Source organism: Onychostruthus taczanowskii, unplaced genomic scaffold, assembly GCF_017590055.1.
Source record: "Onychostruthus taczanowskii isolate IOZ18803 unplaced genomic scaffold, ASM1759005v1 scaffold5, whole genome shotgun sequence".
Classification (NCBI taxonomy): Eukaryota; Metazoa; Chordata; class Aves; order Passeriformes; family Passeridae; genus Onychostruthus; species Onychostruthus taczanowskii.
In genome coordinates, this window is record NW_024502568.1 from 1,036,138 (window position 1) to 1,276,722 (window position 240,585).

The 240,585-nt window shown below is 42.2% G+C and overlaps 7 protein-coding genes across 16 annotated transcripts; 3 read left to right on the forward strand and 4 right to left on the reverse strand.

The window, feature by feature from the left end:
* Positions 1-10,164: 10,164 nt before the first annotated feature.
* Positions 10,165-25,082, forward strand: PKD2L1 (polycystin 2 like 1, transient receptor potential cation channel). The gene is made up of 15 exons (XM_041415702.1): positions 10,165-10,459; positions 13,710-13,823; positions 15,175-15,302; positions 16,431-16,687; positions 17,482-17,706; positions 18,088-18,316; positions 18,687-18,857; positions 19,388-19,569; positions 20,537-20,657; positions 21,237-21,335; positions 22,065-22,186; positions 22,503-22,620; positions 22,848-22,984; positions 23,751-23,898; positions 24,897-25,082. The coding sequence occupies exons 1-15, from the start codon at positions 10,165-10,167 to the stop codon at positions 25,080-25,082; spliced, it is 2,532 nt and encodes an 843-aa protein (XP_041271636.1).
* Positions 25,083-37,181: 12,099 nt separating this feature from the next.
* LOC121341915 (broad substrate specificity ATP-binding cassette transporter ABCG2-like) lies at positions 37,182-53,443 on the forward strand. The gene is made up of 15 exons (XM_041415875.1): positions 37,182-37,487; positions 38,061-38,120; positions 39,397-39,511; positions 41,088-41,240; positions 41,949-42,106; positions 43,171-43,322; positions 44,534-44,650; positions 45,495-45,760; positions 46,299-46,381; positions 46,751-46,840; positions 48,247-48,371; positions 48,728-48,882; positions 50,335-50,424; positions 51,574-51,686; positions 52,565-53,443. The coding sequence occupies exons 1-15, from the start codon at positions 37,213-37,215 to the stop codon at positions 52,710-52,712; spliced, it is 2,100 nt and encodes a 699-aa protein (XP_041271809.1). The 5' UTR covers positions 37,182-37,212; the 3' UTR covers positions 52,713-53,443.
* Positions 53,444-53,961: 518 nt separating this feature from the next.
* On the forward strand, positions 53,962-57,649 carry BLOC1S2 (biogenesis of lysosomal organelles complex 1 subunit 2). 2 transcript variants are annotated; one of them, XM_041415643.1, is made up of 5 exons: positions 53,962-54,105; positions 54,916-55,032; positions 55,860-55,979; positions 56,491-56,665; positions 57,116-57,649. In XM_041415643.1, the coding sequence occupies exons 1-4, from the start codon at positions 54,054-54,056 to the stop codon at positions 56,652-56,654; spliced, it is 453 nt and encodes a 150-aa protein (XP_041271577.1). In that variant the 5' UTR covers positions 53,962-54,053; the 3' UTR covers positions 56,655-56,665; positions 57,116-57,649. The 2 variants fall into 2 exon arrangements, with proteins under 2 accessions (XP_041271577.1, XP_041271578.1); XM_041415644.1 differs by having other exon boundaries at positions 56,491-56,595.
* Positions 57,650-60,049: 2,400 nt separating this feature from the next.
* Positions 60,050-73,929, reverse strand: LOC121341808 (cytochrome P450 2H1-like). Its single transcript, XM_041415646.1, has 10 exons — positions 73,805-73,929; positions 67,936-68,118; positions 66,681-66,843; positions 65,681-65,830; positions 63,738-63,898; positions 63,343-63,519; positions 62,775-62,916; positions 62,303-62,490; positions 61,695-61,836; positions 60,050-61,154 (listed from the first exon to the last, which is right to left on the reverse strand). Exons 1-10 carry the CDS (start codon positions 73,811-73,813, stop codon positions 60,973-60,975), a joined length of 1,497 nt encoding a protein of 498 aa, XP_041271580.1. The 5' UTR covers positions 73,814-73,929; the 3' UTR covers positions 60,050-60,972.
* Positions 73,930-86,456: 12,527 nt separating this feature from the next.
* On the reverse strand, positions 86,457-112,350 carry ALOX5 (arachidonate 5-lipoxygenase). 2 transcript variants are annotated; one of them, XM_041415456.1, is made up of 14 exons: positions 111,905-112,350; positions 107,959-108,157; positions 106,142-106,223; positions 104,482-104,604; positions 101,223-101,329; positions 99,532-99,704; positions 98,648-98,794; positions 98,346-98,549; positions 98,020-98,106; positions 96,157-96,335; positions 93,380-93,501; positions 91,148-91,248; positions 89,148-89,318; positions 86,457-87,922 (listed from the first exon to the last, which is right to left on the reverse strand). In XM_041415456.1, exons 1-14 carry the CDS (start codon positions 112,052-112,054, stop codon positions 87,743-87,745), a joined length of 2,025 nt encoding a protein of 674 aa, XP_041271390.1. In that variant the 5' UTR covers positions 112,055-112,350; the 3' UTR covers positions 86,457-87,742. The 2 variants fall into 2 exon arrangements, with proteins under 2 accessions (XP_041271390.1, XP_041271391.1); XM_041415457.1 differs by lacking the exon at positions 107,959-108,157 and having other exon boundaries at positions 111,905-111,971.
* A 6,715-nt stretch (positions 112,351-119,065) lies between these two features.
* On the reverse strand, positions 119,066-208,017 carry MARCHF8 (membrane associated ring-CH-type finger 8). Of its 2 annotated transcripts, XM_041415458.1 has the most exons (8): positions 207,770-208,017; positions 186,307-186,485; positions 143,003-143,053; positions 133,364-133,443; positions 132,205-133,050; positions 130,109-130,289; positions 127,111-127,258; positions 119,066-124,609 (listed from the first exon to the last, which is right to left on the reverse strand). In XM_041415458.1, the coding sequence occupies exons 2-8, from the start codon at positions 186,400-186,402 to the stop codon at positions 124,305-124,307; spliced, it is 1,707 nt and encodes a 568-aa protein (XP_041271392.1). In that variant the 5' UTR covers positions 186,403-186,485; positions 207,770-208,017; the 3' UTR covers positions 119,066-124,304. The 2 variants fall into 2 exon arrangements, with proteins under 2 accessions (XP_041271392.1, XP_041271393.1); XM_041415459.1 differs by lacking the exon at positions 132,205-133,050 and having other exon boundaries at positions 207,770-208,010.
* An 8,799-nt stretch (positions 208,018-216,816) lies between these two features.
* ZFAND4 (zinc finger AN1-type containing 4) lies at positions 216,817-238,012 on the reverse strand. Of its 7 annotated transcripts, none has more exons than XM_041415792.1 (10): positions 237,878-238,012; positions 236,934-237,236; positions 229,758-229,833; positions 229,589-229,656; positions 228,858-229,044; positions 224,868-225,015; positions 222,861-224,042; positions 222,178-222,232; positions 219,778-219,895; positions 216,817-217,676 (listed from the first exon to the last, which is right to left on the reverse strand). In XM_041415792.1, exons 2-10 carry the CDS (start codon positions 237,115-237,117, stop codon positions 217,541-217,543), a joined length of 2,154 nt encoding a protein of 717 aa, XP_041271726.1. In that variant the 5' UTR covers positions 237,118-237,236; positions 237,878-238,012; the 3' UTR covers positions 216,817-217,540. The 7 variants fall into 7 exon arrangements, with proteins under 7 accessions (XP_041271726.1, XP_041271725.1, XP_041271730.1 ...); XM_041415791.1 differs by having other exon boundaries at positions 237,883-238,011; XM_041415796.1 differs by lacking the exon at positions 237,878-238,012 and adding an exon at positions 237,434-237,513 and having other exon boundaries at positions 219,778-219,892; positions 223,200-224,042.
* Between the last annotated feature and the right edge of the window lie 2,573 nt (positions 238,013-240,585).

Consider the following 240,585-nt stretch of genomic DNA (forward strand, 5'->3'; position numbering starts at 1 on the left):
AGGGGGGATCTGCGGGAATGCCACCTCCTGGTGGCAGATCTTCTGACCCAGCTGAGGCGGCGTGGGCAGCGCCACAGTGTCCCGTGCTCCGTGGTGTCAGCCCGGCTCAGATGCACCTCACACGTCCACGACACCCGCTTGCGTCTGCGGGCGGATCTCCGCCCGTGTGGGGAGAGAGGTGATGCTGCGTGGCTGTAAGCGTGAGCCCTGGGGACACATTGCCACATCGGCAGCACAGGGGGAAATTGCAGCACCGGGGAATGGGGAGGGCGCATCCAAGGTCAGTTTGCAGCTGCCTCTCGGGCAGAGCACAGTGTCCATGCCACTGTTTGTGTGCGTGCTCTGCATCATTGCTTTCTACCCTGTCTCCTTGCTGCAACAGCAGCCTGACCTTTTGATGACTGTCCCAACATTCAGGAGAACATAAATAGTTTACCAAAGTTAAAAATAACCTGGGGTCTAAAGATTTGGGAGACATTTCCCTTACATACTTGCTGGCTGAATCTCAGATATTCATTTTTATCCTGGAGAGGTTTCTGATAGACTCCTGTTAGGGGAAGCAGGCATACCCTGGCAGGGAGTTGCCCTGAGAATGCATATCTGCTGCTGGGATAAGAAGCAGGAAGGACAAAGGAGAAACTTGCTGGACGCTCAATCCAATCCTCCCTACTCTAGGCTTATCAATGGCATACAGAAGAAAACCTCAAAGATGGGTTGTGCCTCTCCCTGTCTGCTGCTTCCAACTTTATCTACATCCATACCTCAGGTGCTTTTAAAGTGAATGTTTTCTTTCCTCTTGGACAACAGGACTAGAGCAGAGTACTGTACTCCTCCAAAAGCCAGCATTGCTTTTCCTCTTTTCGCTCTCTGCTTATCCCAGCGAAGAACTTTATATTGTCAGCAGCATTTTATTGGTTTGGAGAATTTTTTGGCTACAGGGATGCTGCTCCTGTCTTTGTCTATGTCCATTTGCAACTGAAAATCCTTCAGGATTCCCCTCTGAGCAGAGTGCCTTCCCACCATGGTGTATAGGCTGCAGTGTATAGGCTGCAGCAGTGTGCGTGGCTGGCCCAGTAAAGGACATTTTGACTTCTCAAGAAGAAACGTCCTACAAGCTGTTATGTTTCTGCCCAGCAAAAGGTCTTGTAAGCTGTTAAGTTTCTGGCCTGGAACATTTTGAGATTTCCTTGCTTGCTCCTTTACTTGCCTGCCTGGTTTTGCTGCCTTTTTCAGGTCTTTAAAGAACTTGGCTACCCTGTCTACTCTAAAGAATGGAGCTGAAAATACTCTTCCCTTTCCATCTCTACCTCCTCACTTAAAGTAAAGGGCTGCAGACTTCTGGGTTTCTGTTAGTTTTGGTGGGTAAACATGTCCCATATTAACCTGGTGTTTGTGTTTGGAGTGTTAATAGAGAGAAAGTTCTGTTGCAAGTGTAAAAGAAATCCTGAGCAGGTAACACTGAGGGGACCCTGCAGCCCCAGCAGATGATAATCTGCTCTTATCTACTTCTGTTACCTTTCTAAAGCATCCTCATTTTGTCTCTAAAATCTTGTGACAGTACTAACGCAGCAGTCTCATTCAAAATGCCAGCCTACAAAGGCTTCTTACAAAGTCTGGTCCTCATAGCACTGGAGAGGTGAGCAGATGATTGATCACCACACACATTCACACATTCACACAGACATTTGGCATGTTTTGGAAGGTGTGTGTTTTCCTTTGTCTGAGCTGTGTTTGAGAGGATCATGTTTGCAGAGGATTCAGGTACAAACTTCAAGAACAACCAATGTTGGCACGAAAATTACTTCAACCTTCTCTAATTGATAATGCCAGGTGATTTTATTCTTGATTCTTCGAGAAAAGAAAGCTAGGTAAAGGTGAAATAGCAGAATTTTATGGCTTTTGGTACGGAGTTACAAGACATTATCACCACTGTTCTTACTCTCCTAATTTTACCTAGATGAAGATGGTTGTGGAGGTGTTAAGAGCCCCCACTTTCAGTCTGGTTGTGGAGATGGTTGTGAAGATGGTTGTGGAGGTGTTAAGAGCTAAGAGCCCCCACTTTCAGTCTGAGGGTTGCTGGAACAACTCTGGGATCCACAGCTGCAGTACAGCTACTTTGAATTTCCCTGCTGATACACGTGAAGAAAGAGCAAACTTCTTCCTTCTGTAGACTGTAGTGGACAAGGAAGAGTAGAAAATGTGTTGGAGATGACCCTGCTTAGATTTCCAGTAAGATCTTGCAAATGGGATACATGGACTGAACCAAATAATAGGATGCAATTCACTAGGCAAGTACAAAGCTCTAGTTAGAGGTGAAGAGAGAATCCAGGCAGAATCATTTGCTGCCTGTCCTACAGCAGCAAAGTTTTGGGTTCCTGTGTGATACTCAGCGGTACAGCTTTGGGGGATAAGTGCCTGTCAGGATGGCATCTCTCAAACCCCTATCAAGGGACTGCAATGTCTCCTGCCCAGTGATGTCCCCACCTCATCACAGCTTCTGTAATATTCTGAGAGCACCCCATAGATACTCCAGGATCCCAGCTAACGTGCCTGAATGCTGAGATAGAATGAGTCTGGAAGGCACTGGAACACAGATAGGAGCTAAGTGGTGTGCAAACACACAATGTTGCCAGAGACTGGTTTGGCCCCAACTCCTTCTTCACCTCCTCTTTCTCAATCACACAAATATATCCTTAAAAAAACTGCCTCAATCAGGTGATTGATATTCAGGGATGAGCCAATCACATGCAGCACCTAATCCCAAAACTGATGACAGACTCTTGGTGTTCAGATGGCCACCTAAGCCTTTCCCACCTTATCTTTCTACCCATAAAATTAAATGTCATGGATTATTTGGAATTACATGGTGCGGAACAAGGAGAGAAAAATAACTACTGTGCAGCATGGGACTGTGCAGGTTGAATGGGTAAAATTGCACTGCAGACAAATGATTTTCATCTAAACAATGATTTGGTTACAGAAAACCAGAGAATTGTTTGCAGCTCCTGAGGAATCTGCTTCTCTGGTCTCTAGCCAGCACCTTTCCCCAGAAGAACAGTGGACTGAGCTGAGGATGTGCTGAGGTAAAACTAGAGCAGCTCTTCAGTGTCTAGAGTACTCCAATCTTGGTTTCCAAAGATGTCAGGATTCCTTCTTTTGCATTTCATCCCTGGGGCTCACAGCTGGATCTCAGGAAGTGCCAGGCCTTCAGATGCAGGGACCCTGTCCTGGTGCTGCTGGGTGTATGACAAATGTTTCTTTCACCCCTGGAACAGGGTATCTCCTCTTCATCATGTGTTAATGTCCCGTTCTTCTCTGACTCCTGAGACTAATATCTGACACAAAAGACATCAGAAAGCTTTTCACAGATTCCTCCTTGGTATTAAGTTAGAAGAAGCAGATTTCAAGGAATAGGCTGTTCTTCAAAATTAAGATTAAGTGATTCATAATAATTGTTTTTCTAAAACTTCTGCTGCTTCTTTTGAAGAACTATATTGCTGAGAAAACTTTTGGTTCTTTCCTTCATAACAGAAGATCCAAACTAAAATATTTGATTATAAATTAGTTATAGGTAACCTTTCAACAGCTGCTATTAAAATTATTAGATTTCAATAATGCCACTTTTCTCTATTTTTTTTTTAATTATCAAGCCAAAAAAATTCTAAAAATAGAGAGGAAAATATTTAGCAGAAATTTCTCACAACAGCCTCTAACCTACATGACTATATTTTCCTTATATTGTAAAGCTTAACCATGCAGGAGTATTTTGTGAGCCTTAGCCATAGACTATGGGAAAAACAACATCAAAATGTCAACTGCTGACACTTGACAGCTGCTAGAGGAGGGGGAGAGGGATACTCCTGCAGCAGGTATCAGAGATGCCTGATGTTTTGCCCTGGATGACCCTGATTTCAGTACCTCTCATTGCTAAAGTTTGCTCCAGGCATGACAGGAACAGGCAGGGTGAGTTCCCCATCCAGGAGTGAGTTACATGACAGTTAACCAGCACTGAGGATTTACGTTTGAACAGCTAATCCAGTTTTATACCCCCAGCCCCACCCTTTAGACTTTCCCTAAATTATTCCACAGGGGAGATCACCATTGTCTGCCCCTACCAGAGGCCCTGAGAGGTGGAAGTATTCCTAAAGTCAACATGCAATGATTAAACTGCAAAGAGCCTGGCAACTTTCAGCAGATGGCCACAGTATGTCCTCCATAGCATATGTCTGCCACTCGTGCTGCAGCTTGTGCATTACATGCATGGATCAGTAATCAGCAAGAGAAAGTTTTCCCAGGTGGAATAAATTGCACTCCCTTCATCACAAACACCTGCACTGATCCTCAGGCGGAATTGGTTGATAGCTGAGTGCTCTGCTGAGGATTTAAAGAAGCCTGACTGCCTCGCTCCTGGTTGTAGGATATTGCTGCTGCTTTGTCCTGCAAGGACAGGCTGCGTCTTGTTGAGGCTGCGCTGGCTCTGCCCATATTATTCTTGTTAAGCGGGGTGACAGGCATTAATTGACTGAGTTTGATAAAGCACAAGCCCCATGCGGTATGGAAGGTGAGTGCTGGTGGGATTGGGATTTGCAGAGCTTGTGTCTGCTGGGGAACGTAGTTCCAGGCAGGAGAGCCGTCTGAGGAGGGAGCGATGCCGGCAGGGGGGACCAGCTGCACGGAGGGCACAGGACGGGCGTGTCCGGGCGGGACAGGGACACCGGCGGCACAGGGCAGCGGAGGGCGGTGCGTGCGGCCACGGCTGCGCCGGGAAGGCTCCGCGGGGCCGCGCGCTCGGCAGCGGGCCCGGGCTCGGGGCGGGAGGAGCGGAGAGGAGAGGAGCGGGGCGCTGAGGGAGCGGGGAGGAGAGGAGAGGAGCGGGGAGGAGCGGGGCGCTGAGGGAGCGGAGCAGGGCGCTGAGGGAGCGGAGCGCTGGCGCCACCTGGCGGCCCGGCCCGCGGGGCTGCCCCGGAGCCTTGGCGCATCCCGCGGCGCTCAGCCGGAGAATTTCACCTCACCGTCTCTGAGGTGGGCTGGACTGCCATCGCTGAGAGATCTGAACACCATCCTCGTGGGATTCCTCCAAAAAGATCAATGCTGCTCCAAGTGAGCTTTTCCAAACAGGGCGACCCTGTGCCTGTTTGTAGCCATACCCTAAGAACTGCCCAGTATACCCTAGGTGGTCACAATAGTGAGTTTAAGTGCTTTACTAAACTCATAAGCATGTAACTGAGGAGTAGATGAAAAGCATTGAAGTATAAATAATAGCTAATGAAACCAAACAATATTTCAGTGCAAGATTTACTGTGAATAAACTGAAAAAACCCACAGACATTACCTACGCTTCAGAGATTAAATGCTTTAAAAAGTGGTGGTGCATTTAAAAGTGGGAACACCAGCAGGCACACAAATTCTGGAGTAGGGAAACAATTCCTCAACAGAGACCTTCTTTTAGAGTCTCCCATTATATGAATTCTGCTATTCCATCAGAAAGCTGGATGTAGTAGCACTGTAATTCTTCATTGTGCTTGCTTCTGTTAACAAAGCTGATGGAAACTACAAGCGCATCTCTCACATCTGATGCATCCTGCTATTTTTTTCCCCAATGTGTTAATGCAACATGTATTAATGTAACATTTCCCAAAAACCAAGGGATCAGCATTCCTTCTTATCGCACTTATTCAGCACAAGCTTGCAGCCTGCTGTATTCTCAGGGATATTATACAGAGACTCTCTTGCACCTGGCAGATAGCTGGACTGGGGAAGAAATCTTTGGTCTGAGTCCTGCTTTGTCTTTGTAGGGACACTGGCAGGTGTTTGCTTGTGATATGCCAAGGGACACAGCCTGTGTGTGTCCCTCTTCTTGCTGGCTGTGATAAATCTGGGTAAAAAGAGCAGCCTGTATCCAAACACCCTGGTACTGACAGCCCAGCTTATGAGAAGTGACTCCTTGAGCCCTTTGATGGAAGCTCCCTGACTTGTGACAAGTGTGGGTCACCTCTGGGAGTAAACTGTGGGTTGGTTGCCACCCCAGAGCTGGTGGTTTCATTGCACAGGAAGAAATACCTTTTGTTTTGAAGCTGGTTCTCCTGAGGCACTTCTGTATTTTTAGGCGTGGTGCTCAGCTGGGCGTTCATCACTGCCCACGGTGTGTCAAACACAGACTTTCTCCCAGCAGTGCCAGCTGGCCCAGACAGTTCCTAGGAGCACAGAGCATGTCTGCTGCACTTGTGTGTGGTAACATGCCCACACATGGATCTGCATGGCTGCGTGTACCATAGCGAAATCTCAAGAAAACAACACCCTGCAGAGTGACACTAAAGGTTCTTTGTAATCAAAACTGTATTTAGAGATCAAGAAAACTTAGTTCTCTGTTCCAAAAACAGGAAAAATCAACATTATCTTGTAAAGGACCTGATAACTTCATCCTATACCCGCTTCTTTCTGCTCAGGTGGAGTTGCACATGCACAGTCCCTGTGAATTTGCAGCCAGCCAGTGAAGTCCCCACTGAAGGCCACTGCACGGGTACATGAACGTAAAAGAGCTCTTCAACGTGTTAGGAAATCTGTAAGTGTTAGTAAATGTGTCTTTGTACAGATGTTTATGAAAACTACTGCTAAGTTGTACATCATGGTAACAAGTTTTTATATGTTAATTTCAATCTGTCCTTAGCTACATGTCCTAAGAGTTACTCTCTTCACCTTCTCCTCCTCAGGCCGATTTATCTTGACAGATTGGAGACGTGGGGTTGCTTACTGAAACAGTTCTATATCTTGGTCTGCAGAAAACACCTTTTGTGCTGGCTCCTCAACAAGTCTCTCATGAGATGGTTGGATTCTCTAGCCTCTGAACATAACTAGAATAAGAATGGTATTACTAAAATGTAGATAAAAGCCACCTGTTTGCAAAAAAAGAGATCGACAGAGAAGACTTCATTTAAATGAAAAGCAATGAAAACACATGGACATTAATACATTGTGTTGGGAAATTTTTCAAAATGTCTCATAAGCAGTTTACTCAACACTAAGGTACTGTGCTTGGAAGTCTGTTTTTTTATTTCTGATGTTTATCAGTTGATTAGTGCTGTCACCACCACTTTCCCTATTCCTGATGCAATCCGTAGAGATAACAACTATCTCTAACTCTGTTTATGTTGCCTGGAAGTGGGAACCAAATGCTTGTGTTGATGAGAACCCACTGAAAATGGATTATTGCCAGGAGAATTAACGTAGCATCCTAAGTAAGAAAACAGGAACTGGGATATAGAATTGTTTATGCATGGCTGTGTCTCTTTCTTTGTTTGTTTTAGGTGCAGTGAAGAGTGACTATAGAATACTGTGTACTGCTAAACTTATAAACAAGATTTCTCAAGAACAAGACATCTGCAAAACTTTAAACCTCAGTGATGATGATTAAGCTCTGGGAAGAAAACTAAAAGTATTGTTCAAAATCTGTGCCAAAACTGATTCTGTTATAAAGCTGGATACTCCTGGTCCTCTACCAGCTCTATTCAGCACAGAAAGTTGGTCTGTAACTGGTGTCCCAGCATCTCCTCTAGCTGGTGCAGACATTCCCACCAGGTCCACTTCAGCAGAGGCTGGTGAGCTCCTGACAGCCTGACCTCTTGGGTCTGGTGAGCAGACTTGCCTTCAGTCCCAACGAGTGACTGCTCTTATTAACTGGTAGGACTTTTCTTCTAACCATGACATCTAAACACTTTGTAGTTCTAATTCAGTGTTTGAGAGAGCTTTTTTGGGGAAAATTTATGAACTCTTTGGTGCTCTCTTCTTTTTAAACAAAGGAATTAAGTGTGGGATATTGTTTAAAGGTCTGTGTGCTTGGCACACTGACAGAAGAACTTCAGTGGCTGTGGTACTTTTTCTTATTCTAACATGCTGAATCCTATTGTGATGTGGTTTCTGGTTTTAGAAACAGTCTTCCCTGGGTATCTCTGAAAGGTTTCTTCTAGGCCTGCTGAAAAATGGATCTCAACAAAGAAGGGGAAAAGAAGACTGGAGAAGAGAAATTCTGTTGGCTGGTTTTCACAAGAATGGAAGTTTGGTGAATAAGGCCCAAGGCACTGTAAGGAAAAGAGATGTGAGGTAAGTGCTCACAGATGCTACCAGACACACACTGTTCCTTAGCCAGGAAATACTGCTGCTCCACATGAGCTAACATCAAACACCACAGAGGGCATAGCAGAGTGACCTATGAGGTCCTAAAGTCTGGATCACATTCTCCCCCAGCCGACACATCTCCTGTCATTCAAGTTTACTGGCTGAAAAGGAGCTTTTTAGACCCACATAAATTGAGTCACCTCATACTGCCTGTAAAGAGTTGCATGTGTTTCCTTAATTATAGAGTGCTCTTCGTTCTGCCTTGTGTTAGGCTCTTCAAAATCAGGTGACACAGACATGATCTGTCTGCTGGGCTAGGTGGGTGACTTGGTCTTTCAATACAGGACAACGTCACCCCTTTCACCACCTGCTCTGTGCCCCAGCCTCTGAGAAGGCAGATCTGTACCTGGCTCCTGAAGGATGGGGTGGGATGTGCTGTGCCACAGGCAGCAAGAGTGCACTGTGAAAAAAACCCACATTCCCCCAAAGCAGCAGCTCCACACGTAAGTCATGCTACTGGTGCGTGGGCAGGGCTATCTGCTGTATGGTCCCAGGAGTGCATTGGGTGGCTGCCTCTGGCAGCTGGCCTTTCCCTGAGGCTCACCTCGCTCCTTAGCACTGCTGCTGCCTGGGAGCTCTGCAGATGCTTCCCATCCATTGAACACGCAGATTCCATGCCACTGCTTTCATCTGGTAAAACACAACAGGCCCTAAAAATACCAAATTCAGTCAAAGGATCCAATCCAGACTTCCAGTGACTTTCCAGCCACTAAGGCTGCCCTCTTAGTGCCCTGTGCCAAGTTAGGTCTTGTCTTGTTGTTCAAGCAGCTGCTTAGTGCCATGATCTTAGGTGGCATCTAGGGGACATCTCTGCATATCCTAGCTGGCTTGGCAACATCACCTGTATGAACACCAGAGTCCAAAGAAAACATCCTTATCTGGGCCTACAGGTGTGAGAGACATGTTGCTTCCATGGCTAATGCCAGAAAAAGAGCAACTTTCAGTACCTGTAGAGAGGCATCTCTTCTGAATTATGAATTCAGACCTGAGGAAGCACCAGGCCCAGGCTACACATTCTTTTATAGTCTCACCACCAAGACAAGTGTGGTGTCCTGGGGTTTAGCTCTGGGACCCCTCAGGGTACAGTCACAGACCTGCAGGACCTGTGGTGCCTGGCGTGACTTCTCGCTCGTGGCCAGTGGCAAGGTGGATGCAGGCAACTCCCAGCCACTGTTATTGCCAGTTTTGCCTGTTTGTTATTTTGATGGGGTTTTTGTTTGTTAGGCTTTGGTTTGAGTTTTTTTGTTGTCTGTTTGGTTTGGGTTTTGTGGTGGTGTTTTTTGTTGTTTCTCTCTCTCTCTTTTTTTTTTTTTTTTTTTTTTTTTTTTTTCCACTTTTTAAATCCAGCTTGCCTCAGGTCTGGCAGGCACTGCAGGGCTTGTGGAAATACCGCGAAAGCAGGAGATTCCACCCCCTGGTTTGCAAAAGGACCGCTACCTTTATCCCGCGTTTCACCGCCGCATCTGCACCCAGCGAGGCGGAGGATGCTGTGCCGCCCGGCGCTCCGCTCGGGGGGCTCCTGCTCTTCGTCCTTCGCTGCGAGGGCGAGTCCCGCAGCCCGGGCAGAGGCTGCCGGCCGGCCCCTGCTCTCACGGGGTGCCCGAGCAGCCTGAGCGGTCCGGGACACCCGCAGGGCCGGCTCCTTGCAGCTCCTCTGCTCGCGGCGGCAGCTGGCTCTGTCATTGCCGCTCTGAAGCACAGAAGGACTCCTGGACTTGCCGGGGTTCCCAGGGCGACTGGGATGGTAGGGCTGACGGTGGCTCCTAACGAGGGGTAGTGCCACCCCTCTGATCGGTGTCAGCAGCTGAGCCGATATAAAAGACAGAGAGGATGCTTGCACTCCGTAGGGAGCTGCTGGTGTGCCCTCTCCTGGCTGCTGAGGCAGACAAGCCGTTTGGCATTGATTATCTCTCTGCTAACTTTTAATTCCAGTCTGGGCAGGCAATTGTCACAATTCCAACTAAAAAGTACTTCTGCTGGCAGCGAGTAGTCATGAATTTGTCTCACCTAAACAACAGAGCTGAGAGCCACTTTAAAGTGTCAGAGGTGCATGAACTGAAGACGGTGGGGAAGAAGGCTTGGGACAATCCTGTTTACAATGGCTCTCCCTCTACCTCCTTGAAAATTCAAACCATCTACAACCCCAAGTCTGTCCTGGAGAATCCCTATGAGACTTTTGAAGAGGTTGGGGATCCACTGCCCTACCAGGAAGAACAGAGCAAAGCTGTGAAAGGGAAGACAAGTCCTTTCCCCAAGTGCTGCTTCTACATCTTCAGAGGCATCCGAGGTAAATCTTTATCTCATTAGAAGGGACTTATTAGCCCTCAGAGCCATGGTGAGGGGAGGAAGACAAGGGATGCAAAATTTAGAAACTCATAATGTCTGTGTAGCCCAGGGACCTGTTCAATATGCAGTAGCATTACTCCAGAGATGATCTTTGGCTGAGCTGAAAGGAGCATCCTTGTTCTGTGTGCCTTGCTATAGCTTCAAGGTCTGTCCTGTTAGCTTTACTGCAAGGTAAGGGACTCAGTGGGTCTCATGCTCAAGGTCATGCAGTGAGTCTGTTGGCAGAGCCTAGGTGCTCTGAATCCCCAGGAGCCATCACTGTGGTGGTGACACTATTCTGTCTTTGTGTGCATTTTCTAGATAGAATGGTATTGGTCCCTGTGCTACAGTAAGATAAGAAGTGATAGACCTATCTACCAGAGAAAGTCTAGTACTGTCAGGACTGAATTGTAGGGGATTATAACAATCTATATAATGATGTTTTGCTTGAAGATAGCTGAAAGAGGTGCTGTTTTCCAGTTTAAAGGCAAAGGGGAATGAAATATTATGTAGGCTTATTCAGAGGCAAACAAAACCCTGAGGGCAAGATAAATCACCTGTCAGAATACAGTCCTGGGTAAGGGCATTATTTGAACAGTTTCTCATAGAAGGCATAATATCCCAATATTTTAAAAACAGAAAAGATAAAGCAAAGAAAAAAAATCATTGCCAATGTGTCTTCTTTTTTCTCACTTGGAAGGCAAGAACCTTTCTCAGAGCCATACCGTCTAACAGCACGAGTGGGTCAATAACAGCACAGCTTGGTCCTGAATTGCACAGCCCCTCTATGAGCAGTGCTTTTGTCATTGCCATTACAGTCTAACACTATTAATTCACATGGAATTCAGAGTAGAGGCTTTAGAGCTTTCTCCTGAGCAAGGAACAGTGCTGAGTGGGTTTGGTAGCTAATTACAGATTACTCTTAGGTAGTGTATCATTTACCTGGTTTATTCTGAAATGCTTTCTTCTAGGCATTGTTTGAGACTTAAAATGGAAAAACATATCCATACTTTAACATCAAATTTCCATTTCTGAGCTGCCAGAGTTGAATTTGGAGCATGCAAGTGATGGTAACTGTCAAGTTACCATATAATTTTCTTCTTCGGACTGTTGCAGCAGTGTGTCCTGACACTAAGGGTGGTAAATAGAACTGTAGGAAATACCAAAGCTGGGAGTCCAAAGGCCATTGCAGACAGACCAAAGGTGTCTTTGAGCCTTGCAGAAGTGGGGACATTTTCCTTGAAGAATTTGCTTCCTTCCTTTGCATCTTTACTAGGTGCTCATCATTTGTCATTGCTTCTCCATTTAATCACCTTGGTGCCTCACACGGAAAATAAAGTTGTACATAGTGAGTCAGACAATGAGAGTTTGAGATGCTTTTTGCTTAAAAACCATTTCCTGGGATTACATGTCCATAGCTAGTGGCAATAGTTGGATTATTAACCTTTTTTTGTTGTCCTCATCAGTTACTGTGCTGGGTTAGTAGTGAGTAGCTCCTAGTGCCAAGCAGCTCTGGACACATAGCTGAAAATAAACCTCATCTGATACAGTGTTACAACTACTGCATGCAGTTTGAAAGGACTGGAGCAGCCTCATGGTCCTCCAGGTACCATTTTGGGCAAGAGTCTGAACCAAGTTCTCAAGGATATTTGAGTTTCCTTGAATTTAGGTGTTCCTGAGTACACTTTGTTCTCAAAGTAAATAAGGTCTGTGCATTTGCTCAAAACATATGGATACTAGGGGTTAACTGCTCAGGGAAAAACCCCCAAACAAACCTGTTAAAAGATTGTGGTGTAGTCATATCTAAGGATGAAGGTAGTAATTTAAAAGCAACCTGAAGAGATGGGCAAATTGTTTCCCCATGTTTTAGTCCATTGTGAAGATTCCTGTAGATCACATGATACTTTCCCCTCCACAGGAGTTAGTCCAGATCATCTCCAGGCTGTCAATTCTGTTGCTGATCTGGATTGTCCAGAACAGACTACTGGTTTGTCTGCCCAGGTGTGATGGCAGATGCTGCAACAGCCACTATGGTAGTTAATGGTGCAAAAAACTCTCCAATCTCTTGAGATGCCAAAGAGCTATCAAAACGACAAGATAAATGCACACAGACCACTAGAACACTTTTGCTTACTCCAGACAAAAAAGAAGTTTGTCATCAGCCAGAGATGACTTGAAATGTGGGGCCTTTGATCAGCTTTGATCCTGGTTTGCAGGAAGATGGTTGTTCCATCCTACTGGGGATAGGAATCAGGGCTGAGCTCTCTAGGAGCTGCAGAAAACAGCAAGACTATGACAATTATTGACAAGGCTTTCATCACTAGGCTTTCAATTGAAAGTTCTTACGCCTTTCAACTTCAGGAGCATTCCAGAAATCACAACAGAAAGCCATTACAAAAAGAACAAACAAATACACTAATAGCATTAGGTGGTTCATTAAACACAAAATATCAAGGCTTCTTTTAAAGGAAGCATTTCTCTCTTATTGATTGACAACCCTGGTGACATTTAATGAGTTGTGTGAAGAAATAGGATCTTTAGCTGGTGCAATTGGTGTATTGGATTCAGCTAAGTTCCATTGTTAGATGTCCTGAAGATAATTTGGCTCTAAATATTGTGCTGAAAATACTGTGTTGGGTTATTTGATTGAGTTTTATGACCAAGAAGAAAACTTGCAAGAGTTTTTAGGTAAGCAAGAGACAAATATTTGGGGCCTAATGGTTCAGTATACACTAAAAGGAGTAATAGTTGTAAAGCTAACACCAGATGCAGTTCTGCAATAGAAGACCTCTCAGAAGGTCAGCTATTGGCACATGGGTGCCTGAGATGAAATATTATGGTTTCAGGAGCATTTGTGAAAAAGACTGAACTTCTGCAAAGAGTAAGCTGAAACACGGTCAGGAAAAGATCATGCTATAATGAACAGAAAACAGAAGAAACATAAAACTAAATAGTGATTTAGCAAAATAAAAAGGCAGTATATTTCAGTGTTGGTTAGCTACAAATCTTTTATTCATGCTGGAATGGTTCTTCTTAGGGGTATTTAGCAAATTTTTATAGGTCAAGTTTTGAAATGAAAAGTGGCTCGGCCTTGAAAAGTCACAGAACTTCAACTCCCAACAGCACTTTTTTGGAACAGGACTACTTTTTTGGAACATGGCCCTTGAGAATGGCCATGAAAAACTCTACAGTCCCTTCTTTATACCCAACAGGTCTGTGGGGCACTACGCTGACTGAGAACACAGCTGAAAACAGGGAGCTGTACGTGAAGACCACCCTGCGAGAGCTGCTGGTCTATGTTATGTTCCTGGTGGACATCTGCCTCTGTAAGTAGCTGTCATATCTCACAGGCCCCATTTCTGTGTGCAGCGTGAGGGGAATAATGTGAGATTTTTATTACTAGTCTTCCTTTCTCTGCTGTAAGTGTTGCATTTATTGTATGGGTGCTAACAGAAGCACGAAGTTGTCATTAACTTACAGAATTGATGCTGCACAGAGAAGTAAAATTACTGACCAATGCTAACTGATGTTGGTTAGACTTAAGCAGTATTTTCTGATTGGCATTATCAGTTCTAGCCATTGATTCCACAGTCCTAGGAGCATCTGCACAAGGACTTTTCTCAGTTTCACAGCAAATGCTCAACCCTCGGAGAGCAGCTCTAGAAACTTCCTGGTAGCAAAGACAATTCAGGGAGATTTTCCCCTCTGAGACTGGATGGGTGGCTGAGGTGATAAAGCAGATGGCAGCTCACCCTGTTGCTCTTGAGTGAATGTAATGTGTCCCTGTACTGAATGGTAATGCTAATATGGACTTTGTGTCAGTAGGACAATGGCTGTTTGGTTCTGCAAAGGTTCTTTCGTTATCACAAGTGAGCACCTGTGGCATGGGACAGTGAAGGGGGTTATATTTCACGGGCCCTACGGCAGGAGAGATGGACAGACAATGCCACCCTAAGTTACTATCATGCTGGCCCAGGGAGACAGTGTTTCAGTCACTCTTCCTAAAGAACCAAGACACGCACACAGACGTACACGTTGTCGCGCACAGATGTGCATATTGTCACACACTGACTCATCCAGGAGTGTGGGGGGTTGTGTCCTGAACGTCAGGTGCTTTATTTTCCTGGTGTCCTTTCAAGAGTAGGACATGTTCTTAGTGATCACCATGATGGATGTTTTTCTGAAGGAAGGAGCACTGGAAAGTTGAAACAACATGTTTGTGTAAGTTAGAGCCTGCTCCTCTTGGGATTTCTTGGTATATGAAAACTTACCTGGAGCTTTTCACTTGGGAAAATAAGGTGGTCTTTGTGCCTTCATGACTTCACATCAGAAATTCAAAATATAGGTTATGGACTTTGTTCTGAGAAATAAAATTTCCCTCAGAAATTCTGTCTGGGAACAAAAACTGTTATCTAGAATGTTCACTTGTATCCTCCAATGGTCTTCTCTTACTATTTAATTCTTATAATCAGTCAGTCTGACAATTTAAACTCTGCAACACAAAGCAGATAAATTTGTAAATCCCTAAGAAAGTGGAAAGCCCTAAGATTTATTCTCCTGTGTCTTGTTCAGCTTACCTGTGAAAATATAAGGTACATAGAAAGTGAATATATAAATAGAGTTATATCAGGCTCCAATATTCAGGTATAAGAAAGGACCCTCCTCTTGTTCTCTTAGTGACATATGGAATGACAAGTTCCAATGCCTATTACTACACCAAAGTGATGTCTGAGCTCTTCCTGCAGACCTCTACAGATGGCCGTGTCTCCTTCCAGTCCATCGGCAGCATGGCTGACTTCTGGGTGGTGAGTACAAATCTGGCCTGCCATGGGGAGCCCTGAAACTCAGCTAGACTGGGATATTCAGTTCCCTCTGAAGTACTATCTAGTGACTTCAGCAAGACATTTTGTTGCCACAAGCTTTTGCCAGCTGGACTAGCAATAGTCACAATAATATCTGCATGCAAAACATTAATTGATTTAAAATATAGTTTATCCCTGAGCACTGTGTCCAAAATACTGGCTAGGCTAAGTTTTGTGTGTGCCCAGAAGAGTCAATTTCCCCGTAAAACAGGCAGGACATAACAAAATAGTTTTGGTGATACAGGCATCAGCTCATTGCACAGATAGGAAGTACTGGCCTAGAGAAGCCAAGGGATTTACTTCAGGTTTCCTTGTGACACAAGTGACTTTGAATGCTAGAGCTCAATGTCTTCAAGCTGGTATCTTAGTAATAGCCTATGACCGTTTTCATGGCATTTTGAGAACACCAAAATTAACCTGCCTGTAATTCATGCCTGGGCTTGTCTAATCTATAGATTCTTTAGGAAGAAGCTAGATTAAAAATTGCAGTGACTTTTATCAAAGAGAATAAAGGGGACAAACATCTGGGGTCTAAATATTTCTGTCAAAGAATGGGTGAAAGAATAACAAGAGCCTCGGTGAAGGCCAGTGAGTTATTGCAACCACTTATCTCTGACAGCCAGAAGTTATTTGTCAATTAGAGTTGCCTTTTTCTGTCGTATTAAAACACTCCAGCAAACAATGGCCCTATTGTTTCCCCACCACTGTTTCCAGGACACTGGCACATGCACTTTTCATCATTCACAACTTGTGCCAAGGCAATTCCTTGAGACTAGTGCTACTGAAGTAGAAGAGATAATGAGACTTGTAGGGCTTTTGTCTCTTCATTAGGCACAGAAGGTGCCACAGACGCATTACAGGCCTGTGGGAAACCAGTGATGACCCTGCTGCCCAGCATCCCTCCTCTACCACCAGCCCTGGTCTTTCCTCTCTTTAACATACATGCAACACAACTTTCTGCTACTTTCCATCTTGGGGGTGGGTCAGGTCTCACTACCTCAATCCCAGATGAAGAAAATTCCTCTGATGTGTGAGCTACAAAGGAGTTGTTCTCCCCTACCTCCTTTGCAGTACGCACAAGGTCCCCTGCTGGATAACCTGTACTGGACAAAGTGGTACAACAACGAGTCCCTGGCGGCACGCAGCACCCACTCGTACATCTACTACGAGAACCTGCTGCTGGGAGTCCCACGCATGAGACAACTGAAGGTGAAGAACAACTCCTGTGTGGTCCACGATGACTTCAAGGAGGAAATCTCGGGTTGCTATGATGTGTACTCTGAAGACAAGGAGGAAAGGGTCTCCTTTGGGCTCATCAATGGAACGGCGTAAGTACATCTAATCCAAATTAGTCTCTTCTAGCTCAAATAAGAGCTGCTGAGCTGCAGGATGCTGGGATTTCTCACATAAGGCTGGAATTCCCCTTGCAGTAGGAGGCAGAAAGTCCATTTTGTCTTTCAATAAGGTCTAGTGTCTCTTTGTGGGCAAACACAACAGAATGAGTTTTCATATTGGGAAAGCCATGAAAAAATCCAGTGGGAATATAGGAAGAAATTGTTGTTTATTTTAAAGGGAGTGAGAATAAATAACGACCTTTGGGGCCGGATCCATCAAATGGCAAGCTGGCATTTAGCTGGCAAGTTACTATTTGCTTTCCTCTGGGATTTCAGAAGCCAGAGAAAAGTGAGTGCATCCCTTTCATCTGGGCAACCTGTTTCTCTATAATAATGTGAGGTAGCTGCAGTTTAATATCTTTGCTCACTGCATGAATCTTGATCCATGAATGAGAAGCTATTGTTCATTAGGAAATACAAGAGTATTCTAAGCAGATGGTTGTGTGTGATGTGGTAGAAGGTAATAGAGTAAATCCTGAGAATAACCTCCATAAAAACAAGACTGATATAGCCAACAAACCTCAGCATTTTCCCTCCATAGTTGCAAATCATGTTGTGTCACTGCTGGGAAGCACTAGACCAAAAAACTAACCAAAGTGGTTACCAGTATTTTGTAGGATCTTCAATTGAAAACTGCTCTGCCCCTTGAAGATATAATTTTTCCAGGGCACAAGGCCATATTCAAGCCTGTGCAGCTGAAGCCTTTCTTTGTGCCTTGTCTGTTGCAGGTGGAGGTACCATTCTGAGGAGGAGCTGGGTGGTTCATCTCACTGGGGAAGACTAACCAGTTACAGTGGGGGAGGTTACTACATAGACCTCAAGATGACCAGAGAAGAGAGTGCTGAAGCCCTGCAGGTCTTGAAGGAGAAGCTGTGGCTGGATCGGGGAACACGAGTTGTCTTTATTGATTTCTCTGTGTATAATGCAAATATCAATCTGTTCTGTGTTCTGAGGTAAGCTGAGTCCTGATGAAAATTCTTTAGCCCCTTGCATCTTCCTCAATGCCTCAATTTGTTTCTTAAAATGTAAATATTTTATTGTGGTCCACCAGTGAGGTGGTCACCACCCCCCTACTACTACTGAGTGATGTCAGTATAAATTGTATGGTTTAGTGAGAAGTCTTGGTCTTTCTGAAATAACCAGTCACACTTCTTGTCACCCTTCACCCTTCCCTATCACAGACAGTGAAGCAGCAGGGATATGGCTGCATAAACACATACACAACACTTCCACTCGTGGTCTGTTGGATAACTCATGCTCAAGTTTGATGCCTCTCAAAATTATCTCTGAGCTTCCATCCCCTAGTTTGAAATTGTTTCCTTGTCCCCTTCAAGGTTAGTGGTTGAGTTTCCAGCCACTGGTGGTGCCATTCCCTCCTGGCAAATCCGGACAGTGAAGCTTATACGATATGTCAGCACATGGGACTTCTTCGTTGTTGCCTGTGAAATCGTATTCTGTGTCTTCATCTTCTACTATGTGGTGGAAGAGGCTTTGGAGCTCCGTATCCACAAGTTTCAGTACTTCACCAGCATCTGGAACATTCTGGATGTGGTTGTCATTCTGGTGAGGATCCTTGCACACTTTTTTGGGGGAGGAATGGCAGAGATGTGTAAGTGCCAAAATAAATGAAGGAAAGTGGAAATTAGTCTAGATGAGACAACTGGCACATGTTTTGCTCTAATACTAAAATGAACAGAGTAAATGGGCACTTGCTTTTGTGTCTGGAAGAACTGCTAGGAGAAAATTCTTTCTTAGAGATGCTCAAGGGACTGTGAAGTCAGGGTATCATTCAGCACATCAAGACCATATTTTCATAGCCCACCACTAGACTGCAGCTCTGAAGTGGCACTGCAATGAGTTATGTGACATTTTAATTTCCATGGAAAGCATAGGAACAGTGATTACTGCAGCCTAGTCCTCTTCCTCTTTGCAGCTCTCTATTGTTGCTATTGGGTTTCACATCTTTCGCACCACTGAGGTGAACAGGCTGCTGGGAGAGCTGCTGGAGCACCCCAACACCTACGCAGACTTTGAATTCCTGGCATTCTGGCAGACGCAGTACAACAATATGAATGCAGTCAACTTATTTTTTGCCTGGATCAAGGTACTGTAGGGGATTTGGGAAGTGCCAGGTCTCCAGTCAGGCCTCTCCTTCTGGATAGCTTCAGGGTTGTCTCTTCCGTCCCTCTGAGTAAATGAGTGTAACAGCTGTAGAACAGAGAATTTTCTTCAAAGTCACATGCTCTGTTTTGCAGTAAATCTGCAAAATTCTGAGGTCAGTTATTTAGAGGTAACAGTCAGGGATATGAGCTCAGACACTGTGGTGTAAAAGTGGTTTTAGAAAATGCTGAGTATCATGTAACTTAGTCCATCCTATGCTATTTTATTCTTGAGGATAATCTGCAAACCATGTTTTTTTTCCATGATGGTCACTCAGGAGCTGGAAATGACTCCTCTGTTAATATGGACTTTGCATTTCAACTGCAGCATCTTGGTGTGGTGGAAAGCCACCTTTCTCTTCAGTACTTTGGTCCTGTAGTGAACCTCTTGTCTTAGTAAGCACGTGTGTATGTGAGAGAGACTGACCTAGCTGATGGTTTGGCCTAACTTTGTCCCCATTCTTCCATCCTGCAGATATTCAAGTACATTAGCTTTAACAAAACAATGACCCAGCTCTCCTCCACGCTGGCACGTTGTGCCAAGGACATCCTGGGCTTTGCCATTATGTTCTTCATTGTCTTCTTTGCCTACGCCCAGCTGGGTTACCTTCTTTTTGGGACACAAGTGGAAAACTTCAGTACCTTTGTTAAATGCATGTAAGTGTGTAAGTTAGTATCATGTTTCCATAATTTTATCAAAATAATTTTAACTGCTTTCCACTCTTACCCCCAGTTGCAAATCTCAATGACAGACACCTGTTGTGTCTCACTGTAATAAAGCCACAATAGTTAATAAGTTGCTCACAGCCTTCTGGCTGTGACATCTTCATGGACAAAAGAATGCAGTAAGAAAACTGAGGGCTACGGACAGATTTCTGTTTGTCTGGTGTTTATCAGTAAGGACAAGAGATATGGTGGATATTGGTAAGGATATCTATTTCCATAGAAGTCCCACAGATACTGATAAATATATCTGAGATGGAGGACGACCAGTGGATGGATGAGCACATATGGAAGGGAGTGTTGGGGAAGTGAGTTAAAATCCCATCTCAGACAATCCTGCAGTCCATGGGCCTGCTCAAGTAATGTGTGATGTTAATGGAGGTATCTGCTACAGCAATGGTTTTCAGCTTGTGTTCCACAGACCTCTGGGCATCCAGGTGCTGCCTTTGAAGGGTCCACAAGAGAAAACAGAGATAAGGAAGCTTAGGATCAATACACTTAAAGGTCCATCATTGCAGGAGCTATGAACTACAAAAGGTTGAAGAGCACTATCCAGTTCTAATGTCCCTCCAGAGTCTCACAAACTCTTTTGCAAGAGATGGCTTTGAGTCAAATGCCTTTAATCAGGGAAAATTGAGGTTTTGTTTTTCACTCCTACTTATACCAAAACACACTCTGGATAACCTGAATTTGTGTGGAAACCACGTTTTATTTCCTCTTACTCTAACCAGATCAGCTTGCTTTATCCCTGAAATACTATGGATGCATTTAACTTGCCACTCTGGAGTGACTTAGACCCTGCTCTAGTTTGTGCCTGTCCCCATTTGCAGGGAGGTTCAGGTTCACCTCAGGACTGTTTGTGTGTGCCTTTGTGTGATCCTGTGCTTTTTCTTTCCGCCAGTTTCACCCAGTTTCGGATCATTCTTGGTGATTTTGACTACAATTCCATTGACAATGCCAACAGGGTCCTTGGGCCTCTTTACTTTGTCACCTATGTGTTCTTTGTTTTCTTTGTGCTTCTGGTAAGCAACAAAGTCCTCCTTGTCCCTGTATTGAAAGCAAGGTTTGAGAGACCCCTCCTAACAATCCCTGGGTTAGGTGCAAATGCTTAGAAAAGGAGTTTCAGTTACAATAGCTTTGCAGTGCAAATAAACCACAGTAGGCAAAGTGTGTTACTACAATTGGGGATTTGATTATTAGGGTGATTAAGGGCCTACATCTGTTAAGGTGAAGACTGAAACTGACTGGCTTCCCAGGCAATGGATGCAGAGGGATGCTCATAATAATCAGCTTAAACATGCAGTGCCAGGAATCCATATGTAACCTAAGATTTTGCAAGAGAAGCTACCAAAGGTAGTATTTGAGGTGGGAACAAATGTACTTTCAGCCACTGCTTTAACTGCAAAAACTTTAGAAAACATGGTGTGGCTGAAGTAGGCCTTTTCTTGACCCTCTTTAATTTGCCCAAGAGATATCCCATAGGGAACCAAGACCTTGTTTAACTAAGTCTTGCTCATCTGTGCCTGCTTCTTGCTGCTTCAGCTGCTGGAGCAGGCAAGATGTCTCATGCATATTCATCTCACTTCTTCCCCTTTTCCTAGAACATGTTTCTGGCCATCATCAATGACACCTACTCAGAAGTCAAGGAGGAGCTTTCGAGCCAGAAGGATGAGCTGCAGCTCTCTGACATCCTGAAGCAGGTGATGAATGGTGAAAGCTGTGCTACTTTCTAGCTAAATCATGAAGAAATTTTGGGAAGTCCCTGACCTAAGTGGAACTTACTAGAGAGAAACAGTGGTTGCCAGCTCCTGATCCCCCTTCTTTGTGAGCACAAGAGTCACAATTCCTTTCTGGGATAAATCAAGCTCACAGACCCTTTGGCAATGGGAAGATGAGAAAGCAGGTGTTGGGTGAATCCTGTTACTTGATGTAGTGTTTCTGAGAGACTTTTCTTCCCAGTGTGGTCTGTAGACAAACCTCTTTCAGTCCTTCATAAAATAGACATTGATCAATAACATGGCAAGTCCTGCTGTGCTAAGTTGAGCCTGTTACAGTGACACAATTCTAGCAGGTTAAATCTGACTTTCCCATGGGCAAATTCCAGAAGAGTTCCTGGAAGGTCACAATTCTGCTATGGGACAAATATTCTACAATATTTGAGACATTATCTTAAACAGCTGATGTGTTGGGAAATCAGATAAAGGAAGAACTGGGGTGAGAAAAGCAGAGGGTTAGCATGTTAGTGTCACTCTGGAGGCGAGATTCTAGTTTAGAGATGAGGTTCATACAGCAGTGCTTTATTTTTTGCTTGTGGAAAGCTTGAAAACTCCTGCTATTAGTTAGCATATCCTCCCTGTATCACAATGCCCACTCTGCTCTACTTTTCACTGCTCTGTGTGCATGATTCTGTGCTGTATCTTCGGTCACAGAGCTACAACCGGACACTCACGAGGCTGAAGCTGAAGAAGGAGAGGATTTCTGATGTGCAGAAAGCCCTGCAGAATGGAACGAAACAACTGGACTTTGAAGACTTCAAGAACAGCTTGAAGGAGTAAGTGAGTCAGTTTGAGGGATGTCCACTTAGTTTTTTCTCTTAGTAATACAGGTAATTTAAATTTTCTGCTTTTCAAGACAAGGAAAGTGATTAGCTCAGATCTGGGCAATTTAAGATTAAATATTTGAGGAAAGATAATTTTTTTTAAATTTGCTGTTCTAAAGAGGTTTGTGTAACTATTTCTTACCCATTTGGGATGTTTAGGTTTATCAATGGCAGGAGGAAACAATATACTGATTTCAGAATTCCCACTCTGCTGCAGCTTAACAGTATAATTCTATGCTTTGAGCTTTCTCTTTCTATTCTTTTGCAGACTGGGCCATGCAGACCATGAGATCACAGCAGCTTTCTCCAGATTTGACAAAGATGGCAACCACGTCCTTGATGAAGAGGAGCAACAGCAAATGAAGCGTGACCTAGAGGCAAAAAGGGTAAAAAAAAGGGGCAAGGAAAAAAATCTTCTGTTTGGTAGACATCACTGCAAAGTGGCCTTGGGAATCTTTTGGTTTATGGTATCAACTAAGAAGGCAACTAAAATATAGTTCCAACTCTACCTGCATGCAGCTGAGTGTATTGTTGCCTGTGAAGCTCTGTGTCATTGACAGTAAAGCCAGCCACAGAGTTAGTATCCACATCTGCAGGAGTTTTTGTTTTCCAGGTTGCTCTGAATACAGAGATTGAAAATCTGGGGAAATCCTATGGTGACAACAACCCCGATGAGAATCTGACCTACATGGAAGCAAGGAATAACCACACCAATAAGGCCACCTGGGTCTCAAAAGAAGAGTTCCAAGTGTATGTTTGTGCTGTCAGTAGTTTAAACACCCTGCAAATGAGGGGTCCAATTTCCTGCTGCTTCCTTCCCTGATGTAACTCTTTACAGTGGTGCTGAGCAGTTTCAGTAAGACTTGTCCTTTTTATCTTGCACATGTGTAAATAAACAGCTCAGGAGATAACTGGGACTGTTCTAGTAACGTAGTTTACTTGTTCCTGTAAAAGACTGAGTTAGGAAATTTAGCTTTCTGCCTCTTGAATAACCTCTGCAGCTATGATCTAGCCACAGGCAATATGCTGTCATGTTTCAGGTCAGAAGGCAGCCCAAATAACTGGGACAGGGAAAGCTGATACCTTTACAGAAGGTCCTGTAGCAATAAATATCCTTGATTTATAGCCTGGTTGGCCTTTATCCTTCAGGTCCAAGAATAACACTTGGCTATTTCTTCCACAGGAGCAGCACAGGATAAACACAGCACAGTGAATCAGTATTTCTTGATTCTGCTACTGAGAAACACTGATCAAACCACATAGAGCCATATCAAAGGAGAGGCAGGTGCAATATTTAATCATAGAATTATGCTGTGTCTAGGCTGGGATCCATCCTAAGCAGAACCACTGATTATAGATGAAAACACAGTGTAGCAGGGAGTTATGTCACAGTAGGTGACATAATCAGTGATCTGGGAGCATTCACTTCTGTTTGAGGTCTCTGGGAGATGTCTGCAGCAAATCCCTTTACTCATCACAAGAAAAAGCTTACAAATGCTCTCCATGTCTCCCTCAGCCTCCTGCATCGTGTGCTGCAGCTGGAACAGTCCATAAACAGCATTGGCTCCAAGATTGATGCAGTGGTGAACAAGCTCAATGTGCCAGAAAGAAAAGAGCTGAAGAGGAAGGATCTGTTGGGCAAACCATTGGGTGATGTTAGCAAGGTTGGTAGCCCTCCACCATGCATTTGAACCAGCTTCAGATCTGGTGACTAGCTCTGCTGGGAGAAAGGGCCTGGTGTCATCTTTGCTTTTCCAGTCTTCAACGACTTAAGATAAAAAGGGTGTATGATCAATCCTTTTCTGTTTAAGTAAAATTACATAAAACCTCTTGTTTTCATGTCCCCACAGTTAACCCTAATACCTTTAAACACACCTTTTGGCTCCTTTGACACCAGCCTCAGCCCTGTGGCAGTGGATTAAATTTGCCTGTTGTCAGTTGCTTTCTAGCTCTTCATCCTCAGAGATTAAAATGATCAAACTGCCTTTTCCAGCAAGAGCAGTTCATGGCTGTCGTAGACTGTGATCTTAACATCTTGCCTGTGGGTTATTTATCACACGTGTGGTGGAAGATTGGCCAACTGTGTGCTTATAGCATATCACTGCAGAATTGTGACTTTTGCCAAAGAGTGCCCATATTGAGTCAACCAGTGTATTTTGGATCTCCAGCTTTAAAGTCAAAGGCAGCAAGGCATGTGGGAGCCATGTCACTACTCCATGGTTTTGTGGCTTCAATAATGAGAATAGACAAACAGACAAAGTGACCTAGCAGAGTCAGAAAGAAGTCTCCCTTTTGCAGAGTAGTCTTGCAAGCCCTTTGCATCTGAAAGCGTGTTTTGGGAGGTCCTACTCATGTGAACATGCCCAAAATCTTATGCAAGTGTTTGTTTGCAATTTGCTGTGCCACAGCATTTCTGTGAAGGTGCTCATAAAGGATGAAAAGGGATGAATCTCTCCTTGTTTGTCTAAAGCTTGAATGTGCCTTCATCAGCGTATTACAGCAGTGTGTTGGATCTTTAATAGACAGGCAGGCTTGTTCTAATTTCTGAAAGAATGTGGGAAGATATTTTAGTATCATGCACACCTTGCCTCTCTCCTAGAGTGTTGCTAGACTTCTTGGTAACTTGCTGACATTGCAGGTCACACTTTCTTCTTGTTCACAGGAGGAAGAAGCCAGTCAGGAAGAGCTGCACCCCCAGAGCCTAGACCAGCTGGGAAAAGAAGCACAAAGCTGGGGGATGGAACACATACAGAGAAACAACCTGAGTGGCAACTCTTCCCAAAATGGAGTCTATCAGATCTTGCCCAAGTCAAGTGTGCTGGGGTCTCAGGTGCCCAAGAACCTCTAGCCAGTCTGAAGTGCATTTCTATAGCAGTGCTCAACAGCCCAGTGCTCCCAGTCTGGCTGCCATGGTACCAAGTCACTGTCAGTTTTTCCCCCACTATTAGGATAATCCAGAGAGCTGGACACAGACACCACTGTTGCCAGCAATTCTTAATGTGAAAAATCAGGGATGTTTTTATCCAGTGTAATGATGTATCATGTCACAGAGCTAGAACTTGTCCCCCTTCACCTTCTCCCCTGTACCCATATCTCAGAAAGAGGTGAAATTTGGCACTAGGTAATGTATTAGGTTTCTGCCTCAGTACAGGCTGGCCCAACATTGTTTATCTAGCATTCCCCAAAAAGTAGGGACCCCAGAACTCTGACCGTTTGTGTCCAGATAGGCATATTGCAACTTGTTCGCAACACACGATGGTCTGCAGGAGAAAGATATGGCTGTCGTGTAAAGGAAGCAGAATATAATCACCAGTGTGAAATGGGAAGAAGAAATGTAGTTTTTTCTATCTGGCTACAGCCAGTTTTGTTCTGTTGTAGCTTGTTTCCAGATTACCTTGGTAACTCTCTGTACCTTAGATTCAGGTGTTGAGAAGGGAGGTTACTAGTGCTTAACTCTGGAGAACTACAATAAGAGTTGACACCAGTGTAATTGGAGAAGGTTTGAAATATTCTAAAATGAGAAGCAGTTGGTGAAGTCCTAGGTCTGAGTGTTAGGGAACAAACTTCTGGTTATATGATTTCTAACATAGCTGCTGACACAAAGAAATCTGTCATTTATTTTCACACTCCTTAAATTGAACCTTGAGATTGCATCTCAAGGTTCTTGCACCTTGCAAACTAGCACCCCATTTATGAAGTTTGATGCTTCTTGTTTTTGTCAAGGAAACAAATTTGCAGTTGTGGGTGCTGACACCATTCGCGTTGAAGAATATTGTAAAAATCAGATGAGTGTCAGTTTTTTTACCACATGCAAAACACTTATTTTCCGAGCATTTTTCTGTTTAATGAGGCTTCTCTTTCCTTGTAATTGGTGCAGGCTATTGCTGCTGTTACAGGGCCATTATAAATATATTTCAAATACCTTAATGACTGATATTCTGAATAGTTAACCTCAAATAGGCTCCATAGGCTTAAAGCCAATAGAAATGTGAGCTGTACCAGACCACTGCTAACAGTTCTCATTAGTGCTACACTGTTTAGTGTGCTGTGCAGTGACAGGTTTAGTGGGGACCTTGTGCAGGGGCATCTTGTATTGCCACCTTTTTTAAGATGGATGTGTCACTGCATTCTGGGGAAAGCCTCTTTGGCAATGCCTGAAGGACCTCAGGATGAGCCCTGTCCTCAGATGGCCCAGATTTCAGGGCTGCCACAGCCACAAGACAGTCTTGGTAAATTGAAGCAGACTGTTATTCAACTACAAGGGCGCCCAGCAGGAGCTGTGAGAAGGAGCTTGTTGCCCAGCCCACAGGGAGCTTAGATTTCAAACAGGAGCTGTGGAGGCAGGAACTGCAGGGTCTCATGACTCACTTCCCGTCATCAGCTGGTCCTGCTGTTGGGAACAAGACTTACCTGTGAGACATTGCCATGGTTCTTCAGTCCCAGTTCCACTGAATTCAGAATTGAGCAAAATGTCTTACCTTCAGCTTTTCTGGCTGAAAAAAGAACAGTGGTGTTGCTTACTTCCTCCTCCTCTCTGCATTGAAGCTATTATCTTATTCAGAAGAAAACAGCCTGTCAGGAGAACTTCCTAAAATAGGCTTTTTATCCCCTCCAAATTTTAATGAAACAGAAAATTCATATGCTAAGCTGTGATTGAACAGACGAACTATGTGCTCTATAATGGGCTCAAATAGTGCACATAGCCCTTTGTAGTCAATTCATCAGGTCTTCCGTGTTTTGAAAGGCACAGAGGAAGGTTTTTAAAATTAATTTGTAAGACCTTGTTTTAGATCCAGGTTCAAGAGCAGACTACAAGTACTAAGGCATAATTGCAAAGCAAGAAACAAAATGGCTGTTCTTTTGAGGTCTGTGAAAGTGTCTGCCTTTTCCATGGACTCAGATTACTGGATGAGATTCTGAGTCTGTATTACTGCACAGATATCAAATGCTTGGGATGCTGATCTTTTAGGAACTAAGTCTGGCACTTTGGGAGAGATCCAAGCAGCAGTTGTCTGCTTCAAGTGGCTGAACCTATGCTAGTAGCCAGTGTAATATATGTTGCTGGCTGAAGCTGAGCTTCTTAACCTAGAAATAACTACTGTGAGGATCCTGAAATCAGGTTCTGCCAAGAAAATGAAGGTAAAACTTATTATTTGTAAAGCTTGGCTTTATAAAGCCTCAGATTTCTCACAAGGGAGAGCATTGTTTAGCAGCTCTGTTCAACAGAGAAGATGACTCAAAATCTTCCTTTCTGCATTGCCCAGTGTTTCTTTTCTGTTCCTCTTCTAACCTGTGCCAAACCCCAAGACCAGCCCCAGAGATAACCTCCCACTGGGGCAGGGGTGCTGCAGCCACAGCAGCACAGTGTAAGTGCCCTGCCTGTCACTACACACCAGAAGATAACCTTCACTCCCCTGCTCCTTTCTGCACAGGGACTCCCATAACTATCAGGGAAGGCAGGTGAAGTGCAGAGGTGTGACAGCTGAACTCAGATCCATGGGACAGTGACCAAGAGCATCAGACAACCAGCTCCCAAGCACTGAGTCTGCTCTTTAGGGCAGCAGCAGGAGCAAAGTGGTAATGTTCACATACAGTGTTTGTTCATGTCTGAAATTTGGGAAGACAGTTTTCCCCTGCAAAGGAAGGGAAATGGGAGTCTTCACAGGCCACTGCAGCTGGGAGTGATGTCTGCCTCTCACTCTGCCCATCTCTGGTAAATGCAGGAGGCTCTATCCCAGCTCACGGGAGCTCTCCCTTTCTCTCTGGCAAGGACAGCCTGGCAGCTTCCTCTCCCTTGCACTTGGGGGACAGGAGTCAGCCTGCCCTGTTGAGGAGCCCTAAACCAGCTCTGGCTGTGATCAGACAAGAACTGCAGGCTATAGTGATCTCCCAGGTCAGCTCTTTTCCCCCTTCCTGGCAGAAAGACCACTCCCCTCTGTGGTGTGATTTTAGTAGAGCTAGTGCTTCTCAGTGTAAAACAACTTCTGTTACTGGCATGTGCCTGCATTAATCTCATATTTCTTGTACATTTTTATGTCACTGTGCCTTGTCTGTTACTTTGTCCATGCTGTCATGTATATGATGTGTCCTAGAGCAGGCATGGAACTTACTTGCCCCAGTATTTGCTTTTGTGCAATTGCTAATTGTGTTTTCAAGCTGGTTGAATTATAACATCAATACACCAAATAGCAAGTTCATACAGCTTTTCTTTTCAAATGCGTGTTGTCAGGCCGGCCATCAGGAGCTGATATTACTTAGATGATACATGTGATGGGTAAAGTAAAGTATTTGTTCCTCCAAAAAAGGTGCATGGTTGTGTTTTGTTTCAGTTGTAGAGGGTAGCCTTCCAAACTGCACTGTGCCAGCTGTGCCTTGAAGTGGTTAAAATCTTTGGGAAGAGGTTTGGAAGAGCATGAAGTGCTTTGAAGAGATAGCAGCAGTTATCACTGTTATTTATGTTGGCACTAGCAGTGGATGTAGTCTGAGGCCCACTCTGGCAGGTGCTGTGTGTGCTCCTGGTTCAGAGCCAAGGGGGAAGGAAGAGGTGTCCTAGCCATGATTCCAAAGTACAAGCGAGGCAGAGAGAGATTTGTGGATGTGTGCAGTGAAGGGCATGACAGTGATGTCTGAGAGAAGGCTCAGGTATTGGCAATAAGCAGCCCCAACCAGCCGTGGCCATGACACGGAGAGCTCCTGGTTGTGTCTCTCCAGGAACATGATGCCAATAGTCTTAACAATGAGCAAGCCTAACTTTTCATGTTTAAAAGGAACACATAAATCCCCCCACCCCACAAATGCAAATACAGCCAAGCTTCTAGTTACCTTATCAGCCTGTTTCGGTTTACCAGTAGATGTCAGTCAGCACTACTCACAACCCTTTGCACCTACACTCCCTTTTCTTCCGTTTTCAATGGACAGAAACAAATCTGTCATTGGCTTTACTGAGAGAAACTGGGATACAGAAACATTCCCTTTGTGGCGACAGAGAAAAGACAGAGGCAGAATCCATGGATTCCAACACGTAATTCATGACACCAGACCCCCACACTTCAGTAGTTGTTGCAAGCTTTATCTATCTCAGGCAGATAAATTCTCCCTACAACCTGTAAAAAAGGGTTTGTACAGGTTTTGCTCATTTTTTCTTAGTCTTGTGAAAAGCTCTTAGTGTGTGCTATTATGAGCTTGGAGCCGCTGCTCACTGGTCAGTCTTTAGCACCGAAGGTTGTTAGCTGGAGGCTGCCCTGCCCCTGTATGTTTTACAGACACGCCCTAGGAGGAGTCCTTACAAAGAAAAGAGCAACATCAGGGAACAACTGTCAGTATTCAGAGTTTATCAGCAACTATTGTAAAAGGGAGGGGAGTCGCCAGCACCTGATGATCTAGCTGATTACAAGCCTAGATGATGTGCCATCCATTTGCTGATCACACAAACCCTAATTCCGAGTCTCTAAACGTGACAGCAAGGAGTGTGAGAGCAGTAGATGTAGAGAATTTCAGGTGAGTGCCAGGTCCCCAACCCCGGGCGCAGAGGTTAAGGGATATGATAATGGGAATGTTCCGGCTTTTGGAGAGACATGGCACATTTTAGCGCCAATGGCCCAGATACGGGCCTTTTTCTGATGTGGCAAATGCCAGGCGTAGCTCATTGCCAGCCAGCCATGCTGTACACATGCAGGCACTCAGGCAGATGACAGAAGGGTGCCAGCCCCGCGGGGTGTGGTGAGATAAAGTCCTGGCTGAAGAGTGCTGGAGGAGGAGTGCAAAAGTTCAGTTGACAAAACGATGGCTGTTCAGCCCTGGGTCTCTAGCCTGAATCTGCCAGCTTTGCTAAGGGGTGCCATAGCAAGTTACCAAGAGAGCCTGTGTGCATGGCAGTAACAGGGCTCTGCAGCACAGGATGTCCCTAACAGCTCTGGATGGTGCTGTTTCCTGGCCACTGCCGTCCCCAGAAGACACCAATCATTACTCTGGTGGTACACTCACTTCTAGGTGCCAGAAGGCACAGCAGCCTAAGAAACAGCCACTCAAAGCAAGATGCAAAGCAGGAACTTGAAGCTGGCTTTGCTTGTGCTGCCTGAGAAGTGACTGAGAAGCCATCCCAAGTGATCATTTCCATTGGCTGTGAGTCCCCGTGGGGTCCCCTTCTGCAAAAAGCATCAGAAATAATAGTAAAAGGCAAGCGCAGAAAGAAAAACTCCATATCCATGCACACACACACCTCTGGAGACATATTGGTGTAATGCTGCAAACCACCCGGGTTGTTCAGACATGTTTGGAATTCACTAAGAGAGCAGGCTTTGAAAGTACATACAAAGACTTCTGGGACAGACAAAAGGGCAGAGCTTCTTCTCAGTTTCCTGCACAATTGAGAAGTGTTACAGCAACAAGAGATGGTAGGCTTTCTGAATCCTTTCAGGAATACTGCCTCAAAGAGTTTTGTTCTGTTCAAGCCCAGGAGAAGCCACACCACCAGCAGGCATTCTTTACCATGAAGAGAATAGGATGACCTTATTGTAAAACAGAACAGATTGTACTTGCTTCTGTTCTCTTACCAAATACTCATGAGGGAGGAGAGATGTGCCCAAAGGAACTGTTCAGCATTTGAGGACGAGGACCTATGTCCAGCGGCTGTGGTCAGGGTCCTTGTCATGACACAGAACAAGGAACTCTCAGCTGGACACCTCTCATGTCTACTCCATCCTTAGCCTGGTGACCAAGGGTTGTTCATGAATGTGTCTTTTCACATGCTTTAGGAGATTACAGTGTTCAGTTTCTTGCCCTATCCCTCTTTGAGTCATTAAGATTTATTCATTGCCCCTTCTCTCCTACTCTGACTGCCTGGAGGAGCTACCCCTAGATGTGCTGCTGTCCTGGTGAGAAGCTAAGCTCAGTGTCATCAACGTTTGCCACTCCTGGTGTTCTACACCCAGACTCTCATTTACCCTCCATTCACACCTATCTTGGCATTTCTGCTGTGACTCTACTCCCCCTGCCTCTCCTGATTACTGAGAAATACCTCCAGGCCTAGGACACCTCACTGGCCTTCAGTGGCTCCTGGGCAACCCTGTGCTCCCTCTGCCCCTTTTCCGTGCACGTAGGAAAGAAAAATTTATTCTGGAGAGGCGCAGAGCAACACAGTTAGAAAACCTGAGCTGCCAAGACAACTCCAGGCAGTGGCTTTACTGAAAAAGCCAAATATAGAGATGAGTTGGAACATAGTGGAACATAACCAGAGAGGCCAGATGGAAGGTGAGCATAAAGAACTCTGGCATAAGTAACCTAGGAGTGTTCTGATTTTTCCTGTGGCATTACTGGGTGAGTTGTGCAACCAAGTGCTTCCTTCTCTTTGTTCTCCTCTTTGTTACTGCCTTCATCTTCAAGACAAAAATCCAAACATTTAGTCTGGCTTTCTGTTTTGGGTTATCTTTGATAACACTTGCTACCTGGTGATTCCCTGTTTTTCTTCCTCAGTTTACTTGTTTATAAATGTGATTTTCCTGCAGTCTGCGTTAGAGTAGGGGACAATGGAGATTTCTGAGCCTTTACACTTTTTCTTTCACCTACTGTGATGCTCTGCCCTGTATCACGGCACAGTAGTTCTCTGTCAAGGTCATAGAGTACTAGTGGGCCTCCAGGAAGGCACAAAAGAAGGGAAGAGTTATGGATGAGAGCTACTTTTCAGTCTCTTCTTCTTCAGAATGCAAGCTGTTTGCTATAATGATATCTCACACACTTACAGTTGCGTGCAACTCTGGGTGTACAGTATGCCTACTGCAAAAAAAAAAAAAAAACGTCTGAATGTGTTCAGGGCTGCTACAACAAATCCTAATGGCAGCAGCTCAGGCCTTGGGAGTGGATAAAAGTTAAACAGTTTTTAGGAATGTCTCATAGGGCAGCCTGGACTTTGCTCCTGAGGAAGGCGGTGAAATGCCTACGTAACAATGTGTGTGTCAACATTCATGTCTATCAAGGGAACTGACCTCTGCAGAGCTGAGTTGGGACAGATAAAACACACTTTAATCCTGTTAGCCTCCTGCAGGCACTGAGGCCCTCAAAAGGGAAGCAGAAGGATGGAGTGCCCATTCCTGACTCACAAATAGCAAGACAAACTGTACCTGAAGGAGTCCTGCACAGGAGCTTGGGTTGAGTGTGGGAGAAAATTGTACTGGGGATTGTGTGTTGTGGTCTCAGTGCTCAGTGCACTTCTTGGTGAGAAGTCCTAGGCCTTGTCCTAAAGGCTTGAGAATACTACAGGGGCAGTCACAACTGGTGTCTCTCCCAGACCTGCTTGGCTAGAGAGGACATGGGAGCTTTCTCCTTAGCAGGCTCCTGAACACATTAATAATAATAGGAGTAGGAACGATAAAAATCTCAGCACATTTATGATGTCATCTTTTTGACTCCTGAAGAACTGTCATGGTAGTTTAAATGCATTATGTGGTTTATCTCTGACATCCTTGGCTGATTACTTGCTTTACCAGATAATACTTAATTCTGTTGGTCCTATAGTTTAATTATTCATGATTTCTGTCAGAATGAAGCCAAGTTATCTCAGTGCTAGTTAAATACTGATTTCCTTTGCTCTTAAATTTGCTTGAACCCTTTCTTTTCTTTAACCAATTAAGGATTTAGTGCTACTATGAATTCAGATAATGGACTAAATGATTAACAAAACTTGACAGAGTCAGATTTCTTCTACATAATCTGCAAGTCTTGCAAAAGTCAACTTCCCCAAGGCAAGCAGCACTTTAAGCAAGTAAGGGAGGCTAGTCAGCACAAGCTTTGACATGATGAGCAATCATGGCTGGAAAAATCACAATGAGTTTTTTTTGTGCCTAGAGTGCTAAATTTGTAGATGCACCAGATTCAGTACATGTGTACACATCTGTACACGGTGTGTCTTTTGGAGTCGTTTACTGGAGCTTCTGGAAAAGAAGAGCCCAGAAAGTATCACTCAAGCACCATGTCTGATATTGCTATCTTCTGCATTGATCTCAGAGCTGCTTTTATACAGTGAGCATTGGGATCTGCTTATTGATGCATTCCATAGAGAGGGCAATAGTACTAATCATTGTACATTTCCTCCTGGACATATTTCTTATGCACTCTCTTGCTGGTTCAAGTCCCTGAAATATTCTATGAGCTTTGCGAAATTCAGCATTAGGTAGGATTAAAAAACACCCTGGATCCTCAGGTCAATGAGAGCAGCATGCTAGAGAAAGCAGTGGAGAAACAGCAGGACTCCTCAAAGCCTCACTTTCTGCTAGATCCCTTGCCCCATGCCCAGGATGGTACCATGGTCCCTCCTGCTCTGCAACCCTGCAGTGGCAGCCAAATCAGAGGCTCAAGGCAGCAGGAGCTAAGGAGAAAAAGCAAAGATCTCAAACTTGTACTAAAACCTGCATGAAAACTGAAACACGATCCAGGCTGTTTCTTGCTTTCCTTGCTATCACAACATATCACTTCAAAGCCTGTCGCATTATTTGTTTAATGTTGCCCAGTAAACGCACCAGGGCATTGTAGCTTGGTGCTTTCTAGGGCTTTACACTGGGTTAATGCTTTTGGTGTCTTTCTGTGAAGACCACATCCTTTATTCTGCAGTAAAGCCTTACAGTTTATAGAACAAATGCCCCTCTCAGTGGATGGGGAGCACAAAGCAGTGCTGGCATACCCACCAGCCTACAGAGTGGTGATCAAGCGAAAAGTACAGTAACATCACGCTTGTATTTGTCTTAAAAAACTACAGCCCTGGCCACTGTTTTCTATCCCTGTACTGGCAGATACCTCCCTCAGCAAGAGTGTGAGCTAGATTAACTGGATTAGTAACATGATACAGTTGAACAATACTCCTAATTGGGATGGGAGATGAAACAGGCTCTCCTTGAAGAAGCATAGAAGACTGCTGCTTGAAGAATGGGCTAGGGAAAAGGCAGAGCTTCCAGCCAGATCCTGTATTTGGCAGATTTAGTTACTCCCAATATCTGGCATCTCTGCTTATTTATTTGTCATTGGAATGAGCTTAGGCACAGGGGACAGAGAAGTGGATTTTCCATTCCATGAAGTGTGGGAGGAGCAGTAGTGTTTCCCAAAATGACCAGCATGAAGGCACCTACCACCTTTGTCTGAGGAGCAGATGTGCAACTAAAGCTGCCAAGAATAACCTGAACTTTTTAATTGTGCTCCTCGAGTGAGCTGTTCTCCTGCACCACTGTGCAGGCACTATGTGGAGCAGCAAGTTCATGACTCAGAAAATGCTCACCTTTGTTCCCAAGAACACAGGCTCTGTTTGCCTCACTGTTTCAGGCACATGACAAGAGAAGATTGCCTCTGCAGCTTGTTGAGGGGTAGTGAGTATTTGGGATTTAAATATTTTTGGAGACAGAGATGTGCATGTTTGGTGAAACACTAGGGCAAAAGTCTTCAATGTAGGCAGATTTTCCCCAAAAGAGGAAGTTAAATCACATAGGAAACATGAACTCAAGTCCACTTCTGACCCATAGAGTGACTGAAGATAGCATTCAGCAAGCCTGTGGTAAAACCTGCTCTTCTGAGAGATCTCTAGGGCTATTTTAATACCCCCATAAAACCCATCTGCTGACCCCCGTCAGCCCTGCAGAGCAAGGCAGCTTCACAGGATGTCTTCTGCCTAATGCATCAATGGCATTGGGTGTATCAACATACCCAGAGGAGGCAGGTGTTGGAGAGGTGAGCCTTTAGAGTTTTCATTATTATTGTTGATTGGATAGGTAGAGGTATATTTTACCCTCGCTGAGCCTGAAATTGATCTAGCAAAAGGTGTAGTTAGAAAAAAAAGCAATGCTGTAGAGAGCTGCAGAGGGCAGTCAAACCAGAGGCAATTAATATGACTCGACAGCTTTGCCATAAATTGTACTTGTAAACCATAAAATTGAGCTTTTCCTGCATTCACAAAATCAAGGAACCTGGGGAAACAGAGCTTATTTGTAAAGACAATAGTGCTTGAGAATGGGAAGACAAGCAGGCTTGACCACAAACTGAAGGAAATCCGATATTACTGATTTCACACATTCTCCTAGCTGGGAACACATGGCAGCACGGAGAGGCAACCTGATGGACAACGGGTCATGCCAGCAGGCAGTCCTGACCGCCTCTGCGCCCACCAAGGCGCACACTGCCACGGAAGGGGTGAGACCGAAGTGGCAGTGTCACCCTGCGGAGAGTTGCTAGGGCGGCCAATGGCCCCGGCCGACCCGGCTGGACTGGACCCATGCCCCGGGGGTGATGACCTTTGCAGGAGGTGGGAGGGCAGGAGGGAGAGCGGCCCCTGCCTCACCCTCCCCGCCTGTGCCTCCCGCGCCGGGGTGCGCAGGGGCCGCGTGCATTCCACGGCGCTCCTCGTGTCCGGCGCCCGCTGCGCGCCTCGGGGGTTCCCGGGAACGAATCCCGGGCTTTGCCCCGCTGCTCTCCCCGCCCGGGAAGGCGGGCTGACAGCGCCGGCAGCCCGCGGCACCCCGGCTCACGGGGGCTGCTCCGCGCCGCCGCCCCGGGCCCAGCGGGGCGCGGGCCGGGGGAGGAGAGCGGAGCGCGGCCGGCAGGGTCGGGTCGTGGCTCCGCTTTAATGGCGAAACCAGCCCGCGGGACTTGGGTGGGAGACAGAGGGGCACTGCCGTGAGGTGCTGCTGCAGACCGAGCCTACCTGTAGCCTCTGCTGGGCTTTTCTCGTCCTAGTGCCGTCCGTGCACACACCCGCTTGGCAGTGCTAATCGGCTGCTATACAAAAACCTGCATAAAAGGGTGTTCGGTGAACTGAACCACAGAGCCTAGCCTGCACAGGTACAAGAAAAATGTTCAGAAGTCTAACAGGGTCTTTGTCCCTAGTGTCACTATCATCCTGTTAGTTTTTTGGGGTTTTTTTCTCATCATCTGTTGTGCAACCTTTCAAGTGTATAAGCCATCTCTTGCTGATGTAACCAGCATATCCTGTGTTGTTTCCCATAAGCAAGTCTTTCCCAGGAGTGGCTAGCCTTAGAGTTCAGTATGGGTTCAAACTAAACAACCCTTCCTTTGCCCCTGATTTTTATTTTATTTATACAGGGAAAAACTTATGCAACTTGTTGAGCTTTCAGTGACAGGAAGAGGCAGAGAGGAAAGGACAATTCCCGTTTCTTTAAATCTGGCTTTTGTAGCTCCAGTTTCCTAATAAGGTGGCCATCTCTCTCTCTCCCTGAGAAATCTACTACTGTAGGCTTATTAGTTATCACCCTCTCAGTCCTGTGAGGAAAGAAGTACAGATAGTGGGAAAAGGGTTGTTGGTGGGATACTTCTGCCTTTACACAAAATTCGAGGAACTAGCAATGGATGTGTTGGTGGCCAGGTCTTTCTCCTTGCTCTTTTAACCTGATGAGCACCTTGGCTTTCCCCAACATCACAGTAATTTTTAGCATGTGTAATTGTTATTTTAATCACATTGATACCTCTGAAACAGACTTGCGCAGCAAACAAGATGCATGTGGCTGGCCTTCGTTTTCATAAACACAAACGTTTTTGTTGCTGTGGTTCTTTATATGGGTTCATTAGTAGGCTTTCTCTGCTGCCTTTGTTGGGGGGTAGTGGGGTAAGCTTGTTATGACTGAAGAAGGTGAGCTTGAGTCTCTTCAGGTGGTAACAGCTTCCATCAGTAGTACTGACTGTGTGGCCAGAGATGGTGAGCATCATAGGTAGGCTTGTTTTTGCCTCATTAGATGCCCTTTGAGCAAGCGTTATTTACTTCAAGAGCATACTTCTTGTTCTTAAAGGTTAGTTCTAAATCAGTGGGTTTCTGTGCCTTTGGGGACTGACTACTGGATGTCTTCCAGTGCGGATGTCCATCCTTTTGGAAACTTGGCATGTGTACCAATTGGTGTGGTGTGCATGAACTTGCTCTTCCAAGACACTTTCTGGAGAAACCTTTGTTCACATGTCTCCTTCCCTGCGTGTTTCTCTGTTCTTTGTTTCAACAGATGGGAACTGCTCAAAACAACAGTGACCTCCATGCAGTGGAGCTTGGCGTGTGTAACAAGAACATGATGTCGGACACGTTCGATCACAGCATTATTTCTGCTGGAGAAGAGGAAGGAGTGGGCAATTTCCAACGTTCTATTCCAACACAAGAGTCCCTCCGATCTCCTCGTGGCTCTGTTGTGAGTTTCCATAACATCCAGTACTCCGTTAAGCAGTCCAGTGGATTCCTTTGTAAACGGAAAATCGTGGAAAAGAAGATCCTTCATAATGTTAAGTAAGTGTTTGCTTAAATGAAATACTAGAGGGTAGGAATTAATCTGCTGCTGTGAACCAGTGACCTTGTGTCACCTCCCAGATCCAGCTGTGCTGATACAGAAATGACTGCCCTCCTGCCAGTCAGCAGCTCATGTAAGCACTTTGATTTGCTTTTAGGCAAAATAGCTGGGATATAGCTGAAGCAGTTTCAGTTATTGATCTGAGCAAATTAGGACCAAACTTGTGTGAACTCTTTGGCCAGAAGATCTGAGGGTTCCCTTAACTATGGTTCAAGGTGCAGTCAGAGGAAATGAGCAACAGAGAGCAGTTGTTGCTTCTTTTCAAGACCCTGCTGAGCAGGGAGGACACTTAATTTCTGTCTTACGTAGATTGCTTTTTATGTCCAGTTCTCATTCTGTTCTGACTGGCAGTCTGGGACAGAAAGAAAAAATGCTTATTGATTTCAGATTTAAGAAGTTTTTAATCTCTGAGGTTTTTCTTTCAATAGCGTTTTGTTCACATCTACTAAAATCTGCATATGGGTGGTCCTTGTAAATGTCCTTATTTGTTAACAGCTCTTTCCTTCTTCCAGTGGCATTATGAAACCAGGCTTGAATGCTATCCTGGGGCCAACAGGGAGTGGGAAATCTTCGTGAGTATCTTCTGCTCTTTTGAATGGACAGTCAGCTGTTCAAAGTATATTTGGGATTTTGAGGGTTCGGGAGATGTGAGGTATCTGCACGCTTAGACCTTTGCATGCCTTTGAGAAACCTGGTGATGCAGCTTGACCTCCTGCCCCTTTGTCAGCTTTGCTAAAGTTCTTGCACCATGACTGTGTCACACGCCTTATCTGCTCCAGTTGGTGTTCCATATTACTGCAGTCATCTTTGGTGGTGGCCTGAGTTAAGATACCAGGCAGAACTGGGGTGTCTGGAGCTCAGATGTAGGCTCTGTTCTCACTGATAATGGGGTGGGGATGGGGCACAAGCTCCCCTGGAGCATGGAAGATGTCACCCCCTCTGAACTCTCTGTAACAATTGTTCCTTGAAGCTGCTAGGGCAGACCCTTCTGTGACAACTGTCAGTGATATGGTGTAATGTCTGTAGGATGCTCTGGTTCCTTAACCCAGCTTGGCTGTGGCCTGCTGGTGGGGGTGCACACATTCTTGAGTTGTTTGGATGAAGGCACAAGAAATGCCATGTAGACTATTTCCATCCAGTGTTAATGCTGTTTTCTCTCCTGTCATAAGAGAGCTCTTTGTCACTCACTGACTTTAAGAGTCAAATGCTCAGAAATATGGTCAGGGTTCACAGAGGTCTGTCTTTGTGGTGACCATTGATCTTCTTTTCTCAGGAGATTGCTGGTTAATCAGGATGCTTTCAAGAGCAGCACTTCATCAGGGCAGTTTACTTATCTGGCAGACAGGCTGGCCTCTGCACTGGCAGTAAGGAGAATATCCAGTGATACACTAAAAAAAAAATTACTTTGTAGAATTAATCTTAACTCTTGTCTTGTTTGCACCCATATGGATTAATTTCCTTGAGATAAGAGGAGTTAGTTCAGTGCTCCCCTGGCTGGAGAGCAGCCTGCAACAACTCAGCAGGATGCTTTTGTCTCTGTGCATTTGAGGTTATCTGTAAATACACAGACCAAGTTTATGTCTGTAGGGGGTTGACTGTTGTGAATTGTGAGCGTCTGTACACTGCCATACTGCTGTGGCACACCGTGTGCTGGAAAATCCTGGATGTACACCAGACTTTCTGTACAAAGAGCTGCAGCATGCAGAGTAGGGGAAGCCCCTTCCTGTGCTCTCTGGTTTGCAGCACACTGTGAGCAGGCTGTAACTCAGTCCTGGCTGGTGGTACTTAACCAGTCAAGGGTAAAAGCAGCAGTTGTTGCAAAACCTAATGCCTAATGTTTGTCTGAAGTCTCCTAGATGTGCTGGCTGCCAGAAAGGACCCAGCAGGTCTGTCTGGAGAAGTGCTTATTGATGGCATCCCACAACCTCCAAATTTCAAGTGCATCTCAGGATATGTTGTGCAGGTGAGTAACTGCCTTCCTGGAGGCCTGGGAAACCTTGGGATGGAAGACCACATAAGATGACGGAAGCATCAATGACTAGTTTAGGTAATTTTCAGTGATCCCTACAGAGCCTAATTTGGTAACTCACTGTTACAGTTTTTAGTTTTAATCTGGGATATGGAAGACAATAAGATCAAACTGTTACTCCTAGCCTAGTCAAGAGCAGAGGTTGTCTTCCCACAGCCACATGGATGTCCAGATTGCTGGGCTACTGTGACGTGGCCTTTGGGCTCTGCCCTGAAGTGCTAGCAAAGATTTTTTAAAAAGGGAGGGAAAAAACCATGACACCCAAAATCTCTTGTTGTCAAACTCAGAAGCAGTTCTAGCTGGCAGAAGTACCTTCAGACTATCACACAATAATTCTAGGAAATAAATAGATCCCTGCTGTTCTTCCTCTGATTCTAGCTGGCTGTGACAGAGGTTCATTCCACTCAGAGGCAGGAAAAGCCAGCTGAATCTGCGGAAGTGGGTGGAGGCCTGGACCAATAATAGACCCTCAAAGCCCTGGGGAGCTTGGGGAGAAGGGGATTCTTGGCAGTCGTATGAGCAGCCAAATCTGGAAACCATCCAGGATTCTGACTGCAGGCAGATGTGACGCAGGCAGCTGAAAGCTGCCAGCTGGGGTGCTCCACAGGATCCATGGGATGAGACTGGTGCTAAATCTTGATCCTGCAGGTCAGAGATCCCCAAATCCTCAGTGGCTGATGAAAAGCCAGTAAGTTTCTCAGTTTTCCCAGTTTGAGGCATTTGTCTCTCAAATGTCCAAAGCAGCCAGACATAACTTTAAAATTATAAGCAACTTGGTGAAACGTTAAATGGTCTCTCCCCCTTCCCACTCCATGTAGTACTCCCTGGATCAATAAAGACGGGCCAAAAACTACAAACACTTAAGTCCTAAATACATAATTATAGGATCATTTTTATGCAGATAAGCATATAGGCATGCTAAGTTGTATGCTATCCCTATAAAACTGCTGGTGATCTCTCCATTCATGCTGAGAGTGAAGGTGTCATGCTGGTTATATTTGGTATTAAGCTTAAATTCACAGTTTAGTTTCCAGTGAAACTAAACAGTTTCACAGTGTAGTGACCCAGCAGTTCTATTGGTGGATCTGAGAGTAGAGAATGGGAGGCTGGGGGCAGACCTTGAGCACTGAGCACTAGCAAAGTCCTTTGGCTCCAACTGGACTGACAGAAGTTCAACTACAAAATCACTCCCTGCCCTGCCTCACTTTGGCTAGTAAGAAAAATGCACGTGCAGTACACACCGGCACTGCCTGCACTTGAACTTCTCAGCCTGAAAGCAGGCTGAGGGGGTGCTTGGTGTAAGCTGTGGAGCCTGCGGGGCTACAGTCTCCCCTTGACTGCTACTGAAGGACTTTGAATTTCATGTCGTGTAAAATCTGAAGGAGGAGCTGTCCTTCAGTCTGGGTTCCACTGTAGTGTGCAAACAGCTTATCCAGTAACTGCCACTAAGGGACTCCTGTGCCCACTCAGCAGCTGAGGAGTCTTTCCAACTGTCCATTTGTACTTTCAGGATGATGTTGTTATGGGCACGATGACGGTGAGGGAGAACCTGCAATTCTCTGCTGCGCTGCGACTCCCCAGCTCCATTAGCATTAAAGAGAAGGAAGAACGAGTCACCCAGATAATCAATGAGCTCGGATTAAGCAAAGTGGCTGATGCTAAGGTGAGCAGCAAGAACACCTTTCTCAGAAATCCTGCTACCTCTGGAAATTGAACGACTTGTCTCTGGGCAGTATGGTGTATGTAGTGCAGTTGCAGGAAGACAAACAGGAACCTGACTAAACCATATTGCATGCAAGAAATCAGTCTCCAGCTCAGGAGGGAGCTTGGAGAGAGGTATTTGTATTTGCTACTAAAAGGGGAAGATTTTGGGCCGTATCCAGCATGTTGTATAAATTCAGAAGGGAAAGAGTCGCTTAGTCATTGCATCTTGGAAAGTTGTTCAGTCACTTCCTGGCTTTGTGGAACCAGACAAGAAAATTGTTTTCTCATTTCTGAAAGCTCTGAGGGGTGGAAAACTGGTCTGTGATGGAAAAGTTCTGTGTAGACCTTGTATTAACAGGCAAGCTACCAAAACAAGGCATCCCCGCACACCAATGCTTCCTCTGAATGTTGTGGCCCCACTCTGTCTGTTCCTTGTCAGTGTCATCCTTGTTCCCTGAAATCGTAAGGCACCTGGTACCTCTGAAAATCAGGCTTAGCATACTGCTACACAATCCCTCACACTGGGTCAAACTCACCTACTCTTGGTCCTAGAGTTCATTAAAGGGACTCTGAAAGTGAAAATGGCTGCTAGGTGTGGAAAGCCCACAACTGCAGAGCATGTACTGACTGGGTCTTGTTGCAAATATCTGATTTCTTCTGCATTCAGGTTGGAACTGAATTGATCCGGGGAGTGTCTGGAGGGGAACGGAAGAGAACCAACATTGGGATGGAGCTCATCACAGAGCCGCCAGTCCTTTTTCTGGATGAACCAACAACTGGCCTTGATGCCAGCACAGCCAATGCAGTCCTCATCCTTCTGAAGAAGTAAGTCAGTTTTTCAGTGGGTTGCAATTTGGTTGTCAACTCATTAGTAAAAAAAGGAATGTTCTTATGACTGAGTAGTTCTAGTGCTCCTCTAAAAAGCAAAAACATAGAAACTAGACAAATATACTTAGAAGTAGTGGTAAATTATTTGTTTGTGTCTCTTCCAAAGCCTTTTTAAGCTTATGGGAATCTTTCCACAGCAAGCATTGGATTGGAGCCCAAAAAGCAGATGTAGCTTGGACAGCTTCCCTTTGCCACAACAAAGGGTGGACTGGGAGGTCAGGCCTTGTAATCATAATTTCTTGGCCTTCCATCTGAGTCTATTACCCAACAACAGTCTTGAACTCAGATAAAACTTCACCTGCAAATTTACCCTGAGTGTCCTATGTTTTGGAGATGAGGTGTCTTCTGACAATTAGAACAAAGTTACATGCAGGGAGGATGAAAGAGGCTTATTTAACAAGAATGACTTTCTAATCCTGCTTCTAGGTTTGTGGCATGTTGTCTGGTTTTGCTTGTGGGGATTGCTTTGGTCTGGAGTTTGTGGATATAGGTCTTTGATCATCAAGGGTCCTTGTTGGGCATCAGTGTTAAAGCATTTGAAAGAGCATCTGACAAGCTTTGAGGAAAACTTGGTTTGAATTTTCTTTAGAGTAAATCTTCAGCAGAAGGGCTAAGAGAAATCTCAGCTTGCCAGACTTCCACAGCCTGATAAGCACCACCTGGTACTGCCATTGAGCACAGCAGGACTCTTCCAGTTAGTCAAGTTGACATCTGGTATAAAAAACATCTAAGGAGGGTTTATACACAGCTGTGGCCTCAGTCTTTGTGGGCTACAGACAACATCATACTTTGGCTACCTGGGCTGTAGTGATGGTCTCCTATAATGATGGGTGCTGTCTTGCAGGCAGCATCTGATACAGTGGTAGAGAAGGGAGAGAAGGTTTTACTGGTCAAGACCTTGAGAAGTTGCCAAGTATTTGTCTTGGATTTTGATACTTGGGGTTTGCCTTCCTGAAATTCAAAGTGTGGTGTACTTAAGAGATGTTTTGTTTCTATGTCAGGCTCTCTAGAAGAGGGCGAACCATCATATTCTCCATCCATCAGCCCCGTTATTCCATATTCAAGCTGTTTGACAGTCTGACATTACTGGCTTCGGGAAAGGTGCTGTACCACGGTCCTGCAAAACATGCCCTGGAGTACTTCAGTTCTATCGGTAAGTCTTGCATGCCAAGAGCGAAAGCAACTGGCTCATGATTTAAATTTGTGTGTAGATTCTTGCCCTAGCATGGGATAACAGGTCCTTGCTTTTCTATCACTAGGATGTTAGAGACTGTACACATACAGTCTAAGCAGTGTTATGTTAGAACAGGAAAAAGAATGAGAAACTTAAAAATTTTCAGACAAGAGACCATGGCTCTCTCTTGCCTTTGTTTTGCCTTGCATGAGGACAAAAATCAAGAATCACTTGGATATGTATAAGCATGCTGTCCAACAGACAAGATAATGCTTGTAGCTGTAGCAGGCCTCAGTGGCAGATCTAGTGGTTTTTAAACTACAGCCTGCAGATTGGCAGCAATCTGTACAGATTGATCCAAAAACATGCTCTATGCTGAATGCAGGTGGGCAACCAAGAGGACTGAATTAGGGTATGTCTTAAGATGGGTTAATAGTTGCACTGTTGAGTAGCTGCCCTCTCTTCAAGTGAGCAGGGTGAGGATGTCTGACTGTAATGAACAGAGAATATGGAGTGAACTTCCAATCTTTAGATGCAGCTGTGGACACATTAGATTGTAAGCTTTCCCTGGCTTTTTAATGGAGGTGGTTTAACCAATGCCAGTACTTCTGTGTCAGCTCCTCCTCTTAGTAGCCCACTTCCTTTCTCTCAGGGAAGGTGTAGAAGTGTCTTTGGATTTGTTTGTTTTTAATTTCCTCCTTGTCCCATACTTAGAACTGCATTATAAGTAGCTGCTCTTGGGCAGCCCTTCTTCATCCTTGTGACCAGGGAAACACCAACAAGAGTTGAGCCTCTGGAAGAAATATCTGAGGGTGTAGAGCAAACATCCAGGATCCTCTGCTGAGGAACTGTGTGTCTTTCAGAGTGAAATGTGGTTGAACAGCTCTGGGAAGGAGGCAAGAGTTGTCCATACTGAGCTGAGGTAGAAGCAAGTTAGAGATTCCTCCTCACCTGAAATCAGTGAATAAGCAGCTTTGAAGCTCTTCAGATACCCTGGATTCACCATCTCCTAAATCCTTTCCATCTACTGCTGTAAAGTAACACTTAGGAAAAGCAGTGAAGTTTTCTGGTAACAGGGTTATGGAAAAGTGATATAGTATTAGACCTGACCTTCTGAGGCGTGCCCTGTGCAATGCAAACACGTTGCATGTGTGGTTTTGGTTTGGTTTGTTCTGGCTTTTGTATTTTAGGATATGAATGTGAACCCTTCAATAATCCAGCTGATTTCTTCCTTGATGTCATAAATGGTGATTCAACTGCTGTGGCAGCAAACAAGGAAGACCGTGGACCTGTGGACACAGGAAAAGGTAAATTGTGAAGGAGAAATCCACTGCTGGCTAGTATAGAAGGGAAATTGTATGTGGTGATGGCAAGCTTTTATTCTCTGGGTTTCCTTGAATCTAAGGGCATTTCATTATCTTTTCATTGTTCCTACTAATAGATATAGTTTGTTTTGGGCTTCTTTAAAGAGATCAGAAAACTTTTAAAATGGATTTTTTTCACTTCAGTAGTATAGGAGAGCAATGACAAATACCAAACATTTTTAAAAAGCCTGTGAGGGAAAGACTGGAAAAAGTAGAACTGCTTAGTCCCAAGAGGCAGCTGATAAGTTTTCACATAAGAGGCTGCTGCAGAGAAGACTAGGTAGATAGGTGAAGGGAGTGTTGGATTTACAGGAGAGTGAAAGAGATAGGAACTGTTAGAGAACAAATTTTCTACCAATATAGTGAGTGAAATGTGTGGAAATACTTACTTGGGGATCATGTAGCACATTGTTGACTGAAGGACTGTAAGGGAATAGATTTTGTAAAGCAGTTACACAGTTGTTCACATCAAAGAAAGTGATGTGAATCAGAGCAAACACTGATTTTTCCCAAATTCAATGAAACAAAGGTTTTTCTGGTGCCATGTTACAAGAATATGACCATTTTGTGCCAGAAAGAATGGGCAGATTAGGTAGATCCAACTAAAAATGTAAGCAAAACTCAAGCTAGCCTCTTAAACTCCGGGCTAAGGCTTAAACAACTCAAATTCTCTGGGCATTTCTGCCCTTTTTCTTCAGCCTCCAGAATTGCTGAGCTTATTGATGGGCCATATCTGAAAGTCAGGTTCATAGGGAATCACAAGCCATATCTTCTTTTTCTCACTCAGAAGTGAGCAGTGAAAATGGAGTGACAGAAGACAATGTGGATAGCAGTGTGGTAGATGTGCTGCACCAGAAGTATCTCAGCTCGAGCCTATATCAGAGCACAAAGGAAGCACTGGGGAAAGTGGAGCTTGGACGGGGAAGCAAGCAGAGGCTATCCAAGCAGGAGCATGAGATCACCTATGCAAATGGATTCTTCACTCAGCTGTACTGGGTCTCCAAGCGTTCCCTGAAAAATCTCATCAGGAACCCACAGGCTTCCATTGCACAAGTAGGTAACAATTGCTAAAAGTCTCAGACTCTTGCTGCTTTCAATCCCATAATCTGCAGTTTCTAGGACAGAACATGTTTTCAAAGGCAGTTAGGGAAACAGAAAAGTCCTTGCCACTGCCATGTTAAGTGGAGTGATATGCTCAGCTACTTCTGTGGCTTTTGGAAAAAATCTCCAGTTTAGTTTAGCATAAGAACTACTGCACTGAAGATTGGGGTAGGGGGAAAAGTGCTCCATTCTCTGGGTCACATAGGGATCTTCTAGGGTGATACTAATTTTGTGCCTCACTTTAAAATCTAAACTTGATTACTAAACTCACCTAGCCAAAGAGCACAGTAAAAAAGTGAAGAGGATAAAATCTGAAAAACTGTTATAAGGATTTTAATTGTGTGTGTCATAGGTATACATTGCCTCATAAGAGCAAGGCTTTAGGGAAATGTGAATCTTAAGCCCTGCATATGACTTGATAATGTTAGTTCCTATTTTTTTTACTTATGTGAAGGATTGCCTTTTACCTTTTTTTTTCCCCCACTTCCAGATTGCAGTGACTGTAATTCTAGCCTTGGTTGTGGGTGCTATCTTTTTTGGTGTAAAACTGGACCGAAGTGGCATTCAGAATCGGTAAGATAAAAAGCCAAAGCTTTCCTCATTTTTCTGTCTGTAGCAGACAGGTTTGAGGCACAGGGAAGGAAGGCTTTGGAATCCAATTGAAATACAAAGGAGGGTTGGGTTCATAAGTCTCAGTGCACTGCAGCATAGAATTGCCAAGGGTACTAAAGGGGCCGTAGATCTGTCAGGCTTGCACATAAGTACAAAGAGGGTGTAAAAGGGAAGATAAAGGATACAGCTAAGATTTACAGTAGCACAATTAAGTATCTCCATTCTATGGACAGAGAAAAGCACTGACTTAATGGTATGATGATGTCTGAGGCTGCCACTATTTGATCTGGTTGTTTCCTCACTTTTCCACTGTTCTGTTTTGCCTTCTAGGGTTGGATCCTTGTTTTTTGTCACTACAAACCAGTGTTTTTCCAGTGTCTCTGCAATTGAGCTATTCATCAGAGATAAGAAACTATTTGTGTAAGTAGTAAGGCACTTGGACTGTCTCATCCCCTGGAAAGAGATGGGGCAGTATCTTACACGCTGAATGAAATTATTGCCACCAAAGATTTGATTGCTCCCTTGCAACATGAGATTGTAATAGTAATGCTAAGTTAGTCTGTAGAGCAGGGAGCTGAAATACTAAGAGCTGGGGGAAGGAGGAAATGCTTTTACTTGCTTGCTATGTGACAGCTTACTGTTTTTCCTACCCAGTTTTGGTAACAGCTGGTTTTGAGGTCTGTGTGTGAATCCTGCAGACTGTGAATCCTTCCTGCCCTCTTTCTCACGAGGGCTGACACACAGTCTTGCAATGGTCCCCAAGTGGCAAGACTGTGCAAAAATGAAGGGAGAGTTCCTGGAAAAACTTTACAAGGGATGAAGGGAGCTGCTCTCTGGCTTACAAGAGCTTGTTAATAATCAAGCGCATCTCTGTGTTTAGAGGGATGTGCTTGATTATTACGTTGTTATAAGTAATTAATAGATAATGAAATATAGTAATTTACTTATAATGTTATGTATTATATCTTTATAGTTATGTATATATATATACATATATGTTTTTGTATGTGTGTATACATATGTAATGTAAATGCATGTAGATACAGTATACTCCATGTATACATACATATATGTTAAAAGTGCAGTTTGGAGGTGCCTCCAGCTCATACAATAGAAGTGTGAGAGACAGATCCTATGCAGTAAAACAGAAACTGGAGATTTATGCCTGGAATCTACATGTCCACCCACAGGCTGCTCAGAGCAGCTTGGTATTGTCCCTAACAGCTGCTCAGGAGTGAAATTCCCCCACACTGCCATTTCTTGCTAGTCTGCCATGCTTGCCAGTGTAGTTTACCAGCTGTGTCAATGGGGATTTAGGCACCTCACCTGTTAAAGCATCTTTTCATGAGCTCCATTAAACAGCAAAACAATCATAATGACATTTAATTGTCCTGAACTGGAGGTGAGTTGATGTCCCAAAGGTGTTTTCCCATTGTTGGGTATCATTCCTTCTTCCCTGGAAGCAGCTGTATGAGTTAGCAGTGGATGAAGTGTTCCTCCAGTGTAGAGTGCTTCCCTGTGCTCTTGTATTAAGGATCTTTTTCTTTGAGAAGAGACTTGGGAGTTTTTTTAATTATATTTTACGTAGCAGTCACACAGTGTTTCATTCACTTGGTGTGCTATTTGACTGTGGGGTCTGAGAGACAGACCAGCCCTTACTTCATAGAGTGTCAGTGATAGCACAGAGAATATAAGCAATTTGCATAGAGAGGAGTCAGTGGTAGAAAGAGCAGAAAACAAATCAGGAGAAATAAAACACACACTCTGAGCCTGCTTCCTAGAGAACCTGTAAATCTGTACAACTCCCCTCCTTCCTGTCCTCGCAGCCATCAGTACACCAGTGGATATTACCGTGTGTCTGCCTACTTCCTGGCCTTGATGATAGGAGATCTGCTGCCCATGAGAACTACTCCAGCCATCATATTCTCATGCATCAGTTACTGGATGATTGGTAAAGAATTGATGCTTTCATTGAACCTGTTGTCTTCCAACACATTTCTGACTTAGCCAGATTCCTGTATCTATAACATACTGCTACTTGAACCTTTAGCTGATTTAAGTGCTTGGCATCATAACTTTGGAGGACTCTGGGGCAGGGGCAGAGACACCAGCAATCTGACACAGGGACCTGCCTGACAACGTCTTCTGGTAATGCTCTTTGGGCCTTTGAAGCATGCAAAGTTCCTGCCAACTCCAGACTTGGTCTTTCTTCCTGATTTGCCTGTCTTGTATAGGAATCCAAGGGTACCTCTCTGGAATTCGTCATGTGGTTGCTTACTGCACTCTTACCTTTCTGCTTTTTGACAGGATACCAAGCTGTTGCAGGGCGGTTCTTCTTCTTCATGCTGACCCTGATACTGGTGTCCTACACTGCCACAGCCATGTCCCTGGCTATCAGTGCTGGAATGGATGTGGTGGCTGTGGCCAATCTGCTCATCACCATTTGTTTTGTCCTGATGCTTGTAAGTATATTAGGGGCTGTGTGCTCCTTTGGTGGAGGGGAGGGAAGAGCTGAGACCAGCTGAGAGGACTGACTTGAGCTTACCCTAGGCAGGCTAAAATACCCATAGTCCAGTGGCATGTCAGCCCCATGCTTTTGATTTTATTGTCACTGTAGTCAAAAAGATATACTTCTGCCAACCTGTAGTCTAAGGGTTGGGTGCAATTCAGTAGGTATGATGCCACCAGAGCTTTCCAAACGGTGTGCTCCAAACACGTGTTGCTTTTTAAAATTAAGTTGTCCTTACAAAGATTGATTTTAAAAAATCTTGCATTTCCAGTATTAGAAATTGAAGTGATCAACTAGATCATTTAAAAGGAAAAAGCCTTGAAATAAACTTTATTGATAAATAAACTGTTGATTTTTTTGCATTAATTTTTGCTGCCCAAGTGGTACAAAAGGCACAAACCCTCTCTTTTTTTTGTAATTCAATATTACCTTGGGGTTCAAGAAATTACTTCAGTACTCTTCCCCAAGGGTTTTTTTAAGGAAGAGAACAAGTGAGAGAGCAAGGAATTTTGACTTCTTGGAGATGAGAGCTGTGAGTTCTTTTTCAAAGAGGTGATGCTTGTGATGAAATGTCTTGACTGTAAAATCTACCAAGTTACGTATTTCTTGTTAGATAATTCCTGGTCACTGTCTGTGTACGTACACTGAGCCACAGTACATTCCTTATTCTTCAATTTGCAATTTAAGCTGCTTTTGCAATAAGCCGAGTGACAGTGAACTGCTTCAGCTGCTCACTGTGGTTGAGAACTGTGCATGTGTACTGAAGGGCAACTGATGGACACTGAGTTAAGTCACAGTGTATAAGGAGTGACACATGCATGTCCTGAAAGTCAGTGGAATAAGCACTAGATCACCTGTGATGAAGCAGAGGCTGAAGTGTCATGTTTAGCTATGAAAACCACTTGTGATAAGAAGTAAAAGCAAATCTTTTTCCAGATGAGAGAAAGCATGGATGAAAGATGTAGGACAGAGGGGAAGACTGAAATAATAACAGCTCTTAAGGCTCCCCATTTTTCTCCGTTTTGATTCTCCACTTTCTCATCTCTCCAGTCTCTCATCTCTTTTTCGTTTCTCTTCTCTTGTTTAGCCTCTGCCTACCTTTACCATAGGACAGTCCTCCTCAGTAGGAAGTTGCGATCATGCTTCTTAGCTCACATGTCGGTGTAGAAAACCTTTCTGACCTCTTTGCAAGCAGTTCAGCTGAAGTACTGGGGTGTGCTGTTGGGCCAGCAGTGTGGAAGTGCTGCAAGGCTCCAACTCATGTCTGTGGGTACAGGGATGACAGCGGTAGTAGGTCTGTCAATCCCAGTGCACCTCTGCTGGGAGCTGCAGCATCTGTGCAGGAATGGTATTATTTGCAGTAAACAGAGTTTGTGACTCATCAATCTCCTCTGTTCTATTTCAGATCTTTTCTGGCCTCTTAGTGAACCTCCCTTCAGTAATGGGCTGGCTGAACTGGCTCAAGTACTTCAGCATCCCCCGATACGGCCTCACTGTGAGTAGAAAGTAGCATTGGTCTCCTCTGAGTAATGTAGCCACACTGCTGCTTCCTGGAGACATTTTGAGTATAAAGTATGAAGTTCTCTTAAAAGCCAGATTTGGTTGGTTTCGTTGCATGAACATGGTAAAAAAAAAAGAATAAACCAGCCAGCCTCAAAAAGGAAGCGAAATTTAGAACTCTGTGTGAGAGCTGGAAGTGTTAGGGACTGAACAAACATTTTGTGCTACAGAATTAGTGCTGCTTGGACAGCTGCAGAGCAAGCTGTCCAGTCAGGCACTAATTGCTAGCCTGAGTAGGTTTAGAATAAAATCAAGTATTGTACAGCCTCTCCAGACACTGCTGTATGGGTGGCCAGTCTGGGAACAATGACTTTCCAACTGGTTAAAGGATTTACTGTAGTGCATGAGTGTCTCAGTCTTCAGTGTGGCTTCCTCTGAAATGAAATTTGACTTTTCTGAATAGTAAGGAGCTGGGGTACTAGAAATCTAAGGGTGCAGCTGCTTGAAACACAGCAAATAGAGCAGGTCACAGGTGGGAGTTGTGTTTCCATTTCCTGTTTGCATCCTTGCCAAGCCTCTTTGGAAGGAATAGTGTCCTACTTCAAGTAACAATGACTGAAATGAGTACTGGAGTTGGTGCAGGGTGGGAGATGTGTGAGACCTCATTATTTGGGTATCACTGAGATGGCTTTTCAGTGTTACTCAGTGTGGAAGTGTCCTCTGAGATAGCAGTGAGTGCAGGATGCTAGAGCTGGGGAACCTTTCACCTCCTGCTTTGGCTGGCTTTGCCATGCCTTCAGTGTGGTGATGCTGGGGTATCTGCATGCAGCCACATGATTTTTTTGGATCAGTAGATTGACTCAGGTGAATGTGGGTGAACAGGAACTTGTAGCTGGCAAGACAGAAACCTGTAAGTAACTTTGAAGCCAAGGCCTGAGAAACCACCTTGCATGTAGAACTTGGAGTAGTTGCTAAGAAAGGCAGGGTCTAAGAGCTTGAAAATAAAAAGGAACATGAACATATGATTCCAAGAATGGTGGTATGTGTATTCTAATAATCAAGTTCCTTTGAAGTGTTTCAACAGACGTTCTAACAGTGCAAACCATGAACTCTGCAGAAATCTGGCATCGTCCTTTTTCCCTAGGCTCTTCAGGTGAATGAGTACAGAGATCTCTACTTCTGTGGTGAGAAGAATTCAAATGCTACAGTGTTAGTGGGAGACACAGGCAGTTGTCCCCCCAATATTTCAGAAGAAATGTAAGTAACTCATGGTGGTTCTGGCCCTGATCATGATGGCTTGCTTAAAGGGAAGTCTGACTGTGTCAAATTTTTGTACTATTTGCAGAATAACCACTTACAAGCCAGTCTCAACAACATGTCCCAAAGTAATGTATTTTAGGATATACAGTAAAACTCCACAGTTACCCAAGAGTGAAGTAGGGATGAAACTTTACTTGTAAAAATAGACAGATGAGCTAAATTAAGTTTTGTCTTTGATAACCTAGCCCTAATTGATCAGTTTTCCTAAACAAATCCAGGGTAACTTACCAATGGAAATGCACTGTGTGGACAGGTACAGAATTGCTAGAAAGCAGCAGACCTGTGATCAGAAATATGCCTCCCTCACAGAACTTTTTAATATTAACCTCCCTGCAGATACAGAGAGAGCCAAGGTATTTCTCTCACAGTGCTCTATTTTGCCCCATTTGAAATACTCTTGGCTATTGATACCTTAAGCTGTAGCAGTGAAAGTGCTTGTGATTTGTACTAGAAGGATGGCAGGCTGAATATTTTGCAGGGAACAGTGCTAGAGTACTGTTTCCATGGCTTTTGGACTTCCAGTGATTGTTGAGGGGAAGCTAATGCTTCTGTACTTACCATGGTTTAAGATGGTTCTGAGGTTTCCTCATAAATTGCCAGTTATCTATAAAGAACAATTAGGTTGCTACTAAAAAATTGAGAACTAGAGATATAGATTTGTCCCTTGAGTTTTATTTGGTGATGGGTTCTCTATTTCTATCACCTGTTTCGCAGAGTTGAGGGTAGAAGGATCTTTGTAAAACAGGAATAAAAGTAATTACCTGAAGATGTGTGCTACATAGTAATATGAACTTGTGCCTCGTGCTTTTCTGCAGGTGTTCTGGTGAAGCGTACCTGTGCAGCCAAGGAATTGCCCCTACCAGCTGGGCAATGTGGGAAAACATCGTGGCTCTCTTCTGCATGACTGTTATCTTCCTTATCATTGCCTACGCAAAACTCCGGTTCATGAGGAAGTTCACATAGACTCCTGTGTTGCCTTGCCCTGCAGCTTCGCAGGTGTTAAAACTGCAAAGCTTGTTAGGGCCTACTGGAGATTGCCAAAATGTTTCAGCTGACTTTGCTGGACTTCAGATGGGAAGCTTGTTCCCCTGTTTCTGGAGCATGATCTCCACAGGATTGTGGGTTTTAAGAAGAAATGCATTAATGTACATTGTGTAAGTGATTTTTCCTAAGAAAATACAATTCTCATAATTCTTAGGTACATATCAAACTTTATATTGTAAACTATTATTATTCTGTGGCCAGCTTATACACAAAATATTCCATTGAACATGTGAGCTTCTCCATCACAAAAGGTGGAAGGTGACGGTCGCATTTATACAATGATGTATTGTCCCTTGTTAGTGTTTGTCACATCTGAAGAGAGACAGGGACGGTTCACAATGTGTTGGAGATGCATTTGAGTTTGAAGTCAGAGACCAAGCACTCATTACCAGGAAAGAACAGTTGTACTTGTAGTAGCTTCTCAGTGGAAGCTACTACCAGAAACAACTTTAGCTTTATTAAAAACTGAATAGCAGTGGTGTTAGACATCTCACCTAAGAAGATAAATATGTACTGTTGTACTTAAGAAAAAAAGAACCAAAAAACTTCCCCCCCTGCCATGAACAGCAAGAAATATATTTACTACTTTAAAGGAGGAGAGAGAATGCCCCTTTTCTTTATTACTTTCTAAATAAAAATTTGTATACTTACTCCTGGCAGAATTTTTTAACAACAGACTGAGTTCTTAGCTGCACTATCTGTATATAGTGTTACTTACACTGTGCACTGAAAAAAAAATTGTGTAGATACAGCTGTGGCAACTACAGCAACACGTACCACAGTCCCCACAGGACTGTCGTGCCACTACTTGTCTCCTGGCCACCTCATCAGCAGCAGAAGAGATGCTTTTAAATCGCATTAAGACCTGCAGAGGTAAGCGGATCAGCTAAGCCAAAGGAAGACATCCTCAAACCTAGGACTGAAGAGTTTTCCTGTGAGGGTCGGGCTGGCGGCTCTTGCAATGAGCGGTGCGTTACGTGGGAAGGGGGAAACGATCGCACTGACAGTACAGGCGCTCTCGGTTCGGCTTCACTGCCTTTAACGGCTGGAGCAAAGTAACCTCGTACCACGTTTTACACCTCGGTATTTGTCTCTTTCCTTCAGCCGCGTCCCCGCAGTGCCGGCACGCCGCACACCTGCCCGGGCCGCCCCTCAGGGGCGGAGGCTGCGGGGCTCCTCCTTGCGCCGGGCGCGGGGCGGGCCCGGGCCTGGCGCGGGCTGGAGGAGGCGGCTCCGGGCCGTGGGAGCGGCTGTGTGCCCATGGCGGCTGCGGCGGAGGGGACGCCCGAGGCCGGCGCGCAGCCCGTCAAGCGTAAGGGGTCGGGGTCTCGGTCGCGGTCGCGGTCGCGGTGCGGTGCGGTGCGGTGCGGTGCGGGGCTGGGCTGGGCCCGGCCCGGGGAGGCCGCGGCGCGGGCAGGAGCTCCTGGCGAGCCCGCGGCCTGGCGTGAGCCGGCCGGGCCGGGCCGGGCCATACACCTTCTGCCGCTGCTGCCCTGGGGACCCGCTGGGTCCTGCCCCTGCCGCCGCTTCGGTCGGAGGGAGCCGCGGGCCTCGGGCAGCCTTCGTGTGCGAGCCGGCAAACGCTGCCGACGGGGGAAGGAGCGGCCTGCCGGGTTGGGGAAGAGGTGCCGGACTGCTCCGGGAAAGGGCCGAACAAGGGCAGATTGCGGTAGAAACGGGTTTGGAGAAGAAAAGCGGCCATTGCGGCTTTCCGCAGGTGGGGATCTGTTGTAGCCCCTGTGAAGCGGGCTGGGGCAGCTGTGCTTCTTTTCCGAGTCAGTGACTAGAAATAAACAGCAGCACCATGCACAGCCACTCAGAAGTTCTCCCCAAATGGCTTTCCTGTCTGAACACGAGGGGGGTTAATACTTGTCAGTGCAGGGTGCCTGTCTCTTGAATGCTCCCTGAAGTATTTTTTGGAAATAATATTGGTGCTACTTCGAAGAAGCTGCCATGATTTGTTACCCCTTAACAGTGTAAAGTGTAAAGAAGGCAATTTACATGGAAAGTAGCCATAGCAGCTTGAAGGGGGAAAAAATGGGACCCTGTAATCTTTCTGTTGTGCTTCCGGACTTGGCTATAGTTTGCCTTAACCCTGTAATGTCTTTACCTAACTGAGTAGAGGATCCTGCTGTTGAAACTGCAGAGGAAGCTAAGGAGCCAGCAGAAGCAGATATCAATGAACTCTGCAAAGACATGTTCAGCAAAATGGCCACTTACCTGACGGGTGAACTGACAGGTAAGGCACTGCAATACTGACCTGCAAGTTCTTCTTTCTTTTCACTTTGTTTCAAAGAAATCTGTTGGATAGTTTGTTAAAACTGTAACTATTTCGATTGTGTCTAGTAAGACTGGCTGTCCAAATTTGGCACATTGCTAGGCTGCTAACAACACTGAGATTAGTTATATTAATTTAATGAAGTCCCAGAATAGCACAAATGTTTTTCAGAACAATTCAGTGTGATATCAGCAGCTTAAAAATAATTCTTTTTCATCTCAAAGAAGTTTGTACATGGAAAGTCAATCTAACAAAAGTTGTCCAGGTTAAGACAGAGTAGGAGGGAGGCATCACAGATAGTGGAGTCTTTCTTTTCTTGAGAGCAAGGATCATACATGTTTTCTAACATTTATGCCTTAGAATAAACTGATGTGCAAAATTAACTGGAGCAAAGTAAAGTGCTCACCAAGTTAATTGCATAGGTTCTAATTTTGAAATCACTCCTGATTTGCAGACTTGAAGGATATATGGTACAAATTACCAGTCTGAATTTGTGCTATCAGTTTTGTAAACTTAAGTGTCTAACTGACAGAATTAAAAGTAGAAATATGAGGACTTAGTAATTTTTTTTTCAAGAAAAGTTTAGAAGTAAATTCATCAGTGCAGTTGATTTTTGCAGTTCACAAAATGTCATCTCTTTGTAGAGTGTATGCTGATAACCTGTATTGCCATCTAAACTGCTGTGCTTCATTTGGCTGTTGGTTTGAAATCTCTTGTCCTCTTGAAGAGTCTTCACACAATTCAAACCACATCACCTTTAATTAAAATATACTTTATATTTTTTTAAGCTACCAGTGAAGACTACAAACTCTTGGAAAACATGAATAAGCTGACTAGCTTGAAGTACTTAGAAATGAAAGATATTGCTATAAACATCAGTAGAAATCTGAAGGATTTAAACCAAAAATGTAAGTACACCAAATAAGGTAGGCGTGTCATGATTGGCGCACTTGTTTGGGAAATAAAGCATCTTAGATTCAGAAGGTTCCATTAGCACTCCATTAGTGCTGAAGGAAAGAAAACTCACTGATATAGGTGTGCTGCTATGCAATGCCAGTCTTGTGTATTTCTTAACAGCTTTAGACTCTGTAGACTACTGTAAGAGAAAATACATCTGAATTTGTGTTTATCTGGTTTACCCCAGACTCTGGATTTGATAGGAATAATTCATGTTTTTTAATGTCATTTTAATTCATGTTCTCTTGTTACTTGTGTTAGAGACTGGACAGTACTCTTAAACATTTAATATTTTCCTGGAACATGGCTGTCTGAGTCACCACTTAATTTTGGGATGGGAGAGGGCACCTTTTGTACTGTCCTATCTGAAGAATGTAATAAATTCTTGTGTTTCAAGTGTGAACTGTTTCTTTGAAGTGCATTACTGAGAACTGACAGATAACATTTTTATGCTTTTTTAAGATGCTGATCTTCAGCCATATCTGGAACAGATAGACCTAATTGAGGAACAGGTCGCAGCTCTGGAGCAGGCAGCTTATAAATTGGATGCATATTCCAAAAAACTTGGTAACTATCGTCCTCCACCATTAAGACCTAGCAGCATAGTGCCTTGCAAGAGGATTTAAAAAGAAAGAAGGAAAGTAAACGCTGTTTTGTTTAACAGACAAACTCTGCAGAGTTGCCTGTGCTGCTTTTGAGCACAAACATTGTGTGTGAAGTGATAAGCATTGGGAAAAGATTCGCGTAATGAGTTATGTTACGGTGGACTAGTACAGGTGTTGTTAAACTACTGCTTGTTAGTGAGGCTTGATTTCTTTTTTATGGTAGGCATTGACTTATAATTTAAAGACTGATGTTTAACCTTGCAAATTGAGGGATTCATAATCTTCCACCAGCCACCCAAGCCCTCTTGGCTTAAAATAATATTGTTGTCTGACTTAACACCAGGCTCTTAAAAAAATTGTTATACAATTATATCTGCCTAAATGCAGTAGAAAAAAAGGATTGTGAATGATACAGTAAGTTAGCTTACAGGATGCAAAGCTTTTACCTACCCAGTACTAAAATAGTATTTTTCCTTCTGCAGAAGCCAAGTACAAAAAACTGGAGAAACGATGAAATTACAATAGTCTGTAAGCTGGAGTTGGGCAGCACATCGGACTGATCTCTGGTTTTGCACAATAGCAATTCTGTTGACAAGGATTTGGTTTACAGCTGACATGGAGACTGGGACATTTTCCAGCTATTGGTAGGCTGTATTCAGGCTTAAGGCTGAATAATATTTTCCTCTTCTCAAGGGGTACTGTTGCCTCAGTTCTGCAGTGAAAAATAGAAGCCTGTCTTTAACTCATGTCGATATTGGCTATATGTGTGTTAGTCCTGTTTTCCACATGAAATACTCAGTCTAGGGAAAGTGTTCTGTAATCTGTAAAGACATTTTCCCTTAGTAGCAGCAGGACCTAAACTTCAATTTTTCCTTCATTGAGCTCTGTGCTGGGAAGATACCTGGACCTTTGGACTTAATGGGTGGAGTATTGAAAACACTTCATTTTGGTGTCCCCTTTTATCTGTTTGAAATAGAGAGACTAATTACAAATTTACAATAAACTTGCTGAATATATTTCTCTGGAATCTCAAGTTCTCTTGGAAAGATTACATGGGCCGTTTTTTTTTTTTCAAAGGGGTCTGTTGATAAAGACAAACTCGTTCAAGCAACTAGGGATGATAGAAGAGACCATGTTTGAAACTGCATCAAGTATTCTTGCAATTATATTCTTTGACTGTCTGGACCTCTGGTGAAGTTTCAAGACGTAGTACTTTATCACATGCTCAGTTGACTTAGCAGACTCTTTCTCTACTTCACCAGTGAATTTTGATCCTAGTAGTTTCTGAAGTGGCATGCCTACCACAAAAATGTACTTCTCTACTAGGTTAACAATGTTCCAAATTGCTGATTTGGCAGAGCCCTTTGTACTGAACAGTTATTTATCTTACTCCAAGGATATTTTTTCTGTACCTGTTAACGTTAAGTAATTCAAGCTGGCTTTTGAGTGAGTTGTAGTTGAAGGCAGTACAAGTACTGTATGTAGGAAGGAAGTGGTTCAAACTTGGAGTTTTCAAAAGAATGTCTAGTCAGATGCTAGTGTGATAAAGATCATCATGCTGTCAGGCTGCGTGCAGCCACTATTTAGTCAGGATAGACACTTTTCCCTAGTGCTCTTTGAAAAGAATGAAGCAGATGACTTTTGAGAGCCTTCATCATCACTTTGAAAATCCTGGGTTTGAAATAGAAATAGCATTTCTGTGCTTACAGTGTTACCTGGCAGGACCGCAGGGTGATACAGGGAGGCGCCATGCCAGCGGGGAACACCACTGATCCCACAGGAAAGGCACAGGATGGACTATGTCCTGTTCCTCTTGAAAAAGTTGCTTTTCTGTGTATACAAAATACAGTGCCATTTTAAAACTACAAGGATGAAAACCTCCAGGAGCTCTGAAGATGGAAATCCTTCTAGCCATGCACTGTCACCAAGTGCTCAGTGTTTTCAGGTAAAAAAGGTAAGAAATAGTGAGTTCCTTCACAAACTCTTGAGTATTCCACCTCCAGGAAGTAAAAATGAGAGAAGGGGTTTGTCCCACAATGGACTTTCTTTTTGAGAGGAAATATTAGAGGTGGACTTCCTGGCTGGCTGGAGGACTGTGTGACAGTGGCATTCCAGTGGGGCTAAGAGCTGACAGCTATGTTCCCAGTTGTGTCTCTGAGTAATTGTTACCCTCCCTGCCTGAGGGACCTCTGTGTCACTGGTAGAATCCACATCATGTCAGGGATGGCATGTCCTTGGAGAGCAGCACCATGGAAGAGACATAGGTGTGTGTGAACAGCATTGTACTGGGGAAATGTATAGTCAGTCCAAAAGCAAAGCCACAACTTGGTTACTGCTCAGATGTTTCACCTGGAGAATCCTTGAGAAATTCCAGAGGAGGTACAGAAGGAGGTTAAATCTCAGAGTTCTCCTTTGCAGCATTTTCTGGTGGAAAATAGAGTAAGAAAATAGTGTGTTCTTAAAAGGAGGAACAGGAGGAAAACAGAAAAGGGAGGGCTGATGGATGAGAGTCCAGGGGCAAAGTGTGTCATCAGAATGGTCTGCAAACCACTTTGGAGCTGAAGCAGTTCTTGATGTTGTGGACTGCAACTGCAAACCAGGGAATGAAAATCAGCCTAGCAAATAACAGCTCTTTTAGAAGAAGCAGAAGAGTTCAGTTCCAGAGGAGAATTCTTTTCTTGTCCAGCATCTTAAGACGGTTCTGCCCAGCTGCACTAACAGGTTATTCCAAAGTCATTCAAGTTTCAGAGCAGTACTTTGTGGAGACACCTGCAGTGTTCAGAATCAGGGCACATGGCTTTAGCCCTGCTCTAATCCCAAAGCCCACTTCATACCACGGTGGAGTCTCCAGGCGCTAAAGTTGTTTTGCTGATCTACATTGGCTGCCTCCTTGGCTTCTCAGCATGAAGGAAGATAACTGCAATAAGAAAGCTGCTCCCTCATTTGTTTTGGCTATTTTAGTCATGACACAGCTAAAGAGGAAGTACAGTGCTTTCTTCTTTTTATCTTGTGAGAGAATTTATTTCTGTGATTCTGGGGAATTTGTGGCTTTTTGCCTTTGCAATACCATGCTAGTAATGCATAGTATATCTAGCTTATTAATCTTTTAAAGGAAGCAAGTTCAGTCTGTTTCACATAAACAGTTAATGGCATTGTGGTAATTTTACAGTTCTGTCTTTTCCCACATAATATAGATTCAGCTCTCTGTCTTCACTGTAATCACTATGTATTATACATTGATGGGAATGTGTTCAAGACAGGAAATGCCAGCCATTGATCTGTACATATATGCTTGGCAAGTCATACAAACTCTATTTATTAATTTTTTCCTGATTTAACATTGCTGTAATGATCTTTATGTACTTCATAAAATATTGGGAAGATGCAAGCTGGCATTCATCTAGGAAAAGGTACTTGGGGGGATCCTGGTATTACTTAATTTGTCCTTTTTCTCCCCAGTGAACAGCTCTGTAACCACATTTGGGGTTCTAATGGGTCCCACGGGGTCAGTGCAGCTTTATCCAAAATTAGGAATGGACATTTATAGATCATTAACCAGCTCATTCTTCAAGCCATAGTACGTTTCATATGAGTGAAATGAAGCAGGCATATGTGTACAGGACTTGAAAGAGATTTTGGAGTATGAGCTTTGTGGACACTGGTTTTTCACTAAAAGATGTTCTGGAATATCAGGAAAGCAACAATTCAGTATACTACTTCTTTATTTTGCAGTATAAACTGTAATTTCACAAACCCTCATTGTAATTACAGAGGATAACCTGTCTGCCCAGTCACTGATAAATTCTATCCCCATCACAGTAGACAGTAAGTATTGGGGAAAGAATTCTATAGATTATCATCTAACACAAAAAGCCTCTTCTTTTATGTTTGCCTTTACAAACAGATTACAAACAAACTGAAAGTACGGAGAGGTACTTCAAGCAGAGTTTGTAAAAACCGTGTAGTACAAGCATCTATTCCTGCTGGAACCCCTCAGGTGATAGGAGCAGCAGCAGCAGCAGGGCTCTCGGAGAACCAGTGCAGACAGCTTGGCATGTCAGGAGCCAGACAGGAACCACAGCTGGGTGAGGTACGTGCAGAGAAGAATCTGTAATTTTGCACAGGGTACTGTGTCCTTCCCTGTGTGATTGCCTACTCTGTTAAGAGCTGGCTGTGGTGATTATAAAGGCACCATACAATTTTCTTTTCTAAGCACTCTTCTCTCCATAAAGTATCTACCAAATGGTCTGAGTGTTTCATTCTCAACAGATTGGGGAATGACTGTCTGGCTCACTGCCAGAGCACTCATGAGTTTGAGAGCTGGAAACTCTTCACTTGCCTAACGTGGAACAAAAGAGACCTCATAGTGTCGGGGCAGATTTGCCAGACTGGTGACTATTGGGCTAATGTCAATGTCTTTGTGATCCACAACAGGCTTCAAAGTAAAGTTCTGCAGGATGGATGTTAAAAATATGAATATCTCCATTCGGGCCAGACCTTCTCCTGCACAGATGCGTTTTCCTACAACAGCAACAACAACAACAACAAAAAAAAAAAAAAAAAAAAAAAAAAAAAAAAAAAAAAAAAAAAAAAAAAAAAAAAAGAGGTCACAGTGGAGTACTTTGCTGCTGATAACTGATTTTAGCCACAGTTCCATGAAAATTCAGACATCTCAGAATGCAGAGGCAGCACTACAGTATTTTGGGGAAGCATGAATGAAACTAGGAACTAAAGGTCTAGAACAACAAGAGTGCTAAGTGTGTGAAGGCAGTTTGAAGGCTCTGGTTGCTCAAGTTCTGCTGCTCTTTGATGGTTTGAGAGACAAGTTGTATGACTGAGTCCCACTTCATACACATCTTGTAGAAGGCATTGGAGGAGTTCTTGTGTTTGCTAAAAAAGGAAGTCAGCTGGAACTGTAGTGCAGGGGTTAGAGCTTCCCAGAAGTGACTCTAGAAGATGTCACCTGACATCGTTGTACAGACAATGGTGATGGGGCCATGAAATCTTCAGAGAGATTTCAGGAGAGGATGGTTTAGGATCGGAAATAGCAAGAGGTCTTACCTGTAGAAAATGGCATGAAGTAGTCACTCTTTTTAAAGGTACCATTTGCATTCAAGAAATGTCCTGGGTCAAATTTTTCTGGATTTGGAAATTCCTTGCTATCATGTAGGACAGAACTCAGCACAGGGAATATCAGAGTGTCCTGAATTAACAAAAAAGAAAGGTATAATGGAGATATGTTAAATCAAGGAGGCACTAAGACGTTCTCAGAGCTAAACAGAAGGGTAGTCAAAGTTTAACTAGTTTTAAATGAACATTTAATGCATGAAATATGTGCCATTGGTATGGCAAAGACGTTTTTTAGTGAATTTTAATAGTCTGTTTAGAATATTTAATATTGCTTTCAAATAAATTACAACTTAACACTGATGTGAAAAAAAAAAAAAACAGAAATATCTCCCTCTTCATACAGAGGATGCAAAAGTATTTTCTTATTTTTTTTTCTAGTACAAGGGATTGGACACAATAACTTCCAGAATCCCCTTCCAAAAAAAAAAATCATTTTAGTATCACATTTGAATGCTTTTGAAAATAAATAAAATACAAAGAACTAAACTCATCATGGTTTTCAAGAGATTATGACCTTTCTCGGACACAGTGTTACAGACCTTGGGGATAAAATAGTCTCTGAACTTGGTGTCTCTGATTACAGCATGTGGGACATTAATGGGAAGGAAGTCAATGTATCTCTGGATTTCATGGATCACAGCATCTGTAAAGGGCATCTGGCTCCGATCTGACATGCGAGGGCTTCGGTCTCGGCCGATCACGGAATCAATCTCCTTTTGCATCTTCTCTGTTGAGAAATGAGTAAATGTTGAATGAACAAGTCCCCCATCTGTTTACCTGAACCTCTCTCCATATTTACAACAAAATATGCTTTTAGCATGCCAGGAATATATGATTATACTTAGTACTAACATCTGCTTCTTGTGAAGACAATTAAGACTTACACACATTTCCACACTGCAAAAACATAATCCTTAGTCAGGGGACTATTGCCTCATGTGGTAGTGATAGGAATTGTCCAAATTGATCCCACAACCTATTAAAAAGTTTTAAACTGTTTATTTCCATTACCTACTAGCTCTGGGTATTTATGGAGAATCAGAATTGCAAATCTCATTGTGATGCTTGTGGTCCCTGTTCCTGCAAGGAACAAGTCGAGTGTGGTTCTGCTCAAGGTCTCAACGGTGAATACTGAGTGATCATTCCCTTTCTCCTGCAGGAAGATTTGGGAGAAGGTTTTGAATGACAAACCCAAGGAGTTTGCTTAAAAAGAAAAATCCTGTACCCATAATTTAGGTTTATGAACACATCTAATGTTCTTTCAAAAATACAACACTCACTCTCCAGAACACCAACATTTATGGTAGGTTTACTAGATAATATTATGATATGGAAGGAGCATTGAATTATATTAACCAGATTGGTCTACAGCTTTCATCGCTTTGGCTCATGCTGTTAATTCTGTGTATTAAAATCCTTGATAAGAAAATGGAGAGGATAAAATGAAGTCAATGTGTCATGAAGAGCAAGTTCCCCTCTGTATTTGCAAAAACCCAATGCCCCATCACAAATAAAAGAAAAAAATCTCATTCAAGTAGTGGTTTCCATATAATCCAATAAATCTCTACTCTTACAGTACCTGTTCCATTTTATTAAGAAAAGCATCAATAAAATCTCGAGGACAAGTGGGATCCAGGGTTTTCTGGTGTTCCATTACGATATCTGTTGTAAATTTATCAACTTTTTCAATATTTTTTATCAGTTGTTGATGAGGTCCAGGTAGATAATCCATGACAGTTGGGAAGAAATTATATAGCTGTAAAAATAAAGGGATGAAAAAGCACATTCTGATTATTGTGAATAAACTAAAATGTTCCCCTGATTGTACCTATGAAAATGGGGCAGTTAAACTGTTTTGGAACAGTAGGTCCTTCTTACTCAGGATTTTATGGCCATTTCCTTTATGGTTTCACTATGTTCAGGGATTTGAATATTATAATAACTAACAAATGTATGAAATAAAATCAGACACACCTGTGTTTGTGTAGAGGCCTGGAGCTTGTTGTTTTCCTCTATCCAGTCAATTAAAGTTAGAAAATTCTTGTCCTCATAGTCAAACCGATCCCCAAAGACGATGGAGCAGATGATGTTGGAAACAGCGTGGATTAGGAAACTGCTAGGGTTCAGGGGTTGCTCTGCAACAACCACCAAAAAAAGGTATCTTGCTTTCAGTATTTCATGGATCAACCCCTCCTCTGACACTACAAGGAAGTTTCACATTCTCTGGAGATCCAGAAGGAAGTTTCACATTCTCTGGAGATCCAGAATTTTGCACTCCTTTGAAAGGATGGTGAAGGGCCTACCAACTTATTCTTGAAGTGAACTCATTTCATTCTTATAGTGGTTTAAGTATCTCTTCTGTCTTGTTCTCAGCAGAACACTGGTCTGAGTGCCTTAGTTGCTCTTCAACTTCCACATGCCTATCAGTCTTATAGACTGTTTATTAGAAACAACCTAAACATTCCCACAAAATCCCAATCCCACATTTTCCCACAAAATCCCAATGAAACCATGGGGACTTTGCCTGAACCATGTATTTAGGTTATTGCACTCTCCTTATCAACTTTATTAGTGTAACCCCCTCCTTGGGGTTCAAATGCCTGTGATCAAAGTCTAGTTTTGATAGCACAACTGCATGACTCCCGTGCAGAGAATTATGGTGCAAGCAAAAAGCAAGATTAGACCCAAGATGAAAGGAAAGCTAATTACAGATAGTGATAGGCTGTGTCTCAAGGTTTCAAGATGAGGAACAAACGTGAAAAATATAAAATCCTGAAAGAAAACCACAGAGTGAGAAAATGTCAACTTGGTAGCAGACTATTCCAAGAAGAATAGCACCAGTTCTCTGCCTGACTTGGTGGTTCCATGGCCATTGAAGAAGACTTAGTGGATATTTCAGAGGTGGTGAGTATATTAATGCTGAATGTAGAAGACACTAGTCATATCTATTTATTAATTGCATTAAGGGTAAATAATGGTCTTATGCTTTTTGGTTGTATATATCTTGCTTGTCAAACTTTTTAATACATAGTAAAAGATGCTGCAACAAGGTGAGCCAGAGTTAGAGGCTTGCATAAGGGCATAAGAAATATAATATTACTGTGATAGTCAAAAGATAAAAGCAATGCAGGTGGGAGTGTTTTCTCTGATTTGTAAAACGATTGTTTATCTGAGAAGCCAGATTGAATTTTCTGGCCCATGGAAAACAGTGATGCTTAATCATTCTTATAGATCGATGTGCTTTCCCGCCCTTGCAGAATAGGCACACATTGAGGACTGGCAATGAAAAGGGTGGCCGGTACTGTGCCATCCTCAGGGGACACATTTAGAAGTAACACTGACTTATATATTACTAGAAAACACATTTACATGTTGAAATCAAGTGGGTAACATTGTACCCTGCCCTCAGAAGCAGGTTATATACCTGTTCCCATTGGACAGCCCCATCAATACTGGGATCTATTGTCTAGTGTTCAGATGGACCCAACCCCAAATATCTGCAAATGAGTTCTTTGGTCACCTACTTCTTCAAGATCTGTTTACACAGAGTTGCAGGAGACAAGGTGAAGAAGAGCATACTTGGTTACCTGACAGCATCCAGCACTGTCTCCACGGCTGAATTCCATCAACCCTTGGCTCTGTGGCAAAGCCATTCCTTTTGCCACTTCCTGTCTTGTTCCTCAAGCAGAATAGGTTAAAAGGTACTCTCCAAGCCTCTGTCTCCTACTTTTATCCTCCATACTGTTACAGTGCCTTGGATTGAGCCACTGATAACTTTGCCTACAGAAGCAGGGAGCAGAAACAGCAGCCATACACCCACTCCTTGGGTCATAGATTTTGTGAAGCAGCCCTACACTCCTCATTGTCCAATTGCAGATATGCACAGTGTCTCAACAGGCACAAAGTCCTTAGCATACCATGTGTGTTCTTGAGCCTCTCCACCAGAAAATGAGCTTCCTCCTGGATTCGCTCCTCAATGCCCTTCTTCCCCATCCCAAAATCCCGCAGGGTGGTGAGTGCAAATCGTCTCAGCTGCTTCCACATCTCCCCGTTGCTGGTCACAATGCCTGACACAGGGAGGAAAAATAGACCTTCATGATGAAACAGGTTTTTTTCCCCTTTAGTGGGAACTACACAGTAAGTACTCAGCATGCAAAGACGCCTCTTTGTGGAATTACACTGCAATTGCTATCTGCCCCAAACCATAACTTCTCTGCAATTCTGAAGGTGACAAATTTGATCCATCTGTCACAAGCCTTGGATAAAACGGATTTTATTCCCAGGATAAGAAAAACTACGTTACAAAGTAAATAAGAAGTAACACTGAATTTGTCTTGTTGGACACAAGGCCTTCACACTGACATAACCACTCAAATGTTCTGCTGTGCACCTGCAATAGAGCATATAATTATTGACAATATCAATGGTACTGCACTACATATATATAATACCATGGAATATGTACTGTAAATGCCATTCCAGGGACTGACTGAATAATCTCATGACCTAATCTGGACTGTGGCCCTTACTGGGTCAGCCTATATTTTCTTGTTGTGCTGTGGACTTTCCTTTTGCTGGTTCCTTAGTGTGTCTATATTTGGAATATTTTCAGAAATGGGGGAATGAATGTAAGAACTTAGAGGCACATTTCATGTACAAAATTTTAGCCAGAGCTTCAAGCACACTGGAAATAAAAAGGCACTCAGTGAAGCCATCCTGGGACTTTAAACACTTCTCCAGGGGACCAGTTTACTCAAGGGTCCAAGTAATGAGCTGGGTTTTTTGCCTTTAATTCCTAATTTGTCTGCATAAAAGTAGAAAATAAAATCTACCATGCCCCTCTGCACTGTCCTCTCAGCTGTGTTTCTGAAGCACTGAAAGCATCTGTTTTGCATGCTGCCATTACCAAGAATGTACCTGTGCCCTGGAAGAGTTTTTTAAGCAGTGGTAGAGTGCCTCTTCCACTGAAGTCATCTCCTTGATCAACCAGAGCTTCTTTTACAACATCATAGCCATACAGCACCACAACCTTTTGTGGGCCCAAATGTACCGTGAAGACAGGACCATACTTCTCACTGAGCTGTAGGAAAGAGCAACATGACTACAACAAAGACAACCATGTGATGTTTGTAGCAAAGAGGTCTGAGAGGTGATGTGTCATTGTCCCAACACTTTTGAGACTTGACATTGATTAACAGCAGAGCAGAGATCTTTCAATTATGAGTTACAGATGAGGGAAGAGGGAATCATACAAGAAATAGGAAATATGAATGGAAATGGTGAGTGTCCAGTCCAAATCTGAGAAAAGAAAATAGCCCTTCACAGGGCTGGCAAAACATTTTAGAATACCTTTGTGCAGGGCATAGTGGATTAACAATTTACATGAGCTCTGAAATCAGTTATATACACAATATGGAAGCAAATGCCTAAAGGGTTTTTGACCACAAAGAGCAAAACTGTCTCTCAAAGGGGTATTTTTGCCAGATGGGTGACATCAGTCAGGGGAGGGAATAGACAGCACAATTCACCTCCAAACGTTTTTACTTCAATTTCTGCACTTGCTACTTCTACTCCCAGGAGATCCTACATATCTGCCAGGGAGCAGAGGCAGCAAAATGGAGCAGGGCTCTCCCCACAAAAAGGGCCAGGCTGTTGCCAACATGGTGAGGAATTGAGCACAGGAAGATGATACCATGACAGCACCAATGCCTTGATTGCAAATCCACTGCAAAGTGTAGTACGGTGGTACAAATTGTGAGGTCAGCACATAACTCATTTCACTATGGTAATTGCCAATATATAGACTGACTTATAATATAGGAACATATATATTTATATATAGGACGTACATATTTATATATACACACCTGTAATATATAGACTTCGATATACAATTGATTATATATATATATGTATATATGTGTATATATATACGCACATATATGTGTGTGTGTATATATATATATACATATATATGTATATATATGCATATATATATATACAAGTGATTATATATAGACTTAATAAGCATGTATATCTGGGAAACCTTTTGTTTCTGTTTAACATTTGGTCAATGCAAATTAAGCTTGTGAATTTAGCTGAGAACAGCGGGACTGAACTTTGTTTTATACACCATGAAGAAAACATAGGAAAGAATAAGACAGTCCCTTACCTCTTTCAAGCTTTCAGGCAAATTCCATGGGTTTATCTGGAGCAGGTTTCCAACAATGGGGAATGCAGTGGGACCAGGAGGCTCCTTCCCTTTTTGAGATCTGCTTCTCCATGTGACAAAGAGAAGGCATGAGATGCATACCAGCAAGAAAATAGTGGTCACTCCCAGGGCCTCCATGGTGGGCTAAGGAAGAGAAGTAAAGTGTCAAAAAAGCCTGGTGCTGGACCTGTAAATCTATGTTTATTTATATGCTGTGGTGCCAAAGCACATGGTTGAAATTAGCAAATAGTGCCTTGACATTCCTGTTGAGATATGAGTTTACTTATTAATCTGCTAATGATAAGAATGAATGTCACTAAAGCTGACTTCGTGAGTTATGTAATAGTCCTAAAGCATGGTAATTAAGACCTAGCAAAGCCCTGGTAAGGAAACATGTAAACAAGGGATGATAACGTGTGCACAACAAAAGACAGTAAAAATTTTAGGTTAAGAAGGGGAATGGAAGTATTAGTTGAATAAAAAAAGAAATAGCTTTCATAGCTTTCATTACCTTAGGAAGTCTCTGTGTAATAAGAAAGAGACATGACATTACTCTTAAAGTAATCCTGAATGAGAATCTGCAGAAGAAGATTGGTTATCTCTGTTTATCTCTGATCTATGAAGCCAGTGCTCAAAGAAAATGCAGTGGATAATGCTGGCAAGAAAAATGAAGTGTGTGGAACACTTACAGAATATTCTGAGTTGGAAGGGACCAACAAGGATCATCTAGTCAACTCTAAAGTGAACGGCCCCTACAGGGATCAAACAACCTTGACATTATTAGCACCATGCTCTATCAGTTCAGCTAAGCTCAGTATGAGTTCTCTGTAGCAAAATCTCTCTGGACAGTTCTGTTTGAAACAGCTTTCTCTTTTTTATTCTCCCTCCTCCCCCTCCCAACATCCCCTCTGTTTTAGAGAAGCTTTATGTGTTACAGCCCCAGACCCCTAGCAGAGGATGCTCCCTGGGTAGGTCTTGCCCCACAGAAGAGCCTTTGCCTATCACCCCATAGGCTCTGGTCACACTCTGACCACTCTCCCGCTCCTTGCTTCAAACGCCTCGGTCTCTGTAAAGCACCTACTGACAATGGATGAGCATTAAATTGGTGTCAGTGTCCTCTGGCAGTGCCTGCTTCTCTTTATACTCGAGAGAGGGAGCTCATCCAGATTTTCAGACAACTAATGTCAGATTAGGGGTATCCCACCCAAACAACCATGTCAGGGAGCATTTCAGTCAGAGAAAAAGGCTCTGCCACCTGCCAAGACTCTTCCCATCCCATTCCATTCCATCATTTGACACATAGCCAAAATGTTACTGACCCCTTAGATGCTGTGATGCTGTAAGGATGTGTTAAAATGCATATAATCTTATATATCCCATACATAAGACTACATGTCCTATACATAAGAATATATATGTATCTGACAAGAATATATATGTATCTTAATCTCTTATTTGTCTCCCTGATAATGGTGATGGAAAGCAATTTGTCTTCCTACATGAACTCGTTGGCTTAGAGTTGAGTCCACATTTGTTCAATCAGTTTTTGAGTGTTCATGTGCACAAAAATAGCCAGACATACTGTAGACACCACACTTCGTTCTCTACTGAGTTGTCAAAATGGGTTTTAAGGATGGGTAGATTTTATCTTTAGCCCAGTTAGCTGAGTACTAGCAGATTCTACAACAGTGAGGAAAGAAACACATCCAGCTTAAATTCAGATATTAAAAAGATGGGTGTACAAATGAGCTGACAGTCTCACCTGTTAGTGGGGAAATACTGATACTTCCAGAAAACAGGTAATCTCACTTTGCTTATGAGCTTATTTTTGTGAAATGAGTCAGCCACTGAAGAAGTTTGCTTTCCCTGACTACAAAGAAAGGCTCTGGAGACATACAGATTTACATGTCTGTCTGCTAAGGATCTGTTTTGAGGCAGATGACTCTAATTCCCTGCTCATTTCTCCTGGTCCTAATGTTTTATTTTTTTTTTTTTTATCAGCAATAAATTCTGTAAATTCTGGTACAATGGGCATTATTCTGTATATGGCACACCAAGGTATTTAAAACCCGAAGTGGGCAGATGAGTGAAATTGAAAGGAACCTTCTAGGCTTTTGAGGAATAATTATATTGCTGAAAACAGTCAGTTTTATTGTCATAAAAAGGAAAACCTCTAGTTGTTTTCTTTTTCTTTTCCTTTGCTTTTGTAGACAAAGTGCCTTACATTCCTCTATTGGCAGCCCTGAGGGTGAACAACTGCTGTGAAGCCTAATGCATGGGAAAAGCAGAGCTTTGCTTGCAGCATCATCCCACATCCAGACATGGCTTTTTTATTATATATCTAATTACTCACATAATCCCCAAAGAGTTTCAAAATGGTGTTGGGAATAAAGCCAGAGCTGCTTGGAGGGATCCATGAGTTTAACTAGGAAGAGATTTAACTGCCAAAGGTCTTGGGTCACCTCTGATGACAGAAAGACAGGGCTTATTTGAGTGTGAAAGGCTATTTGAGTATGAAAGGTTTATCTGGGTCTGAAAGACCCATCCTGATGTAGTTCACGTTCACAGGAAGCTCCTAAGAGACTCTGTTTTCTTCCAAGCTTTCTTCCCAGTATGGTAGGAAAACAGATGCCGGGGCCTCTGGTCATGTTACAAATTGGCACCATTCTCTGGCTCCACCTGTGAATTCAAGCTCAAATTGACAGGGTGGGATGCTGCTGTATGAACCAGTATCTCAAATTCCAGGCCTTCCTTAGAATGCCTTCTGGAAGCTGTTGCTTTGCTGGGTGTACCTAAGTGGCATGAATGGGCCAGCTCCTAGGATCCCATCCTGTGTTTACACGGAGCCTTTAATCTGGGACCTGCACTTAATCAACTTGCTTCTGTTGTCTTCCAGATTACGTCTGTGAGAAAACAGACACCTTTTTCTCCCCAGAACAGCCCCTTCAAGTGTATTCACAGCCTGCTCAGGCATACTGGATCTGGCTCCCTCACAGCTGCCGGTGTGGTGCCATGATCCAGATTTGTGACAGTGGAGAGGACACACCAGTGTTTTAGCTACTGCTGAACAATGCTTGCACAGCACTGAGGTTTTCTTGGTTGCTTCCTCTGTCCCGAGCCCAAGTAGCCGGCTGGGGGATAGCAAGGGATTGGGAGTGAACACTGCTTGGACAACCAACCCAAACTGACCTCAGAGATAATCCGTGTCTAACATCATGCTCAGCAACAAAAACTGGGAAATTGTCTCTCCAATGCAGCCATTTTTCAGAGACTGTGTGATCACGAGCCTTTTGGTGGTGAGTCTTTGCATCACTTGTTTATTTTTTTCCATCTCTTTGTTTAACTGTCTTTATCTTGACCAGGAAATTTTATCATTTTTGTTTTTCCAGGTTGCTCCCTCATCCTGTTAGAGAGAAATCTAGAGTTTGCACAATGAAAAGATGGGTACAGACTATTAGCCAGTGTCTATTCCCTGGCATCCAGGCACAAATAAATGAAACAAATTTGGATATTTGTTCCTTTCTATATTTTCAAATAGGCCAAAGGAGGTGGATTTTCACACACCATGCCCTTGGGTTGTGGAACACAATTTTTCAAGATGTATATGTCCAAAAAGGAACGAGGCCAATTCATGGGAGCAAAATCCATGGAGGGTACTCAAACAAAAGATACCACTGATAGCTCAGGAATCACTGAAGACTGAAGCAGTCTGAAAGAATATTCCTCTGTGGTACTCATGTTCGATTTTGTTCTGTTCCTTAGGAACTAATTTTTAAGCTAGTGTTGGAGTTGGACAGAATTCTGGGCTGCCTTGACTATTGTCATGGTCCAGCACACCCATCATTGGGTTCCTATGTCCTTACATTAAAATGTGACATTTCACTAAACATTTTCATTGAGATGGTTTAACCCCAGCTGACAACTGAGCACCACAGAGCTGCTTACTCACTCTCTCCAGCAGGATAGAGGGGAAGAGAACTGGAACACTACAAGTGAGAAAAGTGAGAAAACATGGGTTGACTTAAGAACATGTTAATAATTTAAATAAATGATGATGATGATGATGATGATGATGATGATGATGGAGAAGAAGAGGAAGAAGAGGAAATTATAAAAATGGAACTCAAGAAAGACGAGTAATGGAAACTAAAAACAATTACTCACTACCAACAAACCGATACCCAGTCACTGCTGAGCAGTGGCCCCCAGCCTATTTCTCTCTCTCTTCATGCATTGAGCGTGTTGCCATATGTATGAAATATCCCTTTGAACAGTTGGGATCAGCTGTCCCAGCTGTGTCTCCTCACAACTTCTTGTGCTACCCCAACCTATTTGCTGGCTGGGTGGTAGGAGAATTAGAAAAGACCTTGAGGCTGTGCAAGCACTGCTCGAAAATCACTAAAACACACCTGAATCATTAACACTGTTTCCAGCACAAATCCAAAACATGGCCCATACCAGCTACTATAGAGAAAATTAACTCTACCCATCCAAAATCAGGACAGCAAGATGGCAGAGTAGCCTGTGGAAATCATCTTGTCTGTTCTGTGAGAATAGCAACATCTTAGCTACTAAACTTTTACTGCTTTCAGACAGGACTTTCCTCAGTGCCGTGTTGAAAATACAGTATCAACCTCTGTCTTATTTCTGGTAGGAATTTGACAAAGAATCTGCCATGGTCAGCAAGCATTAAGGTTCACTGGCATCTTCAGTATTCAACAATTTGTGTAACATGCATATTTGTAAAATGCTACAGATTGTACTACAGATAAGATACAGACAACATCATTTGTTTTCAGATTACAGAAATTACATTTGACCAGCTACATCAAGACTTGGTTAAATATTTATGTTTGAACTCACTAGACCCAAAACATAAGTCAGCTGAAAAACGATTAAATCAATGAAGTTCATTGCAGTGAAGTCAATGAAGTTCATAGCAATGAAGTAATTCACAATACATGGCAAACTGCTTTTTAGTAATCTGAAGGGCAAGGAAATGAAGCTGAAATAACAGCTTTTCCACTTGACCTGTAGTGTGACTCCACCAACAGTAAGTCACTATGTTGCTGCTATACCCCATCATCTCTCAGTAAGGTGCTTAGTTCTAGACTATGGTCAGCATAAAGAACAGGCACTTCCCCAAGTCAGGAAAAAAAAAGTCAGGTAATGGGAAAAGTCAGTCAGGTGCTATACATGGTAAAAAGAGGTACAGAAGTGAAGGCTGCCAGTTTCAAAGAGGGTGTCTGAGCTTAGCAGATTTCCTGAGAGTGCTGCTCTCGGCTACCTGCATGAGCAGCTGAGCTCCTCCTGCACAGCTGCAGAACCACTGTGGTGTACAGCAGGTCACCCAAAAGGTCCGTGCTCTGGGAGACAAAGGGGCAGCATTATCAGCTGTCCCCAGCTGTAACACCGTCATCACGGGGCAGAGTGCCCACCGTGCCTTTCCAAAGGCTGACCAGGGAATCTGCAGGACAAACAAGGTTTGAGCACAGAACTGCTCAAACTCAAGCTGGGGCCTTCACTAGAGGCATTCTGCAACTTTAGAAAATTACTTATCATCGTCACAAAAAATCATGCAAGCATATAATTTGCTGATAGTCTGTACGATCTGAAAACAGTGCATATCATAAAGAAAAATGATAACAGAAAAACTCACAAAATAATTTAAAAATCAAAAAGAATTCAGTAATTGTCAAGTAACAAAACCTTTGTTAACATTTAATGATATCAAATAACTACAGTCATAAGGGAAACAGATGATATAGCAGGCATTTAAAACACAAAAAAAGCAGTAACTGATGCTGACACCAAGTAATAAAATGCGTACCTTCATCATACCTTTCAGTCCTGCCAGAGACAGAAGCACAGAGTGGCCTGAGAAGATAAAAGGGGAAATGAAAAAAACACAACCCCAAGAAGTGACCCCAACAAAGGGCCCATGTTAACACTCTCCTGCTTCATGTGTCATCCCTGTCTCCCTCAAGTGTGAAAGCTGCTGCTCCCCCCTCCCAACCATCACCTTCTCCTACACATATCACCTCCTCTGGAAATGGTGATGCCTAATGCATTCTCTCTCATATACATGAAAGATGTCCCCTATCCTTTTTCACTTTTTTGGAATAGTGAAGGAGGAGCATATTAACTATGATTTATTTTCCCACTTAAGAGCTGTGAAGTATATGATATTTCAATGAAAAAATGTCAGAAAAAAAGAAAATAAAATATCTGGGTAGTTACCTCTTCCTTCTTTCAGATAAAATTATTAATTGAAGTAAATCTCCCAGTAGGGCTATGGCAAAAGATGCAGAGTAGTACTGTACAAAACATTCTCTTAGTATTGAACAGCTCAGATGACACAGCTGCTAGAAACAAAACAAACATTGCACAGCTTATCTTGTATTTCATAAGGACTTGGCAAGAAGGATATTTGATTTATCAGTGCAAATAAGTTGGTTAAATGTTTCTTAATAAACTCAGTTAATCCAGGTATTTCCTGAAAGGTTCCAACATCAGACTTTTTAACTAGGTTTCACTGAAAATTAACTTCCATGACCTCTTTCAGTGTTCCCTTACCTTTTTCACTGCACCTTTCATGTAAGGTATATTAACTCACTAGACTAAGAGCTATTAAGGGTGGATTATTATTTATTACTTGATCCAGGTGTAACTACCTACCTGGGGTAGATAACGTGATGTAAAAGGCCTGCCTAGGCAGAAAATCATCAGTCCATCCTCTGAAAGTATGTCCTGAACTTTGAATGTCTCACATTCAAAGACTCTGTACTTGGAGGCCAAGAAAAAAGAAGACTCTAAGCAAAATATGAGTCCAGAAAGCCAGCAGGAGGGAGAGATACTGGTGAGTGCCCTGGCATGGAAAGACACACTGTGCTACTGGAAAGAAAGGGATGTACAAAGATCAAGGAGCACTTCTGAGGTGCTTTCCCTTCTGTCCCTAAGGGAAATATATCCTGGCTAATACACAGAGCAATTGAAAGTAACAAACAAATTTAAATGGCACAAAGCATATATTTATAAAAATAAATACAGCTAGCTGGATAATGTATAGCCATGGTATACCAATTTAAAAAGAATTCTAAACTACTTGCTTCAGCCATTGTCTTTTAATTTAATTTTTTATTGATATAAAAGGAAATTTGAACCTACTTGGATCATGTTTATATAGTCTCACTCTGTGGTGTGATAATATGATAAGTTCCTTATGTCTGTGGGCTGGGTTAAGTAAATTTGGGGGGGGGGGGTCAAAAAGGTAATATTAATTCCTTTCTTTATGTGCTGTTTCTCTCACCTCTCTCCTTTTTTCTCTCAACCCTCCAAGGAAAAAAAATATGGGCCTTCTCTTGTAGCTCAAAAAATTAAATAACAGGCTCCACAGTCAAATGGGACATTTCTCTGCTACTTTTCTACTGCTGGCTGGCTTATCCCAAGTCCAGGGAGGAGTTCACACTGTCATGGATAAACAAAGTGATTTCTCCAGATGGCTGCTAAGCAAGTTTTGTGCTGGAGAAGGTGAGGTGCTGCAGATGTGCTGCTTCCTCAGGTGCTCTGTGGATCCTCTTTCTTTCCATGCCTCTGGCCAGGAACGTTATTTCTCTGAGTGATGGCAATGTGCTGTACAACAAATGGCCAAGTGCAATGTGATTGCAGCAGTGGAGGGAGGCATATGGACCACATCTGACACACCTGAGCCAGCAGCACTGGGATATGCACAGCCTGCAGATCGGCTACAGAAATTTGGACAAACCTGGCTGATGCTCATTTAGAGCTTGTGCTGAAAGCCATATACTCCTTGACAGAGTGATTGTACCAAGAGATTGATCATGTTGTGCCCCAAGGTGATGGATGTCTGCACAGGTGTTTTAACACCTGAGATCCAGACTTCTTTTCCATGTTACAGGCTGCTCCTGCAAGGAGCATGTCAGACAACAATTTCTCCTTAGGCCGATTCTCAGTGCTGCCATCTAATGCAAAATAACTCCATCTCCCGTGCAACCTAAGAATTACACCCTTACTCTCATGAACGAGCCAATTAATCCCATCACGAGTTACACAGCTGAAATTCTTGCTACAGCCCCTCACTCAGTCTTCTCCTTGTCCCCATCTAGGACAGTGCCTGGAGGGATGAGGAAACCTTGTCCTCTCTCCCAAACGCCACATTTGACTCTTTCACTGTCAATACAGAGTCTGTTGCAAGCTGCCAGAAGCATGTGCCACACACACTCATGTCTCATGCCACATTCCCAGCCACTGCCAGACAGCCTTTGGCACAGAGGGAACCTTGGTCTGGCCCAGGCTTGGTGCCTGGCTCTTCTTACACTTCCACAAGCGTTTCCTGCTGTGTGTTGCCGTACGATTAAGGATGTTACTAATGACAGAGTTGATGAAGTGGGGGAACAGAATTTTATCTCTTCATCAGGAGTAAATACTGGGGTTTTTGCCCAGTTTTCCTCCAAATCCACTGAGAAATTCTGAAAAAAAAAAATCCCCAAAGCAGAAGACAGTGACACACACACCCACACCCACACACACTCCCTCTCTCAAATCCTCCAAAACCCAACTCAACTGTTTGTTACCACAATTATGTTTCAGCAGAGAAAATAGCCTATTTTATTCCCAAAGGTAATGTACTGATATATTAACATTAAAAGTGCTATTTAAAAGTGACAAAACCAAAATCCTTGCACTATGGCTGCAAAGGTTGTTTGCATGCTGCAGAGGTAGTGGCTGGGCTCCTGCCCATCACTGATGTGTTCTCCTGGCCAGACGAGAAATAGTGTCATTAGTAACAGACCATTGAAAAGCTGGTAGATGCCCTATGGCAAAAAACCCCAATCCTGAAAAATACAACCACCAACCCAACCCAAAATAAAACAAACAATACCTGCATAATCTCAAAGCAAAGCAAAGAAAACCAAACCAAACCAAACCAAGCCAAGCCAAGCCAAGCCAAGTCAAGCCAAGCCAAACCATGATTGGGTCTATACTTGTTAACTGGTACTATCTTATTTTGAGAAATGAACATTTTCTGCTGCTTGGCTGCTTTGTTAAAAACTTCTGATCAGAATAGCAGGATGCAGGAGAGAGGATATCGTGTTGCTGCTCAGTCCCACAAGTGTTTTGAGATCCCAGTGGCCTCTCCTGACTGGTACTGGCCATGCTGGAATTCTCATAGGCAATGAATCAGGGATTTGCAGAGGTCCAACAGCTTGGGGGGTTTTCCATCTTTGTTTTATTAAAGACAGTTAATGGCAGCATTACTATACCATTCAGTCTCCTTGAAAGAAGCTGGGCTCCTATTTATGCCCCAAATTCATAAACCATCTCTTCCCACATGTCTTGCTGGGAGGAATAAAGATCACTTCTTTCCAGCAGCTGGACTTGAGGGGGATTGCAGGGTCTAAAACACTGCCAGAAGCTTGTGGAAGATCAGGGTGTAACTCTAAAACCATATGGTAAATGTGGCTGAAGGGTTCCTCCTCTCTCCACTGCTGCTCAGCTCCTTGGAATGCACACACAGCAGCCACTACCACGGAACACTTCATGCAAAGAGTCACAGCTACACGGTGATTTCCCTTCTCAAGGATGGACTTAGCAGGAAGGCTCCACAGTTAAGTCTCATTCCTCTGTCCACCTAGAAGGATCCTCTTGTACCTTCTTGTCTGGGACCCCAGCTCAAGAAATGACAAATGCAGACACCAGGTAATAAATATAAAAAAGTCTCAGTATGAGAATGGACTCTTTACTCCAACACACTGATGCAGAGATGCAAAAATTAAATTCAGAAGAAACACTTTGGATTAACATGGGAATGAATAAGAGCAGAATTATCCAGTAATGCCTCCATCATCTTAAAAAAGACCTCTCTACAATATGATAACTGACTTTCAACCTTGGCCTGGCAGGCTCCTGGGAAAGGAAAAACCATGATCCAGTTCTGATATGATTATGAAAGTCAAATAAGTATAGAGAAAGCCCATTGATAACAAGCTGAAAATCATTCTGCTGTGGAGCTAGACAAAGAATATTCCTTTCCTGAGGTTTCTATCTCTCCTTTCAGAGATAAGATCATTGACTTTTCCCTACTTTGCTCTGACCAATCTTTTTGCAAGGGCTCTCCTTGTTCCACCTGGCTCCAGAAACTGCTGCTCTGGTGTTTCTGCTGTGCCTGAGAAAGGAAGAGCATTTTCTGTGTGGTTGTAGCTGGATGAAGTGCTGGGACAACTTCAGCAAATGTCATCAACATATTTTATGATCTCAGATAATGGAACCTGTCGACTATTGATAAGAAAAAATGCTATACCCACCCAAGGCATGGGAATGGAGTCTACACAAAATGACTGAGTGCTTTTATACTGATAATCACTGAGTGAGGGACACAGTCAATAGCTGTCAGTCATGTAAAGCCATGACTGTGTGAATAACACTAGAAAAATGACTGTACCAGGGGAATGTCAGACATGTCCAGGGGAAAACATAAGTTCCTGTAAAATCTGAATGTGAGCTCAGTGCTGATTCCAAAGGAAAGCAGACCAGCAGGGATTACTAGGGACAACTGCACAAATTGCTGAGATGTAAAGAAGTGGGACCTTAGTGCTCTCAGAAGTAAAACTCTATCAAAGGGTAAAATCCTACCTCCATGCTTTCACATACTCTCCTAGGAATCCCACAGTGAGATGCCAGAGCACTCTGCTTACCAGGTGCTAAATATTAACAGTGCTGGCAAAGAACAAGAAATGTTTCTAAAAAAATATTACCACAGTCGAGCAGCAGCAGAGGGCACCGGTGACAAGAACATCTGACTGCTTCAGAGTCCAGAGCCAGGGCAGTCCCCACAACCCCACAGGGCCCCTGGAGGCTCCAGCAGTTCTCCAAAACTCTCCTTTGCATCTCTGCAGGGCTGCTTTGCTTCAGCTGTTTCAGCTTCTCTTGCTGCTCAGCTTTGGGCAGTGCTTCAGTTTCACTCACCTCTCATGACACTTGTCCTAACTCCTACAACTCCTCTCTGTGTGATCCTCACCTATGCCATGACCATTCCCACTCCAAGATTGTGCTCTGAGCCCCCTCAACATCCTTCCCTCTTTGCTTCAGGTGCCCTGCCCCAGATGGAAGGAGTCACACCACAGGTACCTCTCTCTGGCTGCCCCACACCCTGTGGTACCTCCCCCAGGGATGTGCCTGCCCCATGACTATCCCTCCAGGAATTCCAGCACTCCTTCCCATCCTCCACAAGGACCGACACCTGGAATTTGAGAGGTCATGGCCACTGTGACTCTCCTTTCATAAATCTATCATAAAACACTCTAGAAAATTCTGATCTCATCATTTTGCTATGAAGTGAGAGTTCCTTTTTCTCAGCCTTCCCGTTGACCTCCCAGAGCACAGCAGCCTAGCTAAACACAGTCACAAGCTGCTTCCAAACCAAACCAAACCAAACCAAACCAAACCAAACCAAACCACCTTCCACCTGAAACAAGCTGGGTTTCAGGACTGCATGAGAGTGGCAGTGACAAGCCATGGAAGACCCACAGTATTAAAGGCATACGGTTTGTATCAGGATTCACATCATACTTGTGTCAGGTATTTCTCTCTGGTTTTCTTCACTGGCTCACATCCAGACCCTTGGAAGTCAAAACTCTCCCACAGCTGCATCACATCTGCCCTCCCCTCCAGGTCTGAATGCACAGTTGTCCCCTGCCAGTGCTCCAGGCATGGGAAGTCAGGCACAGCCACCGCATGCCTGGGGACACAGGGCGCTGGCAGAGCTCTCACAGATACTGCTGCTGCCCTCACAGCACAGGGGCCATGGGGAAGCAGTGCATGATTTCTTGTACTGCCAGTATGTTCTCATGTGCTCAGTGTGTGAAGGGCCATCTTGGTTGTATGGTTCAATCTGGGTGACACCAACTCACACAAGCAGTTATTATGAGTTATTTTCAGAGCCTGAAAATCAACACCGTTAGTGGCAAAATGCTGTAATATTTATGAAGAAAAGGACAGAATTTGAATCTTACCTGTTATGGCAATACAGAGCCAAGCTCCTCCTTCAAAAACCTTGGTGAAAGCCAGCTGACTTTAAAGGAAGGACTGGAGAATTGCACTCTTTGCAATGAAAAAAAAAGTTGCATTTACTGATCCTATGAATTTAATTAGCTATGTGAATGACTGAACAGTAAAAGGAGTAAAAGAACAGTGTGGTGATTTAACTTTGCATCAGGAACAAACAAGTGACATTTTCCAGCTTTAAGTGGCCCAAGATTTGGAAAACCAAAAATACATCCAAAATATATTGTGATATGTTATTGGCCTAAGAAGATTTGGTGTGAAAATACCATTCATTACTTGTACCATGCATGTTACTAACAGGAAACCTGGTTTTACGTACACTTTTTTCCCAGTGAATTTACTCATAGTGAAAACATTTATCATGGAAGGCCTAGAGACAGATAAACTTTGGCAGATCAAACGAGACCAAAAGCAATAAACAAAACCATAAAGTATCACAGAAAAACTGTAGATATATAACTGCAGCCCCTAATTTTTTTCCAATGGTTCAGGGATTTTTCCTTATTCTGCTGAATCCTCTAAACTCGGTTCTCCTGTTAAAATGTGCATTTATAAATGATGAAACCATAAACTAATGCAGTTTGACATGACCATCTCTACAGAACAATGAATTTTTGCTTGTTAGAATGCCAGCATAATCTTTCAAGATTCAGCCAGACTGAGTTCAAAAATGATAAATCAATCACGAGTCCTCCTTATTTAATTTTTTCTCTCCTTGTCTACTGGCTCTTGACATGATTTTGACTACAGCATTTAAGTGATTCTATTGATAAAGCAGATTAAGTTTTAAAAGAGATAAAGTGATATGAAACCAAACCAAAGCACTGTTTCACTCAACAGTGAGGCTTTCATGCTTCACTGGAAGTATGTTGTGTGAATCACTTTTCTTGAAGTTGCCTGAAGAAACAGCCAGGCAAACATACCAGTAAGCCTATTTCTCTTCATAAATGTACAAGCTGTATGCTGACCCCTGGGCATAGGTGTCCAAAAAGTTGCTCCTAATTTATCCCTCATTGCTCTTTATCAGTCTTCAGATTTTTAAATAAAGTGTGTTTAACTGTCTACCAGTGCCAAGTCATACATGACTCTTGCAAAAGTCTCCCCAGTAACTTGCTCAGAGCGGTATCTCACCAAAAAGGACAAGCTCCCTCCTCCTCTCTCTGGTGCTCCCATTTCCAGCACAGCATGTGCCAAAGGTAATGGAAATGTGAACAGGGAAGTTTAGCCCATGCAGTGAGGTTACACTGCATGTTTCTGAAAGCAGCTGAAGCCTTCAGACAACAACCTGCTTGTGACACCTTTTATTCTTGTTTTCATATATTTTTATTATTATTGTATTTATATCTTGTTCAAGACTGGATAACATTCTCATGCATGTGGTGTGATTCACAGTGTTGTTCTATGCAGAGCCAGGATTTGGACTCAGTGAGCCTTGTGAGCTCCTAACAACCCAGGATATTCTATGATACTATGATTCACATAATTTCTGAGGTCTTTCAGGAATTGATTTCACAAGATGTCAGTGTTTATAAAGTCTTGAATTCTTAGTGTTGACCCGTCACATGTGGTCAGTCCCACTGAGTCTCCTTTGGCAGTTTTCCACACACTGGGTCAAATGCTGAAGCACAGATTCCCCTTTCATGATTGGTAACACCTGTTCTGGGAGATTTTTCACATGAACAGAGCCAAGAACCTTCATCCAGAACTCATCCGAACTGTGGGTGAGCTGCTAGCTTATTCCCAAACTTACTTCATGGATCTCCACCTCTATATCTCATAAAAAGCTTATGGAAAGACATTTTATCATTAGCTGCTTCTATCAAATTGTACATCGGACCCTTCTGTGGGTCACCCAAATGCAGCTCAAATCTTCTCTGACCCTGCTCTCTTCAGACCCTCTGCTTCCAGTACATGGAATTTGCAAAGCCTCCTGCATCCTACTATTACTGCATCTGTGGATTTCCTTTTGAGACTCAAGTACTGTTAAGAAAGTTTTCTTTCCAGAAACATTTCTCATGCATGTTTTAAGAACGATTAATATTTTTGCTGTCAAGTTAGTCCTGTAAAACAAAGGGAGAAGAAACATAACTAAATCTTGGCCATGCTTATTGATTATTTTTACTCACTTCCATTTATGCCGACACAAGTACCAGTACCCCCGCTTTTAAATCATGTAGCGCTCATTAGCTTTTGAGCTCTAAGGATGCCAGAAAAATACTGTTTCAGCAGCACAGCTCCTGCGAAGGAGAATGGCCTTCCAGATGGCCTTCTCTTCCCCAAAAAAGAAAAACCTGCTGTGAAATGCTGCTGCCGAAACAGCTTGAATGTACTGATACAACCCAGGCTTAAGTAGGGTTCCAGTGGTGTAAATCCATTGCTTTTAGGTTAAAATGTAAAAAAACCCCATTTTTCTTCATGCCAAAATTGCATCTGATGTTTATGTTGGGTTAAATGCAGTGGCCAAGTGAAAATCAGGCAACACTTACATACTTCCCACAAACACAGGAGGGTAGGAAGTCTGCCTCTGACCTGTTGTTTCCACAGGGCCAGGCAAACCAGATCTGCTTGTTTTAGGCCTGACCAAACACAGCTCTTCTACCATTTGAAGCTCAGTGTTGGCCAGGCAAGCACCAGACAAAGCCAGACTGTTCAAAGCTTCACCCAAACACTTTGTGATGCCTGATCATCAGCATATCAGGCTGGCTTTGTTACCATGCATATCTGCTTATCAGTAAACATGTCATCAGACAGATTATCCTACAGTTATTAGGATAGTGGTTAATGCTGGTTATTGATGACTGTTGAAGATTGATGGCTGCTAACCATTAGTAGATATGAGTGGCAGCAGACAGTGGCACTGATCACTGCTCTCAAGAACATGAAAAAAGATATTTATAAAGTTGGCAGATCTGAAAAGTTACCAACCAGCTTTGACAATGGCCCCTATAATATTTTCCTCACAGATGAGTGAGAACTGGCTTATTATGTAGCTTGTCTAGATCTGACCCTAGAACCAGAAAGAAAATAAAGTTTGGAGTCTTTATTTGACACTGCCTGAGGGCAGAAATAGAGCCCCCTTGCTGTCACGACTGCAGTACCTTTGAGACAAATGGTATGGCTCAACTTATTGGTGAAACGAAACAAAACATCCATCTGAGAGCAGCAGGCTGTAACCATAGCATGCTGCATTATAAAGTGTCTACAGCCATTTAAATGAGATGAGAATCACCCAGTGCTTTAGCTGCCCCAGAGGCTCTTACACTGCTGTACTTCCCAGAGACAAAAGGACTCAGAGGCTCGGCTGCCAAGTCTGCAGGAAGGCCAACACACCCCTTGCCTGTGGGGATTTCTCCTGAAAGGGATCCTGAAAAGGCAGCAAGTGGAGAGGGAGGATTGGCACAGGACAGCTGTTAGATTGCACATGACATTAGTCACTTCATGCATGCGAGGGAGGTGCTCCGACAAGGTACAGAAGAGTGAAGGAAGAGCTCTACGGACAAGCACCAGGTTGGGAAGGAAATGGTTCTCCAGTGTCATGTATTAAAGGATGTTCTCGGTTTAATTCCCACTGCTGACACAGACTGTGGTAATGCACTGAGTTCAAGGCTTTCCTCTGCTGTATCTTGCACAGCTCCATGGACCGGGCTGGCCAGGCTCCCCAGAAACCTCTGCTGTATTCTGCTCTATGCAGGTAGCCAAAAGCCTGAATTAACATCTGAGTAAACCCATTAAGTTAAATAGAAGTTAAATATTTCTAGCATTGGATGATAGAACTCTCCACGACAGGGGGTTAGAACTAGATGGTCTTCAAGGTGTCTTCCGACTCAAACTACTCTATGATTCTACAGTAACTCTGCTATGTAATTAGAGATTGAGCCTAATCACCAAGTACTGGATTTTAACACTGCAAATCTAAAGTTAAAAGGCTGCTGGATATATAGTATGCTGAATTTGAAGCTTGATAGGGACCTACTGAAGTCCAGGTTCCCACTCAGCTCTTAGAAGAAAATATTTGAACAACTCACTTAGTATTTCCTTTACCCCCTGAAGGCATTGTCCACTGCTTGCATATGTGCAAACAGGAAATTTGTTCAGTAACACAGACAATTTGCCACATGGTTTGTGACAAAAATCTACAGAAAAACTGCAGATACACAGCTGCAAGCACGAGGAAATGCAGCCTATTAAATAATGACTGAAATAGCCATTTAATCATCATTGTCATCTGCCCACACGCTGTGCACACGGTGGTAACAGATAAGAGGTTTAAAGTAAGTCTTACAGCAAAAGACCCAGGAAATTATTCAGTTTATCAAAAGAAAGGGGAAGCATCTAGGGAACATGCTCAGAGAAGGATTTTCAGTCACACAAGGCTGCTGCAAGAAGCATGCCATCTGTTGCAAGAAGTGAAGCTAGAATGCACACTGAACTAGAAACACAGCATTTATCTTTCACAGCGTGAGGGATTCACCAGTGAGACAAGTGTCTCAAGCACCAGGGTGAATCATGTTTTGTCCATTGTGAGTGGATGTGTTCACAGATGATTCCTAGATCAAGCACCCCTGTATTGAATTTGAAGAGGGAAATGCTTCAGGGAAATCCAAATGTCCGTGTTATGGTGAGATCAGTCTAAGCAATCAAACCCCCGTCTTCTGGCCATAAAAACCCATGACTCAGTTAACCTCTAAATGTACCAGCCACATCAGATTGTGCAATATTTATGCCTTTTTATAGTATAAATAAAGCAAACTATGCCCTGGTGATACTATCTCGGCGTGTGCAATTTCTTCCTGGATACCATGCCACTATTACTGTAGCAGGAAAGGACAGTTGCTGGTTGAAGCTTCCTAGTTAGCAATATGTCTTTGGGAGTTTATTTTATGTTCTGCTCAACACACAACAGAGCAAGTAATTCTGAGCAACCAAGCCTGAACTTGTTGCCAGCTCTCTAGAAGGATAAAACTAGCATGCTTCAGATACACAGCTTTCTCACAGTCTCTCTGTAAAGGAAGAACCTCAAATCAGAGCTGATCTACTGAATTTCATTGCTCTTTTTCCATTTCTCCGCACGTAAAATGGGGATTGATGGGGAAAGGGTAGCTTACTTCATGTGGGATGACTAAGAAATAGGAGGGCTTTATTTTCAGGGCAGTGAGAATCACATTATTGCAAGGTATGTTTGGGGGTTGGGAAAGGGACAATCCTACAAAAAGTAGTTTATAGAGTTAAATTCACCCTGCAAAAAGAGGAAAGCGGGTTCAGATATGCTGGAAGGACTTCCTGGAACTAGTTCAATCTTTCAGCCAGTTGAGAATCACTGCAACTGATTTTCCAGCACAGGAGGCTGAGTTGAAGAGTCAGGCTACATTCCCTTGGATTGGCCAGCAGCAGCAGCCATCCAGCCAAGACACGAGCTACTGGCTGTCAAACCTTGGCAGAGCTGGGGCGATGCACATCAAGCAGTAATGCCTGCCGTAAGCTGAGTGTGACACACTTCAGAGAGAGCGGGTACTTTCATTTCCACCTAGGAGGGAACCTGCAAGTGGATACCGTGCCTTAGTACCCTGACTTTAAGAGACAGCTCTGAGCAAGTCATGGCTAAAGGCGTGGGGAAGGAACCCATGGCCTGTGCACAGGAACACGACTCTGAGAAATGGAGACAAGCTGAAAAGGAGCTGAGAGTGGGACAGCAACATGCACACCCAGGCCCCCTGGAAAAGTAAGCACTTTACTGTTTGAAGGTATCTGCTTCTTCTCTGGTGCCAGTATTACTTTTAACATCCTTACCTCTTTCTACAGCCTTTCCTGCCACTGAATCAGATGCTAATGCCAGTTTTCAAAGCGACACATTTAATTCCCCAAACCTCCCATCAACTGCACTTGTATCCCAGATCCACAGGCTACAGCAGAGTGCACAGATGTGACAGAACATCCACCAGTCTCCTTCCATATTTTGTTTTCTAAAAAATACTTGACTATGCAAATCATTATCAAATGAAAGCTGAAGCAAGAGGACATTCTCTGTATGTAGCACAGAGACAAAAGTTGGAGCTAGCATGCTGGGTATATTGCATCAGCTTGTTGCATTTAAGTTGCACTTGTCTGTTTTCGAGGCAGTGGGCTCACAAGTTGTCTCTGAGTCCTTGGTCTTGTTCCATGTTGCTTTACTCTGCTTCTACACTCATCAGTTCTCATGGGCTGCAGTGAGAAGATGATGCGTAAGTCATAAGTGTACTACTCCATAATAGGAAATGGTTTTATCTTCCACATTTTTCTCTAAGTCTTTGGTTGGGGGGAAGAAATAGGAATCAGTCTGCTGTAAACAGTCAAAAATCAGTTTTCACACCTGTTTCATATGAAAGGATGTATATTTAAGTAGTACTATTTTCCAAATTACACATGAATGATAGAAATAACTATTTCTCAATGACATAATCTTCATTTCTCTACACAGCACATTTTGTTTATTCCTACAAAGCTTTTCAGACATAGAGCATTAGATGTTGAATTAAGAAATTCAAAATAGAAGTTAGATGTTCAGGTTTTTTTTATTAGCACAAGAAACTGTCTTATCTATTGAGAAAGCACACTACATGCTGGCAGATCAAGTACAAGGAACAAATTCTCAGAAAAACCCAAATTCTAATCAGCACAACCACAACTTAAATTTCACAAACCTCAATTTTGCTTTTTTCAGTGACTTTGTCAACTTTTACCAGAGCCCAAGTGTTTGAACACAAACACCTCTAAACAAAACAGACAAAACTCAGTGGTTTATAACTAAGATGGAACATGCCAGTCATGCTTAATCGGCCAAATCTAAAGATTCCTCTTAGAAGCTGTCAATTAAGCCTTTTCCACAAATTTTTCCATTATAGAAAGCAGACCCTTAATTCCCCACAAAACAGAAGAAACTGTCCACAAACCCCTGCAGCCTCAGCAATGAAACAAACTGAGCATAGGTCTCTACTTGCTGACATGGCATTGAGTAGAACATTTGTCCCTACATGTGAATGACATCAAACTCTGCTGGCAGAGGCTAAAACAAACCTTCCTGGTTTTATGTAGAAAAAGGTTTAAGAAGGTACAAAATTTTTGTCTCCTATGAGATGTCATTTCCCATGAACTTGGTAAGAAAGCAATAAAATCCCATCAGCTATGTAAAAAAAATTTCCTGCTTCTACCTTCATCCTGATTAGGATATTCATGATGGTAGTGAAAATACTTCACATTAATCAGATTCGAAACAACGCATAAACTTTAAAAGTGATATTTTTTATGTCACCAGTGTCACCTATTAAAAACAGGAAGGATTTTAAAATGTGATGTGCTTATTGCTCATGATACTATTTCCACTGCGTAAGTGAATCTGTGATTACATTGTTTTGACAAGGAGAGGGAAAGATAACATGTCTATTTAGAAACATATCTATTGATTCTAGGATTAGTTTAAAAATCCTAGAAAAATAACAAATTGTAGCAAATTTGACATAGAGGGCTATCAGTTAGATTTTGTTTGCAAGATTGGTCATAACCAAATTTATTTTGAAAGTTCAAATAGATTTAAGGAAGCTCTGATGGAGAGGGTGGGTTTCTTATCCGTTTCTGAAAAGCTAATTGAAGAAGCATATAACAGAAAAACATCATTAGCTTTACAGGCCTTCAAACTCTCCTGGCTACGTGCTCAAACAGCAACACTGTTGGGAATACGATCTGGGGAAAGGTAGTAGTAAGGAAGCTTCTTGTTCTTGTTGCGCTCGGTGATGGTGTTGACAATCTCATCCAAATTCTTGCGGAATTTTGCCATAGCCTCTTTCACTGGCTTCTCCACGAAGTGTTCATCTGGGTACATGCCCAGGAACAGCTGATTGAAAAACATCAAGAAACCGTGCTTTGAGAAAGCAAAGGCAATTAGTTTTCAATATTAAGCCATTTGGCAGAACACCACCCAGAGCCTCTCCTCACAAATGCTTCTTTTTAAACAGTATTACCAATACTCAAGCTAGCCTACACCTTTCCTCTATTGCTGGCTGCTTCTTTCCATCCCTGCATTTTTCTGTGGTGCTGGTTCAGGCGTCTACATGGCACTCCTTGACCTAAAGTGACCTCATCCACTGAAAACCATGCACTTTTATTCAGGCAGTGATCAGTCAGATGAGCTTCCTATGCCAGATCTCTGTATAGCCACACAAACATTTATGCTGCTAAAAGAAAGGATAACATTAGAAGGGAATTCACAGCCAGAGGTGTAAAAGGAAAATGACTACTTCATTCAGTGACAGTGGAAGATTCTGTTGACTTCAAACTGTCCTTCAGAGTTCAATATGACAGTTCCTTTAGTCAGCTTGGACTCTAAGGGTGCTCTGAAAAGTGCACTGCCAATAGGCACACTGGCATTGCTTTGGGCACTTTGGGAACTATTTCCCATAGTACAAGCTTCTCTGCTAGTACTGCTTTCTTCTTACAGAGAAACAGAATTTAAAGTACCCTCTGTCCATCTTCTATTTAAGGATTTCAAAATACATTCTCCAGAGCCCTTGTGTGAAACAACCAGGTACCTACAATCTCATTTTACATGAGGGAAATGGCTACAGACCTGTAGCCATGCATGGCTTTACATGCCTGCAAAGCCTTCTGTAGGCTTGTTTTGTTTTCACTCCTCACCTGCCAGGCACAAGCCACAGCTGTAGTGCACATGGCACTGGAGCAGATTTTCCAAAGGAACAGGACATGGGGACACAGCACTGCTGTACCTTCTTCCCCAGCACTGCAGGGACAACCCTTATGCCTCTGCAGCCCTGTGCCTCCCACACCAGCATCCTTTTTAAGCAATGCCATGTTCAAGTTTAAAAACTTTGATTATAGCTGAGACAGCATCAGAGTAAAAATTAAAAATACAACTTCTTTCTCAGAGCTGGTTTGCATCTGGCAGAACACAGGCAAACCCCCAGCACTGACACATCTCCACAGAAAGGTGAAAATGGCCAAGTCAAGCACAGGGCAGCACTACAGTCTCATGAGTCTGTGCAGTCTTGCCATGGCCCTCATGGTCTCACATCTCCAGCACTAGAGCAGGGAGGTTGACTTACTTCTTTGTCCTGGAATTGGCTCAAGGCCCAGACAGCTCCAAGATGCCAACAAGAACGTCCCCTGTCTGGCAGACTCTCCACAATTTGCTCGATGGTGACTGTGCCCTTTTCTTTTGGAGGAGGGCAGCGCATTGTTGGCGGGGCGTTGGGAATCCAGGAGCACCAGTCATACTGCACAACAGAGCAAGAGACCACAGTGAAAACCTGCAATGGCTGGTGTTTAGGAACACACCAAAGAAAATCAGGAGTTTGCCAACAGGGACTTTGCTTTTGTAACAGGAGCCCCTCAGAAAGAGAAGATACTAATGACAGGGAAGTTCTAGAGAAGGACTGGAGACGACAAGGAAGTCCCTACTGTTTTGCTCAGGAACTCACAAGAGAGAGAGTTGGGTAATCTAAATGTAAGAATTTATTCTGCTAACCACAGGCATGTGCCACACAGCCCAGATTCAGCAGACTGGCTAAGGTCTTAAATATTTTATTAAACAAAGTTCCCTTCTGATAACCTGAGGTGATCGCCTTTACTCCAGCTTCTCTTTTATGCTGAATTTCCTCCAAGAACATGCCCACAGTGAATGCCCATGTGGTCAGATACTAACAGAGATAAAGCATGCTGGTTCATTAAGAAATATGGAATATGGCATGCAGATATGGCCATGGTGAGCAGCAGACTGGGAACTCATAGTTGCTTCTGGCCTGGTTCAGTGCAGTGAGATGCTGATGTCTCATTTTGCCTCAGATATGACCCTGAGTTTTGCCACCACCTAAGATGCTGCAGTTACCAGAACCCTTTCTTTCCCAAGCACTTTTTCATTACCTTCTTACATATCCCCTGCTCTGCCTGAGGGGAAGTGCACAGCCACCTCCTCTTCCCCTCTGCCCTCTCTGCCTTTTGGTTCCATGGCTGAAGGTCCTTTTACTGATGGGCTGCATACACCAAATTAAGAACTGGTTTCTTGGTGGTGCTTAAACAGACAGGATTTTCTGAGAGGGGCACTGGGAAGTGTCTCAATCAGTTGTGAAGATAAGTTAGAAGGGAACAGTTGCAGAGGTCCCTGATCATGGACATGCCACAGCAATAGTGCAAGTTCATTAGACACCAGGTTCCAGGGCTCCTGAGCTGCAGGGGTGGACAGGAGGGTCAGCATAAAAAGTGATGTAGGGTATTTGGGAATAACCACCATAAGAAAGATGGTCTTTCTGCTTATCTGTGAGATAATATCTCAGAGACCACCTAAGCCTGAAGTGAGAACATGCCAAAAAAAAGCTCATAAAATCATAGAATACCTCAAGTTGGAAGGTAGGATCATCTAGTCCAGCTCCCTAATCTTTGTAGAACTACCTAAACCAAACCATCAGACTAAGAGCATCATTCAAGTGCTCCTTGAACTCTGACAGGCTTGGAACTGTGATCACTTCCCTGGGGAGCCTGCTCCCGTGACTGACCACCCACTCAGTGAAAAAGTTCTGTGACTGGCAAAGTGATTTGCTTCTGGCTGTTAAATCTGCTTTCCAAAATACCTTGATGTTGAAAGAAACAGCATTTGAAAGGCAGGTTGTTACTACAGATTCAGGGCAGATATATGTCAGTCAAGGCAGGCAGGGATAACACAGGTTATCAGTATGTGACACATCAAACATCATAGAGGAAGCTCAAAGTTGCCACTTGGTTTGTAAACTCAAGAAATGAGCAGCACTGTCATTTAAATGCTTAAAAAATTATTCCCATAATAAAATCAACAAAACAAAAATATATGGGTTAAAACCCCTAATCTGATCTTTGGTACATATGTAGGACCTGCAATGCATTTCTCAGATTCCAAATTACTTCAATTTCCACAGATTTCACAGGGATTTGTAGATGGCTCTGCAGTTATTTTGACCAGAGAAAAGGTAATGTAATTCTGTAATACATCTACTAAAAAATGCTTCTCAGATCCTGCCCTGGTAGATGTACCTTCCAGCTCAGAAAGAAGAACAGTCCTCCCACAAGTTCCTACCTGACCAAAATTCACAGCTGCGTGTTGAGCCGACGTAGTGAACATGATCACTGTGAGATATTCTGCTAGTGTCTCTCGTGTCCTGATCATCTTAGGGAACCCTAAATGAGGGAGAAGAAGAGCTTGACCCAGCAGTTAAGTAACCCTGCCACCCAGCAGAAATCAAAAAGCATGGGTTAGAGGGCCATGCAGCAGTCTCTGAAGAGCAGGGCATTCTGTGAGTCTTGCTGTGTGGTCTAACAGGAGCTCCTCACCTCTCTGTGCCTTGGCTGTGCAGCTGTAAAAACAGCCTTACTTCATACAAGTCTGTGAGGCATCACCACTGTTTGCAAAGTATGTGGTGTTCCATAAGGGAAAGAAAAAGTATAATTATGCCTTTAAAAACCAGTGTCCCTGTCCTACCTACCCTGCAGCAAGGAACTCCCGGAGTCCCCAGGGCAGGGACCTCAGATGCTCCATTTTTCTTCAGTCTGCAGTGTGAGCAGAGAAAGTTCATGCCAAGAAGGAAGCGACCATGTGCTTGTATTTATAAAGGTCTGAGGTTCAGCAATCAAGTGTATTGCAAGAAAGAATGCAGGGAGAGTTGATTCGCTGAAATGGGAAGTGAGGAAATGAGAACTTCTGAAAAACAAACAACAGAATGAGGAACAGAAATAGTTGCATTAAGCTGTCTTTGAAGGAGAATAATCAGTTATATAAAGAAAAAACAGAATAGTCAGGGACTAAGGAAATATTTTGCAACTGAAGCAACCCCAGCCCTGTATCACTCCTATCCTCAGTAAATCACAGTCCTGTGCTGTACCCCAGTCCCAGCCCAATGTGATAACTGCTCCCAGTATAGCTACAGACAGGGACAAGCTGCCCCTGCCCAGGCTGTGCCAGCTGCTTCATATCTCCACCACCATACCTTGCACCGCAGCCTGCAAGAGGGAAGAGGTCGCTCTGGCCAGCCCAAAGAGGAGAGGATGCACCATCCCCTCCTGCGTCCTGCTATTCTAAGTACACTGTGCTCATCTTTAAAGGAGTTTGGCATTCTCCCAATCACAGCAGCCCTCCCAGGGAAGAAACAGGTGCCACAGCCTCCCTCATTTAGCCTCCTCCCACTCTTTACTGACCCTGCCAAATCTCCATTCTCTATGATACAACCCTTGAAGCAGCAGCAGTGCAGAAAGAGACGCTGCAAGCCTGGCAGTTTTCCCACCTGTAGTGGCAGTCCTCCCACCAGTGGTGCTTGTAACATCCCACCCCAGCTGGAGCCCCTGGAGGCTCAGTACGTGTCTCAAATCACGATGCTTAGGTCAAGCATGAAGTTCTTACCAGGAGGAACAACATTTCTAAACTTTTGCTAAGAGACAGCTAGACAAACAAAAATCAACCTTTGCTTGTCCAGGCACTACCCAGAAGCCTTTTATCCACTAGAATATAATGATGGAAACATCACACCTTTGCCTGGACATCTGGCACCCCAATGTGTGCATGCAACACCAGAGCCATCTGCCCTAGGTCACTGGCCAACAGGTGTTGACAGATTTAAATCAGACAGGACAACAGGAAGAATCCCCAGCCACCTCTATAAATTCCTGAAAATCTGCTTGGAAAAAATGTGTGTGTAAGAGAAAAGCAACATGTTTAGAGAATGACAGAGGAGTATTTACTCAGGTAGGTGAATTGAGGCATGTTATGGATGAGAGCTCCCATGGCCAAGTAATGGTTTGCAAGAAAAGAGAGGCAGTGAGAAGAGACAAAGCAAAGGAAAATATTTCTTGGAAATTATGAGTATCTGTTCTTGAAGAGAGTAGAATAGTTCAATGATGACACAAATGCTGAACAAATGTGAAATGCAGCAATATACTCCTGGGGAGGTTATTACATGTTCTTATTTAGTGTGAGGTTTGGAGGAGAGGATTCAAGGGGCCTCGCTGCTCCTTGATGTCTCTCAGTCTGCCTGGTGGCTGTAAAACACACATACAGGGCCCCTAATGCTTAAAGCATGAGCAGACAAAATCAAAGGACCTGTCCCCTGTGTTACACAAGTTGCTCAAGCTCATTATGAGAATCTGTGTCAAAGGAAGGAGCTGTCTCCTGAGAGATGAACCGAGCCAGGGTCTCACAATAAAACCCAGCATCTTCAGCCCCAGAAGAGAGCAGGTCTCTGACTTGTGCTGTGCACTCAGCACTGCTGCCAGCAGGGACTGGATGAGCTGCAGACCCGGCTGGGCCATCATCCCTTACCTGAGGCTTTCACACCCCTCATTCCATAGACGTAAATGTCTTTGACAAAGGCCTGCAGCTCCACATCCTCACACACCACCTCGTTGCTCTCATAGTAGATGTGAATTACATCCTCTGCAAAACTGCAGGCAAGAACAAACAAACAAAATGAAAGGAGAATGCAAGTCTGCCATTGCAGAAGATGATCTTCTGACCTTGCAGATGCTACATGGGGAAAGAGAAAAGGGCAAGAGAAGGTCTCAAAACCCTCCTATCCCCTTCCCACAAGCAGTGGGAATTAACAGAGGCAACTTAGATTTATTTGGGACTGCAGCATCACTTCTTCCTCCAACAAAAAGATCCTGGACCACACTGCAACCCCTGGAAAATCCTGTGCACTTTATTCTCTTATTTGAGGCTTTGCTCCTGCACAGACCTCTGTCATCACATCTATATCCTTTACTCACTCCATACAGACTCCCTCTTGCACATCCACATGGCTCCCACACTGGGCAGTGGGGCTCCCAAACTGTGATACCAGGACACTCCAAAGCTGCTCCTGAATGCTAATAGTTGACCCCTCCCACTGGATATTCTTTTTGTGAAATACTTAAGTGGCCCAGGAAACTTCTTCTGGGAAGAGGTCTAGAGCTACTTCCTATGCCCACTGCTCACAGCAGACATCTTGTTCAGTTCCTCTTCTCAAGATGCTCTTTCTACGAAAGCTTCCCAGGCTAGCCCACCTCTGAAAGAAAGGCTCTTAAATACTAAGATAACATAAGTAGTTTTGAAAGCAGTGAAAATAGGAAATCATAGGAAATCCTGATTTCCTGAAGAATTGCAGCTCATGACTGTATGACTGGTTAATGGACCTGTGCTGAGATATTCTGTTAGCTCTGCAGGTACCTTGCTAAATCTCTTGCTAAATATTTTGACAACCCACAGGATGAAACACTTGACTGTAGAAGCTGACTGATGGGATTAAGAATTGTTACCCAACAGAGATTTATCCCTTAATAAAATATAAACTTATACATGTTATAAATTTATTGCAATTTGGAGACTTTTACAAATCTATCCATGTTCCTATCAGCCAATCAAGAGTTGCCATTGAGGAAGACAAATAACTGAATAAACACAAAAAGTTTAAGTAATTTTAACTTTCAGAGGAAATTAAAGGAAAACAAAAACTTTGCAACATGCAGAGAGAAAGGTGCTCTCCATGAGCTCTGTCTCCATGCATTTGGCAGTGGTGCCAGGTGATTCAGGAAGGGGATCCTCCTCTCAAAAAATGGCAGTATTTCAGACCCCCTTCCATACAAATAGAAATTAGTGTATGAAGTGTGGGTGAGACCTTTTGGGCTGAAGTACCTTTGGGTTGGTGTACCTATCTGCAGTTAGATCAGAAACAGGAAGAGAACTAGAGAACTTTCCAAATTTGCTCTGTGAGACTCATTGTTTCTATGGGAACAACCTTATCAGCTTCCTCAGGCCCAGGCCATCTACAACATGTGAAGTAATGCTGGGGATAGAAATTATTTCATCAAAAAAGGGAAGACTGATAACCCTGCAGAGCGCAGGAGATTCCTGGTGAGCAGACACATGCATGATCGTGGGTGCATGGGTCAGGATCTCACACACTCAGAAGGGTACTGCCCACACCATTTATAAATCAAATGATACACAGCTCTCAGCCCAGCTTGAGGCAGTGTAACATCACCCTCCACCAAGGTCAACACCCACAAACAGTCAAACTGACTTGAGTTGATTAAGTATTACCTGGTATTTGAAAGGTGTATCTCAATCCACAATGAAAACACAGGAAAGAGGAGGACAAAAAAGAATGGACTAGATGAAGAAAACTACCACAGCAAAGTAACAACTTCCTTTTCTCTCAAATGGGCACTCACAATTGCAGGAAATATTGCACGATAGGCCCTTGTAAAAACACAGAGGAAACACAGGAGACAAAGATGTCCCCAGAAGTTCCAACACTATCCTTGCATCATAAAACTCCTACTTTGTGTACACAAAAGATCTGATTTTTAATGATCATGCTTTTTAAAAGTCATGTGATCAGAAACAGCTGCATATTTGGTAAGCAACTTATGCCATGCAAAAATATGTTGTTTGTTAAATTAAATGCCACTGAAGAATAAAAACCATATAAATCATGCAAGGCAGTGTTTCAGATCTGAAAAGGAGCCATGATTCTGTGGTCGAGCAGCCTTGCAGTACCTCTCCTTACTCAGAATTGCTGCCCTTCCTCATTAAACTCAGACTTTGAAATTTTAAGGCATTTTAAGAAAGGTTTTGTTCCAACCAATTTATACCTAATTTACTGAGTTTCAAAAGAGAACCATCATGGGAGCCAAGCTTATATTTTCAGTCCACAAGAACCTTGATGAGCTCACATGGCTGGCTCAGAGAACTGAGTTCTCTCTTGGCTTGTGCATAGCTAAAAAAAAGAATAACTAAATTCCTTTTACAGACTAAATTCCGACTCACTAAATTTCTGTGAAATTCTGTAGAAGAGTAAATACTTGTAAAGGATCCTCTGAAATACAGAATGCAAGGAAACAACACTGAGAAAAGCAGGAATTAGCAGTCTTTAAAGAGTGTGAGCTTGACTAAATATTTTTCCTCAGATGAGATATACTGGATAGAAAAGGCACTATGTGACTAACCAGCCCAGATATTGTTTACAAGATGCCATGAATATCAAAGTGAGGAGGAAAAAAATGAGGTCTGTGTCTCTGTGACTTTATTAGCCAGTATCTAGAACTATGGTCTTTTACCTCTTTATAGCCTCCCAGACCCTAATGCCATCGTCCCGGTAATAGTAGTAGGGGATATCCTCTTTGCTGTCCATTCCTTTAGCTTTCATCTCCTCAGGGAAGCAGAGGGAACTATAAGTCAGATCCTTCATTGCCTTCTGCACCATTTGTACATGTCCTCCTCCACCTGTAGCATTTGCCTGCAGGAAGAACAGCAAGATGGGAACAGTAGGAGATTACATTCCCTTTGTGCCAAGACTGGCATTACAAATTTGCAGAAGATGGGATACAGAATGCTGGTGAACCTGTTTTTCAAGGAGAAAACCACATCTCCACACAAAGTACCAAACTGCAGAGATCTACTGGAACTGTGCATTTTGACTTTAGGGATTTCACACCTCTCCCATGAGTCACTGCTAATATCCACATTTGCACCATAGGTACTGCTTATACTGGAATACACTAATAAAGTACAGCAATATCAAAGCATGCTACTCCCTGCAGCCCTATGCTCCAGTACCAGTGCATGTGTGAAGGGAGGCTGCCCTGAGTGTGTTAGAAGAGGGCTTAAGACGTACTGCCAGTGCTGTTACAGAGCAGTTTAGGAGCAAGTTTTTAGGGATGCAGGCTCCCTTAGTCACCCTGGAAATAATGCCAGGAGATCAGTCCTGCTGGGTTGAGACTAATGAGGAGTGGCCAGGGTTTCACTATATGTTACATTTGAAAAACACAGTATGTCCACTACAGACAGCACTGCAAAACTCTTTAGATAATCACTGTGCAAGAGTTCCCAAAAGTTGCTTTTCTATCACATGATATAGTGTTATAGCAGTTGTGACCTTACATTTACTGTCCTCTGGCTTGTTGTTCATCTGTATTGGAACCAACAAATCTTGGAACTCCAGATCCTTGCTGCCAGGTCTTACCCACACACTCATCCCACATGCATGGAGTATGGACATGACACTTCTATTTAAAGGGATGCAAAGTCTCCACAGTGGAGTACAGACAAGAAGGAAAGGTGTCTGGATTTAATCCCTCTATTCTGTTTGGGTGAAAAACTCTGAAGCAAGGAAGCTATTTTTGGCCTGGTGCCAGTGGTGTAATGAGGACAGGGACGTCCTGAAACACAGGCTCCCTCTTTGAAAGGGCTTCTGAAACCCCCCAAACTTCATAGCACGCTCCTAGAATGTTGTCACAGAGACAGCTGTGTGCCAGGCTGTTGCAGTTCCTAGATGTGGCATTCCATTTCTCCCAGCGAGCTTGGTGTCACCTGTGAACTTACTGAGGATGCATGCCAGCCCTCACCCAAACCATTGATAAAGGTATGACATTCACCTACGTCTCACTGACTCAGGTGAAGCTGAGGTTCAGTCCTAGTAGGTCTGCTTATGGCAACTCAAGAAGACAGTCTGGAATCCAAGCACACTCTTTGTGGTCTTAGAAATCTGTCTTACCTATGTGTCTTTCTGTGATGAAGATTTCCATTTGCAAACACAGATCCCTTTGCTCACAGATGAATAACTGAGTATTTAAAAGAAGTTGGGGCCTTAATTATGTGGATACAAATGCAGGAATTTATGTGCACTCCTGTATTATAACCCAAAGGCACATCAGCAATGAGCAAGATATTGACTGACATTGGCCAGTTCTGATTTGGCTACTTAGAGGTAAAAGAGAACATCTTTAGCACAACAAGGCATCAGATCTGTGTGCCTGTTTCTCAGGTGGCATTACTTATGTTTGCCCTTTAATAGAAAGGTCAGGGAACAAGGCAATATGTGATGATTACCGGATATGTACATATGGAACCACGAAAAGCAAAGAACCATGGATAAGGATGAACTGACATGAACAATAAGGATTCACAAGGAGTTTACCTACCTTGTCAAAAAGGCCACATTCACAGATAAGCTGTTCTCGGGCTTTGGTGTTGATGGCTATTGTGAACCGCATATGTGGCACCAAGAGCTGTGAAATGAAACCAACCATGAGAGAAGGAAAATTCTCGATTTGAATTCAACAGCAGCCAGATGTAAAGGTTGAAGTTCTGGTGGTTTAGCTGTATCTTATCTTGCAGGGCAGCCAGTTAAACTATTTCATCTGAACGACCACCAGAACTTCCTTTTGGTTTGTTCAACTGATGTGATAACCAGCCCACCCCACCCCACCCCACCCCACATACACCCTTCCTTCTTGCAAGAACTAACCTTGAAGAGGGGATGTACAGCAGGCAGCTGCCGAAACATAGCTATGCTGAACACCTCTGAGACCAGGTGTGTCCGTAAGAGGTGGGTCACTGTCTGGTGGATGTGGAAATCAGAGGAGCGGACCCAAATTTTAGCTAGCAACCAGTCGTATGTGGCATCTGAAGGGAGGAAGATGGGATTGTCTGGTCCAGGCTTTTGACCAAGCTGAGAGATATAAAAAGAACATGAAACCCCAAGTCCTTCATGTTTGAAATGAGACAACAAAGAGTGTGGCTTTCTAAAGACCCTGACAGCAAGCCCACCTGGATTGCAATGGGTACAATTTTTTTCTCCAGATTCTTATACAGCAAACAGATGGGTGCAGCCAAGTACTGTACTGTGCACGGGTCTGTTTTATTGGCATCCACACCATCAAGGAGCTCATAGTCCACAATGAAAATGTTGCCTTGCTGTGGGAAAAAACAAACAAACAAAAAGAAGAAAGAAAAAAAAAAAAAAGAGAAGCATGATGTGTTTTAATGACATGCAAGCAGCTTGGAACAAAGGAATGGGAAGTCTTGCCCAGAGATTGAGATGAGCCTGGTGGTTACAAGCTACCCCTGGTCTGCCCTTGCTCATGGCAGCTCAAGAATGATGCCATTGAGACATCAAGAACCATTGCACAAACTACCTGACTTGTATCGGCAGAGTTTGGCAGTGAGCCTTTCAGCAAAGAGCATCTATGTATTTGGTACTCATGCAGTGACACTCAGATGCAAGCAGGTTTCACCCTGCCAGCTGAAGAGAACCCTGTGTTAATTGTACAAACAAAAGCAAGGCACCACCCTTGTCAAATCTTCTTCAGCATGATAGTGAGAAGGACCCTGCCAGGAAAGAAAGAGGCACCTTTCCCCTCTGAGGCATTCAGTCAATCCTTAACCTTTCAGAGAAAACCAGTGCCAAAGGACTGTTCACCTCCAGGTTACAGCTCTTCCACTGGACCTGGAGACAGGCATTGCCTGCAGCTGCAGGACAGCAGGAGAAAAGCCAACAGGAGCACTGCCAGTCTGCAGAGATAAACAACTTTGCCATGACCTATCACACATCCTGAAGAAAGGATATGTGGCTTAAGACAGTAAGAACAGACTCTGGAGATTAGAGGATGTGAGAAGGAACAGGTAGAGCCCAGCCTGACACAGAGCCATACCTTCACTTCCTCCTCCAGCGTCAGGTTCCTCTCCAGACTGCATTCTACCATGTCCATGGTCACAGGCAGCTTCTTGGGTATCTCTGTGCATCTCCGGATCAGCACAGGATTGCATCCATTCAGGAACTGGTAGCCAAACATAAAATCTTCCCTCCAGTGTTGCATCACATATTCTAAAGGAAAAGCAAGCCTGCAGCATCAATATCTGTGCAGCATCAAAACCTACTGCATTGAATGACTCCTCCTTTCCCCCTCACCTTTTTGTTATACTGCACTGTAACTTTGAATAAGGAAAGCAGCAAGAAAAGGATTCAAAATGTGACAGACTTGAAGTTAAATGGAAAATTAAAACCTTGCTTCTCACACTGAGAAGAATTAAATGATGATAATTTGTTTCTCCATGTACAAAAGCAATGAGGAATAAAATATTCCACTTTTCTGAAAAATACTCTCTTAATCTGTAAACCACCTTCTCAGGTTTTTCATTAAATTTTTAAATCCCCCTCTTCAAATTCATAGGGCATGCAGAACAGAGGGATAAGTTCAAAAACAGGTGGCACAGGCAGGAGAAGGGAAATGCACATCAATGTGTGTAGTGAAAGAACAGCAGTGGCTGGAGCAGTTCTTTTAGGCTAGAGCTGGGTGAAGGAAATTTGGGGGAGCGTTTGGACTCTGACTCAGTAAAACTCCTCATTTGTTGTTTTGCTCGTTTGACTTGTTTTCCCTCTATTTTTCAATTGCTGATATAAACCCAGATTGACATCTCGAGACAAATCTAGTTTTGCATATTCCATCACTTTATTATTACATACGTAGTACTGCTGGACATTTTCTATAGTTGCAGTGTTCTGTTTTGTAATGTCATGTTGTCACTTCAGTTAATATGAAAAATCCAATTGGTGTCTTCAGGGGAAAAATGAAGGTAGTGAAGTTTTGCACTACTGGCTAGTTTTAAACAAGGCAGGACTTTTTCTGAAAGCAATTAATTTTTCTAAAAAGGGTAAAAATATTAAAAATATAGGCCCCAAGGTAGCACAGTGATAATTTTAAAAAAGTCTTAAACCCAAAATGCTTTTTCATAAAGCAGAAAAAAGTTAAATTTATATAAAATGACACATTATCTTTACCAACTGCTTAATGAGTCTGGTGCTGTATCTGAAGTCTACATCAAGAAAAAATTACTCAGTAACTTGGACAGAAACTGCATGACTGAAAAATGCCTTGAACCACCTTCTCCCAAGGTGTTTCTGCCAAGGCTTGAAAAAAAGCACACCGAGATTTGTATTAATATAACTGAGACCGATGCTTAATGTTTAAATATCAGAGAATTGGAGCTTTCCTCATGAGCATGGAAATGTTATGAAAGAAACTAATAGTAGATCATATCTAATTCTTGTATTAAAAGTGCCTTAGGAAGCAATCTTATTAAATGTAACAAATCACTGTAATTAATTTTTAATACTTCTGCCACCTTGTGTGCTTGGGTTTATACCCAAGAAAACCATAATTGCTCTTATTTCTGTGAATTGATCCCTAGGCAGCCTGAAGAAGAGTAAAACTTTAGAGAATACAGTTTATTTATTGGAGAGAAGAAGAGCAGGTCAGCCACATCCATCCTAATCAGATGATCAAACAAGACAACTAATTAGTCACTCTATGACGCAAACACGAGCAAATGCTGATAAACTCACCAGAGATTGTGTTGCTGATTCTGACAAAAATCCTCTCAAAATCTGCAAAATCACTCCAGGAGGACTGGAACATGTGCATGAAACGGTTGACATAAAGATTTTCCATCCTAAAAATAAGCCAAAACAAAACATATCTGGAAAAAATAATCTCCAGTTTTCTCAATATCCATTCCTATTATTTTCAATGTCTTTATATATCTAAACACAATAAACTTTAGTAGTGGAATGTGGGAGTAGCCACCCTACAGAATTAATATTGCAGGCTGCACCTTTACACACAAGGCTGAAGGCACATCAAGAGCCCAACTTGTGCTATTGCATTTACACAACTCCATTCTAGAATAGTTCTCCGCAGCCTACAGTGGCAGTGTTTGGGACCTACAAAAACTGCAGTCAGAAAAGCTAGTGCTTCACACACTGTCAGTGGTTAACATCAGCTAAGAGTGCTGAGGGCACTACTAACACCAATTCAGAAAGTGGCATTGTGACACAAAGAGACTCAGAGAGGGGCACAAAGTCAGAAGATAAACAGCCCAGGATCAGTCAGCCACTATTCCTAAAAAGAACAACAGGTACTTTAAGTATCTACATGACAAAGGCCAGGCTGGATCCCAAAAGTGTGAGGTCTGAGTTTTTGAGAGCTTTCTATTTATTTGAGCTGCTGTATAAACTTGATGCTCACATCTAACCCAGAAACCGAGGGTCTCAGTTGCACACATCACATGAACACAGCAGGCTGGGAGCCAGAAATGTCTGACTTCATCTGCTAATTCAGCAAATACAGCACAGCCAAGTTCCCTTTATATGAAATGATGAGTCCTAAATTATTGCATAAATGCTAAACTGCTGCTATTAGATGGAAATCATTTACTTTGACTAGAAAGCAAATAATGAACTTAAAAAAGAAAGCTGGCTTCCCACTAACACTTCAAACACACAAATAAAAGCACACAGGGCACACGAAGATATGCAGGGCAGACAACGAAGTAAAGTCACAGTGCTGCACCAAAGCCTCCCAAAAAGAATTTGAGGAGAATCCCAGGAGGCTGGATTTATAATCAGCAAACATATAGAAAAGACTGGATCAGAATTGCCTGGAGAGGATGAAAAGCCTGGAGAAACAGCCAGTGGCTTTCTGGAAGGAGGGCTCTAGGCCAACATGACCACAATGCAGACAATGGAGCTGCTTCTGCTGCTGCAGATGGCAGTCAAGGCTAAGAGGTGCCTGGAGGCATGTTTGGAAGTAAAAGTCACACAACTGTCTAGGCTAGAACAGGTGATGGCCTCTCCAGAGGTGTTCTCACACCCAACAGGGACAGAGAACCACTGGACAAAAACTTCCAAAGGACTCAGGAAACAAAAATATGCTTTCCTCAAGAAATCAAGTACTTGGAGGTCTCTGGCACACACTAGAAACCAGAGCAAGGAAAAAAAAAGTCAGAGTTGCTTGTAGAATTTAATCTGCCCAAATGAAACACTGGTCCAAAATAGCTACACAAGCCTGCATTTCTGGCACAGAATCCAGGCTGAGAGTTTCCATTTGCTAGATAGTGTAGGTCACGTCAGCACCAGGCACCTTCAGGATTATCTCCACCTACACACAATTAATCCTTTAAACTTATAGAGTTATCCACTGTCAATAGCAACCAAAAATCCAACCTTGCAACAGCATAAAGAATATCTGAGATGTATCTCTCTCTAAGTTCATTTTTGCATGTCCCAAGAAAAAGGGCTTTCAAACCCTTCCCTCTTCCATGACTTCCTATGTCTCATATAACTCTCCCACCTCTCACATATTCCCTTAAAAGTTCTCCTTGCCCACTGCTACACTTTGCCTTTGGGTTTCCAGATATACCTCTCTGTCTTCCTTCCCACTGCATTCAAACTGAAGACAAGCCCCATGCCTTCCCCCATGTTTCCCCACTCCATTCCTGCAAACAGTTGTTCCAAGCTCCCAAAGCACATCAGGGTAGCTAAATAAGGGCTATCAAACTCTTCTCCAAAGATTTTCACAATTCACTTGTCCAGAAATATAGGTCTAGATTTTTCAGCCAAATATGCCAGACAAGAAGCATTGCCATTGCTTAGAAAAATCTGTTTTGCGTCACACCAGTTATCCAGAATGGCTGGCTGTCAGCAACACAGTTTCAGGTTCCTGTTTCATGGGAAGGGCCCCTTACAGCCAATGACAAAGATAGATGTCCCTGCACTCTGTTGAGTCACTTCCAAGTTTCACTTGGCAGCAACTCAGGCCCTCTGACAACATGCCACAGCCTGGCAGGATGGGATTGCTGGAAGGGGAATGCAGCCTCCAAACTGCTTGCGTCTCCTAATGGCAAATCTCTCATCTCTGGCATTCAGGTGCTGTGGCTCCTGCATCACTCAGATCTTCTATATGAGCTGGGAAGCAGCTGCTTTGCATTGGCTAACACCATGCCGATTTGACTCTGCATTGGTAGCGGAATTCAGCTGCACAAATGAATCAATAAAATACCCAGAATGCTCTGACATGTAAGGACCAGTCCTGTCTCATGTCAGACTATTCCACCACCTGGCAGTATGGTGGGATACCTGAGACAGTGTCGTATGACCTGGGCATTTGAGACAGCACAGAAGGAGACTCTTGGGTCAGAGAGGTCCCATCTGCCTCACTGACACTGTGCTATTCCAGAGCTCTGCAGGATTGGTTATTCAGGCTCATCCAATGGCCATCCAATGTTTTCCTCAATGACATGATACATGCAAGTGGGTGGACAGTAACTTGGCTGCCCCAAGCAGATTACACTCAGGCGTGGATAGCTGATGAGCTGCTTGGAAGATATTTTCTCCAGCAGGATGTCAAGGGTACATTGAAAACTGTCTTTTTTGTGTATGCCACCAGAAGATTCAATTATCACCCACAGTCAGAGGAGAAAGGTATCTCCAGGGAGCAATGCTGACAACTGAGGGAAAAGCTCAAGCTCAGGTGCCTGTAGTCCTGCTGATGCTTTTCACCAGTGTCTCCTCCCTCTGCCTACAGCCAAAACCATGGCTAAACAAGAATGCAGAGGCTCAGTCAATTCCCAGAAAAACTTAAATATTTATAACTAAAAAATAAAATAACAAATTCATTAAATTCCTATTTTTGTACTTTGATTGGCTGCTGATCCAGCACTTGGAGAAAATAATCCAATTCTTAGATTCAATGAAACCTAAAAGGTGGTCAGATCCATATCCCAAAAGAGATTCTGCAAACTCCTGAAGTTCCACAAACACTTACGCTTTTGTGTAGTTCAGAATGAAGTCAATTCCCTTCTCATTGTCAAACTGGATGTCACGAGGCAGTTCACTGTGAGAATGGGCATCGATGCTCAGTGGAAAGCCTGGATGCCACTCCTTCCAGCTGAGAAAATAAGAGAGGTTTGACTAACTATAAAATCATATCAGCATGGGAGCTGCGTCCTTATCTCTGCTGTTTTGGTGGCTCACTGCTATAAAAGGATTTTGTGTCAGACTCACCCAGCCCAAAATAAGTGATTTACACCACATCAATACCTACCAGTATCCCACGGAATCCTGAAGTAGACTGGAAGGCATCTACTTGGCCACCTACCTTCACAAAGCTTGAAGTAGCTTAATATCTGTGATATTTCTACACACTTACCACGTTTGGTTGAAACTGGCAGTAGCTTCAAATGTATTATGAGGGGAGAGGACAGTGAGACAGCTGCCCAATGCATGCTCATTCTTGGGACTACACTTCTGCAGAAGTCAGATACAGCAGCTAAAACTACACAGGCATGTATTTAGATTCCTTCAAAAGGCCCTCTCCAGGAGTCTTGATTCAACTGTTCAACCTCCTAATGGTCATGGCAGACATTCTTTGCCCCATTTTTATTTCAAAACAAAAGAAAGTGAATTGTAAAGAACACTGTTTCAATAATATTACCAAACTGGCTGCCACACACAGACTGCACTATGTATTATCAGCTATGCATCAGAATTTTAAGTAGCTATTTCCCTGAAATTACAAATGGTTTTGCCTTCCTTCTTGCATATGTAAATAAAATTTTGTGGCACACCACTTTTTGAGCCATATTTCCTCTGCTCTATTTCCTGTAATTTGTAGGGAACAGCCTTTCTTGTTCAAATGAAATAAACAACACATACACCAAGCCTCAATCCATCAATTCTGAATAGACCCTTTGCTCTGACCCCTACTCTCCCAAGAAAGAGATACAAGTGCAAGAAACTTTTGTTATTTTAACAGAGCACATCTCTAGCAAAAGGCAATGTCTAATGTCTTCTGGAGTCACCCTCTGAGAAAAGACAGAATTTGCTCATCATGACATTGACAAGGAAAAAATGTCTATGGCAGCATAATATATATGTGATATATATGTATAACACATAGGTGTGTGTACATATATATACATATTATATGTATATCACAACTGTGTTCTGTTAACACATTCCAGTTCACTCAGACAGGGTCAGGTTTTCACTGTACCCTGGTGCAAGAACCAACTGAAGCTAGGTTGGTGCAGCAGCCAAAAAGCTCCAGGAAAAGCTGACGTGTTCAGATCATGTTCTAAAACTGTAGTACTGCTTGTAACAGGCAAATGAAATGCCTTCAAATCTTCCTTGAAGATTTTCCTTGAAAGCACAACGGTGTGCCAGAGGGCCCACACAGAGGCTGTATCACTGAATTCCCACAGAAGTCTTCCAGACTGGCTTATCTGAGGTACAAGTATCCATAATGCCACTTGTACCACCACTGTACAATGAATTCCATCTGAGTAAAAAACCAGCTATGCCAACATGGTAACTTGGGCTTTCTCTTATCCAGCAGTTGAGTAATAAAAGGCATGTGGTAATGTGAATATAATCTGTCAAACTCTGAGCTGATGAGGACAGACCCTGGAGCCGTGGAAACTCACCGGTACATTTTCTGACGGGATTCGAGCTCTTTGCGCCTGTGCTGCTTGAGAATCTGAGTCTTGTCATCTCGGGGGAGCTTTGCTGTTAACAGGGAAAAGAGACAGGGTTATGAGTTTCCTCTGCCTATCACTGCCCAGGTGTTGAGAAGGACAGCAACGTTTTCCAAACCTTCAAACTTCTGATCTATACCTTTCTGTGGGAAATGTTTACATGATCCAATTTAGTACTTTTGAGTGGACACAGGTCCTTAGGGAATCTGTGGAAGAAGATAGGCTTCTGACCTGGTGCTTCCAAGAGAAAATTAGCTTAAACTAGGAATATCTGTCTCCACTGTATATAACCTTGGATTTCTAATGTAGACATTTGTTGTACATATCTAGTGTTAACTGGTCTGAAGAGAGTCTTGGGAACTAATTTTACAGTTCAGTATCGAGGGGACTTTCCCTCAATAAGAGAAACCACAACATTATTAGAAATCATCTTCTCTGCTAAAAGACACGTGCAGGAAACATCTCCAAGCTTCTCCTCTTGAGCAATGCTCTCCCCTGCCAGCCTGGGACAATAATCACATCTTCCAGTCATGAGAACAGAAAGTAAAAACAATGAGACTTCAGTTCCAGACAATTTGCTCTTCTGATCATGAATTCAATATAACATTAAATAACCCGGAGACTTCCTTAGTGATCAGAGGAAGGGCAAGGTACGAGACTCACTTTACATACACAAATGTGGAGGCAGATAAAAGCAGTACAAGTTTCATGACAAAAGCTGTTTGGGGTTGGGGCTGGAAATATCAGATGTAATACAGCTGATAACATACATGGCTAATGGTTTCCAAGTGGTTGTGTCCAAGTTACCCAGAAAGTTTCACTTGCTCTTGTCCTTCACTTCACTGTAATCTGAAAGCCACAGAAAGCTGCCTCCCATGGAAATGGTACAGTTGTTATAAAGCAAATTATGAAAAATTGAAAGACCAAAAATAAAACAACACATAGTTGTCATTATAGGACAAAAGACTTCAAACACAAAATGCCCCAGCCAGGAGCAGCCAAAAATGTAAGGGGGATATAAACATTTATTTCCTACCACCTCACACTTGTTTCAGCTGTTTTCAAGCACTTATGCTGCAGAACACTACAGCAGCCAACCTACCCCAGGTACCAGAGAGAGGAACAAGCAAACATCAGTGACAAATGTCTGCCCAAACCCTGGTCACAGCAAGCAGGTGTCAGAGACACTTAAAAACACCTTTCTCAGTTGGTCACCATCACTTGGAACAGTCAAATCCATCACCCTGCCTTGTCCTGGACTTGACAGCATGCAAAGAGAATGAATGAAAAGTAAACTGCTGTTTCAGTTTGCACCTGCTGAGCAACTTTGGGATTTTATTTCATTCTCATGAAAACAAGACAATTTACAGGCAATTAATCATGGGCCACTTGGGAGCTTAGAATGAAACAAACAGGGAACACTAATTCTAATTAGATCAAAAGGGCTTCCAGCAATGGGGATGTGGAATAGTAAAAAATTTGGCATTAAGATCAACCTTTAAATTCAAGACCAGTGTAACAAGCCAGCACTAGGACTCTTCCTTGTATGCGCTTCCCAAAACTCCAATCCAACTGCCAGTGCCTAGCCCAACAAGCTGCTCAGAAAGCATTCCTAGTAGGGAAAGCCCACTCTCTAGGATGCAGCAGGGGACTGGCAGAGGGTCTTGACTGAAGGAAGAAGATTGGGAGGTATGTGGAGAAATGGGAAGGAGAGATGGAAGAATTCCAGATGTTCTGCAGGCAATCTGGTTTCTAATAGCTCTCACCTCTTCCATCTCGAAGGACAACCTCCTTTTCATCTGTAATCCAGCGGTAACATGGGAACTCCAGATAGTCACCCACTGGTGTTTTAACAGTGATATACTTAAGGTACCAGTCATCCTGGTACCAGTATTTTCGTTTCTCAATTTTTATTAGCTGAATTTCTCCAAGGTCTTCTTCCACAGTCACATCATAGGAGTCAACCTGCAGAGCAGAATACAGCCAGTGATCCACTGCATATGCAGAAAGCACCACCAGCATACCTAGCCTTTCCTCACACAGCTTTCCAGCTTCTTGTGGGTGAAAAAAGGAAGTCCTGTTATTGGACTGCAGTGCAACAGAAAGATGAAAAAAAAGGACAAACAATAACATGCAAAACACTCCAGAAATGGAGAAACATTTTTGGAAGCAACCTAAAAACAATATTACTCCTTGGAATGTGTGCAAGTCTTAGAAAAACATGCAGGCAAATGAAACCATTCACTACTCTCCTAGCAAGAGCTGAAGGAGGTACTGCTAGTGCACATCTACTCATGCAACTGGAGTGGAAAGATGTTAAAGAGATTAGAACATTAGGAATTTAGAGACCTTTGTGTGTTTCTGTTTGTAAAGCTAAAATTTGGGCAATTGCACATTTTATGTTTGTAAGGCTTGGATATACAAAGGAATTTAAGTACAATGTCGCACTCAGAGATATGTGCACATAAGATTTAAATTAAAGAGCAATATGAATCGGATCCAAGGAGTTGATAGAAATGTCACATTGGCAGCCAACTTTCAAAAGAAACTCATTCCTCTGGTAACAGCCTACATGCCTATATTACAAGAGCCCTAAAGTAGTTACTGTTGATGTAATGCAAGAAGGACATGCAATTAACCTAAATGATCCTGGAGGGTTTTAATCTTTTTATGACCATCAAAATTCCAATTTTAATGGCAGTTCTGAAAGGGAGGGCTCCCTCCTGGTACCTCACACAGCTTCTGCTGCCCCCAAGCCAGCACTGCTATGGGCTCACCTCAGATGACAATTTTGCTAATACAGTAAAGGTGTGTCAGGTTACGGAGAATGTACAAGGTGCAGGTAAGAAGTGACACTTGGTTGCTCAAGGTTTCTATGCCATTTGTTGTATGAGTCCCTTGATAAACACCAGAGTGGCTGTATGGCAAACCAGAGATACAAGGAGCTTTATACAGTTTGAGGCACAGTGAGAGAACAGAAGAAGACCATTGCACTGTCCAAACTCCTGTACCATGCTGTTCAAGCAATTTAATCTCATGCAAAACCTGAGTCTCTTTTTGAGGAGAGATTCCTACTGACCATTCTCATATTGGAAAAAGGATGGCACAGACAACTCCTCTTTCTATAAGCATAAAACTCTAAGTGCAAAGAGCTGTATTACCTTTCTGGAAATACATGTCAGTATTTTTCTTTCAACAAAAGCAAAAAAGCAGATGAAAGGGGAACAGGAAGAAAAGAGAGAACTGAGGGACACCATAAACTTTGAAATCACTCAGCACCAGAGGAATTTACTCAAAAGACACTATGCAAAGAAAAGAAACTATGACTTTCAACATTGCCTGTGTCCAGGGCTTGAAGTCAGAAAAACTACAACTGAGCTACCATTGTGGAAATTCCTTCAGTGTTTTCCACATATTTTTCCCTCAGTCAACATTTGCTATGCAAATCTCCTACTCAGATCTGGCCCATGCCCTCTTTAATCACATCTAGTAACATGCCCAATTTGCAATAATGCAAATGAAGATATTATGAGAACAATGGAACTACAGAGCCTGACCCAACATTTAGGAAAAAAAATCCAAACCTGGAAAGTAGACAACAACTTGCAAAATAATGTTGCAAAATTCTGCTCATTCACTAAAAATTGATTCTAAACTTGTTTTACAAAAGGATTAACAATTTAATTCTTTGCAGAAAAACATATATAAGATGGTATTGAAAGAAACACTAAAGGCAGAACTGTGAAAACAATTGCTACATTTTGTAAACCAACCAAACTCAAAGTCTTCTGCCCCTCTTCAGTTTTAGTTTTCTGGTTCTGTACTGGTATTTTTCTTTCCTTTTTTCCCTTGCACAACATGTTATTAAGACACAGTGTTTTGGGCACAATGTAACCTGAACAGGTGCCTGGAAAAAGATGCTGCATTCCCCAAGAAAACACCAAACACTCTAAACCAAAACGCAGCACATTGCACTGCAAGTGTCCAGTGAGCCAGACACTTTACAGAACACAGACTTACTCTGATAGTAATATATATAAATACATGCAGAAAACCTGACTGCTGCTAACACCCACACCCTCTGTTGCTCCCTCATCTAGTGGATGTATGTCTGCTCCTGCTGGATCTGGCCCCACAGCAGCTCCCCAGTTGCTGCTGGGCAGACACTGAATGCTCCCATCATGGCATTTTCTCCCTGCGACAGGATCCAGCCCAACAGAATGCTCAGAGTAGTGCCAGGCTCTCCATCAGAGCCACCTGAAACCCTCTTCTGCAGCCCAGGAATAAGAGCAAACTGCCTGGTCAGTAAAACCCTGGTGGTAATTTCCTCAGCTGGGCAGGGCTCGGTCCTCCTGGAAGAGCACCCTAACCCCAAGTTTGCAGGACAGTCTGAGCTCTCCTTCAACCTCTCTTGCTAAAGTTGTCCAGTTTTGCCTAAAGTATGTGACTATTCAGCAGATAAGAGAGAAACAATGACTGGATGTCCACTGGGGAGATTCAGGTAACAAGGTCCTAAGCTAATGAATGTTAATCATGAAAGAAAATTAACTTCAGTAGCAGTGGCTGGTAAATATCTGAGGGAACACAATCACACATGCCATCAACACCTACTCAAAATGCTGACTTCTGTTAAGTGTGTCCATGATGTTTAACACAGAAGAGACCATGGACCTAATTCAGGCTGGGAACCACATGGTTGAAAAAAACACACCTCAAGGCAAAGCAGCACCATGACACTGAAGACTCACTTGTAGATGTGGTGGTAGGTCTAACTTCCAAACTTCTGAATATCTTTTTAAAACTTTCAAAGTTGTTTCTATTTCATCAGACCTTCTAGAAACTGTGAATTTGGTTTCCAGGTAAAATACACATTTTAGAAAGGAGGAAAAAAAAAAAAAGTGTCTTATTTCCAGAGTGGACAATAAGCAAATAAATAAATGCCATTCTAAACCAATGGTCATTGGTATAAGCAATAAGAGTATAAGCAATTACATTTGGATAGTTAAAACACAGTAATAGGACCACAGAGAGTACAAGGCATAGCTAACAGCAGAAATCTGGGCTAAGAAGAACACAGCTGACAGCCCAGCCACTTCATTTTCACACATTCATGCTGTTTTCCAACTTTCATTGACGTTGCTCTACACATTTCTCTTGGCAGGCATTGTAATTCCCACTAGATGCCCTTACCTCTTTGTTTAATTCTCTGGAGAATACAGGGCTCTGACTATCAGTAAATACTGACCCTAAACATCACCTATCAACAGGAAACAGACTATTATTTTTTAATATTTGTAAAGAAAGTACGAGGAGATCTGAAAGCCCATGGTAAGTCCATGGTAAGTCAGAACCAAAGAGCCCTATCTTTCCCAAGGTCTCACTGACCACAGCCGAGGATAATTCCTAAGGCAGGGATGCGGATGGGCGGCCGGGGAGGGCAGCGGGTACCTCAGCCTCGGTGTCCCGCTCCGGAGCACCGGCACACGGAGACAAGCGCTTAAAGAAAGCCCAGCCCTGCCCAGCCCCTCCGGGACAGGGGCGGCCGAGGTGCCGCTGCTGCTGCCCCGTCCGCGGTGCGGTGCGGGCCGGCCCGGCGGGGAAAGGCGGCGGGGGAAAGAGGCGGCGGGGGAAAAAGGCGGCGGGGGAAAGAGGCGGCGGGGGAAAGAGGCGGCGGGGGCATCGGTGCGGGCCCGCAGCGCCCGCGGCACTCACCGCGCCGCGCTCAAAGTCATTGTAGAAGGGCTTGTCCAGGAGGTGCCTCTCGCTGCAGCCGTCCGTGCCCTGCAGGGTCAGGTACACGTAGTCGTCGGTGCCCGCGAACCACTGGCTGCCCGTGGCCACCGTGACGGTGTAGGACGGCATGGTCCCCGCGGCTCGGCTCGGCACGGCCCCGCGGGAGCTGCTGAGCCGCGCTCCTGCCTTCACCCGGACCCTGCCCAGCGCCGCCGCCTCCTCTGCCGCCGCACAGGGCGGCCCGGCGCTGCCCGCCCCTTCCCCGGCCCGGCCCGGCACACCTTCCCCATCCCGCCTCTGCTGCCCCTCCGGCCCGGCCCCCTGCCCTGGCACAGCGCCCCTCACCCGCAATTCCAGCCCTGCCCCGAGCCCCTGTCCTAGCACAGCATCCCCTCATCCAGAATTCCAGCCCTGCCCCGAGCCCCTGTCCTAGCACAGCATCCCCTCATCCAGAATTCCAGCCCTAGCCCGAGCCCCTGTCCTGGCACAGCTGCCGTTCACCCGGAATTCCAGCCCTGCCTCGAGCCTCTGTCCTGGCACAGCAGCCCCTCATCCAGAATTCCAGCCCTGCCCCGATCTCCCGTCCTGGCACAGCAGCCCTCCCCCGGAATTCCAGCCCTGCCCTGCAGCCCTCACTCAGCCCTCTCCACGCACCTGCCCTCCCGCTGTGCCCAGCTCCACGGCAGCACGATTTACACAGCCCTCCACGTTCTACTTTCCTCTTGACAACCTCCCACAGTTTCACAACGCTACACAGCATCCACAGTTCTCGGATTTGCAGCACAGTGCTCCACATTATTCCTGATCCTGCCAGGCACAGCTGATGTTGGCACAGCCCTGTGTGCCTCACCACCTCTACATTTACAGGATTTCATCTTAAACTGCTCTGCATTCTGTAACCTCAGCTCCAAACCACCCCAATGTGCAGGCACACATGCTCTTTCTTCTGTGTGCTCCTTACACTCACGCTACACTGACACAACACACTACACATTGCAAATATCCCACTCTCTTCATCATCCAAAGTTACTCTATCATAGCACCAAAGAATCGTTAAGCTTGGAAAAGACTTCTAAGATCATCAAGTCCACTGAAGTTCATCATTAGACTATGTCCTTAAGTGCCATAACCACATGTTTTTTGAACTCTCCCAGGGATGGTGAGTCACACCATAATGCACCCTCATTCTATACACCAAATGTACAAATTTGTGTACAGCTCACGCTTTTCCTCAGGGAAAAGTGTAAGCTACAGGACCCCTGTATGTGCCCATGCTTTATTCCCTGTATTCCTCTGAGCTTTTGAAACACCCTGCTGCCTTTGTATTACTGCGTGCAGCACCAAATGCCAGCATGTCTGCAGATCAGAGCTGGACATAACAACCAGTTTCCCATTTGCAGAAAGCCCTCTAAACATCCCATTTCGTACTGCCCACCCTGGGTACACCAAGCACTGTTACCAATAAGATGCTGACATTACGAACAGAAGAGCTGTCTGTGCTTCCTCCAGACCCCAGTTTGCCCAGAGAAATAAAGCCATAGCAGTGACACCTCACACTTGGCACTTCGACATCAAGACCACTGATACTGGTGTCGAGTATTTCATCAAGCAAGCAAATACTACATGCTGCCAACCCTGTTATCTCACTGATAATCTTCCTCTGTGCTGCTGCAGCAGCAGCTGCATGATACTGTGCTGAGAGGGGCTGGGCTGCACTTTTGCACATCTGTGTCCTTTCGTCATTGCTCTGTGATCAAACCCAGCTCCTCATTTCTCTGTGGTCAGGCATTTGGCCTAGCTGGTCTCTGGCTCTTGTGAATCTTTAGTGATAGATATGCATAACAACCTAAATCAAAACCACCTCGGGAGCAATTTACTTGTGGTACAGTTACAGCTGAGGTTCTCTACTGGATTAATTAGTGTATGATGGTAACTAATCAAATCATACTTTGGTAGCACTTTCAGTATGAGGCGCTCTACCCACAGGTGAGGCAGCAACCTTCAAATACAGAGGAAGTGAGCAATTAAAGCCAGCTAAAGTTGGAAGTTGTTGCTGGCTGTGCCTGTTTCTGTTCTGGCAAGTCCAGTTGCAAGGCGCCTTGTGCCCCTCAGACTGCTGAGCACATAGCAAGATCTGCTTATGGGTTCTCTGCTTCAGCTTCCCAACACAGGCTGTAGCCTGTCTTATGTTTTAAGGTACTTACATGTTGTGGTTATACACCAACGGGGACAACAGGAACAGCCTGTGCTGCCCTTAAGGGATCCTGTTTTTCTTTTGCAGAGGCATGAAGACACTGGGTTATGCTCACCCTGAAGAGTCAGGGAAGGTCTCCTATGTCTCTTCAGGTCAAGTAGTAACTCAAGCATTTTCTGTATTGTGACTTAGATTTCAAGGCTCTCCCACATTCAGGACATGCTTTTATATATAGCCATAGAAAATATTTAAAAGTACTCAGCATTAATTTCTACTCTGCTGCTACAGTTTAAATAACAAACAGAAGTGCAAAACGGCAAACTGTTGCATGACCCACCTGAGGCAGTTGCAGAATCCCAGCCCGGAGATCTGACTTCTCCTCCTGAGATTTAAGCAGCAAGGGATCCTTGCCACTGCACTCTGATCACCTCCATGGACAATGTTTCCACACAGAAGCACAACATAAACCCAGTAAGATCTTCCTTGCTTTCCCCTTCCCTTCACATAAGATTTCTAGGAACTCATAGTTCCGTTTCATTTTTGCACAAGAGCTGTTAGTCCCTAAAGTTTCTAAATTTAGGTTCACAGCCTTCACTGAAGGATATTTGAAACCCTTCTAACATATCAAGTGCTTCAGAAACAGATTTGTCATACTCAAGGCCTCTTTCTAGACACCTTCATTTTCACTGCAAATATGGAACAAAGTGGGGTTCAAATCTTGATCAGGTTTCCACGTTTCTTTGCATTTCAGCTCTGATGCAGCATGAGAACACAATTCCATTCTCCGGAGGGATGAGCTCTGTTTTCACACGGTTTGAGGCCCTTCTGCACAAAGATTGACCAGGACTCTCTCCCTATAATGTTACAACTCCTCTTACAAACTCATTAAAAAATACTAGATAAGCTCAGTCCTGTACAGGAAAGTTGTAGGAATGCATTTGTTGTGTCTCACCAGCCTCTTCACAGCTGTGTCTCTTTTTAAGTCTGTTCTTTTAGCACTTCTCACTTTTGACATGAGGTCCACATTCAAAAGGTTATTGATAATTTTTACTTTTGGCATAATTTGAAACACTTTGTCAAAATCCTGTCAGACAAAATGCAGGATACAAAAAAACCAAACCCAACTGTTTTATCCAGAGAGTACATTACCTCACTCATAAGGAGATCCACACATCACCAGCCCAGGCTTACACGCCCTCAAACCTTTCCCTGGGGAGGCAGGAATTGTTCCCTGCACTACCTGTGCACAAACACCTCGCTCCTCTTTTGGAGAGGGTCTCACTAAGGCAGTAGGATCTGTGCAGCCACATACAGGCAGCTGGGAAACCAGGCCCTTAAAACACGAGCAGCTGCTATTCCTGGTCTGGCTGAGTGTTAGTGTGGGGCAGGACAGCTGCCTGCAAGGGCACAAATACTCTGCCAGAGACTTTGCTGCTCCTTACTCGCAGCTCCCCTTTGCCTAAACACCCCTCAGATTTACTACATGGAAGCTCACAGCAGAAGTCAGCTGCTGTCCCTCTTTACCTCCGTGCAGTGCCAGTGAAAAACAAGGTTGTTCTGGGAAGACGTCATGTATGCTACAGCCCTCCTGAGCTTACAGGCAGTTGGGGTAGGCAGATGGCCCTCCTGAAATATGTTAATACTGGGAGTAGGGAGGAATGATACAATGCAGCAATTAACAAATGACAGAGAGGAGCAGCAAAGCCTACAGAAATTTCTAAGCTACATGAATAATCTAAGGGGTATAAACTTAATAGCTGAGAACATATGGATGCTAATTGCATATTAATCCACCAGAATGGGGAGAAAAAACCCTCCTTGTTTGTAGAACTGCCTGTCCTACCTCAGTGCCCAGAAAGGAACTCTTAGAGTTGCAAAGCTCAGCACGGTGTCCTTGCTCTGCCATCCAGACAGTGGCAATTCTGGCACCAGTTGAATCTCTCACAACCCCCAACAGGGCTGCTGTATCAACACAAAAGGTATCTTTATACCTCTTCTGCAAGGGACCATCCAGGTTGCAAGAGGCTGACAGTCTCTCTATCCCCATGGACTTCCTACTCTCTTTATGGACTGGTATTCCTTGGATCCTTCATCCCAGGATGAATGGTGTTAGGAGACCTCCCTCAGCCCTGAGGACCATGGGATCTGGAACTGCCTGACCTCATCACTTCCCCTCAATGTGCAGATCCTCTCCTTCCTCAGCAGATGTAGCTGTGCAGCTACGCCTAAGGAGAGAAGGGAGGCAGAGAGAAAGCAATGTGTTTTCAGGTTTCCCCTCCCCAAACCATCGCTCAAGGCTGTGCAAGTAACGTTGCTAAAGAGGAGGGGAGAGCAAAGGCGTGGGGCACGTTAAGCCACAGACAAGGCAAACACAAGGAATGCAGCTGCATTAGTGGCTGCTCTTTAGGTATCATTTTGTGCTGCACACATTTGACAACTGCAAAATCAGAACAGCAGTGAGAGACTGAAAACTGCTGCAAAATTCCTAAGCCCAGAAGGAAAGGTAGAGTCCTGAGAGAGGCTCGTGCAACATCAGACAGTTTCAAATTAATCCTTGAAATAATACCTCTAACTTCTACCACAACTTGATTTGGTCCAGGGCTGCAAAAACACTGCTCAATGGAATGGCTTGATTTAATTTACATCTGATTTCTCTGGTGTACATCAACAGCTTATATATGACCATGAATTTAAGATGGTCCCGAAAGCAGTTTTGGGATAAAATAAACCATCAGCTTGCTGGCATAAGGAAATACTGGTTTTAGATAATCCCACTATTAGAATCGGTTCTCTTTTAATACAGCACTTTCAAAGCAAGAAGGTAAACATGAGAGCAAAATAAGTGGCAAGCCAGGCTCTAGAGAGACCTCAGTTTATCTGTAGGAAGGGCACAGTGGTACTTGGAGAGTTATTTTGGGATGCCCAGGAGTAAAGCAGATAAGATGTATGACATACTACCCAGGACAGCTGTGCTCTCGCAGCTGGGATCAAGTCACCAGCCCAAGACATTTCCTGTCCTCTCCCAGCCACAAGGATAACTGTTCCCCATGACAAAGGAACCTGCTGTCCCAGCACCAGACCCTACAGCTCTAACAGTGATGCATTCTCCTATGCCTGCTTGGCCTGCCTTGTTTGCAGGTGGCCTTTGAGACAGTATCAGAACAACCCAGCACGGCACGGCGGTGCCAGCAAAATTGACTGGGAGGTTTGTTTCAGCTACGTCTAAAAATGCTAGGAACTGCAAGCCTGATTCCTTGAAGGTTCAGGATTTAATGAGCACACCCTGAGTGGTGATCTCCCTCCCACTCAGTACAGCCTTCTAGTGTTTTATTCAGTTATTTCAAACCCTCCTCTGATGTTAAAGCCTTTAACACAACTTCATTTATCTCCCTAATACTCTCAAAGTCTACTCTCTATTTTCAGATCTCAGTTCCTCTGACATACTCTTGCCTTTTCCTAGAAGGCACTTTAAAGACTGTTCCTAAAATTTGCCATCACTTGACCCTGCCTAAGCAATATTACATTTCTAATTATTCTACCCTGCATAATGTACTGAATTTGCTTCCTATTTCCTTTGTCCAGGGCTCTTCTGATTTCTGGGTTTTTTTTAAAAAAAACCTCCTCTGCCTCCTTCCTCCATCTAGCCAAGATAAACTGAGATTTCCTCTGTTCTGTTCTTGTTCTATATTGAGATATTCTTGCCTGATTTTATGTTATATATCCATCCCAAGGCAGTGAAAAATCATCCTCTTCTGCTGTATTGTGGTACACAACACAATGCCAAAATGTCAGAGAGCATCCTACGCATCAGACACTGGAGCCTAGAGGATTTACTGGAAGAACTGGGATCACAGGGGGACATAGACCTTTATTTGCAGTGTGGCTTTTGGGTACTTCTATGGTCATTCCTATCAATGCACACATTGTCTGCAATTCGGTACATCCTAGCACAACCCTCACAGCCAGCCTGGCCCAGAGGCAAGTGAGGAAGGGGGCAAGAGGAAGGAAATTTGGGTTGCACAAGTAGCCTGAAAGGAGAAGGACAAGCACAGCATGAGGTGGATAACACACTGGGGATAGGGAAATCTGGAGTGGAGGGGTGGCTCACAGGAGACTGGTCCACAGAATGGCTGTGGGAAGTGGGTTAGGGTTAGGGTTAGCAGTGCAGGGGGCTGAGCAGCAGTGCAGGCAGCAGCCATGCTTTTGAGAGAGGACTTGGTTTTCAGAATCAGCAGCTGGAGCTGCATCTTCTGATACCTTTGTGGCTTCCACAGGGCACCCATGGACCTTGCAAAATGCTTCCTTTCTGCTTCCCAACTGCCTCCTTCTGCCCTGCTCCAAGAGACAAGGCATACTGCTCCTGCCAGCCAGTAACTACTCACCAGCCAGCTCCAGTTCCTGGGGACCAGATGAAAAATCCTGTTCCTGGAGTCACAGCTGTGCCATATGCTGCTGAGCCAATGCTGTTCTGTGCCTCAGAGATGGACACACTTCACACAGTGACAGTAATACTCTTTCAGATGAAAATACGGTTTACAAGAGGAAGTAAGTTAATTTATAATTAACTCGAGATGCCTGAGCCCAAGACAAGGAACACTTTTTAACTGGCAGCCAGATGGCTTTGTGGGCTCTGTTCCTTAAACCATATATCAGCTTTTCATCTCAGAGACTGCCAGTCAAACAGCAGGCCCTGGAAATTATCCTACCACCTCTCCAGGAGGGTATTTTTGTAGAGGTCTTGTTGGATTTCCAAACTTTATGTAAGTAGCTTAATTTACTACAGCCAGACTTTCTTTACTAAGGGAATGTAGGACAGAGACTTGTTTTGCATGGAAGACACCTCTTCAGGGTTGCAGATTTAAGATTTCCTTCCCTTCCTTACCTAAAAGAAAATGAAAAACTAATTACTACTTAAATAGAAATAAAAAGTTTTTCTTTGAGCCCCCTTGTGTCTGTTACAGACACAACTCTCCAAGTCTTTGCTCTTTGGTGTGTATGAATTTGTAACAAAGTTCTCTCACAGCCGTGCAGTTTCCTTGACCTACTGGTGCTAGAAGTGAAACTGCTAAATATTTCCTCTTCTGTACACAAAATGAATATTCTTCCTAGAGGAAAATCATAGCAATGATCATCTTCTGCTCTGCACCTCTACACAGATGTATGTGAAAATGCTGACTTCAGATATGAAGCATTTGATGCCCCATGCAGTGTTGATTCCAGAAGGTCTGATTTTAAGGCCCATGGGAATCTCCTCTCTCCAACTTTTGCATGGCAGAAGCCAGAAACTTCTCCCCATGATTCCTGCACTTGAGGCTAAAGCACCTGCATCGAAGGAGTTGCCCAATTATTCTGATGGTTACAGTGCCTTGACCATTACGGATTATTTTATCATCAAATTGTCATGGGATGCTACTCTGCACTGGTCTGCTACACAGAAGAGCCATCAAATTCTGTATTTCGATCATCATCTTCCTCAATTTTTCTCTCCATGCTTTTTCAAACAAAATGGATACTATAAGGGGTTTGGGTTTTTCTGTTTTTTTTTTTTTATAGAAACACTTTATTGCTGCAGTCAATAACCCTGTGTATCACACACAAATAACCAATTACAGTTTAAGAAACTAAAAATAATTCTGCAAGTGGTAATACTGAGAAAACGAACATACATGAAAGGATACAAAACTATACATTAAGTTACTAGAAATTTAATAACTAAAAAATTCTGCAGAAGTATGAAGTGTCTTGTATAAACGTTATACAACACATGCCAGTGTAAAGTTCTTCAACATTATACAATTACCTATCTACAAATGTTTTACCTAAATACAAGATTAGCTGCAATTTTTAAACAGTTATCTTCTATACAAAGACAAGTGCTTTCAGTACTTCATTGGAATATACAGACACCGCAATATCTCAAAACTAAAAAATAATCACAAAATAAAAGGTCCCACTTAAAATTTTTCTTAGTGTATCTAATACAACACTAAGGAAATCCAGCCAGCAATACCCTTGCTTTTGTATTTACCCTTTTTAACCCATATCTGAGAGGGACCCAACCCAGAGTCGCTGACCTCTCCATTTTCATTGCTGGCCAGTCTCCAGAGCAGACCACACCAGAAATCTGTATCTTAACACACGTCAGCTTTAGGAGAAATTTGGACCTGGTTCCTACTTTGCAATAGATACATATTCTGCCACACACAGGGCAGAAGCAACCAGCTCCCGTGCATGGTGGCATCCATGCATCACTTCCAAGGTTTCCCATGAGTGGCAGGCCAAGCAGCCCCTTTTCTTACAGCACCAAGTGGGCCTCGTGCTCTGATCAGTACTCACAGAGGCATGGCTTGAACAGAGTTATAACTGCTTGCCAGGAACTCCCAGGTACAGCACAGAAGCCCAGTACTTCTCTAACCCTTCACAGGCTCATTCAGTCTTCACTGAATGCCTCCTTGCTGAAGCAAAGCCAATCTCAGCGACACTCAGCCAGAGGGAGCTGTCCCAGGGTCTGGCCATCTCTTCGGAGCACATTTGAAACACCACTCTCACTCCCAAAACAGAGGCTTACAGTTGAAAAAAGTCCTGAGAATCCACAGGAATTTAGTATCTCATCAGCTCTTACACAGGATCAACCTCCTGCAGCACACACCTATATTTCTAACATCATGCATGTTCATGACCTGGCAGATTCATCAAATGTGACACAGAAGGGGAATTTTCTTGGCCCAGATGGTGTCTGTTTGGACAGGAGTGCTGTCAGTAGAATGGGGTCAGTTACCTGGGGCACTGAACATATCAGAAAAGGCTCTGGCAACCTAGGGAGGGGACTGTAGTAGATGGCATTAAGCCTGTGCTCCCTCCTACTTAAACTCTGGTCTCAGGAAAGTCTCATGGTAACCCAAGCTAACTTTGGCCAAGGTACAAGGACCAGGCTTCTATTTCAGTCATTTCAAAAGCTGCCAGAAGGAAGTACTGGAAAGCCGGATCTAACAGGGGGTGATTGTTCCCCTTACTGAATCTGAATGGAAAGGACAGAGCTCACCTGAGCAGGCATCAGTGCCTCACAGCTGGAAGCTGAAAAAAGTCAACAGTATCTTCTTGAGGAGAAAGAAGAAAAAAGCACCATTCAGCCTTCTCAAACATTTGATGGCACCATGCAGAAGCAGAGAACTGCAACTCCACAAGCCCACCATCAACACCAAGCAAGAATCAGCATTAGAAGTGTCACCAGCATAAATGAAACCCCCTGACAGATGGATCTCTTCTACAGCCTTTCCTGGTATGAGCATTCCTAAGCAGTATAAAGAGTTTAAATAATTGGCCTTAGTTTTCATTCCAAAAAACTACTGGGATGGGGAATTGTTAGCAGCAACATTGGCTAAAACATTTTCATTCACAAGTATTTTTCCCCAAGTGATTCTGCTGGAGATGATTTTTCTTTACAAGTTAAGATACTCAGGGGCACAGCAAAAACCTTCAGTACCCTGAATACTCCACAATACCTGGCACATTCCACATGCAGCTTCCAAAATACCGAATGAGATTTTGCAAGGTTTCACCCAGAATCATGTACAACAGTGACTGAAGCAGACCCATCAAGTTGTGGTGTGCTGTATCGGCCATATCAGAACACTGCTCACGCCAGAGCCGCTCAGGTGAGCTGGAGAGCAGCCAGGTTTCACACCAGGACTTGTCCATCTTCACTGTATTGGCCATGTCAGAACACTGCTCATGCCAGAGCTGCTCAGGTGAGCTGGAGAGCAGCCAGGTTTCACACCAGGACTCGTCCATCTTCACTTCTCCCGCCGGCCGCAGGCGGGAAGAGCCCGCGCACAGCATCGCTCGGCAGCTGGCCCTGTGCATCTCGCAGCTGTAACGTGAGCATCTCACAGACAGGCAGGCCTGTGCACCTGCCCATTTCAGAAGGACATCATGAAGGTGTGCAAGACCTGATATTTAACCCACCTGAGTTTATCTAGTGAATCTTTCACAGAACAATACAGAAAACAAAACGAGACAGTGTATTATCTGGGTTCTCGAAATAGAAGAGGATCATCCACAGCAGAGTTCAGAAAAGGTCTTGAGTAATTGCACTTTGAATTATGGCAGACACAGGCAACAAACTGCATGTGTATGGTCACAAAGACTGCCCCAATACTAGCAGGGTATGCAGGGTTTGTCTGCCTGTATCACCTAAGCACAGGACATCCTGACAGCTAGTACAGTACACAAATCCATGCCAGTGCAGCTTTACCAGGACTGCCCAGAGGTCTGGATGTTTTAACACATCTCAAGAACAAGGTACCACGTTGTTCGTGAAGATCACAGACAGTTAGCTTCAAGCATGAAGTGACAGAGGCACACGTGCTTTTCCTCTAACAGCTTCTAGAAACCACTGGGATGAGTGTTCTCTTACCAGAGTCCCTTCTCTGCCTTCTATTAAAATATTGATTTAGAAATAAATTAATATTACATTTTATGGAAAAAATCCCTGATCTCTTACTGTTATATTAAGAAGTCTTAAAGCAGCTGCTTTTACTATGAAAAGAATGTACCCAAAGTTGTACTTCAAAAATACTAAGTGAAACTTGAACTAGAGCTAAGAATTTAGTTCACTATCTCAACAAGTAAACAGAAACTTTTACCTGAGAAGTCCAGGCAACTCCTACTAAGACCAGCCATATTATCATCATTGACTTGACAGAGATTTAGACAGGCTCAGATAGGGAAAGTCAGCTTTCAAATGCAGAGGCCTCATGTGCTGACTCTTCATAGGGCTTCATTTCTGCTCTAGTCACACTGAGACTTTGGTTAAATGAGGGCTTAAAGCTGGACAGCGGTGCAGTGAAACAGACTGGACAAACAAATCAACTGCAGACACCCTAGGCTTTGGGCAACTAAAAGCCTTGCAAACAGATTTTAAAGCTGTCCCTCTCTTTGCATGAATGCTGACTGATTAAAAAGCCAGTCCCAAATTCAAAAGCACAGATATATACTATTCTCTGACCACACAGTGCACCACATCAAGCAGGTATTTTTAAATTTATCCACTTAATGTGATATTTACTTCCTAGACTTGTATGTCAGCATCTCCTCTGACAACATCAAATTCTTGGGTATTTCACACATGACACAGCACTAAAGAAAGAAAACCAGTTTCAGCTGTATTAACTAAGCTTCCTTTTTTCTGTAACAGCTCACATTTTTATCAATATAGCAACAAACCCTTTGCCAATGGTTTGGAATGAAAGCTACATCAGGAATATATGCACAGGCGTGTTGATGGTCTGACCTGTTGGGAAAAAAAATCAAAACCAATCCCCAAAACAGAACAATGAAACTACTGAAAACAAACATTGTACACATCCACTACTCCTCATACACAAGTCACAAATGCAATATCCTTTGAAGAAAATTGCTCCTCAAAGGAAACCCAAAGAGACAGAATTTTTTAGTGTTATGTTTAGTAAGATAATATGGGCGTGTGTGGGAAATCACAGGCTGAAATTTAAAATTTTTTTTATAAGGCAAGAGGTTTATGTTTCAGAAGAATAGATGGGGTAAAGAATTAAGAAATGTTTCAAAAATGACACATTCTTTCAAGTTTCATTCTCATTTGACATACATATCACAAAATAAAGATTTTTAAAAGTGCTATATGCTTTGTAAGTCTCATTGCAATATGTAAAGCAAAATTTTACACCTGCTGCTTGAGACACAATGTTAGTGGCAGTGTTAGTGGTAGATTAGACTCCCTCTCATTTCTCTCACTGTCTGGGACAACCTCCTTCATCACACATAAAGAACAGACCAACAAACCAACTCCACACTACACATCCTCCAGAATGACTTAAGAATCATGTTCTAATGTAACAGACTCCATGAAGTTGGTGACAGCTCGCTAGCGGCTTCCTTAATACCAAACCCAAGGCTCATTCTACCCAATATCCTGTGGCTCTTTGATCAGCCAGTATGAGACACAAAATGTTGAGAGGTATGCAACCACAATGACATTGACAGATATGCCTAAGGGATTTAAAAAAATTCCAACAAAGAAAACAAATGTAAAAAATTCATCCGCCAGCCCTCAGCTGTTTGCTGATGTTAAAAAGGTAGAGCAGTTTGCAGTAAACAATGATATTCAAATCTTCAAGGACATGTGGAAATACCCCTTCCACCTAGCAATTAGACGTGAAGGATTTCTGCAGCACAGTCTTCTGGCTCTGTGTAATGTGAAGAGTTTGTGTCTGAATGGTGAACCCCAAACATTTCTTTACTTTCGAAGTTTGGCTCCATTAGTGCAGGTTTTTCAAAAATATTCTTTTTGCTAGTTTCTGGACAGTTTTGTACATATATTACTCGGTTATAAGCTTTAAGTCTCTTCCACAGCTGTACGTACACCTTGCATTGTACATACATGAACAGAAGTCCTCCAGTGAAACCAATAGCCACAACTACCAGCTTAGTCCAAAATGGCCACTCTAGAATACCTGGAAGTAAAAAAATAAAAAGAAGAATTAAATTAATCTCAGAAACTGCCAGTCAAACAGCAAGCCCTGGAAATTATCCTACCACCTCTCCAGGTGGGTATTTTTATATAGAGGTCTTGTTGGGTTTCCAAACTTTATGTAAGTAGCTTAATTTACATGGCCAAACTTTCTTAAGCTAGACTAAACTGGATCTTTTAAAAATGTACTGTAAGGAAACTGCCACAGACTTTGGGTCATGTCAGCTATTCTTATTTTGCAATTTTTCCTGTCTGGCTTTTCTTTTCCTCTTCAAGTCAAACACACAGACTTCTGCTTCACGTATCATATTCTTCCCCACTAGAGAAAAAAAACAAAACAACTGATTTTCTGTGTCTGAGCCTTGATGCAGTACAGTCACAGAGTCAAGGCAACCACAAGTAATACGCTTAGGTCCTTTTACACCTGTTTTTAAACAAAGACTGGATCAAATTATGAAAGGGATTCCATGGCATGGTTTCCTCTCCATGGCAGAGACTCAACTCAGTGACCCAACAAGTCTGTTCCACTCTGTGATCACACAGCACATGGAGACATAAAGGAACGATTGTTACCATATAGTTTGACATGTTTGTTATGCACAGGAGGAAAATTTTATCTTCATCACACTCAGTAACTTGTATCTGAACAAGAGCATCTCCTCTGATACAAAACTGCAAGTGCTGGAGATGCTGAAGCATTCCAAGCTTACCCTCTGTCCTTAAAAACTACCATCACTTTTTGCCTAAATTTGTCTAGCTTGAACATTTAGACAGTGGATCTTGTTACATTTCTATCAACCACTTTTAAATTAAAAAACTATTCTATTTATACATATTCTGCTTACATAGGTCCTGTATTCCTCCAGCCTCTTTAAAATAAATGCCATCACAAGATGGATATGAAACTACACTGAATCAACCATTATCAGGTTTTTCAGAGAATAAAATCATATCTTTCCAACTCTTCAAAGTTTTAACCAAGACACAGGCCTGGTGTGGCAGTGAGGGAGGAATTAAAATATTTTAGTCCCAAAATACAAAGGGCATTGCAGCCCTACTGCTGATGAAATCCCACCTGTGATTCATATCTGACCCTCTGACTCAAAGGTGAGCTGTCTGATGCTGTCTGCAGACACTGACAGCACAAGCTTCCCCCTGTGTGGACATGAATATATATCCACACACACTTCCTGCATCCCCCAGCTCATTACAGCACTCCCTGGATTTAGAATCCAAATGAAAGGAGGAAAGAAAGCACTATAATACATACCAAATATTCACATCATTCCTCCTAGTTATGTTCATCTAATATATTTCCAGGAAAAAATAACCTGGAGATGATAAAGCTTTGAAAACATATCCTTTTCATTATCATATGGAAACCTTACACTTTTGAAAGGCCAATAATGTTCATTGTTCATGGAAGAAATGGGGTTGGATGGACCAGAAACTAAGAGATTTCACTGAAAGCAGCTTCCTGACTGAAGTGAGCAGTGCAGCTATAGCCTAAATGAGAAATGAGAGGGCAACTTTTTAATTTCAAATGATTCTGCTCTGAAGAGAATGTAACAGCTCTGTGGATTTACAGGTTTATCAATGCTCAACCACCTCCCCGAAGGACACTGTTCAATCACCAGCAAAACATTTTCCACCTGCATGTCTAGCTGGCACGCAGTGCTCTGCAAGCAAGGACAGCTTGCCTTCTAACAGCTTCCATCCGTTCTACCCCATCTTCCGGCTCGGCTGCCTGAGGAACGGTTTTGTGACAGCTGCCAATCCACAGCCTAGCATACCTGTGTAGACACATTTCAGCTTGGTACTTTTACTGCTGACACACTGAAGAAAACCTTCTATTCAAGAAGTTAAGGTACCACTGCTGGGGTGGCAGCCCTTGGTAAGACTGCAAGCATCTTATCTCAGTTGTGCAAATTGGAGTCCTAATATTCAACTTGAACTTCTTCTGCTTCAAGTGCAATCACTCATAAAACTTTTCCCAGCCTAACATGGCTCTCACTGATGACTAACCCACCCCACAGATGACTGGATGGAAAGAAAACCCTGTTGATTTACCTCAAAGATTTGAATTTAGGTTCCTCTTCTTATCTTTTTAAAAACAGTTCCACTTATGCCCACTTTAAAGGTAGTCATAGCAGCAAACAAATGCTTATATCCTTATCTACAAATTTAGACCTAAATTTGCTGAGGCAGTGCAACTTTGTGTCTGGCTACAGTTGATTAGCTCTCATATCCATGCATTTCACAACTGCAAACTAAATTGACCTGAAATAGATTTAAAAAGTACCCACAGATTAATTCACTGGCTAATTTACCGATTTAACAAAATAATTTTAGAACTGTGCTTTTAAACCAACCCAACACCAGGGTAAAGCTGACTAGTTTAACACTTGTGTTCCACATCCTCTCTGCAATCAGGGTAAAGAATTATTCCAAGAGAATAACTGGGAAGACAAGCAAGTAACATACCAGTAGTTTGTCCTTGTTTAATCTCCTCAGCAGTCCTGTCTATCAGGACATAGAGAGACCACACAACGCAGGTGATGGCAATGATATGGAATGTTACAGAGCACATGATCTTCCTCCTCTCGCTGGCTGTCATCTGCAGCTTCTCCCACTGGCAAGAAACCAGGAACCAGAGCAAGAGATTAGGAGTTTATTGTAGTTACTAGATAGCATGAAAAGATAACATTGATAAGAACAAAACCCAGGCAGGAGACCAGTTTCCTTCTAACAAGGATTCCAGAAGTCAGATGGCATCATTGCTTTGGTCACAGCATGAAATCATTCATTATGTTGAATTATTGCTTCCACTGCCACAAAAATGAGAATGGTTGAAACATGACAGAGACTTTGTGATCATCTCTGTGCTGCCAACAGACACATACTCTGTGTCAGCCCAAGCCACATTTCTAGTTATGTGGGCATCCAAACCTCAACTTGGCAAAATAATCGAGTACTTCCAGGAATGACATGCTAGGCTTCTTGTACTAAAAAGCTGTATTTTTCAATCATTTTAGAAAAAAGATTGGACAAAACATTCCCTTTGCATCGTTGTATTTTAAATAGAAATTTGCTTTTGCTTCTATAAAAAGGTGTTGCATTTTGATAGAAAGTACAAATTAATCAAATTATTTTGCTAAAAAGCAACCATGTTAAATCTATTTGCAAATGCTTTTACAGAGCCAGGAGGACCTGTGCTTTGACTAATTTACAGTTCTCTTTTCTGTTCCACAGCTTGGGCTCTGCTGGACAATATCTCCTGTGAACTGCTGGCTCCACAGTCACAAAACCAGCTTGCACCACCTCACTGCTTCAAGAGAGATGACTGAAAAGCAAAACAGAAAATATTCTGCAAATTGCACACTAGCCCAGAGAGGAAACTCAAATCTGTAGGTCCCTGCTGTATTATTCTGATGACACAGCATGTGACATTTCCCACTTAAAACAGTCAGCAGTTCTGGACTTTTCAAATATTGTTAAAACAAACAACAACAACAACAACAAAAAAAAAAAAAAAAAAAAAAAAAAAAAAAAAAAAAAACCCAAACAAACAACCCCCCCCGCAAAAAAAAAAAACAAAACAAAAAAACCAAAAAAAACACCAGGAGAAAATTTAGATTTAAAGTCTCTTGTTTTCCATTGAAATTCTCAAATTAAGCATCTCTCTCTTGTCTGCCCTTTTCTTCATTTGAGCCATGACACATTTTGTTCTCACTCTCTTCCCTTAATAAATTAGTGTTTGAACAGCCCAATTCTGCAATACAACCTTAAGATGCCAAGGAAGTTTAATTCCATTTCTACCCTACAGAAAAGGAGAAGCCCTATTATTTGTCCCTTCACGATCATGTTCACCAGTTCCAGGCTATTTTCTCCTGACTTAAAGGCTACCATAAAGGCTGAGTCGAAGATACAGAGGCATCTTATTTTGTTGCTGTGGCTGAACTTCTAAAAGGACTCTTTGTATGTATTTGAAAGGCAAACTCCTTCTATTTATGGCTCTATCCCTACCTTCTGGCAACTTGTCTGCTTCCCACAGATGACCTGTTCAGATATAACTAATGATGTTGAGTGACTCATTTCTGAAGGTGCACAACATTTTTTTTTCCGCCACAGGGCACAAATATTCAGAAAATGTTCACCACCCACTTCAGGCAGAGTGAGCACAGAAAAAAGCCAGCAGTCAACAGAAAACTATAGCAACTCTTCTTTGGATTCTTTAGAATAATCTTTTTCCTGTCCTATGGCTGGGCTGTGCAAAGTATTGCCTGTGCAGACAACAAAGCTTATGATGAACAATACTGCAGCTCAGAAACAACTACACTCTGTGCCAAGGGGCTACAAAGCCAAAATCTGCATTTTTAGAAGGCAATGATTCACCACAGTCATAAGAAAAAGACTGTCCACTGGACATGCTAAGCTCTACACTTTGCAGACAGTACATCTCTCTGAAAAATTAAGAAGTCTTTGAAATCTGCTCTATTTTCTGTTAGAAGTCACTTCTAGGATTTGGACAAGTTCTCATAACAGTTTTTGGACAGCTGCAGTCCAAACTTCTCATCCAACATGATTTAGGCTCATCATAACTGAATTTAATGTTTCTCATTTATTCTAGTTCCGGACTGAGGTTATCATTATTAACCTCTTCCACTTTGGTAGATATGGTAAGATTTGTCTGTGCTAAGAATACGAGTGACTTCCATCTCAAAGTCCTGATGTCAGGACAACTGACACTGAAAGCTCAGAGGATGTGGGAGAAAAAAATGAGGATAGAAGCACCCATACTTTAAGTCACCAGATTTATGAAAGATACTTATCTATTAAACAAAAATACAGGTTCTAGTCATTCCCAGCCTAAGTAAAGGTAAAAATGAAAACACATTTAACAGGGAACCACCTTCTACTTACAATGTGTTATTTTCACTAAGTTTGATCCTTTAAAGAGAAAAGAAAAGCTACAAATTTTAACTAAATTACATCCAAGAAGTGTGATTTAAAGTAAATTTAATGTGAAATTCTCATATTTTGAAGAGAACTTAAAAGCCATGCAGATCTGAGAGCCACAAACTAAAGCAGCTACCAGTAATACAAAGCTCCCCATTAAAAAAAAATACTGGTAACTGTAGAGTTTTGTGCTGTAAAATCTAAAGAAAAAAATCAGATTGTTGCATGGATATATATATATATTCACACACACACACATACATCTATATATTTACACATATACACAGAGAAAGCTGCTGGGCTGTAACAGCTCTTATCAGAGCTGAATTCCTGTGATGTTGAATTTGCCAGGGTGTTAATTCAAATCCTTTTGTACCTATACAAGACTGGCCAGACTTACTAAGGAGCCACAAAACCATTAATAAATACACGGTGGGTGCTGCAGGCTCGTGGGCACAGCCTGTTCCAGAGTGGATCTCTGTTTAACAAAGCATGCTCCCGGGGAAGCAGGTCCTGTGCCTACCTTTCTCAAAGGCTTCAGTTTTGTCTCCATGATGAACTCATACTTGCACAGCTCACAGCATCGCGTATCCGAGCTCTTGATCCATTGCTGCAGGCAGGCCTGGTGCACAAAGTGAAGACTTCCCGTACAGTGACAGGGGGTAATCAAAGGGCTCTCATCATCTCCTTCACAGTGACATATCCTGAATCAGAAGCAAAGCTGCTCATTAGGAGAAAAGGAAGCAGAAAGGATGTGGAAGAGCCATGTAATATCTATGATCACACATGGATGTTCACGGAGGATCCCGAGACACATAAATCAAAGGAATGTGTTCCACAAAGAGCTAAAACTAAACAACTCAATTGCTGCACAAGCACATACACAGGCACAAAATAATAAGCACAGACACAGATAACTAGACAGTGCTTTCTCACAGATGATGCACACATATAGAGCCTGACAGAAATGCACTACCTGAAAGAAAAAAACAGATCAAGAAATGACAAGGTTTCACCCACACCAATAGCACTTAACTGCAAATAGCATTTAAACAGATCAGACAGCACTTCCCCAGACAAAAAATGCACAGAGAGGTACAGCTACTCATGTACTACCATCTGAAATAGAAGATAAAACAAAATTCCAATACCAATGGTGAAACAGTCCATCCCAGGACCATGAACAACTAATTTAGACAGCCTGGATTTTACACAAGTGATTAATTCCAATGCAAATTCCTAAGAGACAGATTCACAATGCAAAACTACAGCACTGAATCAGAACACCAAAACACACTTACTCTAAATGGCTTTGCTTCTCCATATCTGACTTAGCAAGAGTTGTTAAGGAAGCATCAGCTCTGCAAAATTCCCTATTCTTCTCACAGTCTAACTGTGCAAACAGCAAAGACCTCTGATAAAGAGTTACTACCAGCTGCTGACATTTGATTTCCAGATTCAATTTATACACAACCCCTGGGTAGTATCAAGCATTGTGAAGTCCTTCTAACCATGTGGAAGAGGTCATGAATTGAAAGGGGGATGGTGAGGAGCTCAGGGAATGAATACAAGTTACTAAGCATATGTGAAGTACATTCTGGCCTGCTGCCATCCCTGTCTATTACTGAAATCTCATACTGATGTGTAGCATCTTGCCTCTTGTGACCTTGCTGATAGCTGCCAAGTGGAAATGAAGGCGTGGGTGGATTACAACAGCATCTTAATGGTAAGCCAGTACAGAACTAGATATGGTGGTAATGAGGGGGGAAACCAAATAATATTGGGAAGTAATAACAAAGGCAGCTTTAGGAAGTGCTGTTACGGAGGTGAAAGACTAGGACAATAAAATGCTAGGTAGAAGGATTAAACATTTGCTCCTGACTTGATGACTCTTGCTCCTCGAGCACATTTCTGATGTGGGACAGGGCAGACCAGCAGACAAGTCACTGTGAAGACAGTCCAGATCTTGTTGGTCCTGACACCTGTGCACATGATTAATTCTCTGTAGCTGGAACAAGGACATCCATAATTTTTGAACCTCACACTATGGACATCACACAGGCCTACCACTAACAGCCAGCGCTCAGATACCCTTTGACCAAGACAACCAGGAAGCCTGTAACAAATAACAAAGTGTGGTGGCATACAAACTGAGAGGGGAAAAAAAAAATCTAAAGCTATATTGACCTGATCTCACAAGCAATTTTCAAGCAGTCTGTTTTCCTCCCGATTCCCCCTGCTCTGACCAAACTAGCAGTGCTGTCAGGACAACACACGGCTTATTAAAAGCTAAGACATGTCCAGCTTAACTGTTATGATGCGTAGCTGTGTCTCTCATAGTATTCCCAGTTTGGGCACTGATAAAATATCTCAGAACCCCAAACCTGAAATAAATTTTAGGAGAATTTGACTCCAAAGAAGTTATTTTGCTTAGTAGCCTTGTTAAGTGCATCAGAGGGGTGCAGGACAGCAGAGAGAAGGCTGCATGCTCCAAATCATATATAGTGTATTAGCAAGGTAAAAGAACAGACAGGAACAGCACAAAGGCAGGGGAAAGCAGAACAGTCACCACTGCACATGGGAGGGTTAAAAAGGTAGGTGGTTCTCTGGTAAACCAACCTGCAGGTATCCCCCGATGTGGACACAGGGGACAGAGGGGGCAACTTTTCTGAGAGGGGGGAAGGGCAGTCAAGGTCACTGTCCTTCTCAACTGAACAGAGTGGTGCCCGCTGCTCTTTTGGTTTGAGTTTCACTGAGGTGCTGTCCTCAAAGACGTCATCATCTCCCATATCATCAGAGCAGAAGTCTGTGCTTTCCACCAGCATGCTGGAGGATTTGTCAGCTTGGAAGTGACTGGAATAGCTCTCCAGTTCGTGAAATTTATGCAGGCTGCTGATGCTGGAGGTGTGGGAGAAGGAAAAAAGGTAACGCAACAGTTTTTTGCTCCTTGAGGAGTCATGGTCCACCTTGTCCTCCAGCAGGGGGATATGTACAGCGCTGTGGTTCTCTGCTCCTCCCGATGCACTTGAGTAGTTGGAAAGGGAAGGGATATAGGAGTGCTTAGAATTGCTAAAAGAAAGAGGCCTGAGATTCAGCGGTTTCCTCTCTTTAAGATGAAATTTGTTAATCCTTAAACACTGCTCTTGATTCAGGGTCAGTTTGCCTTCTGAGCGTGTTCGTTCCACATAATCAAAGCACTCGCTGGTGCTCTGCGCCTTCTGGTCCACGTCATTGAGGGACTTGGAGAATTTCAGGGTGCGGGTGGGCTTTACATTCTTAGCAGACCTGAGTGCCTGGCCCCGATCCTGCCCACGGGAGTTTCTCTTTGCTGCATGTAACGTGTCCTGACAGATTACTGTCACAGTGACCCCTTGTGTCAGAGGGCTCGGGCAGTGTGGATTTTTCAAGACAACAGCAGACTGCACTGGACTGTGATGACAACACTCAGAAAACACTGCACTGGAACTGCATGCAGAATAGTGGAATAAAAGCACAGAAAGTAAAAAAAAAAAACCCAATTAAAAAAGAGAACATGTATAATTAAAAGTGAAGAAATGAGAATTACAGCTAGTGTGGGAATGGCAAACATAGCAGGGCCAAACAGTCAGTAGGATTTAACAAAGCAGTGTTAGACAGCAGTCGAGTCAAACAAATGGGATACTTCAAGTGGGAACCCCTCATCGCTTACTTCCCCACAAACATGCTTTTTCAGTTTTGCTTTTCCTTAATTTGAACCTCGTCTGAGCCTCACGGCAGCCACGCAAACGGCACACTTTACCTGCAGATGTCCTGGTTGGACGGTGTAACAGAAGTCCGAGAGAAGCTATGAGGGGCAGAGACAGAGGTTGGACTTCCAGCCTGCAGTGAAATTAAAACAAACAAACAAAAACACCCTCAAGTCAGGAGTCAGTATGCAGAGCAATCACCTGCAGGGTGAAACACAGCATATGGAGTCAGATATCACTCTACAGCAGATACTCAAGGGCTAGTTGTAAGAAAGTGACTTTACTGTTAAATGCGAGAAAGGTCACAGAGTCTCATCCCTGGAGAAGTAGTGATCAGAACAGAAATGTTTTACCCCAAGGTCAACTGCAGACATCTCTGGAGTGGAACCTGCCAGCTGTCAAACACTGCACAGAACAATAGCTCAGGAAATGAGCAATGCTACAGTAATTAGAATAATTAGATGGAAGTGTGTGTATAAACTAGTTGGAATTTAGCTACCATGTAATAGCTAATCCTTCCTCTAACAATGATGGCAACAGATTAGCGGCTTGGGGTTTTCTTTACAAAACAGAACTGGCAGTAACTCAGTAACTCAAACGCAACCTGAGGACTTATATTCCTCACTCGTATATGCACATGAGCACCATCTGCCAACCCACACCATTCCCTGGAGTACTTAGTGTACTTTTTGAGGCCTTTCGTCCTGCTCTTACTTGAGCTTCCATCCTGGAAGATCCATATTGGACAAAAGGTGTGGCAGTAGTCATATTTGTAAGTTGCAAATAATAGACAAATCTGAACTCAATGTGCTAAGAAAGAGCATTGTCTCAGCTGTCACTCTACTGGCTGTTATTAAAGACCTCTTCTGCTGCTGAACCCTGCACATCACTTTGACAAACTTCTCAACTCTTCCTGGAGATTTTTGTGGGGAGGAGACCTGCATTAATAACCTCATAACAGAGAATCTTTAAACCTGGGTCTCCCATGTTCCACAGCTGCTGGACAGGCTGCACTGCTCACCCACGGCTGCAAAACACTGTTTGCACTTCGAAATTCAAACAAAGCTTTACAGCTCTTTTGATCTGCACAGCAAAGCCTGAAACCCAGGAAAGAACAATGCAGTCAGCAGAACAACAGAAATGTCATCCCCATACTGGGCTGCACAGAAACCAGCAGTGCCAGCAGAGACCTGGGCCAGGCAACTGCAGACAGCAGACCAGGGAGACCTCAGGTGACAAGAGCTGTGCTACCACAGAAGCATGCTGTGCCCAGCCCTGTGCTTCAGCTTCAGACACCAGCAGTTATCACTGCTTTGATCATGCTGCAACACACACTCTATCTGTCTTGGGACTTGTCAATTCTATACTTAACTTATTAAAAGCCCCTACTGTATATTTAAACAAGGCTGCCACAGGCTTTTATACTGCCATACCAAACCAGGGTTCCTTGTCACACACTATACTCTTTATTTCTTTGTGAGAGAAGATACATAACCATGCTCCTTTATAAATACAGATAAAACAATCACCTTCCTTGTCACAGAACTCATATTTTAAGGTTTTATTTCTCTAGTCAACATCACTACAGACAGCAATGTATATGCCCTCACATTAGAAGACCTCAGGTGCACAGACACTGAAAAAACAGGTATCCATTTACAGCTGGGTCTGCAGGAATCAAAGACAAGACTCAGCCGAGACTCAGACACACAGCTCTTAACCCTTAGTAAGACACTGTAATTTACTTCCCATCTTACCCAAAGCTGGGTGCATGTATAGAATAAATCCCAGTAGAATAACCTTGGGCCAGAAAGCAAACTGAGCTATGTAATGACTGTGACAAAACAAATTAAAGACAAAGATCAATTACTGGCTTTATCCAGGAAACTATAGTTCTTTACATTTTACACCACTTGCACATGCTAATGACACAGGATTCTGACCATGCAGTGATGTGAATTCAGGTACTTGGTGGAAATTTGTTCTCTCTTTGATGCTTAACGTCTCCTAAAAGCAGGTCCCTTTGACTTCATATCCTATCTTTTAAAAGGATTTGTGCAGTAACTTTTTTTTAACTCAAAGTCTGACAATTTATGAAAGATCTGACACTAATTTACTGATAAACTGTTCCACTCTGCAAATTAATAAAACTAAAATAATGAAATAGTTTAAAAGACATATTGAGCATCTTCTAAAAACAAAATATTAAACCAGTAAAACAGCAAGTTGCATTCTGCCACGGAGACAGAGCTGTATATTGTTGGAAGTGAAGTCACAAATCAATTAATAAATCTGTCTCAGGTTTTATGTTATGCAAATCACAGAAGATAACCTGCCAAGAATGAATGCAATCTCTCAGCTGCTTCAGTTTAGCAATGAACTTTTCCAAAAAAGGACAGTAGAATGTATGATGTGACAGTTTAATAGAAGATGACTAGAATCAATGATACAAAATTTCCCTTCCAGAACCATGTTACTGGTTTCTTGATCCAATTGTCTGCTACCAAGAGTCTTGCCACTTGGGAAATCAAAAGCCTGGGACAAAAAAGAAATCGTGGAATTTCATTTGCATTTCAAGCTTAGTATTCTGTTTCTAGATGCCAGTACTGTTCAGAGTGGCTTACAGAAACTCAGCATCTGAGGCACATTTCCTTTCCCCCCCCATCTTTCTGCTTCAGAAGAAAAGACACTTTTCTCTTTTTTCATGCATAATGAAAGTGCAACCAAACTATGAACAGAAATTAACACACTTGGATATGCACCGCAAAAAGTAACAACAAATCACTGGAGGAAGTCATGCACCACCCTTGGTTCAAACAAGCTGTGGCTACCACCGAAAGCCATGGTTCAATGAGCCTCCAGTCACTCAGTCTGTCCTCCTTTTGTCCCATGCTTTTTGCTCATGAAACTTACAGAGGTGCACTGCAACTCAGAGTAGGATAGTGAGGTGAGGTAAAACAAACCATTGCTTTAATGCCAGTTACTTCCCTAGGAACACGAGTCAGTGACAGCAATGAGTCTCTGACAGTGAAGCACAACTCCCTGACAAGAGAACAGTAAAATGCAAGCTGCTGCCCAAAGCCTAAGTACCAAGTTCTGCCACACCTAGAAGCAGGGTTACACATCACTGCTGCCACAGAAGAGAAGAAATACAGGCAGCCTCGGGACAGAACACGGTGAAGAAGAGGCGGTGATGGGTGAATGAAAAAGGCGGGTCCAGCTACCTTGAAGCTCTAACGCTGCTCCCACACACAGCTCAGCTCTGACGAGGCTGGGAAAATAAGCAGCCAAAGCCTTCTCCACTCTGTAGCTTCTGGTACACACCACCCTTACTGCCCCAGCAGCAGCCTCCCAGGTAGCAGCACCTTTGGCCAGACTGGTATTTGTAATGGTATCAATAGCAGCAGTTGGTTTTGCACTCCTTCTCATAGGAGGTTTCTGCCATGTTCATATGTGACATGTAGCCTAATCCTTGACAGCTTGAATTTGACCCTTCTAACCCCATAATCACTTGCTGAAACTCTGTGGATTGTCATGCCCTTCACATGGAGGAACATCACCTCCAGTGACAAGCCTTGGAGCCATGTGCTTGAGAGTTACTCTGTACAGCCTGACTGGTTGCCTAAAATAGCTCAGTACTAAAGGTCAATAGTTAGTTAATTGTGTATATTGACATTCCTATCTAATGCAATTCACTGAGGTCACAGCACGGCCTTCTGCACTGGTACTCTGACAATCACAGCAATTTTGAAGGTAACAATTCCTGGGATTCCTGCAGTTCTCTGAAGAGTTGCCAGCAGGAGCATATACATTTTTTAATATGCATATATGCAGGTGCCCATACATATATACACATATATGTTCTCATTCTGCCCCCACATGAACAGTGTTATCTATTGCTAAGAGAACTCAAGAACTCAGCCTTTTCTTATTACATACCTTTGATTACATGCTGCACACCAAAACCCAAAAACCCCAACCTGCCTAAGAAAATAAGGCATCTTTGAAGTGAGCCATAGCGAACATGCCAATGGCTTGGGTATATGTCAAGATATCCTGCTTATCTGAGATGACACTTCTGCATATAGTTGCTGTTGTCTCACTCTGGGCTGCACTTCAGTAGCAGCAATTACATCTCATTTTAAAGAACAGGGCCTGTCACATCCTAAAAACTTGAATTAAATTATTAATTAAAGGTAAAAAATTAGAAACAACTCCTGCAGAATTTTTCAACTGATTGGAAGTCTAAAGAAATCAAACAAAGGTTTTCCCCCCAACATGCAAACTTTGTCATTTCTAGGTGCCACATGATTAGGAATAATACTGTGACACTACTACTTGTGCTACAAAAACATCTAGAAGTTTCTGCTAAGGATCTGGAACAAACATATGAATAACTATGGACATTTAATAATAGAACACAACTCTCTTTTGTGCAGACAAAGAGTGAAAAGAAGCTCAATTTTAAGTCTTTTATTAGGAGAAACTTCAGAACAGGGAGCTTCAGGCCAATACAAATTTAGCAATAGAGCAAGGGCGAAACACTCCACAAACCAAATTTCAACCTGGCATTTTGATTACGGGCTTGCTTTATTTTATGTGCTCTTGAGTGCTTTCAGCAAGTACTGTGCTCCATGTATGCGCTGGCTGACGGCTCCTGCTAAAGTGCACTGCAGTTCCAGAGTCTCTGAAGTTCATCTGTGGAGCAGATGCCAAAGCAGGCCTCCAGCAGTGCCAGCACACCAAGGCAGTGCAAGGAGACCAAAGTGGACAAACCTGACACCTGAGATAGGCAGAACAAGCCACCTATGGACAGACTGGGGGATGTGACGCGCAGACAGGGGATGTGACAGCCCTACTGACAGGCTGGTTTTGAAAGCTTTTGTACCAACATGGCAGGATCAACCATCAGCAACTTCTGATATTCTCCAGTAAGTTCTCACAACCAGATTCATGCCATATTGATTTCCAGAGCATATTAAAATCAAGTGTCTTTAGAGAGGGTTAAGATTAATTATTAAAATGGAGAGTGGTTAAAAAACTGCAGATATGGGAAAGAGGCATCTGAAAATTTCAGGCCAATCAACTCCACCATGTAATTTTGGCAACAATTTGATAGGAACCAGCAGTCAGCTGCTAGAAGAACTTTCTTCCATACTTTATATAATGTATATGACTATAATTAAAACTATGTCTAGCAACTAAAAGCAAAGCTGAAGTCAGCTTTCCCTTATTATTTCTAAAGAAAGCTAAAGGAGGATTGTGTCAGGAACTTTTCTCTAGAGATTCCAGAGCTAAAGATTATAGAGAAAGATTCTATTTATCCCTTCAAAATCTCCCCAAGAATAATACAACCTGCCTATAGCACAGGGCTAATGTTGACTAAACCCAGTAACAACTGCACAGGATCTGCAGGGAGAAGAAAAAAAGCATATATGGCTTTTTGTCTTTAAAAATCTTCCTCTAAATACCTTGAATGTACTGAGGGAATAAAAGAGGAAAGGAAACCTCTGCAGGTTCCTCCTTAATGGGGTGCTCTCATACCTTTATGTAGAAAGAATCCAGCCCCAGGAGAGGGAATTTATCACAGCACAGGGAGACTATCACATTCCTTACAAACATGACTGCACTGTGCTCCAGCATGAGATTACTTGCTCTTGTACCTAGTGAAAGAGTATACTTTCATCTTCACACTATACAATTTTTCATGTCTTTCCCTTCCCGAGTAACTCAGTAGAAGAGTTTTTTTACGCAACTCGTATTTCCCTACCCCCAGGCTCACAAACCTGAGCAGAGCACCTGTGAGAAACAGTTTTTTCAGTAAGCTTTGGTCATCTGAGGGACTGCAGGATAGCTAAGTTCTGCAACTGAAAAACCTGGACTACTTTTCTACAGACAAATCTTCAGTGAATCCATTAAAGCTTCAGGCAACAGTGGACGTGTGTATTCATATGCTTTTCTAAATCTGTTCCAAGCTGATGAACAGCCTAAATGGATTTTAAATTTCATAGCAAGCTTAGGCCACCACTTTGTGTCTGCACTGGTTGCTATTCAGCCTAAGAATAATCTAATACTTTACAGCATGCTTCTGCTCAAAAGATAAAACTATACAGGCCTTCAGAAAAGACAAAGCATTTACATTTTTTAAGGAGCTCACTTTTGATTCCTTTGCTGTGATCCCAGTGTTAGCATTTTAAAAGTTTATCCCTTGGAGGGCTGTGAAAATAAGACATTAGAATCAACCTTCCAAAGCAATCAGAGGACAAGAACACCACACAGATGACCTGAAGGTATGTCCAGACATCACACCATCAGTTTCAGGATATATCAGATACTTTATAGGTAAACAATACCACTCATTTGAGAATAACTTTAAGTGACCTCATTTCATCTGCTTGTAAGCACAATTCCTTTATCTATGAACTGAGGGCATGAATTACCACTACTGTGAAAATCCCACTTTTAGCCGCTCCCAGTGACTAGCTGTGTGTTAGGGTCAATTTCTTTTATATTTAGAGGGCGAAGCTTCTATAAAGCTTAATTATTTCTCTGTAGGGCTTGAATGATGACGGCACTTCACAGCAATCAGTGGCTGCTTGGAAAAAATGCTGGCTTACGGTAAACAGCTGAGATGTGGATCTGGGCTGTATTCCCTTGTGCCAACTGGGGCTGTTTCAATCAGCATCAGTGCTGTTTATGTGTCTGAACAGGGTAAGTTGGGGAAAATGGGCTATGTTCAAGTCTTATGACTAAATCAATTAAATCTGCATTCAATGGGGGTTTTTTTGTTTGTTTTGGTTTTTGTTTTTTTTTTTTTTGTTTTTGTTTTTTTTTAATTTCAAAATAAATATAAAAGATTTCAGAAATTTCCATGTTTTGCATGTAGCAGATTTAAAAGGAGTGTTCAAAATATATATATCAAAAAAGCAAAGCAGGGCCTGGAGCAATGCCACATCCCCCAGTGTGCAACATACTGCACACAGCCTAATGACACCATATGAAGATCCTCCTTCATCTTATTCCCTGCTCCTTTTTCTGCTTTCTGGCCTCATCCCTAGCCAAGTATTCAGGTGATTGCTTTTCCTTGGCTTGGCCACATGTACTAGCATCTCTTCTGCCTCTCTTAGCATCTGCCTCTTGGAGAATTGCCTTTTTGCCCCTTTCTCCCAAGGGGCAGCTCCACCTGGCCCCGACACCGGGGGTCTACATTCAGAGAGGTCCTGCTACCTCTACCAGCTGATTACATTTTCAATAGCACCATCTGTCTACCTCCCTCCCCGATCACTTTAAGCCCATGGGCACTGCTTTCCTTGATCACAATAAGTAACACAGCATCCTCTCTTGGCTAAAGGCTGAGTTCTGACTCAATCCTTTCCACTCAAATTGCACTGTGCAACTGAGAGCAGTGGAAAGATACAGAGTAATAATCACAGCGGGTTCATAATGACATATCAGCACCAGTAAGGCTTTGATTCAAGTGCCAATGCCAAGAATTTGTAGCAGATTTGCTATGTTGCTGTGCTGTAAGCTAGATTTTTTTGGAAAAACAATGGCTGAAATAGTCATGCAGAAAGCATGACCATTACTTCTGTACACACACACACAGACATTTTCAACACATCTGGATATGAAGCATGTAATTGATTTAACGCAATTTTGGTTAAAAAGCTCTTCTTAAAATGGTGTTGGATCAACAAGTCCTGTGAATTTCAGAAAGGGCTATACAGGCAGCCAAACATTTCCATACTTGAAATGTGTACCCAATCTGCCTTATTGGCCAGGTTGCTATGGTATTCTGAATTAAAAAATGGGCCCTTTCCTATTAAAACTCCCAACTGAAGACAGATTTTCCATGTACTTAAGCTTCCATGCAGCATTCTACTACTACAATGTTTCATGATTTGTCATTTGAAATTGCATGCAACAGCCAAAACATCTGTCAACCACAAAGTAATTGTTGCAGTTTAGCACTGAACTGCCTGGATGCACAGACAGGCAGATCAGGGGCCTGACTTCACTGATGAGGCTTTCACCCTCTACCCTTGTTTGAACTTATATCCACATTGGAGAAGATGCACAGAGTGGATCATGCAGAGGTGACACAGGTGCAGTAAGAACATCAACACCTCTGGGAAGCTCACTTTGCCACCAAAAAGACTCCTCCATTAAACTGGCAAGACTGACTTTTGATCCCCTTGAGACCTTTAGCTTTTGCAACACACAGCAGTCATGTTGAACGTTTCAGCACTTCAAGATGAATGTAAATATTGATGTCTCACTTGCCAGCACTCCCAGGGAGAGCTCTACCAGAATGTAAGGTCCTTCCCACTACTACACTGCCACACTACCAGTTCTTGATGAATTAAGAATGAACTGTGCAGATTCATATGGGCACCAAAGTGCTGCTGCCAAAAGGTTTGTGCTGATTTAAGACACTCTGGGGAAAGTACAATGACACTTAATGGCAAAACTACTACCTCCGCTGAAAAAAACCTGAAAATCCAATTAAGGATCCCTAAGAAGATAAGAACTAGGGTAAAAAGGCATCAGCATAGTCCCAATTTAGAAAAACCTACATGACTATTTATACTTACACAGTTTTTTTATTTCAAAATATGAATACCCTTATATGAATGCACATTTTGGTATGCCAAATGCAAAATGAACTCTTATCAATCCATGATAACACCTAGAGCTTGGTCAATACCTTGTCCACCAGGCAGTTGCCCTGCTCACTGTTTAGGACATCCAGTAATCCTGTCTTTTGGCTCCAAAGTGAAAGTTGTCTGTGCCCATATAAATCATATATTATTTGCAGGCACTGTCTCCTCTGCTGGAGAGTCATGAACAGTTCCCTAGATCCAGAAGTACTCACAATACTTGTTATGTTGCAGCCATAATGACTCAGTGTTTCATTAACAGTAACTGTAAACAGCCACTTAAAACTGTGGCAACAAAGAGCTGAAGTTTATACACCCCATGAAAAGTACTGTTCAACCAACACAGCTAAAAGAAAATCTTATTTGCTATGCAGAAGTAGGATATGTATTGCAATAATTATCTTGGACAGAAGATACCTTTTTCCTAATGGCATAACAAAGCAATTATGCTTTGGATATGCCCACTGGCTGTGCTGAAGAGTGACTGGAATGGGGGGAGCATCCTGCTTGCCTTACATGACCGGGTTCTGTAAAATCAAACACTCAGAAATACTTACATAGTCATGTCCTGATAATAAGCTCATGGCACTTAAAAATAATTCGGTGTTGAAGTAACAATAGAATAACATTTAACCACATATCCTACACATATTATGGGTTGCATGGCTATACATATCTTACACAACGTCTTACAAAAGGTGTTTTATCTTACAAAACAACATACTTAAGTAATGTTTTTGGAGCCACTTTCCCTCCCAGATAAGATCTCAGACATCTGTCATCTATCTTGCTCCTATCAAGCTAAGGAAGCTGACAGTGTGAAAGAGAAAACCTACTGTAGCTTCCATTTCGTTTGACCTGTAAACAGAGTCTGCAAAACACCAGAGTTCTAATGTTTCAGGAATGACTATCAATGACAGGCATAAAAAGCATCTACTGGTCACATCATCACATGTATCACCCAATTTTAAAATGAAAGAAATCCCAGTATCCCCAAATTTATCAAAGACTGAGTTACATCGAGCAACATACCTTTGAGATGTTACTAGAGCGGCTCACGGAATGCCCCAAAGCCTTCTCATTCTGAAAGAGCAAGAACAGGATCACTGCAGCAACAAGTCACATGAAAATTCTTAGAAGTTGGCATTAGAAATCAAATTCCATGGAGACAGTCTTACAGCTGGGATTTTTAAAGATGTTGCTTCTATTGACATCAGTCTGATTTACAGTAATCACTAATTGCTTTGTCTGTTTAACAAGATATTACCTTGCAGAAAATCACACAGGCAATGCATATTCAAACTGACAAATACTAAAATAGTTACTTATTTTCTCTGAGGGTAGGGTAAAGGCCTTTACTCAGATGGCATCTATTTTGGAAAGGATACTGCTCAGTATCATGAAGACCTGCTTCATCTACCTTTAAAGGCAAACATCCAACCACTAAAGCTGAAAGCCCTTGCTTAGTGAAAAACAAAAATATCACAGTGATGTTTAGAAATAGTTGCGAATAACCACATACAGGTCACTTCAGGATACATGGCAGAATTACTGAGGAACTTCCTTTTAATACAGAACTTGGAATTAAACTGGAAATATCATACAAGATGCAATTGTGGAAGTTGCAATTCTCAAAACTGAACTTAGTGATGACTGCATCTGTTATTCACCGTTCAGTGTGCAGACCCTGACACATCAGGATGACAATCTTATCTCCTTCAAAAATTAACCGTAGGTTTCAGCAAGATATTTCATCTTTTAAGGATACCTGATTTCTGAACATAAGTTTACTGTAACTGTAACTGGACACAGCTGCTTCACTTGGAACAGCCTAGAAATTGCTTTGCAAAAACTTTTCTGAATAAAATCCAATGAAAAATAGTTTTTCCTAAACAAGCACTACAAACAGAGCAAGTCATAACATTCAGTTACAGATCTATATTCCTCTAAGTTTGTAAAGCTGGGATGCAATAGGTTTGAAATTTAAACCCTCTGACAAAAAGACAGAGTTAGTACTTTTTCCTGTGAGCTCTGTGCTGTGTACGGAGTTCTAGAAGTCCATCTTTTTGCTTGGGATTTTAGGAAACTCTTTCACATTTATTCCTGAAGAGAATTAAACCTAACAGAGACACTTTTGATTGACAGCACTGTCTTCTAGTCTTCTGGATAGTTACTGATCATACAGACATTGAGATCAGAAGCCCGACATCTATAACAAATAAGGACATGAAAATTCCCCATCTGTCAACTGCTGGGGACTAACAGTGAGCTGTTAGTCCCAGGTCAGCACACTGGTTTCAGATCTCCTGCCTATAGTTTGCTACAATTCAAGTGACACTTCAATGACTAAAGCCCACGTGAAGTCAGCCTGGCTGGCTGAGCATTCAGATGCTACAGCCAAACTTTGGACATCTCTGTGTTCCCAGACACTTCTTCTACAGTGGATCCTCCACAGCAACTTCAAACCTTTTGGATGAGAAAAAATAAGCCATAAAGGCATAAAACTTTAGCATGTGCTTACAAAAGCAGGGTGTCCCATCCTTACACCACCAGCTGCCTCTCAACACAGTCCTGGGCACTCTGTCAGTTGACAGATTAAAACTGCATTTCCTTCATTAAAAACACGAGGAAGCAAATACAGTGCTCTGAAATTTCCTGTAGGAATCTGAGTATCTAGAGGACAGTAAAATAATATTTCTGAAGAAAAGAGGAAAAGTGTTTAGGGAAAACCACGTGCTAGTTTTGACCGACTGCCAAAATAAAAAATCAGCAAGTATCAGAATGCCAGATTTGTACACTGCAAGGCTGAGTTTGATTTTTGAGATGACTATGAGCTTTTGTTACATAGTTAACAGTATTCCTGGGAAACAAACAAACACACAAAGACCCTCAAAAATATGGGCATAATGCTTATGCACAGACTAACGTTGTACAGGACTACTGCCAAAACCTGTACGGCTAAGAACTGGCTCCAATCACAAGGGACAGCCTAGCTGACTTCATCAAAGGCACTGTAACCATAGCAACAAGGCAAAAAAAAGGTTCATTGACGCTACAGGAGACAGGAGGAAGAAAAAAGGGGGCAGGAGCATGTTCTCAAGCTATGACGAAAAGAGACCAACACAAGCTGGCAAGCACAAAGACTTGCCACTGCCGATGTGTGAGGTGTGGGGGAAGCAGGCTGTGCTTGGCCTTCCAGGGATGCATGGGAAGCAGAGCAAGGCTACATGCAACAGGGGAAAATGACAGCAGAGAGTGAAACCCTTGGGTGAGAAGTCTCCCTGAAGCAAGACAGGTGACAGTCTCAAATCCAGCCCAAGGTGTCAAAGACGAGGATGAAATTAAACAGAGCAGAGGTTCTTCATGTTAACTCAATGCACCCTACCAAAACTTCTGTCTAGCTGAAGATGATGTTTGCAAGGGAACGTGACTGAACTTACACTGACACCTGCGTTGAAAAAGATGTGCTAAAATTCAATAAGCACGAGAGGCTGGAAGACAAGGCCTGTATTTGCACAACACAGTAGGTGATGCAGAATAAACAGACTTTTAGCTGCTGCCAAGAAACTTGTCTCTCTGCCTCTGCTCCCATAACTGATTTTATCTGATAGATGCCAGGAGCCTCCAAGAGACAGATGTACATATTATCTTTATTTGTCTACTGTTGGAAACATACCTATCAGAGGTTTCAGTCAGCATATGACTGCAAACAACTGGTTGTGTTATTGAAAAAGTGACCATTTTAAAGAAAAATTAGAATATTGAAAAGTATTTCCATAAGGGCTATAGAATGCATGCACACATATATTTAGGAAGCTGTGATATACCTAATGGACTCCTAAGGACCTAAGTGCTTTTTAACATCTGTTTCTTAGCCACCCAAAGCGGGTACATCCATAACATCAACAGGAAATTCACTATCGTAGATTTTAACAGCAGGCACAATTAATGAGGAACAGAAACATTAAACATATAAAAACTACTTAAAAGGCAAACAAGCAAATTCCACTTTTCACTCTATATCCATCACCAGCACATTAATCCTGGGATCTTTTAGAATTATGCACAAATTAACACTGACATGGGAGTGGCAAGACTAAACTTTCATGGTACTATCACTCCCAACAAATAAAAACCTTCACAGACTATTTCTAGTATGTTCCCAGTGCACAGTAAGACATATTCTGGTTGGTAATCAGAGCTCCAAACAAGCTCTCTTTCCCTCCTGCACTTGAATGAAAGATCAAGACAAAAAAAACATCTGCAAGCAAGGACCCTACGATTATCACCAGTTAAAGTAAGTGTCACTCTCCTTTAGCAATTCAGTTTTTCTGTATGGAATAATGGGAATAATCCTGCCTTTTGAAGGCATCCTACTCAACTAGAACCATCTGGAAGGTGTTTAAAAAACAAACAAACCCCACCCGGATAGGAAAAAATTACAAGTGCAACTTGTCACCACTCCTGAGCCGTTCACTGGCACTTGCTGCTCTGAAGTTCCCAGCAGCCTGTGTGGCTCTAGAAAAATGACTGAAAATTAGAAAAATTGCTACCTAGTCCCCTAGACAGGCTTACTTACAATTGCCAGAATACTAGTCCCAGCTTTCCTTCCTTTTTCTATCTTCCCCTTGAATGTGCTCCCAACTGAGTGACAGAGGTGCCTTCTTCCTTCAGCAGTTGCTTCAGCTCACATCTGCCTTTCTTCAGGGCTCCACACCTTGCCTTCTCCATCTTGCCTGGCTCCTTTTCCTTTCTGCCACTATTCCTAAGCTGCATGACATCTCCCAAGGCCTTTTCAGTTCAGATAGCTAGAAGATGATAACTCCCTTCAGTCCTTCCTTTTGCCTCAGTCTTTCATATATTCAGCATTTCAAGTTCTTTTACCCTTGCATCCCTAGCCCAATGTATCCATTTTCCACTAAGCACAACAGCTACATAACTCACACAGCCAAACCCAGAATTCCCCATACATCAGTTCCTACCATGAGAGCCACAGCAGCATCAGCAACCAAGAATCCTAAAGAAATACAACTTAAATATCATGGCCAGATGAAAGGTAAACAATGTATCAGTAAAATAATTTGGTTTTGTATTTCCAACCTGGTTTCTAGTCATTAAAGCAGGTAAATAGAAGACAACAGAGGATGCAGTTTCATAGCTTGTGAAACCACCTTCTGGTTGCACCTAAATCCAGTCCTAAGAATGATTAATGCTAAACCCATCTTTTATCTCTGCTCATAGACCTGTAGAAGAAACTGCAAGCCAGATCCCAAGAGGTTAGCAAGATGACTGTTATTCTCTTTCCATCTTGGAAAAGAGGACAGAGGGCACTAGAGGATGGTACTCCTTGGCCCTCAAGACACTAGTGTCTATGTGTGAACCCAACACAGGCTTGCTTCCTGAAGTCTTAATTCTTTAACACACCAGTGACCTGTTAGGGCATTATATTCCCCATTTTGCAATACAATTGCTGTGTTACATTATTTTACATGATGTCATGGTTAAGAGCTTCATCTGAAGATAGGCATTGTCCATCTAAAATCTCAGTAACAAAGAGCAGAGACTTTTTTTTGAGGACATTGTTACTGCAATGCCACACAGAGAGATCCCTACAAGGCAAGTACAAATGTCTCAGCCCAAAAGACACACAAAAACAAACCAGGTCAGACTGGCTAGAGCACTGCCAACTTGTGGTTTTCTATGTGGACTCTGAAAGGCATTTTAATTTCACGTTGCGCATTACAACTGTATTTTACAATGACAGATTAAGCATTAGATTGATATCTAGCAAAATCACTTACTGTTATCAACAATTAATGTCAATGAATTTTAGCAAAGTCTTTTGGGTAAATGGTTACTTTACTTAATAAAAAAACTTTGCAGAAGAGAATGAATAAGTAACAACTGCTCTGATTCAGCAATTCTCATTCATAGATCTGATGAGAATTACAGACTGGAACACATAATGGCACTACTTGAAATGGTGAGGTGCTGAAGTACTGAGCAGCTGATCCATGCAGGGCAAAGCAGCAAATCAGAAATGAAACTGTTCTGCCATTGAGTCCCACAACCAGAGCACGAATGCATCACTGTTCCATAAACATGCAGTCATACACACCCAGGTATTGTTTCAGGTTTCATGACTGTGTCAAATTTCCTCACAACTTCTTCCAAGAATTTCTGCAAATCTTGCTCTGCAACCCTATACCTGAACAATATATATTAAAAAGAACATAGGCTTTTAGTCTGGGAAGAGGAAATTGCTGCTGATAATATTAGCAAGTGCATTTAATTGTCTGAAGTAGACAGAAAGAGAGGAAAGAAATGGGAGAACAATTTTGTTTGCAATTATTTCCTTCATCTGTCAAAACCAATGGATTGTTAAGTTACAAAAGCTTTGTCAGCACTACATCTTGTCACTGACAGAAGTTGACATTTAATTACCTACATGAGAATTGGTACTTTGCAACCTGACTATGACCCTAATTTCTTTGGTAGTCACCAGGTCATTGTGGAAGAGCAATAACTATCATCAAGGTTCATCAATGACTTTTGCACACAGATAGAAGAGTAATGAAATTAAGAATAATGCCATAATGCACCTAGTCAAAAAACATTCATGGCAGCTATGCTTAGCATCTCTGCTCTGGTGGAGTATTAACTTGAAAATGCTTGTGCAGTGTTTACTTGACACTTGAAAGCAAAATGGTGACAGAAATCACATCACCTATTTCCTTTTTTTGCTTTTCTGGAGACACAGTATCAATACTGAAATAGGAATCCAAATCATGCCCCTTGGATCTAGTTCAGTATCTTCTGTTACTGGATAATTCCACTTGACTCCTGGCAACCAGCAATCCACGACTAAGTGCACAAAACCAATGTAAGATTTCAGATCTATCATAAGGGGAAATCCATAGCAAGTTCACTGTGGATAACTCAGAGAGGTCTCTAACTTGTTTATTCATATTCACATTAAGCCACTTCACATAGAGGGAGACAAACTCAGAAAAACAACCTGAAGGCAAAAGTTAAGCCTGAAAGTAAAACATAGGAAAATTAACAAGCTTTATTCCAGGCACTGAACTTACAGCTGTGCCTGAAAACATTAGCAACAGAAATAAAACCATGAGCTCATATGGCTCAGAAAAGACTGGCCAACAAAAGGAGAAGACAACAAACAGACTAAATGGCTTCAATGGCGAAGTTCAAGGAACTGAGGAATTCAAAAACAGGCCACAGTCCTTGGGGATTTGGGGAGACAGGTCAAGGAGGCTAGCAGATCACAAACAAGAAATAGAACTGAGAAGAAATTCAAAGAACAAGGCAAACACAGCAGAGTGTAGAAGTTAAACAGGAATCTCTTGCCCGTGTCTGCACCCCAGTGTGGACAGGAGCACCATGAACTCCACCTCCCGCCTGCCTGAGGAGCAGCTCTCAGAACTTCCATGGATGTGCAAACCTGTCAGGCATGCAGGTCCCTGTAACAGATACAGTTCCTTGTTGTGCACTGCTCTGTGTCTGGCTTTGCCAGTTTGGTCCTAGGACTACAAGAGACATACAATGCTTGGATTCTTTCTTGACTCCAGCCAGATGGTGGATAAGGTGAGAATAGCATTCTCTTAAAAAAGGCCCTCTTCTCCATGGCTTTGTTCAACACACCATTTTCCTGGGTTTTGCATTGCTTCTCTTTACTTCCAAAGACTCTGCAAAGTGCCTCCTATAATGGATAACCTGCATCTCCAGCTGCTACTTCAAAATGGACATCTGACCTCCATCTCTCTTCCTTAACCATCTGAGCTAGAAGATGATATATATGTTTTCCTCTTGGTGACCAAAGGTTGCCTCACCTGGAAGCACAGATTTTTATTTCTGCACAAGACCATCAGTCTGGTACACTTCACTAAAAACGTATCAATTTGCACACTTTTTACACGCATGTGCCCTGGGCCCAATTTCAAACAAAGAAAGTAGACTACAAAATTTGGCACCCAACATGTTTTACCCATGTTCTTATCTTGCTGTTGCCAGACAACCTACCTAAAATTGATGCACAACTTTGTGATGCGACACAAAAAAATGAATCCTTCCCTCAGGGAACAAATTATATGAACTACAAAAGACGTGATCCAAAAATACACACCTTTCTTGATAATGGAAGGAGTACACATTAAGCTTACAGCGAAAATGCCATTTCAAACAATTTTGTGTATTTAACAGCAGGAAGAAAGAGACAGGCGCTGAGGAAGTCTGCAATTATAAACACATTAAAAGGAATAACATTCTATCTTTTACAAAGTAATTGCATTTAATGCAACTGCTGGAATTCTCATGGTACAGTAAACATGTCAATATGCCAAATCAATTGACTATTTTAAACATTCACCGATTAAAAAACCCTCTAGGCAACTGGTAACTTGGAATTACTCAAGCTGCCAGCAGACAAGAGGAAGCCTGCATCCTGGAGAGCTTCTGAGAAGAGCTGGCCTTTCCCTGTGTCTGCAGTGTTTTGGCACCTGCTCCTTGGGCAGGGCAGCAGCTGCAGCTCAGGCCTGACACACGGGTCTGGATCACTGCCTCTGCTCGTCTAACATGGTCCACAAAGCTGCTTTTACCTCCAACTCATACCACCAAAGTATACTGCTAAAACAGTGAATGAATCTCCTAGCCAAACTTACAAAGGCCTCCTGAATCTAAAACCAGATTCAGAACAACACTAGAAAACTGTCTATGGCCCAAAGAAAGCTTGATACTTCAAGTAGTTTCTATATTGCTCAAGGATTTGACCTTCTTTTCCTCCCTTTACATCTTAATGTAACATGATTGCTTATTAACCTATTTCTGACTGCATGGATCATAAGGGCAAACAATGTTCCCTAGAGAAAATAGAGAAATCACTTCCCAAATGATGCTGGGAAAGTGCTCAGGGTATTTTTGTTACCATTTAACATGATAAGGCTGAAAGCACATGACAAAGGAACCCTTGAAAGAGCACTTGTAGATATTATACCTATTTAGCAATACCTAATCAGTACAGACCAGTTTGCTTTTTCCTGAAATTTTATCTTCCCATTTTTATTAGTGCAGTCAGCAAAATATTCAGCCTGAAGCATTTCAAACCCAGTGCTGAACGATGACAAAAATTTAAGCAAATGATCAACTAGGGCCTACAGATGCCATTAAACTCACTGAGCCAAACACTGGTTAGAGTGAGATTCTTGTAAGACTCTGCATTGTGATGTTCTAGAGAGTTTTATTCATGTTACATTTCTAGCAACATTTGTTTCTAAGTTCAAACAACTCACTACAAATAGTCTATAAGAAAAGCAACATATTCAGCCATCCTTAAAGAAAACACTGCTCTTGGAAAAAAATATTATTCACAACTAAGGGAAAATGTACTTTTCATTTAAAAGATAGAGCATTTGAACTGCAGAATGAGAATCTTTTAAAGCATAAATGTGCTAATAAAAATTTTTCCTAAATGAGCCTTCAGAGTTCCTGACTAATTACCCAGTAAGTTCCAAACATGTTGACTACTATATAACACAAAAAATTTAAAGAACATGCATGTGTGAATGCCCACATTTACATACTTTTACGCTTTTTAAATTACAACAATTCCACTCCCCTGTTCCTTTTAGAAAAAACCCTACAAAACTAGGGAAAGCACATATGCAGCCATCTATCTTCTCTTTCACCAAAACTCACACCCTCATACCAGAAAGAAAAGGCAGAAAACCCTTGAGATGGAGCAGGCTACCCTAACCAGTAACCCAAGAGAATTTTATACCATTTTGTCAAGAAAGCATAGCTGGTCTCACTCAGGGTCTCACCTGATGCTAGGGGATGCAGCCAACTAGTGTGAGTCCAGAGTGGGCTACCTGGGACTAGGGAGAAGACCACTCCTGGGCACAGCATTATTCATGGGCACCCAGTGGAGTTCTGCACTGGTTGGTGCTGAGAACATTTAAAGGCACTACACTCCTACAGTACAGTGCACAGCAAGAACGTGGTAATGCAGGGCTTTGAAACACCTGGCTGCACCCCAGCCTCATAAGCCACTGTTAACCACACCCTCCCACAGCCTGGCTCAGCAGGACACTTTCTGCAATTGTCAATTTCAGGGCTTCCTGCAAAAATTCAGAGCTGAAGAAAACAAGGTATGGTATCTCCTGCTTGTACACGTCTGTCTGTCAGGGCCATTCTATTTGCTGACAGCTACGTGTAGACAACAGTGACTCGAGATGGTCATTTCTCACTGACCAAGAAATCCTATGATTTGCACAGTGCTAGAGGCTGTACAAGTACCCAGGATTTAACACACTCTAAATGTACTTACTGCCATCTGGGCACACTGCTGGCTCAAAGACTCTGACTGAGTCACTACCAACACCCTGACCAGAAGAAAAGTATTTCAGTAGCTACAAGTGGCAGTAATTTACTTACTAATTTACCTTAAGGCATGAGAAACAGAGATGAAAAAATTGCACTAAAAGTCAGCTAGAAAAACATGTTTGCCTTTGCACATGGAAATCTATATTTACTACACAATCAGCTGGGAGAAGCAGGAACACATCTTAAAGAACCCCTGTGCAGGAAGGGACAGCAGTGCAGTGCTTACACTGTGCAACACTGAAGCCAATGAAGCTGTGTGGCTAAATTAAGCAGGGATGACCCAGCACAGCAGGGTCATCAACCTGCAGGCCAGCACACAGTAAAAGGAAAAGAAAAAAGGGATTTTTCTTGAGCAGGTGGTGTGAATACAGAGTATGATGCCTGAAGCTGGAAAGGGGATGCTCCATATGGGCAGCCTCAAAACCTAAAATCCTAGAAGACAGCAGAAGACTGTCTGAGGCAACTGGATGGGAGACTTAACAAAAACTGCCTGCTGAAGAGAAGAAGACTTCCAGGAGAGCACTGCCCTTCACCCATTTGGGAAACTCAGCACACACACTGTCTAATAAGGAGGGCTGAGGCTTCTGTCTGTCTGAATGAGCCAAATGCCAGCAGCTGCGTAAGAACTAAATTTACCACTACAGTCCCAGGAACGCCTGCATCTTCTGCTAAAATAAAATCTCTGGGCCATTAGCCTATTGAAACAGAAGCTTTTCCACTTAACTGAAGACATTTACTCATTCTCTTTCTGCAACTCTCATGCTCCAGTTCCAGTGAAATCCTGCTTGGTCTCGGAGTTTTTTATGGAAACACACATGCATCAACTCAAAAGTACTGATATTATGCAAGCAGTATTAAGCAATTCACTTCTTTGGATTCCTCTGCCTCACTCACTTATTCCTGTGAAACAGAAAAGGAACTGCAGCTGTGGAGTGTGCTGGCTGACCTACTGGGGACAGTGCTGCATTCCTGCACTGACACAGCATTTTGTAAAGTTTACTTCCCAAGAGGAAAGGGTTATAACTAAGCCTCACTCACATTAAATCTCCTGCTCTTTATTTATCTAAAGCTTTGAGTGAGGACTTTTTTTGTCACAGGAAATTGCATCAAAGTCATCAGGAAAAGTGTATTAACTTATACAACTTGACTTTTGTCAAACTGTTTTTAAATTGACCCCCACCAAAGCTAGATTTAAAAAACTCAGTTTCCATCTTTTCTATGCTCACTGCTCTACATATTCATTATCTGCAGAAATCACACTAGCAATCTGTGAAATCTGCAGCTGGTTTAGAAAACAATACATATTAGTAAAACACATAATTTTGTATTTTTTGAATTAACTTTTAAAACATCACAAAGAACCACTGAATAATTAAAGGCCTTTTTGTATATTTGCTGCAAACATATATAATCATACCTTTAAGGGGGACTGTTTTCTCTTAGCCTTTACACCTCTAGTTGAGTGAAAATCTGAAACAATGAAAGAGGGGCTTCACCACTGGTACTAGAATCCAGCAGAGAAGATTCCCTTTGGGGTAGGAGGTAAAATCCTCAGTTTGCAAACTTTTATACTTGAAGCATCACACCAACCACATGCTTGCTTATCCTTTTACAACAAAGTTCTGATCCAGAACTGAAACTTCTCAGTCCACACACACCCTGCCCCAAAAACCTATTTCTGATTCTTCTTAGTTTTAAAAACACAAAAAATAAAATTACCGCTGAACATAAGTACCATCCTTCCAGTTTGAAATGACTGCTCAAGTATCTTCCTGGAGATTGAAGAAAAGTAACTACTGCTTTGGAAATCCATTTTTCTTAAAAGCCAAATCCCAGGCAAGCAATATTCCTTATCTGGATATTACAAAATTGAAAAAATACTCTATTAGATTTTAAAGGGGCCCTTCAGAAGGCATCCAGCAAGAAAAAAAAAATGCAAAGCATTCTCTAAAAGACAAAACAGATGATTTGGCACAACAAGCACTGTGGGAAAAGGCAGCAGCACAGGGGGAAGGACTAGATGCTGCTGAGCTGCATCTTGCAAGCTGCAGTGAGAGTGATCAGACAATACCACAGGATAAGGATGCAACCTGCATGAACAACTGGACTGTGCTCTGAAATACAGAGACTTAAATGTACAGAGACTCAAACCAGAACACTGTGGCCCACATTCAGACTCCGCTGTATTTAAAATTCACAGTTTTTGTATTTCAATACAAAGCTACCAAACATGAGTGAGACTGATGTGAATTTGCAAGGAAAAGCTAAGGGTTAGATACATTTAGCATCTTTTGTATTTTAACTCTTTGTTTCCCTTTCACCATTCCTTATACAATATGTGCTTTGTTTTGAGGAAGTCACAAATGTCACTGTGTTTTCACAGGCATCCAGGAGGAAATTCAGAGATGAGATGAAATGATTCCTTAGGTCAGGCAAGACCTGAGACTGGTGAGCTGGAATTCCTGCAACAAAACAAGCATCACGAACAACAGGAATCAACCCAAAGGAAAATGCATTTACAAATGATCAAAAGGTAACAGCTCACCATGCAGTAATGACAGTTTCCTATTACCCTTACAGTTCAAGTTTTAATAATCTTCCAAACAGGGAGATATTTAAGTATCAGGTCTGGAAAAATTCTGTGGGTCTTTGTACATACTCCCTGTAGGCTTCCCTTGTTTAATGCATAGAAGCGAAGAAAATATCTCATCTCCAGTGGAAAGTTGCTGGGACAAACCTCTTCCAGTCACTTAAAACTCCAAGCTTTAGAATCTCAAAGTTGTGAAATAGGCAGTCTTATCCTGCAGCTAAGAACAAAGTAGCATAACACAGAAGTAAATAATAAAAGCAAGTATTCAAAGGAACAAGTGCCCAATTTTCTACAGAGATGCTCAGAAAAGCTGATAGTTTTCTTGAAAGGTTCCTTAACACCATCTGCTGCTAGTACCCAAAATGACAGAACGAATGACATAAAAAAGAGGATGTAAAACTGGAAGAACCTCTCTTAGTACATTGAAGTATTTGGGTAACACCCACATTATCACTGAAAATCAGGCTGTACTACAGGATTGAAACTCTGGTGCACAGTGCACGTGATTTCTTATATAGCACCTTTCCTCCAAAACAGTATTCTCTCTCCAGAGGAAATACTGCAGTTGTTCAGTGTTGAACAGCACTAGGGAGCAGCTCAAGATAAGAGCAGAACAAGATGATACCTGTAAAAGAGACATGATGAGGCCAGTTTGCAATTTACAGTCTCTTTCAAAACACACGCCTGGAGTTTGATATCAGTATCCTGAAGCAGGCAAACATGGCAGTTACTTGGCAGAAGAGAAACCTGAGGCACAAGGAAGTTATGCTGCCCTGGGTGAAATTCACCCCTGTTTGTACTAGTGCTGGATGCGGTGTTGCTCCGTGTCACAGCCAGCAGCTGAGTCCTGTTACAGGCACGTGGCTGAACAGCGTGTGTGGTTTGCACAGGATGAGTTTCATGTACACTGAAACCATGCCAAAGCAAGGAGAACAAGAGTGAGAGCTCTCCCCTCCACTGTTCTTGGTTGTAGAATGTAAATCTCCAAGCTGGATCTTGTCAGGGCATGGATTTTCACATGGAGTCTCAGACTTCAGGATCTGCTTTAAGAGCTGCCTCCCAGAGCCCACCACCTGGCAAAACACTGACTACTTCTTAGTAACTGCTTCCTTAAAGTCAGTGATGCATTTCATTTCACCAATCTCATTTCACCCCTGAAACTTTTGTTATTTGTCCCCACCATTTGTAAATTTCATCTCAAATTGTCACTGCACTTCCCTGGCTGTATAATGACCTTAATTCTCTAAGCATGTGGTCCACGAGCATGCAGAAGGTGCTCCACAACGTCGTCATTCCCTGTACATGGAAGCAAGGAAACTGAGGGTGATGCAAACTAGTAGATGTTCAAAGATGCCTAATTTGTTGTATTTTGTTTTGGGGTTTTTGTTTGTTTGTTTTGTGGCAAAGTTTTGTTTTTGTTTTGTTTGCTTCTTTCTTTTTGCAAGTGAGGCCACACAGCATAAGGAATCTACAAGCTTGTCCAAAAAAGTTAGGCTTCCTCTAGGTGCTTGGATGTGTAAGTTTTTCCAACCTTTGACACACTCAGAAACCCTGCTGCCTGTGCTCCCAAGCACATGGGCATAACTGGAGCATAGCAGTGTAACTGAAGTAAGAGGATTACATTTCAGGAGGGGCATGTTTTGGTGCAAGACTAGAGGCTTATGGAGATTAAAAACCACTTTGCTTCCCAAAGTGACAGGGTGAAACCAGCAAAGCCCACACATATACACTGCTTATAAGCAAGCATTGCTTCATATCCTTCAGCAGCAGAGATACAGTGAGGAGAACAGCCAAGGAACCAGTGACCACATCAAGGGCATGTTCAGCCACCACCACTGTCCCCAGCACCATCTTAACCCACATCATACCTGCACTTTGTGTCTCCTTGTGCCTTTCCTTATTCTTGACTCTTCTTAAGATACTGCTCTTCCCATATGAACCTGCCCTTTTCTCCTATCTTTCTGCTGCTATCTATATTGTCTGGATCCTTCCCCACCCCTACAATAACTTGGAAATATTTTTTAATTCAATGCAAGAAACAGCATTTGGGATGTTATACAAAGGAGGATGACTTCCATATGAAGAATCTAGAATGGATATAGTCATCTTCATAAAATCTCATCCTGGGTGCAAAGGGGAACTCCTGTAAGCTTTAGAAAATAGGATTGCAATAATTTTTAAATCCAGAAGGATTTTATTTTTCTGTCAGCTAACACTCCTCGGAAGTGGAGCATTAGATTTGGCTTCCAGTTAACATATCCTTCTAACAAATACTTACAGATAGGGTGGTTTTATTCCCTGAAAGATACGGAGATAATCTCACTATACAAGAGTTACAGATACTGGAGGGACTAGAAGGACTGGAACATTCTGTCTGGATGTAATTAAAAATCAGAATACTGTGCCAAATTCAAATGATACTTTCAAGAAAGAAGAGAATTCAGGAGCAGGACTGTGTACTGCTCAGCTATACAACACATGGCAAAAGGCTGGAACTAATTCAAAAATCTTATAACCCAATACAAGAAAAGATAACTAGAGCAATCAACAAAAGGCACTAAGAGGAAAGGATATTGGTGTAAAAACGAGAGGTTTTAATGGAGAAGAAAGACTCTGAGGCGTATTTATGTCAAATGCATTAAATGCATACACAGACATATATACATATATATTACAACAAAAAAACCTCACAAACTACATTTTGTTTTCATTTAATGGAAAGAATCTGCACTAGACAGGGTCAAATCAAGGGCTACAATAAGACAAAGAAACCCTCTCAAAAGATAAATCCTTCAAGTGTCACCTCAAATTTAATGACAAGGTAGTTGATTTTATTTGTACCACAGACAACAGCAAAGAAAAGCTAGGCTAACCACTGAGGAATGGCTGAGGAACAAAGAGGTGCACTTTCTGTAGTCAGACCTTCATGGCCTTGGGCACTAAACCTTCCCAAAGCTCAGATGAAAAGAATGGGACAGAATCAGAGATCACCTCTGAAAAGTGCTGACAGGTAAAAGTGGTTCACATCTAAAAATGGTAAAGAAGACAACTTGCAAAAATGCCCGCACTACAATGAGCAGATTCTCTTCCCACTGCTGATCAGGAGCTCATGTTTCCTTCTTGTTAAATTCACACTTCTTGCTATTGCAGATGCTCTGTTTTCTTCTCAGATTTATCTGTGTTCACCCTTCTTTTCCCTTCAGTGAAAAGCATGTTAACATCTTCCCTGGAGTCAGACATGTGAGAAGGCTTCTACTTGTGCTTCTGCAAGTCAAAAGCAGCTGCTACATGGCATGGCAGAAGTGAAAACTCCTCTAGATAAAAAGCAGAAGAGCAAGAAAGGGAAAGGAGGACAGAGCAAGTAATAAGTGATATAATCGGCAATACAACTGAGGAAGAACAAAACAAAATAGATAATCCTCCTTCACCCCTAATTCTTTTGCTTTGTTTTTCTGGTAACAGGATATCTCTTACGTTTCTTTTTTGAATTTCAGATGAGAAAGGTCTTCTGACCTGTAGGTCTTCTGATGAGAGACAATTTGCAAAAGCCATTAATCTTTTGAAGCTTCAAGAAAAACTAGACTGAAGAGCCTGATGCACAAGATTTTCCATGGGCTAGGGGAGAGACTATCACACAGCAAAGGAGAATGCAGAGCTCCTTTCCAACTGTACCCACCCAAGGAATATTCTTGTCCCTGTTGTACTTTACTTGACTTTGAGATAAACGGACTGCAGAAATGAGCCTGTTGAAACATCCATCCTACACCTGCTGCATCTCAGAAATCCTTTCAAAGAAGAACCTCAGCTCCCACCACTAAGTTCCTTCCAGCTGTCATCTGCCATAATATTACAATTTTGTAGGATACACAGTTTCTTGATCAAAAGACTGAAATAAAAGACAAAAATCTGCATTTGGGCCAGATTATCACTGCATTTACCTAGCTTGATTTTTCAGTGTGAATCTGGCCTCTGTTCTGTTTGTTTTTTTAAAATATTGCCTTTCTTGAATTATCACATACATTGTTCTAAGCCTGTTCCTCTCCACACAGGACAGCTATGTACCTTATGCCAGGTAACCAGAAGATAGCCTCAATCTTACCACTAAAAGGGCTTTGCTCCAGTACAGCTGAGGGAGGCAGAAGAAAGGTTTCTTGTAATGAGCTACATTTCTCATTATCCATAACACTATTAGGAAGAGTTGCGTCCTTTTATTTTTAAGCCACACTGTGTAGATTAAGGCAACCTTACTGAGAAATTGGCTTGGTCTTTGGTACCACTCTTCAACTCCTCCTTACATTTAGTACAGCATTTTTGCAGAAGAGAAAATGTCCAATGCCTAATTAAGAGCTTTGATAGGGTTGTAATTTGTTTAAATGCCACAGGTATGTCATGAAAACAATGGTGCAAAATGTCAACACAAAACTCCCTGCCTTGCAGAGCCAGTGAAATAAAATCTGCCAATCAAAATAAGCTTTACAGACGAGATAATTTTTTTCTTTTTTTTTTCTTTTGCCTGTCTACTGTGTGTTTGCCATTTAAATACAGGCATTTTGATAAACCATGAGCCTTCAAAGTACATCTTAGGCTTACTGCTCTCCTACCCTTGCAGCCATTAAGAAAAATAGTGAGAAAATGTCTTTCAATTGTGAAAGTGCTTTCATTTGAAAAGCTGATGTGGCAATGATGAGGTATTGTCATCACAATTTGTCACCAAAGTTCACTACTTTAAGGGTGATGAAAAACAACAGGGACAGTTATAAACCACTGTCCCTTAGAAACCAGCAGCTCCCAAGCTTTGTACACAAATCCGTTTCAGAGATGCCAACTGCAGCTAAGCTCATGGTTCTTAATTTAAGAGCTTCTGTCCAACTGTAATAACTATACCAGACTGCAGCACAGATGATCACTAAGGCAACTCCTCTTCTGACCCTTAATTGTAGCCTGGGAAATGAGAAGCCAACAGAAGACAGGAGACTAATTTCACTTGAAACAAGGGATATTTTGAGGGAGAACAACATGCAGTCAGTATTCGCACAAGGCCACAATTATGGGAGAGGGAAGTATTAAAGAAAAAGTGAAATAGCAGAAGCAGAGTTCCTGAACAATGCAGACAGAAAACACAGGGATTATTAGTCTAACCAAGATGGCCCAGCCTGGATTTGAAAGTATAGCTGCTGCCTCAAATAGCCTAAGGTATTACATCTGGTTGTTCAAACTAATCTGACCCCTTTGAGACAGACAAATACTTCCTTGGGGAAGAGTGTTGTTACATTTCAAAATCCTAATATTAACTACTGACTGTCAGCTGAGATAAAGTAAGTACCCCAGCGAGTCATAAAACACTAATATTCCATTAGACAGCAAGAGAGAAACTGAAGACAAATAACAGCAAAAAAATTAGTACTTAATAGAAACCAGACGGAATGGTAAGAACTGCTCAACTATTAACTTAATATCAAGAGAAAGAAGTAACAGCGTGTAGTAACCACAGAATGCCTGAATATGGAGACCAACCAACCAAGTCAGAATAAGGGAGCTTAAATTCATTGGTTCTGAGATTGCTTCCTGTTACACTAGGCTAAGCTGGGAACTTGACATTAAATTAGAAAAAAGGGAAAAAGAGATCCCCAGACAAGAGAAACAAAAAGCCATGTTAGCAGCATCTCAGCTGCCCATGATAATGTGCAGAAACCAGAAATGTTCTTCCCTGGAAGAACATTTTCTCCCAACACTCTCCTGCTACCTCTCTTTTGAACTGCCACACTGTACCACTGAAGAGCTTCAGATTCCCTTTTAAAAATAATAATAATAATTAAAAAAATCATGCATGCCCACAGTCTTTGCTAGGACCTAGTTCAAGCACTGTCTAGGAACGTGCCAGTTCATCATCAAATTGCCAGCTGAAGCATTACTGGATCTAGTACTCAGAACCCAAACTGTTTACCAGCTTTTAAACAATGACAATTCAATTTCAGTGAACTCTTATACGCCAAAAAAAAAAAAAAAAAAAAAAAAAAAAAAAAAAAAAAAAATCCCCATTGCTCAAGTTTCAAAATGATGAAATTAGCTTAAAATTTATACAAGTGTATGCATCCCCAGTCACAGAAGCTGAGTACACCAAAATACACGATAAAAACAAGTCTGCAGAACTGCCTGGTAACTGCAACAGAGGAAGCAAATCTTAAAAAATACACATTTCAAGCATTACCTAAAATTTGAATAAGATTAAAAAACCCCACAAAACCTTTATCTACATTACTTTCCTTTCAGTTATGTGCAGGACAGATGCATGGGAATGCTCAATGCAGAGACCACAAAATTACCATTTCTTTTAACATACTCATTGTTTTGGTATCACTGTTTAGATTTTGCTTTTGAATGTGTTACATCTCAGAAAGAACTAACAGTATGTTTTATTTGTTGGGGTTTTTTTTTTTTCTTTTCTAGAGGGGAGGGGATTATGATTTGGTTTCTTTTCTGGGTTTTGTGTGGTTTTTTTGGTTTGGGGTTGGTTTGGTTTTTTATTTTTTTTTTTTTTTTTCTTTAATGGAACTGTAATTCAAGGTGGTTTTTTTTCCACCAAATGAGGCTCTCATTCAGAGAGGTAAGGCTGTCTGATGTTATCACCCAGCCAACAGGCTGAAGTCATTGTGTCCTTTGCCAAAAGGCATAATAGAAAAAAAAATATGGACAGACAAGGGGGAAGGGTGTGGTGAGGAAATAATCTAAATAGTCTTTTGGCCCTGAATTGCTTAACTGAAGAAATAAGAAAATCACCCCCTTGCAGCGCTCTTCTACATAACCTCGCCTTCTCCAAGCCAATAATATCTCTGGAGTACATACTATGTTTTTAAGCACTTCTGAACATTTTTACAGTACCCTTCTGGTGTCTGCAGTACATCAAAATAAGAGAACTTGGAAAGAAACAGCACTGGTGGATATGCTTTGTCCAGCTGTAAGATGAAAGGCTTGAGTTGAGCTGTTCGGATTTCCTCACAGCTAGGCTCATAAAGAAAGCGCTTGAATGAAAAATTCCTGTCAAGCAGGAGCCAAAGTTCAGGGCAAGGGTATTTTAATTCATTTCAAGAAGGGCAGCAACCAATCAGACTTAATAGAGTCTGAAGTGATACTGGCAGAGAGAACTGTTACCTCCTTCAAACCCACTGTGGAACTCTCTTGTGAAAAACTAAATCACTTCAGTGAGAATAAAAGATGACATGAACCTCACAGGTTTTGCTCCTGAGAGAACCAATAGAACTTTACAACATCGGTCTTCAGAGACCTACTTTTCTTTAGCCAATCTGACCCTCTAAAGTTTACTTTCTGAGACCACTGGCAGAAGCATTGATTGTTTGACAGCTTGTTCTTGATTATCTCTGTTTAAGCCACAGAAGGTTCCCACACACTTTGTAACCAAGCAAATACATTCAGCAGCACTAAACAGCATTTAGCAGTACCTTGGTGAGCTTGCAGTTAAGATAATAAAGTAGCACCAGGAAAGCTCCCAATCACTGACTTTGTCTTTCATTCAAGTATAGCAGACAGATCATAGAATCTAAGAATCATTAAGGTTGGAAGAGACCTTTGAGATCATCAAGTCCAACCATCCACCCAGCACTAGCACTGTAACCCCTCAACCACTAAATCACATCACCCAGCACCAGACCCACATGCCTCTTAAACACCTCTGGGGTGGTGACTGCACCACATTCCTGGGCAACCTATTCCAATGCCTGACCACCCTAACAGTGAAGAAATTTTTTCTCATATTTAATCTCAATCTCCTATCTCATCTTTAGGCCATTTCCTCTTGTCCCCTCTGCAGGCAGAGCAGAAGTGACCAGTCCCCCATTTGACCATAACCTCCCTTCAGGCAGTTGTAAAGAGCGATGAGGTCTCCCTGGAGCCTCCTCTTCTTGACTCTAAACAAATCCAGCTGTCTCACCCATTCCTGTAAGACAAGTTTTCTAGACCTTTCGTGAGCCTTGCTGTCCTTCTCTGGACACACTCCAGCACCTCAATGTCCCTTCTGAAGTGAGAGGCCCAGAGCTGAAGGCAGTACTTGAGGTGAGGCCTCACTAGTGCTGAGTACAGGCGGATGATCGCTGCCCTGGTCCTGCTGGCCCCACTATTCTTGATACTGGTCAAGATGCCAATGGCCCTCTTGGCCACCTGGACCCACTGCTGGCTCACATTCATCTGCTGTCAACCAGCACCCCCAATGCTTTTCTGCAAAACAGCTCTCAAGCCACTCCTCCGCCAGCCTGCAGAGCTGCAGGGAAAAGGGATGTTGCTAACAAAGAAACATGGATTCCAAGACACGTTACAAAAGAGTATTTTTAGGAAATGCAACCCTAAGACAGAAATGAGTAACTTTAGTAACAAGTGGAAAGAATCTGCAAGTGAAAGCAAGGTATCTAGATGAAGTGAAATTTAACAAAAATTAATCCCAATGTCAAAAACACATCAAGTAGAGACATGAAAGGGAAGGAGAGCAAGTCACAAAAAGATATCAAAAACCAGAGGAGGTGGGAAGAACAGCATAATCTGAAATTCTCTCTGTTCTTTACAGATTTATGCATGTTAAAGATCATACAGGAAAAGTTTCTTCTTTTTCTTTAATGTGTGTCTTGTTTTTCTCAGTAACTCAATGAAATAGTAACTTTTCAAAGTTTAGCTCTGCTTTGTAAGTTTGACTGAACTGTCTATTGACTATTGCTTAATTTTTGACCTCCTCCAAATGTTCTTCTAAGATCATCATGCAGGGGCAGGGTTTCCCCATTGAGGCTGGCTCATTTCTACTGCAGCTGACAGAACTCCTACGCTTCCAAAATCCTTTGTAGTCCTTTGACATAACTCACAGTGAAGGAGTTATGTGGCATGCAAAGTGTTATTAACACATACAGAAGGTATGACTGAGTAGCTGTAACATTTGTGGTCACGCTGCATATGACAGAGACAATTCTCTGTGAAACCACTTATCACAAAAGCCTTACCTATTTGTGTCATCTTCCAATATATTTGGGAGGCACTATTATATGGGAGATGGTATGCCAACTTTTGACATATCATATAATCATATGCCTCCTTTTTCATTACTCCCTGAGCACCTCCTGTTGAGCACTTCCACAACGTGCTTTAGTCCAACCTGTTACAGCAGTTCCTATGTTCTCAGCTGTAGCTATGGTTGACAACTGTAATACTTTGGTTATCATGAGTGTAAAGGGCGCTTCGGGTCTTTGAGTCAGTTCTCTGGATTAATCAGCATTCATGAGATATGCATTTAGCGCTGAAGGGTTCAAGAATACACTATTTTCTACTCCTGGACAGGAGATTATTCTCTCCAGAAACTGAATTTAGATCTTAGTAAAAAATCAGCAAATCAGAAAAACAACAATATATGATAGGAAGAGAACAGGAAAAAAGAAAGCCACTAGGGCCTCAAATAACTATAGTGCAGAGATGCAGTCAGACAAAAGTATCACAGGTTGACACTATAAAAATGACAAAATAAAACCAAATTCTCCAAATCCTGGACTGCAATTGTTGCTGTTGCCTCCTTCCTGACCTCCATTTTCTCAGTGCTTTCAAGCTGCCAGCCTTCACTACCTTCACACAAATTCCTCTAGGAGCACAGGAAAGGCACAGTGGCTAAATCTCTCTGCAGAGTCCAGGGCAGAGGTGGTCTGACTTGGAGAGATTTAACTGGCCTATCCGTATTCATGATTTTATATCTCAGTCCAAGGTCTGAGGTCATCTAGCATCAATAGGCCAACATTTACAAATGGTGTTGAAATGCCTGTTAGCTTTGAGCTTGGATGTTGTGTGTGCCTGCAATCACCTCACTTCAGGATTGTTCTCTAAACACTGCTCAAGGTCAAATACATCACCAGATAGATCCAAAGCAATACTGCAATGACTATCATTTATTATATGCAAAACATCAAAATGCTACTTCACCTCCAGTCTGTTCACTTGCTGTTACTTTCATATGAATGCGCAAATAAACTGGACCAAACCTGAGCTGTGCCAAGACAGCACATCACTCAGCCCTTTACCCAAGCCTTGCTCAGAGAGAAGCAGCTGCAGCTTGGCACATCTCTGCACTGATGTGCTCATTCAGCTCTTAGACTGGGCTTGTCTGTATTGACAGTCATGTCCTGACTCACTCGAGCTGCAGTCAGTTCATGGAGAGGCACATGGCTGCCTGCTATCCCTCTGTCTCCATCGAACCTGACACAGGTCACATCCCGACTGTATTTCTTCCCTTTCTGCAGTCATTCCCAGGAGGGAAGACATGTACAACACCATTTCCGTTGTTTCTGCTCAGATATCAGAGCATCCTGTACCTTTTGGACAACAAGATGTGGAAGTCTGGGGAGGTGTGGTGGGGGGAAACAGTCTCTGTCCCTCCTTTTACTGACCCTCCCTTGTCACCAGTGGCCGAGACACGCCCATGATGAAGTGGCCAAACCCATTACAGTGCTGAGGCTGAAGCATGAGGAGACGAGAGGGCACCTCTCTGCCAACCTCCACCAGACCCAGGTGCAGAGATCTCCAGCCTGGCATGCTGCCATCCTCAAGGAGGTGCAGAGAACCCTCCCTTCTGCAGCCCCACTACTGTTCTCCTCCCGGCCACACCCATGGGAGGAAGGCAGTGACTGTCGACCCCTGCTCTGGCAAAAGAGGGAGTCTTCCCTGTTTTCTACTCCTTTTCCCAAGGACATCACAGATGGATTTAATTTAAATGCTATTACAATACGATGCTGCCTTTATATCACATAACTAATAACTCCTATTCACTGCTTTAGGACTAATATAAGCATACTCTTCATTTCAGTTTGTGACATTTCTTGCTGCTGTTAAATAGGGAATATTTTAATTGTACTTCTGAGTCTTCCACTCTAAGTCTTTATATTCCCTTACAAAGAGACACTGAGATAGGAGATGAAACTGTTAATGAATTTTATCAAACAAGTTTCAGCCCTGCTGCTTGCCACAGCCTGAATAGAGGAATGTTATTTCTTCTGGTTTGATTCCAGCTCTTCATAGTGATCACAGAAAAATAAAAATTTGATTTTTGCCATTTTATTCCTTATTAATTACCTTTTTTAAAATGCTTAGTACAATCTCTCACCTTCCTGTATCTCTAAGTAATGCCTGAGGTGTTCTGTTCAGTCAAAATATTTTTCTCACTCTTAGTTGATAGAGCAAATCTTAGGCAAATTTGGAAGATATTTTAATCCAGACCAATTCTCAGACATGTGAAAGTTTATCATCATTGTAACAATGTCTGAATTTTAAAAAACTGTAAAAATCAGAATAAAACTTCTCTTTCCAAGACTGAGATTTTATGATCAACAGTCCATCCATATGATTTTTATGATCATAGTCCATCCAGGTGTCTCATGTTTCAGCTTCTTGAAGATTTTGAGGAACTTCTGAAGCAAGGGCATAAGCCCAACCACTTTCATATGACACATCAAATATGACACTTTCACCTGGGCCCAAACTGGTTTAAGCCAGGGTGAACATGTTTGAGTCCTCTCTGTGCAAACCATGCTGTAATTGTGGCTTTGTACTACAGTGATCATATTAGATAGTATTTGATTATAAAAAAGAGTTAAAATCAGTTGAGTGGAGGCCGAGTACAGATGAAATTTGAATGCGGATAGCTGAAAAATAACAACATGGAGACACTTTTAGAAAACCTAATTTTAAATTATCAATATATTACACAAGCAAGTGCAGAAATAACTCCTCCTTCCCCATACCCTGATGACTATATAAAATAACTCTGGACTCTAGGTGTAACTGAGCTGCAGAACAGTAAAATACACTTTATTGTTAAAAAAACCCTTAAGTCACATAATCGTGAATACATTTCCACTGACTTCAGTCAATTAACTGAATGCACAGGACCTCTTAAGTCTAACAAAATCAGATAAAGAATTCTGCTAGCCAGCTTCCATGAAACAAGGACCTTGCACATTGAAAGGTCAAACATTCAGCTGTAAGAGAATATTAGACTGCCAGCTCTCTATCTTATGGCAAATACTGAAGCATCTGCAAAATTCAAGTAGGAAAGCAATTCTTAGTGCATGTACAGCATATAAACTTGAACACAAAATCACCTTCACACAAAATCAAAACAAGCTTTTAAAGTTTTAGAGTCAATATTTCTAGTTATTTAGGACTACTAAATGCATACATGTGTCCCCCTACTAAAGCCACAGACCGATAATGTGTGGGACAAAATCCTGTAACTCCTAACTGTTAAAAGGCACAAAAGAAATGTCACTAAATAATATATTCTTGTGCACATGCAAATTTTATTAAGGTGATCAAGTCATCTTGGAAGACAAAATACTGGCAGGCAGCATACATTTAAGCTCCACCAAAAACATGTGACCATTAATCTGGAGGATTTCACATAAAGCTGACAATTTTTGCTTCCACCAGCAATGCTTATTTACTAAATCCTAGACTGGACTTCAAGCTATCGTTTTGAAAAGAAAACAACTCATCTGCACAGCAAAGCACCATTTTGTCCTGGTTGTCCAGCAACGACTCTTGATCTTTGCACTGTCAAGTTTATCAGCCCACTAAAATAAATAAATAAACAAATAGATAAACGCCAATCTCCCCAAAGCTCAAGCAGATCCCCAAGAGGCAGGACACAAACCCGCAGAGTGCAGCTCGAAGCCAGAAGCAGCACACACACACACAAAACCACACTTCAGACAAACAAAGACAATAACATTTGAACATTCTTGCCAAATGAGATTATGTGTTTGTGTACCTCCCTCTCACACATATGCACAAACCCACACATTACACAGCAAATAATGCTCATAGAACAGAACAAAGACCCTTTGTTATTGTTCCATAAGGTTTTGCAAAATCCCCTTCTTTGTCTAAAACTGAATTAACAGTATTGCTAGAGCCTTAATAATTTAAACATACAAAGCTTGCAAAGACAGACTATGGATTTCTTTTAGAGCAAGTGGTAACATTAGAAAATGCAGATATGCTTTGTGAACAAAAGCTCCTATTTACAAGCCTCTTTATTCAGCAAATTGAAAAAAGTAGCAAATATTGCAGCCATTCAAACACAGACACTCTGAAAGGACACATTGGAGCTTAAGGCTTATCACATCCAGCTGTGTTTTAACAGAATCTCTTAAGACTACCTTCCCCCTAAAGTGCTAAATAACCAATAAAATTAAAAAGCTACCTTAAAAACAACTCGAAAATTTCCAAAAACCAGCAAGTTGTCTCCCTGTTTTTAAACCCCAACACATTCAGAAGAATGTCAGTGTGAATGAAGGAAACATGGTAAAAGAAAATAATGCATCTTCATAATTAGAACGGAACAAGGTATGACACCAAAAGGGATCATTCAGGTAGCACTCTAAGGAGGAACCTCTCCAGCAGCCTCCCTTGACAGAGGCTGCCCTGACACACATTCATCTTGCAGGGCTCAACAGCATCCCTCTGCAGACAAGACATTCTCCTACCTGAAGCTTCATTTTCCAGCATGAATGCACGTGTGTATCCTCAGCACAGCTTTTCCTGGTCGCATGACTCCTGTTCTTCAGACTAAAGAGACAGAGGGGCTTAAGCAGAGCTGCAGTCTGCCCTGCATTTGGTTGCAGATGAATAGAAAGAGTTGGTGCAGTACTTGCCTGGGCTTGTTTAAGTCGCCTAAATATAAATACTAGTGTAGTTTAAACTAGACTAACTACTTCCTCCAGCTGATTACAGTGAAAAGAGCTTGTGATGAATAATGCATGAGAGCTCCTATGAGCTCCATTCCTTGCAGCAGCTGATGTCCACCTCTCCCCACTTCCCCAAAGCAATCCTTAGCAGTTTTTGTGCTATGAAGCATAACAATTCTCCAAATGTCCAACGAGCAAGGAGCATGACCCTCCAGATCCATTTTCTTTCCTCATTAGTCAAATAGAGCTGGTGATTTTCTTTTTTCTTTAATAAAAGTGTACACAGCTACAAGTCAAAGAAGGCATGATAAGCATAGAATCATGTCTCTGGGACAACATAACACTTGTAAATTCAGTTGCTTAGTAATTAGTTTTTCTTAAGGGCTGTGATGCAAGAGAAGCTGTGTAAAGATGAACACTGAAGACAGCAAAAGAATGTGACAGACCAGAAAATAATACTGTACAAAGAAGGTGGAAAAAAATGCTCACTGCAGCTGATGAGTTCAGTTGACTCTTTACAGAAAAAAAAAATTGTTCAGAAAAACTTAGGGGATGGATTAATACAGGGGATAAGTTCACATGCTTATTCTCTTAGGCAAAAATTTTGCTGTGCCAGTAAAGTTTTTCAAGCCAACTACAAAAATAATTTTTCAGGTATTCCAAAGAGTGAAAAAACAGAAGAGTTTGTTTATTGGGAGTTTTATTTATTAAGAATTTGTTTATTTGCAAGTTTGTTTATTTGCAATTTATTTGCAAAAAGTTACTGCAGTAGGCAAATGTAACTTGTAGATTCAGGTCTATTTCTCAGAATTATTTTGTTTTGATTTTGTTGTTAGATAGACATTAAGTTATTTGGCATTTCTGTATCAGTTACCCACTGCAATCCAAGTGACACTGCTGTCCAAACATAACTGACAAGGCTCTCAAAAGCCATTAGCTTCATGTAAAGGAAATGTGGCTTGTCAGTCTTCCAAGCAACAAGAGTTAGGGCCAGAGGAAATGGCCTCAAATTGCACCAGAGGAGGTTTAGACTGGCTGTTTCGAAAAATTTCTTCACCAAAAGGGTTGTTAAGTGTTGGAACAGGCTGCCCAGGGAAGCGATTGAGTCACCATTCCTGGAGGTATTTAAAAGATGTAGTGCTTGGGGTTGTGTTTTAGGGGTAGACTTGGAAGTGTTAGGTAAATCACTAGACACAATGACACTGAGGTCTTTCCCAGCCTAAATGATTCTATAATTTACAGTGAGGCAGTTCATGCAGCTTCCTAAATTCTGAACCATGGCTCTTCAGTTTGGGCATAACTTAATTCTCTAGACAGCTCTGAAATCACTTGTCTCAGGTCACATCAAAACTAAAAAGAGACAGTTCCTGCTTTCTACCTCCAATTCACACAAAAGATGAGAGAGAAAAGATGAAGATAACAGAGACTAGAAACAGAACGGGATATTCAAAATATTAGAGTCATCTGAAGCTCAGTTATGACTGCTTGTTACTTTGGAAGGACGACTCCTTCACCTCTGCTAAAGGTGGTCCTCCTGCATGGATCAAAGCTCATAAACTTATCAAACCTATGTCTCTCTAGATGACATTACCCAGACAGTTATATTTATTGTTGTGCTTTCGCTGTGATACCCTGTGACTTCAGGAACGTGACGCACCACAAGGCACAGCCGAGGATTCACCTTTCCATCAACTGCACTTTTTTTGCAGACCAACTCCATCTTTTTACTGTCAACAGTTCTCGCCACGTTCACTTTTAAAATGAAGTTTTCAGAAGACTGCACCCCATTCAAAATGCAGTTTTACCACAAAGTTACATGGTACAAATCTGGCAGCGAGGATCACTGTGAAAATACTTAATTTCTCATGTTCTCCCTCTTACTCAAGGTCAAGGACAACACCCTGAACTGGGCAGACCTTTTGTCTCATCCAACACAGCTGGTCCCATATCCTGTGTACTCAGTAACTCACTGTTTCTCCCTCCCCTGCTCACAGAATACTCCTTCTAAAAAAGAAAAACTCCAATGCAAAATCATATCCACATAAGCATTATCAGCTCTTGGCTGATAAAACAAAGACTATGGACACTTCACTTACCAATATCCACAGATCAACAAACCTCAAGGAGGCAAAGTATCTTAACATTTAAAAACTGAGGCCTTAATGTCTTCTTTCAGGCTCCTCCATTATGATTTTGAACGTGGGAACCAAGAAGCTTCCAGAGAATTAGCAGGCTTCCTATGGTGAGAAAGCAGGGGCTGTGCAGAAATCCAGCCCTGTACGCCAGGTAAGCAATCAGGCAGCACACAACTGATGCAGAATTACGTTATAGAGGGAGCTTCTGTTTTTGCAAAGGAAGCCAAAAGGTCTACATCTTGTTAGAAATCAAACTTCTGCCTTAGCTGAACTTGGGCTGCTGTGGATTCACTACCCAGATGTTTTCTTTCATATCTGGAAGATAGTGCTGAATTCTGAGAATTTTTTTTCAAAGGCTTTAACTCTGAGGCTAATGGACATGAATTGCTGGGGGGCAGGGAGAAAAACATGCTATAAACACGCATTTCTAAGGCTTCTACAAAGGGAAGCATGTTACCTAAGCTCATTTAAAAATCCCACATAGCCCTTTGGACATTTACCCTCTTCCTTGTACTTCAGGAGGTTGGGTGAAAGGTTATGAAGGCTGGTTTCTAAATTCAATAGGTGTATTACTATCATTACAAAGAATTGTGCAAACACAACAAACTGGAAGGGAAACACAGTGTAATTGCGTTCTGCACCAGTGTTACACCAGTGAACTCTCAGCAGAACTATGTGTGCACGTGGCCCACGGTACTGCCCCCGTGACACCAGGTGTTATGTGTACGTTTCTGGGAGAAGCAAACCAGAACATAAACAGATGAGCATGACAGTAATTAAACACATTTTATTATTGTATACCATTTCTTAGGCTATTCTCTCCACTGCATGTTCAACTTAAGATATCACGAGAGAATTAAAGCCTATCTGCCTTCAAAAGAGGATGCTTCACAGGGATTTAACAAAAAAAAAAAAACAAAAAACAAAAAACAAACAAAAAAAAAAAAAAAAAAAAAAACAAAAAAAAAACCAAAAAAAACCAAAAAAGTGTTTTCCTAAGTTTTTAAAGAATAATGAGCTCAGCCAGTTTTTTAATTCATCCGTTCATTTGACATCATGGGATTTGCACTAAAAAACTGCTTGTCCATTTATAGACACCCACTCCCATACAAAACCTCCAGTTTCTATGTGTCACAGCTACAGGAAAAAAAACACACTGGAAACAAGAATATCAAAAGTCTAAAGCCATGTGGCAAACAACTCTGAAGTGACTTGAGTTCACGGATTTTTTTAAAGGGACGCGTGACATTTGACTACTTAGAGTTAACATACTCTTGAGTCTTGCATCCCAAAATAAAGCAAGCTGCTGCTTTGTTTTTTTTCGGAAATACTGCAATCTAACCAATGTGTTAAGTCTTATGTTTGTGAAGCTAAAAAGAGCAGTTTAAAAATTAAAGGCATTCAGCCGAACAGCTTTATATTTCATTTAATATGAGCAACATTTTGTAGCATTCTCCTGCATGCCTGAATAATCATGTTGCCAGAGTGAAAAGAAGAGATGCAGGAAAGGCTTCGCCACAGCAAGAACAGTGCTTAGCAAAATCATCTTTCATTCATGCGCACGTATTAGGTGAAACTTGAAATAATGTGTGTAGAGTAAACTCACAGACATATCACTTCACTACATGCTTATGCTAGGGGCCAAGCCGAATCACTTTGGTTAAGTATTTAGCTACTGGCTGGCCAGTTAATTTTACAGTCAAATTTTGTACAGTCTATTTAGTTTCTCCCATTTTTAAATAACTGCAGCCTCCTGGGGAAATTCTCTACTAGACCATCTGCTCATTTCCTATAAATCCTCCTTTCAGACCTTACACAAATTTCTGAGCTGCCAATCAGAACTTCTTTGATGTCTGGGTGAACAAAACCCCAACTATTCTGAATTAAAACCTGCAGTACAAAGAAATTAGTTATCCCTGATCAGTAAAATAACAGCAGCACAGTGGGTCAGTTCTCTGCAGCACACCTCAAGGAGCAGATACACTCTTAGTGGATGAGCACTTATGGTCCTTCCCCGGCCACAGGACAGTCACAAGCCAGGGGTAATTCACCTCATATTTTCAGCTTGCTATTCTCTCTGGAGTTTCTGTGTATCCAAGCACCTGTTTGCTAACATCTCAGTTGGTACAGCTCAGGAACAGCTGACGGATGTTTCCCAGGCCTAAGCTCAAAGGAGGGTTGAGGGAAGGGAGACCCAAATTGAATGGCAAAAAGTGTAATGGGGAAAGATAGCTTAAGGAGATGTTAAATACCAGACAGTGTTTCCTGTCTGTGCATTCCCATAATCATGCTTGTGCAAGCACTGCTCTGCTCTTCTCTGGCTTGTGAAACACTGCAGGCTGTGCAGATCCAGTGATACACCAGACATTTTGCAAACAAACAAGGCTGAAAGGAGTTTCAGCTATCAGGAACACTCTGAACAAGCTAATGGACTTTGATCCTGCAGATGTTTCTCCAAGTGCTTGTGAATTTCACAGCAGAAAAAAGTAGTGAAGATTTTATAGCTGTTTTTAATTAGATTACTGCCAGTCTCCAAACTGTACCAAGCGTTAACAAATTCTACATAAGCCACTCTTCCAACCCATGCTTCTATGGAAAAGGCAGAAAGACAGCAGTACCTGTTGGTAAGAGCTGACTTTTGTTGATGCCTGTGTCTAACTCAAATATTGCAACAGGCAATTCACAATGCTGCAAAGCAATTAAGAGCTGCTTACCCACGTAATGTGGGTGTTAATAATGCAACTATAAAATAAGAGTTGGGTATAACAGTAGGACCTAAAGAATTTTTCAAAAAAGTGTTAAAAGAGTCACTACAGAAAAAAAAAACAACAACAACAAAAAAAAAAAAAAAAAAAAAAAACCCACAAACCAAAAAAAACCCAAAAAAACCCCAAAAACAAAACAGAAAAGACTGACTACAGAAAAAAACCAAAAATCCAAATCCACAAAAACCAATTCAGGCTATCAAAAACTGGATGGCTGAACATGAAATGAAAATGGCCAAGCAAGTAAGGGGCGTATAGGGCTCGGTAAGGCTTTCATTTCCCCTCACAGCTACATTTTTGACTCTGTTTTGCTTTTTGGCCTCATAAAACAGAATGGAGTTCAGACCAGTGCACTGCACACAAGTTCCCTCCAAAAAAAACCTGCACAGGCAGGAACCATTAAGTCACTTTAATGAACATTTGAGAAATCTAGGAGAAAAAAGTAAAAACAAGAACTCTGCTATGAAGAGGAACTGTAGGAGCTTCCTCAAAAGTCTCTCCAAAAAAATCCCCAAAACAACAACAGAAAACCAAAAACCACCCAAAAAAAAACTCACTCCAAAAAAAACCCCATCAGATTCAAAAAATCACAACAGCTAAACCCTACCCAAATTTGCAAGAAGAATTCACCAGAAGGAAGACTACATGCACAGGGTCAAGGTTCTGCATTAAGCTACCCCCAAAAATTCTGGTCATAAACCAGAACATCAGATTTAGTTATTTCTGTCCTAATGACTCCACTGAAAACCAGAAAAGCTATAAAAATGGGTTAATCTCATCTGCCTTCCTCCACTCTGCAACCTAGAGACTTGGTTGTGCCTCAGGTTTACTACAGGTAGGCAGAAAGAAGTCAGTGTTAAAAAAGGGACTTTAACAATGTACTTCTTGTGTTCTGGCTGGATACCCCTCCATCATTCTTGGGACAGATGGCATGGGAGCATCAGAGCCTGCCACCGAGTTCCTGGTGGGATATGTGTGAGCAGTGAGACCACAGGATACATCTTCTTGAAGTTTCATTCTGCATATGAAACTCTCATACCTGGGCACATTACCCTCTCTTGAAATTCTCCTCACTAACTCTTGCTGAAGAAACATCTCTTAGAGCAGCTGTGCCCAGGATGCGACTGGGAGGAAGTGCTGCCTTATTGCAATCAGGCTCACCCCATCTGCTGGGTGGGGCTTTTTTGCCAGACTGTTGTCTCCTATTAACATTTTCCTGAAGGTCTGTTTTAGCGTGGTAGAACTCCCACCTTTACTATGTCTGATGTAGAGGAGTGTTTCCTTCTATTTCTCTTCTCAAATGTTTCCATCTAAAAACGGAACAAATGATACTGATATAAAAACATGTTCCATTTGTGAAGATCTGACTGATGACAGATTTGATGTTGGCCTTCTCAAATTAAGACGTCCCTGCTGTTTCCATAAGATTGGTGCTAAGCCAGGCATCAGTCAATATTTTCAGTAATAACATGGAAATTAATTTTTTAAAAACAGCATAGGAAACTCTCTGCCAGTTATATATACAGGTGACACAAAGCTCAGCAGGCTGATGAGGCTTACAGACACTTCACAGATACAGAGCATGTGAAACTGATTTGGGGAAAAAACCCACAGTACTAAAACTGCCTTTTATTTTCACTGAAGTCACACAGGCTGTGATTGCAAATTATGTGGGTTTCAGCTTACAAAGCAGAAGCACAGCAGAGGATTAGCTGTAGAAAGCTGTAGAGAAGTGACAAGTGAAAATAAGAACCTGAATAGGGTTTGAGGACATGATCAATGCTATTCACCTTTGCATTAGAGCAAGCAGAGTTTTCAGTATTCCCTCTGAACTGCCAAGGTAGCACTGGAGAACTGAGAGAGGACAAAAACTGGAAAGCCACTGAAACCCCATGCTTTGTAATTAAGACACTGGCTTTTCTAGTGTCCCAACCTTTACTTTCAAACAGGACAAGAGAGGCCCCAAAAGGATACCTTTCCATCCCTCATTCCCCCGCCCCATTTTCAATGCTAAAGGAAACACCCTATTGGGGTACAGAATTTTTTCTGTAAGTTTTTAGATAAAGCGAATGACCTCACTTGTTTTCAACACACAAGATCAAAAGCAGAATTTAAGAGACTGTTTCAATTACTAAAGAAAGAATTGCTAGCAACCAGCAGGCAAAGCACCTCTGTGCACTGTGATGGTCACTGGCATGGAAACAAACTACAAACTAAGGCAGAAACTTTACCCTTCAAATCAAGGCTGGAAGCTGAAGTGCCACTTCCAAATACCATGAGTTACAGATTTAATGTACAGGGGTAACTACATGCAACATAACAGGTAATTCCAAGTCAGATGTGGCCAACCCTATTGGCCTTCAGTGTCACAAACTTCAAAGGAATCATTAAAATAAAACAAGCCACTTTCAGTGAAACAGTTTTAGGGGTGGGAGGTGCTACTTTTCCATTGACTCTAGCTAGGAATTAGGAAAATCAACCCTTTATTACCAGTGTCTAAAAATTACATCTGTATCTGTATATAGATATATCTATAACACAGACACAGAATCACTAGGTTGGAAGAGACCTTCAAGATCACTGAGTCCAACCCAGCCCTAACACCTGAACTAAACCATGGCACCCAGTGCCACATCCAGTGTTTTTTTAAATACGTCCAGGGATGGTGACTCCACCACCTCCCTAGGCAGACAATTCCAGTACTTTATCACTCTTTCTCTAAAAACCTTTTTCCTAATATCCAACCTATATTTCCCTTGGCACAGCTTGAGACTGTGTCCTCTCATTCTGTCGGTTGCTGCCTGGACAAAGAGACCAATCCCCCCAACAGCCACCTTTCAGGAAGTTGCAGAGAGTGATAAAATCACCCCCGAGTCTCCTTTTCCCCAGGCTAAACACCCCCAGCTCCCTCAGTCATTCCTCACAGGGTTTGTGTTCCCAGCCCCTCTCCAGCCTCATTTCCCTCCTCTGGATGCACTCAAGCATCTCAATGTCCTTCCCAAACTGAGGGGCCAGAACTGGACACAGCACTCAAGGTGTGACCTCACCAGTGCTGAGTACAGAGGAAGAATGTATATACAGACATACAGGTGTGTATATCCTGATTTGCATATTAAAAACACACAAAATAGGTGTTTTGTTTAAAACTTTAATCTGTACTCCAACATGCCTGCTCCCTTTCTGCATGAACTTCATCACTGTATAGTGACACAGACTTTTTTGTTTGCTGATTTGGAGCAATTATAAGCCAAATAGTCAAGTCTTTTTTATTAATCACAGAAGAGAACCAGCTCAGTCCTATTCCCAGTTGTAAGAGAGAAGATACCTTTTCTTAGATTAAGCACAAATCAGCAGCGGCAGTACCCAGTGGTCCTAATTTGCTAAGGTTCCCATGAACTACCCTAATGCTTCCTTTGTCACTACTTAACTTAAAATGGCTATGGTTTAAAGTTTACAGGTATGCAGTAGCTGTGCTTCACTTCTCCCAGATATCCCAACCGTGGAGCATGAAAACAGAAACCCCTGTATTTAGGGGTCACTACCACAAATCTGCCTGTGCATGTTTCAGTAACTCCAGTGTCTCTGGAGTACCTGAAGCTTGTTAGCAGCCAAAGAGGACCTCACATCCCAGTATTTCATGCAGAACGAAGTTGCTTAACTGTTGTTAAGTTAACCAGCTTGGAGAAATTAAGATGCAAAAATTAGCAAATGTTTCACTTCACTGCATACAAGGCTGCCTTGCAATCTTTACCCAAATAACGTGCTTTCAGCCACCTGAGTAACAGTGAACAGAATACTGGAGGGAAACCAAGCCCAAACAACTCTTTCATATTCTCTGGGATCAATCAAAACTTTTCACTGTTATTATGAATAAAAACTGAAGGAAGAAAGTATCACACAAGCCACTGTCTGAGGCAAACACATCTTGTTTCAACCTGAACAACCTATTACCCACCTCCTCTTGTATCTACTGCTTGGGAACATTACTAGAAATAGGCAGGCAGATGATTGCCAGGAGAAACTTTACAACTGACATGGGGTTTGTGCATCTAGCCACAGCAGGCTAAAACAGTTCTGATTTTGCAATTTTCCATTCAGCAAAAGTTCTCCATGTGTTACAAGACTGCTCGTTCACCTCTTTACAGGAAAAATCCAAACCACCAAGCCTCCTTTAAACTTTTAAAATATCTTTTTTAGGCTCCTCTCTCTAAATTCTAGGAAAAGGATAATCTCATACTTTTAAGAATTTGATGCCAAGCCATAATTATCGTGAGATATTACAGAAAATACACTTAACTAATGAACACAACTACACACTAGAGAGTGAACTTGAGCGTTAGAAAAAAAACCGATTGACTTTTTACATAAAAATAGCCATAAATACTTCTACGTCTGTGAGACCTAAAGCAGTGATTTTCCAAGGTGTAAGTACCAAAGAGTAGGAGATACAATTATCCTTCAAGGCAGTGAGGCACACTGGAAATCTGTGACTCCAAATCTAGCTTTGATACAGACCTCAGTAGGTTACACAAAAAAATTGGATCTACACCCCATTTCATTACTTTAAGGTCTCAGAAAAATCAAAGCATAAGATGCAAGCTTATTACTAAAAATGTTCTAATCTTAAAAATACACCAAAAATTGCTTCCACACTTATAGAATCTGAGTGTATGACTATCTGGGCTAAACATACCTACTTCCAGTTACCCTGACAGATGCACAACATGTGTGCAAAGCAGGTGGCGACACAGCCCCAGATTCCTGCCTCCAGGAACACCAGAAATGCTGCAACTTAAAGAACATGGTGGAAACACGCAGTGCTCACTTAGCACAGGGGTGAAGTCAAGTGCCACATACTCAAGGACAACCCTCTCCCTGACACTTACAGCCACCTGTAGTCCAGGTGCACAAGGAATCAAGTGTGGTCTGCATTCAAGCAAATGAAAAAATTATAAACAGGCCACTTTGACTCATTTTCATCAACATCAAAGTAGGGCCTATTTACAGGAAGAGAGGACTGCGATTTAAGTAAATGTAGACTTGACAAATAGGTGAATTCTGCTCCTTCCTTTGTTTTTGGAATTCAATTCTTGACTCCTAAAAAATGAAATTCTGAATTTCAACCACTGACCTCAAAGAATACATGCATAGGCTTGCTCAGTAATAAAAGTATGCTTTGACTTGTGGCTGTTATGCAAAAATCTCCAGAAGAAATATCCTAAAACAGGAGCTATGTTTTCTGCCAGAGAGAAACATACTTAGTAGCAGATGAGAGACCATCACTCCTGGGACCAAGAGAAGCCAAATGAATCCCAAAGGTGGATTTTGTTTCTAGGTGTGAGGACTATTGACTCAGAAGGTTGTACTCCTAACAGCTTAGATTTCAGCAAAGTGGGAGGAGCAACTTCTGAAGAACAACTTCCCCTGGCCCTCTCAAGAATTATTCATACCTGGCATAAAGACCAAGTAGAATCAGCTAAGTTCAAGGTACAAATCTAAGCCCATATACAATTTTGCTGAAGTTTTAACTATAAAGCACTGGGGTGCAGGGTTTAAGGGGAATCAGCAGCTTAAAACTAGACAGTTTTAAAACTCACTGAGGTTCAAGTGCATTAAGGGTACTACACCATGCCTCTCTGGCAGAATTGTTAGTCCTCCTCCTTCTCTCCAAAACAACCCAAAACAGAACACCCTAAAGAACAACCCCAACACCAAACCCAACCTACTTTATTTTACCAGGCAAAGAAACACATCTGTCTGAAAGATCAAATGAACAAAGTCATTCATTATGCATCCATGCATGATGCAAAGCATCCTACAGGAGGCAAAACCATCTGTACTTCTAGGGTGTCTCATTTACAGAAATTACATTTAATGAACAAAGAACTTTAAAAATCAGTTTGCAGGAATCTGACAGCCTCACTTGAAAGAAACAGGATAGCCAATGGATGATGGCAATCACTGCACACTACAATCAAGTCTCGACTAATGTCTTTGTGGAGCTGTGGTGATTTCATCAACACAGCTATTTATATGCACATATACATCACTGGGATCATGACTGACACACACATCTCAACAGAAGGCAAACAAACAAGCATGCTTCTGCCAGGGAAGAAAAAAACCCATAAAACTCCAAAGTCACGAGCTCACTTCCAGGGTTCCCTTTATGAAAAGTTGTTGCACATTAACAAACACCAGAAATATTAACTGACCTGCAAAACACCACCTAAGCATACATGACTATCATGTAATTAAACTGCATCAGCACTTTTGGAATACAATATTTTCTGAAGAATGATTTAAGTGGCTTACTTAAATAGCTTACTTAAGTGAGCTGCTAATAAAAGCCAGACAGATTTTCTTAATATCGGAGAGGTGGTTTAAAATTCAGGTTAATGCAACTGCTTGAGATCATAATCATTAACTCTAAGTTTCTGGTCTTGAGACATCAAAGTAAGGAGTTCACATGCAATAAGCAAAGTCAAAACAGAGATTGTAAACAAACAAGTGATTATAAGCGAACCGCAAAATCTGAAACTGCTGAAGCCTCTTCTCTAAAGAATCACTATCTAAAACTCTGCTGCTGTATATACTGCTGTTAGTTTTCATAATGTTTACTGAATTTTTAAAAGAAAAAAATCCTCAAAATCCTTTCAGAAACCACTTCCCACACTTTTCCTTTTGTAATTCATCCCCACTCAGCAGCCATCTGCTCCTTTCCTCACACACACATGCTGTACACACTCCAAAACAAACACAATGCAGAATCAAACAGCGTGATCTGACTTTTTTGTTAGGACTGCTCAAGCAAGAGCAGCTCCCTCCCATCCCATCCCCTCCCTCCCACTTCCTGTCTCCTCTCTTCCCCCTTCACTGGGGTTTGTTGGGAAGCAGCAAGTGCTGACTTCCAAGAGTAGGGCTTGAGAGGACCAGCTTCTCATCCTGCACTCAAGCACAGTAAGAGCAGAAGAAATTCAGGAAAGTCACAACATGTTGCACATTCACCATGACTGAGATCGAGCAATGCCCACCACCAGGAGGAAGACCCCTCTGCTCTCAACATTCCCCATGCCCACCATGTTCAGCAGCAGAACAGGGTGCTTGGCCATCAGCACAAACGTCTGCAAATTGGGACTCTAGCAAAGCAGACATCTCAAAGGACCTAGTGACAAAGGCTTCCAGCTGCTCAGCTTTTATCCATACACCACAAGTCCTTTACAAGGCTAGTCAGCAGGGCCAGCCCTCTTTCACAGATGAGAGACAGGATAGCACAAGAACCCAAAGGATTTGCCCAATGTCATCTAGCAGGTTGGTAGAACAAAAACAAACCCCAGATTACAGACCTGGCTTAATCCAAGCCTGGCTTCACTCTGTGTGCTTCTTGACAGTTTTTCAGGTACCACACCAAAGGCAAGGTAAGTCATGCTCTTGCCAGGAACACATGGGACAGTTGAAGCAAGCCCTTAAGCTGGCAAGGCACAGGAAGAGTGGGAAATGTAACTTTTTCTGAGAAATGATTTATGATCTATTGAAAAACACAGTAAAAACAAGATTTGAATTGTCAGGAAAGGTGTTCACAATTCCCATCCACTCTGAGCCTATGCCTACAAGAAGTACAGCAGGAAAAGCACATTCTGATTCTCACAGAAGAGATACAGAATACTCAGACAAAAATCCTTCCATAGTTAGCCAGTTTTGATACAAAGCAAACTTCAGAAAGGAAAAATATCAGACCCCATGTTCATGTATGACATAGCTACACATAAACACACAAATCACAGTACAAAAAAAATAAGGGGTAAAATTCACAAAGGATTTAGAGCCTGGCTGCTTAATGAATGATTTAGTTTAATGGGCAAGCAAATCCAAACACAGCCACACAGAGCCTTACAAAGCCTGAGTATCTGGACCAAATTCAGCCACTCAGAGACTACATTCACAGCTCAAAGTCCAAAAAGTGAATGGAGAAAGTCACAGAGTGCTTCTGTACCTTAAAAACAGCCCTCAAAGTGTCACTCTAGATTCAACAACATAAAGCACACATTTTTACCTTGAGAATACTGATCTATGACTATAAACTCTTGCAAATGCATCAATTGCCTTTTTTCCCCTAAGTCCTGCTTTTCCAGTAAGACATGGCTTATTTGAATCAATAGGCCATAGGGCCTTTCCTGTTACAGGATGCAGGAGATCATTACGAAGGCAGAAGAACTTTATGAAGATGCATTACAATATGCTTCTCTCACCACAATTTCACCCAGACAAATCAGGCACTCAGTATGTTCCAGATGACAGCGTTGAGAAGTACCTGGAGATGTCAGGGACAATCACAGCCATCTCTGTTGAGGATGTAGCAGCCAGTAATACTACACAGCACTTAGAAAGCAAGAGTAGTGAACAGAAGGGAGTTTCAGCTGATCAACTGGAATCAGCAAGTTTAAATCTGACTAGCACATTGATCTGCATTTGTGATAAATGCTGTGTGATCTTTGATAACAGCTCGGTATTGATTCACAGGTTGAGGCTATTGAGAAGCAACAGTACTGTGCCCAAAAATGACTTGCACCAACATCTCATGGTCTCTCATTCCACCACTGATCCCGCCCATCCTTGATCTGCTTATGAGATCTGCAGAGATCACAGCACCAGAGGCCATGGCTGGCGAACATTTTTAGAAGAGCGGTGAAAAGCTATTGCTGAGGGAGCTTCACTCACTGCAGTAACACTAACAAACTACAGCAGACATCAGTCTGCTTCAGTGAGGAAGGCAGAAAGCCCTATAAAAGACAATGATATAACAAACACAGAACTCCACCTCAATCACATGCCAGCATTGTTTCCTTGTTTCCCATGAAATCCTGAGAGCTGCTTGCTTTTGCATGCACTAGGAAACACTGCTGCCAGCACCCTGCCCACCAAACAGGGGAAGGGGGTTCTAGCTTCCCGCACACAATAGAGCGAGTCTCCCTTAAATCAGGTAAGCATGAAGCTATTCCTAGTGAAGGGTAAGTAAGAAGCTAATGATGGTTATTAATAGCCCTTAAAGCTATCAGTTCATCGGAGTTAAATGCAAGAGTAATAATCCCTTTATGAACTTCCTTATTTTACTGGGGATATGGACAAAGTTCCACAAAATACTGCTGCTAAGCTCAGATTTCAACCATTTTAAATGTTGAAATTACATTAACCTGAATCTATCAGGCTCCTATGTATATATATCACTGAGGACATAGACCAGAAATGGTAGGCAAAAGCCTTTCCTCCTAACACTTCTTCAAATTCAATAGGATTTTTGCCACAGTCTTCCACAGGCGTTGAATCTACATTTTAATCTGCCATGAAGCATGCCTAGGTGTTATACATCATCAGTCAGTATGACAAACTGGATTGTGATGATAAAGGCGGTAAGGATTTCTTGCTGTTCTTCATTTAGTCACAAAACAATAGTCCAGAAAACCTCCTCTTGTAACAAGAAAAACTAGAATAAAACCAAGCTTTAACCTGAAATACCAGAGCTACATCTTGACCAGAAGCATAGAAGAGAAGAGTAAGAAATCTGTACTGTTCAGATTGAGAATTCTTCCTCTATGAGATATGTGGATAACTAACCGCACCCATAACCACGAAAGATAGCAGAATATAAAGCATGTTCTGGGAAATAGGAAAGACGCTGATTTTTCACAGACTGGTGGAAGTTCTCTCTCTAGGCACCTTGGCCCTTAATTTTCTGCTGCTGTACTTCTTGAGCCTTTCCTTCAAAGGACTTCTAACAATGCAGGATGGAAGTACCAACATACCAAAGGTCTGGCTTGAAATAGCAAAAAGGAAAGCAAGACAAAATTTCATCTGCTAGATGACACTCTATTCACCTTGGCTTCAGCCACAGCTTGTTAATAAACAGGGGAGATATGTATATTAAGTTCACGCCTGGAAATACACTTGGTCTAAGAAGCCTGGTCCTACAAAGCAAACCTACACATTTATCTGTGAAATAGTACTATGGGTTTGATTGTGGTTTGATTTTGTTCAGATTGTCAAGTGGCTTTGTACAACTCAAAATATTTTAAGACCACAGTGTACACATTTGTTTGAGTAGCTTACTGTTCCTGCACAGAAAATATAAGAAATTCCTATTATTACTATATAATAAAAGGTAAGAATATCATGGTACTTGAATCAAACTGTGAAATGTTACAGATTTTTCTCAAAAACTATTGTATGTTTTTGCAGACATAAGAACTGTGTCTAGAGCAACTACAGCATAAAGAAATAACTGTGACCTATGCTGTCCAATGGGAACTTACGCAACTGAAATACGAAAGTACTGAAGTTACACTGACTTTGTACTGGAACACCTTCTTAGTTTTACCTAGTATCAATCTCTTGTACAGTAGATGGTACCTAGGGCACAACTACCTGCAACTACTCAGCAGATTTGCCCAATACAGGATCATGTTCAGCTGCATTGCTGCTCTTTATATTGGAGTTACTATCTCAAGAGAAGACAGGCATTTTGAAATTAAAATCTGATTTAAAATATGGCAAGGACAATCTTGAAATTCTTTTTCTCTTGCATACCATCTCCCCTTTACCATATTCTTTAAATATGAGCAAAACTCACTCTTGCCCAGTGGGTCTTGACTGCATCCAAGAGTTAACAGGGACTCTGACTAGAAAGTATCCTTGACCATCCTAACTGATGCAATATGAAAATTTAACTGGATCGGTCAAAGCCAGCACATTAACAAATTGATTGCCCTCCAGCTCACTGTAAGATCCAGCATTAAAGGTTAACACCAGAAGCACAAGTGAGGAAGGGAATGTAAGACCCAGGCTCGTGCACAGGAGCAGCCACAGTGTCAGTTCCAGCTGTAGTTTTGGCAGAATGCAGGACACCTGGGGATGAATGAATATGCTGATGGAGACAGGAAGGACAAGACTTGAGAAACACAAAGTGTTTCCAAGTTAACCTAATCTATTGCTTGCATGGTCCCACTTCCTCTTCAACACTGCACATATTTAAACTGTTCTGTTTCTAACGTGCCAAGGCTTGAAAATATAACAGCAGCCCAGCAAGGGGAACAATAATCAACACTTCAACTAGTTATCATGACAGAAACACAGGGGATATTTGTTAACACCAGTCACTGTTGTTGGAAATTAAAAACATGTTTAGAAGAGGAGTTGAGACTCTCACTGGAACCTACTGTGTGGTTAGAGGCTCAAGCTGCTCTGATCTGCCTCCTAATCTCCACCGCCCCAGAGCAGAGTAAATTCACAGCACTGCCCTGCATTTGACAAAGGAGCTGTTTCACTCAGCACATACAGTTAGCTATATGGGAGAGCAGGAAAGGGAGCAAACAGCAGAGCCCTCTTACCCAGGGAGCTGCTCAGACAGTAACTGTATGTGACAGGGGAAGTGACAGATTCCAGCAGACTCCTGAGACCATGTGTTTTATGGATTTAGAGCATCTCCTCTGTGATGGTAACTTCTTGCCTAGTTCTGGCAACTAAAAGCAGCAGTGTGCCAGCCTAATTAATTACTGGTTTAACAATCGGAATCTCTAGAATCCATTTTAAGATGTTACTGAGGAAAAGACTCAAACCAGCCAATATTAGGACAGTTTATTTCTCCTGGTGACTTTGATAGGTGCAATCTGGACAGCTGTCAGGTGAGATGGGTCATCAGGGCAAATTACCACAACACATCAGAAATTACTCTTTTACCCTACTCAAAGTTAGTGTTGGTGAATCTCTTTCTGTAACATGACAGTGTCTTTCTAGTCCCTTATACATAAACTACACCCTATCTGTAATCAGCACCACTCTAGGTCTCCTCAAGAGTTAACCACTGCTGAGCAGTCCACAAAGCAAGCCCTGCAGCTGTGCCATAATGTGAATTGACGTCATTTTGTTAAAGCTACAAAACCACAAAGATGTTTCTGTGGAACTGACAGATAATACAAGATCAATACAGTACAGTGTACACTGAAGCATGATGCACATTAAGGTTTTTTGGGCTGGATCAGACACAGCCCAGATAAATAAGGCTGACATGTGAAGACTAGACATAATCTAGTCTTCACATGCTATTACAAACTGTTAAGTGGTGTATTGATTGGATTTTACTGGACTCAATCAGTAGATACCACAGATATTTTTGCATTACCACCACAGCAAGACCTCAGATTGATTTCACTCATACACACACTCCCAAATTAAGAATGCAAATCATATTGCATAAACCAGTAGAGCATGTATACATATGGGTGTATACAGCCTTCCTTGTGATATTCTAGTCACTTTGAAATACAGCACAGCTACTACATGCTACCAAGAGCAAAGAAAAACAGGATGCATGGCTACATATAGGAGTTCACATTCCATATAATTTTTCTTTAAATACACCTGTAACAGCTTCTACAATAATTGTATTAGAACCATCATCCAAATCCCTATCTGCCTTGAATTCTTATGCAAAATAGAGGGCTGTAACTTGCATTTTGCAGAAGTTACTCAACAACAATCTCTAGAATTTTGCAGCCAGCTGCTTTAAAATAGCAAACACAAAAATAAGAAGGTAATTTGGTAGCATTTGTCCTCACTAAAAGCAGCAGTAATGCAAGGAATTTGGGCTTTGGAATAGAATCAGGTCTGATTTGGTAACCCCTATCATTTTAGACTTAGATAGCTTCTAGTGAAAATCAAGCATATCTGACAGTACCTGTTCTTCTTTTTCTTTGGTCTTGCTCCTGGAGACTCTGGAAGAGGTAACATCCTGAGCTGGAATGACAGAGATTTGATGCAGTGGCATGTTCATCACACCGCCTTGTTTGGTCCTATCATTTACAGGAAGGAGGCTTGAACGCAGTGCTCATTCTGTGCCATTGTAAGGCCTTGCAACTAAAAAATAAAAATATTAGATTATGTTAAAGTAGCTTGAAATGCAGTAATTTCTAAACCAAAGCTATGCCATCCACTGGACCAAGACATATGTCTTATTTTCTCTGGATTCTGGTGCCCTTGCTGGGTGAGAAGAGACACAAAAAGTCTAAAGAATTTTAACTAGACAGGTCAGAGCACAATTAACGCAAAATGAACAAATAAATTCTCAACCAGTTGTGAAAGCATTCTAAGAGCAGAGCTAGAGGGCAGGGATCATGCTTGAGTTTGCTTGGATAGGGAGAAGGAGGAAGGGCAGCTCTCCAAGCTGAGTGTGCTACCTGGAGGTGCAAGGAACAAAGCTCATAAGTTTTCTGAACTGCCAACCGCGCATACTGGATCAAATTGCCTCAGGAGTCATCCTAAAAAAACCTGAATGATGCAGCTTTGGCTAAAAACAGAAAACAGCCCGCATCTGGCTCTTGTCATTCATATAAACCTGTACCATATAAACCTGTACCAGCTGAAAGATGTATCACATGAGCTGTTCCTTTCCTAAGACTATTAGAGATTAATATAATCAAAATCCCTCACTAGGGATTGTGAATTCACTGGATGGACTACACACACTTTATCCTTCTTCTACTAATGTAACAGGGAAGCATTACACGTAGGAAAAATAGACATAGACATAAATTAGCCAAAATTGGCAGTGCTGAATCTGAAAGGCAGGCATAATTAACCATAGCTTTTATTAGATTAATGAAGTTACAATAAATAAAAAGCTTTTTGAAACATGCAATATCATGGCATGTTTATTTGGAATGTAATTTGCCATAAATGAGACACAATCAATTGTGTTTAAAGAACAGATTAGAAAGGCATTAACACAGCGGGGACTATATTAAACAGGGCAACTGAATGATGCACTGTTCTGTTTCCATAACATAGCAACTTTTTGTTTGTCTGGTTCTGAATATGAAAAAGCAGAAAACAGAGACTACATAAATGCCCTATGTATTATGTTGTTTAATAATCTGGAAGTAGTATCGCTTAGCACTTAGTGCATACCCTTAATTTATACTGCACACATTTTTAATTTAACATTTAATTGGAAGTTTTAAAGATAGAACCAGACCATTCAGCATATTTTGTGTAATCAAAAACCTAAAAAGCCTGGCTTATTTCCACTAGACTCCACAGGAATACTGCAGTTGTGTAAAATGAAAACAGGATCAACTATTTTGACTAAACAATCGAAAAAGGGTTTTGATTAAACAATAGAAAAAAAATTAAGTTCCGAGGCACTTTATATGGACAATGACAGTTCACTATCCTCTTTCCACTGAGGGGGAAAGAATTATCAAAGGTTGTAGAGAAAATCATGAGCAAAACCAAAAATGTAAGCAAGGCCTGCAGCATCCCAATCACACACTCCACCTGCTGCATGATGCTGTTTGCCCGTTCGAGCACTCAGCCAAGTTCATGAGCTTTACTGACACGTGGGCAGGATTTGTATTACTCCCATAGAGGCCAAGACAGCATCATAAAGCACGCATGAGAGCTTTAAAGGCAACGCCTCCGTAACTTTCAGGCATCACTTACTTTAAAAGTAAAATATATCAGTGTGCATAAACTAGCAACAAGGACACTTCCGTACTGGAGGAAAAATGCAAACACGAGATTTACCAGCATTACTGAATCCCAGCACAAAGAGAAAACACAGAACCTCCTCAGATCCCCCCCACACCTGCTTAGTTACAACCTCTAAAAGAGCCAAACCAGAGGGAATATAAACATGAGCCGAGATGGGATTATCAAACCACAATAAACAAGGCGGGTAGGGAAGGTATTTTCCCAAGAAAACAGTGAAAGCAAATCCAGAGAACACTGAGCTTCAATGAAAATATGCCAGGTAATATGTTTTGTACTATTGCCTGCAATAACGGAGCAAAAGTGAAGGAGTTCTGCTCTGTGTCTCCCCTCAAAAAGGGTTATGGGCTTGCAGGCAAGGACAAGTTATGACTATATAGAGAACACGGAAAATTACTGGAAAACACAGTTAACCCTCTCTGATGATGGCAAACAAGTCAAACCAGTATTTTTGCAGGTATTTCAAGGACAGCATGTGTTAGAATTCTTTGAAAGAGCTCAAACAGCAGATATAATCCAACTGTGTACTAAAAGATGATGTGAAACAGCCCTCCTCTGGTAAAGAAGCCTGGCAGACACTCTAATAAAGCCTGCCTTTGTTCAAGGGTAGCTTAGAGAAAGCTGTAAACTAAACCCAGATGCCACCCTGTCGCATCCCCAATCTGCTGGGTCCCTAATAATGCACACAACTCAAATTCTGTCTGTATCAACCTAAAGCACTTTAACTCCACAGGGCTAATTAAGGGATAAAGTTACGTGAATGAACAGACCATCTGCAGTACTGAGTACAAACAGACAAGCATGCCAGAAAAGCAATGCCACTCAAAGCCAACACAAAGCAAGTTATGACAAGTTCCACAGGATATCTCACAGCTAAATTAATTCCACGTCCTACCTGATTCAAAGGTGAAGAGTTGGGCACTTGCAAAGTAGGATCCAAACTTGAAGCACATCAAACTGGGGGCCTGCCAAAAAGGAAGAAGCGCCAAGGCAGTGAGACTGCTCCTTGATAGCCCCTTCTGTTCAGGATTCCAGTTAGATGTTTAGGCCATACCTCATACAAAATGTGAATTCCTCATTACTACAGCACCTCCATCCAACAGCAGAGTACACTCACTCAGGAGGGGGCAGGTATGGGCTCAGCTTCCTCCTTCACTGTGTTTTACTTGGTTCATAACTTCCTGCAAAGCTGCCTGGGGCACATGAGAATGCCAAGGCAGAGGACAGCTTGAAGCTCAGCTGTTACTCTTATCTATAGCCACACTGGTTCCTAAAAGATGGACTCCAGCCATACTCCCATTGCAGAGAGTCTTCAAAACAAATGCCATTTCAAAAGACAAAAGTAAAAATCCTGGCTGCGGAGACCCAAGATAATCTCAGTTCAGCGAAGCTAAGATTTCACCCACTCAGGTAGTCCAGTTTTGCTTTCTGCAGGATAGGCAAAACAGTAACTAAAAATGCCTGCAGACACCTGGAACCACACCACCTAGGTCCTCATTACATTGCTGGAACCACAAAGCTGCAGCAAAATCAGCCGGATTCAGAGAACACAGGACAGAGTCTCTCAAGGTTGCTGAGAGGTACAAAAGGAAGGAAAAGCATCCACATGACTTGGGCCTGGTGGCTGGGGCATTCCCTTGAACAGTACATCTGAAGAAGCAGAAAATTACGTTCTTCTGGGTTATCTGCAGGAAGTAATTGGTGTTAAGGAAACCTTCCAGTCTGACCATTCACGTGACTCTGGCAGTGGCACTTCCAACACCAGAGACTTTTCACTGCTGGGACTGAAGCCTCTTCAAAGCAGGAGGCTCCTAAGAGCCCATGAGACCCTTGCTTGACTCCCTGCACACCCCACTCACACAGTCAGACCAGGTCTCCCTACAGGTTTGTCCCCAGGTTTTCCCATGGCAGCATCTCAGATATCTTGTTCCACAAAACCATTTATTCACAGTGCAGTAACACAAACAGCCTGAGCTGGTGCCTCCAAGGAGTACCCCAACAAAGGGCCCCCATGGCTTTTAAAAATGCCATCCCGCAGTCTACCTGCACACAAATCTCACTCTTCATCCTGAGTCCCCTGCTCCTGCTGTGTCTCCCAGTGCCCATTCACCTACCTCACTGGCACCATTCATCTTCACGCCCTTTGATGTCCAAGAGGTTGGAAATTCATGGCCTCTTGTCTCTGGCCCCCACCCAGAGCTCAATCTGCATCTTGTGAACTGAACTACCTGCACCAGATGTATCCCTCAGCAAAGAGAAGGGACAAAACCAGGAAACTTCAGAATAACAGAAGTAGGTGGAAACCACTTGGAATTCCTGCTTTAATCATCCACCCTGTCAAGACCTCAGTTTCCCAAGTGAAAGCAAGAACATGAGATGAACCAAATGATCTGTAACTTGCTGGATTTGTTAGAATGTTAAGTGCCATTGGAAGAATGCAGATGGAAGTCCATCCTCACCTGCCACCTACTGCAGCCCATTACAGGTTCCAACATAAAGGCTAAACTACTCTTTGCCAAAGATTCATAGCTGGAATTGGGCAAGTAACTACAAATCAGGATTTTCTGTCAGTGGTTTGGTACCTACCAGAGTCTACAAACAGATTCTTCTCTTCGGTCATTTATACTTCAGAAAGTCCACCATATACCCTTGCTACACAGCATACGCTGGAAAACTTCAAGAGAAGCTCAGGAGCTGTAGTGGCACTGGCTGCAGATGTACACAGGCCTTACCAAAAGAAATGTATCTCGAGGATGCATGCAAGTATGTACAAATGCTTTGTATTACTCAGAAGGGGTAAAAATGCACCAGTCAAATAGGTCATTTGTTTTCCTGTTTAAAGTACAATAGGTATTCTGGATTAAAATAATATGTCTTTATATGCATGAAAGATATGCCTTGGAACCTGTGGCAGAAGGAAGATGATAGTCACTAACAGAAGGAAATTGGAAAGAATTTCACCTGTGAGTTGTTCTGTCTGCCCCAAGGTTTCTTAACTTCTCTTCAGCTGCCCTAGCCCACAGTAGTGATGATGAGCAGCATCACCTATGTCAGTGCTCTGACAATCTGTTGCAGGGTGGACGGGCTAAAAATAAAGCAGGCTGAAAATTCTGCTCAGAGACTTTGTGGATTGCTGCCATGCAGTCTGGTCTTCTGAAACTTCCCCTCTATGCAGCACAAAGCCTGAACAACGCAAGAAGGAATGGAAACTCCCTAAAGAAATCTGCTGCTAGATAGTGTAACGTCTTCATCAACTGGCTTACGTGCTCATAATAAGACTTGAAATAATCTATTAATGCAGATTTGGAATCTTTTTCTGCTGGAGGTCTCTATGTGAAATCTCAAAGCTCCATTTAAAAAACTCCTTTGGTTTTGTGTTTTTGTCATTGTTCTGAAGGTAACAGAAGCCCTCATCCAGTGACTTAAGATGCACACAGGAATTTACTACTCCTGTAACATCTGACATTTCAGATGGATACAGCTTATGTCTACTTTCTGTACACCACATTTTCCATATTTGCAAATATTTCCAGTCGTACCAGCTTGTGTTGGCTCCAGTTTGAAGCTTTTATTTATTTCATTTTGAGCTTGTTCGGACTCTTCCCCTACTAATGTATCTTATGTAATGCTCTTCTAAAGATGACAGATGTGCATTTTCAAAAAGAGGATCCTGCATCTGCGTTTCATTTTAGTTTACTGCAGCTTAATCAGTACTTTGTTAACAGCAGTATTTAAGAGATGTTATCAAGCCTCATGCACTTCACATGCATTTGTTAACTTGACAAACAAATCTAATCAAGAGAGCTTAAGAGACAGGAACTAACACTTCCTTTGCTGCAGTACCTTTCACATTTCACTTCTAATGTTGTACTAACCCTGAAAAGAACCCTTGCATTCAGACCAGGCAGATATAATTCTGGATTATTGCTATTTACAGCTCTGAGTCTGCCCATGTATCTTGCACTGCTTACTAGCTTAGCTGTAACTTCTCCCTTTATTATCTCAGTTCCTCCTTTCCTCCACCAGCTAGGGTCCCCAAACTAATCAGCTTCAAAACTTTAAGTTCAAATATATTTTTAAATCATGTTATTGAGTAGCTGAAAAAAAAATAAATACTTAGAAAGGAGACGAGTTTCTTCTGCAAGTTCCCCATCTTCCCTTTGAAAGCTTCTCAATACACAGGAATATACAGGTGTAGACTACACATAACCCACAGAGAAACAGAGCTATCTGCCAGCTCTGGCTAACTCCTCTCTAAATAAGAATACAGTTATTTTACTAATATAATACAACTAGACAAGCAAGCAGTCAAACTACATTCTCAGTAAATAATGGTCCCAAAGCTCTTAGCAACCCCTTCCCATGATTTCAGTGGAAGCTGAGCAGGATCTGGACCACTGAAAAACAAGTTCATTAAAAACTGTTCCCTTCAAATTAAATCAGCTGATAAATGCAATTGTGAACTAGCTTGGTTAGTATTCAGGAAAACAAATGTCACTCTCTTCTGTTATAATAACAAAATAGTACACTCATTACAGTCCCCTGAGAAACCAAGAAATTGCTTTTGTCTGCTTCTGCTACTAATAGCATTTTACCTGCATCAGAAGCATCACTGATCATTCCTGATGTCCTGTGGAAAAAACAAAGTACCAGGTGCTCCATACACACCTGTGGCAGTAAGCTCCTGCAAAACTGCTTTAGCATCAGCAGTCTGCTGGCTCACATTTTTAAGAAACTCCCTTTGCATATTTTTTTATTAAACAGACCATAATAACATCAGTAATAATCCCTGGGACAGTCTCAAACTACAAAAAGCAAAAAGAAAAAGAAATAAAGCAAGAGTTTGATTCCCTACATTGGAAAGTCCTAATGAGGGAGGTCAGGGAGAAGTAACAGCCAGGGCTCCTGTTTTCTCAGCCAGCAAATTCCTCTACCTGCTCCGCTGAATTCCCAAATCTATTTGCATAATGGGGTGCCATTCACTCTCTTGCCTCAATAATCACCATTTCTCCTCACCCCTTCACATTAAAGACATCTTGCTTCTGAACAGAGCAAGTCTAGCACATGAACCCCACTCACAGCAAGCTGTGAGTCTTCACAGCTTTGCTGCAAGCAGGACATTACATCACAGCCTGTTTGGGGCTTGCCTTATCGCTTTTACCCACGATCCCATCAACTCTCAGCACAGGTAGAGACTGAGAAATTAATGCCCTCTCCAGAAGAAGCCATCACACAACTTTAAATTTTTCCAAAAGATATGGATGAAGACTTGCTTTGTTACAATACTCATTGTCAGAGAAGAACATGTCACAGCATTACACCCATTCCTACAGTTTCTGAGAGAAGCTGTCTTTCCTTCTTCACTGCATGTCCAAAAGTTAATGCACAGCAGTAACTTACATGGATTCCATCACAGTGTGAACACAGGCTTGAGACTGGTCCACCAAGACTGGTGCAGCTGGTCGACTGCAACTGCAGATCATCCTGCAATCAGCACAGAAGGGGCCACAGTACAGCTGCTGAATACAAAAACCACTCCCCTCACCCTACTCATGTGTAAACACCAAAACCCACAAAACTGTGACATGCCTCAGAAAGACAGCAAGTGATATCAAGGACAAGGGTAACGCCCCAGACCTCCAGAATAATTGCAAATCTATTGTGAAAAAAGCCCACATGATCACTGTGATTTGGCAAAGTGCTCCATGTAACAACTGATATTTTTTAGAAGAAAATGTAATGAAGATTATAATCCAGGGGAATAAGAGACATACTAATACATGTATAGACCAGAGAGAGGAATTTGCACCAATTACTTGCAGGTAAATTTCTAGTCTAATACACAAATCCACATGATACAATGTAACACCTATAAATAGTTTATGATCCTTTCCTAGTCTCTATTACAATCCTTTTGCTGTTCATAAAACTCTAAATCAGTTCTGAAATCCGAGGAAAAATTGCTCTGTATTTTTATCTTCAAAATTATTAAAGATTATTAAAAAATGCACACACTTACATTGAAGACAACAAAAGCCTGGGTTTCTCAACCAGTATAAATATTTACAATGTGAGACAGTGATGAAAGAGAACAATCTCACCATTGTTCAGGGAGGACATTGCTCACATTCTATATTGTACAGAGATAACAATGCATTTTTTAGGAAAATTCTGTGCTACATCACTTATTTTCCTTTATTACTTTATTACATCAGAAACAAACAGTTGTAAAAGCCATTTACAAACAACAGGTACCTAATCAACATTCTTCACTATTGTTTAACTGCTACCAGGCACAACACTCCTCTTAAGGCAGAGTAAAAAGAACATATTATGGATTATATGATACTGTGTTTTGAAGAAATGAGAAATCATTCCTTCTTTCTCTTTGGGTGAGTAAGAAATTTCCAAAGCCATGAACATAAGAAGGTATTTATTTAAAATAATTTATGAGTTAAATGTCAGGTAACTCTTTATTTATAGGTTTAAGTTGCAATATGTTTTTGCTGTGGAAGCTTTAATAAAATCTAGATTTCTGGATCACTATGACAAGCCTTTAAACTCTGAAGAAACACCTATAAACCACATTCTTTAGGACTTGCACAAAGCAACTGGAGACCCTAAAACCAGAGTCTGCAGAAGCTCAAATGCAGAATAAAAAGAGCAATGTATGAAACACCTCGTACCTGATTCTTCTGCTAACTTGCATGTCACAGATGAGTTTGATTTCAACCATAAATTCTCACATTTTAAAGTAACCTGACTTCTGATGCCAAACTCACTACCAGAACTTGTTTGCAATCATCCAATTAAAAAATTCGAAATACATGTTAAATACAGGGAAATAACATAAGTCATTAAAGTATAACAGACTTCAGTAAAAACTTTTTATTGGGGAATATACTCAGGCATAGTATGTTTCTTAAAGGTTTTGTATTTCTATCTTTTTCCATTCTGATCCTTTCTCTGTACATTTGTTATGTCCAAGAATCCCCTGTGCAAAAGGCAATGTGGGCAGGACCAACACTGCTACCTGCATGAGAACTTGTCATCCAGGCAGAACAACATCCTGGGGGAGTAGATTCCACACCTCACTGACATTGCTGCTCATCTTTATTTCAAGTATCACCAATAGTCAGGTGTGCTCACTGGCTGTGGTTCAAGAAGGCAAACCATTGGAGTTCTCTGGTGTAGCCAGTACTTCCACTTCCCACTTCCAGGCTGTTCCAGCCACACAGACAGCTTTTGTGGGGTGGTATTGTTCCTCACCATGGCAATGTACAGTACCTGGCACAACCAAGAGCACAGACTGAAGCACTACAGTAAGACAAGCAATAACAGCACTACACATGAGTCACTCTCTCTTTCACACCTGCATTGTCACCAAAAATTGCCAGATCTTGATTTGAGATTGCTCAGCAGACAGACATGGTATTTCTCATCAACTTCAATATGAAAACTGTGCCTATAGTTTAAGAAACTGTGTCATGGCATTATCATTAAAAAGTAAAGCTGTATAAAGCCCACAGAGTCCAGGTCCAGGTCTGTGAACAGAACTAAATCCCTTCCAGTGCCAGAACAAGACAGCCTCTTCCAGCTGCAGCCTTATCATGGGATTTGCTGGGTGGTTAAAAAGGCTGCATGTGTCTATCGTATTTTAAGTGTCCCTGGTGTAGTTTAAAGGCCAGGCAACTGATTCCAGATGGCTGACAAACAGTCAGAGCCCAGCTCCCTGTGCCAGAGCTGACACCGACACGCGCTGCTGGCAGCAGCGCAGCACCCGCACCGCTTCCCTTCGTGAGGGTGTTATTTCACACCAGCCTGCTGGCACGTGTGTGCTGGTTCTGACCATCCTTCCCCCACAACAGTGCTCTGTGCCACCCGAAAAGCAGGGACTGGCATTACTGAAACCCACAGACAAGGCATTCCTCACCACAGTCCATAAAGGGCCATTCATCCCCACTGTACCTAAAATAGCCACTGGATGCAATCATGAGATGAATACGTGACTGTGGATTCCTTTAAATCACTGCCTTCTTGCACAGACAAGGAAACAGTGTCCAGCAGTTGCATCCTCACCCATTGTCCTTGTTCTCAATTCAGCAATCAAGTGTTGACCCTTTATGTTCCACCCAGTATTAGTCCCTTCATTTCTACAAGCATTTAGAAGTTTAGAGATTTTATGAGAAATTTAGAGAAACAGCAAAAAATTCCACCAATCCATTCCTATACACTTGCAAGACCTGTATAGAATCCTATTAAAGCAAACCCATCACACCTTTCTATCACCATAATTACAGCAGTAAAGTCCAGCTATCATCCACTAGCAGCTCACTGCCAGCCAAACACATCCAGCTGCAGAAAGCTACTGAGACAGTGAAGTATCCAGGTACAGAAAAATGGTGCTTACTAATGAGAAACACTTAGAACTGCACAGGTCTCTTTCTTGCTACTGGAGAAGAGGCTGACTTGCAGTGCCCTTCTGACCTCCTCTTAAATGATTACCAGTTTTTACTCCAGCACGTGTTTCAAAGCAATCTCCAGTATCTAGTAAGGGAAAGGGGAGTCCCAAGCCATCAAACAGCAAAATTCTGTGGGACAAAAGGTGGTTTTGAAGGAGCCCAGTGATAACTGGAGCAATACAATGAAATGGATACTGGGATTCTGTTGCATATCTGCAAGGCAGTAAAAGAACCTGCTATATGAAGTTCTCCAAAAATGGAAATAAAATTCAGGAGCATAGCCACATCACTCATGACATGTCACATTCTTCAACCCAATCTCACATTTAGAAGTGGCTTTTCTGTCTTTTCCCCAAGCACATGGTCTTTGCTTTAAATTAGTTTTAACAGGAGCTGGTGAGATGAGCCAAGTGTGCTAAACAAGGCCGATGCAACTCTGGTGCATATGAGCACTACTGTAAAACCTGAAACACTCATGAAGACAAAACCTGGAAGAAACAGTAGTTTTTATCAGGTATCTGTTGAAATTGAATGCTAGAAGAAAAAAATGTATTTATTTATTTATCAAGCTAAAATTTCATTAGTCCTTATGGAAAATCTACTGCTGGAGAAAGAGGCAAGCATCATACCTGCTGAATTTTACATCAACAGCATCCTTCACTGCAGAGAGGAAAACCCACACAACTCTACCCTACTCTCCTCCATGTTTTCCAGGACCCATACCAGCTGTCTTTCTGGTTTCCTTCTCTAAGCAGCTACAATTATGATAATATTCAGGAACATTTGCTCTCCCAAAGAGCAGATGAAAAATAACTACAAATAATTTGAACAACTACCAAATTAGGCTAATGGAGAGATACCGGTGTATTTCTCTATTAATAATTTTAAATGGCAAATGCAAGTTTGTTTTTTCTTTCTCAACTGAAAGAGAGAAAACAACCTCCTATTCCCAATGCAACAGATGTTACAAAGTCAAGACAAAAATCTCCTCAGTTTTCTGCTCACTTAAAACAGTTGGCTTGTTCAATTCTAGATAGTCCCATCTTTAGCACAGGCTCCCACACATGGGCTGTACAACACATCAAGATGTTCACAAGGTATATGAAAACGAAAGATGTCTTCTGCTATTTCTGAAGTGACAGGAACCCACAAGTGACCAAAACACTGCTGCTTTCCTCTTAGAGGACCCAACCACTCCCTTCAGTCTGGGCTCTACAGGAAGCAGGACTGTGCCTAGGAACAGGCATGGTCCCCTCTGCGTCACAAGTGACCTTGTGCCTGGCACGGTACTTCTCCACTGCCTGCACTCTCTCTGAAAGAGGCATAAAGCCTTGACTCGGAGGAAGTTACACTCCCTGTTTTTCAGGGACACATGCTATTCAGTGAATGGCATTACCTGGCAACATTACTATTATCGTACAAAGAAATTATCTGGTACAAGCTCACATCCCCTACATTTCCTGCAGAGTTAACACAAGTTTCACATCTCAGCAAGGCCAGCTGATCTCTCACTGCCTCACTACAGACAACAGCAGTCATCGAACTTAAGAAATAAAATCTACAAGAGGCTAAAAAGTATTCAGATCCCAATCTTAGGAGATGTGAAATACCTCAGCTGAAAAGGCTCCTTCTTCCTTGCTGTGCTGCTTCTGCAGCAAAGCAACACAGCTGTCTTAAAGGGCTCAACCTAAGAGCTTCAAGCAGGAAACAACACTATAACACACATATAACGTTCCTTTCTGGGCCCACGGACTGGGTTTTCTGGGGTAAGTGCAGGTCTTTTTAAAGGAAAAATAAAATCGCTAGAAAGCAGATACCCACCAAGGAGGGGATCTTCTCTGCCTAAAAAAGACACTGGTGGAAACAATGCACCCTACACCATTTAGCAGGGGCAAAGGCTCAGCAAAATACACAGCAAAGTTACTACCATCAATGTCAGAACAGCTGGTGTTCCCTCAAAATTACCTCCCCAAACACTGATTCTTTCCAGACTGGCAAAACCACTTCAGTCTCCGATCTTGTCCTATACATAGGTTACGAATTAGAAGACTTCTCTAATTAGAGATCACCAGTGGAATTAAAAGGTAGATTATTTTCAGCAATTGTCTGATTGAGCTGGAGCTGCACTCAGTTGCAAATTAGTTACTTTTTCTAAGACTACATTTTACACACAAATTTCTAATACAACATTTAGTATCTCTTCCAAAGCCATCATCTACCAGCAAAGATGACACAGCTATCATACACCCAAGAAAGCATGTAACACCTTCAAGTTTCTCACTTAAAGTTTAGAAAGAATGGAAGGGAGATGAAGAAATCTGGAAAGGCAGAGCCACCTTCACATGCCAATTGGTGAAGGCACTTGCAAGCTGGAGTAACCCATCCCTCTGCAAGCTGTCACGCTGAAGTGGCATCTTTTCTAGAAGGGGTTGTAGAAGGCCCAGAGACAGGGTAACATGCTGTTTTATTGCCCACCAAGTTAAAGCATGACTTAGCCTGCTAGTGATTTTCTTTTTTTGGCATAAAGGAAGAAACAGAGGCCCACGGAAGAAAGGCTTGGCTCAGAAACTTGCCAACTGTCCTTGACTCAGAGTGGTCGCTGGACACACAGAATAAACAGCATCTCAGAAAAGCAGGCCTGTACTGCAGTATGTCCACGTTACTGGCCTTGGTGGGATGCACTGTGTACAGTCAAGTTCTTTCCACTCCCATCCCCTGCTGACAAGAATTACTTTCAGACTTGAAACCCAACAGTTTAATCATCTTATTAAATTCCCAATTTCGGGCTCAGATGTCTCTCATATGCATTAGTTAGATTACATCAACCACAAAGACCTACCCACGAGCCACACAGGATATAGCTCAAAAGCAATCACTCAGAGATTGGACCATCAGCTCCCTGAGTTTCCCTTCCTTCATTCATAGAGGCAGCAATGCAAACTGTGTGTCAAGGGATAAGTGTACACTTTGTAGTGTCATGTGGAAAGGAAGATAACACCCAGAGCACCAGGATGCAACAGGAAAACATAACTTCCTTGAGCAGAGCTTCTACCCTGAAGCAGAACCATCCCTGCAGCCTCCTCCCACAACCTCTGCACGAGGCATAGACATTAAAGACAGGCTAAGCCAAACCATGCAGGTCTTACAGAGCAGAGAGCCTTAATACAGCAGCTAATGAGGACTTGAAAAGGCAGCTGACAAACAGCCAACCAGCATGATGCCTGCAGGGCGTCACGGCCCTACCAAGTCCTTGCAAAATACCTATAGTTCTGCACAGTGAGAACATGCCAACTAAAAAACTTCCCAGTAGCAAAGATGGATGAGACAGACTGAACACATGTCCAAGCTGACAAGCAGAGCTCAAGGAGACAGCAAGCAAACAATCGTAACAAATATCCAACAAGACACAATGAAAGATCACAGCTAAGAATAAAATTCATGAGGTATCTAATTCCCTCTCTATATAAGGAACTGATCCTGTGTTCTTTGCTCTCAGGCTGCTGGACCACATGATGCTATGCTTGCCAGGGTATCACTAACAAAGGAAAGTGAGTGAGAAATTGTATCTTGAATCACACATGTTCAACTGCAACTGAGCTGGGATCCTTGCCTTGTGGTTGGAGAAGTTGATACCAACACCACCAGTAAATAAAAGCCTAAGTCTGGGGCAGATACAAGTGCCTCAGGGTCCCCAAGACCAAACACTCACCATGGGAGATCCTGGGAAGAAAACCACCACCAAAAGATCACAAAGCATGTCAGACTTACCCTACTGCATTTGGTATGTAGATATACAGAGGAGATGCTTCCACACCTCACTAGCAGCATCTCAAATGCAGCCTTACTGAGCAGGGGGAAAATGCAAGGAGCACATAGGCAGACAGTATGAGGCACCGGGCTTTGGCAGGGTCATCTCCTGTTGCTTTGAAGCTGCACTTGTAATATATCACTTGCACAGTGCCTCACAGGAAGCAAAGCCACATATTTCATTTAAGAAAGTAATCAGATGGATTAGGAAAGGTCAAAGAATAATAATTTTTAACTTCTTGCCATTTGGAAATTACTACAGTTGCAAGTTGTCCATGATTTGCCTGGAAAACGTCACAGGGCAGTTTTCCTATACTTCCAGGATGGCACATAAAAAGATACTCATCTCTGAAAGGTCTCAGGAACTGCAGAGCTCTTCAGGGGTACTAGAGCAGGACTCTTTTTCATACCCTGCCAAGCATGCAGCAGCTCACACAGAACAATACAGAGACCTTTCAAGCCTTGCAATTTTGCAATGATTGGTGAAAATTTCTGCAACACCAGAAATACTCAACTTGAGTGGTCTCAGTATGAGTTACCCTCCCCTGTCAGGTCCGACCCTAAGATGAAGGGTGCAAAATAGCTGAACATCACTGTCAAAATAATCACAGAAACAACATATATGTCTCACATAAAGAAGCTGCTAAGAGGCAATATACAGTTTTCATGCCCCAAAACCAGAGGATATTTCAAGGCTTCAACAGGAAAACACTGCATAAGAACACCAATGTGTTTAGAAGGCTGAAATCTGATCTTGTTTTCATTGGCTTCTCTTTTATTATGCCAAGAGCAAAGTTAAAATTCCCTTCCATATTTTAATCCAACCTGCTACTGTTTCTTGCTAATTCCCAAGATCAAGCCAGCCTGACAAGTATCATGTAATTTTACAAGGGTATCTCTCCTCCCTCCACCCCCTTAGTTTTCAGACGTTAATTTTGTGAAGAGATGGCTGCATCATGCCAGCTCCAATTTGGTAAGAATGCTTTAAATTTCTCCTAAGCTTTCAAAAGGCCTTGCAATGGAAGAAGGCCATTCCACAGCAGAATTCTGAGACCCTGCATTTGGCATCCAGTGGTTGTAGGTTTTACAGGGGCCACTCATCCATGTGGCCCAGCTTATGTTTAAAAAGTGCCATCTCCATGGGCTTCGGCACAGGGTGAGGCTGCAGTTCTCAGCTGTGACATTGCAATTTATATTCCATTCCTTCTGCAACATCTAAAGTTCCAGCAATTATGTGACAATTAGCCAACAGGTTCAGAAGTTACTGACAGTGTGATTGCATAAGCCCACTTGCCCTTAGAGAACAAAAATCCAAGAACCTTACAAATATCATGATACAGATGGCAGCTGAGTTACAGGAAACGAAGGTGTGCATAGGTGAAGTAACTGAAACTGGAAAACAGGCCAGAAGCAGGAAAAGAGACTCAGATTTCCTGTCTCTCACAAAAAAAATTCCCTTTTTAGCTGCAAGAGAACTTCCTCTTCTTTTTAAAGCTAAGCAGATTTTTTTCTTCTCATTGAAACAAGACAGCATTTAGTTCAGTATGCATTTATCTTGTTTGGTGTAAAAAATCTTTCCTCTAGAGATCACTTGCAATGTCAAAGACCAGACTTGCAAATCTTCAGCCCACCTGCTTTTGTGGATTATATGCATGCACATACATACACATACAGACACATTTTATAGAAGCAGTTTCATTGTAAATCAATGGTCACAGATTGCACTAGAAAGAAAACACTGACAACAACTGTCCTTCCTAGTCCTGGCATTTTGGCAGGCAAGCTCATGATGATTATTCTAAAAGCTCTAACAATAATTACAGTTAAAAGGACATTTTGGATGCAGAACTGCAAGGGGAACTCATGTCATTTACTAGAAGGGAACGAAAAATCAAAGCCTACTGTCAACTTCAGAGTCAGACTGCTCCCATGTGTGTTTTCTTCTCTGTAATCACCTACGGTAAACTATCACCTCACGCTCTTCACATTCCTCTGGCAAGCCAGACTTCACCATGCTTATGTATGATGAACCAAAAAGCTACTGCCAACTTTCACTTTCTATCTACTGTAGTAGAGTTCATCATGCTGTTAAATGCAAGTCCCTTAAGAGTGGTTTGCTAAAGGAGGCCACAGAAAATATGCATGGAGGCAAAACTATACTCAGATAGGGCAAGCAGAGTCATTTACAAGAACTTATTGCTATAATGTGGCCCATGTTATGAAACCATGGCAGAGCCCTGTATTGCATCACTTCCTGTTCTCTAATCCATCAATCTTCCCATAAATATTTATATGCACATAGAAAAAAAAATACATACACAGAAATATGGCACATTTTTCCATTAGCCTTTCTCTTCTGACTGATGCATTCGTAGTTACAAGAGATTATAATAAGGATTGGCATAGTAGTGAATCACCCTCAATAGCACACTGTGCTTTTACAACTAGAAATAGAGGGATCAGAGAGATTAATCCTCTGTCCTGGATGAGACAAGGAGTGACAGAGAAAGCAAATATAAATAGGCAGAGAAGGCTTTGTCTTCCTACAGCTCCCATTGGTTTTGAAGGAGTTTCTTCAACAAAGAAATGCTTTAGGAGATCTTTCGGGATGACATTAAACAAAGACATCCCTTTTGTAAATCCTGCAGTAATTTGGAGACGAGGAGTTCCCACCAATAATCCCGTGACATCACCTTCCCTCTCCCAGGAAAGTAAAGGCCAGGTCCACTGCCAAGAGAAGTGCTTACAGTAAAAGATCTGACTGAAAACTTCCTCAATATTTAACTGGTGCTATAGGGGAGGTTGTTCAGAGTCAATTTGTTGCTTCCTTCAGTTAATGGTACTCAAATGGTCCTCCAGAGGCAAAATTCACCCAAATCCCATGTCTAGAAGCCAGTTTCTAGTTTCAGTCCTAGGAGCCATGGCAAGTGTGGACCCCCACACATTGCTGTGGTGTGCTCATGGAATTTCCTCTGTAATGAGAAAGCAGAACTTCAAACTCAACTCTGGCAACAAGAACAGAAGCACAACTCCCTTCCTCAAGCTGCACAATAGCACAGATTTATTAGCAGTAAGTAAGTCTGAGTGACAAATTATTGTGGTCATTAGAATGAACAGACCAGACCCAGGGGAAGCCTAGCTATTTATTCAGAAGCATTGGGTTTTTCTCCCTACAGATGCTCTTCCTTGCAGGCCCAGTACACACAGTAAAGAGGAACCAAAAGGCTTTTTAAAAATAAAGCACATTCAAAGAGAGTCACAAAGGATTAGTATACTTTTAAAAAAATGAGCAACTTCATGTGTAAACTTGAACCATATTTTTTTTTCTTCTTTTTTGGTTTGTCACCTTCTGTCTTTCTTTCCTTCTCCTATTAATCAATTGACCCTTTGATTCAATCTTCCCTGAGAACTTTCTCATCCTGTGTCAAGGACATGACAGAAGTCAAACTACCAGTTCAGGAAAGAACAGCTGACAACATTTTTATTCCTTGTAATGAACCTCTTATCTGGATGGTGCCTAAACATGATCTTACTGAAGCTATGACCAAACTGGGAGACAAACTCTGTCTTAGCTGAGGGAGCAGTGACCTCCTAAATGATGTTCTTAAGTCCAGTGCCTGTCTTCCCAAGGAGAAACTCTGGTGCTGTTGTTCATCTGCAAAAAGGACTGGTGACATGTGTTCTGTCATGATGCCCTTTGAAGGGCAGATATCAAGGCATTCTGAACTGATACACAGGATTTACCTACCCCCAAAATATACAGTATTGATATTCCATATGAATTTTGGCTATGTATTTTGCAAGGTTTACAGCGGAGATTCTTAAATGAGTCTCCAGGGATAAAGTGCTCATCTGCTGCCTTTATTTCATATAACTACAGAAAATCTCAGCCACACTTTCTAGACCCTTTCACTATTTTCCACCCATGATATATTACACATAAGTAATATATGTGTATTTTATCTAAAATTTCCAACACTGTTTTGAGTCGAGTCCCATCAATCACGACATTCTGCCAGGTCAAATTCAAAATTTGCTACTAAGCCCCCCACCCTGCCTGCAGGCACCAAATGTTGAGCTCCAGAGTGGTGATCATTTTAAAAGACAGAGAAGTTTAATAATAATTTACAAACATCTTTGATCTAGATTGGGCCAAATGTGATAAAGGCCAACCTTCCTTCTCAGTCCCTGGGGAAAAGAAACTGCAAGCACTAGAAACTGCTGATGGTTGAGGGCTCTTGCTGTTGGTGAGCTGTCTAGTGATGAGTTACATTTAAGAGTAACAAAGCAGTAAAAGCATACCTTTAATTGCAAAAAGACCAGGCTTCCAAGGGCTTTTGTCAATTTACCTGCCCCAGAATCAATAAACAAACACTATGTAATCCATTATTTGGTTTTTTAATGCTTCGCATGAATGTGGCTACCTTGATAAATCACACAAAAACATTGTGGGAAGCAGTGAAAAATAATCCGGTTTAGAAATTAAGAGTTATTGTGGGAAGTTTTCAGTAAAATCCAAGCAGAACTAGTAAAACTGACCCTATCTCAGCAAAGAGCATTTCAACAATCTGGAGCTGTGAAAATTCACAGTGAACAAAGCCCACCCAGCAAGTGCAATGCCAGCTCTGCTATGCATTGAGCTGCCACCTGATCTTTGCAGTCATTCCACAAGTCAGCAAAACAGAAGTCCCAGCAAACCCTGCCTGAGTTCTCTATCACTATGGAAATTAATACAGTGAATTAGATGTGCAATCAACATGGTTCACACAGCTCCTGCAGCAGCCAGCACTAGATGCTCCCAAGAAAGAACAGATAACTCGTCCCCCAGGAAGATTTCCCCTCTAATACCTTATGCCCTGGAAGGGAAGTTTTCCCCAGACTTTGAGTTTTTCATTCCTTAGAGCCTTCTACAGTTTTGCTAGTCACTATTTGTCTGCCATACACACAGTCCAAGCACAAGGTTGTTCAGGGTTCCTGGAAGTTCCTTCTTTCAATGCCTGTTAATTTTTTATGGTCCACCTACTGGCTCTTAAAGAATGCTAGTTAAACACTTCTACAGGCTCAAGAGTTCCTTGTATTTTTTGGGGGAGGGTGGAAGGGCAGAACAAGAGCAAAACAAAATAAAAAACAATTAGGAAAAAAAAATAAAATACCTTGTTCCGGTTTTCATGTTTTCCTGGCAGACAGCCACGCACACTCGATTATTCACACTTTCTGAAGCTAGCTATCAGTCAGGCCCACTAGGGCTGACTGAGGTATACATCAGGAAAGATCCATAGCAGGAGACTGCTTTTTCTTAGGCAGCAGGATCAATTCAGGGCTTGTAACAACCACCTTCAACTCCTCCCTTGAGCAGCATTATTACTGGAAGTTGTCACCTTCCTGCAGTGCCCTGCCCTCCCCAGTGATGTCAGTGTTTGGAAGAGCAGTAAGGAAATCAGTCTGTCAGACACTTTGGTACATTGCCTAAAGTACCTGCAACAGCCTCAGCAGCTGGGAAGTCCTTTCACCCTTGAACATGTGACACTTGCTTGTACAAAATGTTGGATCTAAAATAACAGAAGTCTAAATAAATAAATAAATAAACCAAAGCAAACCCATCCTGAAAATATAGAAAGTTCATCCAGCATGCTGAATTAATGTATCCTCAGAACAGCTAAGACTGTGCAAAAGCAGCCTGGGAACAGGTGTATGTTCTAGCACTAGACCTCACCTGAGCATCTCCAACAATTCTAGCCCTACATCCATACACTGCGGCACGAAAAGCATGCAGCTTTTCTTCCAATGAGACACTCGAAAACAGAAAATCTCTTCTTTTTAACTAGTTTATCTCTATAAGCAGAACTTCTGGCTAGGGCTAGCTGAAAGACAACTGAAAAAAAAAATCAAAATAATAACAGAAAACCCAACACCATAAAAACAATTATTCAGCGAATTGTTAATTTCTTAAGTTTACATTAGACCTAAGTCACACCAAATTCCCAGCAAAAGGGCAGTTGTTCAGACTTCCACAGTCCTACCATTTTCAGCAACTGCAGCAGAATCAAGTCTCACTTTTTCTGAGCATCCACAAGGTTGCTCTGCGGAGAATCTGGCACCAAACAGTTTGGGCTGCAGCTGAGAAGCCCCTACACATGCAGCAGGTATTCTGGGTGCTAGGGCATACCCCTGAGATGGGAATATTGATGTTTCCAGCAATCCTGGTCCTCAGGCAGGCTTAGCAGAACCCTGCATTAGTAGAAATCGATCAATGTTGACAGATTTCAAACAAAATATCTTAGGTCTAATAAATAAAGTGTTTTTCAAAGAAAACTTTTCTCTGAAAATGTCTGACTAGCATTACTGCTAGATCAATCTCAGCCTCATCTGACACTACTCCAAACCAATTTTAGAAGCACAAATTCATAAAGACTGCTGCTGCTTCAGCTGAAGCGTTACTGTCAGACCGGCTCTCTCCCACCCCCATCTTCCTTCCAGTATCTCTTTCCACCTCCACTCAGGCTCTAGCTAAACTGTCTCTTCTATGTTTATGCCGCTGGTTTGTTTCACAGATTTGCGATGCTTGGAAATAGACCAGTCCTTTGCCCACTGCAGAGCTGAGCCGCGTGTCCTCTCGCACTGCGGTCTGAGACCAACTGATCTGCCATCGGCACACTGTAATTCTCGCTTTGCTGGCACTTTTAGCGCACCAAAATGAGGCGAAGTTAAAGTGTTACTCTTTGGAACAACTCGAGCATTACTCTGCCTGCCAACTAGCTCCAAAAAGCATGAAGGAATTCTGACTATTCTTTAGTCTGCCGTGAAACTTCACGATTCCTTACGAACACATTGCTACCAGCACACCTTGTGCACTGTTTTCTCTCTGGCCTCCGTTCCACGTTGCTCACGGAACGCGAATTCACGTCCTCCTCCTAACGGGACACCTGGTGCAAACACGGTCCCTTTCCCACAGCTGATCCGCTCTGGGTTTCCCCGCAGCAACACTAATGCTTCCAGCGCCAGCAGCAGCAGCTGAGGCTGTGCAGACAAAGACGGCGGAGGTGGGAAAGCCTCTTACCAGGGAATTAGGTGCCGCTTCCCCAGCTCCGACGGAGGAGCAGCCCCGAACGCCCCGCTCAGAGCGCCCGCCCCACGGTGCCCCCCTGCCCCGGCCACCGCGGGGAGCCGGCCCCGGCCCGCCGCCTGCTGCTCGCCCGGAGGCGCCTCACCTGCCGGACCCTGCGGGACGAGCTGCCGCCGGCGAGCCGACGACCCCGCGGCAGGCGGCTCCCGCAGCAGCCCGCCCGGGCCCGGCCTCGGTGCCCGGCCTCGCGGCGCCGGACCCGCTGGGCCCCCGCGGAGGAAGCGGCGGCTGCCCGCGGCCAGGGCGGCGGCCGAGCCTACCTTGGTGGTGCCCCGCACAGGGCCCGGGCCGGCGGCTCCTCCTCCGGCTGCGGCGGCTGCTGCTGCCCATGCCCGGGACCAGGAGGCGGCGGGCCGCGGGGCTGGGAGGCTCCTGCAAGGCCGGTCTCCCCCAGCCCTTCCCCGGCTCCTGTTTACCGCGGCTCCCCGGGCCGGGCTGCCTGTCAGCGCACCGCCCCGCCCCGGCCCGCCCCCGCCGCCATGGCCCGGAGCAGCACGGGCAGGCGAGGCGGCCGCTCCGCGGCGGGACGCGGCTGTCCCGGCGCCCGATCGCCTCCCGCTGGAGCCTGGCCGGGCGCGCTCGGGCCAGCGGCGCTGCAGCCCCGCTCCCCCGGAACGCGCTGCGGGCACCTGCGCGGGGCGGGCGGGGGCGGGACTGCCGGGGAGCGGAGGCGACAATCGGCCGCGGAGCGAGTGCGGTCCGGCTGTCCGAGCTGAGCCCTCGGCCCTGCCTCCCGCAGCCGCGGGCGGGGATGCTGCTGCCGCTATGGACAGGGTACAACGGCTGGCGCTTTCGCACGTAGAATAAAGCGTCTTAGCTTTATAGGGTGCCATTTAACTTTTTAAAAATGCAGGTATGTTGAAAGCCTGAAGATGGCTTAGGTGTTTTGTATTCATCACTCACCTGCACGTATTGATTTATCAGCAAAATACGTCAACAAAAAGCTTCGAGTTTGCCCCATACCTATATTTGGGTGCCATACTCTGTTGCTATTTTACACTTTTGTTATGCAAGCAGGATATGTTAACCTCTTCTTCCCAAAGATATCTCTCTGCTGATATATGGTGAACTGTACTATTGAGGTGAATTTCACAGGGAGAAAAAGCAAAGTGAGTTTTATGAGAATGAGTCAAGGGAGAGTTTTCTGTGCTCAGACACGATGACTGTCCTACTTGGGAATAAGTGAAAAAGAACAGGAAAATATGCAGCTTCACTGAACAGTTTCTGTCAGTGAAGCATAGGCAAGAAAGCAGATATTATTTGAAGAATAAAACAGAAAACAAAGAAATCTCCTGACTTGACATGAAAATTCATTCACTAAACCTAAGTTGAATTTTTCATCTTCTGAATCTGCACTTTTTCACAATAATTTACAGGGCTCCAGGGAGATTCCATTTACCCACTGAGAACAGTGGAAACAGTGTAAAATGAGTAAGGTAACCCCTTTTCATGCAGAGACCACCCCCTACAGAAAATGACATGTTGCATCAGGTTCGCAGAGCACAGAGAAGCTGGGCTGAAACACTCTCATTACATTGCAGAGTCAGTACCCAGCACCCCCACGTCGTGAAGGTGGGAGAAGCACCACCCGGGGTGTATGGGGTGTCTTCCTGGGAAGAGGAGAGTGTGAGTAGAACTCCAATTTAGTCCTATGTAGATTGAAGTGAAGCAACTTAGATTGTATCTCTTCACAAAATGGGGTATGGAAACATGCATATGTGATGATAACCATTGTCCTCTTGACAGGCAGTATAGGTTTGTAAAGAGAACCAGTACTGCTGGCTCATCTTGAGGCCACTGGGAATTCTCAAGGGAGGCTTTTTCCTTCCTTCATGCTCTCAATCCATTTTGTTGTGTGGTTGGTTTGGGTTTTTAAACTTATTTTTTGGGTTAGGATTGTTTTCCACTTTGGGAACAGCATAGCTCACCACTCAGTGCTGTGTGCCAGACTAGGAAAAGGGCCTGTAGACACAACTGGAATAGTAGAAGTAGATACTATACAGAAAAATGGTTGCACAAAAAAGAGGTTTTCCAGGCAAAGTAGAATAACTAAGGATTAGGCCTGAAATGAAAGAATCCACAGTAAACCACTTTGCAAATCTAAGCCTTCCCTGTGTTTTGCAATTGTGACTCCATGGTCTCTGTTTCCCCAGAAAGCTTGTTTAGTATTTTAACACATTGTTTTTCTTGGCTTAAAGTCTCAGCAGCAGCCTCCTGAATACAGGACTGCAGAAGTGAGACTAAAGCCTCCATCCTGAAGGGCAAGCACTACTGTGGAACATCCTGAATGTCTCACAGCCCTCAGCAGAAAATACAAACCTAAGCTGTTGCAAATGTTCTCCCCTCAAACTTGCAGCTAATTTTAAAAATAGGAAAAAATGAACAAGCTTAAGCTAAAGGCCATTAGTCAAATGGAAATATTAAATTCTTCCAGCTAGTGTTGCTGTTTGAAACCTGAGCAGAAGATAACAAGATTTTAAAAAATTACGGGAACAGAACGGAACAGTTCAATTTTGCTAATTGAATAGGTCTGGCTCAGAGTTACAGAAAAAACAGTTTGGGAACGTGTGCCTAGAAATACACATCACACTTAGCTGAAGAACTGATTGATCTGCAGAGAGAGCTGCCCCCATGCCCTGCACAAGAGACCTGGACTATGAGCACACACTTGGCCTTACTTGCCATCAACAATTAACACAATGTTATTGAATTTATTTTAAAAGACAAAACAAAATTACCTCTATGCCCAGGAGTCTCCAATCCTCTCTAGAAGCAGCACATATCTAGCATATGGTTATAAGTCTATGCTTTTTAGAAATACTTCTACTGCTATTAGCACAAAGACCTGGAAAGTGGTGTGGGGCAGAAACCCTGAACAGTAACAACTGTTGCATAACTGTGTCCTTTTTGGTCCTTGGTTATTACAATACATACAGTAGTTATGTGGAAAAGCATAATTCATTTTCCCCAGATAATTATAAATGATCTTTTTAGTCTACAGCGTTGGTCTGAGCACCTGCATGTCTCCATAGCAACTCCACAATATTTCAGGGATTATTTTGTAATTCCACTGTGTTTTGGATCTAGTTTTTCTTCAAGCCAGCTCAGTTCCTCTAGTTCCTTCAAGCTGCAGATCCTGAGCTGTGTCTTCTCCCATCTGTTCACTCTCCTGTATGCACATTACTGGCCAAAATAAATTTGTTTCTCCAAAAGTTCTCTGATGACCTTATGTTTTACTGAAGGGGAGCTGAGGGTTCATTCCTTCCTGTGCTGTTCTGCTGGTTTCTGCCTGTGCTAGGTGAATAAAACAGATTCTGGAAGGAGAAGGCAAAAGTGGAGTCATTATGGAAGGTGAACAGAACTGATGGGAATTCAAGTAGAAAGATGAAAGGAAATACAAATAAAGTTTACATACTTCCTGATTGATTAAGCACTCAGCTTTTATCAGACAGGCATCAGGTTTCTAAGGTTAAATCACCTTTAACAAAAATGCTGCCAGAGGACCAAGAAGACGATTTTGGAGACATCTTTACAAATGTTTCTTCAAAGTGCCTGAAATTTATCAAACTTTCTTCAGTCTCAGATGCAGGATATAAATCAGTACTATAGTAAATACATGTTACCAAAACCTAGCCTTTGAAAATCACTAGGATGATTTGGAACCCATCTCAGGGACAGAGTGGCATGAGCCATTAAGGTCTCACGTGGAAAAGAGCAGGAGAAAAGAGCATTCCCGCCTGCAAAGCAAACTGCAGCCTCTCTCCCAGTGCAGTGCTGCGAGATGCACTGTGGATGCAGCAGCCAGCACCTGCAGCCAGCCCTACACGCAGCAGGTTCAGCCTGGCATGGCGTGTGACAAACAGGCCCAAGACAACACACCCCAGCAGACTTCAGCAACCCTTCAGCAGTCGTGTGAGGGTGCCTTTGAAAACTGAAAAGATTGGATTCAGCTTTGAATCTGTCTCAGAGCAGACAAGCTTTCAAAGTAATAAAGCCTAACCCAGGCCCCAAAAACACTATCCTCTGTAGAAGCTTTCTGAGCCTCAGAACTAAAGGCTGGCAAAAACAACAAACTGACCTTTTGAGGTGATTTGTCCAGGTAAAACTAGTCATCTGGGTATGGGTGAACTGGCTTGAGAGAAATCCAATCCATAACTTTAAGGTGTCACACTCGATTAAAGCTTATAGCTCTGCAAGTCATTGCCATTTAGTATCCAAATGAAAAAAGAGAAAGTACACTGGCCCTTTCTTTGTATCCCAGTCAATTTAATGCTTATTCAAGGCAGAATATGCACTTCTAGAAAAAAAGTGAAGCTCAGGGACAAGATGCTTCTCCAGAAGTCAGGTGGTACTGCAACTGGGTCTAGGGCTCACCATGTTCTTCCCTGGCTTTGGAAAAGAGAGAAAAAAGCCCAACTTCCCCCTCCACTGACAAGAATTTGGAAAATGGATCTGGCCAGTTTCCTTCACTTTCACATTTGTTACTCGGACCATTAAGGAATGTACAGAAAGTAATTTATTCCATACCCAAATATGCAGAGGAGGAATTACATTTTCCAAGCCTACCTCTTAGCAGCCAATACTGAGCTCTGGCTCTCCCCGCTGCAATTAACAGATTGCATGTGACTGACACGCAGATGTGGTGAAGGCATAAAAATAGGCAGTCTGGTTCTGTGTAACCAGCCCCACACATCACCTTCCTCAGCAGCACAGCTATTGTGCTGAACTCAGCCACATGTTCCCCTTGCAGCGCTTTCCTGCGTTCCTCCTCATACAAATGCTGTTTACATCTGGTCCAGACTAGATGAAGATTAATAATACTAAGCATTTCTATGGGACCTCCTTGGAAGAACCCTGGGCATATTTCACCTGGTGAAATTATTAATCACAATTTTAGAGGCTTCCATTGTAACAGTGCCTTGAGCAGCTTATAGCTGAACACACAAGAAAATGGGAATCAGAGAACTGCAGATGACAACATATAATGCAAAATTAGAGGAGATTTGAAGGACAGCAAGCATAATTAAGGCTCTGTAATAGTAAAGACAGTTAATTGCTACCAGAAAAAAGATGAGTAAGAGGGGATGTGATTCAAAGACAGAACATACTGAAATATTCAGGGGACACGGTTCTCTCTTTCTCTTGACACTAGACCAAATGAATTTCAATTAAAAAATGGCGGGAAATTCAAAACTGCAGTGAAAGAAGATTCCTTTCACATTACACATATAAATAAGTGAAACTATGAATCTATCAAGATTAAAAAATAGTTTTAGACCTTTATGGACCTGCAAATTAATATCATACTGTACACTGAGATAGCAAGTCATAATTCAGAGTAGTCATTAGCATAGGATCCAGTGTCCTGTTCCTGAATACTTGGTTAGGGAATTTTTGCACCTTCTGAAGTGCCTGTTACCTCCTACTCCCAGAGACAGATGGGAGCTGGATGGATTTCAGGCTAATCCAGTCTATTTTGATGAGTCCTATGTCTCCCCAAAACAAACTACCTATGATTGCTGACAAGACAGGAGATGCTAAGAAATCCTGTCACTCAACTGTCAGTCTCAAGACCACGTTTAGAACCAAAGGTATTTCATTATATATCTGTGTTGTAGCTTTGCATCAGCCAGTGCAGGCTTTTAGCAAATAAGGCCCATTATGGGCAACGGTTCCAGCACTTAAGTACAAGATTCAAGCAAAATAAATCTAAGTGTCATTAGTTCAAGTAAAAAAAAAAAAAAAAAAAAAGACTGTCTGCACATTAAGTTTATGAATAGAAGGGTGAGAGAAAGGATTATTCACTTTTTAAAAAGTCATATGTATTTGCTAAAAAAAACCCCTTACACAGAGAGAAAGAAGAGAGGGTATTTTGAAACCTCCGATTTTTCCTTTTAGAAAACTTCAGTGTTTTCATTTCCTCCTCATTAACACTCAATCACATACCATGTAAATAATACTATTTTTGTGATTAGGTACTGTTTTGAATTTCTGGTGCTGGGCAGAACACCTAAATTCAGCAATAATTCAGCATCCAGATGCGATTCGAATATAATTCTTATAGAGCTACATATACACTTCCTATATATATATGGTACATAGTAATCAGTCTTCCTGAAGATTGGATTAAAAAGGATTGAAACAGCCTTAAAGTGTGGTTTGGAAATAAATTTCTGCCACTGTAAAGCTTTTTGAATTGCAAGGCTAGGCAAGACAGTAAGGAGTGGTCACTTGAGCAGTTACTGGCATACATTCCTCACACACCACTGAATTTATACCTTCATGTCCTCATTCTGTATCCATAAGAAAAAAGCAGCAACACTTTGTCTTTTTAAAGTAAGAAATGATGGGGAGGTGCAGTATTTTTACCAGACATCTGGTAACTATAGCTAAATATACATCCAACATAGCTTGGCTAACAGACACCTCTGAAATCCACCCTTGGGGTTAGTGGGAAGGAAGAGAGGAGGGCTGTCTAGTCTTCAATACATTGAGATTACCTAATAACTTGTATCATGAAACCCAGCATAGAAACAAGTTTTTGAGGTACTCTTTCAGTCTGTTTTTTTAAAACCTTTGGAATTAGGAAAAGGAATGTACACCATTGCTGACCTCCTCAGATCTGTTCAGAGTGGGCTGAGTAAGGGTCATAACTACGCTTTTTTTTTTTTTTTTTTGTAAATCTCGTTATTGGGCAAACCCAAAACTTTTTGCCATCTTTAAATGCCTCTGGTGCCCTCTGGTGTTCCATCTCTGCAGCTTCACACACACAGTGAATGCAAGAGAATTCCAGCACAATCTGCCCCAACGTCCCTGTGTAGAAGTTATGCATGAACGAGTGGATTACTCTTCCAGATGTGGTTCTCAGCTCCAATAATGTTCTTAAGTAGGCAACTGTGGCTCAGTGCTAATGTAGATACCAGAAAAATGTCCAATGCATCTCAAGATGAACCTGATTTACATAAAGATTGGAAAAACATGACCCAATGCAAAAGCTGCAGGTGGAAGCAACTCCTTACAGGCAGAAGCAATACCAAATCCACAATTTACACCCAAAAGATGGTGCCCCATTATGCAAGCAGGAAGTACTTGAAAAGAAAGCAAAGTGTATAATTATTTGTATGCAAAAAAACCTAGAAAAACTTCATTTTGTATTTTGTAATATGAATTAACAATTCTGGCCTTGTCTACAACTGAAGAATGTGAGCAGAAGGCATCACTGCAATTACATCCCAGGGGACTGCAAACTGAATAGACAGAAACTGCAAGCAGACAGATTTTTATCACCACGGGCTTCTAGAGATTCCAGAGAAAGGAAGTATTTAATACATGATCCAAACCCATTTCTGACACCTCTGTGGTGCCTATCAATTTGACACAAGAATCCTGGAGATCATTCAACAAGAGACCAGCCCAGTTTTGCCTCACAGGTTCTCAAGCATTAAAGAAACAACAACAAAAAAAGAAAACTGGCAGGAAGGTATAGAAGAGCACACACCAAAGTAACTGTTCAACTTCCAGTATGTAAACCCTTTATAATACAGTAATCTAATTACATGAACACAGAAAAGCTAAACATTTGTGTTCAGCAGATGCACAGCAAAATGGTACACTAACACTCAAACCCCCAACCATTTATTTAAGTTTACACAGTAAACAGTAATTAATCCATAGCAGAAACTAACACAGGACTTGGTAAAAGCCAGTAGCATCTGAATTAACAATTGAAACAGTTAATTTCAAATTAAAGTGCTCTTGTGGCTGTACTACTGGTTGAAAATTAATGCCTGTAACACTTAGTGGGAACAAAACCAGTGGAGTTCTGAACAAGAACTATCTGCATTAAGCATAATTAAAATGAGGTATAATAAAAATTATGAGAAGTTATACACAGGGAAATTAGATTATTAGTGCATGGCATATTCTAAAAAAGCATTTTTGTGCATTTCATGATACATATGCAGAAAGGGAGAGTCAAAATTGAGATGTGACTCAGACACTTCCTACCACATATCTGTTATGTAGTTGTACTAAAATTTGAGTATGACTATTCCAATATACTGCAAAACAATTACACTTATGCAAAATCAGATTAAGTGATCACAGACCACAGTATTTTAATTCCACTTCTTACCAAATCCCTACTGTACCTACAAGAAGTGCAATACCTCTGTCTTTAGAATGTTGCTGAGCTGTGTGCAATTGTTGTGAAAACACTTGTGCATTTGTCACGTTCCTTATTCTCTTCCTTTGGGATCAAACACTGCCCCATGCTGGAGATGGAAAAACTCCAGGCTGTTCATGGTACATAGCATGGCTCAGGAACAACACGCTCGTCGTATCAGGGGAACTTCCTCCAGTAAGGACAAGCACACAAGTCAGACAGATGGAATGACATTTTTATCTTATCAACACCCAGAAGAATGATTGTGAACATTTTTTTCCAAGCTCATCACTCTGAAAACTTCAGGTTTAAGAAGTTTGAAGTGGACTACATGAAATGGATTTCCTCCAAGGATGAGATTCCTCAAGTTACTTCTCCTTCTTTCAGTGATCATCTTCTTTTTTTCATCTGCCTTTGGGCTGTCATTCTCATAAAGCTGCTACCCTTTGACTGGAATGCAGCACAGATCATTTTAATACCACAACCAGCTAAGTAGCTGAGGACTTTGGCAAGACAGGGACAATGACATTTGATTACCTAGATACAATGTGGGAGGATTTCTTTTGTTTTGGTGGTTTGTCCTAGGATTTTTATTAATCTCTTTATACTGGAACACTTCATGCAACTTATGCTTATAAAAACATTTCACAAGCATTAAGGGAATGAAAGAATAAAGTCTTTGAGTAGGTATATTCCTCCAACAGCAGTTTCTGCAGAGGCTACATAATCATCAGAAGTGTCTCATGCATTTACCGAACTGCTGTTGTACTGTATCAGCTGGAGGGGAGAAAGATTAATGCAGGCCATTCCTTGTGCATCCCTTCTGCCTTTGCTAGTACACCTGTAAGACTTCAGGAGGTTTATTTAAAGCACATAGTGTTGGCCACACTATTTCTAATGAAGCTGGTGGGAATTTCTCCCATCACCTTCAGTATGAACAGATATGAGCCAGTGCTTGTGCAAAAAAAAAACCAAAACAAAACAAAAAAACAAAAAACCAAACAAAGAATAAGAAAATAAATACACCCTCCCAAGAGAGCCCAGCTTTTAATTTAGGAGCACACTGTAAGAGGGACGTTATTTTGTGCATTTATGACAGCATAAACAAGAATAAAATTTAATATTTATTAGAATTTCTTCCAGTAACAGCATTCAACATCTTAACAAAGCAAGTTGTGAAGTCTTAAAAAAATCTAGGATTACAAAAAAAGTTAAAATAAGTTGTTTCTTATATTTAATGGCAACAAACAGGGAACCTTCTATTTAAAAACAAACTTGTCATATAAACAGCATTATTTTAAGAAAATGTGATTAAGATGATATGTAATTTTCAGAATGGACACACAATGTACAAATATCAATCAGAATGAAACAGAGGGGTGGAACACACTATCCCCTTAAGATTTCAAAACAGGCTGTTTGAAGAAAGGGGAGGGAGAGGGTTCTTTCTAGTGAAATAACTTAGAAGATACCACACAATGGACAAAACCAGAGTACAGAAGACATTACGTGACACCCTCATTACAACACCCCCTCAACTCTGGTTATACAGTAAAGTTAGTAAAGTGCATCTTTAAAGACTTGTCTAGTGAAATAGCTTTTCCAAATATAAAACACAACACGTGCAGTAACAGTTAAATCATAGTGTAAGTTTTCAGAAACTCATTTTTAACCTTTCATTCATTCAAGAAGAAAAGTTTTAACTGCAGTAGTGTTCACATTATTCTTCGATGCATCCTCATGTGCTTTTGTTACTTGGCAAATCTTTAAATACGGAGCATGGCGAAATTATGCAGTTTAAGCAAGTGCTTCTCTCAATTCAACACAATTCTTCAACAGCAGAGTGGCCACATGCAGCACAACCATGTCAAATTTTGGGAAGCTTTGGTGCACTAATGATGGGGTTGGTCTCCTGTAAATACCTCCGTCCTGCACTCTTGTAGTCGTAGGTGCAAGTGTGAGTCTCTGCATAGCGGTGTGTTGCACAGAAGTTGTTTCCACATCTGAAGAATCAAGAATATAAGTTACAAGCTTTTAGAAGCTTTTAATGCTCTGACATGCTGGTAGCCATTTTGCTTAACCATGCCTTAGATGAAAGAGCTGTTTGAATTGTTACCATCCTTGACTGATAACATTAACTGGTGGGGTACACAGAATGACATTTTTCACACTGAATATTTTAGTTTTGACCCAACAGTTTCTTCAGCTGGGAAGCTAAGCAAAATCAGTACTCCAGGAACCAGCTAGTAAGGAGTCAAATACATTTATAAATTAAGAATAATGAGCTATGTTTTACTTTCTTTCTTTTTTTTAAGGGCCTCACACAATATTAGTTGGTAGCTTCAGACGATAAAACCATGGACAGTAATTCTCTCAGGTGAAATCCACATAATGCATTTCAATTCAAAACCACAACATCACTCAGACAATCAAAACGGCTGTTTTCAGCTCAACTTCTGCCTGGCATAAACTCAAATGAGCCATTTAAGATTAATAGATACAGATTTAGTCAGCTGTTAAGACATCAGACAAACTACAAGGAACGTAACTTCCTGGAGGACTTCAATAGGCTTCATCTACCCAGTATCCGTTGCAATTTTCATGAGTTAAGATCAGGATTTTTGCTTCAAACTTGACAGCTCTGCAGCTAAGAGTCTTACCAGAAGAAAAGCATACTTTGAGTGTTGTTAATGATCTGGAAAAGTGCTTTATCTGGAGACCCATACTGGTGTCCTGTTGCCTGATTATTTCATAGAGATGTTTCCTGACAGCTAAACACTGATACCACTCAAAATCAGAATTCTGTTGAAATGGATTAAGCATTACCCAACAAAATTCACTATTACACTACAATCCCCTATTTATTTATCTATCTAGGTTCATAATAAACTCTGCAGCTGTTACTGAGGCTTTGTGTGCCTCGAAATAAATTTGCTTTTCTTCGGTTCTTGGCCCCATAATCACTTTTCTCATTTGATTGTTCTCTATTTGGTTTATCCTGCTTGCTAGTAAATGGTCCTATATAGTTGCTCCTTTTGAAACCAAAACGAATGCTATTCTTGGAAATGAGCCATCACCCCCTTAATTTTTAACCTTAAGTAAGCTGCTTAGTTACTTTTAGAAGAGCTTGCAGCTATTTGCTCATCAGGAAAGTGAGCAGTGTCCAAAACTGTTTCAAAATCAGAGACTGAAGAATCAGTAAGGAGACAATTCCTCACCCTGAAATTCTCTATACAATTCCCAGTGGCAGAAGTTCTTTTTCATTTTGCTGTAGTTGGCATGAACCAAGATCAGCTCCAAATGCAGCCCTCACAGTGCAGCAGTTCCCAACCTTGACTAGCTCATAAAAAACATTATGTGGGGAAAAATACTTTGAAAACTAAGATTAACAGAGCTGGCTTTTGTCCTGTGTTTGTTGTTGTTGTTGAGGTTTTTTTCTGTTTGGAGGTTAGTTTTTTTTGTCTGTGGATTTTTTTGTGGTTTCTTTTTACAGTTTCCCAAGACTACAACCAAGCGCCAGGTCTCACAGTGTTGTCTAGAAGTAAGGATTTGGAGGACCAGCACTTTGGTGTTCTGTGTGTGAGATGCTCTAAGTGCTCAAAGGTAACTGAAGTCTTGCAAAAAGCAGAACAGACATCAAAAATTTGTTGAACAAAATTTGTGTAAATTCACAAACTCTGAAGATATGCTGCAATAGGGAGAAATCAGAGCAATTTCTGAGAAACTATACCAAAGCTGCTTTTTCCTCAAGTTGTTAAAGGTATCGTTATGGATGAGAAACTTTGCAGAACATGTATATGTAGAAACTTTTTCTCCCACCAGTATAAAGTGTCATTGTTTTTTGTTATCTGTTAATTTCCTGGTATCTTCCATTCTGTTACCTTCTCATTCTTGACCTTCCTGGAAGAACATACACCTCAAGAGCAGAATGGGGGCAACATTCTCAAGTTCTAATTCCTGCAGTTTTGCTGAACTGGGAATTGCAACTTTTTTGAAGGTTGCCTTTTGATTTCCTATGCTTAAGGAATACCATGCAGCAAAGAAAACTTTTTGGTTAACTCAGCTATCAATTTTAAGTAACAGCTGGTTATATACTCAGCCTACCTGCATTCATAGCTGGTTGCCAATCCAGTTTTCTTGCCACAAAGAAAGCAGTGCTTTGAAATTTTCTTTTTTGCTTGAATTAAGCCATTCACAGGTGGAAGATGGGTTGCTTCACCTGCTTTCAGAAGCAGAAAGACAGCAAAGACATTTTAACTTACTCACAAACTAGTTAAATGTTATCTTTTGAAACACAGATTTGTTTTGCATTTCTTAGGATACTTCAGGTGGGAACCCCAAAGTGTAAAAGGAGAGGGGAAAAATAAACCACGAAAGCCAAAACAGGAAACACACTTCAAGCCTATGTACACCTCTGGAAGAGGCATCCCAATGCACAGAACTGTTGTTTTGAACACCCCTTAAAAGTTCACGTAAGCAAGAAGTTACAGAACAAATCAAGAAACACATCTCTTAATGGTCTTCCCAGGTGTGAAATGAACACGGAGTGTCACTGGGAAAGCACTGTGCACAATGGCTTTACAAAGAATCAACTGGGCACTCCAGTACCTAGCATCCAATATAGTCAGTATACCAGTTTGCCAAGTAAGTACTGCAACATCTTGCTGGTACTCCAGAAGTGCAAGAAAAGTATAGTATTACACTACAGGCCTCTACTTAGCTATATGGTTACATTAGGCACTTTGCAGATGTTTGTAAAATTTCTACACTTAAAAATTTATTTTATGTTTACTTTTTGCCATATAATTCTTGGCTGTTGCTTTATTAACTGGAGATCATGTAACGAAAAGGCTTCTCCTTTCTTCATCTCCTCCCTTCCCTCTGTGGAAGTAAGTTTTTTCTCCACAACTTCCTTAAGCATATTTCCCACATCTGGATCAGTAAAGTGAGCAATGCATCCGTTCAAACATTCTTTCAGTGTTTCTACTGCTAAATTGTCAGGATGCTCCCAAAAAGTTCTCATGAATTCTCAAGTATTTTGTGTCCAGTACACTTTTAATCCCAACAGTCATTTCTTAGTTGAAATGCAGCAGACTACACTCAAAAGTAGCACCAGGCAGTCACTACACATCACAGTCATCACTACCAACCACTCCCACCCCATTCCTATTTAGCATTCAAAGTTCCAGGCAACATTTGTCCACGCTAATGATTTAGTCATCTAAAAGCACACCATTTCAGAGGCATCGGTTAGCCCAGTCTGTGAAAGAGACAGAGCTTGAAGACAGTTGGCCCTGTGGATCTACTTGAACAGGAAAAAAAATACACCTGTCTTCACATTTACATCCCTACAGCAACTACAGTGAAAAGTGATCTGTCCTTTGGCCAGTTTTAACAGATCATCACCACATCTCTCTCAAGAGCCTGCATGATATGACCACCCCAACTCATATCCAGCATCTTTTGGAAAATACACTTCTGTCCAGTGTAAGATTCACCAGAGGAGTGTCTTCTTCACAGTCCTATCCAAAGTGACTCAGGTGTTAGCAGGCTTCCCCATATGCAGACAAGGCTCTCAGGGTACCACCTCTGGAGCAGCAAAGGACAGACCTGTTTACTGACTGACTGCCAAGTCAAAGCTGCACCCACAGCTGTGAAACAATGGCACAACCCACTCTTTTAACAGCTTTTGCTCCAACATTGCAATTACATAATTTTTTCTGTTGCAGCTGCTATTTGAACACCTATTGTCTAGCTCATTTTCTACACCTGGATCTGCAATACATACCTACCTCTTCCTAAGGTCATACAGAAAGAAAAGAAAAATTGCTAACTGCAAGTCCAAGATACATAGAAGAAAAATTAAATGCACTGAAAATTCTTAGCTCACTGTCTTAAGAGCTTTAAAAGCATTAATTTAGACAATTCCTTTCCTCCCAGTAGAATTAATCACATAAGCAGTTAACATCTATGCATAACACATCTTTTTTCAGTAGATGTCAAACATTAAGCACTCCACAGTTACCAAGGCTAGGGTGGAAAGAATGACAAGCACAAAAACCAGTAAAATATCTGCACTGTATCTATGTTCTGCAGCATCCATGCCCTTATTGCTTCCTCCCCACTTTTTTGTACTAAAGAAAATGCTACTGATAAATTTGGCTCTGATTTTAATAGACTCAGAAGTATTCAGAGAACTGATAATTTGGAAACTTCAGCACAGTAACTCCCATTTAGATCTACAGATGACGTGCAGGATTCACTAAGTATTAAAAAAGCTAAGGAATAGTTGCAGTTATGGTCCATCTAAGATCTGGATCCCATCTGCTTGTTTAAGAATTGCTTAAAATATTAAAAGGTTAACCAAGCTATAGAAGTATAATACAGCAAGGACTCCAGAAGCCAAATGCCTTACAAAGAGAAATTATTTTTGTCCTCTCTATGCGTGATGTATCAGGAAAGATTAAAGATTAATTTAATCTTTAATTATTATATGTTACTTACCTACTCTTTTCCCTACAGCTGCCATACTTCCATTCATTCCAAGCCCATGTGCAGACTAAAAAAAAAAAAAAAAAATGTCCACAAGGAAATTACTAGTAGATGGAAATTAAATGGAAAAGTAGGTAGTCTGGTATTAGCTTATTTGATATCAATGTTTTATCAATCTACACACGAAGAGTCCAAGAAACTTCTGCACACTTTTACAGTTACTATTCTGTAACATAAACCCTTACTCTCAATGGCTGTTTAATCAATCTCCCCACACTTCAAAATCCACCAAAACAACAATGTACATCAGACAGCAGAAGCTTGGCAAATATGGTGCCAGTCACTGGGCACACTTTGGAATAAATGACAATTAGTGAGCAGCAGAAGCCAGATGATGCTTCTAACACACACACTCATAACTCTATCACTACAATAATTCGTAATTTCAGTTGTGAACTGAACAACCACTTTAATCTTAATGAAAAATTACTTCTAGGACCTGTTTAGATAAACAGGCTGTTTAGATATCATCAGCCATTCAGAAAATAGTTTAAGACAATCAGAAGTTTAAATACACCACCCACAGTCCATTTGCCTCTCCTGACAAGACAGAAACACACACACACAGTAGTTTTGTAACATCAGTATCACAAAACCAGGAAAACTTTGATTTCTTTGGATGTTTGCATACTCACTAGAATATATTCAGCAGCTTCATTTGGAGGAGCAGTTTTCCTAAAGCTTTCTTCCTGAAAATGCTGCAGGCTTGTAGGCAGTGCAATACCAGAAGTCCGAAACCTGTCAGTCCCACAGGAACTCTGTAAACTTTCCCTGTTTGTGCTTCGGGCCAGCGAAGCCAGGAATCCTAAGCTACTTACAGAACTCGCAGGTTCTTTGGATACCTTGCTAGCCACATCTGTGATGTCCCTAGCCTCTGCTTTAGAAATTACATCAGGTCTTTTGCCAAGTGACTCTACTTTCACACTACAAAATCTAGTGGTCCTAGGAAAAGAGGAGTCTGCTATACTACGTACTTCCAACGATCGAAGCACATTTGGGGAGGCCGCAGATCTCAAGTTACCAGCCTCGAAGCATCTGGGCTGTGCTTGTGGTTTCAGAGTACTGTGATGTGCCACTTGCGCTGAATACCGGAGGGGAGACAAAAGCAGATTTTTCTGAGGACTTAATTCACGAGTACTGAGAAGACCAGTCTCCATTGCTGCAGTGCTCAGCACTTTGCCAACAGGTTTTCTATGCTGCTCTACAACCTCAGAATCTTTGTCTCCATCAGGCAGTTCAAGCTCTGGGTTCACCTTTCCTATGTCATATATCTCACTACACTGTTCAGCAGTGCTGCCTTCTGTTAAAAAAGTAAAAGCATCTGGTTCAGGTAGATGTTCGTCTTCTCTTCCATATAGTTCCACGTTTGTCAGATGTGGAAACAAACCAGCATCCTCCTCACTTGCTGAGGTCACATTTTCAGGTGCTTTTTCTGAATTTGCAGGCAGGGATGAAACAGGAGTCAGAATACTATTTGTAGGTAGCTTTGCATTTTCTAGTTCAACGCGAGATATTTTCGGTGGTAACCTGATGCTATTGACTGGCTGAGACCAAGAGCTGCTCTGCCAAGTGTCGTCTTCCTTCAGGAAGTGATTAGCTGTGGATGGCATTGTTCTACCAGCAGTGGCCAAAGTAGCCAATGCTGAAAGTGCGTTTTGGGGAGACTCTGACTGATGCACATTCCCAGGAGGAGGTAGGCACGACTGTCCGATGTGGGGCAGCACTCTGAGAAAGCGGTGACGGGCAGCAGCCACCGAGCCACTCGATGGTCGAGGGGTCATGGGAGGGCGAGGCTTCACCTTGACGGTTTTCTTAGGCTGTTAAAAAAAAAAAAGCCCAACCAAAATCAAAAATCACAGATACAACAACAATTAGTATTTGAATTCCAGTTGCACTCAAAAGACCTGACTGAAAATATATTCTGAGGAATTCAGACAGTGTAAGGCCAGATCACTCTTTCTACTCCCTCATATGATGCTAGCCATCAAGACTTCATCCCAACATCTGAGTGATAAAATAAAAGATTATATCAGGAAATGTTTTCAATAAATAGGTGATCTATCAGAGAAACAGAAAAAGGAAGCCAGAATGTCATCAAAGTTATCCAGAGGAGCTTCAGGTCTCAACCACAACAAAAAATGTAATGAAGTATAATCTCTTCATTTTACATCTAGGTAACCTAGTCACACATGAGCACCAGTTTACTGTTTTATTTTCAAGATAATATCATTCCCATATTTCACTTTATAGGTTTTTCAGTTACAGTATACCTAACAAAATTTCATTTTAAGAGAAACATTGACTTTTACCAGAGCAGTACTGCAAAACAATTCTATTTAAAGTACTGGAAGAAAAAAACCCAAACAAAAAAACCCACAAAACCCACCCACCACCTACCCAAAAACTCTACGCTTGCAAATAAATCCAGGACTAGTAATTAATTATTTGAATGAAGGCAAGTAGATCCAAGGAATGCCAATGCCCCTCACCAGAACATTTATACAAACAATAGCTGAGAAATCATCTACCCATGACAACTTGACTTCTCAATATGGCAGAGTATCTGATCTACTTTTTAGAAAAGGCAGCACAAGGAAAGCCCACGCCATTTTATGACAGAAAAACTGAAATCACAATTTCACCTTTTTACTCAGATTCATGTTCTCCATCTTTGCCTTGAGCAGTTTCATTTTGTTCATAGTAATTGAATTCTCAATAATCTGTTGGCCAGAAGGTGATGCCTCTGTCTCATCTTCATCATCAGCATATAAATTATAAACTGAACCACCACTGAAAATAAAAGAAAGTTTGTATTCACCCTCTAATGAAGTAATTCAATTACATTTTCAATGCAGAGTATTCTCACAACTAGGAAGTCATATCCGTAGTTGATCTGTTGACAAAACATTATGTAAAACTGTATGCAAAGATATTTCAAATCCATTTATCCACATAAGCATCCCTTATTACGGCAAGGTGATGTCGCTGAAATCTGCACACAGCCACGCTTCTGGGAAGTTGTTACAGCATATACAGTTGGTTCACACTCACTATATATTTTCCCCTCAGAGGGGATATCCAGTTCCACAAATGTCTCCTGAAGATATGGCCAAAGCTGTTAAGTGTGGGACTCAGACAACAAGCTGATCAGTTTTCCAATTAACCAGACACTGGCATGGAAGGAAAAGTCCAAATTTCTATCCATCCTGAGGGGTGTTCTCACCATAAATGGAAATGGAGGGGTCACCCATGTGGATGTGATATTCTATTTCTCCTTTTCAAAATAAAAAAAAAAAAAAAGAAAAAAAAAAAGAAAAAAAAGATCAGTTTAGGTTTCCAAAGATTCCAAAGAGTCTCACATTCGGAAAAAAAAATAAATAGATTAGAATTGCTAGTCCCAAGACAAAATATTTTAAGTCAGTAGTCACTGGAAGTTTATAGCATGACATTTCCTTCTTCCATTCTGCGTTCTAACAGAATCTAAATCTCAAGGTTTTAAAAATCAGCATCTAACTTGTTTTTCCTATGAAGCAATGAAGCATTAATCAGTAACACATTCAACATTTGACAGTGAAATGAAAGAACCATTAGGACTGTCCACTTCATTACAAACTGATGCATTTTCAACACTGTAGGCAGGACATTTTAAAGAGTGTTTTAGTTCTTCCATTACACTGTCAGCATCTAGAAATCACGACAATCAGGCAATTCCCCTAATTCCCCTGTGTTCATACAAATGTCTTAGCAGATTTAGCTTAAGTTTCTACTTTCCAAAAGAGATCAAGGAAGAACTGAAATTCAAGTGGAAGTCAGTACTAAAAAGAAAATATCACTAATTAGAGCTGGCATCTTACCTGATTCTTAGAAATACTCTGCTGCCTTTAGAGCCAGCATTTTTTGCACTGACTCTCCAAATCCAGTTCCTAAAATGTAACAAAATTCCAAAGGCAGCACAGCTGGAGTGTGAAGAGCAAGATAGCAGCAAATTCAAACCAAGAGTCAGCAAAATAGACCAGACATTTCTTACCAAACCCTGAGCAATTCCATAGGGGAACAGTCAGCATATATATTACATATACATATTTCTCCTGGTAAAAATCCAACACTAAAAAAATAATTTCAAAATTTTATCTTTACCAAGGTTTACATCGTAATTGTTATCTTTTTGTTCCATTTTCTGACAAATAGGGGCCAAAAACACACACAGGGAAGAAAAAAAAAAATAAAAAAAGGAGTGACAAAAGGATTTTTTGTTTGTTTTAATGTGATAGTAAGATTATAGATGTTGGACAGAGAGTTTTGATATTAACGATATTTTCAGGCCTTTTTACAATTAGTAAATTTTATATTTACTTTGTCCATAGGTGTCAACATTCCTGAGCTCTTTCTTGTAAAATGCATGTCTCAAAAATTATTAGCTTGCTGAAACCCTTTTGGCACCACTGTCTGACAGTCCTCCACTACAGTTTCAATGCTCTTCTAACCCAGAGACAATGATCACTGTATGCATTCACACTTTTGTCAAGTTTTAACCACTAACTCAAGCACAAATAAAATTATTGGGAGAACTATAAAAACCAAGATCAAAACCAACGTCTCATTTCTAAATTTCAGTCGAATTCTGCTCCAGGTATCAGCAATGTGGAAAAGGATGATAAACACAAGCTTCAAAATGCTTAGTCACCAATATACCCACACATATGAACACATCTGTCAGTATGCAAAACTAGTAGTTTTCAGCAGTATTCAGTGACCCACAGCTTTACCCTATAAAGATCAGACAAAAAGGTCTGATTTGCTTCCATTCTCTCCTCCCTTTGTTACTTTCTCCATTTCCCACAGTCTCACCCAGCCATGGTGACAAACTCAAGAATTAGGATTTCCTTCCTCTCCAAATTACTATCTGCTTTACTAGAAAAGCTACTAAGTGAACTCCTATAGACAGCACAGAAAAAACAGAAACAACTGAAATAGAATGTTTTCAACTCAGGTGGCTTCCAACCCAACTGGTTCACCTAACCAGCACATTTCTTAAGCCCAATGTATTTGACTTTCCTGTGTGCTGCTGTGCTTTGAAAAGCTTACCCAGGGTACCTTGCAAGAGCCAAATGAGTGTGGTTTATTCCTCCCATTTGCAACGTTTTGCCAATCTCAGTAAAATTACTAGTAAATGTGTACATTAGGATTACCCAATGGAAAAGTACAAAGACTTTCAGACCACTGTCTATACTAGTTTTAAATGGGAAGAAAAAAAATAATCAACACACACTAAAATTTGAACACGTAGGCAGATACCAGAGGGCCCGTTCTCCTGAAAAATGAAATTTCAAGCTCCTTATGACAACCCCTTGCACTAACTCACAGTATAGCATCCATGGTCCCAGCTTTGTGAATGGGTTTCCATGTTCACTGGAGCCAGAGGTTAAATAGGAACAAAGTGGTAACAGCAAGAACAAGAATTACACCAGTCTGCTCATCTTTCCAGAAGTGTATCCAGCCCAATGCAGCAGGCAGGTTCTGAGCCTTAATCAATTATGCTTTTTTAAACCTATTTACAATAAACTTATTTACAATAATACCATATGTGGCTATTTACTGAAAGAGCACAGGGGCTGAAAGATAAAATCACAGATCTAAAATATTTGTATCTTTTCTCTTTCTTGTATATCAAACACTAGGTCTCTTTATACTCTGTTTAACAATGTGGAAATTCAGCTTTGGTATTTCTTTGTGTCGGTGGTTTTTAAGTGTGGATGTCTTATAAAAATTTTTAAGAGTAGCATCACTCTGAATACAAACCATATAAACCCAGTATAAAGCTCTTGCTTTCCTTTTGCAAATAGGAATAAGAATAGTCACTTAAAGCACCTTGAGCCTTAGCCTTGGAGAAAACACAACTAGTTCCCAGAAAAGGGACTCCTTTCCTCACAGCTGTACAAATATTAAGTTCTTGAGAGGATAAAAGTACCTACCCAAAAGCTGCAGTATACAAACAGAATGCAATAATTTTAAGTAGGTATCCATTTTGATAAGTTTTAGGAAAAAGACTACCAAACTGTTAACTACAAGTACAATGCAGTAGGTAAAGTGATACACCAGATCAATGGATTCTGACAGTAATTGACACAAGCTTGGTACCTCAACATTAGGTTTAATTACATCCAAAATCTGGCTGTATTGATAATTATGATTTTCCTGACTAATCATTTAGCGAAGTCATGCCCATAGGAAAAAAAATTATTATGTGAACAGGGAAATGTTTACTAAACTACACAAATGCGTTAAGATTTTAGAGAAAGTGCTTAACAGAAGTTTTTACTATCTAATAAAATATTGATTTGACTCTCCTGTAACATGTTCTCTTTCAGAAAGGGCTGGAATGCTGAGAATTGCCTGAAGTATGAAGTCAGTTTTATCTCACTATATTAATGCACACAGTGATAAGAGAACCATCAGCACAACCACTGACCACAAAGCACTACTGTGCTGTTAAGACAGTTGCAACAATTTAATAGCCCTTAGGGAACAATTCTTTCAATATGCCAGATACTCTTCTGATAAAACAAATACAGCTGAAAATTACACAGCAACCCACTTTTGAAGAATAATACAAAGACTAAAACCAACTTTACCTCAAAGATTCAGACAGTGGTGTTAAAGTGCCATCGCCCCGGTCAACCACACGGAAGAAATTCAAGCGATCTCCTTCGCGATACACTAAGAAGGTGACTTGTTTGTTGGACGGCCCTTTCTCCCAGACCTTGTCTCTAGCAGGATCCATGTATTCAGCCATTTCCCTAATAGGGTCTTTCACAGGAACTAAAAGATAAAAAACCAAAATAAAACCAAAGTATTATTATTATTATTGTTCTTTTGATCACTTCTGAGAGCTCAGCTCAGTTTATAATAGGAATTCCCAACCTAGAAGACAGCAATGCTGAGTTTTTTCCCAAGTGAAAATTATCAATGGAATTTCTTCATTTTCACTCCTGTACAGATGATCCACATAACCATATAAAGTTTATAATTTGATTGTAGCAATGCCTGATTTTTATTGACCATATTTTAAAAATTATTTGTATAACGACATTCCAGGATAATTTTTTCTTCAAGTGAAGAATTGCTGGTTTTACGACTTCAGAATTTATACATACAAATATACTTAATTTAAGAGTAAACAAAGTCCACTTGATATGCTGAGAGAAGATGGAGAAAAAAATCCCCCCATTTTTTGTTATGTATTTTTCCAATTAATATGGAACTGAAGTCTCATTGTCTAAAATGCTTACCTAAGAGAAGCTCTTTACAGTTACAAGACATTGCATGAAAACTACCATCTTTCTTTAACTTCCTTAACACCTACCTCTTCTGGTGTTAACAGGTCCACCTCGCATAGCCAGAACCAACTTCAGAGTGCAGCCTTCTGAAATGCTGTAAATAACAACAAATACATTTTTATAGCATTTTCTGTTGTTCATGCTAACAATTATTTAGAAACATTAATTAGGAACATAATTTTATTCCATACTTACTTATAATCATCCAAACAATAGTCATCCTTCAGTTCCATATTATTCCAAATTAAGTGCTGCTGAGAGACAGGAATACCTAAACAAAAGAAACAAACAAATGACTTAAGGCTTGACAAGAAGACTTCTGGGGAATTTTGATTTTTGAAGAGTGTGGGGCTGATGGACTGAAACTGGATCACAGGAGAAAGAAGAGAAGAAGCAGGACAAGGACAGCCACTTGAGCAGTCTTCAGCCATGACATCCAACCTCCATATAGTTATTGAAACCAAAGGTTTTCAGAAGGCTTTAGCTCACACACAAAGTTCAACCTTCTGGCTCAGCAGAGAGTGTGTAGAAGTGTTCAGATGTTTCAGGCTTACTGAATACTTGCTTTTTCCAGTCATCAAATAAGGGAGGCTTTTTCCTGTTATCTGAACTTCAGAACTTTAGGTCTACTGACGGGAAAAACAGGATAAAGCTCTACCTACAAAACTGCTGAATAATTTAATCACAGACTGCTATTTTGTAATACTCACAATACAGACATAATCACATTAAGGTGACTGGTGCCAGCTCTATTACAGGGGCAAGAAGTGCAAATCTGTTCTTATCCCTGCTTGTTTTGGGACCTCAAAGTTTAGTAGCACAGCATTTAAATTAAACTTCATCCTACAAACACTTTTGTTTCATTCTGGATTTTTTTCCAAGCCATCAGAATGTTATTACTATTATCCAGTAATATTCACTTTCAATTAAAGTTCTGGGATGATTTGGCTGTTTTTGTTAAAAGAAAGTAAGCATACTGAATATCTGTCCGTATTAAAAATCTGTGTTCTATACAAATAGAATCAAAATTCTACACAATTTCTGTCTGCATAGTCAACTCAGATACAGACGTAATACACATCAAAGTTAATAAGAAAAAGCTGGTACAACTTGAGGTCTTCACACATTTTTACTGCAATGCTAACACATTCTGAATTTCAGACAGAATAAAAATGAAGACAGTTACAAAAGGATGAGACATCTCAGACCACCCCAAAAATTTATATATATATATATATATATATATATATATATCTTCCTTCCAGCATCAAAAGGAAGTTGTTTAATTTGTCTAGTGAAACCCAGGTAATTAAGATCTCACTGTACATTCATGACAAATGTTAATTAAAATCCATATCTACAGAGATCAAGAACTACTTTTTCAAAAAGTTCTAAACACTATTTCTCATACTAAGAAACAAAATCTATAAATGTATTTTCCTAAAGGTTACATTAAAATAACCTTATCTTACATTTTTATTCATTTCATGTTCAGATACTTAAAAAGAAAATGCAAGTGACAGTGCTACACAGTAAGACATCCCTAAACACATCTGCAGGAGGGGTACACAAAGCTCAGAGTCTTTCAGACAGTTCCCAAAAAGGTCTAAGTTTTTGAAGGCATGTGAGAATGCTCAGCAAGCTGTGGCAGGGATCAGAAAAGTAGTCCCTTGCTAGGCAGAGGAAGGGCACAAAGCTCCAAATACCCGTCAATGGCAAGGAAGAAGAGGGGATCAAAGTCCAAGCACAATTAACAGGCAAGTAGGAGACACCCCTGTGCAGAAGGGGGAGCACACAGGGAGGAACTGTCATTGTTTTTCTTTAGGCTTTACAGAAGATGATAATTTCCTCTTCTCACCCCAGCCCATATCCAGATCTTCCCTGTTCTGACCAACCAACAAAACTTTACTCCCTCTGAGTGCATTTAACAGCAATCTTATATCCTCAGAAGCCCACAGGACTTTGTAAGAAGAATATGCTCATACAGTAGACTAACATAATTACTACTACACTGCCAGCTACTTAATAGCTGGTTATTGCTTATGTTTCAAGTCAGCAGTGTAAGCAAAAGAAAAAGCTGGCAATAGCCAGTGAGTCTACATTTAAGTTTTTTGTGTTGTTTTGCCCTCCTCTGATTACAAACAATCTGATTACTGTCTGCATTTGTTATGGTTTCAGCAGCCTCCAAGAAGCAATTTCCAATTACTTTGATAAACTGAGAGAGTATTTATTAAAAAGGCTGGCTTGCAGCTGGCAGTACTGGAGTGAAACATGGTTTTGCTCATTCAACAATGACAATGTATTTTTGATGAAATGAACAGATGAAAAGAGGATACTTTGCTGTAATTAGAAACAGACACATCTTTATTACTAATTCCCTTTTATACTGCTTTCTTAGAATTCTGTATTTATATACTGAGAGAAATAGTATGTGCTTTATAGCTTCAGAGACAGCAAAATATTCATCAGCTGTCCCTTTTCTGGATTTTAATAAGGATTTCTTGAGGAGACATTTGCACAAGAGATCATCATGTACAACTGCCAACAAAAACGAGAACTGTGAGATACCCATCCACTATACCCTCTCCATAAGCAGTACATGATGGCATCACTGGCCTGCCCCAAATCAGTACTGAGAGGTAAGCAAGGCAATAAACTACATCTCAATGCTCAAATGGAAATGAGCCAGCCAGCTCATGCTACAGGAGGACAGAAGAGTCTGCAGACTACAGATTGAAATGGCTGCAGGTACACTGACAATGTGACCTACTAAAACAGGGGAAGGAGAGGAGAGGAGAGAAGCAGCTACCCTATCCTGTCTTTGAATCAGCATATCACATACAGCCTTAAGCTTCCCTCCCTTACTCTTCTTTTTGGCATGCTAAGTAGATTCACCACAGAAACTGATATTGCCAAGTCTGACATGGGAAAAAAAAATAGATTTTCTGTAGATTTCAGAAAAAAAGCCTTGATTTTATGTTGTGGGTATAAAGTTCCTATGTTTAAAAATGCCACATATATTTCACTGTCAAAATTCAAACCGCACTTACCTTTCTGTCAATGTTGAAATTGATGGAGCCTGGGCTGACAGTCTTATTTCCCCCACAAACTGGCTACATTAGTAAAAGCTGGAAAGGCCCACAACTTACAGTGGCAGGACTGTTTTCCTAATTGTTAAACCGCCCAGTTTCACTTGAATGACAGTAACTATGGCAGCATACATGGAGTCAGTACTGACCTACTCTTTGTCGAAGGGACTGACTAAGAACTAAAGACAGCAAATCACCAGCAACTGAATGCAGGCTAACAAAATTTCCTGACAAAGGTGACCTTACTTACAGCTTCCAGATGCTGCTCTGGGCAGCCATCCACTATGAGCAGAAATGTCTCCCAGCTCAGACAAGGCACAAGCTTAAAAAATGCTTCATGAACTTCTCTATCAGCACAGTAAACAGGCAAATCATAAAGCAAACAGAAGATGTAGGGGGAAAATAGCAAACAGAAAAAAGCAGGATTGGTTCCATTAAAAATTCATGACACTTGTGCAATCCACTTACTCCAGTCCTGGCAGAAGCACAGCTATTATCTTCTCTAATGCAAATAGTAACAAATGCCATTTTGACATACTCTGAATTCACCGAACATTGAAAGAAATTACAACATCCATATGAAATCTGCTTGACATTCTTCTAGTTCCTTTTATTTAATGTGAAGCTGCTGTACACAGGCAGCAAAATAATGACAGTTAAAAGACCAAAGAAAAATAACAACTCACATGATGAACTGAGTACACACATACACAACAAAATTACTGCTGCATCTGTCGTTCCCTGCTGAACACAAGGGAACACCTACTGAACACTGAAATCAAGATGTGCTCTGAAAGCTCGTTCTCTTTTTCCCCTTTACAATAATACAAGAAAAAGAGAACATCTAAATTTTCATCTAACAAGGTCGAGGTTTCCATGTATATAGATCATAAAATTCAGTTGCAAGTACTCACCTAACAAACCATGACCAAGTTGGTTTTTATTTTAAAGCTAACTACATAAATGAATGCCCTAACACTCTATACTGAAGAATTCAAATTAATTCCTGCAAGCTAACAACAATAACACCACCACTACCAAATCCAAAGCCTGCCTCCTCCCTTGAGACTCAATCCTATCTTTCCCAACAAACACACTAACAGGTATTACCTATGGTTCTTTAACAGATTAATTAACCACTACTACAAATATGCTACCTGAATGCTCTGTCTATAAAACACTGTAATAACTGGTGTTTCCAAATGAATACTAAACTCTGCCCAGCCCAGCAGTTACAAGGATTTGTGCAATGAAGAAAGCAAAAAGAACTCAGGTAAAAAACCCCATTACTTCCTCTTTCAATGATTTTTTCTTTTTTTAAAAGCTACCCATGTTAAAGCTCAGTCTTTCATGCCACCTGGAAATTCAGATACCATCCCATCCATGTCCATCAGCACCGATTAACAAGTAGAACCAATGGAGTAGGTAGCACTGCTAGCAGCACTGTGTGTGTATTCCAGTTTTTATCCCACCAACAGAGACAAACAGAGCTATTTCTTCCCAGGTGAGCTCCTTAAAGGGCTCAGTCAGTGAATCTGAGACTATGAGTGATTTACCCCTGGGGCTCCAAAATCAACTCTATAACAAATCTCCTGCTTACTGCACATAGGACATATTTGAGGACAAATGCCTGGATCTGATCCAAACACACATCAGATATGCTATAACTTCAATTTACAAGTAGAAGACTTGCACTGAAATTTCAGCTGCGTTAGAACCTGTAAGTTTCATGTATATTCTTTACTAACTAAAACCATTGAAAACACATAGCTGGAAACATGCAGCTCTTTCTCAGTAAGGTACCAATGTCTAGTACAGCTGTCTAAACAAAGCCTTTCCATATCAGATCACTAGCAGGGATCAAGAATGACAAACAGTATCTGAAGCAAAATTCCTAACATGCCATCCACATCATGCTTTTTTGTTACTGTGAAGACAGTCTAGAGCTATTGATTTTCCAGCTGTTGACAAAGATCAATCTGTCTTGTTTTAATTTTATTATTAGCCTCTTACAATTAGAGGCACTGGTAATATTTCAACAATTTGTTAACTTCTGACACAATTACAGATTTTTTTCTTGGAACTTTCAGGTCTCAGCTCATTTTTCCAAAACATCTTTTTTTTTTTTTTTTTTTGCTTATATACTATCATCCTCAACATCCAAACATAGAAAATACTCATAACTAGGGACCTCATGTAGTCTTCCAGCACTGTAAGAGGCATTCTCCAACCAGAAGTGCAGCTTAAATAAGAGACATTCGCATCCCATGAAAGCTGACACAATACAATAATAAAAAGTGAAAACCAGCAGCAGAAACAGATGTAAGCTTTCTCCTTCCCATGCTAAATCACAACAATATTACTTCTGAATTTTTGCTCCATCTGGGTGATTTACTGCTTGAACTTGTGCACTGTAATAGGAACTTTGTCATTGAAAAATTGTTAATGATTATTTTACATGCAAAAGCAACCCCAAATGCAGCATACAATTAATTTGTCATTGTGTATCTGTTTCATCCACACGTAACTGATCAATTTGTTTTCACTCTGCCTCCCAAAAATCATTAATCAGGGCAGTACAAATATTTTAACTCTGTGTCAAAATATTTAAACTGACTGTTGACAATTCAAGGATAAGCACCAGTGAACTCATCTTCCATGTTTAATGAAATTTACTTATTAATTCTATAGAGCAGGCAGCTAAGCCATAATTACTTTACCATCCTATGCACTACAACATGCAAACAAAATTCCAGATAAACATTATTATAACTTCAAACTGAGCTGTTTTTCTAATAAGAAATTAGGATACTTTTGTAAGCTGTAGGTATAACTGAGTATGACTATTCACAGTCTCACATTTTGGACTACAAGGAATTCAACTCCCTCTTTCTCACATCTTAATATATCCTTTAAAGCACCACTGATACTGCCCAGATAGCCTGCCTTCTTCTGTTCTCTACTGCCTATGCTACCTTTTAATTCACTGTTAGTTAGCACTCTACCCATGTCTCCTACACCTATATTCAATTTCAAGTAGGAAAACCCCTTTCCTTTTCTTGTTTCACCTCTAGCCTCCAGGAGCATCTTGACACATTCTCTAACTTGTGATTAATTGCAACCTTGTCCACAGCAAACAAAAGCCCACCCACAGAGCTGCAGTGCTGAACCTACAGGGATGCAAGATCCGCTCATCTGCACAGAGGAGCTTCTGCTGTGTGCATCTTGCCAGTAAATAGGCCCCTCTGTTGTTGCAATGCTTGTGTGTTTTAAGACTTGTGCCAGCTGTCTGGGGTTTTTTCCATCCACCAGAGCAGATTTCCATAAGAGGAGGAGAGTATCTTAGATTCCAGTCAACAGCATTGTATTACATCTCCCAGAGGATGGGTTCCACACAGACAGGATTAAAAACATATACAGGTATAGCAGGGAATGAGAGGATCCCTTTTCTTAAAATTACCAACTCTGATATGCTCAGCTTCTACAGCTGTACAGTTCTTTAACACCTCCAGAGTGAAAAAGATGATAGAGGACACAATGCTTAGACTATGAATATATACATATTTCAAATCACATTCTTTCATGCAAGGTCATCCTCACCACAGAGGAAAAGAGGTAAGAGGGGACTAACCTACACTTATTCTTCTTGCATAAGCATCAGGACTGGCCTCATAACTTAAAGGAGATTTTCACTTTGCAAAATATGTCAAGTTTATCACTTTAAGACAAAGCATTGCTCAGCCAGATGTCTACCAGCAAAAGATCATTCACCTAAACAAAATTCAAATCAGTAACTTAAAGCTGCCTTTGGGATTTGCCTGCACTGCAGTTACTCTTGTGACTGCAGTATCATAAAAAAACCATAAACTGACTAACCTAATCAGCAACAAACATAGCAGCAAATCTAAAGTATGCTCAGTTATAATATACATATATTGCATGGCTCGAATTTATAACCTTGCTAGTTAACAAACAACTTGGGTCAGAGAATCCAGAGACTTTTTACAATTAACCTTAATAACTGGACATGGGAAAAAAAACCCAACCAACCCACCAGAAGAGCAAACATACCAATTGCAGCAAAGCCTAAGCCATGAACTTATAGAAAACAGAAAGAACAGAAAAAACAACTCAACTTCAATTAAACCTAGGCATCTAGTTTTTATATATACTGCTAAACATGACATTTAAGTTTTCTGGTTTGATTTTAGCAATTATGCTTTTAAAAACAGGACTTCTTCTAAAGTCATAAAGTTTACACTGAAATAAGAGAGAATAGTACCTTCCAGTCTTTGAATTTTAGCTTTCACAGAAATAACTGTTTCAAAGGGGGAAACTCGCAGTTCAAAGCAGGTTCCTGTAAGCGTTTCAATGAAGAGCTCCATAGTTTCATAGAAAGGAAGTTTGTAGTGAAATGGTCCCATATTATCTTTATTAAAAAAAGGAGGCTCTTTCTTGTTGGCCATTAGAACGGATTTACAACTTCCTTGTAAGAAGATCTGTCAGGAAACTACATTCCACTTCTAGCCAAGGCAGCTCTGAAGACACGTGTAGTGCATTGCTGTTCATCTTTAGGATTTTTCACCTATAAAGCAAACAAATATAGTTCTGACAACATCTAAACGCAACTGCTAAAGAGAATTTAAATTCATTTTGTGTAAAACGGTTGTTAAGAAACACGAAGTTATTACCTAGGTAGGGCATGATAACCTCAAATTATGTTACCAACGTTGTAGTTTTAGGGCTCTAATTCTAGTCAGCATTCCAGACGCAACCTACTACCTTTGTTATTTTTGTTTCCACAAGCTACATGACAACCAGACGCCCAATGCCTCCAGACAAGAGCTGAGCCCTCGGCAGTGTCACAGCTATAGGAAAACTCCAGAAAGGCGTAAGAACAGGGCCCGCTCCGGGCTCAGGGAAGGCAGTTGGAGCAGGGCCGGACCCGGCAGCCGAGCGGAGCGCCGCGAACAAAGGACGCCGAGCAGCTGCCTCGTCCCCGCCGCGCCTCGGGGCGGCCTCGCTCCCCGGGCTGGCCGCGGGCCCCGCCACCACTGCCCCGGCCCCGCTTCCTCCCGGGACGCGCGCCTCGCCGGCGGGGCCGGGCCCGGGGGGCTTCGAGCACGGCCCCCCTGCCCCGCCGCCCTCGGCGCTGCGGCCGCAGGGTCCCCGCAGGAGCGGCGCTCCAGAGGGCCCGGAACTCGCCGAGCGAAGGTGGCGTCTCACCTCACCTGCCACCGCCGGGCCCGCTCGGGGGGAGACACGGTTCCTCTCCCCCCGCGCCGCCCCGCCCGCCGCAGCTGCCGGAGCCGGCCGGGCCCGGCGGGACGCACGGACTGGCAGCACAGCCGGAGCCGCCGGGGGCAGGACTGGGAGGAGCCGCCCGGCAGCCCCCGCGCTGCTCCGCCCTGTGACAGCTCCTCCCGCGGGCCAATGGGACGGCCGCTCTCACGAACCTCGGCCAATCAGCGCCCCAGGGGGCGGGGCTCGCGGTGCCTCAGGGGCGGGCACCCGCCGGGCCGCTTGTTGTGGTCGTTAAGACGCGGGGCGGCAGCGCGTGCGCAGGGAAGGACCCGGATACACTTCCCCATCGGCGGCAGTGTTGAAGGCCGGGCTGATGGGGATTCGGGCAGCCCGCTCCGCTGGGAGGTGTCCCTGCTCAGGGCCGGGGGCGAACGGGATGGGCTTTCAGGTCCCTTCCGCCCCAAACCGCTCCCTGAGTCTGTGCAACGCCCCCAGCGCTACCGGTGGACACGTGAGAGCGGCGGCGGCCGCGCAGCCTCATGGGACACGGAGTGCGGCGGGGCCGGGGACGCGGCCAGGGCCCGTCAAGGCTACGGTGGCTGCGGCGGCCTTTTACACAGGGCCGAGCCGCAGAGTCAGCAGCAGCGCCGTGCGCTCAGGCCGAGCGGCTCCCGGGCCTTGCCGGTGTGCCGGAGCGCAGCGCTGGGCCCGGGCGGCAGGGGCAGCCGCCCCGCTGTTCCCAGCCGGGACACGAACATTCCCCCCTGGCAGGGGCCAGGCACTGCTCTGGGGCACCTCCACTGAAGGCCAGCGCTCGACTGTGCTCCCATTCCAGCGTGAGGTGGGCCAGGGCAAGCTCCGGAAGCAGCGAGGCCCGTGGATGATCACAGGCTAGAGAAAACAAGCTTATCCTATTAGCAGGTGCTAATTACATTAACCACTCTACTTTCCATTTAGATTTTAAAATACACAAGACCTAGCCTGACTCACTGTTGGGTTTCAGGCCCAGTTAAAACTGTGGCTTTTTAGAAACATGTAGTAGGTATGGGAACCTGTCAGAGCTTCTAGATGCTGTAATACTGAGCCTTCAGCTCTGCCCTTCTATGGGAAATATGCAGCTGTGGTTTCTTGAATTTGCAGAACCCCAAAAAACCAAACCGGAAAAGCAAACCCACATGCAAAAAACCCCCAAATTACCAAAAAAACAACACAACCCAAAACCAAACCCTCTAGCCAAAATCCAGTTCAAAAAGTCACCTCTCAGACCAAGCCCTCCCAGAAGTGAAGTCCCTAGACCTCATTTTAATGTGTGAAGAGGCATGAGGAAAGGCACAAACACTCTCCATCTGCCAGTTTAGAAAAACTAGGTTGGAAGAAAGGTTGTGATCTACATCATAGAAACTTGCACTATGAACAGCTTTTCTCTGCTGACCTTTCACATGAAAATTTAAGAAACACTAAGGCAGGAGCTTTTTTTTTTTCCTACTCCAAGAGCTTCTGGCCCTCAGGGTTCTTAGCTTGTGAACAGCCCTCTTGAAATGTTAATAGAAGTTATTAATATGAAGGGCCAAGAAGAAAGATGCAGAAAAGAAACAGAAGAATTCACCATCATATTTTTGTCATCGTATCTTTGAAGCCCTTCTAAGCACAGAAGAAAGGAGTAAAGAAGCAGTCCAAATCACGTATGAGGCATATGCAGCAGATGTAATGCCTATAAATAAAGTTCAAGTGCTTTCACTGCAGACACCCATTTGCAAATAACCCCCACACTCTTTTTCAAGCTGCTACTCTCAGCTTACCCCCCACTTAACATGAATCATTGATAGGCCCACCTATGGTGCAAATCATACATCATGTTTCTCCTTTATCCCTTCCAACCTTTCCTTCTGCTTCACCCTCATTAGCACTAGATGTTTCAGCTGTAGTATTTACTGTGCCTGATAAAGGAAATCCAACTTGAGAAACAAGAGGCTGAAGCAGATGTCTCAGAATGAGGACTGCAGTGCAAGTGGGAGTTGATCTCAAAGGAGTCCTCTGAGCACATGCTTTGAATTTGCAACAGAACAGTCTTAAAGAGTCTGAGATAAAGTAGCCACTATCATAAAAGCAGTGAATCTAATCAGAATTGCAGGCAGTCAATATTGTACAATAAAATAAACATTTGATCCTCCTGCATGCATGCATTTGCTCTGCTTGTATGCATGCAGGAAAGCAAGTGTCTACCACTGGATATCAAGTATGGTTAATGGCATCTGTTTCAGAAGGGAATCTAGAAAATACAGAAAGCAAAGTTAGACCAAATACATTCCACAGCTGGAGGGATTCCAGAGCAGCAACCTCCTGCATACAGCTTACACTGTGTTATGGAGGAGAAGGGAAAGCAGGACTTTGGGCCCAGAAGAGTCTTTCCATGAAGTATGTGCATAGGCTTGTCAGCCTAGAAGTGACCAAATGTGCTCTGTATAGATGGACTTTGTGAGAACTGTTATTTTGCAAGATTCTGGCAGCTCCATGCAGGTGAAAAATCTGATTTAATGGCCTACAACTTGAACAGAAGACACTGTTAGGTTTCTGCTATCTTCACGGACCACTCGGTGTTGATTTGTAACACACTGTCCCTGGCAAAGAAGCATTAACTGTTGTTATTTTTATAGCCCACATTAGCTGCCTAAATGAAATACCTCATGAGA

Bases quoted from the DNA above. Each gene is read 5' to 3' on its own strand.
- ALOX5 (XM_041415456.1), bottom strand. From the start codon at position 112,054: ATGCCGTCCTACACCGTCACGGTGGCCACGGGCAGCCAGTGGTTCGCG. The intron at 99,705-101,222 runs GTGAGTTTATCA...CTTTTCCTTTAG, and splicing joins AATCAGCAACACAATCTCTG to AATATGTGATGCAACACTGG. The intron at 96,336-98,019 runs GTAGGTAAACTC...TTCTTCCTGCAG, and splicing joins AATGTGGCCTTTTTGACAAG to GCAAATGCTACAGGTGGAGG.
- LOC121341915 (XM_041415875.1), top strand. From the start codon at position 37,213: ATGGGAACTGCTCAAAACAACAGTGACCTCCATGCAGTGGAGCTTGGC. The intron at 43,323-44,533 runs GTAAGTCTTGCA...TTTGTATTTTAG, and splicing joins GGAGTACTTCAGTTCTATCG to GATATGAATGTGAACCCTTC. The intron at 46,382-46,750 runs GTAAGATAAAAA...TTTGCCTTCTAG, and splicing joins CGAAGTGGCATTCAGAATCG to GGTTGGATCCTTGTTTTTTG.
- ZFAND4 (XM_041415792.1), bottom strand. From the start codon at position 237,117: ATGGCCAACAAGAAAGAGCCTCCTTTTTTTAATAAAGATAATATGGGA. The intron at 224,043-224,867 runs GTGAAATTGTGA...TTTTTTTAACAG, and splicing joins ACATGAATCTGAGTAAAAAG to CCTAAGAAAACCGTCAAGGT. The intron at 219,896-222,177 runs GTAAGTAACATA...TGCTTCTGAAAG, and splicing joins AGCTGTAGGGAAAAGAGTAG to CAGGTGAAGCAACCCATCTT.
- LOC121341808 (XM_041415646.1), bottom strand. The intron at 66,844-67,935 runs GTAAGGGACTGT...TCTTTCCTACAG, and splicing joins TGCCTGAAAGCTTGAAAGAG to CTCAGTGAGAAGTATGGTCC. The intron at 62,917-63,342 runs GTACTGTAAGAG...ATCTTCCTGCAG, and splicing joins TTCTTAATAAAATGGAACAG to GAGAAAGGGAATGATCACTC.
- BLOC1S2 (XM_041415643.1), top strand. From the start codon at position 54,054: ATGGCGGCTGCGGCGGAGGGGACGCCCGAGGCCGGCGCGCAGCCCGTC. The intron at 54,106-54,915 runs GTAAGGGGTCGG...CTAACTGAGTAG, and splicing joins CGGCGCGCAGCCCGTCAAGC to AGGATCCTGCTGTTGAAACT. The intron at 55,980-56,490 runs GTAAGTACACCA...TGCTTTTTTAAG, and splicing joins GAAGGATTTAAACCAAAAAT to ATGCTGATCTTCAGCCATAT.
- MARCHF8 (XM_041415458.1), bottom strand. From the start codon at position 186,402: ATGAACATGCCACTGCATCAAATCTCTGTCATTCCAGCTCAGGATGTT. The intron at 133,444-143,002 runs GTATGTTGCTCG...ATTTCACTGCAG, and splicing joins GCTCTAGTAACATCTCAAAG to GCTGGAAGTCCAACCTCTGT. The intron at 127,259-130,108 runs GTAGGCACAGGA...GTTTCTTGCCAG, and splicing joins AACTGAAGCCTTTGAGAAAG to TGGGAGAAGCTGCAGATGAC.
- PKD2L1 (XM_041415702.1), top strand. From the start codon at position 10,165: ATGAATTTGTCTCACCTAAACAACAGAGCTGAGAGCCACTTTAAAGTG. The intron at 16,688-17,481 runs GTAAGTACATCT...TGTCTGTTGCAG, and splicing joins GGGCTCATCAATGGAACGGC to GTGGAGGTACCATTCTGAGG. The intron at 18,317-18,686 runs GTGAGGATCCTT...TCCTCTTTGCAG, and splicing joins TGGATGTGGTTGTCATTCTG to CTCTCTATTGTTGCTATTGG.